The 288,358-nt window shown below is 36.2% G+C and overlaps 4 protein-coding genes and 1 long non-coding RNA gene across 15 annotated transcripts; 3 read left to right on the forward strand and 2 right to left on the reverse strand.

Moving 5' to 3' along the window:
- The first annotated feature begins 330 nt into the window (after positions 1-330).
- Positions 331-143,868, forward strand: LOC134542228 (myosin-VIIa-like). Of its 4 annotated transcripts, XM_063386318.1 has the most exons (41): positions 331-696; positions 3,025-3,081; positions 19,396-19,509; positions 22,264-22,410; positions 25,247-25,431; positions 29,703-29,824; positions 35,367-35,623; positions 41,436-41,601; positions 44,068-44,198; positions 47,345-47,529; positions 48,473-48,683; positions 51,245-51,380; positions 59,457-59,701; positions 60,096-60,251; positions 61,613-61,818; positions 66,456-66,630; positions 69,451-69,501; positions 72,644-72,754; positions 72,946-73,119; positions 74,063-74,260; positions 77,948-78,115; positions 81,757-81,950; positions 82,384-82,630; positions 95,004-95,177; positions 96,200-96,217; positions 100,870-101,097; positions 110,652-110,828; positions 115,691-115,808; positions 116,524-116,650; positions 117,462-117,631; positions 119,485-119,675; positions 120,803-120,918; positions 122,049-122,307; positions 123,241-123,378; positions 128,444-128,626; positions 131,484-131,685; positions 132,289-132,411; positions 132,497-132,593; positions 134,549-134,646; positions 135,621-135,790; positions 143,260-143,868. In XM_063386318.1, the coding sequence occupies exons 2-41, from the start codon at positions 3,040-3,042 to the stop codon at positions 143,470-143,472; spliced, it is 6,423 nt and encodes a 2,140-aa protein (XP_063242388.1). In that variant the 5' UTR covers positions 331-696; positions 3,025-3,039; the 3' UTR covers positions 143,473-143,868. The 4 variants fall into 4 exon arrangements, with proteins under 4 accessions (XP_063242388.1, XP_063242397.1, XP_063242406.1 ...); XM_063386336.1 differs by lacking the exons at positions 331-696; positions 3,025-3,081; positions 19,396-19,509; ... (2 more) ...; positions 29,703-29,824; positions 35,367-35,623 and adding an exon at positions 40,810-40,888; XM_063386343.1 differs by lacking the exons at positions 331-696; positions 3,025-3,081; positions 19,396-19,509; ... (2 more) ...; positions 29,703-29,824; positions 35,367-35,623 and adding an exon at positions 40,885-40,963.
- A 10,623-nt stretch (positions 143,869-154,491) lies between these two features.
- On the reverse strand, positions 154,492-172,638 carry LOC134542262 (inosine triphosphate pyrophosphatase). Of its 8 annotated transcripts, none has more exons than XM_063386390.1 (4): positions 172,520-172,638; positions 157,764-157,873; positions 156,995-157,145; positions 154,492-154,854 (listed from the first exon to the last, which is right to left on the reverse strand). In XM_063386390.1, exons 1-4 carry the CDS (start codon positions 172,551-172,553, stop codon positions 154,496-154,498), a joined length of 654 nt encoding a protein of 217 aa, XP_063242460.1. In that variant the 5' UTR covers positions 172,554-172,638; the 3' UTR covers positions 154,492-154,495. The 8 variants fall into 8 exon arrangements, with proteins under 8 accessions (XP_063242460.1, XP_063242452.1, XP_063242477.1 ...); XM_063386382.1 differs by having other exon boundaries at positions 172,342-172,618; XM_063386407.1 differs by having other exon boundaries at positions 157,764-157,869; positions 172,342-172,592.
- LOC134542298 (uncharacterized) lies at positions 163,061-165,461 on the forward strand. The gene is made up of 3 exons (XR_010076774.1): positions 163,061-163,371; positions 163,452-163,796; positions 165,203-165,461. It is a non-coding gene; the product is annotated as an uncharacterized LOC134542298 (long non-coding RNA).
- Positions 172,639-205,379: 32,741 nt separating the features above from the next.
- LOC134542304 (prohibitin 1) lies at positions 205,380-224,016 on the forward strand. The gene is made up of 7 exons (XM_063386454.1): positions 205,380-205,554; positions 207,174-207,287; positions 208,238-208,399; positions 210,513-210,655; positions 211,181-211,297; positions 214,732-214,827; positions 223,612-224,016. The coding sequence occupies exons 2-7, from the start codon at positions 207,200-207,202 to the stop codon at positions 223,825-223,827; spliced, it is 822 nt and encodes a 273-aa protein (XP_063242524.1). The 5' UTR covers positions 205,380-205,554; positions 207,174-207,199; the 3' UTR covers positions 223,828-224,016.
- Positions 224,017-235,975: 11,959 nt separating this feature from the next.
- Positions 235,976-254,285, reverse strand: LOC134542314 (large ribosomal subunit protein uL16). The gene is made up of 6 exons (XM_063386466.1): positions 253,837-254,285; positions 253,670-253,747; positions 245,427-245,625; positions 238,196-238,302; positions 236,890-237,052; positions 235,976-236,209 (listed from the first exon to the last, which is right to left on the reverse strand). Exons 2-6 carry the CDS (start codon positions 253,690-253,692, stop codon positions 236,039-236,041), a joined length of 663 nt encoding a protein of 220 aa, XP_063242536.1. The 5' UTR covers positions 253,693-253,747; positions 253,837-254,285; the 3' UTR covers positions 235,976-236,038.
- Positions 254,286-288,358: the final 34,073 nt, after the last annotated feature.

Here is a 288,358-nt window from a genome sequence, read left to right on the forward strand (position 1 = left end):
TAACTGGTGTAAATTAGTAAATTATCAGTCATTGAAACTAAATTTAATGTGCATTACTACTTTGTTGGAAGAACAGGCCAGTACATTAACATTTTATGATTTTAAATAAATTAACTAGGTAATTAAAAATATAGTTTGATTATTACATTTCTTATCAAGCTAGATAAGCAATATAGAATGTATGGAGATTTTTGTTAAATGTTCTCTATCATTATAAACAGTTCACAACAAAGAGACGTATTTTTTGTGTTTGGTGGTATTTAACCCCCACTCTTGAGGGTGGCCCAGGACCTGGGCCCCTTGGTCCCCCCCCCCCCCTTCTTTTAACCCAGGTTTGGAACTGCTACAGCTCTTGTGTCCCCACCAAGTGGAAAGAAGACGTGTGCATTACTGCACCACTTTATCAACACACACATCCTACCGCCTGCACATTGTTGTTTTTTGTCCTTCAATTGGCTCTACATCTGGTTACCTAAAATTTCCGTAAGTTTATGCAGTGAAAATAAAAAAAGCTGATGCTAGTACCTAACATTTCAAGGGTGCTGGATGGTGTTGTAGTGTTGGTTTATGTTAATGGTGTAACTAAACCAAAATTCTAAATATATATTTGTGGAGTTTTCAGATGGAAATCACGGCAGAAAATGAAGCGGCCACTTCTTCTGCGCAGCAATTTGCTTTCTCGGGTACCATGTATTTGTAAGTGTTATCAGCTGAAATTCCATATTACCATTTAGAGTTTTGATTTGAAATCTAAGAACATTCTTACTATTATGACAAATTTTATTTTGAGCCATAGTTTTATAGTGTTCCAACTGATGGTGTATCCAACTCAAAATAGAAGGGGGATCGGAAATTTTCCGGAATTTAATCTCTTCCATTTTTTGTGGAGTAGGAGAGGGTTCATGGGGCCATACGGTAATAAACTATAACAAAAGAAAAATATTTATTTTAAAAAAAATTAGTTTGAACAATAGTTTGTGAGGAAAATTTACAAATTTAAGCTAACTACAGGGCATTCCATTTTGTTTTTTATTTCACTCTGAAAGAAGGAGGGGGGGGGGGGGGGAGCAGCAGCCCCTTCCTCCCAGATATGCTCGTGGTTCCAACCATTTGTCTAATGTGATATAGTGTGGATCTTTTAAGAACCAACCATGAATTTTTATGTGTATAAAACATAGTGGACATAGTTTAGCCAGTGGTTTTCTTGGAGTAGTCCCACTTTACTCATGCTACTTCACTTCACTTCACTTCACTTCACTTCACTTCACTTCATCCCACCTAATACATTCTGGCATTTTGTAAAGATAAGACTGTCCTACCGTTTCGGACTGTTAAATCCATTGAGCCTTTTGCGCCATCCATGTTGGAAAGGTGCGTATTTCCATTTCACTTTTTTACGTAGATAAGTACGCACGTCCACCTAATTATTTGCCCTGCTTGTAATCTGTCTTACATACCAAATATTAGAAGATAATCTGTTATCTATATGAAATATATTATCTTAAGTAGGAATGAATTATCAGCCTAATGGCATTTTTAGTTGTGTAAACAATAGTCACCACCATTTTAAAATCTCTAGAAATATCTTGCATATGTTTTGGATGCTTTTCAGGTACCATAGGAGTTTTGTTTGTGTAACACAGGCTGTAGCTGCTGTGTATGGAAATACAGGATAGGGATTTCTTTAGATAATTATGCATAGAATAAGGAATTACTGAAACTGAATTATAAGTAGTAATAACACTTAAGTCTTGCTGTTCTTTTTTGTTTTGTAGATTTCTCATAAATAGTACTTATTTAAGTCATCCCAGACTTTTTTTTTTTTTTGCTCATTTGAATCAACTTAGTTATCTTATCTGTATAGTTAGGTATAATTTTACTAAAAACATGCCAAACTTTTTTTGTGCATGAGAAGTGTTTGCTGATGTTTTTGTACGTGTAGAAAAACTGTTATCCAACTTTTTTTTTGAAGTGTTACAATCCTTTTAGGGTTTAATTTCGGTTTTATTTCATGTTTCGTCTTCATTAAAAATTAGAGTGACGTAGACATTAATGATCTGTTATTAATTTTAAGTGCTAATATACAAAATATTATAAACTGTAGAATTAAACCATTGTATTCCTTGTAACCAATTATTACTTTGAAACTAATTTAATTCATTCTAGATGTAGTTTTGGACATATGCCTTTACTGACTACACTGTTTGTCATAAGAAACCTGTATAACAGACAAGAAAGATAATTATGCAAACATACAGAAAACAGCCAAAATCAGATGTTCAAAAATCAAAAACATATACAGCACAGAAAAATTTGTAGAAGTAAGCCTATTGTGGTGTCTAGAATAACTGTTTTTTCAAGTCGCAGGATCGCCTGTGCTTCTGTGTTTATATGTTGTCCATTTTATCTGTTTAGTATCATGGGTTGGTTCTGTTTGTCGTGTTGTCCAAGGTTGGTTTTTGTCTTTATTTACTTTTCGTGTTTTTACTATCTCATTTTAGTTAGCCCACTGTGTCTGTGCTGTAATAATGTTTTGACATCATCTGATTTTGGCTTATTTTCTGTGTGTCTGCATATTTATCTTTCGTGTAATCAACAATGGCTTATGTCCAAACTACATCTTGAATAATTCTTCTCTAATGCAGGAACCATTCAAATAACGTAATTTAATTCATACACATTCTTGCAATTTCAATAATGGTTGTAAAACCCTTTTTTTCTAAAAATTATTTTCTTGCCTTTTAAATAAGTGATGTATAGTCTAATACTATCTGTTGCCCTTCTCTAAACAACATAGTACATAAAAATATCATGAGCAATAATTGATTTCTTTGTTTATGCAAGTTTTACTCTTAACTCTTCCTTCCATTATATTACTAGCTATATTGTATCCTGAGTATGTTAAATGTTTAAACTTTTTGTCTGCTTTGAGTTAGGTGTTTTAGAAAGAAGGTTTTTTTTCCTAACATCCTAATAACTGTGATCTTGCAATTTTTTTTTAATTTATCTTTTTTTTTTGTCCAGACAAATCTGCTCACCATGTTGGAGGACCTCAACACTGATGAAGGAAAACCAAAAGAGGTTAGTCATGTTGAAACTATACATTCGTGAACTGCATGTTCATGTTTTCAGTGCATCGTCTTCTTCAATTCTTGATGTCCTAAAGCAAACTAAAATTCAAATTTTGTTCAGAAATCATGTTGTTGGCCAGGAGCGTGTGCAGAATTTCATTTCTTGTTTGGGGGGGGGGGGGGGGTGGACGTTAGAGAAAAGAACCTCTTTGTCCGCTTTGTTTGCTTTCAAATCTTTCTTTTTGTTGGTAGGAATACAAGACTTTTTTATAATTTTTGGGGGGGGGGGGTAATAAATCTCACCCCCACCCCCCTTTTCCATGTACACTGCTGTTGGTAGCATATTCTATCACTCTTATTCTTATTTTTTTGTTTTTTAAAGACTATAAAAATTGTTTAACTTAAAGCTGAAGAAAATGTTTTTAAAACTCTGCAATGGATACTTAAGAGGCCCTTGTTTTATATTTGTTTTTTTTTTTTCTAACTTTACATTCTAGAACACGGTGCTCCAATGCTAGTGCCTAATTTATGCTGATTAAATATTTTGTGTTTACATACTTTTTAATGTCTCACACTAGTTGTCTTCTCCCGAGCCAGGCTCTTGGTTGCTCTACTGTTTTGTTTTAAGTGATCTGTTATAATTTGGTTGCCTGTTTGGCATCCCAAGTCATTGCAGTAGTGAGATGACTGGAGGATCGAGGTGGCAGAGGCAAGGTGATGCTGCGGTTGTTTACCATTGTTCTCCATTACACAAGTCCTCGGGGACAACCAACCATCCAGACCTAAGGCCAGAGAAGTAAAATGCCCTCGGAATGAAATTTAATGAGGGATGTTTGGACCAGCGTTTCCGACTGTTTGAACCAACAGACAGATTCTACAAATTGCCAGTAAATGAAACTAACATTTTCATTTTGTCTCTTGCGTGAAATTATTTTTCTTTTTAATTTTTTTTTTTTCAGTGGTGCACTTTGGGGGAGGCTAAAAAAAATGGGGAGGGGTATTTGTAAGTACAAGCCCCATCCTCCCCAGTTATAAAAGCAAATTTAATTATATTTTTCTATATACGGTACTCAATTCATATGGGTAATTCTCATGAAATCCCGAAATTACCTATCAATAAATTAATGAAAAATAATTAAATAAATTCATCTTCGTTTTCTCTTAAATTTGTAGTACTCATGTTACTAGAAGTGAAAAATATTGTGGTCCCCAGAATAAATGAGTTTTGAACGAATTTATGAGCACTGAAAATAATCAAATGTGAGGGAATGATGACTGAGGTGAGGAAATTATGTTTATATTCATTTCTCATATGAAATTGTATTATTTATTTTTTAAATATCTTTAGAATTCTACTAGGTTACATTAACTTAAAAATTATGAATTAAAACTCATATTGCAACTTGAAGATGATTAAAAGAATACTTAAACCAAAACTTGTTCTTATCGTAGTAGTAATCACAGTTCAATTACAACAATAAACTATCAATATAAAATTACCAAAAATGTTGTACTTCTTTAGAAATTTTTAAAATCTCTTAGTGAGATTCTTGAACATTATTTTGAACAAACTTATAATATAACTGAAAATAATCAAATGTGAGGGAATGACGGTGAGGGAATGACAAAATAAACCATAACCTAAAAAATCTCGCAACATAACCTTTTGTAACCATCTAACTTTTCTCTACGCTTTCTACCTTTAAAAACATTCTTTACTACGTCATCAAAATTCAAATATTACAATTACCTTCTTTATTCTTCTCTGTGATGGAATGATTGTTTAAAATGTAATCTTTAAAAAATTACAATGACATCTTCTTCCAACAAGTACTTTAACAAGCTTGAAGTCAATTTGCCATTTCGAACATGTGACCATACTACCAACTATCAAAAACTAATGAGACTATTACTAAAGTCCTCAAGAATATACATACTTATCGACTGTTGGTAATGATGTGAGGGAATGATAATTTTTCATGGGACACATGTTAAGTCAACATTAGACAACTTGTTCATGACTTATGATCCTAAACTCAGAGAAATTTTGAAAAGTTGTTGTATTTACAATAGACAAGCCATAGTTGCAAACAGATTTTTTAAGAAATTTTCGATAAAAACTTTAGACAATGTTTTAATCTGGAGTTTGGGACATAGTGAGGGAATGATTTTCAGAGTACTATATATTTATTATTCTTCACAAATGCCCGTACGGTTCCTAAGTTATGACCAACATTTTTAGCTTTGATGATATTCTTTCCGAAAAAAAAAATACCATCCTAAATCGCTTAGGATTATTGTAAAAATTTCTAGGACAGGAATTTTGAGTTTCCATGAGAATTACCCATATCCATTTTTTTTCTTCATATGAGACATCTTTTAAAATGTGTGTAGCTTCTTATATTGATTAGGTTTATGATTGAATCTTATAAATTGGATTGTAAACATTTAAAACTGAATATGAATAGTAATATATTACTGTGAAGTAAATGTTTATTGAAGCAAAATTTTAAACTTTAAAGCATTCTCTCGACTGCCATCATCTTCAAATCATAGGCCCTGTTTTAGTTTTTAATTCATATAACACCAAATTGCAAATTAATACACCATAAAGCACCAAAATGCAACTAAAATCATGAAATTAATGATAATTTTAATCAAAACTTAATTAAAATCCAAGAAACATAATCTGTTATTCTATAAAATTCAATTAATATAATTTATTAAGCATGAATTAAGTACCAAAATGTAATTATTACATAGATTGGAAAAAAAATAATTTTTTTTTTATCTTGTAACTGTTATTAGTAAAACACTTTTACATTTACATTATGATGTCTGTACATTTTTTCTAACACACAAACACGTGCTGTTTTGAAACATTGCTTGGAACTCTTTCAACGCATGTTTGAAGACTCCAGTAGCATTGCCGACTTCTCTTTCCCCTTGCTTTCCTTGTCACTTGTTTCTTCTCTTGTTAGTGCCGTTCCCTCGTATGACATTGCGCTTTGCGTGCTCTCGCAGGGCATAAATAAGGTGTGAAACCTTGCTGCAACCTCATTTTGGTTTAATTTCTGACAAAGTAATATTAGTTATGTTCTGCTGCGCACACGTCCAACTTGTTCATTTTGGGTTGTATGGTATGTGGTAGCCGTACCACTTAATGTAACTTTATATTTTTTCTGAGTAATATTTTTTTTCCAAATTTCCTTTTGCCCTGCCTCCTTCTAAAATACATTCAGGTTTAGCAATGCTGTTTTTTTTTAAACATGAAAGTAAGATTTTGCTATAATATGCTTCGGCATGTTATGTCTGCACAACCCTTTTGCATCTTTCCAAGGTTGTTTATATTGTTTCTTTTGGATGATGTGTAATTGTTCGTACTTCATCGTTTAGCCTTAATTTTTCCTGCTAAGATAATTTTGACGCAAATTGCTGATTTTCTAGTTTCCCATTTGATATGTAATTTGGGTAAATGTGTAGAGTAAATTTCTTTGGCTGCACCATTTTTGGTTTTTCGGCGATGCCTTCTCATTACTCTGGATAGTTTTACTGTGATTGTATACTCAATTAATTTTAGATTATAATAATCTTGCATTATCTGTTGTACCATGTTAAACTATTTTGTAATATCCTTTGAAACATTATATAGCATGCTAAATTACTTTCTGATATGATACACTTTGTATCGTGTTAAGCCTCTTGTGATGTTTATGAAACACCTTATTAAACAATAATTTAGAGTGATGGTTATCAAGTTAAAAGATAACAGTAATCATTGAAATATTAAATTTGTGTTTTAATTAAGAAAGGAGTTAAAGTTATTGTTTTACCACTGGTAGGACATGTATCTTTCCCATTTGTAGAATTATGTTAATTGTTTTATTGAAGTTTTATTAATGTAACATAAATTATAAAAATAACAATTAATGTAAATATTAAGGTATTTAGTAATACTGATTCCACAGAATGAAATATTTATTTCAGGTTACAGTTCATCTCAAGTAATTTAAAGTAAGGAAATTCATCTATCAGGAACTCAGAAACCTGAAATAACCTCGTTATCTTGAATTTAGCTTTCCTAGTTGGTTCTCCCCCTCCCTTACCCCCATGATTCTGCCCCCCCCCCCCCCCCCCCCAAGTGAAGATGTGAGTTTTTGTTCTCAGTCAAAATTAAATAAGTTACATCCCAAGTAAAAGATTAGAAGATACCCTAATCATCTAACTATAACATTCATCCTCGTCAATCCCAGGGGGCGCGCAGAGAGTACAGATTTGGAATGCTACTGCGCAGTACGTCACGCGGCATTCAATCCGACCCACGCCAGCATGCCTAGCCTATACGGCACGGCGAATATGTTTAACTAAACTCGTCACCAAACGAAAACCATTCAATGAAAAGACGTCAAAATTTTTATAACAAAACTATGAATTGTCCTGCCAATGACTATATCAGTTAATGTTATTTACGTAAGTAATTTAATGTAAAATATTTTTTTAATAATGTCCTGTAGACAGTCAAGCGGAAAATGCAGACCAAAATGTAGTATGCAACAAATGGAGGGTATCAGCGGAAGAAAGTATGTACATTTTATTTTCGTGCTCCTGTATAATACTAATGTGAATCAATGTTATTTTAGCAGTAGATAAAACACCCAGAACATTTCGGCGGCGTGCGGTACAGTGACAAGTACAAACATCTCTGTAGGTTTAGCCACACAACTTTTATACATATATTGTTATTCCAATTTTCAAATTTTCTATTTGTACAGCAGACTCTGATAATTGACAATGTAGTACTCAAGCACATAATGTATGCATTTGTTGCAAAAGTACGATATTTCAGCAACAGTATGAAATATTTAATACACACAACACTTCCAATTGTAGATGTTGTTACATTTATGCAGAAAGTAATAGAATTAGATAGCTATACATTTCCTATAGTTACAAAAATATTTACACATTGTTATAATAACACATATGCAATATTTACAAATCGAAAATTTTGTTTCATTAAGCTATCAAGTATGGTATTGCATTGGGCAAGCTTAATTTCTGTGAGTTTTTAAGTTAATAAAAATTGTATAGTTTGGCAAAAATGTAAGTAAAATATATTAATAAACTATATTCAACAAGACAACAACATAATAGGTACACATGACTCAATGTTTAAGGCTTTGAACGTGACATTATTTAAAGTAGACAATACCTATTACAATTTGATATATGTAGGCTATTTCGTAGCACCTTCAATTTATCGTAGCTCGTAGCATCAAATTTAAATTCCTATTGTATAAGAAACACTCAGTTCCACATTATTTTCAAATCTGTGCACATGTTAACTTATAACCATTTAAAAATAAGGCGATAACATTTTATCATATGATGTAAATTGCACATAATAAGTTATTATTAAATACATGGCTGAACAACAAATAAAGTTGTCTTCAAATTAATAGTATTTTACAATAAAGTTTCTGCCGCCATCTACATCGAACGAAACATTGCACAACATTGTATGGCATGCTGTTCCCAATCTTGTGTACAATTGCGTCTGTAACTTTCCTGAATATGTTTTTGGCTTTACAAATGTGCTTCCCATAAATACTAAGGAAGAATCCTTCAGCTATGACAATGTTGCTCATAAATTCTTCTGTGGGGGTTAGCAAACTCCCCCCCCCCCCCCCCCCCCCCCGGGATACGTACTGTATCCAGTTGGCGTGCTGAGGTGCCAAATTTTTCCCTCCCAGTTCTGGATATTGGTTTCTAAATCTGTGAGCAACGTATCCAGCTATATACTTTAAACCTTCATAAGACACTACTTCTTCTCTAGGAATAATGGAAGTCTCCATATCTAATGCGCAGTCTTCATCACAATAGTTGACAGATTCCCTTAAATCCTGTAAGGTTGTTGTGATTTCCATCTCCTTGTGAAGTAATATTTCATTTCTCTCTTTTATGGAAGCAACAATAGCGTTTTCTTGGGAAGTACCAGCTGTGCTAGATGTCAAACACGTTTCGTCTTCTCTGTCCTCAGTGTTCTGTTTTTCAGAGAAAATTGCTGCAGACTGCTTTCCCAAAATGTAATTGCGAATGCGATACTTGAAATCTACGGCCATTGGGTGACTGTTTTCACGACCCATTGCCCGTATGTACGAAAAAAAAAAAACACTCCAAAATATCCTGATTTAGTTTTACTGTTGTTATATAGCTCACACCTAACGAAGTTTGCAGATACGAAAACAAATCTTGTAATGATTTGTTGCTGATCACGATCAGTGATCTGGATACCTTCTTGAAAGGCAGTTTGTGTTTGAGTCCTCCTGCTCTTGTTATTTCCATGAGATATGTCTTTTTTTTCAATATTGCATCTTGATGTGCTTTGTTCATGCCGTAGGCATCAGAAGGGCATGATGAATTGAAAACATCAAACCAGTCATTAAAAGTTTTTATGAAATTTGCTGTAGGTGTAGCATTACCAGTTATTAATTTTTTTTCTTGTAAGAAGAGCAAAGCTGTAGAAACTGAATAAAAAAAAAGCTGTACTACTGGTTTGACTTTTTGTCTTGCACAGCCTACAACATCCAAGTGACGCTGAGTTAGTTTAGGAGCTATTTTGAATTCATGCATTGAGTTGTTAATTAACCGTTGTACATACTCCTTGTTTATATCGTTTCCTTCCACAGTAAATCCTTTGTCCAAAAAATGATTCCTAGCAAGTATTAAATGAGGATAGTCGGCAACACAAAAATTTTTCTATTACTATCAAATGGATTTACAAATGCCGTCTTCTCAGAGGTAATGCCTATTTTCTTCCAAACTGCCCTATTCCCACCTCCCATATCACTAACGATTGACACAACTTTGAAACCGCTTTCTTCTACTCTTACTATTATATCTTTTAAAATGTCTTCTGTCATAGGCTTGTCAAAATCATAATAAATAGATTGCTTCCATTGCCTAAGTAAGCTACGTGCCATGAGAACCTGTGTATAGTTGTGTGGGCCTACAACCTGTTCATTCTTTCGGTCAAAAAAAATTTTACTGTTGATTTTGATCTCATCGAGTGAGAGTGTGGCAATCTTTTCAAATTCTGTTAGCTCTTTACTTTTTGATTTCATTAAGGCAAGAACATCACATAACACCCCAGTGTCACACATGAACTGCTGTGCCCATTTTCTCAATGTGCTTACATGATGTAAAGGGTAATTGAGTTGTTTCCTCAAGTATCTATAAGTCTTAGCACTGACACTTTTAAGAGATATAGCTGCAGCTATGTCTTCCGCCGCCCAATGGATTTTCTTCTGTCATCTTAAAACGCAGCGTATTTGTCCCGGGGAAAAATATCACAAAATGACTGATTCTACTTCATGACTGACATCTTTATCTGTACTTTTAATTTTAAGGACTTTAATTCTTCATTTAATGACCTATTTTTTTTGTTCTAATTCTTTTTTTTTTCACAAGCACCTCTGCCACATTCGATTCCAATTCTTGATATTTTCCGGTAAGGTCTGCTATCTCCGATTCTAGAGCAAGTATGCGCTCCCGAAAAAAATCGCCTCCTTCGTTTGCAACATGATTTGGAAGATTTGGGGCTGTTGGAGGACACTGTTTCTGTGGTGACTCCCTGCAATGAAATAATTAATTATGGAACCAATATTGATAGGAAATAAAATTAATTGTACACATACCAGGTGTATATAAAAATACATAGGTTTATATAAATGCTAGTAACTTAATAATTTAGAAACACAGGAAACGATGGTAATAAGACCATCCCTGCTTTTCCTTATTTATTAATGTTAGAACTCGCAGCAAAGATAAAATTGGCGAAGTATAAGCTTACGAAATGCCCAGCAGAATTTAAGAAGTCATTTCAAAACTTGCTATTTTTAATATATATATATATATATATATATATATATATATATATATATATATATATATATATATATATATAAAGCACTGTCAGCTAGGATTGTTAAGTACGTACAGCGTAACAGCTTGTGTAGTCAGGTTTCAGATTGTCAAATAAGATCTCAACCAATTTTTACAGGTTTTGACAACTATTTAAAAATTGAAATTAACTCCAGTTAATCATTGACTGTTGAGAGATTTTTTCTTATTTATTCTGCCCCTCCCCTTCTTTTCCTTCCACAAAATCACATTCTGTTGTTGCCCCATCTCTAGCTCCCTGCACACTAATCGGTGTTGAAAAAAATATTTGTGGGAATTGTAACATCTGCATGCAGAACATGAAATCCAACTGCCTTAGGCCATTCACTGTACTCTACTGTTTCTCGTGATGCTTTGGTTAAGTAGAATAAAGTTGTTAATAAAAAAATTGTACTTCCATATTTAGTAGTTAGTAGGCGGTTTTCTTTCCACAATTATTATTTTTTGCAAATCGCCGACTATAACTACTAAACTCGGAATTGGTAGGCCCTACACCTACAACAAATTACGTTTATGTTACACTTTTATTCACAGAACACGGTCATTGGTTAAATATTTTCTTTCAGAAACATCAAAAACATATGTCCACTGTCCGTAATTATCAGCAATCTTTCGTTTTCCACAAAATATTTCTTTTCATTATAGTAATGGTTCTGTTTAGGTTCCAAAGGTTTTTAAGTTATGGTGACAGACTAAAATACATGTAACAAACTAACGTAAACTGAAACGAACACTCACTGTGCTTTGTCTTCAAGCAGTATATCTCAAACGTGGTTCCTTCGAACACATTTTCTCTTTCTCTCCATTCTGTCAGTGTCATGACGAGTGGCAGAATCCGGGATATGCAATGTAGGAACGGCATCTTTTCTAAGTTTTCTTACTGACACCGGAGAGTAGTTCAAAAGCTTTTCCCTCATGCTCTTGTAGTAGGATTCTTGTTCGAAATGTACAGAACATACTCTGGCTGCAAAGAAAGAATACATTCAACAATGAAATAAATATGTGTTTGAAATGGAACATGTATTTTAAACATTTTTAATGTAGTCCACAAACTATTCTTTTGTTTTCATTGTTTGAAGAAAAAACTAGTCAAGTTACATGATATTCACCTGTTTTCGTGTTGATTTTGTCTGCTCGTCTACACTTGATTTCCCACTTCTAAGCCCATTCTTCTTCTTGAGGAAAACGAAAGTAGCGAATACCTGACGTTTTTCTACTATTATTGTTACAGCTGTAGACTGAACAGTGTGTCATTTTGTTTTTGTACAAAGCGAACGCACGTCAGCTTCGTACTGTGTAGCCCTAGCTGTGGGCGAGTAACGGCTCCGTGAACGCCGCGTGACGTCATACCTAGGGCCAGCTACGGGTCGTGGTGGGGGGAGGATGCGCACGCGCTTACCTAGTATTTTTCTTAGTACCATGCATCAATCCCACTCTCACATTTTTAAGCCAGGTATGCATATTAACTTTACAATTACAACACATACAACCTCTGTGGGTGGGGAGGACAGAGGTTAAAATAGTCATAAAAATCTTAAATGTCCCAACCTGGGACAAAACAAGCACTAAGAGCGTAACTCTATTGGAAACATAAATTATAAGTTAAGAGGGGCATGAGCAATGCAGATTATTTTTTTGTGTGGCTTTGTCAGCTGTTTCCTTTCAAATTATTTACATTTGTTGGTGGCAGTGATAGATTTTTTAGGATTTGGGGGGGGGGGGATATTCCCCTTTTCCCCCCCTGTGATGTATGCCCCTGGGGAAAGGGGGTGGAGAATGCAGCCAGTTGAAAGGTTTGTGAAACCTCCGTTGACATACCTAAATCAAACACTTTATCTGCTCTGCTATCACATGTTGATGCACCTCATGAATTCCCTTAAAAGCCCTCAGCATATGGCAGCCACTGATGCGCCAACGACACCCTTCTTGGCCAGTCAGGCTCGGAGGGAAAGGAATGGGATACCTCGATAATTTATTTGATGGTAGGGGAGAGGAAGTGAAGAGGAATGCGAGTTCGACAGGCCTTGCTGGTGATTCACACCAATTCAAGATAAGGCTGTCGGTACAAGCCTTTGATATGAGTGTGTGTGTGTTTGGTAGTCTTAATACTTTCATGGTTTTTCCTATAAATTATTCATGCTGTTCATAATTACAAATTTTGTTTATAATTTCTGCAGTTTTTTTACCCCCATTTGTAGTAACATTTTTTCTGTAGGTATGGCTGCTTTTTTATAATCTGTTATAATCCTATCTTTGAAAACTTGTTAAGAAATGTCAGTGATAAATACATCATGAAAAGCCTAACAACTTCAATCGTAAAAACAGATAAGCAACTGATAGTAACATTTACTAAAGATAAAGAAACTGAACAGTCTGGCTGAATCTCAGTACTTAGTTTTTGTTGAGATAGTTACCAATGAGGTACCAATAATAAAAATGGGTTCTAAGTGCTAACAGCTCAAAAATGTCAGAACTAACAGTAAGTAAAATATTGATTTAAGGTTTATATCACTTGTGCATTGAGGTAATTTTACTGACTGGGCAGTGTGACTGGTTTTCTCTAAATATAAACAAATCTCACAATTATCATGGAAGGTTCATCTGGTGAAAAATCGATTTTAAGTACTTTCTTCATGGACCATCTTTTAATTGCCAAATAACATTTAGTGATGAATGCTAGAGTACATAATTTTAGTTTTTTATATACTAAGGTTTATAATATAGGTATTTAAATTTAGTACTTTTACTATGTTTTAACTAAGTTGAACTCAAAATATGCATATTGTCATTTTAAGTTTTGTATAAAGGAAAAAATCAATAAAATTAGAAATAAAAATTATTCTTGGAAGAAGGCAATTTGTTTTCATCCTATATGAGATGTGAGTAGAGATGCTGAAAAGGGGACATTATGTTTTATTAATATCAGTGATATTTTTTACATGATTCACAACAAAAAGCGAGGTTATTTTATTTCACATTCACTTTTGTTTTACGACTTAGAATTAAAAAAAAAAAAAGTATGCTGATAAATAACTTAACAGAAATTATATTTCTTGAATGTATTATCTTACTGCAGTTCATACTAAAGGTGCAGAAAAATTTCTGTCAATGTAAAATTTAGTCATCATAATACAGCATGGTGGACATTAGTTTCATTCTGGTTTCATGGAATTTACGAGCGCTTTTCTGGCGTCACTAAAGTCGTTAATTTACATGGCCTCTTTTTGGAACGGCAAGCGGCAGATATGAATAAAAAAGTTTAGTGTTGCCACTGAAGTATAAAAGCCATATATCAGAAATCAAGCATATAAAAAAATAAGAATGTGGCAGGTGAAAGAAGAAAGGGAGGAGCCGACACTGGCAGCCACAGAGTAGAGGAGAGGAAGGAATTAAGAGGGACTCAAAGGAAAACTCCATTAGCACTCACTCTCCCCCTTCCACTCCCCCCATATATTCCAAAGTGTTATCCTGTCTCACACGCATGGCAGTTTAGGAGGCAGGTTTGTGGCAGAGCGTGTAGTTTTTCAACCAAGCTATTTCCGTAGCCGACAGCATTAAGTGAAGAGTCCAAAGGGCTGGCAGTTACACTGAAGGAAAAAAAAAAACCGCAACAGACATTTAGAGATTCACCAATAAAATTAAAATGGTTAGAGTTTCAAAAAAATTTAGTTAAGATTTTTTTTTGCTCATAGTTAATTTTGCAACACTTTTTACTCTGAATTTTTTTTCTCTACACTAGACCGTTTTCAAGATACTTTTGATGAGAAAAGAGTCAATTTTTCATGGTTCTTTTCTCTGTGAATGTATTTTGGACCCATTTTTATTTTATTTTAAAAAAGGCAATATTCTGTGCAGCTTGAATTCATTGAATTCATACACGTCTTCTATCACTGAAACTGCACGAAAGAATGTAGATATTCACTGCACAGATAAGTTATCTGAGGTGTGATGGTTGACATGAGGAAACAAAATGTTCTCTTATCTTTCTTATCAGTGGCGATATGTGTGAAAAGTATGAGCAACTGTTACTCTTTCATGGCATCATTACCAAATGAACTTTTCAATCATAAATAAAATACATATATTTCATCTTTTATGTTCGTAGTAAATGAATACAGTGGAAAATTTTTATGATACACTAGCTGCCCGACCCGGCTTCGCACTGCTATACTAATGGAAAAAAATTAAGCCACATTTCCCATTTACAGTAATGGTAAATAAAAAAAAATTCAGTGAAAATTTATTACAATGCTGTATAATGTACCGGAGAGAAAATGAATAGCACCGATGGTTTCCCGACTCGTGCACGCAACGTACAACTGATGTACCCGTACTTCGCTACGGCAGTCTACAGGCAGATCACTCTTGTGCCGCTCATTATACATGCCCTTCCTTGTGGGTACGCCACTGCTGCGCGATGCCCATTGCCATGGAGACGCAGAAGGCATGAACAATGCAAAATCTTGTTCTCATGCAGACAAAGTACCCACTGTTGCCTGGTTTTAACCACCCATGGTATCTAATTTTTGGAAAATGTCATCCTGCGTTACATAAGGAACATTACTGTGAAGTTTCAAGTCTGTAAAATATATATTCTTGAAAAAACGGGCAATAAAAAAACAAATTAAACACAGAGAGAGGGAAAAAAAACAATAGTTTAGGTTTGCGATTTAAAGTGATAAAAAGTATTTAAATACTAATTGAACTCTTATGAGGGTACTGATTGCTTCGTTGTTAATATCACACGGGTGTTTTTTACTTGTATGGGAAAATTAAGAATTATAAGGCATCTAGTGCGTGGCAACAATGTTAATAGGCAATAGGAAATAAACTTCTAGCGCCTGTGGCATTGTCAACACACACTTCGTACGTGTACTGCATGTTGTATCTAACCCCCTCCAATGCATTTGATTCTAAATTGGACTTTTAGTAAGGATCCCTAATGTTATTGATAATATAATATAGCCTATAGCCTTCCTCGATAAATGTAGTATCCAACACTGAAAGAATTTTTCAAATCGGACCAGTGGTTCCTGAGATTAGCGCGTTCAAACAAACAAACAAACAAACTCTTCAGCTTTATAATATTAGTATAGATAAATAAGTTATCTTTATTTGGTCCCATACCTTGTTTTCAGTAGTGTTTTACCAAGTTTGTATTAAAGTGGTTAGGTACTTTTTTGTATGTATATGTCGAAAAAATCAGTGGGATCCATGACAGTTCATTTATAAATGATAATCATTACCTGCTTGTTTTGGGATTAGGAATAATTTTATATAATGCCTGTTATAGACATTTTCCACCAAATAAATAACACTAGAGAGGAATTAAAAAGTCATTATGAATGTTATGTTGTAAAATTATTTTCATCAATATTTTGTAAATATGTACATTTAATTATTTTTTTCAACTGTGCCATATTATAATAGGCTTGATATCCTTATTTCTCATCATGTTGTTGTCCCCTTCATGTGTTATTTGCACTTTTAGTATGGAGATTCAAAAGCAATTAGTTCATCATCATGTACAGTTTCCTTTGAGCCTTTGCCTTGATTTGGCAGTGCGTTTCTAATTGGACAGTTAGTTTGTCTATTCTTTGTGGGGTCTCCCATGCTTCTTATTTGCTTTAGAATTGTATTCACATAACAGAAAAGTAACTCGTCCAGTATAATGTCTATGCATGTGTTAGTGCCTTATGTCTACTGATATCCCTAATTACTAGGGACAAGATTATATGGTGAATTTTGATAAAACTAAACACTGAAATTCAAGTATCATAGTTGTTAGTAATATGCTATGTATTTTTAATAAGCATATTTAATAAAAAATAAAAATGTAGAAATCTTCTGTTTCATATAAACAAAATTGGCATTGAAATGAAGACATAAAATCTTGTGTCTACTAATAACCTGCTATCGTTCCTCTCATAGCCTGTAAAACATCTGCCTTGTCGGTTATAATATGTTCATCCACCTTCCACCCAGCTGGTTAGAGTTTATTCTCAATGGGGTCAAACACAGAATTGTCGCAAGTAGGAAACAGGCGGGCATTTCCGTGAGCTGATAGGTTTTCTTAGGTTACTCATGTTTCTCACACTCGTTCATTCCATCACTGCTCCATCTCACAGTTCTGCCTCTGAATTTTCATAATGACCTCGATGTCGACTAGTTACATAGCTCCAATAATTTAAATGAAGATTTTATCTAAAGGAGCTGGCAACATAAGAAACTCGATCGTTACATTTGACATTAATACAAAAAATACTAAACGAGAGTAATGGGGATGAAACCCTAGAACTGTGAGCTGTGCACTTCCTAGAACCTAAGATCCAGAAAGCCATATATTCCCTAGCTTTTCAGCTATCTACATGCTGCTAGAGGCTCTCAGTACACTATTTCGACTGTATGGTGCATTTGCGCGGTGCTGTGTTAGTTTCCTTTCAGAACACTTGGTAAATAATTAGTAAATAATAATTAATATGGTTATTCTATTCTTTCAAACCTAAGGATTATTGAAGTGAGAATGAACACTAGTAATATTTTTTATGTGTATATTTTTGAGCTAGAATCTGACATGGAGGAAATCAAAGTAATCAACTTATAGACCTGGACCGGCAACAATGAGGCAGAGCAATACGAACTGTTGTGAATGTGAAGAGTGTGTTGTAATGCCTTAAACATAAGAAAACGAGTGTTGTTAATTAAACTCATTTCCAGCCCTTGAGGGAAAGTTGTGTTCAATGCATGCCATGTAGCATTGCCCAACGTTATTTCAAATTTAGCCATTTAAAACATGGCCTGACATGTAATGTTAATGTACATGGCTGTTGTTAGCTGAATACTTAGTGTGTGTTTTGTTTGCGTATCAGTTTGAGATCGCCATAAAAATTTGTAGTAGTTTTTTGTACTATTCATTATTATACATACAACACAGACTGCTGTATTTTGAATAGAATACTAACAACTGTGAGGAACACTCATACAAAACAAAATAAAATTTATATATTTTCCTACAAATGTGCCCTCCTCTGCATCACTAGAAAGGCAATTTTTTTCCTAAGTCCGAGTCACCACCTACTTCTAAATGTTTGTCTAGTTCACTGTTTTGTGTTCCATCTCAGTGAAAGAATCATCTAATTATTTTGGTCACCCTCACTGCTGTCACTCAGATAAAGGGAAGTGTTTCTGTAACATTCAATACCTATCTTACACTGAATCTCTTTATTTACTTTTTTTTTTCAATGTTTCTTTCAGAGACTTTTTCGCGTTTCAAAGTTGGTAGTTTCTTACCGGAAACTATAAATTTAATAAATCTTGAAAAAAATAAAATAAAAATAAAAAATGTTATGCTCATAAATAAATATTTAAACTATAATTTATGATATTTATTTTGTGTTAGAATTTCTAATATCTTCAACTCCTTGATTTTTTTCATAGATATGTTGTTTGTATTTTGTCTAATAAGTATTAACGTTTTTTGAATTCTATAGTTTATCGGCTTGTTGCTGCTTTGCAATACCAGTCTTATTTTTTTCTGTTTTGTCAGTTTGTTACTATCAATATTGCTGTGTTTTATGTTGTTACTGTCTTCTATGTCCTGTACCTATTACCAAGGTTTCAAATCCATTTACAGGCATGTAACAAATGATGATAAATAAATAAAATAAATAAGTTATATTTTTTGTAAAGCAGCCGGTGCACGTACTCCTAAGAAAATTTGTACCACGGTAACAGTCCAAATTCATTTGAAGAAAACAGAACACACATATATTGGTTCTGGACAAAGGAATTCCTTTGTGTTTTTCACTCGCTGCTTATAGCAAACTGGTTGTTTGTCATTGGTCAGAAACTTATGATCCTTACCGCATAAGGAATTGTTTCTGCTGCCAAAAACTTAGTATCTTTTAACCATTACCAAATGAACAACTACATATTATTTCATCACAATAAATGACAAACAACAAGCAGGCAACAAGTCACAACGCGCAGCTTAAGCTAGACACAGACAAGACGTACCCTCTCGGAGCAGGTTCCGCTGCCGCTGTTGCTTCATGCACTTTGCTGTGTGTCGAGAATCGTGTGTCGCTAAAAGCTTGCATTTCCACTGCTACTACTTTCACTACATAGAACAAATTTTGAAGCCTCCCCCTTTTTTTTCATTGCCAGTTCCTTTAAGTATGGAGAGTTATTGTGGTTGGAAAAAATATTTTAAAGGAAATTCACATGTGCATAAACATAACTGCAGAAAGTAGGAATTATATTACATTACTTTACTATTCTTAGTATCTATTGGGATTTTATTTTTAATATTTGTATTCATTAAAGTGATATTTAACATGATAAAAAAATTGGTATATTTCAGGGAGGATATGTGTGGATCAAACCCAGTCATGAGGGGGAGTTTGACACTTTGGTTGGTGTCAAAGTGCTCTCAATTTCTGGGAAAACATTTAAAGTTGAAGATGATGATCGTAATGTAAGTAAATGAATAATTCTCATCATTCAAATTTTGATTTTTGTTCAAATTCTTTTGTTATTACTTTCTTTGTTATCTGTGGAAGATAAATATGTCACCCAGGCATATACACACACAATAATATTTTTGTAATAAAATTTATTCAGCTCATAACCATGAAGTATGATGTCTACTAAAATGTCTGTCATGGATCACATTTGTCCAAACTAAATTCATCATTGAGATCTAAATTGTTCATTTCAATGGAAACATAGACTAGACGGGTTAAGAATTTGGTGGTAAAGAAGCTATGCTGAAGACCCTTTTGTGTACATAACTTCCTTATACATGAGTTATTTAAAAAACTTATTGTATATTTTTTTAACAGACAAGAGTAGTTGCAATAAAAGAATGCTGTAAACCAATTTTTGGAAACAAATTCATTTAGAGTGGCATCTGTCTGTTAAGTAGACACTGTTGGAATAAATACTCTTTTTAAAATATCCAATGATCAAGTACACAGTTCTGACAGGTAACTTTATCAACTTTTTAGTTCAATGACAGAATATCCTTCACTCATTTCTGAAAAAAGTGTTTTTCTCGGTTGGCTAGCCTTCTTCTTTAAAAAACAAAGTTCTTTATTTTATTTACTGTATTCATTAATGGTGAAGAACAGAGTAATTCCTTATGTAAATATGTCAAAGAAAGTGCAAAGCCCACTCGTTCGTGGGATGGACTAATTTCATTTCAATTGCAAATCATTAAACTATAATTGGGGAAGACATGCATTCAATTTGTGGTTGCAATCCAGATTTGGGTTTTCCATGGTTTTTTCCAAAATCACTTCAAGTATGTGTTGAGATGGTAACTAATCAAAATCCGTAATCCATGGCCAATGTCTTCCCTAGTTTCCCTAAATTATGTTGTTGTATGCATCAATCTCTTACAAACTGGAGGTTGAACCAAAGAAAAAAAAAATATTTTTTACCAGTGTGGTTTTGAAAAAAAAAATGTAATGGCTTATATGCATTAGAAAGAAATAGCATTTTTCAGTATACCACTGTATATTAATAAAGGTGAGTAAATATGGATCCAAGTAGACTTGTTTCCATAGTAAGCAATGTAGGCTACATTTCTGTTTCGACACAATTTCTTTATCTTGATGGGTGTGTTTTTTTTTCTGTAATGTAATGGTATCAGTGCATAATTCAGTGCACACTAACACAAACTAACCAAACAAAGAAAATCGTAAATCCTCAAAAATTTCATAACAAATAAACATTGAAAAATCTGAAAAATTTCATGAATAATTATTGGATATTGGGGCATTGTTTAAGGATGAAATTGTAAGATCATGTGTTTACCATAACAAAGAATTGATGTTGTCAGAGATTATTATGAAAGCCACCAGCCTCCATTAGACAGTAAATTTAGTCAATGTCCGAGAATGCATTGAAAGTTATCATATTTCTAATGTAATGAATACAATCTAGGTTACTTATCTTTTGTCAATTGAAAATTCCTTCCAATCATTTTATGAAACGTAGTTCACTGTCACTAATCATTGAGAAAAAAAGACTTCTGCTTTTTTGCTTACAAATCATGGCAGAAATTTAGACAATTACAATGTCAAAAAAATTTGGCACATTAATTAACTAAAACTGATGGCTGTTATGAAATATTACATTAATTGAAAGTATCTTATGCTATGGACAGTGGTGGCCTGACGAATAATTGACAATCTCCCAACCACAGATCAACCAGTGGGCAGGTTCGTCAACACAAGATTTGCTCATTTTCTCCGCCAATCACAGAGGCACATTGTTTACAGATTCAGAATAATAACTTTCTTCTTTGGTGTAGTATGTTGTCAGTATGTTGGACCCAGCAAACATTCTTGAGTGATGGAAATTGCTGTGAATCTCATCAAATCTCCAGAACTGAATTTAAACTTATTAACAGACAAAATGAATTTTAATTGAAAGGAAACAATATCTAAAATATCATTCCAATTCACAAATATTAACCTAACCAAAAAGCTGAATTCAAAAAGTTAATGATATTATTTATTTAAATAAAATTATTAGAACATTGATTGTAATTACCAAAATACATGAACACACTAAATTTTCAAAATAGGTTCTCAGATAGTGTATCTTAGCACTCTGTATACAGCATTGATAGTATTTTCATTTATGTAATGGAAGTCGCATGGAACGGAAATGTGTAACCATGATACTGCTATATGAGGTGGATGGTGCGAACTAAAGTTCATAGCGACAAAGGGAGATGTTACAGTATTAACTGCTTAGTGAATTTTAACAAGATGGGCAGTATTTTAATAAAAATCCTTGTTGAAAATCAGATCCAAAGTCAGGGTTTAGCATTTTTTTTTCTGCTTTTATACTAACAGTGTCATTTTGTAGTTTATAATGTTGGTCTGCAAATGGAATGATTTGATATTCAACATAGCTGCTCCGGGTGCTGAAACTATGTGTGATTCATGTCCAAATATTTAGTTGAAAGACTATTTGAGTATATTTATAAAGCTTGACATTATTTTGAAGAATTCTATGTTAAATTTAATGTTCGAGGCTTGAGTTCTGTATTATAAGTGTATTTACAGAATGAGAACACATGAATTTGCTCGTTACCAAGGGTAGATGTCACACATCTCTGGTGAGTACTGAAACACTCGCTCACATTGTTTTCCTTACCCAATATCTGGGAGGAGCAAGCTTGTTTTCATAAGGTAATGTACTGTATGATTGTCAGCAAATGATCATACCTGAGAGCAAAGTGGTGAAGCCAATGCACGCCACCTCGGTGCGGAGCGTCGAGGACATGATCACGCTGGCGGACTTGCAGGAGTACACCATCCTGAGGAACCTGCACTTCAGATTCAACAAGGATCTCATTTACGTGAGTACTCTCCGTGCTTGGAGCCAGTGGGAATATGTACCAGGAACCAGCCGAAACTTCAAGAAAATTACATTCTAACATCTACAGTAGTCTTAATTAATGAAGTTAATGTGGAACACGGCAGCCTCGGATAAGCCAGTGGTATAATTTTTTGGGGTGATGTTTTTCCAGCTTTTCTTCAATGTAGATTCTTTCACGTCACTCCATGATTCACCCAACCAGGAAATGGCATATTTGAGGTTAATTTATTTTAGGCTTTCAACAATGGTTGGATCATATTCTAAGTCTTCAGGCAATTGTTACAACAGTCTTTGCAGGTAATGGTGCTTTTAGGTCATCTCGAATAATATGTAACCCCAATTAATTGAGACACTACTGTATTGGAAATACACCCATCCCTCACTTAGCACATCTTCGGATTGCGCGGATTCATTTAGCACAATGTGAATTTGCTGCCCCAGTCTTGAATAGCATGTATGTAAATTTCAGTTAGCACGAAATCTGGACAGGCAAAAAGAAAAAAGTCAAGCACGATGCCACGAAGTCTGTTTCAACTTCTGTAAACAACAGATGTGCCATGGAATACAATTAGCCAAACAAGAGGGGAAGAGATGCGCGCACAGGTCTGTCTATGCTATCGGCTGTTGTACAAACATCACATCAGCTATGGCAAGTTAAATTGCGGCTAAGGAGTGTAAAGGACCAAATGTTTTTACGTCCGCGCGTATGCCGCCGTGCCGTACCGTTGTCGCGTGGCCACAGACCGGGCTGTGAACTCAGTCTAGCCAGTGGCAGGGAATTCACTCAAAAAAATGCAACTACTGCCCATTCAGCTGCCGGTAACTGTACATGCTTGATCACTCAATGCATCATGTTCAAGTATTTGAGACAAAACTAGAAGTATTACTGCGCGCAGATTGTCATGAAGCCACAATTATTTTGGAAGCACTTTAGTTTTAAGCAAGTCAACTGTGCGCACAATCATGCGAAATAAGGACTCTTACCAAAAGTTTATATAAGTCTGATGCTGTTGGTTGTACTAGTGGGAATATTTTTGACATTAGATACCGGAACAGAAATGAACAGATGATTCACATGGAAAAGGTTGTTAAATGAATGTTGCAAAGAAAAAAATAATCTTTGGTCTGACAAGATTGATGTGAACCAGGTGGTGATACGCGAATAAGAACTTTAATTTTTTAAAAATTAAAATGTAATTATCCGAACAGTAATACATATCGGTTTCACTGTCAGTAAAGAATGGTTTAGAAAGGTACGCGACGTGGCTTGAAGGTCACGCCCGGGCGGGCAAGTCAGCCAGCTGACTGACGATAAAGTACATAACCACGTATCTCCCGTTACGCAGTGTGGTATTTGTCATACAAAGTGCGATGGGAGGCATATAAAGATAAATGGTTTGACATATTTATAGTTGAGTGTTATTCAACGCATTTATATTATGTAAAGTATATTTTCCTACACATTTTTGGAACATATTAAATATATTAGCCTTGCTACTTACGGAAACTAATGCTTCAGAATACGTAATGTTGAAAAACACGAGCATTTTTAGGAACAAATTAGTCATGTTAAATGAGGGATAGGTGTAGTGCATTTGGTAAAAAAAAAAAAAATAATCATGGGTTACATTAATTTTTATCTGCATTCTAAAATCTTGAGTAGTTTCTTTTCAGTTAGATTATGTATAGAATCCTGCAAAATTCACTTTTTTGTGGTAACAGGTTAGAGTCCACAAACATGTGCATACTCAAGTCAGTCGCAAGTGTTCGTTGGCTGCTGCCTTAGTTCATCTTCTCTGGTGGCCGTGCATGATTCAGTCACATGATTTCTAGGTGTTTTTCATTGGCTTCTAGTCCTTCAAGCCATCAGATAACCTGTGCTCCAATGACAAGAGTTTTTCAGTGCACAAACATTTGCAGTCTAGGCTGTTGCCAAATAGTAGCCATAATTTTGCAGGTCTCTAGTTTTGTATTATAACTATAGTTATGACATTAAAAGAGACAGAACATGAAGAAAAAGAAGATGAAGAAGAAGAAAATAAACTATCTTCATTTAGTCTTCTCTACTTCTGATTAAGGCCACCATGTATTTGAAAATTTGAGTGATTTGTTTTGTTCTGGTTTTTATGCCTTGCCTCTTCTCATGTCGGTAGATACTCTGTTTATGCACAATTTTAGTGCTTTACTGGTATTTCTTCTACCTATTTCTTAGTCACAGCTCAAGTTAATGTTAATTGATTAAGTGAATTACCTGTTGACTGTTTATCTATAATCGTTTTCCGACCCAATGGCCATTAATTTTTTTTATTACTTTTTAGTATTTCGTTTTGAAAAATTGATTGCAGCTCACTTTTTACAGAGTTATATGTAATGAAGGGTTTTTACAAAGTTATATGTAATGAAGGGTGGCATCCCATTTTTTTTATAAATTAAGGGCTCTGATTTCATCAACCATGTTTTCATCTTAACCTTAAGTATTAAAAATAAAATTGCTGTATACCAATTGTTTGCTTCATCGTAAGTACTTAGGTACATACATAGATTCTAATCTTTTTCAAATGAAGCTTTTTCAGACTTTCTCTCTTAACTAACTTTCTCAAAAGGGTACTTTTTTATGTAATATTTTTATAAGGATTAACCTGCAGTAGTATATTAGTGTTGTTTGGAAAAATGTATTTTTTATAAATTCTTGGAGTTTCATTACTGTGCGTTAACATGCATCAAACGTAAAACATTTTTTAACATTTTTTTTTGTAAAACCCTCTTTTAATATTTTTTTATGTATTATATGTATATAATTCCAAAAATGCTTGCAGACCTACACTGGTTCTATCTTGGTTGCTGTGAATCCGTATCAAGTGCTGCCTATCTACTCGCCCGAACAAGTTAATCTTTACAAAGACCGAAAGTTGGGCGAGCTGCCACCTCATGTTTTTGCCATAGGAGATAACAGTTATGGTGATATGAAGCGCTTTCAGAAAAACCAGTGCATTGTAATCAGGTAGGATAATATTAAGTTTTGTATCAGTATTAGTAAAGCAATGATTAATAATATTTTTCAAATAAACTGTTTGGTTAAAATTATTTTTAGAACTTAATTTTTTTTAGTTTTTTTATGTTGATTGTAGTTTTTTATTTATATTCTGAACTTACTATTTATTTTATTTTATAACTTGAAAGAATTTTTTTTCTTATTTTTAATGTTTGTGAGCCTGTGAACTAGTTCTGTGGAAAGAATTAGCTGTAATTATTAAACTACAGTAAAACCTTTTTGTTGCGACCCCATTTATTGCGACCACCTCTCTATTACAACCCGATTTCGAGGAACCGTGAAAAAAATTCCGAAAATCCTAAGAAAATCGGACAGAAAATAAGTTTCTTGTGGTGAGTAGCGTGTTACTGCGTTTCTCTTGCCGAGTGCTTCCTGTCAACCGCTGTCAGCGCTTAACAACCCCCATTCCACGTCCCTTTGCCGGCAGGGTGCAGATAAAGGTTTTTGTGGCAACGTGTTTACGTTTAGATTTTTGCAAGTGTCTAGTGTGGTACGCAGTTAAGGCAAAGCTACCTGCTGGATTTCTCTTGATCTTGATTACTATCGGTTGACAATACACAGCGACTGACTGGATGCACGCCCGCCTCGACTTGTTTTAACTGCCGCAGCGATGTTTATTTTGACAGCTCAAGCAATTATCTTTTCCCGTGGGTTCATAGAAAAAGGTCGCTTCACCCAGCATAAAAAAAAAAGGTTACGCCACTTATTCCCCGCGCAGGAAACACACTGGCTGCCGTCTGTCTACCCCGCATTTATCTTTCTTCTAACATTCCACGTCTCGCCTCTCGCGCGAGCAATAACTAGGGCCACGATTATATGGTGAATCGCGAAATCGCGAAATTTTCAGCGAATTTATATGGAAAATGCGAAAAAAGTGATTTTTAAGAAAAACCGCTAAATAACACCGAAATTACACAATACAAGTCTCTTATATTTTAATGTGAAAAGCTTGATAGTCAAGACTTGCCCGGGTCCTGGTTGACAAGCTGGAAAAATTTCGTGCCTTGCATTTCTACATGCTTCCTCTAATCAGCTTTAGGGCTCCGTCTGGTCAGCGTGTGTGTTAGTGAAGCGGGATGATAAGAGCGACGCTCAATGGTAGTTCTAGCGCGGTAAAACCTCTTAAGTGCAAGGCTCTGAACTGACGCGCAGTCATCTCGTTCCCGTCAGATAACTGAAATTTGAGCGGTGACCGTAACATTATATGGCGGAAAAATAAAGATAAAGGTGTAATGCATTTCCCTATGATACTTTCAAGAAATTTGTAACGGGTTTTTTACACCTAAAACTTCGAAAACATGCCTTTTAGCCATTTTATCTCAATAGAACCAGTTGGGCATTAACAAATTCTTAAATGCTTTTCGTAAACAGACTCCAGTCGGATATCTAGTGTAGTTTGGAAATTGCTTAGGTTTTTCGTGGCTGTGCGCGGCACACGACTGTAGTTGCCATGCGTCACGCGCCGAGAATGTTGTCTGGCAGGAAGGGCGAGTATAGTTCATTTGCGGCAAAAATGAATATTTTTACGGCCTGCTAAATTTTTCCATTAAATAAATTTTGAAGTTTCAGTGATTTTCCAGCAGAAATAATGTTGTGTAAATAACAAACAAATTGTATCAAAAACAATTAATGGTAAATGGCTGTCGCGGGGGCCCTTAACAATTTTTCATTTTACCAGAAATCAGGGGCACAACAACTAAATTTCCAAGGGGGGGGGGGGGCAATATACCTTTTTATAAAGAATCATCTATCCCCCCTATTGAAGCGGGGGGTCTCTCCCGGGAAAATTTTTATTTCATGGTGGAAAATGGTGCTATTTAAGCAGTTTTATTATCTAAAAATTGATTACACAGCACTTTCTTTGCCCCCCGTTTGCCCCCACTTCAAGGTTTCAGAAGGGGGGCAAAATACCCTTGCCCCCCCTGTTGTTGCGCCCCTGCCAGAAATGGACTATACAAACCTTGCTTTCGTTGCACGCAGTTTGGAGAAGGGGAGGAAGGATGTTGACAGTTTCACATGCCAAAGGATGTTGATGGAGGAGGGGGAGAGAGACACGATGGTTTGTATGCCTGGGAGGGATGAACCTTGAAGTCTGGACAAGGGAAGGAGAGGTAAGCTGTATGACGTCATGCATCCGCCACCTGTGCTGCCGCCAGCCTGTCTAGACGATATTCCCGCGCTCCCACTTACGTTGCACAAGCTACTGCTGCCATATTTTTAAAGGAAATGTCCCCTTATTTTTTTGTTATTCTTACATGAACATTATTGGAAGTATTAAAGCCGACACAAAAATACGCTGTGTGTTAAAATGAACAGATTTTAATGATCTTTCATTTCGTTTTTTTTTTAAATTTTTTTCTTCTGATTTTCACATTTTGGTCAAAATGTCCAATTTTTTGACGGTTCCCGAGAATGTATTCGTAAAATCACTGCTTCATTAAATCCGGGGTTCGTGACATCGAGGTTCTAGTGTATTTAACTACGGCAAGCAGAAAACGTACATGTAAACTAACATATTTTCTTTAGAGGTGGCCTGTAGGGCGACGGACTTGTCATGAAAGTTGAAGTGGGTTTAAAGCAAAGCCGTCTAGCATTGTGAGTGACAGCATCCTGCCATTGTACGGCTGGTTTCTTAGCGAGTAGCGGTTTGTAAAAAGGGTGGGGTGTGGGGGGGGGGGGGGGGGGTGTTTGAAATCAACTGAAAATTTCGGAAAACATCTATTACGACCCTATTCCTGGGAACCGTGAGGGGTCGTTTCAGAGAGGTTTGACTTTGGGTATACTAATTGCATTGTACATTACTAAATAAAAAAATTGATTATAATTTCTTAGTGTAATCATATATTTTACTTTTTTAGGATAAAAAAAATACCATAAAAGTGCATAGTATGTATGTATTTTATTACTGAACAATTTTTATTGATAAGTTAATAAAATGTTAACATTTTAATCTTATCCTAGAGTTCAGTATGACTGAGGGGATGGTGGGAGGTGGAGGGACCCAGTAACCTCACTCCTTTGCCTTCATGTAACCCAAATGGATACACTTATGCATGAAACCTTCGCATCACATAATTCGACACTTTCTTGTGATGCTGAATAACATTCATTAAATATTGAAGTTTTATTAATAGTTACCAGAGTACCTGTGCTAACACTTTTAAAATAGTTTTAAATGTATGTATTTAATGAGAATATGTAAAATTAAAATACTGCGGTACAGATTTTTTATATTTTTCAATGGGTGGGTCATGTTTGGTGTATGTTTGAATCAAAAAAAGGTGTTTTGCCTTAAGGTTCAGTCTCATATATGTTGTTTGATGGCTTTGTCTGTAAATTCATCATTATATCTCACATTGTCTTAACATTTATCATTATATCTTTCTTTGTAAATTCATTATTTTATATATCTTTGTAAATTCATCATTATATTGCTCCTTGCCTGTAAATCCATCATATGTCTCTTTGTCTGTAAATTTATCATTATATCTTTGTCCATAAATCCATCATTAAATCTCGCATTGTCTGTAAATTCAATATGCCTCACTTGCTTTTTATGTTTTGTCTCAAATTTTCTCAACAAATATTTACTACTTAATTTAACAGCACTAAAAATTCATGCAAGTGTTCATAATTAGTGTTTATAATATACATAATAAGTGTACATAATAAGTGTTCATAATTTTATAGTTCAAAAATAATTTTAGTAACAAATTTGTTGAGAAAATTTGTGATCCAACAACAAATTCTAAGAGTGCCATCAAAATAACTCTTTGGGATAACTCTTTAATCAATAGTAATGACTAAGGACAAGATTTTATGGTTTTATTTTTTGCCTTATTTTATTTTTAAAACAATAGATTCCGGTGTTATTGGTTTATTTATAAATTCTGTTTATTCATAAGGATAGCATATTTTAAATGTAAGAAATATATTGGGGAATGGTAATTTGTTTTCAGAGTTTTGAATTTACTGTATTTCCTTGTATGTTTTTCTTCAATTCTTTTTTCTCGAATATAATAATCTTTCAAATACTAAAGATTTGATGTCGCTTGAGGATTTGATCATCCTATCCTAGTTACTGCAGTATACAACAAGGCTACCCTTGTTAACAATCAATACCAAACTACCCTTGTTAATGATCATGCATTTATTAATGCACTGTTTGTATCGCCAAAATGGCAAGCAAAATGAATGCTGGAACATGAATATCCCTGCAGCGGCGAGAGCGGAGCGGGCAAGACGGAGAGCACCAAACTGATCCTGCAGTACCTGGCGGCCATCAGCGGCAAGCACTCCTGGATAGAGCAGCAGATCCTCGAAGCCAACCCTATCCTGGAAGGTGAGCACCTATTGCATGCATCTTGCTCAGATACTTGCACGAAGGCACAAAAGTACATGTCCACGAAATTCGTTGTTCCGCTACACCATGCTATTGCCTCCAGAAGAGTGAAGGAAACAGTACTCTTGTTTGGGTATTTTATTATCAGATTGAATGATGTACATTCTTCAAATTACTTCAATAATTTGTTTCACCTGCTTTATTCTCTCAAGGATGTTCTCCAGCTCTATCGGTTGGTGGGCTTCAAGCCAATAGCATACCAGTAACAAGAAAGACTGAAGCACGTGCAACCCATTCAACATTCATCACAAATTCAGCAACTAAAACAAATGATACTGACTTGAGCATGTCGAGGACTGTGCTGGAGTGTAATACAAACGGCATAGGGAAATTACTTGCTCGTCGATATCAACTAGAAGTTTGTGAAATTGTTACATTCGTAAAGCTGAATAACACACAATAAATAATGTAAAATAACTCTTATCATGAGGAAAATGTAAAGGAGTAAAATGTAAAAGTGAAATTTGCTGAAAATAAAAATTTAAAAAAAAATTTTAAAAGCGCAGAGACAAAATTAAAATACAAATTATTTTATTTCAAACGTGAATTGAAACCAATACAAATGCCACATAGGACTGCACTGATAAAAAGATTAGAAAAATAATAACCTAAGAAAGTAAATTTTATTGAATAAAATTCTTTGAAAATATATTATTAAAATGCAAAAGTAACTCAGAGAAAGAATTAAAATAACTAGACCTACTACTAGAACTAGAACTAGAACTACTAATAACTAGAACTACTACTACTAGGTACGAAAAATACTAAAGAGAAAGGAATAATTTTAAGAATCTTTCAAATCAAAAACTATACTGCAAAGCAAAAATGCTGCAGATTAAAAGAAAACTATGAAGTATATTATAATTACACTTCGAATACCAATAATCATTTCCTATCAAAAATTAAAATACGTAATGAATAACTCTGATTTCATTCAAAAATTTGTATAAAAATTTATTTTTTGACCACTCTTGTTTCAAACAGAGGCCAGATTTATATTTTGGGACAGTTTGAAGACATTCTGATAGTAAAATTCCGGATGTTCTTTAATATAGAAGAAAACAGCGAGGAAGAAGGTTTAAAAAAAAAATGGTTTAAAAATTCACTTAAAATCTACAAATTAAGTTTAAAATTTGGAACAGACTACATTTTACTAATTCCATTGTCTACACAATGGTGTAAAGATTTTCATTTTAAGATTTTTAGAAGCAAAGATAATTGGGAAAAATGTGGTTGGAAATTACTGAAACAATAAATAAATAAATACACTAAATAAAATTTTGAAAACTTTGCTAGGAGGGGCACATGGATAACCCCTTTCCTCCTGGAGAACCTAATTACCAGATTTCACATCTCTAGGTCTTCCTGTCTCCGCACTACGCAAACAACAACAGAAAGACAAACTCTCTCTTTTATTATTACCACACTATTATTAGCTTGACCTGTATGTATCAATAGACTATGTAATAAAATATTTCCATTAAATTTTTACCCACTTTACGATGTCCAAATATGTTGAAATTTTGCATACATATAAAGAACCTCTGACAATACAATATTTTGATAACTTAAGACCTTAGTGTTAAAAGGAAGTTGTGGGGGTTAGAGGGTAAAAAAAGCTAATTTTGTGCTATGAGTAATAACCATGCCTTTTGTGTATCCATGAGGTCGGGACATGATGGGAATTTTCCCCGGGTTCGACTGTGACACTTAGTTGGGTTGGGGGGTTAAAAACCAAAAATTTTGAAAGTGTTAAAAATCAAAGCATTTTCAATTTGGAGTGTTTCCGATCCAAAAGGTTGGGTCATGGTGGAAAATGAGCCCGGGCAGGGAGGGAGGGGAAGCCCCTTAAATTTCAAAATTTTTAAAAATATATTCTTTTTGATTTAGAGTGTTTCTGAAATCTGGTTATGGTGGAAAATGTGCCCGGATTTCAACTTTCTCCCCCTCGGAGGGAGAAGGGGTTAATGACCCTAAATTTTGACAATTTTAAAAATGTATTCTTTTTTAATTTGGAGTTTTCCAATCCAATAGTTTGGGTTATGGTGGAAAATGTGTTAAAGCCCTAAAATCTTTAACGCTCCATAATCCACCTTGAAAGCTGATTTTAGGAAAACCCCGTGCTCAGTTAATGTGTATCTAATATAAAGAATATCCCTGCCGAGTTTCAAGCCTGTAGACATACACTGGGAAGACGGTCAAGAGCTTTCATTTTACGTAGAACTCAAATTTAGATCAGTCTTCCTTTTAATTAGTTTTTCAAAACCATAAGAGTGTTTATTTAATTTCATAATAATTTTTAACTGGCAAGCTATAACCATTGTTGTCTTAATTTGTAATAATTTATTAATGTGTGCAGTTCTGTGGTATTGCTGTAGTGCTAATGTGCTGGGGTAAACAATGAAGTACAAAATGGGTATGACAACTGTATCATACATGGTGACATTTTATTTTGAGACTGAAAATAATAAAATTAACTTATAGATTGAAAATTTTTTTAAAAAATCCACTTTTATTGTTGAAAAGCCTAAAAATTAAAAAATTAAATAAATTAATTTTTTTGTCCAGCAGCCGAATAATGCACCACAACTTTGTATAACTAAAATCATGAGGTGCTTGATATCATTTGCCTTAAATTTTCTATCAGTAATAACAATATGATTTGTAATATATATTCTATCACTAATTTTAGGATATTCAAATTGAAAATTTTAGGGTATAATCATTTTGAAAATTCTAGGATATACCCTCATTTATCGCATAATCGTCCCACGCGCATAATTTTCGCACGTATATTTTAGGGCGTTAAATTTTGGATAAAAAAAACCTCTCCCGTAAACATTGCATGATGTTTTTGGTCCCGCTATTAGATTCCGAGCGCTTTGTGTAGGTATCTTTTCCGTATAAAACAATGTATTTTAAAGTATAAATCTAATATTTGTTCGGAAATTAGCACTTACTTATTTAATTAACGGAAATACGAAGTTGTCTGATATGTAAATTTTCTTTTAAAGACGTTTTTAAACGTTATCTGTTCATCTGCATTGCCACAGTGTACCGCTTATAAAAATGTAGCCAGCGCTAGTTAGCATCATTCATGTTTAGTTATGTTGCTTCCCGTATAGAGCACGCACGCGTAGTCGAATATCAATATTGATATATCACCGATTGCATGCAACGCGCGCTTTCTGTCGAGTGCCGAGTTAACTACATTTGATGGCCCGCACTCTTTCATTTAAGTGTGTACTACGATGATACTTATGCGTTAGTTCACGCTTGCATTCACATTCAAATTTAGTTTTTTCTATTTAAAGTTGAAGAAAGGTTTTTGTTGCATGACTTATTAATTTAAATGGTTCGGCATGCTCTTGTACACTCCACTTTTGAAATAAACGTTCTTTCAATGAATGGATTTAGTTTTTATGAATAACTTTACCTAAAAAAAAAAAATTTATTCTTTGCATAAACGTTGCACCCCTAATTTTAAAACTTGATTTTAGTATAAAATGTGTGACGATTTTGCGATAAAACATGGTAGTCATTACGAAGCACTTATGAACTTAATAACAGTAATTAACTCAGGGGCACAAATCTGTAGGATTCACAAGTTGGGCCCGTGGGAATTTACTGGTTTGGGGGGGGGGGGGGGGGGGGGGTAATTTTGCACGTGGGGTTAACCGACGCATCATATCTGGATATGGTGCCCGTATACTATATACTGCCCATATTTTTGCCTACATGCATGCAATAAGAAGAAAACTTTAAAATATACAGAAAATTTTCCATATGACATGGTTTTGACATCAAACATGTTTCACAGTCACACTTCTTTTGAAAGTGCAGGCAGGCGCCGCTCCCCCCCCCCCCCCCCTTAGTTCCAGGGGGCCCGGACCCCCCTGTCCCCCCATCCCAGATCTACGCCCAGGGGTTTGCTTATATTATTTGTCTTAAATTTTCTATAACTAATTTTAGGATATAGTCATGACGAAAATGAAAGAAGAGAGCACCCCACGATTTTAATTATACAGAGTTGTGGTGCATTATTTGGCTGTTGGACAAAAAAAAATTTTTTTTTAACTATAAGTTTTTATATTTATAACTCACAAATTTAAAAATACCCATGCCAAACTTTCCCACCGTATGATGTCACTGCACGTGAGTCACTTTTTCGTCGTACCACATGCGAACACTGAGCATGTTTGGCCAAAAGTAGAATGACATAGCTATTATATTCATGCTCTTACTTGAGGTACGAAACTCCTACCTTTGCGCTCAATATGCATGTGTATAGTAAAGTAACTTAGCCATTGTGCTTATTCTTGAAAAATTAGACTAACTGAAAATTGTATATTAAATAGGACTGCCATATGTTTATCAAGAATTATAGTAAAACAATTAGTCTTAATAATAAATTTAATCTATATTTCAAAAAAAAAATTACTGAATCTTAATGAAAGTTTAAAAGAATTGAGTTGGAAGAAATCCAACTCGTTTCTGATTGCTTGCATATTTTCAGTTCATTAATTTACTATACTTTTGAACATTTATTGTTATCAGCTAGGCTTACATAAAAATGTGGGTTTGGTTTTATATTTAAATTGTGTTCAGTCTTTAGGTTTCCAAATGTTTATATGTACTTTATTTTTTTATTATTTGGAATCACAAACTAACTCAAATAATGGTTTATTCATCTATTTTACTTGCTATTAGTTACCGTTATAAGTCCAGTTTAAAATGATATTTAGCTTCAAAATGTTTTTTTTGCTCTTGATTTATTGGAGACTTCTGTAATTAGTCATTATAGACAGTTGGTCTTATTTTTGATGTAAAAACTGACCTCACTGGATTTTGTTATAAGATGCTAACAAGTAAAATAAAGTTACTAAAGTCAAATCATGCCTCTTAAAGTATTAAATGCATTTTATATCAGTTTTTGTTCGAGTACACACAATCATGGTGAAACAATGCAGCAATGTAGTTTTGTGTCTGTTTATTTTAAGTCATGAGACCAAAAATACATTAAATAATTTTTAATACCTATATTTATAAATTATGTGTCCTTCCCTAAGCAAATCTTTTCCATACTCTTAAGATCTTACACACCAAATTGGTTCATTCTTTTTAAGAACTATTCCTGTAAATTAATCATAATCACTCTTGTCTTTTATGTTCACCACAAATTTTTTGTCAGATATTTATTAATTTTTATCAAATAATAGTTTAAAGTCATGCAAGAGTTGATTAATATAATCACTTGTATGATCTTTTACAGCTCACAAATAACATTCTGTAAATATCTGGTGACAAGATCTGCAGCCAAACAAATTCTATAGTAATAGGTAGGTCTACAGGAATAGCCTGTACACTGATGTAATGTCGTGTGTGACTGAGCCTTAAATCAGACAGAAAGAATGTCCCTTAGTCTTAAGTCAACTCAGCTGATCCTCTGTAATCATTTATAAAACTGTTGTGTGTGTTTCAGCATTTGGAAATGCTAGGACTGTCCGAAATGACAACTCATCAAGGTTTGGAAAATACGTTGAAATCTATTTCAATGATCACAATTCCATCGAAGGAGCAAAAATCGAACAGTATCTGTTGGAGAAATCTCGCATTGTGTCACAGAGCTCCGGTGAAAGAAACTACCACATATTTTATTGCATGTTGGCGGGACTGTCTGGTGAAGAGAGACGAGACCTGGCCCTTGAAGATGCTTCCAAATACCACTACTTGGTTCAAGTAAGTAATGGCTCCATTTTAAAAGTAAACACATTAGTGCAGGTTAGTTATCAAATGTTTTCATGAATGACAGAAGAGTTGTCCTAGCTTACATGGGTTGTTAATAATCACTCGGACATAATTTTACCATCCTTTCATCATGTCTGATTGTAGCATAAGAGCCAATTAGGAGTTATGTAATAATTTCAGTTTTGCCATGCCATTTTTTTAATCTAGAGTTATAATAAATCTGAGTGACCTTAAGTTAGAAATGGGAGAACATCACTGTGTATATTGAGGCGTAGCTCGAGGTACTCCGACCACGAGTCAGAGTACGCAGTCGCCTATAATGTCTACAAAATGTGGAAACTATGAAACCAAAACCGGACAGGACGATGCTAGAAATAAAATAATATATTACTGCCCTGAGCATGTTTAATCACACAAGATTTGCGGAATAAAATGGACTTGAAGTTAATTTACAAAAACACAACTTCACAGTAATTTACGGGCTGCAGCCTTCGCAAAAAAAAAAAAACAGTACAAAAAATATAATACTAATACCAAGAATACTTAAACAACTAATTTGTTATCAAACAAAAATTTACAACAGATGGGAATAAAATGTAATAAAGCTATATTTAAATAAAAATATAGAAAGTCCTAATTTTTTTATCCCGGACCAACTAAACCGTCCAGTCTATCTTTTTTTGGTTTTCCTGCTTGATATTAAGAAAGTTGCCGCGTACTAGGTCTGTTTGTCCAGTTTCAACGAGCGTAAGTAGTCAAATTGGGCTAAGCTCAGCGAGCGAAGCAGTTCTCAGCACCCACAGCCGTCGCACCATACTCTAGAAGGATGACGTACAGTAAGTCCTCGGTTTACGTCGGGGTTACGTTCCTGAAAACCGCGACGTAAATAGAAACGACGCAAAATGAGCCATGTTTCATGCCACCGGCCGGCCACGGCCCAAGGTCGGCCGGAAGCGCTGGCATACAGACGTGACAACGGGCAATTTTATCAGCAAATGACAACCGACAGCGTGGGAAACAAGTCCAACTAGTACTTCTCAGCTTTATAGAATGGTTATTTTACCAGCTGCTTTATTACCTTTATTGATTGAAATATAAAAACAGATATATAGTACATACTGCACGTAATATAAACGCATAATGCATTCAAAGTGTAAGGTTACAAAGTGGTTTAGCGCTACACAGATTTTACTTTGAGTCATTCGAGGGAGAAAACAACTGTTTTTTTTTGGAGGCTGGTAAGAACAAAGTCAAAAGAAATGCATACATACAATAAAAGTACTATAAGTATGACAAACATTGAGAGCCCTTGATTTAAAATAATCACATGAAGTAATAAACACCTAAAAGAGGTTATACAATAGCGCAACACAATTCTTACAATTTACGTACGGGAATAATTCTAATAAAAATCAATGTAAAATATTTTTCATGAGAAACACTACTTTAAATTTACGTCGCAAACAATATAAATTATATCATTTTACGTAACATTTTAAATGAAAAAGCTCTGAATACACTACACATTGTGAATAGAATTCCAAAAAGGATGACGTGACAAGTTTGTCAATTTATTCCGAGTCACTTTGAACAATTTCCGATTCCTTTCCTACACACATGGAAGCTGTCGCCGCCTTTGATGCTCCGCCGAAGAAAGCATGAAGTGTTGTCTGCTTCTTTTTCTCCTTGAGGAGCTCCTCGTAGCACCTAACACTCTCCATTACGTTTCTCCGCACTTTAGAGCTCCGTTCCTCATTTATGTCTTTTTCAGAAAAAATTTGCAATGCCATTTTGACATGGCCTAAGGCGGAGGTTAGTTCTTTCACTGTGATGTCTGTTTTCACTTCCAGGTCATCATCTTCACTATCAGTGTTGTCTGCTGCAGGATTAATTACCAGCTGGTGTAGCTCTTCGTTTGTAAGCTCTTCTACATTAGCATCCAAGACTTTGTCAATGTCGTCAGTTTCGAGATCGTTGAATCCAGTTCTTTTAGCGATGTCAACGATGTCCGCGCGTACGTCTACAGCGGGAGAGGGATCTTCAAATCCCTTAAAATTATGTAGGCAATCAGGCCACAGTTTACCCCACGTCGAGTTCAAGCTATTTTTAGTGACCTCAGTCCATGCTTCTCCAATATTCTTGATAGCATGCAAAATGTTGTAGCCACGCCTCCTTGATTGTAGGCTTATCCTCACCATCTGTACCTTCAAGCAGCTGTTGGAATGTACGCCGCAAATAATAGGCCTTGAACGATGCGATGACGCCTTGGTCTAGTGGTTGCAAGATACTGTGGTGTTTGGAGGAAGAAAAACCACTTTCAAATTTTCATGCATTTCTACTACCTCGGGTGGGTGACTAGGTGAGTTGTCGATCAATTTTAAAGTCAAGGTTCTCCTTGGAACAGTACTCTTTCCATGCAGGGATGGCATACAAGTTAAGCCATTCCCTGAACAGGGGGCCAGTTATCCAGGCCTTATTATTTGCTCTTAAAATCACTGGCAGGTGCTCCTTTCAGTAACCTTTCAAGGCTCGTGGGTTGGCTGACTTGGTTATCAGCAGCAGTTTCATTTTACAGTCGCCAGCTGCATTTGCCGCCAACAATACTGTCACACGATCCTTTGCAGCCTTGAAACCAGGCACATTCCTCTCTTGTTTAGTGATGTAGGTTCTCGCCGGCATTCTTTTCCAGAAAAGTCCCGTTTCATCTGCATTGAAAACTTGTTTCGGCATGTAGCCACCTTCTTCAATGATCTTCTCAAGTTTCTGGATGAATTCCTTTGCGGCGTCAGTGTCGGAACTTGCTGCCTCACCTGTCAGTTTTATATTATGGAAACTGTACCTGGCTTTAAATCGCTGAAACCACCCGCGGCTGGCATTAAACACTTCCTCTTTAACGGTTGAAGTACCTTCAAAATTTTTCATTTCCTCATTGTACAATGATAGAGCTTTGCTTTGAATAAGCCTTAAATTTACGGAGCAATTGTGCTGGTTCTGTGTTTCAATCCATACGGCAAGCATCTTCTCCATTTTCTCCATAGCACTATTACGTGTATAACTCGTCTTTGTAGCACTGACAGATGACATGTTCAGTAAACTACTCTTAATTTTGTCCACGTTTGATCGAATTGTACGAACTGTGGTAGGTGGCAGACCTAACACTTTACTAATCTCAACAGCCCTCTCGCCCGAATCGAAACGTCTCAAAACTTCCATTTTCGTGGCTAATGAAACATGTGTTCTGTTCTTATTTTTTGAAATTACGTTTGAAGTTAAATTTAGTCGTTTGGAAGACATCTTATGAAGAAAAAATCATAAATTGCAGTGAGCTGATACTGTAGGCCTACTACAAACGCATTTAATCACGATAAAGTTAACAACGGCACGTTTAAAACTCCGGCCAACTCAATGATATCATAGCGACTGAAGTGCCAAGGAGTTGGACGAAAAGGGGTAGGAGAAAATGCTGTGTCGTTGCAGGAAGTAGATAACACTTCTACGTGCGAGATACGTGGGTGGCCGAGCGGGCGGGCTGGTAGTATTGCATCACCGCGCGGAGAGCAGCGGAGAGCAGGAAGCATCCCTCATGATGTATGATAAGATAAGGCGGTGAACGTGTAGCTTACGCTACATAGCATAAATTAACTACCGAAGGAAACAAAGAATTATAAACGAATTATATACGGTGTTTTGGTTAAAATAAAGATTTACGGTCATTGTAAACGACGTTATTGTGAATCGGTGACAACTTAAATTGAAACATGAGTACTCAAACATTAGCGACAATCCGAAACGACGTAAATCGGTACGACGTAAATAGAGGACTTACTGTAGTTTTGAAGTCAACAAGCATGCAGAACTATTACTGCCACAAATGTTCGAGTTTGTAGTTTTAACTGTTTATATTTTATTCTAATGAGTTTGCTTTACACGAAACTTTGTGAAAAATCCAACAGTATTTCACCGCGCCGCTAGTCCAATAACACTCAACCCGGTGCTTGGTTGAGAATCAGGGTAGGCCAACACTTACTTGTCAGAAAACGCTGCATTGTAGAAGCAGACCCGGCATGGCTTCTATTCGTGACGTTACCAAAAAAAACAGGCTCCCCGCAGTTGAAGTCCAAACACCAGTCTTCCCACAGCACGCAGGTGTGGCTTGCTCAAGAGCTACTACACGAGTGTCGCTGCCGGCCTGCGCTGGCTCGTACACGTCAGCCCCGTGACGTCAGTTGACCAGCGCGCCGTGCGGTGATGGCGAGTTGAAACAAAACCAGCGAAGCGCTAGCGTTCGTTATGCTGCTGCGCATTGCAGGGCGTTTGAAAGCACTTTTCTTGAGAACCGATGACCAAGAGAAACGTTTCTAGAATTTAACACGAGACCTAGAGCAAAAACAATTAACAACATTTTTTATATAAAAATAACTAAAGCGGAGGCGTGCAAAACGCCTCAATATGACCACCATTTAACACTTAGATACTGACAATGACAGGTACCGTTGTTCAAAACTGAACAATTAATGTATAGAATGGTGTCTGCAAAATATTTTTCATTGAAATTAGCAGTTGGCATCTAATACTTAGGGGTATGCAAAATTCGCATTTGCGATAAAACAATTTTTTACGCGAATTTTGACATTTTAAAGCGAATAATCACGAATTTGCAATAAAATCATTTTTACGCAAATTTTAACAGTTTAAAACGAATAAACCCGATATCCACATTATAGGATACTATTTTTACGCGAATCTTAACGTTTGAAAACAAATAAACCCGTTATCCATAACTATTAGATTAAACTATGCTAAAAATGCGTTCTTCTGACGAAGCCCATAACGTAGGCCTAACCTAGTGCAGAATTAGTAAACACAACACGGCCGCCATAATTCAACTAGAGTACGATGCGCTGCTTCCTCTCACAAGCGAACATGTGATGTGTTTCTAGTATTTATGGTAAGAAAAACGGTGTAAACATATATAGAGGCGAAATTGAATGTTTTAATAACTTGAATGATGTAAGCAAAGACGTGAGTATAGTTTGATACACTTATACACATAACATCAAACAAATATGCAGTAGCTACACAACACGTCGTTACTCGCTGAGCTCACACAATGATGCAATCAGCAGCAGCAGTGCAGCTGGCAGCCGGTAGGCTGTGTGCGCAGTCACGCTCACGCACACTCACACGAAGTCACAACAAAACAAAGCTGTTTACGGCCGTGCCCGCGCGTGGTTGAATACGACAAACTTGTAAACGGTATGAACTGAACTTGCGTGGCGTGGTAGTTGTGCTCTAATACTTACGTGGCGTAGGCCTACATACTTATCCGAAGTAATAAATAATTTTAACAAAAATGCGTTAATTTACCGTAGTTACTTTTGTTGACAAAAATGCCGAAACCTGCTACAGTAATTATTTAAATAAGAATTGAGAAATTACTTCATACTTCTCCAAATATTGGACATTCAGTTTCAATTATACTTTTTTAATATAATCTTTTTTAATATTAAGTAGTTAGTATTTGGTGTGTATTAAGTGTTAAAACAATTTTTATGACACTTGAGATATGAAATTGTTATTACTGTTATCCATTTTGGTAGTCAAAATAACCTCCCTTTCAGAGAAAAATAACACCGATTTTCCAGAAAAATAACCTCGAATTCTGTGAACAAATAAACACGAAAAGTACATACCCCTACTAATACTATAACTGATGAAATGTCTAAGCTGTGAAATTTAAGCAAATTTTAAGCATTTCTTATTTCTGAAACCTCCTAAAATACTAGTTTTTCTACTCTTTCAGGGTAACAGTTTGACGTGTGAAGGAAGAGACGACGTAGCTGATTTTGCTAATATCAGATCCGCTATGAAAGTTCTAGACTTCTCTCCGGAAGACACGTGGGACATATTCAAACTACTTGCAGCCATGCTTCACCTGGGAAACACGAAGTACACATCAACAGTGGTCTGTAAGTTGCATTTCTTTGATATATGCATACTTTCATCAAGCATTTTTGATGTACATTTGCCTTGGGGTTGCGCGAGTATTCCTTAGTGCATCCATGTTGAATCATTCAGAAGATTCATTTTTGAATTTGATAAAAAATTACCTCATATAATGTCAGTTAAATGAATGTCTTAAGAGTTAAATTAATATTTGATTGTCTAAATATTAATTTTGTGTATATGATTTTTCTATACTTGTTCAAAGTTTATATATTTTTATTTTATTTTATTTAGAAAAATTAAGCTTTTAAAACATCAATTTCAATTTTTTAACATTAAGCATTATATCCATTTAATTGTAAGCAATGACATTGATATAAGTAATCCTAAAATATAAAATATTCTAATGTAGGGCGACATCAAATCTAATATGACCTATACTTTGAGGGCGTACCGGTGTTACGTTTTGAGTTATTGGTGGAAATAGTGGGCACCACCATGTGAGTGGGCACGTGGACCCAGCTTGATGCTCTTACTCAGGGCGTTACGTGGCCCGTGTGCGGCGAGATATTAGCCCTCCTGATCTCGAATTCCACAGCTGTTCCTAACCGAGCCCGCTCTCAGCGTCGGGCACACTTCTACTTAACCGCAGTGGGCTCTTAGGGCGTCCCACACGCCGCTGACTGGGTTAAGGACCCACGTGGCCCCCCCGAACACAAAGACACTTGACTCAATTAAGTTGGTTTTATTTACTTACACATTACACGCCCTCATACAGTCCTTCCTTTACACTGTTAAAAACACCCGAGGCACGAATTGGTTTAGTTGAAGAGGCATACCACACATAGGTCGCCTCAAGTCTTTTACGTAAAGCACAAGTGGTTAAAAAACTCCTGAGAGCATAGGAATTACTAATTAGGCAGCCTCACCGACCGAGAGAGGCCCCGAGGATGAAAAGAAAACAATTTGAATTATTTAAATTAACAGAATTACTTATCGGTGAGACAACGGTGATGTCCTCGGGGTGTCTGCAGAGACGTCCGCCCTCGGCCGGCTGTAGAAGGAGACTGGGATGAGACAAGGGCTCGCGGCAGGAAACATGGTGCCCTTCGCGCTCAACACAATTACCGTTAACATCTTAGCTATTGCGTGCCCTGGGTTATTATAGAAAATAACATAAACCCTTTATAAAATTACCAGATACACATCCATGACCAGACCATCTGTAATAGTTACTTTTTTGGTAAATTAGTTTGAATAAAGTTATATGTTGGTTCCGTCGTCGCCCGCTAGGGAGCATCCTTGTCCGTGCTTGCACGTACTTTATTAAAAAAATATAATATGTTAAGAAAACAAAAGACACTCACTTACTGATTCGTCGGGACACTATTTTAGGGGCGAAAAGAAAAGGTTACAATATTATTAATTACATATAGGGGTGCGGCGCACTGCAGCTAAGTGCCCTCTTGCCGGGCGACCAACACACGCACACATGCACGCACTCGTTAGCGGGAGGTTTGAACAGAGGGTGGTGGTGTTTGGGCGGTGGCATATCGGGCTCAAAGGGACCGCAGGCGCGGACGACGTCAACCTAAACATGTGAGAGTTGTGCATGAGACAGCCAAAAACATTATAAAATCACAAATGTAAGATGTCTTCCAATTTTTACTTTTAATATCAGTATTGTCTCCTTCCATAATTTTTTAAATTTTTAATCTCAAAAAAATTTATGTCATAAATACGGAACAATGATATTTACTTTGTAATCTGTATAAATGTTTTTCTATTACTCTATTATCAATTTATCAAGTAGAAAATATAATTATACATATATTTTTATTACATGTATTCAAGGAAAAGGTGTGTGTTTTTTTTTTCAATTCTAAAAAAAATTGTGTTAGAGGTAAACTTTTTTGTTTTTGTTTTATTTAACATTTTTTTTTTTTCATTTAAAGTAGCAGTAATCATTCAATCCTACGTACTAAACGAACACACACAACTAGTTCTCTGCAAGGTTACATTAACTGTTTTAAGTGTTATTGATGTAAAAATATTTTACTTATTTTATTTCACTGATTGAATGTTTATTCAACATTTAGTAACAGCTAACTCTAAGAGAAATTAATCTTAAATTTTCCAAGTTAAAATTAATTTCTTATTGGCTAATTTTTATTAAAATAAAATTCAAGAAATTTGGACTTTTTCAAAGGTTTATCTGTCTGCCTGAGTGTATACATGTTTACTTACAGCTTGAGAAATACTACAGTAGTTTTGATGGAATTATTTCCTAGTGATCTTCAACTTACAGCCTAAGTTAATCATTAACGAATAATATAACGTTATAATATGAAACCTCTCCTTTATTATCATATTGGCCTTGAATGAAAGCAGCATACTGGTATTTTTCAGGCAATAAGCACACATTTAAAGGTAATCTTAATTTTTGTCATGCACAATTAATTATCTTGTATGTCTTTTATCTACAACAGTCAACATGGATGCTTCAGAAATACCTGACCAAGTTCATATTCAGAAGATTGCTGCTATGCTAGGAGTCACCAAAGAGTTACTAACCGACGCACTTACGAAGAAAACAATATTCGCTCAAGGAGAAAAAGTGGTATGTATTTAAAAGTTTCTAATTATTTTTATGTAAATTTTGTTTTGTACTTGTTATACATAACAAGTATCTGGTAGAGAGTAAACAAATAAAACAATACATGGTGTATGATGAAGAACGTAAAAAAATTTTTGTAATAAAACTTAATTTAAAAAACAAAAAAAATACAAAATAATGAATTCATAAAAAGTAAAAATAACATCTGTTTATTAATTTTCAAATGATTTTTTATTTTTAAAGGCAATGGGGACTGTTAAATAAATCTGGGTAGGTAACAATCAACAATACTAAATCTTTAAGTAGTAGTCAATCCAAAATGCTAAGCCCAAGTCTTTAATTAATCATTTAATTTACTCCAAAAAATTTGCAAAATAGACACAATCATCAAATGACATCTTCCCCCACGCATCTGCCAGCGTTACTCGGTAACATCACGTCCCCTGCACCATGCAGCTTGCTCACCCACGCCCACTGCCCAACGCGTTTTGTAGTAGGATTGGACCGTCTCACCCTTGCTCTGATTGTTTGAGTGCATATTAAACTAAACTATTACTACTTAACTAAGTACATTAAAACCTCGTTTATCCGGTCCTCGTTGATCCGGATCTCCTGATAATCCGGTTCAGATTTGTAGTCATTTTATTTAATGTTCACATAAAAAATTACCATTGTTTCTACATCTATGCAAAACAAAGACGGTTAGCACACGGAGCTTCATTCAAACATCATATGTGTTTGTAACAGATTAAAGTTGATAAATTATTTGTTAATAAATTATGTGAAAAGTTATTTTTATATTTTTCAATGACTTGTAAACACTATAGGACATGTATTCTATGTGAAAATTTTCAGGGTAAATTAACATCTTGTTTACAAACTTGGCCTTATCTTTTTGGATTGACACTGTCTTAACAATTTTGTATTTTTTTGTTACCTACTTATTCTGTGTTAAGTTTGCTAGTTTTAACTCCCAAATTTGTTTACTTAGCAGTCCCCTGACGTCTTAAAGGATAAAATAATTTGAAAATTGATAAACAGATATTATTTTTGACTTTTTAAGAGTTCCTTTTTTGTGTTGAGATTTTTAAAATTAAATTTTATCGTTGCTTCCAAACTTTTTAAACTATAGAATTATTAATTATAATCATTTCAACCTCTCCACGTGACAATCGACGTGCTATTCCAACCATCGTGCCAAGACATGGGACAATTGTCGCGCTATCTCCACCTTAGTGCAAATAGTTACCTACCTAACACTTAACACAACATTTCCTTCCTAATTTTAAGTGAAAAATTGATTTTTTTTTTTGTTGAAATATTATACCAAACATAATTATTTGCTTATGATTTTTTATTTAAGATAATTTGGTTTTGTTGTCTTGGTTTTGGTGTTTTTATTATTTTAATATTTTTACTAACAAGAAATATTTCTTTTCCAGTAATAATTTCTTCTAAGTATTTCATTAAATGAAGGTAGATGCAAGCCTATAGCAATTAGTATTAAAAGTTATTTTACTTTAAATTTAATACCTATGGTAGATGATATAATAAGAGATAAATTTAGAGTAGTAAATACTGAGATTAAGTTTATGATTGCTCTACATTATTCATATATTGTATGATTAAAAAAAAAAAATTAATTTTTTTTCTTTGTATCGAATACTGATATAGTTTGATTCGTTGTTTATTACATTATTATTTTATATAAAGCTGAGTTCCTATAACCACCTACCTGCTCCGCCATAAAGCTCTGATCACCATCTGTAACCCAAATACTCATTGAGACCAATTCAGTGAGCCCAAACACGATACATCTGCTGTTAGTTGTCGAGGAGTTAGGTGTCTGTAGACTCTCCTGGTTGCAGCATCAGGTTACAGTGTCGTCGGATTTACATAGTGTACCAAATTTCAAGTGTATGAGACAGGTGAAATTAAGATAAAGGTCCATTTATGGCTTAGATTCCTACACCAGTTACAAAATGAGCTGATGATCTTTAAATGGCTGAACAGATTTTAATCAAACATACCTGGCTAAGAACCATCCCGATTAAATAAACCTTCATATAAAAAAAGATAGAAATCAGTCCATTGCTCCATCTGTTTGGGAGCTACAGTGCCATAGACAGACAAAAGTTTGAAACTTATAACACTCTTGATTTTGCATCGGGGTTAAAAAACATTTACCAAAAATTAAAAACCTTAAAATCTAATAAGAATTTACCATATAATAATCCATAAATTACACAATTAATTATAAAGAAATGAATTCAAATATTTGTGTAAGAATATGATGACTTCATAAATATATCTGCTGACAACTTACTTTGCACATACAAACAAAGACAGCGGTTATTTGTAAAGAAATTATTTTCAGCGAGCCGTGCAAAACGTAGATAGTTGGCCATCACTGTGATAGAACATAAAATGTTGCATGTATGTATGCTATTCAGTATTTCTTCCTGCCACTTCTTTTACTGTCTTTGGTAGTGTAAGATGTATTATTGGATCAGTTATTTGGTACAATAACATAATGTGCAATTTGTAATTGTTTTCATTAATTTCATATGAGATTATAATTGTCCTTACATTTTTTCCCTTAATTCATTATAATTATTTATTCAATGCATAGCTTGTAACGAGTTCAAAACAAACAACTTGCAAGTTTGCATGCACTGTTTGTGTTGATGACTTATAACTTGAGAAGCTGGATTTGTTTAGAAGGTTCTCTAGAAAAGTGTACTCCAAAATTTAAGTTTAAGTCAGTTATTACTTGGAAAAGAGGCGGGATTTTTTTTATTATATGCCTAATTGTGTTGCCAAATAATAGGAGAAATGTGATTCAAATAAACCAATTTTCATCTTTTCTTAAAAATAATTTACAAAATTATTTTCCTTCAGGTGGCTAGTTTTTGAAATACAATTATGAAATACTATTTTACAATTGTATATTTTATTTATAGTATAGTAAATTACCTTGACACAAAGGGTGCATTGACTGGTTAATTATATTTCTGTACATATACAGGTTGTATGTATAAATCTGTATTGGTTAATTTGTTTTAGAAAAAATTTCCTCAATAATGTTTTTGTTTCTGAAATAATATGTTTTGAAAACTGACATCTGTTTCTGGAATATAATTTTGCAGGTGTCACATCTGTCCAGTGCAAAAGCTTTAGAAGCCAGAGATGCTTTTGTGAAAGGAATCTATGGCAGACTTTTTGTGTACATCGTCAGTCAAGTAAATTCCACCATCTACAAATCCAGTGCTGGGATAAAAAATTCTATTGGAGTACTGGATATTTTTGGCTTTGAAAACTTTGAGACAAACAGGTTTGTATAAAAAATAAAAAATAAAAAAAGTTACCCTTTTTTTGTGTAGGATAAAAATTGTGCATGAACAACTTTTAACATGCAAATTTGTGGCAAGTTCAATAAGCAACATAAATTCAGTTTGAATCTTAATGTTGATACATAATACGGTCACTGTGGTATAACAAATAACGTGCCTGATAAATACGTGCATGTTAAATTATGAACAGCAAAAATTAATTTTGTACAAACAAGGTTGAGAAATGAATAAGTGATTATGGGAACGATGTTGATTTTCAGTATATAGGTACATTGTTCTTATGACCCTTCCAGTAACATAGTGTTTTACTGAAAGTAGGGGCATTTCTTGATCATTATACCATTTGAAGGTTAGATGTATGGCCCACGAAGATGTTTTAGCTTGCATAACATGTATGTTGTTATTAGCTTTAAAAAAATTATTGTCAGAATTAACAGTGAAAAGATTTGGGTAAAGCTTCAAACAATTAAAATTGGTTCCTTTGTGTTTGAGTCAGTTATTAATTTTAAAAAATATATATCTTTTTGGAAATTAAAAATGGTATTTGTGATTTACTTCTTATGTTACCAATTCAAAATTTTCACATTTATTGCTCCACAAAGTCAAATCTGAATATTTTATTTTTACAGAAAAATGACACTTAGGTTATATAAATTTCTTTGAAAGAAACTACAACTAGTATATCATAAAGTAAAAATTATAACATTTAATTAAAAACTGGAAAGTCTCAGTTATTTTATCTTTTAAATTACTATCTGTATTTCCAAAGATAAATAATTGTTACAAAAACAACTGTAAATGTAAAAGTTACGGAAGATTTTTTTTTTTTTAATTTCGTGAATGTTAATAAGTTAATAGGTAATCAAGCACTTAACAGCAATGAATGCATTGGGCTAATTTCCTTCATTTTAATGTATTTTTCAGCTTTGAACAGCTCTGCATCAACTATGCCAACGAGAATCTCCAGCAGTTCTTCGTACAACACATTTTCAAGCTCGAGCAAGAAGAATACAAGCGCGAAGGCATCAGCTGGCAGAACATGGCTTTTGTCGACAACCAGGATATCCTCGATATGATTGGGATGAAACCTATCAACATCATGGCGCTCATTGACGAAGAATCGCTGTTTCCTAATGTATGAGCGCCTCTCTTTCGAGCTAGAAGGAGCACAGCTGTTTGAAAATAAAACTCCATCCATATATATTGCTGGGCTACTTGAGTTATAGCTTGTTTGCTGTTCCTGTAGATATTAGTTTGATTGTGGCTGTATCTGCATTTCCTCTTTGCTAAGAGCATATAATGATTTTTTTTAGTCCAGGGAGTAAACTAAAAGAAAATTTTTTAGTGCTATTGTACTAGGGAGAGAACTGTGGCAAACAAACCTCTTTAATCATTTACCAATAGACTGATTTTTATTATGACTTATATTCATATAAATTACATTTTGGAAAAAAAGTTTAACAAACTCATGATACTATTTATAATTTCCTCTTTCAATGATGATGAAAAACATTTATTTTTGTAGAAGGGGTGGTCTCCCCTAAGAATATACAGTTGCTCTTCCTTCCCCTTTGTAAACAGTCAAATAAATTTGCCAATAGTATTGTTAACCTACCATATCTGACTTTATAAAGTTAACAACAAAACTCATTAAGTTCTAGTTACAAACGTCTATGTACTAGATTTCCGCAACATTTTACCTAAAGGAAGTATGAAACTGCTTTTATTTCCTCACAGTGGTGAATAAAGGTCCTGGGTGGTTGTGATCACTAAATTGCACTCATGTGGCTAGGGTCGTGGGTTCAACCCCAACACCCCGGCATGCAGTGGCGTCTCGTCAGGGCAAGCAAGGCAAGCAGTGCTTGCCCAGGCAGTTTGCAGACAATGTATTTTTTAAATAAATATTTTATTCAGAATAGTATTTTACTTTGGCTCGTACAGTTAGGTGTACGTATTTTTTACATTATCTTCTTGGGACCCAATACTGTGCGCTGTGCGCTATAAGAAAAGAACTCGTCGACACACAAAACATGCTGTTTTAGAAGCGTTGCTAGGTTTAGAAGCGCTGGTAGGACCGCTTTCAGCAGGAAGGCTGCCGCAGTAGTTTCCTTTCGGAAGGGGGGTGGCATGGTACAAAGGTTCGAGGAGGGGATTGGCTGTAAAAACACGTGGTAGAAGCTACGAAGGTAGTGTTTTCTTGCCAAACTCAAGCGAACATGGCCGAAGCAGACGGTGGAATTCTTCCGCCGACTGCTTCGGCTATGTCCGCTAAAGTTCGGCAGGGCAGGTGGCGAGGTGGCGTTTCAGTCGGCGGTCGTCTCTCAGGGCGCGCGCATCTCTCTCGCGGGCTGTTGGCTGGGAGTTCCCTGCGCCCTATTGGGTAACCAAAGGCTGGCAGTGCGTGGGGGATTTGTGGGCGTACGGGAGGCGACCTAGCAGTGCCAACTGCTACCGACCGCGTCCCGCGGGTGGCGGATACGGGATCCTAGCTCGAGAGTTGCAATCTCGCTGGAGTGACTGTGAATAACCACGTACCAGTTAACAGAGTTTATGATCACGTATGAAGATAGTTTATTTTGTGTTGGTACAAAAAATACCAACATTTAATTTTTACTATTCTAGTACAGTTTTATGAGCGTCTTCTCTTTATTTTAAGTACTTACTTTGCCATGTGTTGTCTGTTTATATATTTTGTACCAGATATCGATGATACTACACTCCCACTTAGTATATAAATAATGTAGAGTAGGTATTTTATTATCAGAATAATGTATGCCAAACATTATTATTTTTCAAAAACAGTTTATAATTTTAAAAAAAAATGTCAATTTTTCTACCTGTGGAATAGTCAATGTTCAGTTAAGAAAACTACTTAAATAGCACACTTTTGTACCTTTAAATCCATATTTTTCCGGGGGAAGGCCCCCGGACACCCCCCCCCCCCCCCCCTCCACCCCTCCACCGTGTTTTGGGGTGAACGGAGTTGTTGCTTTCCCTCATGTAAACCTCACGCCTCGCCACTGCCGGCATGACTCATACTTGTAGCTCCGTGACAGTAACCAAAGGGGTTTGGAGCCCACTATTGTCTTTTTGGTTGCATCGCCGTAAGTCTGTTCATAACCATGTAACATAAAACCCTATCAGGCAAAACTTTTGGTGAATGAGCGTTGGTTTTGCAGTAGCAACACAAATATAATGATAGCTCAGGTTCAGTGGTATGATTTCATTATGTGTGTATGTTTGTGTGTGTGTCTGTGAGTCAGTATGTTTGTGTGAATGAGGATTCACTTTTAGTTATCAATAATTCAGGGAGCTCATAATTGGTTAGTTATTATTTCCATCAGCAAGAAGAACCCCAATGTACAAACTTGCCCACTTAAATAGATGTGATTTGTAAACCTAACCAACATATGTATGCTCTTGAGAAAGATTATTGTGGGAAACTTAATTACTGTAATTAATTACCAATCAGTGTGAAGGAATTATTGAGCATAGTTATTATTTTAAGCCAGCATCAAGAAAAGACTGTCTATAAACTTTAATAAAACACCACTACGTTGTTTGTGATAAGTGATGATTTAAGTTCTTCATCTCAGCTTTGACACATAATGTTTTGCTTTCTGATGTTGACGTCTTTAACACTGGGTTTTAATTGTCTTTGTATTATTGGTAGCTTATATGCTTATTTTTTTTCAGGGCACTGATAAGTCACTACTGAACAAAATGAACTCAAGCCATGGCAAAAATAAGAACTACAATGAGCCACGGTCAAATGAAGACCAGTCGTTTGGTTTGAACCATTTTGCGGGAGTAGTGAGTTATGATGTGAAGGGTAAGTGCTCTTTACATAATTATTGGTTTAGTTATCTTTCTGAACTGGGACAGCCTATTAATAAAGATCACTTACTTATGTCTGACAATTTTATTCTCTCTCTCTCTCAACCCAGTCTCTCATCACCTCCATAACAGACTTACTGTAATCGAGAACTAGTTCCCATACACAAGTACCAACCTTATGACTACATGCTATTACAATTATGCTTATGATTGGTTCTGTTATCACAGTGAATGGGTGCAAACTTAATGACCTGGTTGAGTGAATGAGTATTCTTTCATGAATGTTTGTCATGATAGTGTTAGTTTGTACTGAACACATATGTAATAACATAGGCTTTGTTAGAAACTTCTGCACATAAAAGTTTAGTGGGTGTAGAGGATAAATAATTGTGGGTGTTGTAAGTACAAAAGCTTTAACTATTAATACAGTACTTTAATGCTTGAGTCCTCATAAAATGAATTATTTGGAAGAATTATTGAGAAGAAAAAATTTATAAGCAGTTATTTAATTTTATGTGAAAAGTAAAGGTTATATAAGATATGTAATAGCTAATGCTTGGCATGCATTGCAAAGTATCTATGTAATTATTTTTTTTTAAAGTTTGTACACACATACAAACTACAAAGCATCCCTATTTCTCTCTTTATCTCTTTATAAGTCTATATATCTCTTAATATATCATCTCTTTATATTCACATCCCCATATCACTCCATATCTCTAAATCTCCCTATCTCTATCTATACATCTCTATATCTCACTCTGTGTATGTATATATATATTTATATCTCTATACATCTGTATATATCTGTCTATATATACATATAAATATATCTGTATAAATGTCTATATCTCTAACTGTTGTGTTACTAAAGACTTCTCTTTATTGTGCTTCCTAGCTTGCCGCCATTACAAGATAACTCTCTCCGCAGGGCATGCAACCCCTGCACTCCATAAGTCTCTTACAGAACATCTCTCCTTTCCTAATATTTAAATTATAATGTTTTAGACACAAACAGAACAAAATCTTAAGATAACACCTTACAAGCACTACTCCCTCCGCAGGGCATGCAACCCCTGCACTCCATAAGTCTCTTACAGAACATCTCTCCTTTCCTAATATTTAAATTATAATGTTTTAGACACAAACAGAACAAAATCTTAAGATAACACCTTACAAGCACTGTCCCTCAGTTACAATAGTGTTCAACAAGCCTCTACTTCAACATCTATACATACATTTGTTTACATATAATCTTTCAACCAATTGGGTTTCTTTATAAAGCGTTTGTCTTTCCTGTCTCCCTGCTTCACCTCACCGTGTCCTTGTTTACCAGCACCCATATTGTTATTGTCGGAAAAGCCCTTGAAACCCTCTCTAAGTAAATCAAATTCTGAATCAGAGTCTTGTGTAACGTGACTTTCCTTCACCACTACTTCTTGCTGAATGTCTTCGTCTCCAACTGCTTTCTCTTCCTTCTTGTGTGAAGGTATGCAGGCTTTTACATCTTCCATAGGTGCAACACTAGTGACGTCACTGGTGAATGGTTGAGGGACCTTGTTGACATAATCTCCTTCACTTCCATTCTTGGTCTTATAGAAAGGTGCCGGAATCAGAAACCATCGATTTCGTCTGTAGTTACCTTCATCAGTTTCTATGACATAGGAACGTGGCTGTGGACCAATTTGTACTATGGTGCCATACCTCCTTAGGTCTGTGACTCAAACCTTGTCTCCCTGCTGAAAATCAAGTAAATGTCGTACTCTGTGTCTCCTGTCATAGTGAGCCGCCTGTTTCTCTTTTGCGAGCATTTCTCTAGCGTGTGCCAAACGAGGTTGTACCACCTCCTCCAGCACTGCTGGAAGAACCGGAAGTGTAGATCGCAGTCTACGATTCATCAGCATCTCCGCCGGGCTGAAACCACAATCCAAGGGTGTGGTTCGATACGACAAAAGGCCCAAAGTGATATCCTCGTTCTTCTTCAGTAGACTCTTAGCAATCTTCACAGCTGCCTCCACACAGCCATTGGACTGAGGGTAATGTGGAGAAGATGTAAACACTTGGAACTTGTAGGTGTTTGCGAAGCTTTGAAAGTTTCTTGAAACAAATTGTGTACCATTATCACACCGTACTATTTCCGGTATGCCAAAACGTGCAAAAATTTCTTTTAATCCACTTATCACTGCGACATCTGTCAAACGAGATAATGGAAATATTTCAAAATATCTTGAGTAATAGTCCGTGACAATTAGGTACCATGTGTCACATTTAAACGGATCTACTGCGACGACTTGCCATGGGCGAGATGGTCTTTCTGCTTTGACAAAGGGTTGCCTGGGGTTTTGTCTCTCTTGCACACAACTTGGGCAGTTCCTAATCAAGTTTTCTAGTTGTGAAGATAATCCAAACCACCATACAGACATTTTTGCTCTTTCTCTACATCTCACTATGCCCAGATGACATGCATGAATACATTCCAGACAGTGAAGTTGAAGTGATGCTGGGATGACCAATCGAGTGCCTTTGAGCAAGAAAGAGTCTGCATAGGTTATGTCATTTTTATATTGCCAATAAGGTAGCATGTACTCTGGGACCTCATTTTTCTCGGGCCAACCTTGCACGCAATAGGACTGCAATTGTTTGCAAATCTTGTCTTTGTCTTGCTCTGCCTGAATAGTAAGCAAGAACTGATCACTTATGGGACAGTTAGAGATGATCTGGTGGACAAACGCTTCTACTTCTCTCTCCAGATCTACCTTTGTTCCATGTTGGTTGTCCTCACCCAGAGGACCCCGCGACAAACAATCTGCCACTGCAAGCTGTTTGCCTGGAATGTACCGAACTGTGTAGGAATATCTCATCAATCTTAGACGGAATCTCTGCAAACGAGGTGTTAACTCATCTATGTGTTTTGTCTGCAAGATTTGAACAAGTGGTTTGTGGTCAGTTTCGAGTGTTACTCGTAGTCCCAAAATGTACTGCTGAAATCTGTCCGCACACCATGTGAGAGCTAATGCCTCTTTCTCCACTTGGGAATAATGCTGTTCTGTATCGGAAAGTGTACGAGATGCATATCCTACAACTTCCTGTTTCCCCTCTCGTTCCTGCATGAGGCACCCTCCTAAGCCTCTAGAGCTAGCATCTGCACTTACAATGATCGAAGCTGTGGCATCAAAATACGCCAATGTGGGTGCTTGACTTAACAGTCTCTTAGCTTCTGCAAACGCTTCTTGCTGTGGTGTCTCCCATGCAAATGCCACGTTCTCCTTCAGAAGGGCAAACAACGGCGTAAGCAATCCAGACTTCTCAGGGAGGAATCTGGAAGAAAAATTGACTAGGCCCAGAAACCTCTGGACCTCTGTTTTGGTTGAGGGCACTGGAAATTTTTGAATAGCCTGAATTCTGTCTGGGTCCACTGAAACCCCCGCCGCACTATTGACATGACCTAGATATTTCACTTGGGTTACTCCAAAAACACACTTACTAGAGTTAAGGGAAATACCTGCGGCTTCAAGTTTGTGAAGTACTTGTCTCAAGATCCTATCATGCTCTTGCATACTTGATGCAAAAATCAAAATGTCATCTACATGGAACGTAGTACCCTCTATACCTTCCAGCAACATAGCTATTCTGCTAGAAAAATATTCAGGTGCACAGGATATGCCGAAGGGTAGCCTCTTGAAATAAAATCTTCCAAATGTAGTTATGAATGTTGTGAGTAATTGACTATGCTTCTCCAATGGAACTTGATAGAAGCCAGAATTAGTGTCTAGCTTTGAAAAGTACTTTGCCCCCGCTAATTGCGAAAGTGTAACTTCCACGCTGTGAATGGGAAAATGTGGCCTCTGAACACACTTGTTCAGCTCAGAATAATCACCACAAATACGGACAGTATCTCCTTTAGGAATAACCACTATAGGTGCAACCCATTCTGTGGGCTCCGTGACACGCTCTATGATATCCAACTTCAGCAGGCGATCTAACTCTGCCTTCAGTTTACGCAATAGAGGTATGGCCACAACTCTAGGAGTTGGTTGAACAAAGGGAGTGCAAGTATCCTTCAGGACTATTTTAATATCCCCTACGAATCTCCCCAACTGTTGAAAAAGACCTGGAAACTCTTTTTGCGGTTCTATCTGTGACTTTGAGGGAGATGTTATGTTAACAATGTGATTATCGCTCCCTTCCACTGGACACTTGGTTTCGAGTTCTGGTTTGGATGCATAACGAATACTGTTTGTGACGAAGCCTGGAATAAGTAAATGTTTTTCTTGAAAACCCACAATCTGCAATTTTACGAGCCCTGCTCGACCCAGAAGAGGAGTTTGAAGATTAGACAAAACAAATACTTTGCTGTTGTGTTTAATCCCCCTGTGCTCTAATTGTAGCTGTAAGAAGCCCAAAACCCCCAAATCCTTACCATCCGGTCCCTTCAGTCTGTCTTTACAGGGGATCACAAAGTCTCTGTACGAAACCGGTACCATGCTGCCAGGAATGCACGTAACATCTGCACCCGTATCTATAAGGAAATTAAATTTCCGCTCAAAGTTTACAATCTTAATGTTCACTTTCCATGGGCTATGCTCTTGTTTAACATCGACTGAATTGCAGGTTAGTCCCCCTATGAAATGATCCTGACTGCAAGGACTAACACTGTTACAGTCTGACTCACCTTGATTATCCTGTACACTAAATATCTTGGAAGCACTTGAAGCCTTACACACTACTGCCCAATGCCCCTGTTTGTCACAGCGAAAGCACTTAGCACTTCGTGCAGGGCACCGGGAACGATCATGCTGCCCCTTACCACAAAACCAGCAGAGTGCTTCCTTGCATGGAACCGATGTGTTTGTGGGCTTGGTGGAACCGGGAAACTTTCCCAAGGCCGCCGGCTGCTGTATTGTAGCACTGGCCCCCTTATCCCTGCTGCGAGATGGACCCCAATGAGTTCTGTTGAGTTCCAAACACTCTGAACCACCTTGTTGCAGAAGTCGTGATTGTTGGCTTTGCATCTCCGCTTGTCTGGCTATCAGCACCGCTTCCGCCAACGACAGAGAAGGTCTCAACTGTAATTGTTCACTAATTTTCCGATCTTTCATCCCTACTACAATTCTGTCCCGAATAAGTTCATTTTTTAACGCACCATATTCACACGAGTCCGCCAAAGTATGCAGTGAGGTTATGAATGCATCCACTGTTTCAGACCCTTGCACACGGGAATTAAACTTAAATCTTTCAAAGATTATATTCTTGCATGGCTGAAAATGATTCTCAAATGCATTTAAAGCCTCTTCGTATCTGGTAGGCTGAGGCGAAAAATGATTCCACAATTCTTCTGCTTTCTCGCCTAAGACATACAGAAGAATATCAATCTTCTCCCTGTCTGTCCTCTTAATGAAACCAGAGACGGACATGTACCTATAAAATCGTTGTTTCCACTGCTTCCACAATAATGGCGATGTGAAGTCAAAAGCTGCTGGAGGTTTGAGATTACTGATACCCTTAGGTGAGTCCCGTGGCCGATCGTGCGGATCTGTCATCCTGGCCAAGTATACATTTTTTTTGCTGCACTACAATTTATAATTCTACACCGTTAGAGATCCCACTTCTGACACCATGTTGTGTTACTAAAGACTTCTCTTTATTGTGCTTCCTAGCTTGCCGCCATTACAAGATAACTCTCTCCGCAGGGCATGCAACCCCTGCACTCCATAAGTCTCTTACAGAACACTAACCCTTTATTTTATCACTTTATCTCTCTCTCTCTCTCTCTCTCTTTGTTATATATATCTTAATCTATATATATATATATATATATATATATATATATATATATATATATATCCTGTATTTATCTATCACTGTCTATCTCAATCCCTCTTTATCTTTTTATATATCTTGACTCACGTGCCACCATTATTATTCAGACCATAGAAAAGAGGAACTGACATAAAGTACTTACTGGTAATTATCCGATACTACTCACGTGCCACCTTATTTTTTTTCTTTAAGGGTTGGTATTATCGAAATCTCACCTGAACATTGACCTTCCTCGTGTTTTAAACAGGGAGGTAAGAAGTATGGGAGTTGGTGTTTACAATTTTTGCCATTTTAATACTTTGCTTCTGCATAGCAAAACAATTTTTAGTTATAATGAAGTTTAAACCTCACATCTTGCAGATGTGTTGGTATTATGTTTCTTTAGCAATATTCACTACATGATGGCATATTTACAATTGTTCCTAGCAAGTTATTTTCAAGCTATTAAACATTGATAGCATATTAGCCTTAGCCTTTATACAGCTACTATATCAGGTACTTCAGAACAGACAACCATTCCATAGACCAATACCTCTACGATTTTATAGGTCAAGCGTGCAAAATTTCATAGAGATCAGATGAAAGATGAGTTATCAATGCAATGATGAAATTTTATCAAGAATAAATAAATTCTGCTTTAAGGATTGGTTTAATCAGAATCTCACCTAGACAATATGGTAATTACCATTACAACGATTTCCTGTCCAATACTTTCAAATGTTTCTTTCCCGCCAATAATAAGATATACATTATTTTTATTTATTTTTCTCCTCATTTAAGATTTTTCCCATAATCTTCTTTTGCCATATAAAGTGATGTATTTTAAAGTTGAAAACCATTAATTTTTAGTATTTGTTAGAATATTATCGGTTATTTATTTAATTAACAGAAATACAAATCCAATTTGTAAAGTTTCTTTCAAAGACGTTTTTAATCTTATAGTCTTTATCTGCAGTGCATTCATATTTGGTTAAGTTGATTACTGTACAGTGTGCTCGCATAGGCCAAAATCAAAATCGATAGCTGCTGATTGCATGCAACGTGCACACTGTGTCTCTTGCTGAGTGAACTGAATTTAATAGCCCACATTCTTTCGTGGTTAGTCCATACTACGAAGATGGAATGGTGAGATTTCACCAATAATAATTAAATCATACTTTAAGGTTTTGTTTTATCGAAATCTCACCTAGGCAGTGATCTTCCCCTTGTTTTGAAGGTCAAGTATGCAAAGTTTCAACTCAATTGGATAAATAATGTGTGAACATATAGCAAAAGGCTCAAAATACCAGAGCAAAAATTACTTTAGGTATTGGTCATAGCAATGGACATTAAGGGTGGATACAAATAATTTAATGAATAAATAAACTCAAACTACAAAAGACTATACAAAAGTGCACATGCTGTCCAGGTGATAAGTTACATTTAGTCATGGCTCGTGCAAGCACAAACTACCAAGAGTCAAGTAGTGAAAAGGCGAAGCCCAAATGAGTGCAGACCCAGTCCTTAATGGATAGACGAGCAGAAGTTGTCATCCCTATGAAACTAGGGAGAAATCCTATTGGCAAAGCAAGTAGTCTTGCAAGGCGATGCACAGAAGCTAATCATGCAGAAAAATAAGAGGAACAAGAATACAAAAAACAGTAAGATCAAGCAAAAAGCAACCAAACAAAGGCAAATAATTTTTAAGGTGGAAAGTCAAACATAAATTTGTACGAGCAGTTAAATGTTATCACAAATTAAACTACATGGTATGACCACCACTCATAAAATGTTAAGATACTTAAAAATTACATTTCACCATGTCTCACCTTGATGCATGCACTGCGGCACCCACACAACGGGACACTGATTAAAAACTGAGAATAATGAGAATGTGTTAAGGCTTTCGACCCCTTTCAATCATTCTTTATTCGCAAACCGCAAATATGAAATCCTAGAGAGGGGAGGGCAAGTAACAACGAGCGAACAAGTAAAATGTGAGGAGGTGGGAAAATGAAAGGAGAACATTGATGTTCCCCAAAGAAACAGCAAATTTCTTCCAGTGTTCATCATGCCAGGGCAAACGCAGCTGACATTGCCGTGAGCCTGTGAGCTTTCTCAAGACACTCCCGTTTCCCCCACCCATTCATTTTGTCAATACTCAATCATCTCATAATCATTTATCTCATCTCGTATCGATCTCATGTGCATGTTACATAGATCCCTAATTCATTCCTTCATTAAAACTTCAAATTTTTTTGTCTATTTACAGATTTCTTGGAAAAGAATCGAGATTCTTTCAGTGCGGACCTGAAGCAGCTGATATACATATCCAGCAACAAGTTTCTGAAGAACTTGTTTGCTGATGACCTGGCTCAGGCCGAAAGCTCTAAGAAACGCAATTACTCTCTATCCCTGCAGTTCCGAAAGTCTCTGGAGTCGCTCATGAAAACTTTGGGAAGCTGCCATCCATTCTTTGTTCGGTGCATCAAACCAAATCACTTCAAGAAACCAAAGGTATAGAAAACACATTTTATTGGTGATTACTATTTTTAATATTTTATAAAATACTATGACACTGCATGTTTTAAACATACACACAATCTATAACGCTTGCAGTTTAGTCACCAAACATCCCAAAGGTCTTAAATCTGTATGAGACTTAGTTTAAGTACCCATAACACAAACTTAGTAATCAGAATAATTTTGCACTTTATCTTTATGAATGCTAATAATTTAACAAAATTGTTTTCCTTGTTTATATTATAAGCATTAATATTTTGGTATTGCAGGAATATATTTTGTTTATTGTTTAGAAAGATTATATAATATTTAAAATATTTTCAAAAATTACTTAAATGCAGTCAAACTTAAATTTGTAAACCACTCCATATCTAATTTTTGTTTATAGGTGTTTGATCGCAATCTTTGCTGTCGTCAGCTTCGCTACTCGGGTATGATGGAGACAGCTAAAATCAGACGAGCTGGCTTCCCAATCCGACATGGTTTCAAAGAGTTTGTAGACAGGTATCGAATGCTGGTGCCAGGAATACCTCATGCTTCTAAGGTAAAAATAAATATTTAAAAAAAAATGTCTTTGTTTGTAGAGAATATCAGAACTATAACATGAATGTCACATTCGTATTAAAAATAATCCTACATCTTAAAATCAATAGTGTCTTATATTTGAGTAAGTATGATATTAGTTGTCAAGGCATTTTAAAGCAGTCGGAATAAATCATTAATTTGGTTTTGAAATTGCAACATGTATTGAATTCTACTGTCTGTGTAATCTTGACTAGTCATATTTTTGATTAAATATTATCGTTCATAAGCCATGACGGCTTTTATAACAAGTTACATATCTTTCTCCATGGTAGTTGTATAATTTTTGTAACTAAGTTTTTTTTATTAAGCTAAGGTATAACAACAATTACCATTTTTGAAATAATTTTTAAAGGCAATTTTTTTTTATCATGAAAGTCTTTCCAGTAATTTATCTAGAAATTTTCCATAAAACCAGAAAAATTTCCAAGTATAATTTCACAGAAACACACACATAAGTTTTATCAACTGTTTCTTATAAAGATAACCAAATAACAAAAAAGTGAGCCATTTAGTATTAAAGAAAGATAAATTTACTATACAAACAGGCATAATCTGATTACTTTTTAACTCCAAAGTTTTATAAATACTGTAAAGTAATAGTTATGTAAAATTTTACAAGTGGTATAAAAATTTTTTAATAGAGGATAAATATTAACACTATACATGTGAGCAGATTACTATCTATATAGAAAGATTTTAGGTCTGCTATTAGCTTAGTATATCAACCTATCTTAATTATGTAAATCTATTTTAATATTGGGAAAATGTAAAATTTTTCCACTCACATCTCTTACCTATAAAAATGATGCACTCCTTCATCTGCATTAATAGGTTGTACAATGTGATATTAACTGCACAAAATTCTATGGTATAATGTTTTTTTTTTGCAGCTGCTTAAAAATTGTGCATAATAGTTATTTACAATTAGTAGAATAGGTGTTAAACATGTCAAGGTGAACCATATAAATTTCTCTTACTCATACACACATACCTTTACTAGATTTCACCCCCTCCTCCTCCCCCTTACCCATGCCTATTGGTCTCACAAAGCAAAATTAAATATTTATTACAACATTGTGAAGTTGCAGACAGTATGACTGTAAAGTATTTATATAATCATCAAAGGACTATGGTTAAGTATATACTATAACAATTCTTCACAGATAAATATGTAGTGTAATAACATTTTTGTTTCTTTTCAGAGATAAAATTCTAAAATTTCATGTAAGATACTTCACTTAAAAAGTGTCCACAATAACTTGTTCAATTCATTTATCTTATCTCAATAAAGTTAACAGGTACAATTTTTTTTGCACTTAGACCGACTGCAAAGAGGCCTCGGCTAAAATATGTGCTGCCGTCCTTGGCAGTGGCAGTGCTGTTGCTGAAGTGTACCAACTGGGGAAGAGCAAGGTGTTCTTGAAAGATGCTCACGACACTATTTTGGAACAGCTGAGAGAGCGGGTACTGGCCAAAAGTATACTCATTCTGCAGAGGAGTATAAAAACCTGGGTCTACAGGAGAAGGTGAGGTCATGAACTACACATTCACAGTATTATTAAACATCAACATAGTTTTGACAGGAATACCAGATACGAAAATATGTAATATAGCCCGCTATAAAACAGCAAAAGCTGTACCGAAAGTAATTCTACTGTGTGTTTAATGTTGACTAGTCATATTTCTTGATTATATATTATCTTTCACAAGCCTTGACCTAATAAACTATCAATGGCTTTTAAAACAAGTTACATATCTTTCTGATTGGTAGTTGAAATATCATTTGGAAATAAATAAGTATTTTTTATCATTTATAGTACCCCCACAATTAACATTTTTAAAGTGATTTTTTTTTTCATATCTATACGTAGAAATGTTAGTTTTCAGGACAACCTTTCTGGGAAAATTTTACAGTAATTTATCTAAAATTTTCTGCAAAACCAAAAATTTTTCCCAAGTTACAATTTCACAGAAACACTCATATAAGTATTATCAACGGTTTCATACAAAAAATGACAATAACCGCTGGCAATGCAGTAATGTGACCAAATACAGCGGGAATCCACCTGATCCAAAAATCTGAACGTGAGTGGTTAAATTGATGCTGGACAACCTAATGTGCCATACCATAGAATAACATATTAATTACCAACAAAATTTTACAAGTTAAAAGACAATAAAATAACATTATTCAAAATGTTAATCTAGCAAGATTTTCCGTTCTTTAAATTAAATCACAAAATACATTAGTGTCACATCATAAAAATAAACAATTTATTCAATGCATATGATTTGAGATTCTTTTTATTTATTTAGCATTGTGACATGCCCAACAAAAGTTGGTAAACTTTTGAGGTGGGCATGACAAAAATTACAGTACTTACATACAAAACAATCACACATTGACAAAGTAGCCACTGAAAGCTGACAGGCACCGCAGCATCTAGACGCTACACACAGGAAGGCACTACATGTAGAGAAAGCCTCGCATGCAGGTAGGCTCTACAAGCAGGCAGGCACCGCAGCATATAGGCACTACGCACAAAAAGGCACTACATGTAGAGAAAGCCTTATATGCAGATAGGCTCTACAAGCAGGCAGGCACCACTTGCAGCTAGACATTATGCACAGGAAGGTACTACAGTAGAATCCCGCCGATGCGACCCCCCTCTGATGCGTCCATTCCGTTTATACAACCGTTTTTTTGAGAAACCGTGAAAAATTTGAGCAGAGAAAGTCGAAAATTTGAGTAAAATCGGCTGAAAAACAAGTCTGTTACACTTTGTTGGGCGCGTTTATCTTGGCGAGCGCTGTACCGTAAGCAGGCAGGCAGGCAGGCATACAAAAGACGGCTAAAAATAGATACCACCCCTCTAAACTGTCCACGCTAGCCAATACCGGTACGACCGACAATGTATTAGGTGCTTCAAGTGTGGTGAGAGATAAGATAAAGAAGGTGAAGAGGGCGAGACCTGACAGCCAATATATTTGTGGGAGGGGGAGAGAGATAAAGGAGAGCGAGCCCTTCAGGAAGCGGAAGTGGTCAAGGTCGACAATTACCGTCACACTCTTGCTAGCTAACGATGCTGCTGGTCGCCAGCCTCACACACTCACACACACTCACACGCACACACGCACACACGCACACACGCGCGCGTCCGCGTACGCCCGGCGCATGCTCAGTCACAAAGTAGTGTTCAAGGCCGACCGAGATTGCCCGAGCCTGAAAAGTTTGAACAATTTATCCACCCGAGCCTGCCCGAAGTCAAATTTATCTGCCCGACCATGCCAACTGACACGCAGGCCTAGTGCCTAAACAACTTACTGCCTGCCCAAGTCGGCAAACACATTTACTTTGCTACGTTCCATCGTCAGCCAGTGTATAAAATACAAGTGTCTGTGTCGCCAGACAGTGGCGCTGGCGAGTAGATGTGCGCGCAGCCAGCAGTTCCGCTCTCCTTCCCCTCACTTACCCGTCCACACCCCTCCCCTCCTATACTTACCCTACTTCTCGCATTCCTGCACGTCAGCCGGACGGACCAGAGCAATAAGAGCCGCCAGACCACCCGTCACGTACATATTGCTATAGTGTCACGGGACGCAACCTTTCAAACGCCACACTAATACAGCCCGCAAGAGACATAATAAACCTTTAATAAAAAGTTATCATTTCAACACTAAATCGTCTGATTTTTCTATACAAAGATGGCGAAAATGGATACGTTGCACTGTGTTGAAATTTTTTTTTTCTCGGCAACGGGAGCTCCAATATTGCTGTCTAGGGTATCGTTTTTTTCGGGAGACATAGTGCTATTTAAATACTGTAATATGAATTTAAAAAGTTGCCATTTTTACACCATAGACCATTTGAATATGAAATCTATGCTAACAAAGGTGATTTTTTTATGTATTTGGATATATTTTTTGGGGGGGGGGGGGGGGGGGTAAATATCAGCCCGAATTCTCTATTGCGACCATTCCGTTTATAAGGTCCGTTTTTCCGGAAACCGTGAGGGGTCGCATCAGCGGGATTCTACTGTACATGTAGGGAAAGCCTCGCTTGCAGGTAGGCTCTACAAGCAGTCAGGCACCACCTGTATATAGGCTCTATGCACAGGAAGGCACTTCATGTAGGGAAAGCCTTGCATGCAGGTGGGCTCTACAAGCAGGCAGGCACCACCTGTAGGTAGGCACTACACACAGGAAGGCACTTCATGTAGGGAAAGCCTCACATACAGGTAGGCTTTACAAGCAGGCTGGCACCGCAGCATATAGTTACTACGCACAGGAAGGCACCACTTATAGAGAAAGCCTCATTTGCAGGTAGGCTCCACCTGCAGACACCATGCCATGAGCAGGCACCACCTACAAGCAGACACTACAACCGTACAGAGACTACAACAGACATGAATTTCACTGCAGGACAAGATACAAATTGGATCATATGATGAATAGAGGGTTACATGATAATTTTTAAGAAACAATTATATAAACAAGGAAATAAGTCACTAGACAAACAGACTAACTATACAGACCATGAGACTATAGACTATAGAGACTATAGAGACATAATAAGTTATTAAATCAGTGTGAGACAAAAACATACTCTTATTTGTGGTGTTTAGCGGGATAAAACAAGAATTTCTTTGTAGTTTTTCTTTATTATTTAATAAAAAGATTATCATACTTTTTAATCTAAATTAATGCATTATATGTTATATATTAATGAGAGCATGTATTGTATTAGCATTTGATAAAAGGTATTCTGTATGATTATAAAAGTACAATTTAGAATCAAGACAAATAGATAGTATTTTCTAGAGAAGTTTATGGTAGTGTTTTTTTTTTTCATAGTTATATCAACCAAGTTAGCATTACACCACTTGGAAATAGAAAAACAAGTCTTTCTCTGAAGCAAATGACACCTTTGTATTATAGATGTTACTTTCCTGTATATTTTAAGGTCATCTGCAAACAGAAGACCGGTAGAGTAATTAAATACATTAATTTATAAATTATATTATTTTTTTGATAAAGTATTGACGTCCCCAGGGCTCTTAGCCCCTTCCCGGTCCCTGATTAATGACTGAAATATGGATTATTACAAATTGCCCGGCTAATCCAGCAAGAGAGTAGGGGTTCTGACCTACTGTGGCCGGGACCGGAAACTGAGGGGAAAAGGTTCAGACGGACTGGTGAGAGTGGGAAGCCAGGTTGAAAATTAGGAAACGTCCGTTAACTGTTCGCACGCTGATTTATTCTGCGGCTGGTCCGCTTTTGCCCTGACCGCACCTGTCCCGCAGTAACAGAAACGCACGCCTCTCGTCGCACCGCGAAAAGGTAATCTACCGAAAACTCTCGACCGTAGACGTAGGTAGACGAATACGTTAGACCGTCGAACACTACGAGCCGAAAATGTAAGTCCGCACGTGGTCGCGGACGCCAAAAACTCGCGGAGCGTGGAGACGCAGGTCCGCACTCCTCGGCAGCTGAGCGGCTTTTGACTCCCCTCCCGCTGCGCGAGGGGAGAGAGGTGGAGGGGGGGAAGTGTGTTTGCCGCGAGCCAGGTGCGGCCTCTACATAGCTACGCATAAACCCTAATAAACATAACACTATTAATAAATCAATATTTACAAATATACAAAAATTGTCCGTCTTTGAGCGGTCTTTAACGTAGACAATTACGGCGCACGCGGGTGCATCCCTCAAATGAAACACTGCACTGCAATAGGCTGGGGGGACAGGGTGTGCCCCCTCAGGTACCCGGCGATGGGCAGAAACTGCCTCTTAGCCTAGGAGGGCACGACGACTGTCGTCAGTATCTCAGGTACCTAACTAAAATAATACTGCCATATCTTCATAAGCTGTTCATTATTGCATGCACTGCTAGCGTAAAAAAAAACTTTCAACTGATTTTTGTAATCATCTATCTTAAGTAGTATGGAATTTAATATAATTGGACTTGAAATCGAAGGATCAAATTTCAAATGTGACCATCCAAACAATTATCAGAATGGTTGTATTTTTGGTATCAACCAATGTATCACTAAATTTAATGTAACAATAATAAAAATAGGTGAGAAAAAATGAATTAAAAATGAAAGAGCAACATGATGGCACATGAGACGTGTTTATTTAATGTGTTGTGTTGTGCTGTTGCCAGGTTCCTGAAGCTGAGAGAAGCAGCGATTGTATTTCAGAAGCACTGGCGAGGTCGCGAGCCTCGCAAGCGCTTCCTATGCATCAGGAAAGGCTACCTTCGTCTCCAGGCACTCATCCGGTCCCGTGTCCTCAGGAGCAAGTACCAGCAGTCGCAAGCGTACATGGTCAAGTTCCAGGTAACCTCACTTGTTTTTGCCGTGCCATTCTTCATGGTGTTGTCAGTCTGTGTCTTGTGGGTAGAGGTTTTTCATAAGCTTGTAACGTTGCAAGGCCACTGCCCTCCCAGCTAAATCATTTTATTTTAAACTCTTTTTTGTATATGTAAGTATTAATAAGTCAATGTTTTTTGAGCGGTGTATATATTCTGAAATAGTATGAGCTGACACACACACACACACACACACATATATATATATATATATATATATGGGTGTGTGTGTGTGTGTGTGTATACACATACATACACATGTGTGTGTGTGTATATATACACATACATACACATGTGTGTGTGTGTGTGTGTGTGTTGTAAATAAGGTTTGACTGATATTTACAGTTCTTATAAAGCTTTTCTAATGATATTTTTACCGTTTTTATGTATTTAAGGGTTGATATTTGCACTTGCATGGTGTTTTAAGAATATACGTTTTATTTTAACAGACATTTTAAATAATTACTATATTTTATGTAATTGTTCACAAATAAGCCATTGTACTGAATTTTTGCCTGTTTTGGCCTACTTTTTCAGGTTTTTCCTAAATAAGTTTAATTTTGTCAAGTAATTTGTATAATGATTGCTGTTTTTAACTTTCATTAACGTATTGCATAATGGTTCTAGAACAAGGAACTGTGTCTGTGGCAGATGTAAATAGAGGTAAAGAGGGATATGAGATTTGTAAGTAAGAGTGAGACAGACACTGGGATTCCCCGCCAACAGAGACAAACGCTGGGATTCCCCACTGGTCATGGGAACTGAGTGATAACTGCTGTCTCACGGTGTGGGAGAGAGAACGAAAATGTAAAGTCCCTGGCTATGTGTATAGAGAACTGTTTTCAATGTATGTCGTGTATTCCTACTGGCTTGTGATTTGTGGCGTGAATGAAGCGTGTATGTGATTGGTCGGTGAGGTAATATGACTTCTCCTTCCTGCGTGGAGGAACCAGTGCCTTGATTTAACCAGTCGTCGGTCGATCGTAGCACTGCGAAGGCGCATTTCGGCGGCATCTCACAAAAAATGTAGGAAAATTTGGGAGAAATAATTTAACGTCGGTGGTTAGAGCCATACCGGAGTCTTAAAAGATTAACCTATTGTTTTATTTGTTATTTCTAACATTTAATTAGAAATTGCGACCATCGTCGTCTGCATTTCGGCTCGTGGCTACTGCGGTTAGCCAGGTGAGGTCAGATTGGTGGCCACACACTAATCATGTACTTCCAGTAAGATTTTGCGGAAGGACTTAATCTACGTTATTTTTTGATAATTCTCATCGCCCGAGTAGTGAGCAATCCTTGACAGGCGGATGTACTAGTTGAATGAGTGAGAGAACGGTTTGAATGTAATTGGATTCAGTTGTTTCGTCTTTCGAAAAATAAAAAAAAATAATAAAAACTTTCAACGAAAGTTTGCTTTTTACTTCATAAAGCGAACTGTAACAAGCTGGACTCACTATCATCCGTCTCATGCATCCGTCACCCGTCTATCCGTCAATCACGTGACCTGCAGCCAAATAGATGTCCCGGAAAATTCCATCCCTCTGTCTGTCAAAACCTTACCAACCTTTAACTTTCGACGGACGGACGGATCCTCCAAAATGTTAGGAAGATACCTATTGCCGGCGACCTTTACTGTCTGATATGGTTTTTAAGTATATTTGTTTGTTTAACTGCTTCCATTAAATGTTATTTTATATCTTTGAACATATTTTTAATAACTAAAAATATTTTGATATATATCAGAGCAAGAAAAAATTGAATTGAATTATTTATTAAGTGCTTAACTTTCATAATCGTTAGTATAATATATAAATTTTCACATGTATTTAAGATTTTTGGTCTGTTGGCAGAATCTAAATGAAAAAGTTTTTGACAGACGTGTGGATGATTGTGAATCACTCGGCTTGCTGATGGACGAGTGACAAATCATTTAGTCCTAGGTATCGACCTCTGTAGTCCATCTCACGCTTAGACTGCAGTACAGAGCAAATTACGCCCACTGTTGCTAGATTGACACCACCCATCTTGTTAATTTTTAAATTTTTATTTTATATAATATTGATTATTATAATTATTCTTAGTACATTTTTTAATTTTACTATTTGTTGATTTTTCTAAGACCATAAAATAGTGTCTTTTGATGGTATTATTACAATATTATAAGTTCTGAAGTAAAAAATATCATTTCTAAACACCAATGATTATTTCAAAAGAGAATCTATTTGTGGTAGTTAGTTACAACAAGGCATTCCATTAAATATGTCCTGTATTCAAAGAGAACCAAAATTTTTAATATTAATGAGTATAAAAATTATGAATAAAAAGTTAAGACCAAGATGTCATTTTATGTTACTTTTCCTTAGAAATAAGAATTGAATATTATCAAATGATGCTCTTGAAGAAAATGTATATCCAAAATTATCATTACAAATTTCCCTTTTAAAAATAAATTTTTTTTGTACATTAAAAAATAATTCTCATTACAATTTAAAGTTTTAAGTAAAACTTTGATACTCTTTGGGTATATCTGGCAACAGAGCACATTGAACAAGGACAGTATTAGTAGCATTGGAAAGAGAAAGTACTTGCCCATTAAAATGCTCACTGCAATCCAAGGACGAGATATGCCCAGCGAGGTGGTGTTGCGGTGAAATATTGGACACTTATATTTGGAAGAACCCTGATTCGAATCCCCTTGCATCTACCCAGATATAATTTTTACATGATTTACAAAAATCATTCCAGGCAAATGTGTAATAAACGTGCACACATTTATTGTTCACAGGCCATTTGCCGAGGATACCTCATACGGAAAGCATATAAGGAAAAAACTGAGGTAAGAAAAAATTTGTGTAAGGAAACTTGTGTGTATTATTTTACTTACATTTGATGTATATTTTTGCATGTAAAAAATGTTCTACTTCCATTCAAGTGCTAGTGAAGGAGAAGCTGCAGAGCCGGGCAAGCCGGACAACCGCCCAGGACCCAGTGACTAGTGTGACCCCACGCTGACCCTTTCATCACCAACACACCTGTCATTCAATTACAGACAGACCCCTATCTTATATATAAAAAATAATGTTTATGTGTGTGTGTGTGTGTGTGTTCGTGTTCTATGTGTTTGCGCATCGTTAATCCAATTAAGTTGAATCTTTGCACACTTGACCTTCTAAACACGGGGAAGGTTACTGTCTTTGTAAGATTCTGATAGAACCAATCCTTAAACAGAATTTTATTATTCTTGATAAAATTTCACCTGTGCATTGATAACTCATCGTTCATCCAATCTCTATGAAATTTTGCATGCTTGACCTTTTGATACCGTGGAGGTATTAGTCTATGGAGTGGTTGTCTGTTCTGAAGTTGAAGTCAACTGGGTAGCAATTGGGTAGCAAAACAAATTGTAACTGTATAAAGTCTAGTATTCTATAAATTTGTTTAAGATCTTGCAAATAACTCACTACGAAGAATCGTAAAGATGCCATCATGTATTGAATATTGCCAAACAAATATAATAACAACACATCTGCAAGAAATTAGGGTTGAACTTCATTATAACTAAAAATTGTTTTGCTATGCAGAAGCAAAAAAAAGGGGCTAGAGTTCGTTCCCATTTTGACTTCAAGTATTAAAATGTCAAAAACTGTATACATTAACTCCCTTACTTCTTACCTCTGTGTTTAAACCACGAGGAAAGTTGCTCTTTAGGTGATGTTTTGATAAAACCAACCCTTAAAGCAAAAATTAAGGTAGCACACAAGTAGTATCAGATAATTACCAGTCAGTTTTTATGTCAGTTCTTCTTTTCTATGGTCTGAATAATTTTGGTGGCATGTGAGTAAAGACATATAGAAAGATAAAGAGAGATGGATATATAGTGAGTTATATAGAATTGTAAAGTTACAGAGAGATGAAGAGAGATATAGATGGAGAGAGATGCTTTGTATGTGTGTATACATACTTCAAAAAAATTACAAAAAATAATTATAGAGGCTTTTCAACGCATGCTGGACATTAGCTAGTTTATTATAAAAAAAATGAAAGTAATTTATCAAATCTCGATAAGAATATGTCAAAATTTCTGAGATAAATTAGCCAAACTATTTTTAAAATACAAGTTCCAGGATGGCTTTAAAAGTATGTTTTCAAAGAGTTTCTCAGATTTTGTGGGGGAAGACTCCCATACTCCATTGTTTTCTGGGGGCTTTTCCATGGCTATTAGCCATACAGAGAGTGAAAAAAAGAAAATTTGAATAGTGTGCTTGTCCCCTGTGTCAGTTGGTAAATATGACAGTATTTTTTCTATAAATATGTTATAAATAAGTGTTTAAAAAAATTTTAGTGTCCTCGAAAAAAAATATAAATATATTTATTTGTGTTTGTAAACATGTGTTTTGTTCAGTCTGACTATAGTTGTCCAGTAGATAGTCTGTTTGGTAATCATTTCCTTCTGTCTGTCTGTGTTTCATGTTTTGTGTTATAGATGTATTTTTGTATTGCTTACTATTAAAAGCTTTTCAACTAGTGGCAGCCATGTCACAAAACCAAATTAAGAAAATTAATTAATTTATAGCATTTGTCAATAAAGTTGGCAAAGTTTTATTGGCACTATACTGGATTTTTGTGAATGTGTGAGTGAAAGTGTATTTAAGAAACAATCTTTTGTAATTATTATTTATAAATAATATTGCAGTGCTGTATTATAGACAAAAACATCAGTTCTAATGTCATACTGCCAACAATATTTTTTTCTGCTTTGTGGTCACATTGAAAGTTCATGAAACTAAATGAAAGCAATAGTGATGAGTCACAGACGTGTGAATAGGACATGTGGTTGTTCATCTGTTGTGTCCATCCATCTGTTTGTCCAGTCAAAATTTAGTTTCATATTCATTCATCACAAAAATTAACCAAGCTAGGTGATGCTACAGCAAAACGCAGAACTCATATTCATGAGGATCTGGGTTAGAATCCTTGTCCATCCATCCTCTTTTTTTTTTCCTGGTGTCCATAATTAGTCCAGGCAGACCTATGGCATGGTTCCATGTTAGATTGCTTTCCTAATTTCCAGTGATGTACAGATTTAATTGTTTTAGTATCGAATCAGCTGATATTTCTAATGCTCTGTATTTTCTGTGATCATATCCAACCATTAATTAACAAACAGATACGCATGATAAAAGTAAAACTTTGTTCATTCAGATCTTTTGAATATGTAGACACAAATTTTTGGTAACACTAAATCCACTCGAAAGGTAGATTTTGTTGCTATGTGGTACCACCCTCATATGTTGTATTTATTGGAAAAATCATGGTAAGGCAATGGGTTTTGTTTATAGAACACCATAAATTGAAAATATATCTATCCACGAATGCATTTTCTTTTCACCATAACCCATTGCTAAAGGTAACACAAACAACTTAAAAATTGGGATGACCAACATCATCACTGCAGAAAAATGTATTTAGTGATTGCTCGCCATATTATGAATAACTGATATGCACAGTACTGTGCTTGTTTAATTAGTAGTTATGTGGCTGCATTTGAATCTTGTGTCTGTTAGTTAGTAAAAGGCATGATATGTTTTGTTCTGTGCACAAATCTTATGTGATAAAATACTTTTTCATCTGTAGTTACAAAAATCCTATAAATGGATAATTTTTTTAGGGTCCTGACTAATTCCTTAGAAATATTGAATTTCTGGAGACTTGCACTGTGATTACTTACAAAAAAAAGTATCATATTGGTGTTGTTTTGGTTATCAGATACATTAAAAAAAATGGATCTGTGATTGAATCATTATCAGTTTTAACCATAACCATAATCAATCACTACTAATTTCCCTGAATTGTGTTTGTCGAATGAGTGCGTCAATGACCTCTATGTGGACTGTACGTAAAACTAAAATACATACGTATGTACCACCTTTTTAAGTGTTTTTGACTGTATTAGTGTATTGTTGATTTGAATCTTTCAGTTCAAGATGAAGAGACTACAGGAACTCATGCTGTTGAGGAAGCAGGAGGAAGCTCAGTTGAAAAAGATGGGGAACAAAAATTATAAGGCGGTTGCTGAAGAGAATTACAGAGTAATGTATTTTATTTTAAATTTTAATAATTGGTATTATAATATTTCAAATCAAGCTTTCTTTTACAATGTACACAGTTGAATTGGTGTGGTATATCTCTTTCCTTTTAAAAAATGTAAAAAATATGTTGGAAATTCCTGCTTTTTTTTATTCTTTCCTGTTAATGTAAATCCATGAATGTTTGTTTTCAGAAACGCCTGATTGAACTTCAGAAGGAAGTCCATGACTCCGAACTCGGGGCAGATGTGGAGTCTCTCGGAGATGATGACTACGTGCAGTTGGTGGACGACATATTCGGAGATATTATAGAGAAGTCTCCGAGCACCCCCCAGACACCCACCAAGATAATAACTAATGTTTTTGGAGTGCGTTGTAATGTCTTACTTGTTTTAGACTAGATATTTAGGCCATAGTTTTCTAAACAAAACCATGTAAAAAACAGTTATGGTCACAGTATCAAACTTCATTGTGTTTACAGAAACTAATTGGTAAGTTTTTGGCATGACTCCACCCAACTAAGATATTACATATCTTGTACGTTTTGCTCTAGAATAATCAATTATTGATTTGACCTTGAATCCTATGAATAAGGAAAAGATTATGGGATTTTATTTTTAGGTTACTTTCTTTTTTAAAACAGGAGTTAATGTTTTTTTTAAATTATTTTAATGCATAAATATAGCATATTACTAAACAAATATGAAAACATGATTTCTTTTACAATATACTAATTTTTGATAAGAATGTTTCACTACTCAGAACCATAAAAATAAATTTGGAAGTATTTGTGTGTTTGAAAAATATACCAATGCCATAAAGTAAAAATGAGTTACTAATAACAGTTGCAAGATCAAATAAGTAAAACATTGTTTCCAATCTATTTACTACATATATTTTGGTACAAATTTGCTGCTAAATAAATTACATTAATAAATTTATTTTAATCAAAAGTTAAGGTTTTTGTAATTTCACTTAAATTTTTATTAATATTGCTGATTAATTTTATGATTTTAGTTGCATTTCGATGCTAAATGGTGTGTTAACTTGCATTTTGGTGTTATGTGGTGTATGAACACACTTGTCGGTGTTACTGCTGGTTGATCACAACTTGCACATAATCTTGTCCCTACCTATAAACACTCTAAAATTGAATCAACACAGTTTGGTTTGAGATTTTCAATTGAGAGGTGACTTTAAATAAATACTTCATTCAGAACCAATGATCAAGTAAGACCATGAAGGACCAAGTGAGTGTGGGTGACTAAATGATTTTCAGTCAGATATGAGAAACGTTAATGTTATTTTTAGGATTTAGGTGCCGCGAGACAACACTCCGAGGAAGTCATACCGATGCCCCGGTTCCCAGCTCCGGTCAAGGTGGACCTGTCTGAGTTCAACTTCCGCAAGTTCGCGATGACGTACTTCCGTGGCAACATCAACTTCCAGTACTCTCGTAGACCAATCAGACACTCGCTGCTGGAACTCCCACACCCAGGAGATCAACTGGTAAGTTAAAAGAGTATTTCTGTCTGTGTTCATGATGTACATCAAGCAGTAAACCTTAGGCTGAGTACTTATCTGTGCTTTGGTTCTTAGATAGGCCACTTATAATTGTTTTATGTGAGATTTTAAACTGAAATAAATTACAGCTGTGCATCTTTTATTCATTAATTTAAGTTAATCTTTTTATTGTACTCACAAGAGCAATTATATTTTGGTTTGTATCCAACTCCGGCCCTGATTTACAAATGGGCCAACCGGGTGTTTGCCCAAAGCACCATTTTTTGAGGGATGTGAGAATTTGAGGTGTGAAAAAAACAGGAACAAAAAATCTGAGGGATGGGAAAAATAAGTTTATTAACGTATGCTATTGATTCAATTTTCAAAAATATATGTTAAATCCTACAATTTAAAGCACAACAGACATAAATGTAATATCCCCACGCTTACCATAAGAGAAACTGGAAAAGAAAGTTGTGCGGCTGAAAATTATCTGCCCAGAGTTCTAGCTACCTGAAATCGGAGCTTGATCCAATTGTAAGCTTCATAGAACATGAGTAATAAATATATCATGCTCAATGTTACAAAAATAATATTTTGCCAAACTTTTTTTTTCACTCTCAAGAGAATGAGTAACATTTTTTTAAAATAATGTTCAATATTGCAAGAGTAATAGCATCTCAGTTTGTAAAACTATTATTTGTTTTAAAATATTCTTATTTTTTTATAAATATCAGTTTTTGTTAAGACCAGTTTACCACTTAGTTTAATTTTATTGTTGTTAATAACTTGACCAGTAGCACACCAGAACACAAGATGTCAGCTGATGGGAAATTAACAGCCCATATTTTGATTGTATCTTTTACTTGAGTATTTCTAGCCTGGTTCATGTCAGATTCCAGACATAATGTGTGTTCTTTTTTTCTTCTTTCCTTGGAAGTGGAATTTTAGGAACAGTGAAAAAGAAGCTGGGATGTGTACGAACATATTCTTTTTTTCTTTTATCTTAATTTAACTTGTATTAATAAAGGAAGAAATTCCATATTAAAGTGAAGCTAAATAATAGGGATGGGACGAATCCACATTTTGGTCGAATCCGAATCCTTGTTCGAATCCTCAGTGTTTGTCATCGAATCTCGAATCCCAGTCCTACACTAAACTTCACCACATGTTATTAAAAAAAATCACACATTTATTTTAATACATTACATAGGCCTATGTATTAAAAAAATCACATGTGTATTTATAAAATTATAAAATAAGTGAATAGTGTATACACCTGATATAAAATAGAGACAAATAACCTCAAAAACCACACACGTAAGTTTGCATCTGTCTAATTCACTGTTAAATTTATCCTTCCTATGTTTTCAATAAAATATGTTTGTATAACAGACACCATTTAAAAAAAGTTATGTTTTTTTCTGCAAAATGTTATATTATTGAAGGTTGGAAATGATCGAGTAGTTATGCTAATTGACAAAATGCAGCGTAGTTTATCTTATGTTTGTGCTATTTCCGTTACCTTTTATAATATAGTTTAGGTATACAATTTTCTAGAGCTGGACGAACCTCAGTTCTCTGGTATCGAACCATAGCCGAACCGAACCTCATACAGAAATAATTGTTTTGAATTAAAATGAACCGAAACCAGCATTTTGGTCTTTAACAGAATGGTGAGAAATAAAGGTTCTCCAGCCATATGTAAAATTAAAACATTATATAGCTTACTTAGCTTTATTAAAACATTGCAAATACATTTTATAAGTTAAGTTTATGCAATAAATAATGAAGGAAAGAAAACAATTTAGAGAAAATCATTTTGCATTTAATTATACACACACACACTTTTAATTCATGAAGAAGTTTCATCTAAATTTAAAAAAAAAAACTATCTTCCTTTTTCAGTGTACACTAACCATCATTTAAAAAAATATAATATTATAAAGATGACGAACATTCAGCATAAGGCCACATAACATATTTTTTGTGGTTAACATAACCTAACATTTTTAATAAGTAAAACTTTTTAATAGGACATTAAAAAAAAGTCGAATGTGAATTAAGTTACCTATCTACGTTACAAAACCCGCTGACTGCAGTTGCTGTTTTCTTGGAAGAATGCTGCTCGTCAGAAGAAACTTTAGACATGTTTTGGGGTGGTTCTGGGTCATCTGGGTCGTCATTATCTTTTCTTCAATTGGAAAACTTAAACGACGTAAGCCTGCTCATCGCAAATCACCTCAAGAACAATAATATTGTAAACGTAACGTAAGAAGTGTGGTTATAGAAATTTGCGTCGGAAAAAAGAAAACACGAGAAATAATGATGGTTGCCGCGACTACGCTAGTCACCTTAGTACCCTACTGTAAAATTTACTGGACCAGTACTTTTAATACAGAAGATTAAATTAATATTTTCAGTACCTGCTAGTTATAACCAAAAAGGCCAAAGAAAATAAATACATCCCAGTAATTTAAAATACGTAATTTACGTAATCATTTCCTACCGCATTTGTCTTGTATTAACTTGATCACGTTAGTTTTGCCAAAATACGAGAGTTCTCGTACATGCGCTTTAGTTTAACGTATGGGGTACGCAATCTTTGGTGATTGTACAACACTTCTCGTACACGCACTATAGTTAAAGGTATAATATACAATACCTTTGGCATTTGTACGATAGTTTATATTACGTAGTACGAGAAATGCATACAAAATTCTCTAAAGTAAACAAAAAACAAAGCGCGCCTATATGAAAAAATGCTATGGGAGTTATGCGACGATTAATAAATTTTTATTTTATTTTGTCTGCGATTGAAACTGTTGAGGCGACGATAATGCGATAAAAGTCGGAATATTACAAGTAATGGAATTTTGTTGTGCTGTTTTGTGAATGGTCTCAAATGGGGGTTAGAAAATTAGAGAAACGTAATTTTTTTTAAACGAACGTTCGGTTTTACGAATATATTTTAAGAGGTTTCGAACCGAACCGAACGTAATGGTTCGGTTCGAAGTTTTCTAACTTCGCCCAGCACTACAATTTTCAATTACTACCTAAAACTCTTAAAAACCCACCTCGAATCCTACCTCGAATCCCACCTCGGATCCAACGAATCCTCGAATCCATAGGATTCGGTATATTCGACGAATCCAAGATTCGAAAATCCCATCCCTACTAAATAAGTATGATAAATTTTCAAAATTGTATTTCTAATGCTTACTTGATAAATATAAAATGAACTAAAATATTAGGAATAGTTTTACACTCAGTATGATATTCTATGAACATGTCAAAGATGTCTTCATGTCAACTCATGATGAAAATAATCTTATCTCTTTATTTTTATGCTATCCTAGAATTTATATCTCGAACCTGTTAAAATTTGAGACAGCTGTCTGATTTCTGATAGTCCTTGTCTCTATAGACAAGCCACTCACACTGCTAAAACTTTCTAACATATGTTTTATTTTCAAACAATTAAGACTGTATAAGCAGGAATTTACTTTGACTAGACTCTTGTTTGCTTGCACTGTCATTATCTGTTCCATATATATATATATATTACATTTACCAATTTTTTCTAGTTTCATCATGGCTTACAAGCAACCTTTCAATTTTCATGCACATTCCATCTAGAGCACTTGGTCATAAAATACCATTTTTACGACTCTGTATATTAACTCATCGCAGGCAGCGCGAGCTCTCTGGATCACCATATTGAGGTTCATGGGCGACATGGCAGAACCTCGCTACGAGACTGAGATCCCAGACAAAACACCAATCATGGCACAGGTGAACCAGACACTTGGCAAAACCCTGAGCAACAGGAAGGCTTTGGCAGATGTCACAACACAACAGGTAAGTCCGCATGTGTGTCGAACATTACTTGGTTTGTGCATCACAGGTAAAATAAATTATATGTATTCATTTTATTCAAGATTCCAAGTAACTACTATGTATGTATGTATGATAGTTACACAAGATGTAAGATGTATGTATGATAAATACACACAGAAATTATTTTTAAATAATGCAACTGTGTCAATTTCGGAATCATTTTCTTACAGTCATTCATGTCGAAAATTCGCAACATTTTACTTAAACATAGCCTAAGACTTAACTGTTCTGATGACAAAAAAAGTTGCATTTTTTAAAACCTTTTTGACTAAAAAAAACAGCAAGAATTTTAAAGTGTTCAGATTAATTGGAATGTACTTTAAAATTGTCTAATGTAAACAAGATTTTCAAAGTTATGCCATAGGCCAGGGGTCGCCAAATGGCGGACCGCGGTCTACATCCGGACCGCCGACCCATTTTGTGCGGACCGCGAGAACACAGCAACTTGCACTACAGAGTACGTAATTTAATAAAAATGTATCCCCCGCATTATCTTTGTTGACGTCAATTCGAAAACGGCCGGGCGAAGTAACGAGCTAACAAGCGAAAAAGAGTTCGCTGATTGCGAAATCGTTGATCGTCACGAGGGGCGTCGCGAGGGCGGTAGTAATCACGCGATCGCGCTGCCGGCCGCCGGGGGTTCAGTGTTTTGTTTTAATTTTGAGTGACGGACGCCACGACGATCCACGTGCTTGAAATATTACGTTTGCTTGTTTACTTTACGAGTTTAAGTACCTACCTGTTTACATTAGCGAGTTTTATTACTATGGAACCGAAAAAAAGAATAGTTGAAGAGGAAAATAGACAGTTTTTGCCAGAATGGACCAATTTATATTGTTTTACGCTGCCAAATCGTGCTGGAGCAGTACCAATGTGCTTGATTTGTTACCAAACAGTGGCGTTAATTAAAAGCTCGAATATAAAATGACATTATGATACCAAACACAAATCATTTGCTGAAAACTTTCGACTTCATAATTTTGAGCATATTATGCAAGAAGTGATGAAAGTAGTACATTTTCTTCGTGAGAAATCATCGCTGCAACATCGTGAATTGAAATCATTTCTTGAAGAAGTTGATGCACAATATGACGATCTACTGTTGCATAATAATGTGAGATGGTTAAGCAAAAGCTGCGTTTTATAAAGATTCTTCAGCATTTTAGAACACTTGAAGACATATGTTTTCAACAGTCATCAGACTTCAGCAAACGCCTACTTAAGTTTTCTAAACGAAAAAGAAAATGTAGCTGCCATTGCTTTTTTGGTGGATATTTTTAAACATATCAATGACCTAAACCTTAAAATTCAAGGCAAGGGAAAGCTTGTATGGGAGCTAATGTCAGAAGTTTAAACGTTTTTCGCGAATACTCGATCTCTTTATTAATGATCTTGGTAATGAATGCTTACACTTCCCCAATTTAAATAAAATAATCAGCATTGACAACGAGATTGACGTCTGCCAATACAAGGCGTTCATTATGGGTCTTAAATCGGAATTTAAAAACAGGTTTGCAGATTTTAAGAAAATTGAGAATGTTGTAGAAATCCTCAGCAGCATTTACTCTCTGCATCCTGATGGTGAATGGAGCAATGAAGCTGCAATTGTTTTCGGGAGTGATAAAGCTACTCTGCTGATGGAAATGATTGATTTTCAAGAAAACACAGTTTTAAAACACAACCAATGAAGAGTTCTGGATAAAATTTGTGTGTGGTTATAAATATCCAGAACTACAAAAATTAGCTTTGAAACTTTTTACTTTGTTTGGGTCAACATATATTTGTGAAGCAGCATTTTCGAAGATGAACTTCATTAAGAATAAATTTTGATCTCGACTTACTGATGAACATGTCCAGGATTTAATGTCAATAGCTTGCACCAATTTTACTCCAAACTTCAGACAGATAGTCCGCAGCAAATATGTCATTTTTCTCATTGATATGTAAAAAAATACCTGTTGTTATTTCTGTAATTACCTTTGTTTGATGAATATTTTTTTCTATAAATTTTTGTGCGGACCACGATGGTCATTTCATTTCTTAAAACGGACTCCGAGCGAAACTAATTGGTGACCCCTGCCATAGGCCCATTTATACAGACAAGAGTTTATGGTTTTATTTTTAGTTTGTTTGTTTATTAAACAGAGGTTTCCGGTGTTACTGTTTCTAATTTTAGAAAAGCTGTTTTGTAATACTTATTCCACCAAAATAGTGGTAAAATTTATATGCTGCATTTTTAGGATAAAATTATTTGTAATAAATTGGTCTAAAACAGATACATTCAGAACAATTAAAACAAATTAGCAAGCATTTGTGGTTTATAAGTGATTCAATAAGAGATACACAATAAAACTAATTAAATTGATTTTTCTTATCCATGCCCTTTGGTACAATTTTTTTGTCCGTAAATAATGATTTTTCTTTAATGTGTGTTGTTCATGAGTTCCAACAATTCCCAACTGCCACTTAGCTGACATTTTTTTTTTTAACGTCTTGACAGAAAAAGCGCTTTGTTCATCGGTCCACAACGCCATCTCGACTGAACACCGATATCAGGGTCAATGGCAAAGGTTTGTTGTCCAGATAGCACCACTCCCGTTTTCAGATTCCTAATGTAACTTGCTTTTTCCAGGGTTGCTAAATCGCCCATTTCACTCCGCACCTGATACAAAGTATCTCTCTCTATGTATGTCCCTTTATAAATCTCACTCTATCTGTCAGTATTTTATGTATCTATGTTTCTATCTATATCTTAGTCTATCTCTATGTCTATATCTTCCTATCTATATCTTTATCTTTAAAAGCAGAAGACGAACACTCACACGTTCATTTATGTAGATATATTTACCTATTTATATTTTTATTATCTTTTTGCCTGTCACAGGTAGGACATAGGTGTATAAAAACACACACATATTCAAATGCAACGCTGTATCAAAATTTCAAAGCAATCGGTGAATAACTTTAGGATATATAAGATTTTGAATGTAGAAACATTTACATTTTTATTTATACAGAAATACAGCTGTACCTGGCCATGTATTGCTGTGGCTCAGTCTGGTTAAATGAAAAAGAAATAAAAGAGAAAGCACGTGTTTCTAAAATGTTTAATTTCACAATTTTTGAAAGTGAAACTTCATTGGGCATCATGAGAGTAAAATTTAAATTACAATTTCAAATCCAAATTTTATTGCAACGTTTTTGCGAAATATTGTTTTGAAATGTTTCTGACGCCAAAGAGATCAAACGAGAACAATTACGAGTCGAGGTTTGAATTGCAAAGAAGTTTCTCTTGTATCATGTGTACTGAGTGAAAAGGGCTCTTTTTTTTTAATTATATAAAAACAAGAGTGTATACGAGTGCAACATTGTGTCATAATTTCAAAGCAATCTGTGAAGAACTTTCAGAGATTTAAGATTTTGTACAAATGAAAATTTTCATTTTAATTTGTATAGATTTTTATTCCAAAAACAGTTTATTTGTATTGGTTTGTTTAAGTGAACAAACACAAATTTTTTCCTCTTGATAACCAATATATTATTAGTCATAAAAATTTTATCTCGCTGTAAAAAAACTTTTGCGTCACTTTTTTTTCGTACAGAATGGCGTGAATGCTAAATCCCGCCGCAAGATGATCTCCATGACTTTGAAGCGGACGGACAAACTGAAAGAAAATGTTCGTCACGGACTCCTTCAAGATGATGCATACTCCAATTGGTTGGAGTCCAGAAGGACTACTAACTTGGAGAAACTTCACTTTATCATTGGCCATGGTATATTGAGGCCTGAACTCAGGTAAATACTATCACCATCAGTCTGCTGCATTCTTTTTAAGACATTGTACAGAGTCTTGTTCATTCACATATTTTAAAGTTTGTTTTTCTTTATATAATTTTTCTAATTATGGTTTTATTCCTTATTCTCATGATAACTTAAAATTTATTTATATGTCTGTATTGTAAATAACCAGGACATTTTTATTAAATGCAGCTGCTCTCACTGTGAAGTCACGTTAAACACTCTTTTTATATTTTTAACCATGCATCACATGCATCTTTAGTCTGCAACATTTTTCACATTCTCAGGATGTGAGGTTTTGATAGTTCCTTCAGTATCATAAAAACAGAAATAATGAACTTGAATATGCATAGGTGTTAATTGTGGCACTTTGTTTTTATTGGGGAAAAAATTGTTTTGGTTCTTCTCAATTTTGTGGTAATTTCCGAAGGGATGAAATCTACTGCCAGATCTGCAAGCAGCTCACCAACAACCCGACGAAAGCATCATACGCCCGTGGTTGGATCCTCTTGTCTCTCTGTGTGGGCTGCTTCCCGCCGTCAGAGACGTTCGTGAACTACCTGAAGGAGTTCATCCGAGAAGGCCCGGTGGGGTACGCTCCGTACTGCGAGGCGCGGCTCGAGCGCACTCTGGCCAACGGCACGCGGCTGCAGCCTCCCAGCTGGGTGGAGCTGCAGGTATCGACCACAACTTGCCACACTCCTTGCGTTTACCATAGATGACGATGCAAAACCTGAAGAGGGTCCCATTCCCCTCACTCGGCGTTGATACATTTTTATCAGGGGTGTACAGATATTTCAATACTTATTACTAGTGATAGGTCAATTAAATCTTCAGATCCTCAAAAACGATCAAATCTTTACGAAGGATTAAATATTTGAGAAAAAATATTTGAAGAAAAATATTGGAAGAAATAAAGTAAACTAAAAAATTTAACCCTTATAATCTCTGAAGTTAGCTATGTCTTTTTTTTATTCCTATACTAGCGACCCGCCCCGGCTTTGCACGGGTGCAATGCTTATACTCAATATACTATAGAATGTCTTTATATTGTTACGTGCCGCTGTGATCAATATGAAATTTCGTCTAAAGAACAAATATAGATTGGCCGTGGAAGCGCCAGGCAGAAACAGTACTAAACACATTACCCATAGGGGCACAGCGCACGCACAACAAAATTTATGATTAACCTCCTTAAAACTTGGTAAGGTTATGTGGATTGTGATCAAGGATAAGAAAATAATAAGATCTGGTTTGGTTTACATTGGCATTTACTTAATGATTTCGTTGCTGTTATTTCTACTTTACAAACCTTATTCCACTGAAGATAACCCATGGCATTACAGCCGAAACAAAATACCAAGAAAATTGTTGACCTTATTTGCTATACAGTACACTCCCTATTTAACGCGGTTGTCGGGGGACATAACTTTTACCCGCATTGTTGCATAACCGCGATGTTTCGATGTGACCAAGGTCAAAAGGCATAAAAAACCGCCTATGTTCTAATAGGTCGGCAAGCACGCCTTTGTGCGGACTTTGCATCCGCAGTTTTCACTAAACACGGGTGAAAAAATAAAAATAATAAATTTTAAAGATAAATATTAAATGTTGAATTGTTTTTATTTTTCCGCGTGCCGCGCACAGTTTGTCACACGGCCTACGAGCGCGCCACACGCCGCCATACACACGTGCGGCACACAAGCTGCTGCTGCCAGTCTCGTGGTGTTAGCCACAGTATCTGCTTCGTCAGTGTCCGTAACAAAGTAAGTGCAGTGTGTGCGGTTACACACGATTCTGTGGTCAAAGTCTTCTAAAAAGAAAGGCCGTAGTGATACTTCAAACCGAATATGAATCCCAAAGTACCGAGTTTGATTGACAAAATAAAAATTCTAGATTTACTTACAGATAGCTTGTCTTTTGTAGAAGCAGGCCGCAGATACAGGAAAAAAACGATTCTAGCATTCGTACAATAAAAAATAAAGAATCGTCTATCGTGTCAAGTGGTTAAACTTTATTATCCATGCTTACAGTAAATAATAAATGGTCACATGTGGGAAACAAAAATTGCGCCAATTTAATTTTAGCGCAATCAGTGACGCCGTATTAAAAACCGTGTTAAACTTTGTCTTTACTTATTTCACCAAACGCTGTGTCGAGTTGCTGAGTGTGTGTGGCTCGGATCGGCAAGTGTTATATTCCCCAGCCTCTGTTTAAAGGTCGGGAGACCGTTACACATAAACATTTCCGGGACTTGTTTACTACCTCACGGCAAAAGTGGTACAGTATGGTTCACGTAAGTATTGGACCACTGGGAATTCCTGGGCAAAGATTAAAAATACGCTAGCCGATTTACTTTACTATTTAATGTTAAAACATTATACCAAAGTAAAAAGATGAACTAGTATAATACAATGAATTACCCAATAATATTACGTCTGTAGGTTTAAGTTGTAACAAAACATTTATATACAGATGTCCAGTAAAGTACCAATTAAGATTCTGGAGTGGAATTTTAAACACCGGACTACCTGATTTGGCCTTGTACGCAGCGACGCTGCTCAGTCAAGTGACTCATGCTCTGCCTGTGTGCTGCGTGAACACATTCCCTCCCCCACTCCCCCTCGTGTTTCTGCCCGCTCTAATCTCTACTTCTCTCCATATTCTCGGCTCACCTCTCCCTACCCCGCGCTTCCCGACAACCAAGCCTATCCAACATCAATCCCCAGCCGAGTCACGCTGGATGTCGCTGGACGGTGGGCTTTATCAGGTCCCCTGTCCAATGCTTCATTTGTGAGATAAAGCGACGTTAAGAACTAGTGTTTCAGAAAATATCACTGGGCTGGACTGGACCATAATTTGAAAACCCTACAAGATAGAGGAATAATGTACGGAGATATCTTGTTTAGAATTTTACTGCGGACATTTTCTACGCCTAGGCTTTTTTCTGCCCGATGCTTAGTTTGTTAGTTACAACGCAAAATTATTCTAATCGGCTGTCAACCATTTATTCCATTATTATTATTCATTTCTGACTGGGGGACATGGTTTGACCCGCGATATACCCTATTCCGCGATCAATCGAGGCGCGATATACCGGGAGTTTACTGTACTTAATACATTAAATCTTGTTAAACAATAAACCAAATGGGAGGCCCCGGGGCGAGATATTATAATAAGTAACCATGGTTATATTTGACTGAATTTAAGGTCATTTGGTTTCTTAACTTTACAGGCCATTGAATATTGAGCGCGCAGGCTCTTCATAAGACAAATTATAAAAAAAAATACATTTACTCGTTAAATGAATAAGTGTCCTGAAACTGGTTGTTCAGAATTATAAATTATTTTATGGTTTTTTTTCCACTCAGGGAAAAATATGTTGAAAGCTGGCACTCTTGAGAAATTCTCCGATTGCCGGAGGCGATGAATTTCGGTGAACTAACTCATGAACTGCATGGGAGTTGAATTTGGAGCGGAATCTCTCATCCTAGTTCTTGATCCCCGCCTGCAAACAGTATTGCCATCAAATTAGGTTGGTTAACAGGCGGCTGATGTTGGGCGAAGTTAAGCCCACGAGAACAGGAAAAGAAAAGTGTGTGTGGGGCGACGAAATAACTTACCTAAGCTGCGGGTTGGAGTAGATCAGGTCGGTCCCTGGAGATGGCCAGGTGATGCGCGACGCGGAAGATTGCTGTCGCCATGAAGAATAATAAGTAAAGACAAAAAAAAACTATTTTAAAAAATAATCTATTTCGGGCAGCAAAAAATTAAAAATTGAGTGCTAAGGCACATGGCCTTGTCGATAACCAACTACATGCTTTAGAGAAAGCCGTTCACGACTTTTCAGAAGCGTGTTGTCTCGGGCTGCGAAGAGAGATCCGCCCTTACCGCGTGCTGCCTGCCGAATCTTTTTGAAATGGCGTCGGGGCGCCTAATTAAAGTAAGCAACTGCCCCCAGCCAAAGAAGGGGGTGGTGGTGATTGCCCGAAGGTGTCCGGAGATGCCCGAAGGGGCGAAGCAGACTGCAACCTGTTCGCTGCGCTCTCACGCGAGTCGTAGGCGAACTAAAATCGCAATCGCACTGCGACTGCTGCCAAGGTCGATTGTGACAAGCTGTCTCTTATGGGAGGGATGAGTATTGCACTCTGGTGGCCAAGACGAGAACCTGTCTGGAGGGTCACAGAAACGTCCGCTAGAGTGCAGTGGGCGCGCTCGCGACCAGCGCTCAGAGCAGGGTTAGGGATTTTTTCCGCCGCTATACTTCGCTGAGGGCTCCGTTTGACAAGTGGGAATGTCCTTGGGGAGGCAATGTCTCCGCCCGGGGTTCACTGGGGGTCGTTGCTCCGGGTTTGAGTTCTCGTGAAGCCACAGGTGGGAGATGAGGGGAGGGGGGTTTAAATTTGCTAAGTCGCCCGGGAAAGGCATCATGTGGACTGTCTCGAGGCGTCGCCGCTGGCTGTAACTTGGTCCAGAGGCGTGCTTGCAAAACCCTTACGTATGCTTGCCTCCGAGAAATGAAAGTTGCTAGCAGTGGGGTTGGGGTAGCATTCGCTAACGCGAAAGTCGTTCCGTTACATAGGGAAGGCGTGACGCGAACCGCGGCTGGGATATTGCGATCGTAAATCGTCAGCAAACAGTATCTGTTTGAAGCCTGCGAACAAGCGCAGGTGCACTGGGTTGCACAAGATTACGTCGGAGTGTACAGTAATGGAAACAAAATTTAATAAAATAAAAATTACAAATTTATTATTTGGTTTCCTTCTTTAAAAATTAAAAATTAAATTTAAATTCGTACGTTTGTGCCTGAAAGTTGCCCTGAATCGGCATATACTCCCCCGCTTGAATGCGGAGCATATAGGAAAAATAAAAAAAAACCACACTTACACTGCTCAGTAGAACTAGTACCAGGTCCGCCTGTATCCTACTACTTATAAAAAAAAATATGTTGATAAAATCGAAGGTGTATATAATTATTTAAATTACCCTTAACGGTGAATGATGTCATGAGGAAAGTTGATCTCAGATTTTGGGAATGGTGTCACGTGACAAAAACTCTAAATATGGGCTCAGTGAGGCGGGCCGAAAACACTGGGCCGGAACCGGAACTTGGTCCGTCGGGTGCCAGTTATGAAAGGTGGGGATTTGTGTACCCCTGAAAATAATGAAAGTGGGAATGTAAACCCCTGTACAATAGTCTTTCCATAAGAAGCCGAAGGCATTGGGACTTAGCCCTGCACAGTCAGGCGATGGAGAAGACGGTCAAATTTGCTGCTTGCCCGAAGGTGAAACAGAGCCTCAGTCCCAGAGTGACACAGGACCTAAGGGTGGAATTCCCTTGGCGGAATTTTAAATGATTGGGGATGAAAACCCCAACAGATCAACCATCCGTAGGAAAGAATGAATTTAAAAATATTAAATATTCGACAAATTAAAAAAATTTCAGTGCATACCACTCTGATGTTTAATATAATTAACTAATATTTATTATTTAAAAGTATTCTGGAAACAAAACGATAAATTAACGACTCTTCGCACTCAAATTTAAATTATTTAAAGAAATGTAAAATGCAATAAACCAACAATTATAAATCAAAAGGGAATAAATTATAATGGAGCGGTCAGATCTTCCATGACTGCTGATTGGTTTCGCACTGCCTGAGAGGGGGTTTGAACATAGGCCGTCCAAAGGTGAGTGGTGGGAATGTAACCCAAAGAACACTCGAAAATGGTCATGAGATATTTCACTCAGAGGACCTTGGTCATGGCTCGTTGGCTCAGAGGACCCTAACTTTTGCGCCGCTCGTTGGCTAGCTTGACCTAGCTCCTATTTTAGAAAAACACAAAAAGAAACCAGTTTGCCATCTGGAAGTCACGTACCTCTTACTTAAATAAACAATCTCATCGATAACGATGTAAAAGAAATACAACTTTGGGGTAGAATGCAAAAGAAAAAAGAAAAATGGCTAGATGTGACAGCTTCAGTGCTCAGACTCTATGTACGTCACTGTACATCACATTTACGTGCAAGGGAAAATAAAGAAATAAACATGTACAAGTATTAACGCAAAATCAGTTCAAAAAACACTACAAAACATTATTCTTGCTTACTTTACGAATTATGGTTATTAAAAAAAAGGAACGTAATCAGAAATTAAATATATGAAATCGTGGAACAAGATTCATGAAGATTCAAAAAATATCAGAGAGGTATTTCTGAGTAAAAAAAATTAAAACTATTTACGTCAAGTAGCTTGTTAAAGACTGAACTTACGTATGTAAAAATTAAAAATTAAAATATCTTAAATTACCTAGCTTGTGCTAGCCTAGAAACGGGATCCTCAAACATACTCAAATTAATTAAGTGGACCTCTCGTTGGGGGTTGAAAGTATTTCACCCTTCTCGGTGATTACTTTAAATATTAAAATGAGACTAGTTACCTCGTAGCTGCTTAATTTCGGGGAAAACTTATTTTTATATGCGTGATTATATTATTATTATTGAGTAAAAAAAAGGATGCCTGTTGCCCTACTACTTGTAATAGAAGCTGAATTAATTCCATGACCTTTGACTGTAATACTTTATAAGTCAAACACAAGGTTTATAATTAAATAGGGTCCATTTAAACTTGGTTTGAATTATTCAAAATAAATCCTTAAAATCATATAATTAATAAAAAATATTAAATTCAAAGCTTAAATTTAAAGTACCTGTATGCTTACAACTATTTATGTCTTTGCTATATTAATGAAATTAAATTCATCCTGTTGATCTCAGATATTTGATATCGTGTAGGAACACTAAATGGGCGCTGTGAGGGAGGCCGAAATTACTGAGGCCAAAACAAGGGAAATGCTTCCTTGAGCACTCAGTGATATATGGGGATTGGAACCCCTGTATATGGGTATGGTAGCCCTGTATATAAGCGTGATAGCTCTGTAACTTACAAACTAAATTTGGGAATATAACCCCTGTACATAATTGTTTCGCTGTCCATCAGAAGTCGAAGGCATTGAGTCATAGCTCTGCACAATCTGACGATGGATCAGACGAATGATATGAATTTATGACTTGCTTAAAAGTGAAGTACACCTCGGTCCCGGATACCTTCATTTATTAACTCACATAGGCTCAATATGTTCAAGCTCTGACGGTTGATCAGACCATCAGGTTGAAGCAGAGAGACCCACGAGGGAATTTCACCCCTGAGTTAGTTCGGGTTCGAAACCCGAAAGATCAACGAATTGGATGAAAAATGGATAATGAAAAAAATTTAGATGTTTTAAATACATAGCTGTACACCACCTTATAAAGGAAATAAACCCCGATCCAAAAAAAATATAAAAGTTAATAAATTGTTTACTCAAAATCCATAATTACAAAAGTATTATTTATCCTTTACCTTGCATTCTTAGATTAATTGGTAAATTGCTCATAGAAAACTCGACGTTAAAAAAAAGGTATAGTACTCTATCTTACAATAAATTCCAAACCTCATGACTAGCGTAAAAAGTATTGGGGATTCAACCCGTGTATATAAACAATTTAGTTCAGGCCTTTTCTTAAAGGCATGAGTGATTGCACCTCTCGTTGGGTGATCACGAAATAAATCTAAACAAAAGCTAGGCACATGGATGTGTATGGTGACACAATGAAATGGTACGTCGAAGTATATTCACATAGCTTGTGAACGATGCAATAGAAATTAGAGTACTTGTTAAAATTAATTATGAGCATATTCTTATTTTATGTTACTTAATGAATGGACCCTTTTTTAAATTTATTTTATGTATAATTAAAATACTTAATCGTTAATCTTAAGATACTTATAAATAGTAAACAATGGAAGTTTCTTAACATTAGCTAAAACAAAAGGTTTATATTATCATATTATTTGTATTGTTAATATTATTTTAAGTTATATAAACATATTATGTTATAATTTACGTTTCCCTAGATTAAGAAAATACTTTGCTGCTAGAATTAATGCAGTATAGATTATTTATAGTGCTTGTTTTGTGACATAAAAATTATATTATTAGGACATACAAGGCATGGGTAGTTTGTTTACAAAACCAGTGGTACGTGGTTGGAGTAGAGAAGAGTTCCGCGCGGTTGGCGGCCCTGCCATGTGGTGAAGAGATAACATGTCGGCGCGCGCAAGGCGCCGAGAGACAAAACAAAAAATACCACGATGTCCGAAAGGACTTCTATGATGAGTTTTTTTACAAGATGGCCTGGTTTGCAGGCGGATGTGTTATAAAAAAAAACACAGATAAAAGGAGGAATTTAGACAAACTCAGGGCACTGTCGGCCGTGAGGAACAAACTAGATTGCAACGCATTGTTACGCTGCCGGACACGGGAGCAACGGCATGACCTTGTCTCCTCCAGCCGGAGAGGCGTGAAGGGGAGGGGTGAAGAGAATGACAGGGAGAATGACACGCGCGCTGATAAGGCACGATGCCTGAGGGCCGTCGCACCGACGGGGCCGCGCAGTGTCCCACCGCGCACAAACACAGTCACAGCGGGATGTAAAATACGAGAGAATTTTAATTTAACTCACTTTGGCTGAATCAGATTGTGCCAGTTTTAAGACTTACAATAATACTATATAACGAAAATCTTAGTGACAAACAAAAAAAAATATTTATACCAAATAAATTTAAAGCATTCTCATAAATCAAACCAAAATACAGTTAACAATTTAAGAGTAACCACAACCACAAAACTGCTACCACATTGTAACCGAAACCATGCTCTGCTACCAATTTGTTACGTGCCGCTGTGATCAATATGAAATTTCGTCTAAAGAACAAATATAGATTGGCCGTGGAAGCGCCAGGCAGAAACAGTACTAAACACATTACCCATAGGGGCACAGCGCACGCACAACAAAATTTATGATTAACCTCCTTAAAACTTGGTAAGGTTATGTGGATCGTGATCAAAGATAAGAAAATAATAAGATCTGGTTTGGTTTACATTGGCATTTACTTAATGATTTCGTTGCTGTTATTTCTACTTTACAAACCTTATTCCACTGAAGATAACCCATGGCATTACAGCCGAAACAAAATACCAAGAAAATTGTTGACCTTATTTGCTATACTTAATACATTAAATCTTGTTAAACAATAAACCAAATGGGAGGCCCCGGGGCGAGATATTATAATAAGTAACCATGGTTATATTTGACTGAATTTAAGGTCATTTGGTTTCTTAACTTTACAGGCCATTGAATATTGAGCGCGCAGGCTCTTCATAAGACAAATTATAAAAAAAATTACATTTACTCGTTAAATGAATAAAAGTGTCCTGAAACTGGTTGTTCAGAATTATAAATTATTTTATGGTTTTTTCCACTCAGGGAAAAATATGTTGAAAGCTGGCACTCTTGAGAAATTCTCCGATTGCCGGAGGCGATGAATTTCGGTGAACTAACTCATGAACTGCATGGGAGTTGAATTTGGAGCGGAATCTCTCATCCTAGTTCTTGATCCCCGCCTGCAAACAGTATTGCCATCAAATTAGGTTGGTTAACAGGCGGCTGATGTTGGGCGAAGTTAAGCCCACGAGAACAGGAAAAGAAAAGTGTGTGTGGGGCGACGAAATAACTTACCTAAGCTGCGGGTTGGAGTAGATCAGGTCGGTCCCTGGAGATGGCCAGGTGATGCGCGACGCGGAAGATTGCTGTCGCCATGAAGAATAATAAGTAAAGACAAAAAAAAAACTATTTCAAAAAATAATCTATTTCGGGCAGCAAAAAATTAAAAATTGAGTGCTAAGGCACATGGCCTTGTCGATAACCAACTACATGCTTTAGAGAAAGCCGTTCACGACTTTTCAGAAGCGCGTTGTCTCGGGCTGCGAAGAGAGATCCGCCCTTACCGCGTGCTGCCTGCCGAATCTTTTTGAAATGGCGTCGGGGCGCCTAATTAAAGTAAGCAACTGCCCCCAGCCAAAGAAGGGGGTGGTGGTGATTGCCCGAAGGTGTCCGGAGATGCCCGAAGGGGCGAAGCAGACTGCAACCTGTTCGCTGCGCTCTCACGCGAGTCGTAGGCGAACTAAAATCGCAATCGCACTGCGACTGCTGCCAAGGTCGATTGTGACAAGCTGTCTCTTATGGGAGGGATGAGTATTGCACTCTGGTGGCCAAGACGAGAACCTGTCTGGAGGGTCACAGAAACGTCCGCTAGAGTGCAGTGGGCGCGCTCGCGACCAGAGCTCAGAGCAGGGTTAGGGATTTTTTCCGCCGCTATACTTCGCTGAGGGCTCCGTTTGACAAGTGGGAATGTCCTCGGGGAGGCAATGTCTCCGCCCGGGGTTCACTGGGGGTCGTTGCTCCGGGTTTGAGTTCTCGTGAAGCCACAGGTGGGAGATGAGGGGAGGGGGGTTTAAATTTGCTAAGTCGCCCGGGAAAGGCGTCATGTGGACTGTCTCGAGGCGTCGCCGCTGGCTGTAACTTGGTCCAGAGGCGTGCTTGCAAAACCCTTACGTATGCTTGCCTCCGAGAAATGAAAGTTGCTAGCAGTGGGGTTGGGGTAGCGTTCGCTAACGCGAAAGTCGTTCCGTTACATAGGGAAGGCGTGACGCGAACCGCGGCCGGGATGCTGCGATCGCAAATCGTCAGCAAACAGTATCTGTTTGAAGCCTGCGAACAAGCGCAGGTGCACTGGGTTGCACAAGATTACGTCGGAGTGTACAGTAATGGAAACAAAATTTAATAAAATAAAAATTACAAATTTATTATTTGGTTTCCTTCTTTAAAAATTAAAAATTAAATTTAAATTCGTACGTTTGTTCCTGAAAGTGGCCCTGAATCGGCACAATATACATTGTTCACAGCTTTTTCGTCATTAGACGCGCTATTTATAGGCACGCGCCGCCAGCCCCCTGGCCGGTACCACAGCAACCGCTATGTCCCTGCATTTTAAATCTGTAATATCTTCAAAAATATTCTTTTAAATTACATGCTTTAAAGGTCCATATTGATCTATATTAAATGCACAATGTATTTAAGGTACTTAGGTAATTGGATAAAGATTAATGCTGTAATGCTTAAAATCGCTTCGTAAATAAGCCATTATTTCTCGTAAAAAGTAAAGCATAAAAAATGGTTATTGTGGGTTATCCCTAAGAGATAGACATATACCATCCTTGACTTTTTTGTAGACTTTTTTAAGGTGTACAATACTGTAGTACATTATTTTGATCTATCTCTTAGGGTTCAGCCAGTGTTTGCAATGTAAGCGCAAAAAAATGTGTTTATTTACGACATCACATTAGAAACATCTAAAATTATCAGTGTTTCTCTACTATGTTATGCATGTATTATACATATAATCCTTTCTCTTTAATTGCTCTATCTATTAAAAAAAACGCATCAAAATCCGTTGCATAGTTCTAAAGATCTAAGCATACATAGGGACAGACAGACAGCGGAAGCGGCTTTGTTTTATACTATGTATAGATTACAATATGTATTGATTCTGGAAACTTAAATTGTAAAACAACCAAACAACAATTTAAATGGTAGAATGTTTCAACACCATTGTTAATATTTATTTGTTTATTTTTTATTTATTTTTTTATTTTTTTTACATTTGACACCTGGATACAGATTCGAGGGGTATATTTAAGGTACTCTCTGGGATTCGAATCGAGATTCGTATTCAAGAAAATTGGGATTTGATCCATCACTACTAATTACTAAATGCAGATACTGACTGTCTAGTTTCATTGAACTTAACCATTATTTTGCAATGACTGTCAAACAGCAAGCTAAAAGATCAAGCATTGAAAAAAAAAAATTAATAGATTTGGCAAATCAAAACACCAAAAACTAAAACTATTGCCATACTAGGGCGTATATCACTAAAACCTATACAATTTAATAAATGATACAGTTGGTTTTCAAAGTTGGAGGGTCATTGGTAACTTTTATTTTGCCAGTACAAAATTCCCATTGAAATTGGTACATCCCTAATTTTTATGAAGCTCAGGAACCAGAGAACCAAAATGGCATCGAAGACTAGAAATATTCAATTCGAGTCAAAGGACAAAGTTTTTGTAGTATTACGATAATTTTAATTTTTCAACAGCATCACTGTATTTAAATGAATAAAAGCCACACCACTAGTCTTATCAAAATTTCTACTCAAAATGTAGAACTTTTTCTTAAGACGTGCTGTGTCATGGGAAAGATGTTTTATTTTCTATAACATTATTTGGTGTATTTCTCATTTGAAATGTTGTAGCTATCATTGAATTGTTTCTTTGATTATCACCATTTCCCGTGTTAAGAATCTGAGTTAAAGAATCAGCTTGAGTAGAAACAGAAAGACTTGACAACCCTGCTAATGTTTTGTAAGGGACTTAAAATGTTTAGTTTATTAACCAGGAAAATTTGTTTTTAAACGTGTTCAATTACATTATGTTTATTTATAAGTCAAGTGTAAAGTTATTGAAACTTAATAGGCAGGAAAATTTATTACTTGGGAACTTTTGGAAATGGTTTCAATGGAGGTACAAATTAATTGTAAAATAGTATTAAGACAGGAATGCAAGATTAAAGGACATGGAAAAATAAACACATAACCCCACACATTGAATAAAAACACTCAAATATTCAACCATGTGTTGGCCTTCGTAAGGAGTAATGAAACATAATTAAATTATTTTATTTGTGTTGTTGATGTGCTTCTGTCTTGTCTCCACTTCTCTAATATCTGTTAATCTCTATAGTAAAACTTTCTTTTTTTATAATTTTTTTTATTGTTTTTATTTGTGTTCTGGAGAATACACTTCAAAAATAATCTCAAATTTATTTGAAAATAATTTGTATGTTAATGAATTTGAAATTTTTGATTACATAGGACATACGTACTACTTTAAATTACCCCACATCCTCACTACTGCAAATATTTTTCCTGATGTTTCTTCTGTATCGACAATATCAAAATCTTTCTAAACCTCAGTGGTAACAATCTTTGCTATGCTTTTCATTGACTTAAACAAGTAATATAAGGTATTCAACATTTTTTTCAGGCAACCAAATACAAAAATCCCATTGAGATTCCTGTGATATTCATGGATGGCTCTGTGAAGAAACTGACGGCAGATTCAGCCACGACAGCCGCTGAGTTGACAGAACAGCTGTGCCAGAACATCCAGCTCAAAGATCAGTTTGGATTCTCCTTGTTCATCGCATTGTTCGACAAGGTTGCTAACATACTTCATTGTTCTTTAGTTCCGTTGGTGTTAGTATTACGATATGTACGACTGTATTCAGCCATGAAATATTATTCATAGAGATATATAGCAAAAGAATCAAGATTGAATTAATTTTTATATAAGTAATTTTTGGTCTAAGACAATTATTGTAGGCTTTCCCAAATCTTCTAAATGTAGTGTGCTTACATATTGTGGCTTTGCAAGACACTGCCTTTCCTAATTTTACATAGTATTCTTATGATATGATGTTTTCCATAAATGCAATATATCAGTTGATTATGTAGGTTCAAGGTCATGATGTCCTGGTGTTCTATTTGTACTTTATTAACGTGAATATTTTTGTAATTGTTTCTGATATTTAATTTTAACCTTTTCAATATATTTTAACAGATTTTCACAAGGTTGAGTAGGTTAATATTTACATAAGTGTGATTTGCAATATTTTATTTTGTTTGAATGTTATTTTTATAGCTATATTTTTATTTAGTATTTCATAGAGAGTTTGTAACATCTCTAGAACATTGGGTATTGTTTTGGGAAAAGAAAGGACAAGAGACAGATTCGTGACACAGCAGTGCCAATTTTCCAGACAGTTGATTAGTCACAGACACGTGCTGGCGCTTTCTATATATCGTCGCTTAAGAAACAATGCTGCCTAAGTGAATTTATTTTTAAATTACCTAGTTTTTTGTTTCTCTTTGGAAATGTAAGCATTTATCATATTCTCATGAAATGAATTTGCCGAAAATCCAACAGAGTGCACTGTTATGGTTTTTTTTCTAACATCGGTTATAATTCAGTTCCAGCATGGCGCAAAAAGTTACTATGCTTTTCTGAAAAATTTGCTTTTTGTCACATATGCGGTGCTGTTTCTTAAGCGACGATATATTTCTAACTATAGGGAAAAATAGCTGGTGTTAGCTCCCACGAAAGATAGTAAAATTATCAGGGTATTGTGCCATCCAATCATACGTGAACTTTGAAATTGTATGGTTTTTTTTTTTTTACAGAAATGCTTAGCTGTGAAGGTAAAGTATTTTATATGGTATTGTGTCCTAGTAAGTTATAGCTGTATTGTGTTTGGTGGACAAAGCCATGTAACTATCTTCCCCCTGCATGGTTGGACGTAGTTGTGTGTGCGTTGCTTTTTTAGTATCAGTTCGACTGTGGACAGATTAACTTTTCTTCATTCAGTGGCTCAAAGCCATAATTTAAATTTATTGAAGAGAGAATTTAACATCTCCTGGTCCATTTATAAACCTTGGTTTCTGATTTTTTTAATTAGAATTTTTTGACCGTAGATGTCGGCGTGAGCCCACAACACTGTCACAATGTATTGTTGGCAGTTTGTTTTTCTTGGTAGTACCATGGATGCGAAGCGTGCCCGGGATTTGACTAAGTGACTTTTCTGTAAGAACTTTTCAGCTTTAATTGGATCCCTTAACCTTCAAATTATTTTGCATTTTGAGCGAGGAAACGATTGTGCTGTTTCGTGGGGAACTCTGTGGAATTTATGTAATGGCGTTTATTGTGTGTGTATTCAAAAACAGAATATATATTCAAGAAATTTGCATAAATGTTTTCTTTATAACGACAAATCAAACTAAATTCGCATCTGGAAAGTTCACCTTAAAAATTTATGAACTTTTCTGAACAGTTTCTCTAAAGTTGCAGATAATTTTTTTTTTAATGTTTTGTTTTGTGTGGATCAGTTTGTCTTTTAGCCCGGTATGAACTCAGACTTAATACTATGAGGAGAATTCGTGTAATTGTTTGCAAGCTGTCATAACCGTAACATTTAAACTTTTTACAAGCATTTCAGAAAAGCTATTTGGTGTTTTTGTTTGATCCATATACAAGTACATTCCTATTAAGTGCTCTTATGATTGCTTTTAAATATGTTTGGATGTTACTACTAAGGTTGCGAGAAGAAATAAATTAATTTTGTGTCTGTTCCACTGATTTGTTTTTTCTGTACTTCTGCATTTAGGACTGTGATATGGTTTAAGAAATTACAAAACTAACAAAGAACAGCAGGAGAGCGAAGAAGGAAACCTGATAAAACACCAAGAACTGATTGTGACTTTATTAAGCTCAGATCAGCTGCCATTTGTCAGCTTTTTTTATTGATAGCTTTCTCAATTTATTAATAACTTAATTTTTAGATGCAGGACTTGTTATGCAGTTTACCTTATACTTATCCTTATCTTTAGTTTTGTCTTGTTGTGCATTCAGATTGATTTAAATGTGTCACCACCTGGCGGTCTTGTGACTGAGAACTGGTTTGAAAATATGATGCAGAAGTAATTTACAATCATTTAATTATGAGCTTGGTCCAGGAGGGCGCCGGGTTAGCTCAGACGTCTAACCTCAGGGTTGGTGTGTGTCTCCGGCCCCATTGTGGCTCACTAAGATCGGTGGCTGCACCCGTTGGTGAAGACCCTACGAACTAACAACATCCTTGAACGCTCCCTTCTCCGCATAGGTAGATGATTCCTAAGTAGGGTGGGCTGCGAACTACTGAATAAAACAAACATTTTGGCGGGCGTGGTTTTATTTACACGACCTGATGGGCAGGTACCAAGCCTGAGTCAGTATACTACAGATTACACTAGAAACAATGTTAACTCATGTTACATTTCACGTTACTCGTCTACGCCTTCCGGCAGCTGTCCTGCTATAGAAAGATTGCGATCCTAATCAGTCGACCCTGTACTCTTTTTAAAACTACATGGTGCGGTGAAGAAGAAGTTACGGCGGGAGGGTCACACCCTGCACCACAAACTGGTCCAGGTATTTGTGGGGAATTAAGTACCAAAGGTTTCGATTGATTAATAAGATTTACCGGTACGCAGATCTCAGTGATGTAATCATTGCAGCTTCCACCCTGACAGTCACGTCCGCCTTGTACTCCGAGCTCCTGAAGACTCCCACAAGAGCCAAGCGGCCTGAGAGTGGAGGGACAGCGCCCTCACGCGCCACATCTATAAAGCACTAATAAATGTTTTACATAAAACTTAGTGTCTAAATATCTTACAATTTACTTAGTTAAATTCCCCATCTGAGAAGCAACTGACAGAAAGTCTAAATATGTGCGTATTATCTATATTGTAATTTTTTACCTGGAAAACACCAGTCAAACCATAGACTGTTCGTCTCTTGTGGGCTACTCCGTTACCTGGAGCCAGACTCTTTATATATTGTTAAATACACTCAGTGAGAACTACGTATTAAATCTGGCCTGGGGTCGCAAAAGATATTAAGGCCTCACTCAAACCAGGTACTCTTAAGGGGGGTCACACACATACTTAACGATGTACTTTCTTTTGTGAATGTTATGACTTTACATAAATTCTTATGGGAATTAAATACACGGGTACTCAAACAGGTGCCTAACACATGGCTTGGAGCACTTACTTAGTTGCAGACACAATCACTAACTTGACTCGTGCGGACGTATTGCAAGGGTGCATTCCGCCAGCGGGGACTGGTACTGGTGGGTTGGAGACCAGGCTTTACTATCATAGGAGTTATGGCGTCAAATGTTTAACTCATGTGTAGTAAAATAAAATTTTTTTTAACTACCTTAAGATAATTTTGATGCACGTTTCTCTTGTTTTTTTTTTTTTAATTTATTACTTATTACTTACTTAAACAATTATGAAACTGGACACAATCTTTGCAAAGTAACTACCTATTATCCTAAGATTCAGCTGCACCTGCCCTGAGAAATTTAATTTTAATTTTATTATTTTCTATCTAGAACAATTTATTTGTATGTAAGGCTGTATAAGCATTGAATTTTGTATTCTGTTAAAAATTGTGTAGTCAGTTGTGTGCTACTTGTTATCTGCTGTGTGTAATAAATAATAAATCAGGCGAACATTATAATCAAAATTTGTGCTTGACTTATCACATTGTGGTTAGATATGTTCTTGACTTATTCTATTATGGTGACTTACTATAGAGCACTCTTAGATTGCAGTGTGGAAGTAAATGGGCGCATTCTCTCTCTCTCTAACACACGCCGATTGCCGTTAGCACTGTCCTTGTTTCTTCGTGCGTTGTTGCCAAATATCAAACAAAATTTAAAATTTTAATTTTTGGACCAAGCTTTTTTTCATATTGTATAGAATCAAAATACGCATCAGGCAATGCTTATTTTGAATACTTAACAATATTTTAAGTGTCCGAAAAAATTAAAAAACATAACTTATTCGCTGCGAACTGTTTTGAAGTATTCCGATATGTTTCACATCAAAAAAAGAAAACCTACATGTGTATTTCATTCAGATTTTTTTTTATTAGTAAATTAATGCCTTAGGACGCCACCGAACAAATGTTAAGACAAAAACTGTACAGGTTTCACTTAAATAATTTTTTTAATATATTGAAATGCATTTTCTCACAAACTGACACATCATAAAAGTTGACCCGCGGAAAACTTTTTTTCTGTTAAAGATAGATGGTGGACGAAAGCGAGAAAAATGTTCACAATGAATTGAATTAGTTTTTAAAGGCAGCCCCATCTCAATTGCTTCTACAGTTTCCGTGGAAATAGCTGTTAAAGATGTGTCTTATCAGTACAAGCGCGCGCGCTGCCGTCGTAAGAGGAAACAGGGTCATGTGTTTAGATAAGTGGGGTTCTGTCCTACAAGCAATTTCAAATACATGGCTTCCTTAGTCAACAAAAAATATTATAATCGATTCTTGAACATAATATGTAAAATGTATGAAATAAATACGAAGGAATTCAATAGCGATCATGGTACAAAATTTTGAATTATTTTTCTATCCTTCTCAACACCAAGCATCTTATCAAACATTGTTTTAGACAAAGTTTTGGAAAATAATTATGATATTATTACAAACAATTTAAACAGATTTGATAAGGTGTTTACTAAGGCAGTTACGTTTTTTCGTCCGGTGAAAATGTTTTTCGAACCCATGCAGTTATGGCTGGTCGTATCAAAAATGTATTTAGAAAACATTTTTCGGCATTAGGTAATCCGAGTTATAATACGTTAAAACGGATTCGATATTATTCATATTATGGGAGTTGTTGCGATTTTTCTGTTTTTCAAAAAATCTTCCCCATTTCGAACCAATTGTTCAGATTTTTCCCATAACTTACTCAACCAAGAATTTCCATTACCGTATTTTATTTATAATTTTGGACATGACTTGTCCAAAAATACGACATTTATCGGGCCCATGAAAATGTGATATATATATATATATATATATATATATATATGGGATTTTTAGAACAGAAAAGAAAACTATAAGAAGTTTTCGTCTACAATAGGTAGTTTTTATTTGAAATTTACATAAAAGTGGCATTCTTACAAATTTATATGTGTAATAGTATAAAATATTATAAATTACGATATGATTTCTTAAAATGCTTCTTGTTCGATACAAATTACAAAGACACGCATCTCCTGAAATTCGTAATGTGTTAGAGATTTGGCAACAGCGCGCGCCATAAGCCGTGTACTGCAATCTAAGAGTGGGACGGGCTAGATGTTCATTTTGTGGGTTCCCATAGTTGGGTAACAAATACAAAATTTTTTCTGTAGTCTCCCTTTCTAAATATTTTTTCATCATTTTTTGCAATTAGAAAAAAGATAATTTTTTTAAATGGTACTAATGTGCATTTCTCGCTGCAATGGTGTAGGTTTCGTCGCTGGGCAATGGCCAGGAGCACGTGATGGATGCGATATCGCAGTGCGAGCAGTACGCCAAAGAGCAGGGCGCTCCCGAGAGGGCCGCCCCGTGGAAGATGTACTTCCGCAAGGAGGTGTTCAGCCCCTGGCACGACCCCGCGGAGGACGCCGTGGCCACCAATCTCATCTACCACCAGGTGGTCCGAGGTGTCAAGTGTGGGGAGTACCGCTGCGACAAGGTGAGCACCCCAACCCATAGGTCAGCAGAAGTTAGAGTACGACATAACAAGTTTTCATTTATTTTCAACCTTCGTAATAATAACTGTACGACGAAGTTAGTAATTTATGAAAACTAGAGTTATGTTGATTCCAATTATAAAATCAGCCAATTCCATCATTTCCAGTGGTATCAAAGAATTCAGAAGCCAATGGGTTTTTTTTTTTTATTTGAACCTGGTCTATTCATCACCTCTAACAAAATCTTAAAATTTGTAATATTTTGTTACATTAATGGGAGTTTCAAAATCGGTTCATTAGTACTGTTCATTAGTATTTTTGTTTGGTTAATCAATATTTTTAACTGATTAGGTTTTTAATTAATCAGAGTTTGTGCACATTTATAAAATTTTTTGGCCAATATAATAGGAGAATTATTTTTAATGAGATAGAAGTTTTGTTCAATAATTATTTAGTTTAGCTAGGTTTTTTTTTAACCACTAAGATAAGGAATCTATCCAATTAATTGAAAATATTTGTAAATAATGACTTTTTTCATTGACATTAAGATTAATTTATAACAAATTTTTAGTAATGAACTGTAAAAGAAACACTATGACATACCTATAGTAAGTTAGGTCAAAGTGCGAAATGGGGGAAGGGGGAAAGATCCTCCGAGAACTGTTCCTGGCTGGACACGCATGGACAGACTCTACAGTGCAACATACGTACATTGACTCACATTTGTACTCAATACTCTGCAACATCGAACTTGCATACGTTATCTCACTACAGACAGATATACATATCTCAATGACTGAATCTTAATGAATAATGAGTTGTTTCTGATTTAGATTAGCACTAGAGCAAGAATTAAGTGATAACATATAATTATGAATTTTTGACTGGCTCTATTGGACCAAGGTAATGTCATTTGTTTAACCATTTATATTTATCAAGTTTTTAACTCAAAGTTCAATAGTTATAATCATAATTCACACCAACACTAATACAAGAACATTCATATAACCTTAAAAAAAATAACACTCAAAAATTACACTAGCACTATGAAATAAAATTACTGATAAATACCCAATTGGCTCAGAAAGCACATGCACATTACAATAATATCTACAAAAGTTCATGGGTGTCGTGCTATCGTCTTAATCAAATGTTGAATGAAGACTTGGTGTTCAGGAAATTTTATTCAACAGTATATATGGTCCCAAAATATCTATATATCAATAATTATTATGTGTACCTGGCTATCTCTCACTCTATCTTTCAAGATAACTACACTCGGGACTGTTGAGTTTAGTAGACTATAACGAATTAAAATATTTGATTCTAAATTTGGACTAATTATCAGGGTTGTAGTGGTGGCGGAGCGACGCTCCGCCACTGCTCTTGAGGCAGGAGCGGAAGCTCCGCCACTGTTTTGGTGGGGGGAAAATAATTATATATATAATTATATATATGCGATAAACATTCTAAACAAATGATTGTTGATGTGCACGCGTGTCCTTTTTTTATCTCTTGTCCCGTAATTTACTGTGCTCTTTACTGAATATCTCTATAGATTTGTTGATTGCTGTGTTATGATTCGTAACTTACGAATATGTAAAGCTGGCATTGTGCATGTGCGGTTGCACTAAAACATCGAGTTAAAACTTCCTATTATTTTACTGCATTATATACCGAGGCTTCGCTTGCAACGTGCAGCTGGTCGTGGTATTAAAAGAGAAAACAAAACTGCAATCATAAGATACCACGATCTTTTATTTTGTGCGTGACTTTTTTTCCCCTCCATTTTTGAGGATATTTTTAAGGAGGAGGCAGGAGGTTGGCAGGCACACCATGCGCGTGCGCACTGCACAGTGAAATGAGTTGACGTAGCTCTGTGTTATTCAGTTACAAGGCAGCTGCAAAACTAAACACCGCATCTGTGCGACACAGACACTGGCTACATTCCTGGTTAGTTTTGTTTTCTATTCCGTTAATTTGCGCGTATTTGTAGACTGTCGTTAAGTGCTGTGCGTTATAGTTTTTTATGGCCATGTTACTAGCAAATAATTTATTGTTTTTAGTCAGTGAACTACCTACACAGCATGAGGAAGACAGTTGTTTTGAAAATTGAACATTATTAGCAATTTATCTACAGTAATAATGGAACAAAAACCGAAACAAAAAACGTTGACTTCTTTCTTTTCTCGCGTCGCCCCTGTTACTAGTTGTGTTGGTGCTTCAAATATCTCTACTGCTGGTGTTGATACGTGTATCTCAGGCACCTCGGTTCAGTATAATCAACTCAATGACTCGCCTAGAGACGATAATGAACTCGTAAAGAAAGATGAAGATAGTTCTTGTGCGGCTGCAACTGCAAGTAGTGTTGAAATTGTGGAACTGCTACACTGGCCAGATTTTTGGAATGAAGAAATGTGGTCAAGGAAAAAAGAAGCTTTCCCATGGATTGATTGCAGGCAAGGTAAGCTAGGCTGCAAAGTATGTTCCGAGGTAACTCAATTAGGCGCATTCAAAAAAGAGCGAATTTCTATTGCTAATGAATGGCGTTCATATTCAGTTAATTATTACGGATCTAACAGATCAGATCAGCTTAAATCACTACGTAAAAAAATAATCGAACACAAGCAATTTAATGCTCACCGTATAGCACAGACAATTGTTGAAACATCTCACAAACAATCAATTGAAAATGTTTGTGAATCTATGAGTAAAGCTCAGCATGATTCAACAAAAGCAACATTTAGATCAGTTTATTACATTGCGCAAAATGACCGACCTTACAGTGACCATTTCGGTTTAATTGAACTTCAGAAGCTAAATGGGGTAAATGTTGGTGTTGGTTTACAGTCTCGATATAGTTCTGTTGAAATTATAGAGCATATTTCAAAAGAAATGAAGGAACGGATTATTAGATAAATTAAGGGTGTGTCTGGGAAAATATCAATTATATTTGATGAGTCGACCAGCCTAAGTTCAAAATCTGTTTTAATAGTTTATTTGAGATGTGAAATAAGCAAAGAACAACCACCCTCTTGTTTATTTTTAGATCTAGTAGAACTTTCTAATCAAAAGTCTGAGACAATTTTTCAAAGTTTATTATGCTGTCTTGATAAACACGGGTTTAATAGTGAATACCTCAAACAACATTTGGTAGGATTTACAAGTGACGGTGCTAGTGTTATGCTTGGGAAACACTCTGGAGTAGCTCAGAAATTTCTATCCCAGTATCCAAATATTATAATTTGGCATTGTATGAATCACCGACTTGAGTTAGCATTAGCCGATTCTGTTGATGAAGTAGCAGGTGTGAATCATTTTCACATATTTATGGACACATTATATACTTTGTACAGTAGGTCCCCGATGAATCAACGCCAATAAGCTGAGTGCGCTGCAGAGCTCGGCCAAGTAATTAATAAAATCGGCCGTATTTTGTCAACCAGGTGGGTGGCCAGTTAGTTTCGAACAGTTTCAGTGGTATGGTTTGGATACTGCTCTTTATTCAGCCATTTTTCAAAAGCCAAAGTAGATATGAGTAAATCTTCCACGGAAAGAAGCATGTACAATGGCTTATTGAAGCGATTTTCATCCAAGCAGTTTTTACTTGATTTGGCCATAATGTATGATATTTTAGCAGAACTAGCCATTCTTTCTGAGAATCTACAAAATAGAAATGATTCTATTGTCTATGCAGACAAACTAATTAAGCGATGCATTCGCTTCATTGAATCTCTCAAAGAGAAGCCTGGCACTCAAATTTTAGAGGCCAAAATTGCAATCAAGAAAGGACAGTTTTTTTCCATACCATTAACCGATAACACGAAAATGACATCCATTAACCAGCAACAACTATTGTCTAGTGTAGCAAATAACCTGAAAAAGAGGCTGTTTACAACCATGTCTAACCATGAGTCAACGTCAGCTTCATCCGAGACTGTTACAAAGAACGTTCAATATGAAATTCTGTTGAATCAAATAAAAGTTCTTGACTGTGATCAATGGCCAGCCGATTTGCCTGTAGGGTATGGCGAAGAGGATATACAGAATCTTTGTACACGATTCCAACTTAATTCAGCCCAGATAAAAAATGCTTACCGGGATTATCTTGACAATAGTCGCTGTATTCCCAGAGAAAAAAATGTGTTAATGAACTGCACAAAACTGATTGTGTGTAGTTCAGCTGAGTGCGAAAGGGGGTTCAGTTTGATGAACATCATTGTATCTCCTACCAGAAACAGACTTTTAATACCACATGTATCATCACTAATGTTCATCAAACTGCATGGACCCTCCCTCAAAGACTGGAACCCTGAGCCTTACATTTCAACGTGGCTGAGATCGCACCGTTCAGCAGATGATACTAGAACCCGCGTAGCAAAAGGGCAACACCAAGATACTGAAAAAAATGTTTTTGCTGATTTATTGTAAACAGTGTTGAATACTTAACTTGAATTGCAGACATTTTGTACAATGCCATGTAGCAAGGTTACAGTTTTGTAATATAATGTATGACAATGTCTCTTAATGTATCAATTGTGTCCTTTTTGTGTCTAAGTATTGTAAAAACATGTAAGGATATTATTTGTATTTTCCAAAAAGTGAAATTAATAGTCATGAAACTCGCCGATATTTGTTAAATTAATACCTCCATATAAGTTTATGTTAACAAAATCTTTTTGTTATTTCTGCCAGTAAAATTGCTAATATAGCTTCAATTAGCACCTGGAAATTCAAAATTTCCCGGGGGAGGGCCCCCGGACCCCCACTTTTATTAGCAGGATGGGTGAACCAAAGAGTCTTAAATACAAAGAGCTCCGGCACTGTAAAATTTGGAACTACACCACTGCTAATTATAACAAACAGTCTCATCAAATAGAATGTTAAAGCAAATTTAAATATTTGGGTCAAGTAGGTAGTTTGAAAATATTATTAATTCACAGATTGAGTTTTCCTGAAAATGAATAATAAGTGAATTCACTAAAATTAACTTCATAACTCACTCATAGTACATGATGTTAGCAAGCTTTTTCTGACAATTCTTCTTAATATATTTTAATTTTATAAATATTTTAATTAAGGTGATTTTAATGTGCCCAGTGTTGACTGGTCCTATCTACATTATTCATAGAAGATTCCTAACTAAAGCTCAGGCTTTGATTAACTTCATAGCTGGTTTGGGTTTATCCCAAGTTATTCTTACTCTGGCCTCCAATCACCTCTCGGAACTATGTTTCTCTAATCTTCAAGAGTGTGAATCAAAGATCTGCTGATTCTGCACTTAACATGACGTACTTTCCAAGAATGATAATTTGATAACATGTTCTTGTCATACAGAAACTATTGAAATGGTGATTTTTTAAGCTTATACAACTCGATTAAAGAACATGACTGGTCAGATATCTATAACTTTAGTGAGGTAAATAGTATGGTATATTACCTTACAACAACAATGTGTGACTATATAAACCATTACATTCCAGTTACTACAAAGAAGACATCTAGTAGTTATCCACATTGATAGTACATATTCTAATTTACTTATAAAAACATTAAAATGCAAAAAAAAAACATAAACTATACAAGCGAAACTTAAACTCATTCTACTATGCAAAGTTTTCTTACTTTCATAAACAGGCTAAGTAAGCATGTAATGTTGTGTGACAAAAAATTCTGGTATCAAAATATTATTAATAATAATATTAAACACAATCCAAAAAAAATGGCATTACTTCAAAATTATGAGAGAATGTTATCAAAATTAAATATCCCCCAAGGTTAATGATGTAGTCACCAATGATCCTTCCAGTTTAGCTAATTATTTTGCTAGTGTTTATGTCCCCTCTTCTAATAACCCAAATTCTTTGCCTTATTCTAATACAAATTACTCAATTCATCTTTTCACTGTTAATGAGAGTCTAGTACTACTATGAGGTATAAAAAATTTAAAGTCTTGTTTGTCTACAGGTTCTGATAGTATTCCAATTTTTATTGTAAAGGGTTGTTCAGGCGCATACGCAAAGCTCATTTTCGTTGATTTCGTCAAGGTGGCATATTCTTGAAGCTGTCGGAAAAATTCATTGCTTCTTTTTAAATTTTAAAATCATCATTAACTAGTCTCAATAGTGGTGCTACCCCAACCAGTGGAAAACAACTAAGATTATTCCTATCCATAATAAAGGTAGCAAATTAAATATTATAAACTATAGGCCTATACCTCTCTTAAATTCATTTGCTAAATTCTTTGATAAAATTATTTTCAAACATCTTGATTTTAATGTTAAAAATAGGCTCTCTAACAATTGACATGGTTTTTAAACGTGGTAAAACCACTACAACCAATTTATTATCATTTCTTAATCCTATCTATTCAGAAGTTTTATCTTGGGGACAGGTGGATCATGTAATTTTGACCTATCAAAAGCATTTGATACTGTAAACCATAACCATAACATTTTAATTCAAAAACTACATATCCTAGGCATATATAATAAATATTTGAATTGGTTTTCAAGTTATTTAAAAGACAGAAATTTTTATGTTTCGATAAATAATATCAACACTACTTTACTTGTTGCTACTTCTGGTGTCCCCCAGATGATATATCCCATAGATATATAACCAAAGAGCTGAACTTTTCATTTGGTTGTTCTCTTCACAGACAATCTCAAAATTTTTAGAATTATTACTTCTATTAATGACGCTTCTTCTGTAGAATGAAATTGAACTCTAGCTCTCATTAAATTTATTACATATTATGCATCTAATATAGACTCAGTTTTCAGTCTTTATTTTTCTTTAGTTATATCCAAACTTGAATGTGGTTCTGTTATTTACAACATTCTTAGAAAAACTGACAGTGACAAACATAAAAAAGTTCAAACCAAATTAATAAAAATTATCATTCGAAATCCAAATTCCAATAATACGTTAGATTGTACACTCTCTTGTGGCTCTTTGTCCTCAAGAAGATATATTTTAGATGCATTATTTGTTCTAAACTGCTATGAAAATAAACTTAATTGTAACTATCGTCTAGAAAACACAGGAATTAAAATTCCATCCTTCAATAGACACTATAAACCTTTATGTTCCTTAAACAACAAAAAAATGATTTAGTATATAATAATGTTAAAAAATTTAATAAATTCAACTCCTTAATTTTGTGGTTAAATAATTTAAATGCGAAGAAAATTATTACCTACCTGAATTCATTATCTTAGTTTATTTCTTTATTTTTATAATCTTCTCATTGTTAAGTATATAACGTAATATTGTTTTGTTTCTCGTGTTGTCTTTTTTTGTAAGTTTTTTGTGTTTATGTTGTGTACCTCTGTGTTTTTTTGTTTTTTTCCTCCGTCATGTACTGTTTGTCATGCCTATAATCCAATGCTTTTAAGCTGTCAATAGGCATTTTATAATTAAAATAAATTCTAAATAATATAAATATATTAATAGTATTACACATCCTCAGGCCATCATACTACCATTCAGATGTTATTTGAAATCAATAGTGATTCAGGATTAAAATCGTACTTTAACTACTGTTATTTCACTATTTAACATTAATTATGTCAGCAGTATTGTGAAACTTTCTGTACTCCATTTTCTTTTTAAAACAAAACTTTATTTCTAGAACATTTTCAGTTGACTATATCCACCTTAGTTACTCATAACTGCATTAAATCCAAATCAAACATGATTTTACCATGTTTTTATTAACTCGCTTTCTTGTATGTCTGTCCGGGTGGAATTTTGTAATTGACTTTAAACTAACTTCCAGATGAGCTAGATACTTTAAATTTGGACTATAGCTCAGAAGTGGATGACAATGCATGAAAATGTGAAGAAAGAAGAAGAAAAATGAAAAAGAGGAGATAAAGATGAAGAAAACAAAAAAGCAGAAAAAAAATAAGGAGAAGAACTACGTTCACTTACTATTTAAATTTTTACCCGATACAATGAAGCTCTGACTCGCTTTTGTATTGATTTGTTTTTTTTTTTATTTGTTTGGCCGTTATTTTGCCGTGATCAGATCTACAATACTGACATTCCGTCTGTTCGTATCGACTTTGGTAAAGATGGAATTCATGTGATCAAGCCAAAATCAATACATTTTTCAGCACTTCGAAACTATGGAACAATCAAGCGAACACAACTTCCACTAATATTTTGCTGGGCTTGCACAGTTCATAAAATGCAAGGATTTACAGAGGACCATGCTGTTGATACCTTGGACCTGCACTATTTGCTAAAGGACAGACATATGTCGCGTTAAACTGTGTCAGATCATTGGATGAATTTAGAATAGTGGAGCTCGATTGCTCAAAACTCACAGGCAAGACACCATGCAATAAAAATGCAATAAAGGAAATGGAACGTATGCGACAATTAAGACCTCTAGCATCATGAATAGAATCATATATATTTAAAATTTTGACAAACGGATTTGACACTGATTGTTTTTAATATTTGAATATAAGTTTTATAAAAAAAATATTTTCGCTTGCTTTGTTATTTTATTTCTAAAATAATAATTGAATAGTTGATGTATTATTGGTAAGTAGATATGACATTTTTCTATTTCAGATATAACCAGAAGATAAAAATGACTGAAATAAATCTGAAATTTATCGCATGACTCTGTAATGACATCATCAAAGTATTTAAAATCAATTCCAAAATTTCATTCATACAACCCTAAAAAGCAGAAAATAATAATAAATTAAAATAAATTTTAATGTACCATGTTTTTATAATGGACTAAAAAGTATAAAATAATTTCTCTAATCCTTATGAAGGATAAAACCATATGCAGATTTCTAACTTTTTCTAAATTATCCTGAAAATTCATACTTGGCAACTTTTGATAGCTATTAAAATACTTGTAATATTGGAAACAAAAAACACTGGCCACATGCAATACATAACTTAAAGAGTGTAGAGAGTAGCCATCAATAAAAGTACTTAATTATCGGTTCACATTATTTGCGGTGCAATAAAATTGTTAGTTGAGCTATTAATGCATCAAATATCTGCTGCATGCGCCCCATGTTTTTAGTTTCCAATCATACAAGTATTTTAATATCTATCAAATGTTGCCAAGTATGAATTTTCAGGATCATTTAGAAAAAGTTAGAAATCTGTATATAGTTTTAACCTTCATAAGGATTAGAGAAATAATTTTATACTTTTTGTTTATTATAACAAATGGTACATTAAAAAAAAATTATTTTATTATTATTTCATGTCCCTAGACATAAATTTGCAAAGAGGAATCACAGAGTAATATAATTTAGTTACAACAGCTGAACTAAAGATTTATAAATCATTATTATTGTTCCTAAACAGCAGAAATAAATCCAATGTTTATACTGTATGCCTGTGGCGTACAAGACTGACCAGTCGACCAGTATCAAAATGAACTATGACTATGGCACCATGTTAAATAGTGGCTTTTGTAGCAGGTGGTTAAGTGTTGTGGCCTGAGCTTGTATATGGCAAGTATAGGTTTTATTCTTTTATTGAAATTAATAGTTATTAATTTGTGTTACAGGAATCTGACATAGCTATGATGGCCGCACAACAGTTTTACGTTGAGTACGGATCAAGATTTGACACAACTTTGATCTCAAATGTCTTGCCCAACTACATTCCTGACCAGTTCCTGAAAAGTGGTGGAGAATACGCAGTCAGTCGGTGGGAAAAGAGTGTAGTCGAGGCATACAAAAAGGTAAGACACATTTATATGTGTTAATGATAGTGTTGCTACAGTTGCAAAATTATAAAAATAGGTTTTGTGCTGCCAAGAATAGTTGCTTTTATGAATTTTTGACGTGATAACGTCTTATAAATCGATGAACGCCGGCTGCACGCACGAAAAAGCAAGACTCATTGTCACGTTCTGCCTGTGCCGAGCGTGCAAGAACCGGCCAACCACCATGCAAGAAAATCTTCTATAATATCAAACAGTTGCGGGCTTTTTAAAAGCAGCAATTTAAAAAATTTGATTTATTTGTCCAATTTCATCATTTGAAATTAACAATTTATTGACATTGATTTGATTTCAGTTTATTTCTATAACTAATTGTTCGTGATTATATTTAAACAAATTATTTAAATTAAATTTGCAAAAACTGTAAATAATATTTGAAAATGAAAAAGTATGCAATTTTTCATCAATGTAAAACAAAAGAAACTTATGACGTTATCACGAAAAATTATCGTCCGTAAACCGACTTTACAGACAACCCCCTTTTTTGTGCATTTCATTTGTCAATGAGAGACTCTCCTAGGGAGGGTACCTATTGACATTCAACAATTATGTATTTTTGAGGCTTACCCCATCCCAGTTAAAGGTTTTGAATCAATTTGAATGCAGTATAAAATCAACCGTGATATAATTATAAAGTATTTAAAATTTTATTTAAGTAATAAGATATCAGTATAGTAAAAATTTTATATTTTATGTATTTATTTATTTACAAGTTGTAACATGTCTACCGACAGCAGTGAGCTAAGGTGGTTGACACCATACTAAACAACACTAAGACAATAGTGGAATAAAAAAAATCTGACAAAACAGGAAATACATAGACAAAGCAATAAAATGTAAATGGACAAAACAAGACATACAACAAAGAAAATAATTAAGTCATTATTAAATACAGTGTGATACAATACAATACAATACAATACAATATAACACATCTAATACACAAATAATTTACAACCACGAAGGATAAGTACTGTACAGTAAACATATGTTGAAATTTAGTAATAATATATATTATATAGTTAATATTGAATGATTATTATAATCATGTAAAGAACCATTATTGACTGCTTTTTTCTATTAACCAAAAAGTACTATTAAGTATGTTAAAATTATTTAATAGTCTAATAGTACACAGTAAAGGATGATAGCATTTATTAAATGTAGGAACTTTGATACCAGAATTTTTAATTAAGTAATTGCTATATAATTTGTGTTTAAAGCACTCGCTTACAAACTTTGCATTAAAAATATTCCTTTTTATTGCTAAAGAGCATAATATAATGTTAACATCAATTTTGTAATTAGTTAATTTTTTATTTATAGTAAGAATTAATTTTGTTTATATTTTGTCAATTTTGACACAAATTTATTTACATTGTATCAGATAATGTAAATATATTCTAATTTGGATCTCACTAAACATATGAAGACATATTATTGAAGCTATATTAGATGCAAACTAAGAAATAAATAAGAAATAAGTACAATTATTCTATTAGCATTGGTTTTAATGGATTCAATATGATAATTGAAAAGTAATTTGGAATCAAGTGTGAGACCTAAATCTTTTACCAATTTCACTTATTACGCCAATTAGCAGTCACATTTAAGTCATTTTGGAGTAAAATACAGTCCTGAGAAGAAGTTATTTTTCTGTAGGTTTTTAAGTCATCAGCAAACAGTAGTCCATGAGAGTTTTTAATACCTTTACAACCTCATCAGTAAAAATATTAAATACCATATTAACCTGAATATAATGCTGTGATTTTTTACCATAACTGTGGAAACTAAAAGTGGGGGTTATATTATAATTGCAAACTTTTAACTTGCCATTGTGATCAGCTTAGTTGAAAAACTTCAGGCTCTGCTCCTTAAATGTGTAACTTATGCCACTTAAGTCCTCAGATTCCTGGACCTCTGCACAGGTGAGACACATGAGAGATGCAGGATGAAGGAGAGGGTGCAAAGGGAGTTTGTCTCTGAGTTCTCTCTGCTTCTCTTCATTGTGGCTGCTGGGGAAGGCACCCCTTCCCCTTCCTTTTAACCCTACCCGGGGAGACTCCAACTACACCATATATCATCACATTCTTTGCTTTCTGAACATCAGCTCCTTTTGAACTAGTCATAAAACACAATTATTTTTCCACGTAAATCACTCTATTGACAAAAGCGGTACCAGAAAGGATTTAGTAAATCTTATCGTTTAAATAATTTTGATCAATCCATAAAGTTTTTTTCCATAAACTCTTAATTTAAAGTTTGGGGTCACATTATATTCAGTCGCATTATATTCAGTCTCATTATTTTTGGGTTAATACCTTGTGGAACACCAGAAATTGCTAGGGTACTTGTCAGTTGGAATCAATATTGTTGTTTGATACATAAAAAGTTTTTCATTAAACTAACTATAGGGCCCTTTTAAGTATTTATCTGTTAATTTTATATTTTATATTTTTTTGAGCAGTTTATAATGATCATTTGTATTTAAACCTTTTGCAAAATAAAAATAAGAAGTGTCAACCTGACCATTGATTCTAGGATCAATAAAGGATAGAAGGCTTATTATTGATTTTCCATTTCTGAGACCAAGTTGATTATCTGTAAGATGGTTTCTTTTTTTAAATTGAAGCTAAGATTCCTAAAAAATTATTTTATCAAACATTTTGGCAAAACCATTTAGAAGTGATACAGGCCTATAGTTAGATCAAGCTTGCTACCTTTTTTGTGTATCAGTATCATTTTTCAGTTTTCCATTTTTTAGGATGAACACCATTTTGTATACTTAAATTAAAAACATACTTCAAGTAAGCAGTGGCGTAGCCAGGATTTATGTATGGGGGGTGTTCAGAAGCATGCACTCCCCCCCCCCCCCCCCCCCCCCCCCACGTATTAAAGCGAGGAGTCCGGGGGTCCTCCCCCGGGAAAATTTGGATTTTAATGTGTAAAATGGTGCTATTTTAGCAGTTTTCGGTACTTAAATTTAAATATTGTAATGGTAAAAATTTTATTAATATTAATATGAAATTTGTTTGAGTGATGAATAAGAAATTAATTAAAGATTTGGTGCTAGGGGGGGAGGGGGTTTGAACCCCTAAAAACCCCCCCTGGCTACGCCCCTGCAAGTAAGGTACAAGAAGGTTTGCACAACCTTTTATAATGCAGTTCGGAATAGTTTCTGGACTCGTAGACATAGATGATTTTAGGGATTTGATACCCCACAATTCTTGACTCTCACTGATGTTAAACAAAGAAATAGAACAATTTGATATGTCAGGTGTTGACAAACTGGAAAGTGTGTTGGAAGGCATGTATAAACACTAGAAAAGTAGTTGTCAAAGTAGTTGGATATACGTAACAGATCTTTAGCGACCATATTGTTAATCTTAACCATCGCTCATAACCATTTCTCATGATTTTAACATAATGCCAGAATTTTTTAGGGTTATTTTTAATGTTGTTAATGTTCTGGAGCCAAAAATGTCTGTCACTAGTAATGGGAGACTTGGCTTCTTCACGTTTTTGAGAGAACGAGGCATAATAAATTTAAATTACATTTATATAATTTATGATAGTTTTTTTTATTAGATTTCAAAGTAGTACCTAATGAGATGTTTAAAATCTCAATAAGGATATTTGGTTGAGGTTTTGATATGGGTACATAATAATTTATATAGTAATTGATTAGATCAGTCAAGTAATCAACCATTATATATTTACATTTTTTAGTCTACAGAAAGCCGACCAGTCATAGTCCTTGATAGCATTGTAAAGACCATGATTAGTCACCCTTTTTATAGTTTCTATATGTAGAATAAGATATATTTATTGCTTATAGTATCAAGTATAATAGTGATAAGTATAGATGGATGAATGGATGAAATACGTCTTCTTTAACTATGGGATCATTGGGGTTTTGCACAGAACAATACTGCAAGATAGTAAAGCAGAGGTCAAATAGATTTTTGTAGGTTTTATAAAGTTATATTGAGAAAAACATATACTAAAATTAAATTAATTAGGGCCTTGAGCTTTGGTTTTTATAGTTGTTTTGAGAAATATTTAAAGTACGTATGCATGTTCACCCAGTCAATGCCTGGAATATTAAAATCACCCGTTTTAAGAATATCATCTTGATAATTTTCAAATTTATTGGTTAAGTCCTCAAAGTAGGAATCATAAATTGAAGGTGGGTTTTGAGGGGTGATGTAAATGTTTCCAAGAGTTAAGAATTTGTCCTGTGCAAATTTTATTTTGATCCAGGCTGCTTCCACTATTTTAGTGGTAATAGTGTTTTAAATTTTTATTTGTTGACTGCAATGAGTACTCCTCCACCTCTGTCCAGAAGTTTCAATTATGAATTTCTGTCTGTTCTAAATATATGATAATTTCTCTTAAATAATGTGAGTTAATACTGTTCTGATTAAACCATGTTTCTGTAAGGTAAATAATATAGAAATATGAATGTGACAAGATATCAAAACTTTTGATTTATTAGTCATTAAACCTCTAACATTTTGATTTAAAAAAATGTCACACACTCAGTCTAGCAAGACAAACGACAGGGTCCGGGCGATTCTCTAGACGCTGGTGTGGAACTAGACAATAAAAGAACCTTGTTTACTTCAGAAGTCATAGCAGATGTCTGCGACGTTTGACTTCTGTCTTGATTGTATTCAGAAAAATAAATTGAAGATGGTATGAATTATATCCAAGCTCAATCCTGTTATTTTGTGTGTATGTTTGTGTGTTTGTAATGAATGGACAACACAATAACACATAGCTCACACACACTAAAAATTTTTATATATTTATTTCAGTGTTACTATGTGAAAGAAAAAACTTCAGACATAAAGGCCAAAGAGGATGTCGTGACGTATGCAAAAATCAAGTGGCCTCTGCTATTCTCCAGATTTTTTGATGCACAGAGACTGTCTGGTATGTTGGCAAAACTTTTTTTTTCCCCCAATGTTTGTACATCCTGTGGAATAAATGAATTTACATAACTGTGATAATAATTATGCTGTTGTTAAAAAAATAGTATATGCATACTAAAAAAATTTTCTCAAAAATTTCTAAATATTGTTATATGTTATCATATTTTTATGAACTGTGGCATGTTGTGAATACTTTCTATTATTAAAATAATCCTGTGAAAAATTAATTTTTACCTCTTCTAATCCTTTTTGTGATAAGTAATTATAGTTTTATTTTAATGCTCTATCAAGAACATAGGTCTATTACGGCTTCACTGGCAGAATTCAAAGTATGAAGACAATGTACTCTGTATTATCAACATTGTGAGACCTCTGCAACTAGTTAGTTGACCTTAATCGTTAACTATAATTTATCTTGACTAGCATATTATATTCTAGTGAAAATTTAACTATACTGTGCGCTTTAACCTAAAAAAAATTTAAAGGTAAGTATGTAAATAAAAAAAAATTCCAAAGTTTATAAATTTGAGGGGGAAAGGGGGAATAATTATATCCATGCGTACAAACTGTCTGCGGACTGTTTGGCCTAAATTTAATTGGTTGTAATAGACACAATAAATGTTTGTCAAGGTGGGTGATTGGGGGAGAAGCAGACCTCTTTGAAGAAGCTGTATACAGTATTATAGTTCGTTAAAAAAACTCTTTTCTGTACACAGGCACACAGCTCCCCACGAGCCACATAATTGTCGCAGTCAACTGGACAGGCGTGTATTTTGTTAACGATGAAGAAGAAGTCATCCTTGAGCTGTCTTTCCCAGAAATATTGTCTGTCGTTTGTCACAAGTAAGACTATGTTCATTAATTCCAAGTTATTTACTTGTCATTATTTTTCTGACAACTGGCACTGACTGCAAACTAGGGATGGGCCAATCAAATCCTCAAATACCATTAAATCCTCAGTATTCAAAGAATGAGAAATATTATAAGTAATACTGGTAGCCTATAAAGTTTACTAGGTACATTTTTTTCTTCTTACCTGTCCTGTTATCATTCCCCAAGATATTGTACTTTAAACATGTAATTAGATAATTACAATACTTATTGGTTCTAGAAACATACTACATGAATAAAACTTTTAAAAGGTTACATGTTTCAACACCATGGTTAATATTTCTAATTTCTTGTACATTATTTTATTTTGGACCCTTGTAACCTAGATTCAGATTTGAGGGATATATTCAAAGTTCTCTTTGGGGTTCAAATTCGAGATTTGGATTTGAGGAAATTAGGATTCAACCCATCACTACTGAAAATTATTTGTAAATTAATCTGCAAAAAAAATTGCAGTTTCACTACTGGGAAATCAATAGTTGCTTGCTTCAGTGAAAATCATCAGCCTATGTCTTGATTTTAACACCCCAACTGAATTACCATTCGTTTAGTGTGAGTGTCAGTTTGAAGTTTGTTTCTTTCTAACACAAATACATATCAGCAAAAAAAAAAACCACATGTCTTAACAGTTCCAAACGGCATCTGGCTTATATTAACTGGGTTTTGGCACAGTAATATCATTTTTTAAAGACTTTTCTTGTTTCTGTAAATTTTTAACGTATCATAAATTACTTTTAATCAAATTCATGACTTTTGCTTTTAGGTCAAACTTGGGATTTGCTCACTCATTCACTCTGTCAACAGTTCAAGGACACGAATTTGTTCTTCAGTGTTCCACAGCTGATGAGTTCCAAGATCTCGTTAACTATCTACTGAACGGCTTGAAGAAGCGGTCACAGTATGTTGTCGCTATGAAGGATTACCAACCTCCAGGTGAGTACTACATTAAGCATGCTTTCAGTAGCACTTATTCCTCCATCCATTGTTAAATGGAAAAATGTACATCATAGTTATGTAAATGCGAATTTTCCACAGAAGTTCAAAAATTCAATTTTTCTTTACCCCTTTCGTTATTTATAAGTGCTCATTAGTTTTCAATACTGTGAAAATGCTGATCCGGCCACAGGCTGGAAGCAGTTGATGATGATGCCTGTACTATTTTTAAGTTACATGGGAATCTCGATTTGTTAAGTGAAATACATACTTAATATCTTTAATTTGTCTTGACTTAAAAATAATGCTAGTTTTGTTTAATTTTTCAGATTTATTCATTAAATAAACCTAACAAATTATATTAGTTAAGCTAACTAAAAGTAGTTGGATGCTCATGATTTACATTTAGCATTCTACTAATTTATCCACCTCAAATATGTAACATACTTATTTTTTATTTGGTAATAGTAAAAATTATGTAGATTAAAAGTTTCTTGTGCATATCCTTAATTTCAGTTATAATTTTGACATTTTCACCTTATAGTTAAATTTAACCATAGCTGCTAATTTCAGAGAAAATAAATTTGAAAAATTTAAATGCAGGACAACTGTTGCATCTTAATGCATAGTTACATAACTGAACAACCTTATTATAACTGCTGGTTCCATTGAATTTGACTTAACTTTAAATGAGAAGACTGTAAATTGTACATAATGTTTTAGTGTAGTTACAAATTATTCACAAATTTTATTTATACTTCATGTTTTGGTTAGGATTCTATCACAAGCAACATAGTTCTTTAAATTTGTTGCAGTTTTTCAAAAAAATTTGAATTTGTTAATAGGAAAGATTAAAGTCTTAATTTACTTCAGCATTAAATTAAAAATTTTCAAAGGAAATGAAATGCTTGAGATTGAAACTAGAGTCTTCAAGAATAATGCAGTGAATACTGAATAACTATTGATACTCAAGCAACGTGCGTAGTAGGAGTGTATTTTTAGTGAGGTGGGATCATGAGTGCAACGCTAGCTGGTGTTTCTAGCGCAGTATTGCCTCTAAGTGCATGGCTGTGGACTGGCCTGCAGTCTTCTCATCATGCATAAGGCAAAATTAAGATTTGATGGTTGTGGTAACCATGACATCTTATGGGAAGGGGGGAGGGGGAAATGAAGATAAAGGTGTAATGTCCCTTCAATGCTTTCAATAATCTGTACTGGGAAATTCATCCCAGAAAATTATTCTGAAAAAGTGCACTTTAAACATTTTCATGCTTCTAAAATTACAGTTTTAGAACTAATTATGAGAACTAGTTATGGAAACGTAACTAATCGTCTGACCTCAGCATATTGTTAAATGTTTTTCATAACATACACCACTTTGATATCTCTAGCAGTTTTTAAATAGAGTGGTTTTCTCTGGAGCTCTGCACTACATATGTGTGCCCAGGTAGGTTGGGCCCTTGATACTGTAGTAATTTTGCAGTAACTTAATTGGTATTCAAACATACATTTTTTAACTCATTTTACCCACAGGAATAACACAAGCTACAAAGTAAACAATTACCTAAATCACTTTTTTTTTTTGTGTTAGGAAGCCATGGTGCTTAAATGGTCGGATCACTCATCTTTCACAAGGACAGTATGGGTTCGTTTCCCAGTGAGTTCAAAACTGTGTTTTTCGTAAGTGGATGTTTCCTAGAGCTGAAGGGTTTTCTTGGGGTACTTCCGTTTCCCACACCCGTTCATTTTGTTGCTGCTCCATTCACACATCGCTTCACCCCTCATCTTCTCTTATGATCTCGGTATCGATGAGACGTAAAATAATTCCAATATGCTCCTTCCTGTGTTTGCAGGAGAAGGTGTAAATCTGCTGACCCTGCAGAGAGGGGACCTGGTGGTTCTGGATCCCGGCACGACCGGCGAGACCCTGATGGCCTCTAGCTGGAGCGTCGGGACTGTCGAGAGGAACAGCCAGAGGGGTCATTTCCCGTTGGAGACAGTCTACATCCTGCCCTCTCTCTCCAGACCACACGACAAGATACTGGTTTGTTGCTTGCTGCCTTTCTAGCCACCACTCCAGCAATTAGGACTCATGTTCGTAACCACGTTAAATACAGATGCTGTAGTAAACTATGCTCCACCAGTTGGAATACAGCACAGCAGCACTCTGCAGGTGTTTGTGTCCGTGGTTGTAGTAACATCTTTACATGTAGCAGTACAATTTTAACTCATAGGCTTCTGCTGCATTAGTGTTCTTTATAAAGTAATACTGCTTTGCAGCAGGTAATGTTAGTCATCAGAGTACAACGAAATATTACACTGCTCAGGAGTGGGGCACTTGATGTAGGAAAGGGGGAAGGAGGAATATTGAGTGTAAGACTCCTCTCTCAGGCAAGCTTTAGTGAAGTTATACTACAGTGACACATTTTTCATTGCACTTAAAATGACAAAGTTTTTTTCTCTTTGAAAATACAATTAAATTAATTTATACTAGTTGTGAAATTTTGTATAGACATTTACAATATGGTTAAGTGTGTTTATTAGTATGTTATTGTGTACATATTTGTTTAGTTTAGTTGTTGAAGTGATAACTGAAAAAATTTTTTCTACATAATTAGCCAGTTTCAAATGCTACGAGAATATTGCAGAAAAATTCAGAATATTATGGCCTTAATGAAAATATTTTTAGGTGAATTGAGTTAAAACCGGAATAAGACTGAAATGAAATTTAATTCATGAAATAAAACATAATTGAACCCTTGTTTTATTGACATCATTGAAATTTAGTTTTTCAACATACAAAATCAATTTAGTTTATAGAAAAATGTGTGGTCAAAGTGTTTTGGAAAATTTAAGTATATACATACTAAAATTAATTGATTATATATTTTTATTAGTTCCATAATTGTCTAATTTTGGTGCATACTTTAAAAAACTATATCATATTACATATTGACTATAGCACAATGTTCCTTGACTAACTTTTTTTTTTTTTAATTAAAATCCATTACACCAAAATCTTCTATTTTAACAACCAAGTTCAGCTGAAAAAATATAATTATGAAATTTGTCTTCATAAATATGAGACATGTACCATAAATTTGTACTTGTAAACTTTAAATCCTGACAAATTTTTATTACACATTTTACTTTTATGATTTAATTTTTCAGGATGAGTTCAAAAAAGAAGGTGTGTTTGATAAACAAAAGCCCCTCCCACAAGTCAGCGTGGTGAACACCAAACAAAGGTTGCATACTCTGGAGAATTATGCTCGACAGAATTTCAGGTATGTAAAAAAAAAACCCTCACTATTTTTTTTTCGAAGTTTTCTAGGTTTTTTTTTTGGAGAATATTTTTCATAGATTAGGCCATGGTAAGTTTTTCCTTCATAGTTGTTCGGCTGTATTTTACATACTTGATAACTTTCCTATTTATTTTCTTAACATTCAAAGTAGAACTTACAAACAAAAAATTCATAGTTCTAAAATGGCAGGGAATAACCACCTTTAAGAGCTCAAGCTTCTAGAAACAATAACCTACCATCTTATCTTGATACTTATATAGTTTCATTAGGTTACACAGAGTTACCAAATGTATTCCAATGCTCTCATTCAATCTTTTTTCTGAAGACTCAGCCCTGTTATCACATTACATACAGATTGTATTTTTTCTACATTTTTTAAAATCTTATATAAAAGCATAAATAAGAGATTTTAACAGTATTTGGTATATGTATACTTCTTGCTTCCAGCATCTCTCACCACGTGAAATGGCACAGTGGTAAAACACCGGACTTGCATGCTCAGGAGCATATCATCACTTAATCAACAAGTGACATATTTTTTTGAAAATTAGTTTTTTTGTTTATCCATGGAAATGTTTTATATTTAGCATCTTCTCACAGCATTATTGAGCATTTCCTACTGATTAAATATGTTGATATAAAACAAAAACAACATTTAGTGTTATGTTGGCAGTTGGCAAGGTCCTGAAAAATTTGCTTTTTGTCTCTGTTGTTTCTAAAGCGACAATATGCAGACTTTCATTTTGGGTTTGGGTTTGGGGGGGGGGGGGGGGGGGTTGGTGAATAACCACTTTGCCTGCTGTTTGCTTTCAAATTCTTTCTTTGGATTTTTAGAAATGATGTTTTTTTTATTTGGGCAGGGGGGAGGGATGATATATCCCCCATCATCTTCCCCCCTGCACATATGCCCCTGCGCATGCTGTAGGTACCAGTTTTGAATCCCATTCCGGCCATCCGGATTTCTGTTTCCCAAGTATTTCTCGAAATTACTCAAGACAAATGCTGGGATGGTTCCTAATCACAGGCCACGGCCGAATCGTTCTCCAGCATTTCTCTGTAATGACCTCGTTGTCGACGAGATGCGAAGCCCATCAATTTGCCATCTCTCCCAGATCGAACCAAAAGACCTCGGCGTCGAGGCCGCAGACGTTGACCTCGGCCCGGCGCCTGTCCGCGGAAGAGCTGTGGAAGCACTCCCGGGAGCCGCTGAAGCTGCCGTTGCTCAGCAAGCTGCTGGCGCACGAGGAGCTGGCACAGGAGGCGTGTCGGGCGTTCACGGCCGTGCTCAAGTACATGGGCGACCTGCCGACCAGGCAGGGCCGCGGCGGCGTCGAGCACACCGACCTCATCTTCAGGGGACCCCTGAGGAACGTGAGTGCTGTTACCACCATCGAAACACTGTTCACTGTTTGCTTTCAGTGATGGATTACTGTATATATTTTGAGGAAATCTGGGTGAGGTCCTTCCTGAAATGGACGGTCTCTGGCTAAAAGGAAATATGTAAATTTTTTTTTATATTTGAAAAACACAACTAATTAATTTATTTACTTACGTATGTAATATTCAAAGCTTAATATAATACTATTAGTGCAATATTGACACTGATGCAATTTGTTAAAACAAAATTACGAATTCTTATTCAAGATTTTTTTATTCCTACCTTTTTGAGTAAGATAAAATAAAAATTTTAAAAATGTGACTTGTTACCTTTTAGCAAGAGACCATCCAAATTATTCTGTTACTGTATTATTATTTTTCCTTTGTGCTGAACCCAGATTGGGGATATAAACAAACAGTACATATTTAATTATGATTTACATACATTTGCTGTTGAAATAAATAGCAACTTGAGTAGCTTACATACTTTTGAATAACATCACTGATATGATATTTAGATTAATAAGCAATTATAATAGTTTAGACCCAATAGCAACAAGCTTAACCAATTAGTAAATTATTTTAGTAGCACTTGCAGCCAATTCAATTAACTGTTTATTCTTAATCCACTAATTTTCTGTATTTTTGAATTTATTAATATTTTTTTGTTTATTAATTTTTTTTGTGTCTTTGTCTGTGGTGTCTCTTGTGTATTGTGTTTTTTTTTTTTTTTTGTACCGTGCACACCCCTGTAATCTCTTCTCAGAGTGTTGGTGTGCATGTCACAATTTATAAATAAATAAATAAATCACTATCAGTTTTGAGCTTCTTGGCATCTTTCGAGGGTGCAACCCTGCTTGTAAATCTCGTGTTGAAATGCTCGTGTCATCGCAGATAGTGAGCGTGTGCCTGCTGCATGTGTCCTAGGACATGCTCCGTGACGAGACCTACTGTCAGATCATGCGGCAGCTGACGGACAACAGGAACAAGCTGAGTGAGGAGAGAGGTTGGGAGCTGATGTGGATGGCTAGTGGGTTGTTTGCACCCAGCCAGAACCTGTTGAAGGTACCGGCATGTGTGCTGTGTAAATGGCGACCATTGTTGCCATATTCATACTGCACAGAATGTAAACATTAAAAATATCATTTTGTACACCATCTTTAATTACAATAAGTTATAATTTTATTTGTTGATTTTTCTAAGAACATAAATTAGTGTCTATTTTTAGTATTATTACAGTTGCAAAAAATTCTATGTTTTACTATGTGTAGCAGTTAGTCACTATTAGTAACAAAGTATTCTATAAAATTATACATTTTGCTCAAAATAGCTATATTTTTCAATATTTAGTGAGATGAAAAAAAAATTGTTGACAAAAATAATTGAAACCAAGATGGCATTTTTCAATTATAACTCCTTAAAAATAAAAATTTAATATTATCACATGATGATTTTGATTAAATATAACAGGAAAATATATTTCTAAAGTTCTCATTCCAAGTTTTACAAAAATAAAAACAATGTTTCAGTGTGTCTAAAACTCTGTCTCTGTGGTGTATATCTGGTAACAGAGCACACTGAAATAAAGGTAGCGCTAATGGCAGAAATTGTGCATTGGAGAGAGAGAGTGAATATCCATTAAAATGCACACTGCAAACTATGGATGAAAGTGATATAGATGTTGATTGGCAACTCGCCTTTCAACATGGCGATTCACTGTAATCACTGCCACTAAAATTAAGTGTCCAGCAGTTAAGTACTTAAGTAAACCTTTAAATATTCTGTTCAAGCATGGGTGTTGTAGTAAGCACCATACTATAATACGAGGGAAAACAAAACAAAAAAAAAATTGTCATAAAAAAGTTTTTTTACAAAATTCCTTTAGTCACCTTCAAAGTATTCACCATTAGAAGCAATACATTTGTTAAGTCTTTTTTCCCACTTTTTGAAGCATTTCTGGAACTCTTCAACTTTGATATCCTCCAGAGCCCTTTGCAAAGCTGTTTTTACTACCTCCATATCATCAAAACGCTTTCCTTTTAGATTTTTCTTCATTCTCAGGAACAGGTAAAATTCACTCGAGGCTAGGTCTGGGGAATACAGAGGGTGGGGAACAACAGACCACCCCTGAGAGGCCAAAAGGCTGTTCACTCGTAAGGCAGTGTGTGCAGGGGCGTTGTCGTGATGAAGGAACCAGTCACCTGATCGCCAAAGTTCCAGACGTTTCCTCCGCACATCTTCAGGCAAGCTTCCGTTTCCTCCGCACATCTTCACGCAAGCTTCCAAATAAAAATTATGGTTAACAGTCTGGCCAATCTGGTGCACAATTCCACGAACATCAAAAAAGACAGTGATCATCGTCTTAACATTTGACGTCACTTGTCTTGCTTTTTTTAAGTTGGGGGAGTTGGGAGTTTTCCACTGGCTTGACGCTTACTTGGTTTCTGGGTCATACCCTTAACACCAACTCTCATCACCTGTAATGTTTAGATCACTTTCAATTTTTTTTTTTTCAAGTCCTAGCTCAAATTCAATTGAATGTTTTTTTTTATCCTGTTTGAGAAAGCAAGGAACAAATTTAGCGGCATCACGTCTCATATGCAAATCCTCAGTCAAAATCTGCTGACATGATCTCCAACTCACTCCTGTCCGTTCTGAAATTTCGTTGATCATGAATCGACGATCCTCATTGATATTTGGCGGATTTTTCAACGTTTTTATTGTTTCAAGATGTCTAAGGGCATCCTGAATGGTCTTCAACACTCATCTCACCACGTTTAAAGCACAAAAACTACTTGAAAACTTGTGTGGGGCTCATAGCATACTCGGTGAAAGCCTGTTGAAGCATTTGGTAAGCTTCTGTTGCCAATTTTTCTCAAGTACAGTAGAATCCCGCTGATGCGACCCCCCTCTGATGCGTTCATTCCGTTTATACGACAATTTGAGTAAAATCGGCTGAAAAACAAGTCTGTTACACTTTGTTGTGAAGCTAGGTGGAAGTGGGAGATCGATGTAACTTCAACAGGTTAAGTGGGAACCAATGGTGTACCATTCCAGTATGATACAACAGCAGTTGTGAAAATGTTGTTATATTAGAAAAAAAATGAAAGTAGAAAAAAAATATATTTTATTCATTAAACAAAAATGATAATATATTAAGGTACAAATAGATATAACAAATGTGCAGACAACACCCATTAATCGTTATGGTTTTTACAAACATGAGTATAAAACAGATGCTTGAAAAGAGAGCATCATTAACAATTTGCGCAATGAAAATGCGCCTGACGTAACACGTATTTAAGTACTGCGCATAAGGAAAATTCTCTTAATTAATGTACATTTAAAAGACCTTAGCAAGCAGACAAAAGTCATATAAAAGTCTCACGCAGAGCAAATTCGTTATCAAGCAATTAAGTATAAATATTAAGGCTTTAAATTATGCATTAAGTTTACACGCAACATAAGTTTTCATGGCAAATTTAAATGGGAATCGCGAACCCCAGCTAAAAGACATTAAAACAAAAATATTACGACAGGGAGGAAGCCCAATGCGCAAAACAAATAATCAAGCAAACACTCATGTAAATTAAGGTCGGTGATAAATGGAACATCCAACAAAATTAGGTACAAGACCCATCTAGACCACTCAATCAAGAGCAGAAGGCTCGTAAGAAAGAAGTTAAACTTGAGCAAATGCACGCGGAAATTACAAGGCAGAGATCCATAGTGGATTTAAAGCGAAGCTTCTAACATAACTAATCAGCCATGAGCATGAGTAGCGCGGCCTCCTCCCAGCGGACTGCCTACGAGCGAGAGTGACTGAAGACAGTGCCGGCCTAAGCAAACTCGCGGCCTTATATACAGGCGAACTGTCTTTCGAGAACAATAGAGAAAAGCGGCGGAGGGGAAGGTTCGAGAAACGAGGAGAAGGGAAGACGGGAAGCCTCGGGAAAGGAGGGGAAGTGCGGAGGGGAAGGCTGGGGCAAGGTGGAGAGGGGGAAAGGATGGAGGGGAAGGGAGCGCTCTGCTAGCCCGGGAGGCGGCAACTGCTACAGTTGGGCGCTATGTGTTCACGTTTATCTTGTACGAGCGCTGTACTGTAAGCAGGCAGGCATACAAAAGACGGCTAAAAATAGATACCACCCCTCTAGATTGTCCACGCTAGCCAATAATGGTAAACAGCGTGCATCATCTGATAGCATCTACGCGCGCGTCTATTGCCGTCTCGGTCCCGTGCCTTTGTCTTGCGACTGGTTAGTGTGATCTTACCAGCTGCATCTCAGGTGTCACTGCCCACACAAAGCTGTGTTCACTGTGTTAACGACATCGCCAGGTGTTTGGTTCTCGGCTATTTTTCTATAACATCGCTGACTTCGCACATGCGCAGATAAACAAAAAAAAAATGCGCGGAATTATGCTATACACCTCGGACTCGCATATCCCAAACAATGGGTTCCGATAAATACTTGCGCTAAGTGAATTCGCGTCACGCGAGTTCGGCTATGCTAGCCGGCTTGTGTTTATTTTCGTTCAAAATGTGGCGAAGGAACTTGTGTGGATCAGGTAGAAAACATTCGGCTAAAAACAAAAGATATAAGAACAATGCTACCCTGAAATGCTGTGACATGTTTTTGGAGTAGATAATCACAGCGACAGACGGACAGGATGCGCTCCCGCCCTTGCCGTCAGCGATGTTTATTTTGACAGCTCAAGCAATTATCTTTTCCACGACCCTTCACAGCGTAAAAAAAAAGAAAAAAAAAACACGTTTGAATGCAGTGGAAAAGTAACTATGCAGTAAAATAAATATATTTACGGCCCTGCTAAATTTTTCTATTTAATAAAATTCAAGGTGTTAGTGATTTTTCAGCAGAAACTGTTGTGTGACTAATAAACAAATTGTATCATAATAACTTATAAAGTATTTATTAACGGCGAAGGACAGTCGTATAAGCCCATAAAAATATTTATTTTACCGAGAATGGACTATACAACCTGGCTTTTGTCGTACGCAGTGTGGGAGGGGAGGAGGATGCTGACAGTTTCTCACGCAGAAAGTTGAAAAGGGAGGGAATGTGTTGAAATGTTAGTTGGAAAAAAAAGGGGGGAGGGGGGTGTTTTTACATGGTTTGTGGCTCTGGGAGGGTTTAACTTTGAAGAATTAGCAGGGAATGGAGAGGTAAGCGTACGTCTGACGTCAAGCCGCCGCTACCGCCAGCCTGGCCGGACGAGTTTCTTACGCTCTCGCAGAAGCTGCCACAGTGCGGGTAAGATAACATGACAGCTGAGACGGCTTTTCGTGCGATAGTCGACGCGTCGAGCTCGGCTAGACACTGCCAGAGCGGTATTCACGTGTATGTATCCGACGATGCGGTGACACCCCAAATTCTCTATTGCGACCATTCCGTTTATAAGTCCGTTTTTCCGGAAACCGTGAGGGGTCGCATCAGCGGGATTCTACTGTAGGGAACAAAATTTCAAACACACTCTTTTTTTCTTTTAAATCTACTATAATAACTTTGCAGGCGGAACAAAAGAACAGTAAGTAAAAAAAAATTATACAATCAAATTTTAACCTACAAACTGACACCATCTGGGCAACTGTTTGGTGAAGGTATCTAGTAACCCCAACTAGCAAGAGAACTCTCTTCTACGTCTACGAATGGCAGCGCGCTCTCAGTTTGATTTTTTTTAAGGTCCTCCCTCGTATAATTCTTGTGCATTTGTGTTTTCTGGATGTAAAGGCTGTACATACCCTGACGTAGTGATTTAAATTTGTCTTAGGTAAAACATGCACCCCTTTATTTCTATTCAATTCAGTTCAGTTAATTTAAACTCATCAAGCATATAATTCAATATTTTGTATGAATTCCCTCTTTCAGCATTTAATGTAAATTTAAGTTTTCTGTACAGAATGTTTTGGCTAAACTAATTTTTTTGTTTTTTGTTTCTCAGTCCTTGAGGAGACCGGGGATACATAATATGAAAAACAATTATTGCAAAACATTTTGACGTTTACCGTGTTACAGTTTATATGGCGACGTGAAGGAATTACGCTGTGTTTAGTTGGATTGCGGTATGATCGTGGATAACATGCTCTTATGGGAGTGTCACCTACGTTTTGCAGGAGCTGACGATGTTTCTGAACACACGCACGAACCCGCTATCGAAGCTCTCGGTGGAGCGGCTGCAGAGAACTCTGAGGAGCGGCCAGCGCAAGCAGCCCCCGCACCAGGTCGAGCTGGAAGCCATCCAGCACCGGATCAAGCACATCTACCACAAGATATACTTCCCCAACGACACGGACGAGGTGAGTCACTCTGTCCCAGCAAACTCACAGTGTGTCAGCACTGACGAAGCACCGTGGCAAGACGATGGGCTTACATGCCGGACCAACCATGATTTTGGTTTTCCATGGTTTCCCAAAATACTCCTGAAAAATGGTGAGCCGATTCTCTACCCAAGATCGTTGAGTTGCATCTATTGTGCGTCAATTGACTTGGTTGATGAGACCTATCATCCTACAGAAATTATTTTAAAAAAATTACACATGGCCACCATGCACGTTTAAAGTGAGGTATTAGAATGAGTAAGAATTCCCACAAACGGAACTCCCGATATCCGGAACTAATTTTCCAAAAATAATTAAAACATTACAAAACATCTACAAAACATTTCCGCACTGGAACAAGGTTTTTTTGCATTTGCCTGACTGTACATGTCTTGTAGGCGCGCGTGCGCGCACGTCTGTCAGAGAGCTAATTATAGCCAGTCTTTCCCGCGCATTGCATAAATACACCGCTGGTTTTCGCGTCGGACGTGAATTACTATAAAGATGTTTATGCTATAAGTAGTTTTATTGTTTCACTATGTCAAGTAAACGGAAAATTCCGGCCGGCCCGAGAATATACTCAGACTCCCACTACACACGCTGACACACATGATAGCCAGTAACATTTACTTCCAATGTGTGATGCTTTCAGTTTGTAGACAATAATTTAGTGTACAAATATGTATTAGGTATGTACATATTTATACGTTAATATATGGTTAAACAGTCTACATTTACCTGTATTTCTCTATCTCTGTGTTTTTAAACGAGATGCTTGGAATGTTATTCTTGTGTATGTGAAATGTAAACTGTGCGTGGCAGTGACTATACACTCTCCAGGAAGTGTGAATCACTAGCACGTCAACACAGAAGTAACACAACACTGCAGCTGTAGTCCTACTACCTCCCCCAAACCCTCATCATCCTCTTCGCTCACGCACGCACCCACCCACAGAGATAAGAAACACGTGCCTGCCAGCTTGCTTGAATGAAGGTCATTCAACTGGCCCGGGAGGCCGGCCCTACCGCAACTCCCCTTACCCGGAATTTTCCCATAACCAGAATAGACCTCCCCCCAATGATTCCGGTTGAGGGGTGCTCTACTGTACAGATGTATATGAATGCACAATCATGCAAGTGTCCTATAAAGCAAATAAGCCACAGAGCACCCTACTCCTGATTGTTACACTTTACATTGCTCTCTGAGAGTTGCATTTTCGTTACTCTCTGATGACCTCAACTTACCCTACCAGCTGTGAATAAGTTTTGCATATAAAAAGTTGGCATAATCTTCAGCTCAATCAGTGCTGTAACCATTCTGTGTCAAATGAAGCCTTTTATGATATTGTAGTGTGCAAATGCCACCTATACATCAACAACTAAAACAGCATTGACAAGGCGTACTAAGCTAAACTTTTCACGGGGTACAGCGGTTGTGTACAGGTTGATGACATTGTATTGACCAGAAAAAAGTGCGTATATGCTACAACATTCATCAACCGCCCACCTTGATGTGTTGGTAGTAGTGAATTAATCTGCTTCTGGGTGGAAGGGAAGTTTAAGTGCATCTGGCTTCTGTTTCTTAGAAAATGACTATTATTGGTGTCAGAGGGAACGAAAGATATCACACTTTTACAAATTATCATCATATCATGCTGGAGTAGTGATAAATTTTAAACACACACATTCATGTGAGTGTGCTCACTTGTGTAAATTTACATAAAGCATGCATACGTGCACAAGAGTGTGTGAAAGGAAGAGATGGAGATAACTGTTCACCAACCCACAAAAATTTGCTTTAGAGAAATATTAAAGTTTTGCTAAAGCCTTATAAATGGCTCTGCATGGCAAATTCCATTGTTAAAATATTGGCCCTTTTCAACGTGAGAATGTCTTCAGTCATTGTAAAAATAGAAATTTCAATTCTAAAATTGTGTCCATATATATATATATATATATATATATATATATATATATATATATATATATATATATTCCTAAAGCCTTGGTTGAACAATAGCCATTCTTTAGGAAGGTTATGCAGCCTGAACACCTGGAAAGAAGTTCAGGAATTGTCCCACTACAAATTGCTACAAACTCTTAATAACCAGTAGTTTTTTATGAGAATGTGCCCTTTATTATCTGACAAGATTATGTATTTTATTTTTCAATAAGTTTCAATAAGGAAGTCTATAATAGTTTGATCAATTATTCAGTATGTAGTTCTGAAATACGTACAAGGAAAATTTATGGTTGAGTTGTATTATGTGAGCTTATATCCTCTATGGTACGCGAGAATGGGCCGAGTGCCATGTTGATAGAAGGCCGCTGGTGTGGTTGCTCAGTCGTACACCACGCAGGACTTGGAGGGGCGCGGAACGCTCCGTGGCTCTCCAGGACAGTGGTCCATGGTACTAAATGGTGCTGGGGCCGATGTTGGACCAATGTAGGGCTGAGACAAGCAACTGGATGCAGACCTTGTTAACACCTTGGCCTAGTCTACATTAACCTATTCCATGGAAACTCCACAATTAAATTTATTACCTAATTTATTTAACATTTAATCTTTTGCTCTGGAAAGACTTATCTGGAGATGGCTCATAAACAAACAAACTTTACTAAATAAATCCAAGTGAAAGGTATGTATTATATTGCAATTAAGTGATTTACCCAAGGTATTGCAAATATGGTAACTAGATTATCTTAGAACATTGTTGTAGTTTGCATTAATTTTTTGTGCTTTTAACCCAGCAAACATTTGCATTCTTGCCTGAATTTTGTTACTGAGGCCTTAGTTTGTGATAGTATTTCATGAGATTTTGTGCGTACTCTGCAGGCTTACGAGGTAAACTCGTCCACAAGAGCCAGAGATCTTTGCACTGACATCGTAGAGCACTTGAACCTGAGGTCAGGTGAAGGCTTCTGTTTGTTCATCAAGATACTCGACAAGATTTTCTCGGTGCCTCACAAAGAATTCTTCTTCGACTACGTGAGGGAGCTCTCTGAATGGGTGAAGAAAACTCGGCCAGGAAGGAGTGGTACATTTCACTAATCCATTATTTCTTTTTGCTTTACATTTTTGCTAACATATTATGGCTTTAATTCTTTTTAATTCACTTTTTGAAATGGGCAGATGGTCTTGAAACAGAAATGTAATACGTTTATATGTTGTATGTAAATTTTTTGTTTGTGTTTATATTTATTTATTTATTTAAACATGGCTATCAACAGTTAAGGCTACTTAACTTTTTATTGATATGAACCTTTTGCTCATACCATTATACAATGCCTTCGCATCAACTGATATTGATGAGTTTGAAAATGTAGTTCTCATACTGCCACAGGAGAGCATGCATTTATACTGTTTAGCAACATGCAGTTGAATGGAGAGAAATTAAAAATTTTAATTTTACGTAAAGTCAAATAAGAAAAAAATATTGTTAATAATTTTCTTACAAGTTAAAACAGCAATAAATACAATAACTAATATTCTAATAAGAAAATAAAGTATGCTTTTAGATGTGAATGTAATATAATATACATTGCCTATGGTGTCAAAACAAAATTTTAGTTATTTCGTGATTAACAAACTTCATAATATTTTGTCAGACAAACCTGTGTAAGATAAGACGTGTTTCCAGCCGGGGGCACGGAATACCAGATCTTCTTCATGAAGAAGTTGTGGGTGAATGCAGCTCCGGGCCGAGACCGCAACGCAGATCTCACTTTCCATTTTCCACAAGAAGTCCCTAAGTATCTCAGAGGCAAGTCACTTGCACCTGGATGTGCTAATGCCTGAGAAGCAGCCTCTTGATTTGTCACTTGACGTTTCCATTTTTTTTTTTCCAGGCTACCATAAAGTTGCCAAAACAGAAGCTGTTAAACTAGCAGGTCTTCTGTTCAGGACTAAATTTGGTGACGTGAACGAGTCGCAGTCGATTGTTCCGTGAGTACCGTTAACTTGATCTGTCACTTATAAAAATTATTATGAAACATTTTTGTAGCATAGTAAAGCCAAAAATAAAATAGTGGATTTCAATTATGCTTCGGACAAGATTGTCTGTTCCCCCTCAGAAAAGAAAAAAAGCAATACGTATTTGGATTTTTTTCATTAACCATTGGTAGAGAAACTTTTATAGGAGGTTTTTTTAACCCCCGACACAGAAGGGTATTATAAGTTTAACATGTGTATCTGTGTATCTATCCTGGGCATCATAGCTCCCAAACAAACAAAACGATTTTGATTTAGTTTTTTTTTTTTTGTTTGAAACATGACTTGATCGACAGTGTTCTTAGCTATTATTCAAGAAAATCTATTCAGCCATTTGAAAATCATCAGCTCTTTTCAGGTTGATGAAGGGATGCGAGCAACTGCCACAGGTCTGATCAATTTAAAATTTGTTATTCTGTTACTTCAATGATATTGCAAGAACAAACATGCAACCTTGACTTGATGCAGTATGGTATGGATGGTGTAGTACGGTACAGACTACAAAAACAAAAAAACAAAAAAAACTATTTTAAAATACGATGATAGTGTTTAATACATTTTAATTACTTTTGTAGCTTCAAGTGAGAATTGCAAAGTTGGTTTATTTAAAATTTTTAATTTAAGTTTTTTTACTAAAGCTTTCTCCCCTTCGAAGATGACATCGTATTGGTTGTGAATATGACGTAGAGTAAACTCACGTCTGTTTGAAGGCGAAAAGATTAGAAGCTGTTGATAGTAATTCATTCCTGTTCAGTTCAGTTTGCACTTTACAGAAAAGGTGAGTGAATGAGTGAATTGTGGAGTCATTAAATACGATGCAACAGAAAGAGAATCCTATCATGTATGTGATGAATTATGACTAATAGATTGTCTGCGGAAAAAAGAGAGACTAAGGCAAGTGCTGTAAGTACAGGAATATTTTTCTCAGGTCTACTTTTTATGTGAAGTAAGATAAGTTGTGGTGATGTTCTAAACAAACAAGCAAAAAAAAAGTATGTGTGGAGTCTACTCGCAAAAAGTGAAACTTCTTGCTTATTAGGTATAAATAGAGATAATTTATTAGTATTATTTATTGAACATGAGATAATAACTGAGAACAGTAAGGATGCTGGTATCTCAAAAGAAGAAAAATAACTGTGGAGTAGACAAACACAAGCAGCGCTACATACCCATCCCCCCTCCCTCTTTGTCATCTTCCCATTGGACCGCTAGTGCATGCTTTGGTTTGGCGTCACTGCTGACGCACTCTCCTCCTCTACCTGTTCCCCCACCACGCACCTAACTGTTCACCTCATGTGATCAAAATTTTCATAATGCTCGAAAATTGTAGCCCGCTCAGCAAAGAAGTTTCACTTCAAAAACATTTGTTTGTGTAGCCATCTCTGCTTCTACTCTGTTTGTATTTTATCTACTGATCTTGACGTGTTATGTATCTACACTTGTTTCCTTCAAGTCTTGTCACTATTTGTTGCTACTAGTTCAGCCTCAAATGTCAAATAAATATAACAAGAGAAACTGAAGTATTTGTAGTAACTAAAAATTACAATAAAATTAAAATTGTAGATAGGTACCTAAGTACGTTTTCTTTCAACATTCTCAAGGAAGACTAACCATGTCAACTTCTCACCATTGTTGTGTGCTGTTTTGCTGGGCACTTACAAAACCCTTATAATTGGTTGACAGTTTTAATCTACTTATGTAAAAGGTTTGGTTTGAAGTGTTACTGTTGCTCAGCTTAGCTTTATTTGGTAGCATTGATTAAAAGTACTATTTTCCTTTGCAAATCATTTTACTTCTAGTGTAAAATTTTTGAAGTCCTAACTTCTCCATTACTCAATTACTTCAGTATATTTTTTGAGAATAATGAGATACAAATCAAGTAAACTTGAATCTTGTGATTTTTTTTCCAGACGCATATTGGAGGACCTGGTGCCTTCCAATCTTGTAAAATTGTACAGCATCAAGGACTGGACAAAGCACATCACAGCCAGCTACCAACAGCAGATAGGTACAGAATTTTTATTAATTAATATTAGTAATGGTGATAGATGATAGCAAACTGTGATATGGTGTTATTTTATATTTTAATATTTGGTAGCAATAGTGTGTATTAATGCTATATTAATTAAATTTTTTTTTCTTCAGTTGATTAGATGGTTGCAAATAGCAAAATTATTACAAATAAAGAAAAAAAAGTATATTTTCTTTCTGTCTCCTTCCAAACATATCAGCCTGTGAGTTATTCTGCAATTATCTTCTTTTTTTTGTATTTAAATTATCAGTCTATCTATTACTCTTTTTCACCAGATTCAATGGTAAAAAATTAAGTCTTGCATATCATTTCAACACAGTTCTGGTTATTGTACCATTTAATAAAATATACACATCTACATAAAGGTTTGTGTGTGTGCTATGGTTTGGTAATTTTGCAATCACTTCAAACTTTGTTATTTTATGATTTATTTTTTACCTACAATGAAAATGGTGTGTGCATCATTAGCTCTGGTTTTGTTGCAAAAAATCAATAAAATTTATTATGATGGCTTTTTATAAGTGTGCAAATTAATACAGGTAAAGTTGCATCTTCAGATTATTTAAGGTGAAGTAACTTAAGGTGATGTAGGTGAAGTGAAAATACATTTTGTAACTAAGAAATATAAAGCAACAGAACTGCCTTGAGAAACCTCTTGAATGTTTTTTTTTGTATACAAGAGGCAGGAGATATAATTATAACTGTAAATTAAAATTCAATTTGATCTCTTTACTTTTAGCAAGGCTGAAATAAATTTCTGCAGTATAACTACGTAGCCCTTCATAACATTTTTGGATTATCAGGATTATAATTGTATTGAATACTTGAACAAAATGCCTGTCTACTGCTACTGATTTTGTGAAATCCTAAATCAGGAACTCATAGGGTCTCTATCAGAAACAAATTTTTTACAAACAAATTTGTGTGATTTTAAAACTTTTTTCTACTAGGTATGACCTCAGATGAAGCGAAAATAGCTTTTCTCCAGCACATCTATGTATGGCCAACTTTTGGTTCTGCTTTCTTCGAAGTAAAGCAAACAACGGAGTTTGCGTTCCCAGAAATCATCACTATTGCAATAAACTTGAAGGGGATCAGCATCATTGATCCAGGCACAAAGGTAATTGTGTTTTAACATATACGTAGCATTAACGTTTTACAATATTCCTGTATGTAGTGTTCCCTACTAAACCATGTCAAAAACAGTTTTTGCTAAGTAAGCTTGAAATGCATTGATTGCATTCACTGTGCACAAGTTGGAATATGTAACGGCTAGTGTGTCTCATCCTTAGTTTGCAATGTGCAATGTAATGGACATTTACTCTCTGTTTCCAGTGCATGACATCTGCTTCCAGCACTGTTCTTGTTTCAGTGTGCTCTGTTGCCAGATAAACCCAAAGTGAACAAAAGTTTTACACACAACTTTATAATATAATGAAATTTTTTTTAATGTACTTAAAAAAAATGATTTTCTATAGGAAAATTTTAAATGAGATTTTTGGAAATACAATTTTTTTTTGTTGTATTTCATCAAGAGCATCACAAGATAATATTCAATTCTTACTTACAAGAAAACAGTGAAAGACGCTATCTTGGTGTCAACAATTTTTATCATCAAAACTTTTTATATAATTTAATATTAAAAAATTTGGCTCTGTTTGAACATAGCACATTGTTATTTGTTGGATTGGTAGCTATGTAATCAACAGACTTGTGTTTGTAGTGTGTTTCTTATGTTGTTCTATGGGATTGTTTTGTTTTGTTTTGATTTTGCTTTTGGCCTCTAATAACTTCCGGCTTTTTGTTTAGAAGTATGGCCGAACTGTGTATAGTGTCTTGTAATGTGAACGACAATAAAATCATTCAGCATCCGTAATTTACAACAAGTTATGGGCCCAGGATGCACCAGAATTCGTACATCGCCATGATGAAAGTTACTGTAAAAAGTGCGATGTTTTTTTTGGTGCTAACTGTACGGCAACCGCGTCGGTAAGTGTTTAAAGACTTAAAACGTGCACGAGTTGAGTCGGGATCGCCAGTATGGCAAGTTCAGTTTCGCTGCCGCCGATCGAGAAGCTCGAAGGCACGAGCAATTATAATACATGAAAATTTCTCCTGGAACTGCATTTAGCTCATGAAGATTTGTGGGATTGTGTCTTCAATAATGAAAGTGATCCAACAAAGGTTGACAAGAAAAGGGATCAAAAGGCTAGAGTGAGGATTTGTTTAATGGTTCAGTCACATTGTCTTATTCATGTGCGCTCATCAAAAACTGCATCAGAAGCTTGGGAAAGCCTGAAACGTGCCTATGAAGACAACGGTCTCACAAGGAGACTTGAATTACCGTGGTGGTTGTTTGGAGTGAGGTTAGAAGGGTATCGAAGCATGGTGGAGTATGTGACTGAGGTTATGTCACTTTCACAACAGTTAGCAGACATCAGCTCACCCATCGATGACAAATTTATCGAGGTTATCATGTTGAGCGGTTTGCTACCAGAGTATGACCATATGGTAATGGCTTTGGAAAGCTCTGGAGCTGAGATAACAAGTGAGTTCATCAAAACCAAACTTCTCCAAGAAGATGTCAAACATTCTGTTGGTAGTCGGCAGCACTCCAGCGACACAGCGCTCTTATCCAGTGATAAAAACAGTTCGGCCTTACGATCAGTGAATGGAACGCATGTCAACAAACCAAGCAGGAAGCCTGTGTTTAGATGCTATAATTGCAACGAACCAGGCCACATGGCACGTGATTGCTCCAAGAGGCGACCTGCAGATCAAACATCACGTGATTGGTCATTATTAATGGCACTGACTGCAAGCGGGGGCGAAGGAGATTGGTATATAGATTCAGATGCCAGTAACCACATGACAAATTGCAAGGAGTGGTTGGAAAACTATCAAATGATAGTTAACCAGGAGGTTACATGTGCTAATAAAGAGAAACTCTGTGGTCTTGGGATGGGTGACGTAAATGTGAGAATTGATAAGGAAGGTCTCAGAACTATCAAGGATGTGACGTACGTGCCAGATTTATCGACAAATCTGCTATCTGTCAGTGCAATGGTTAAGAGAGGCATGGTGGTCACATTTACTGATGCAGGCTGCAAAATCTACAAGGAAGATGACTGTAGGATTGAAGGAGAAGTAAGGGTCTCTGCATCTGAAGTAGGTGGGATCTACAAATTGAATGTGGCATCTAGCAAGGCAAACTTTGTGACTGAAAAACCAACACAAACATTGTGGCATAGAAGGTTAGGACACTTGAGTGAGCAGAACATGAAGCTGCTTCGTAGTGGTATGGCCACAGGTCTTAAATTCACAGATTCTGAAGTGGAACCTTGTGTTTTGTGTCTGAAGGGAAGGCAGTCTAGAAAACTGTTCAAGGCAAGTGGTGTAAGACGAGCCGTACACAAGCTCGAGCTTATACATTCAGACTTGTGTGGTCCGATGGAAGATGAATCTCTGAGCAGGGCACAATATCTGCTAACTTTCATTGATGATGCCACAAGAAAAACTTTTGGCTACTTCCTCAAATCGAAAGGTGAAGTACCCAATAAGTTCATGGAGTTCAAAGTCCTTGTAGAAAATCAGACAGGAATAAAAATCAAAACTCTGCGCTCTGACAATGGAAAGGAGTACGTCAATCATATATTGCAGGATTTCCTCTCATCAAATGGCATTCGACATCAACTGTCAGTAGAATATTCCCCACAACAAAACGGAGTGGCAGAGCGAGCCAATAGAACAATTGTTGAGAAAGCCCGTTCAATGTTGCAAGATTCTGGCTTGGGGAAGCAATATTGGGCTGAAGCGGTTAACACAGCCATTTACTTGAAGAACAGATAGCCAACCAAAGCAGTCAACAACATGACACCAGAAGAAGCGTAGACAGGTGAGAAGGTTGATCTGAGCCATGTTAAAGTGTTCGGATGCACAGCTTTTGTTCACGTCCCTAAACAACAACGGAAAAAGTGGGACCCAACGAGTAAGGCAATGATCTTTGTGGGCTACTGTGAGGACACGAAGGGGTATCGAATTATTGACCCAATGAAACCGAAAAGAGTATGCAAAGCTCGTGATGTGACATTTATTGAAAATGCAAACATGAGGTCTTGAATGGGGATGCTGGAACCTGAAGATGACAATATGGGAGAACACCATCAGGTCAGAGAAAAGTCTGCGCAGCCACAGCAGGACATAACTGAACAGCTGGAAGAAAACACATCTGACACACCAGAGCAACTGGAAGAAAGTCTCGCCAAAGATTTTCTTGGTTTTCTTCCACCAATCCCCCAGGAAACTGTCATTACTGTTCCTGTGGAAGTCGAGAGAAGATACCCAACAAGAGATAGACGTGCAAAGGAGTATCCTGATGTGGTGACGTATAACATAACCAGTGACATGAGTGAACTGCAATCTATGGTGCATGCACTTTCAGATGACATGAAGCATGAGTGGAAATCTGCAATGGAAAGGGAGTATGAATTTCTACTTGAAAATGATGCACGGATTCTAGTCGACCATCCTCAGAATAAGAAAGTGGTAAAAAACAAGTGGGTTTGCAAGATCAAACAAGCAAATTATGGTACAATTAGTCGCTACAAGGCTCGCCTCATTGCAAAAGGATTTACACAAAAGCAAGGCATAGATTATATGGAAACCTTTTCTCCTGTCATCAGAAATTCTACCATCAGATTGCTGTTGGCATTGGCTGTGGAAATGGACTGGGACATAGACCACCTTGATGTCACAACAGACTTCTTAAACTGTGACCTTGAAGAAGAAGTATTTATGGAACAGCCCGAAGGTTTTGTTGTCAAAGGCAGTGAATCAAAGGTATGTCTACTCAAAAAGGCAATCTATGTGTTAAAACAGTCATCCAGAGTCTGGAATAGGAAGCTACATTCTGCGCTTGAGGAGATAGGCTACAAGAGGTCTGAACATGAATCATGTGTGTACAGCAAGATTAGTGAACATGGAATTGTTATTGTTGCAGTGTACGTTGATGACTTCATAATCTTTTCAAATGATAAAATGGAAAAGGCCAAGGTGAAGAATGAAATCATGCGTAGATTTAAATCCAGTGACCTTGGGGAGGCCAGCCACTGCCTTGGAATGAAAATTCGACGGGACAGGAATAAGGGAGAGATTTACTTAGACCAGCATAAGTATATAGCTGAAGTTCTGGACAAGTTTGGGATGGTAAACTGTAAGCCCGTCAGCACCCCTTTGAATGTTAGCCATAAACTTAGCAAAGTAAGAGAAACCAACACAGCTCAGGATTTTTCTCATCTGCCATACCAGTCGCTGATAGGTTCACTCATGTACCTGGAAGTATGTACAAGGCAGTATGTACAAGGCCAGATATTGCTCATGCCATCAGTGTACTCAGTCAGTTTAACAGCAGATATAATGAAGAACACTGGAGAAATGCAAAGAGATTGCTAAGACACTTGAAGGTCACACTTAACTATTGTCTTGTGTTCAAGAAAACTGGGCAGAATGTTGAAGCCTACGTGGATGCAGATTGGGCAAATGATGAAGAGGATAGAAGGTCTTACACTGGTTTTGTATTCCAGTTGGGAGGAGCTGCAGTTTCCTGGGAATCAAAGAAACAACTCACTGTAGCATTATCCAGTACAGAAGCAGAGTACATGGCCATTGCAGAAGCAACTAAGGAGGCAATCTTCATCAAGGGGCTACTTGGTGAACTGCTGGGAAAGGAAATGAGCATTGTACTGCATAATGACAACCAGGGAGCACAAAAGCTAGCCTGCAATCCAATCTTTCACAACAGAACAAAACACATAGAGTGCGTCACCATTTCATTAGAGAGGCTGTCGAGAAGAAGATGATAACGCTGTCATATGTGTCCACTGTGAATATGGTTGCAGACATACTGATTAAAGGAATGCCTGGGGCCAAGCATAACATATGTGTAGAGGGTTTGGGTTTGAAGTCTGTAGATTAAGGGAGAGTGTTGGATTGGTAGCTATGTAATCAACAGACTTGTGTTTGTAGTGTGTTTCTTATGTTGTTCTATGGGATTGTTTTGTTTTGTTTTTGCTTTTGGCCTCTAATAACTTCCAGCTTTTCGTGTAGAAGTATGACCGAACTGTGTATAGTGTCTTGTAATGTGAACGACAATAAAATCGTCAGCATCCGTAATTTACAACTTTATCAATAGTGACCGACTGCTACAAATAGTTTCTCGTGTTAAAAATAACAGTTGATATTTAGAATTTATATGTTTTCTCTAAGAATGTGTACAACTGTAATAATACTGTCAAAACATACAGTTTTATGGTCTTAGAAAAATCAACAAATAAGTAGAATTAAAAATCAATTATTTATGGTATACAAAATAAGAATTTTTATGTTAACAATCTGGACACAGTGGGTGTCATTTTCTCTGTACCACAATCTAAGCGTGAGAGTCTAAAGTTTTAATTTCCCACCCCAATCAATTAGTCTAGCCTGCGTACAGACTGCAGAAGACTTGGCATCCAGTAGAATCCCGCCGATTCGACCCCCCTCTGATGCTTCCATTCCGTTTATACGACCGTTTTTTGAGAAACCGTGAAAAATTTGAGCAGAGAAAGTCGAAAATTTGAGAAAAATCGGCTGAAAAACAAGTCTGTTACACTTTGTTGGGCGCTATGTGTTCACGTTTATCTTGACGAGCGCTGTACTGCAAGCAGACAGGCATACAAAAGACGGCTAAAAATAGATACCACCCCTCTAGACTGTCCACGCTAGCCAATACCGGTAAACTACACGCATCACCTGATAGCATCTACGCGCGCGTCTATTGCCGTCCCGGTTCCGTGCCTTTGTCTTGCTACTGGTTAGTGTGATGTGATCTTACCAGCTGCATCTCAGGTGTCACTGACCACACAAAGCTGTGTTCACTGTGTTAACGACGTCGCCAGGTGTTTGGTTTTCGGCTATTTTTCTATAACATTGCTGACTTCGCACATGCGCAGATAAACAAAAAAAAATTGCGTGGATTTATGCTATACACCTCGGACTTGCATACCCCGAACAATGGGTTCCAATAAATACTCGCGCTAAGTGAACTTGCGTCACGCGAGTTCGGCTATGCTAGCCGGCTGGTGGTTATTTTCGTTCAAAACGTGGCGAAGGAACTTGTGTGGATCAGGTAGAAAACATTCAGCTATAAACGAAAGATATAAGAACAATGCTATCCTGAAATGCTATGACATGTTTTTGGAGTAGATAATCACAGCGACAGACCGACAGGATGCGCCCCGCCCTTGCCGTCAGCAATGTTTATTTTGACAGCTCAAGCAATTATCTTTTCCACGGCCCTTCACAACGTAAAAAAAGAAGAAAAAAAAACACGGAATGCAGACGGAAAAGTAACTATGCAGTAAAATAAATATATTTACGGCCCTGCTAAACTTTTCTATTCAATCAAATTTGAGGTATTGGCGATTTTTCAGCAGAAACTGCGGTGTGACTAATAAACAAATTGTATCATAATAACTTATAAAGTATTTATTAACGGCGAAGGACAGTCGTATAAGCCCATAAAAATATTTATTTTACCGAGAATGGACTATACAACCTGGCTTTTGTCGTACGCTGTGTGGGAGGGGAGGAGGATGCTGACAGTTTCTCACGCAGAAGGTTGAAATAAGGTAGGGAATGTGTTGAAATGTTAGTTGGAAAAAGAGGGGGGGGGGGGGGGTGTTTTTACATGGTTTGTGGCTCTGGGAGGGATGAGCCTTGAAGAATTAGCAGGGAATGGGAGAGGTAAGCGTCACGTCACGTCACGTATGACGTCAAGCCGCCGCTACCGCCAGCCTGGCCGGAACAGTTTCTTACGCTCTCGCAGAAGCTACCACAGCGGCTTTTCGTGTGGGCGGGTAAGATAACGTGACAGCTGAGACGGCTTTTCGTGCGATAGTGGACGTGCCGAGCTCAGCTAGACACTGCCAAATGGCATTCACACGATGTATCCGACGATGCGGTGACACCCCGAATTCTCTATTGCGACCATTCCGTTTATAAGTCCGTTTTTCCGGAAACCTTGAGGGGTCGCATCAGCGGGATTCTACTGTACTTTCCTGAAGGTATCTCTATTACAGCTCTGTTACCTTTTACTGACTTGACAGATTTCACATTCCAATTGTCTTGATTAGTAGTGTATTTAATGAGCAGGGGTAGTGTATGTCCCTCCTTCTCCATTCGCAGACATCCATAAAATAAACTAACTACCCAATTACTTATAGAAGGTAATGATACAATGCTACAGTGTATGTGGATGTAACAAAACAGGCCATATTGTTTTTAAATTATTATAATACAAGGAACTTGAATTTTTTTTAAATTTAATGATGAGTATTTGTTGCTAATCCTGAGTCTTCCCCTACTAATCACTATCATTGCTTCTTTCCGCTGAACATTTTGATACAAAGGCAACCAGATGAGAGTACAAACTAATTTAATTTATGGAGATACCTTAAAGTAATGTAGTATTTACTGAACAGTCTAGTTCATACCATTCCTCTGTGGCAACACCACATCAAATATTGTATTAAGGTGCAGTTATTTGTTCAGGAAATCTTGGCTGTGCACCCGTTCACACACATCTTCAACTGGTCCTCGGGCAACACATTTTTCAACATTCAGATTGGAAACTTGGTGCATGGCTCCAAACTGCTATGCGAGACACCACTTGGCTACAAGATGGACGACCTGCTCACGTCTTACATCAAACTCCTGCAGTCGACCATTATTCGCTCATCCTCTCAACAGTTAACGGAGTTGTGAGATTAAAAAAAAAGTCAACTGTCTTGCTGAAAAAAATTGCAGCTTTCAGTAAAGACTAACTTAGGGATCATGGATAGAAATGCCATGCCTTTAAGAAATTTCTGTTTTTTTTTATTAACATGTACAAAAAATATTTATATTTTTTTATATTTCTCTGTAATATTTTAATATTTTTATCTCACTTATGTGACTAAAATGTATTTTTTATATAACTTTATGGAGCTTGTAAAAATTTACATTTATAAATTACATATTTCCTTACAAGGTATTTTTAAATCCCAATGCATAATCCACTTCTATTGTTACATATGGCAAGCCTTCATAACTAGTTGTGAAGAGTACTGTAATTGAGTGGTGAATTAAATAAAGTTAAATTTCAGCTTAAGGTCAACATTAGCAGAGAACTTTGTCAATGAGTAATGGTGCAAAAGGAACTTGTGTTAAAGTTCCAGTTAGTCCTGCTGAAGACAATAATTTGTGATTCTAATATAATATTTTTCAATACAAAATTTATAGAATGACTTGCAAAGATAACAGTGGGACAGAATGATAAGTAAATCAAAAACTTAAATAGGGTTCTTGTAGTCTTTTATAAAATTACACAGTTTAAAAATATTACCATTTCAAAGTTTACCTACAGTTTTAAATATTAATGTTTGGTTAGCATTCCTACTATTATAAAAGCTAAAGTTTGTGTGTGTGTTTGTTACTCTTTGATGCCCGAACCGCTGAATGGATTTGGATGAGATGTGGCATACAACAGCTAAGCTCATAACCTGGATTAACACATAGGCCACATATTACTATGAAATTTCATCCCTAATGGAGTGAAAAGGGGTTAAATTAATTTTTATAACAGAAAATCATAGGTCGTAGACATACAAACAGTGAGTGTGTGTCAATTCTCTATGTCCGCCACATGGTCATACACATAGTAAGGTCTGGCAAATTCCTATCCTTCTCTTTGGTGAGACCCGTTCGCTTAGTGGAGCTCGCGGCGGCTAGCGAACTAACGGCACAAATAACAAGTCAGTTTTGAACTTCGTTAATAGATGGCATTACCTTTAATTTTTAACACGCTATCATTTGGGGCGTTTGTCATGTGTTGAATTTTTGTTCGTTTGTCACGTCATCTGATTGTGATAAAATTTTGGTGGTTGTTATGCGAAGGTTAGTCAGTACAACTATTTTACAATAAGTAATGTACAAATCATTTCATCAAACGTGTGCATTTCATTTAGTTTAGCAGCAGTTCATGTGTTTTCGGTGTATGAATTAAATAGACAGCAATAATTCACAGAATTGAATTGAATAAAAACAAACAGCGACATTTCAGTTTGTGTGTGATACAAACAATAGGAAGCCCAAGAGTTGTTTCAACAAATGTGTTTATTTCATATTGTACAGCGGTAGTTTGTCCGTTTTCGTTGAATGAGTTCACACGCATGACACAATCAAATAAATATAAAATTGAGACAGAGAGAGATGATATGACAGATATAGAGTGAGAGAGAGCAATAGAGGAAGACAGAGTGAGATATAGAGAATGAAATGGAGTTAGAGATATATAGCTAAATATGTATATAGCTATATAGAGGTATATAAAAAAATGTATAGAGGAGATAGAGATAGTGAAATTATGTGTGTGTGTGTGTGTGTGTGTGGAGAGAGAGAGAGAGAGAGAGAGAGAGAGAGAGAGAGAGAGAGAGAGAGAGAGAGAGAGAGAGATGGAGAGATGCTTTCTTTGTGTGTACCTACTTCAAATTACAAAACAAAATTGAATGAGGCATTGCAACGCATGCTGAGCATTAGCTAGATAATGGAATCTTTTCAATATTCAATATTAGTAATCTTTCATTTTTCCACTTTTTTCTATAATATACAGACCATCCATTTTTAGATGTATAGAAGTAAATAACTATACACTAGCAGAATAATGTCTGCCAGGTTCTGCCATTGATAGAAATTATTTGCAAACTTGACATTTGAATTAAGAAGACAATTACTGGCCACATCTTGTTACAGCCTTGTTCATTAATTACCATTTTTATTACTTTGAGGCAGTGTAGTTAAATCAGATTAAGTATATAAATAATAGTGTTTACATTATACTCTGCTGTAACAGTGGATCTTTAAGTTTCACAAGGATATGAAGAATGAACAGAAAAAAGGTGTGATTCCATCTGAATATAATTACTCCATATTTATTAAAGGAAAATTATAACAGATATTAAAATTTGTTAAAATACAATTTCAATTACATAATTAAAGAGCTCTCAGATATATAAAAAAAATATGGGCCGGCCCTAAATTAGATTATAAAGGTTTCACTTAATATAAATAAACAAACTCAGTTAAATTAAAAAGAAATACAAAGCGATATAACAATCCCAATACTGATTGTGAAAGTCCTGAACGGATGTTTTATATAGTTAATTTCTTTGAACTTAGTAATTTAAAAAAGTTCCAAAAAGGGTTCATAGATGCTGGAGCACCAGAGGTCGGTGGTTCGCTTCCAGGAGTTCAGTAGTCAACCTGGTGCCAGGGCGCCTGTATGTTGAAGAGGAAGAGTGTGGAAAATGCTAAGCCTGCATTCAGGCTCTTGGACCCTGTCTGTGAACAGTCCGAATCAAACATGATCAGAACTAGTACACAGACAGTTAGCAAACTGGGCAGAAAATGCTCGCAAAAGATAAGGGGAGGTTGGGGAATGTCGCTGATAGTAACTCACCAGACAGGGAAGTTGGCGTCTAGTTTCTGATGCGTCGCCAGTCCGGATCTGGAGCTCGCGAATACGCGGCAGGCGCGGAAGTTTCCATCCTTTCAACAAAAATTTATTTAAAAGAAATAACTAGTATGCTGAGTACTGTACAGGTGGACTAAACTACTTAAAGAAATTTACAGGGATAGCATCCCTGTATAATCGACTACATTGTCGGTTGCAGCCGGATGGAAGTCTTGTAGTGCGTCTCGTTAATAAGCCGATAATCTCAAACAGTCCGTCTGGAATCGCGACGCGAAGTGTCCGCGGAGGAGCCGCGTCTCGTAATTAAAAGTAATGCTCAGTCAAAAGTTGGGGGGGGGGGGGGGGGGGGGAGAGACTAGGGCGTCCAGACCGAAAGGTTCCAAAGTTCCCCGAGGAGTGGGAATCACAAAAACGATATCTCGAAGTTGGTAGCACTGGCCGATTTTAGCACTACCTGTTGAGGGGTGTGAGAAACAAATAGGGATTGACTCGCCCGAGACTTTTGCTACAGCCTGGGGCTAATGGCGCAGTCGGTGCTGCTCTCTGGCGGCCTACAGGGGAAGGTAGTTGGGAGGTTAGCAAGGTCGCCACCAGATGTCGCGGGCGTCAGCTCCACGAGCTGGCGACAAGAGAATAAGTTACTATTTCTGCCGCTAGATGTCATGTGTGGTCCATATTTGCACGTATTTTTTCTATGGCAAGTCGTCCTTGAAGTCTGCCATTCCTTGGCAGGGTTCACTCCAGGGCAATGATCCTGGGCTAAATTCTTAGAATCAAGGGGGGTGGAGGTGGAGTAAGGGGGAACAGAAAACGCAACCAGGCAACGCAACCAGGCTGGGAACGAGCCTCCTAACGTGACTTTCGAGTAGTGAACCTAAGACGTATGCGTGACGGTAAAAGTTATGGCAAGCTCGTCTCTGAGAAATGGTAACAACTCGTCCAGAGCTGTTGTAGGCAGTTTTAGTCATGCAGGGAAATAATGATACAGGCCCGGAACGTGACTGTAAGTGGGAGAAATGTCAAACGGGCTGCTAACGACGTCTTAGACTTGCAAAAGATCAGATTGGTCCCTGAGAAAATGTGCCTCTCCACTGGCGCAAAGTTTAACTAAGTAGCGTACACCAGCCTAACAAAGTGTAAATCACCCAATTGTAACCAAATTATATAGAAAATAATATTTCCAAAAATAATTTAAAATTATAACAATTTAAAAAAAAGTGCCGAAATACCTAATTTCCGGCACAATCTGATTTCAAAAAAAAGTCCTCTTCACCCTGTGTTCAGCCTGGGCAACACCGGCAGGTCGAGCATGGTTCTTTTCCTCGCCACCGTCATAGCGACCACGCGTCGCCGGTATGACGGCGGAGTTATGACGGCCGCGTGAAAATGCGAGCACGGATCCCATCGTCATATCTCTCCCGTCATCGCTAAGGCGCCTTACCTACGACGGCTTGGCAATCGATAATATGCAGAGGTTGGCAGTGAATTTACAGAAAGGATGTGTTTTATTTGGCAGTTGGTGTAGCTGCTAGCAATTTACAGCCAATAGAAAACTACCTACACGAAAACAAGATTGTGGACATTCGTAAAACTTAGGCATGATGTGACTATCGAATTATATATTTTCTACAACTATATTCAATATTTATATCATTTTTCACTGTACGCCTGTTGGCGTTCCGTAAATATAAGTTTTACAGACTATTTTTTGCTCAGTAAAACACCCGTCACGTCTCAGTCTTAAAATATAATAAAATCATTTTACATAGCAAAGTTGGTTATAATTATTAAAAAGTATATAAGAAGGTTAAGGAGTGCATTAGAAACTGTGAAAGTTTGTAGTTTTTAATATGAAAATATTATTTAGCGATCTAGTGAAATGTGTTGCCCGTTATTATTAATTTTGTTTTCAATGGTCAGTTATTATTACTTTAAATCATATGATGAAAAAATAATTTAAATACTTTTGTGATTCTACGTGAAACATTACAATAATAGACCTGATTTAATCATTATTTGGTAAATTTCGTCACCGTTAAAGTTAATTTGCCGATTTGAAGGTACCGAAACAACTCGGTGTGCTATACGTCCCACTGTTCAAAAAATACTACTGTTATATTTAATTACATTATCCTTAGACTTGTTTATAGCATATTTTCTAGTGCACTACAAGTTTTATTCACACTATTTTGTACCGTAGCATATGTATTGGGTGAATACGCTGATAATATTTATTTAGCATCTTGCAAGCTTGAAACAATATAACACGAAGTCGGTGTTGTTAATTAAATGCCTGAATATAATTTATTACGTAAACTGTAGTTGACAATATTGTGTCTGCATTTTATAACTACCAGAAGAGTATAGGAACTAAAAATACCCTTTAACGGAATTAAGTACTTTCTTTTCACATAAGCCGCTCCTCTCACAAATTACAATTTTCGTATGAACTATATACACGAAACCTCTCAACTCTACGTGAAACACTGTTATTCCTACATTGTTACCATTTTATCATACTGAAAGTATTTGAGCGAATCTTAGGTGAATAAAATACGTTACAATATGCGATACAGCAGGAGCAAACCTAGCCACCAACGAGGGTGGGGAGTAGGCCTAACCTAAAAGTCACTAAATGTTTGGAGGAAATGCTTTGTGTTTAAAATGCGATAAAACGAAGGTTTAAAATAACCATCAGACTACTATGTATTTATCAGCGGCATTCTTGTGTATTTTCAACATTATCAATGCATGTATTTTATTTTTACAAGTTATTTTCTTTTACACGTATGGAAGCTGAAGGGGAAATGAGTTGTTTTTAGAAGTTTAATAAGCCACACGCGTATAGGTGTTTTACACTTTACACTTAACTTTTATACAGAATAATTAACTAATGTGATGTTATCTTCTATCTAGTTGAAATATTACGTTATTTTGTCCTGACCTTTATTTTTTTATTAAGTGATATGACAAAAGTAGGCAGATTGGCAGTTTTCTTAGTATGATATATTTTGGTTAACTGAGTATTGTGCAGTTAAAATAACGAGAAAAAAGAATCAATGTGTCTTATTCAGACGAAACATAGAAACTAAGTATTTATTTATGCGGCGTGATTACTATCGGAAACAAGTTGTTTCGAAGTTTGTTCAGACAGAGAAAAACATAACCCTTTTTTAGATACATCGTATAACTCACATACGTAATTTCTGAGTAAATATAATTAAGGCAAAACCTTAAATTTCACGAAAATATATTATTTAACTCATTTGAAAGAATTATTTCCCAGTATTAAATGAAAGTTACACACGTAGTCGGCTGTATGACGGGGTTATGACTGACAAGCCATTGCGCCTTACGTATGACGGGCATGTCGTAGCTAATGCGTCTTCCAGAAGGCGAAAAAAGATCCATGCTCGCTTTTAGTAGCGAAGCGTCATACCGATGACGCGTCATCCCTATGACGGGCGAAAAAGAGAACCATGCTCGCCCGGCGGGTACTACAGCTAGTAGTCAATATAAGCACCATTGTTATGGGAATGAGCATATTGATAAAAAATGTATATATACTCTGAAATGGTTTGTTGTAAGACTTACTGAACTGCAGCAGTATCAACTTACACAGCTAGCAGGAATAAGGTGGAGCTAGCTCATTCCTGGTGCATGGTTGTTTTAGAAAGATTGAGGCTCTTTAATTACTCCTGTATACAGATTTCAGCTTTGTACCATTGCACTACAGCTATTATATGTTCTAATGACAATTACAAATTTCCAGAAGTACATAAATTTCTACCACCAGAGGTTAGCTTAATTTACATCCTAATCATGTCCACATGTACCAACATGATAAATACATATTTTTATTATTATTATTAGAATTATTATTGTTATACATCACGCAAACACATGCTGTTTGAAAATCTGCAATCCTATCGCAAAGCGAAGACTAGTTGCTAGTATTATTTGGTGCGGAAAGGGAAACTCAGATGTTTAATGTTCATTTTGGTACAGTTAATTCAGTTAATTTGATTTTTTTTTTTAATGTGGTTCATGGCAATTGCCCTGTTTACTCCCTTTATTAACACTACCTTACCTGGGTGATAATGTTAATAATGATGGTAATTTCCCGTTGCTCTTAATTATTTCAACGTGATATTACATGGGTAGAGCTACCACCAGGCAATTGTCCTTAATGTTAATGATTGCTACCCTAAGTCGGGCACTGGGAGAGAAAAGGAAGGTTAGTTTCACGACGACTACACCTGTGTTACGATTAAACTGCAAAGTGTAGTCTTTGGCGTTGCATGGGGCCATGGCCGGCATGAACACAGGCTTTAAATTTAAGGTAAGGTTGTAACTAGAGATGGATCGTGAAATCACAACCTGTGATTTAGTTGCAGATATCAAATAATTATAGTCACAGTCTGTGATTCATCGCACGAAGTATCTGTGATCAAAGTAGCAATATCATCTGTCGCATGAGACATGACTAGCGCTCCAGCCAATGTGACAAACTGTGACCATAAAACTGTGATTGTTCCCAAACAACCAATTGCTGCACACCTTCTTTTCTTTTACCATCTGAGCTGCAGATATTTTTTTTTACTTGGTGAATACATTAAAGCAGTTTATAGGACTAAACTTCAATAGTTCTTGACTCGCCAATGAAGCACAGTTCCTGTTACCATCGCAATAAATATAAACTTTGGTGTCTAATGAGAAAGGTTCTATATTTTTAATTTTTTGTTTGTAATCTTTTCTGGAGCAATTCTTTAGCACTATATATTATAAACTGTTGTCGAAGAGACTGAAAAAGACGTGATATTTTCAATGTCATATTCATACTATATGTAATGGTTCCTCAAAATAATTTTTTCCCTGGGCACAATTTACATATATTTAATTTTGTTAAAGTTAACTTTACTTGCAAAACATTTTTAACTTTATGATAGTGATGTTCTAAAACAGATATGGCATTATTTATATCAGTATTTAACTAAAATATTTTGTTTTATTATTGGTTTTTGAATCAAACTTTCTTTTTGCAGCATTTTTATCATATTAGTTATTATCAATGCATTAAATTGTGTCTTTATGTGTACATGTTTTGAAACTACTCGCAATTGTAAAGTTACATCATTAGCACTTGCCATTTACTCAATTATTTCTTACACCATTAGAAGAGACAAGAAGTGCTTGGACTGTGATTGGCTCACAGCTAAAAATTACACATATTCAAAGGAGCAATCAGTTAGACTGTGATCGAAAAATATTGGTTTGGATCATCTCTAGTAGTAACAATTCAGACGTCTGGCTAGTTCTATGGTCTGACTGTTACATACTGTAAACTCTTTAAATATTTGTAGGTTAACAAAATACTTATCAGTTCCATTAAAAGTTACTCTCTATGATTCTTGAATAAAATGAACTCTCTCAAAAAACATTTAATGGATTTTAACTTTTTATTTTTAACGATAATTCATTAATTATAGTGGCAGCCATTAGGTATCTTCACAAACAAACACCATGACAAATATGTCACTAATAAAACAATTTACTTTTTCATGGTACAGAAATGACTGATAAAAAAAAGAAATTATAGATTACCAAAATTAGGTACTTCCCGAGGTGTCTTACGAGCATGGTACAAGTAAAGAACCCAGTCTTTGGAATAATGACGAAACAAATCATGTTTACCTCGTAGGCTTTTCCCCACGACTGTGGTCAACGAATTATAAATAAAAGTCTGAATAATATTTCTTCGTTGCATAGCCTACACCACATCCGTGAAATTTACTTCTTCATGCTACATTATGATGTTTATTTTGTAAACCGCCACCCAACACAAGTTTTCAGTACCATAACAAGAGAACGACTGAAAATGGCTGACTCAACAGCCGATCACAGACGGTAATTTAAATTATATCCAATATCTTAACTTGTCCTCTACTCTACTCACATGTTATATTTTGTATTATCCATTTTTTTATATATTTTGTGTATAGTTTAATAATTATGTAATTACATTTCGCTAAGTAATGTATCATGTTATCTTGTCCTTTTGGTATTTATATCATTTCTGTTTTCATGTTTTGTGTTTATCCTGTGCTGTCTCTTTTTATTGTGATAGTGTTTGTTTTTACTTGTTTTGTGTCGTACTTGTTCTGTGTCGTGCCCACCTCTAAAGTCCCAAGACTGTCGGTGGGCATGTAACAAATTTAAATAATAATAAAAATAATAATAACAAGACACTTAACAATATTAAAACTTTCCAAGATTCTATGTATATTTTGTCCATGTAACCTATCAAAAATTATTTTTCCCATGTTACTGTTGCTTTTGTTGTTGTTGTTGTTGTTGTTGTTGTTGTTGTTGTTGTTGTTTCTGCACCTTGGAAATTATTAACTCTGAAATGAAGATGAATAATCCTACAAATTTTCGGCCATGGGGTTGGCTTTCATGATTGAGCCACGTCGAATTGGTTGATTATACCAACATTTCGCTTTGCATTGCAGCAGGTGCATCATCCAGTTGATTTTTCACCTTGATAACGCCTGTTGCAATGCAAAGCAATATGTCGATACAATCGACCAATTTAATATGGCCTTTTCTCGAAAGCCTGCAAACAAAATTATATTCTATTTAATTAATATATAATACTGCAACATCATCATCAATGTGTGTTATCAGCCTTGCAAGCCTAGTTCCTTACAACTGCAAATTTCTCTTTGAAATGAAGATTCATTTTCAAAAATATTTGGTGACTTTAGGGGAACATGTTTCCTCTGAAAAAGAAAACTCAAAATTTTTTAATAAATTTGAATTAAAAATAGTGTAAAATAAAAAAAAAGTATTTTATTTAAAAAAAAAAATGTGGGGTGCATTGTTTAGTAGTTATAATTATTTTATTGACAGATATGAGTAGAAGGATTATCATTTTGATAATATCTTAAAAAGCATCCCACGCTTTTTATTAAATAGAATACTTTTTTTTACACATTTTTAATTCAAATTTATTTAAATTTATTTTCTATTTTTTAGTTGGATTTTCTATAAAAGCATGTTTTTTTTTATTAGTTTTTTTAAAACTATTATTTATTTTCTACTTTTTAGTTTGGTTTATTTATAAAATTGGGTTTTTTTAATTTTTTAAATTTTTTTTTTAAAACTGTTATTTGTTCTCATCTACTATTAATTCCGTGATAACTATAAGTAACTGTAATTATTTTCCAAATTATTAATGTGTACAGCTGTATTGATAGTCAAATCTCGATTTTAGAAGCCATTCAAAGATTTTAACGTTATCAATATATACAGTGAGACTTAATGGTATAAGGTTATTGACGAACAAGTGATATTGACCAGTCTTATATAGATATACTGTACGAAATTAATGCTGTGAAGCAGGAAAGGATGGGAGTTACGGATTAATTATTACGTGACAAGAATTTTGGGAAGGATAAGGATTGAGAAAGGATGAGGAAAGGACCTTCTCAATGTGTGTATAGAATATGTGAGAAAAATTTGGATAGCCCGGACTGGGATTCGAACCCAGAGCCTCCCGATGACGTCGGCTGCTCTACCATCGGGCGCTCGATGTACGATAAATATGGAACAAAACGCCCCACGCTTTTTTCACAATAATACTAGTATTTTCATTCGTAACTGTTTTAAGCTTATTTTAAAAATTATATTTCACTTTTTAATTCGATGTGCTTTAAAAGCGTGTTTATTAGTTTTTTTTTAAACTATATTTGTTTTTCACTTTTTAGTTTGAATAGAAGGATTGGCGAAGTCCCAGACGAATTACAGTTGGATTTACGGCACCAATCCCAAAATTTTTTTTTTTCTTTTAGCCGTGGACAGGATTAGAACCCACAACCGGTGAATCCGTGGGTTGACGTCATCGAAGACCCCTGCCTTAATCCACTCGGCCAACAAACCAACTGTCGAGAATATATTGTAATAATACTAATACCCAGAGTGCTCGAGCTGGAAAGTAGGTAGACGGTACGCATGTGCCGACTGCACGGTTGTCTCACTTGCTCTCACACAGAGGCTGGGTGAGGAAATTATTTAATCCTGTCTATCCTAATCAGGATAATGAGATAAACTTATTAAATTTGTGTATTGTCACCGGTCCTCGATAAGTGTACGAAGTTTAGATTAAATCTGTCCGTTTAAAGTGGGTCAAAATCGAATGCAAAGGAGTCGGTTACAAACATACAGGTGAAGCTAATATGAAGCGTATAAAAATCATAACAATCACAGCAACATACTTTAATCTGTACTTTTATTTTGAATAGTTTTATTTTCACATAATTCCAGAAAATATTTCTTCAGCTCCTGGAGAGCCAAACTTCGATGCGATATCTTGTTTTTTTCTTCCTTGGGGATCTCTGCGTACGTCCGCTCATAGTTTTCCGGCTGGAAGCACGGGTCCCAGCCGAAGTCCCGGGGGCCGCGGGGTGCCACGATCTTCCCCTCCGTCCTGCCATGGAACAGCTTCACCTCCGCCCCTTCGCCAGGGCAGTACGCGAAGGTGCACACCGCGCAGGCCGACTTGTCTTCCCAGCCGGTCAGCATCCTATGCAGACCCTCCGGCCCGAGCTTGTCCAGGAACCACTTGATGTACGGACCTGTCGGAGACGCCACGAGACACGCCTTGCAAGTGGTTGGCACAGTTCACAAGTACTCTTGAGTGGTGATGGGCAACATATTAAAACTGATACCGATCCAATTGGAAATACATTTCTTTAACAAATCCACTACTTTTTTTGTAAATAATCATAGTGCAAGTTTCCAGAATTTAAATATTTCTAAGTAATAAGTAAGTACAAACCTTAATAAAATTCTTTATTAAAAACAGTTTTCGGTAGATGACATAAAAAAAAAGTATTTTACTGCATACAATATGTGCATACCACAATAAACATGCCGTCGACTGATTAAGAAGCACAACATCAAGTATAGCCTTGAATTACAGAAAAATAGGAGTAAAAGATGCCTAAAGAAATATTAACAGGTAAATGGAAAAGGTGGATGACACACAAATGGATGAAATTGTATTTTTTTTAAATGTATCAGTTGTAAATGATTACTCAGAAATCCAGAAAATCGGGAATATCAACTGATACCCATACTAAAATGATTATGTCGTTGCATCACTACTCATGAGAAATAGATCACTTAGCATTATCCCCCTAAGTGCATATACAGTGAAAGGCAGTGGCAGCCCTAGACTTTGTGAGTCCCTGAGCCATTTACTTTTGCAGGCCCAAATATTATGAGGGGCCTTACCAGGGGGCTTTAGGATACAGAATGGCCCCAGCAAAAGGTATTGAGGATGGTGATTCGGGGGGAGCCCTTCTCTGGAATATTTGAAAAATAAACTCTTTTAAAGTCACAATTTTAAACCAACCTGAAACTAAAATACTGACAATGGTTTTGTTAATTTATCTTGCAACTTTATTCTTATGAAAATCTGAATAAATTACATTTACATTGTAAATTAAAAAGGGGTCAATACTTTAAAGATCAACATTTTACATTCCACGTGCGTCTGTAATAAAAGGATTAGATCGTGACCTCATTAGTTGTGGAGCCAAGGGCCGCCCTTGGTAAAAATGTCTTTAATTCAGCACATTGAGAACCATGGCCATGCTGAATTAGTGGTTTTGCTGGATTATCAAACATCGATATAGTTTTAACTGGAATACCAAATATGAAATTTAAAATGCTAGAAAACAGGAAACACTACTAATATGAAAACTGACAGTAACAATAAATTCTGAGCAACTGAAAACAGCGGCAGCGCAGTAATGCGACCTAGCGTCCTAGGTCAACAGCCAGAATTCACCTGGAAATCTGAACACGAGCAACTCAGCTGAAGTCTGATTACAGAATATGCCGGACCATAGAACAACAAATTAAAAACCTGACCTTTCACTGTACTTGCAACAAACTTCAGGTCTAAGACTACCTGTAAGAAGATTCTCATTCCTTTTCCAATCATTTACTAAAAAATTTTTTGAAGTTATACTTCTTTCGGTGTGTAGTGGAAAACAGAGTGAAATTTTACAATGTGCGTGCAGCATGCAACAAAATTTTCACAGGATAAAAAAAACTAAATACAAATAAAAATTATATATGTGCTTATAAAATCTTATACTTCTTTGATTGATGTTGAATAATGGTCCATATCATTTTAAAAAAAAAATATATTTATTGTGAATTTTAAATTGTGTCTATAAACTTTTTCAAATGTATCTTCAAGTGTATTTAAATACGTGATGTTATGTTTCCATATGTTTAATTTATTTTCATTATAAAATAGTTCATTATTAATTAAAATTCATATTGATTATTGTACTTAATTAATTTTATACATGTGTTTATATTAATATTGAATACTGAGTATTTATGTAAAAATTTGTAATTTCATTGAATTCATACAATGACCATATTTATAATATTACTCCAGTCTTTTTATTTTATTTCTATTAATTATTTGCATACCAAATTAAAGTTAATTTTTTCTTACACTAAGTAAGTATAACATCTAATGCACATACATAAGTACACACACTCATTTGAATTAAGAACAATTTTTTTAAAGTTGGTAAGTTTTTGATGCAACAAATAATCAATGCAGTATATTACAAGACAGCCACCATTTACCTTGCACTGGTTAGAGGAACTTTTTTTTAGTTAAGAATTTACAGCACTTATAATAAATTTAATTGTGTTAAAGAAGTTTTCTTGATCAATAACACAAACCTGGAAGGCCCCCAAGGGCATTGAAGCATAAACACGTATCTTCAATGATAACTGGGCCTTTCACAATTCTGGCAGCTTCTTTACATTTGCTTATGCAAATGTCGTCCATTTCTCCTTGGTATTCTGGCAAATCTATCTTTCGATTCTCGATCTGTAATGAAAGTATTAGTCACTTCATTTACCTAAATGGCTGTTCAAGGACAGATATGCAAGGACATTTATGTTTTTATTATAGCAACATCTACTTTCCTGCAAATTTTTCAAAGTCAATGATATAAGGTAGGTACCTACTAAAAATGTTCATAATGTCTTGTCAGCAAGATTGCAAGATCAGTGTCTTGCCACAACACCAACTTCCACCATATATAAAATAAAAATGGATACTAAATTAAGAAGGTAAAATTAATAAAAAATATTTTTATTCAAATACTAATTTAATACAATTACATTCTGCAAGGACTGTTTGTTTCAAAGCCATATACATTTATCATATGTCATTTTTTAACAAAACACTTCTAGCTACTATATGCAAAATTCAGATTAAATTGAAAACTATCTATTGGAAAATAAAGATCACACAACTAAAAACACTGGTTTTAAAATATTTATATGAATGTCCACGTACTTAATTGCAATAGATGATGCAAAGACTAGATTTAAATTGAATTTTTTACAGTTGTGTAATTGACTATCACGCATCAATTCCAAATGTTGAGATTAGCTGGAATGTGTTAGGTAGCCTATTACATAATTTTTAACTGGTTCCTACCTTGTATGGTAAAGACTCTCCAAGAATGGCCACAACTTCTTCTAGTTTCTTGGCATTTCCCGTCACAAAAACTACTGGGCCAGGCATGTTGCATGTGCTGACAAACCTTACTGAAACAATCAGGTAGAATTTGAACTGCACAAAAATTTAGATGGCATGAACATCAGAGGAAAACAACTATTGAGTAGACTCGCTATGTTCCCAATAGCATGTCGAAAGTTCTTACTTCTTCATGTGCCATCTTCACTAAGAATGTTGGCAAACATCATTGATATCCGTGCTAGAAACCAGCCATGATGATTTTCCTGACAATATCAGCGAGGATCTTTAATGCAGTGCCATACCGTTGACCGTCAAGCAGTTCATCCGCTTTCTGGGGAGATTTCTCCCGCCAAGGACAAGAGGGTGCCCTCTACCTGCTAGTCCGTCCTCCAAGAGGCCATTAGCTTTTGGTAGACAGACTACCTATCCCGGGAGTTGCTCGGCTGACTGACTGCAGTGTCACAGACATTTCTACACCTGTAGTTCTTACTACTAATTTATTATTAATTATACAATTTAAAAAACTTAGCACTAGAAACCACACATTATCAAAAGACAATTACGTATTGCATTTGACATCTTTGAAGCCCCCTTGTAAAGGTGTATGAACACATTCTGACGATGTACTAAAAACACAGGCCTAATTTGACTGTGTTGAAAATCTTTTGGTATTTAAAAATCAATATGTTAATGTTGTTTGGGAAAAACATTATGAAATTGTGTTTTAAAAACTTAGCACTAAAACCACCATTTTCTGTGGGAGGCTTCTTGCCAACAGGCAGTAGTCCAATTGTAAGATAGAATACAGTACTGTAGTATCAAATGCAAGTGTACAGAAAAACACTAAAGTCCTCTCCCAAAATTATCCAAGTATTCATTCCAAAAGGTGTTCTTTGAAATAAGTAACAGTCTTAGTAATATTCACCTGAGAGTTTCCAGGGGTAAAGTGTATGTCTAGGAGTGTGTGGGTGCATTAGGGCAAAGGTGAGCTATGAGGTAGTAAATACGGGACTCAAATGGTGTTGGAGAATACAAGGAAGGGCTAGGGGGAGACAAAGTACTGGTTAAACCAGATCTATTAACCCAATCCGAGGAGGTGGAAGGTATTAGCACCCATAATATAATATACCAATGGTAGAGATTTGCATGGGCCCGAAGAAGTCTGCAAAAGGCAGATGTAGAACAATATGGCAGTATGGGAGGGCGGATCAGACAAGCTTCATAGCATTGATGAGCAGTGGGAGAGTCTCAAGGCAATAGGGAGCGCACTTGAGGTACTTGTGCCTAGGAAGAAGATACTTAGCTGTGGGAGGTGGTCCACCGTATTATAGAAGAGAGACTCGAAAACTAAAATAGGAAGGTAGAACATTATTTACAATGAGTATAAAAAGGGTTAAAGAAGTTGTGTAGGAAAAAGAAAAGATATAGGGAGACAACTAAATAGTGAAAATAAACTGGCTAAAGAAAAATAACTTGGGGAAATGATGGAACAGGGATGTAAAGGAAATGTGCAGAAGGTGTATGGGTTCATCAGGAACATACAGGCAGGATGGAGAACTTGCAGTCAGGAATAAGGAGAAAGCAGATGTGTTTGTAAAATGGTACCTGTCAGTAGTTGAGAAAAGGCAGCAATAAGAAGGGACAAGGGAAGTGCAAAGTGCAGAGCAATAGTTGAGGGAATAGCAATAGTGTAGGAAATAGTTGAGGTTGGGGACAGAGAAGATTAGAGAGTTAGTAAAAGGACTACACAGGAAGAAATCTATTGGTAAGGATGGAAAAGTAAATGGCATGAGGCCATGTAATACAATAGAGAAGGGGAAAATCCACAAGAATGGAAGGAAGCAGTTTAAAAAAAAAAAGGGGGGGGGGGGGGAGAATAATAGAGGACCAGCCAGTTACAGACTGGCAAGCTTCACATCAGCAATAGTAAAGATAATGGAGCGAATAGAGCACAAGCATGTGGTCGCAGAGATGAACAGGAGACAATGGTTGGATGAAAGGAAGCGAGTTTAGGAGAGACCACTTATGTATAACCCAGTTGGTGACCTTGCTGACTTGGTACAGGGGGTTGACATGAGAAAACAGATTGATGCCTGCTTCATCAACTTTGAAAAAGAATTTCATAAGGTATCACATGCAAAGTTGATGCAAAAGGGATAGGAAGGTGGTTGAGTGGATTGGGGACTTTCTTACTTAGGTACATAAAGCTGATAGTAAGAGTAGAGAATGAATTGTCAGAGGGAGGTAAAGTTGCATCAGAAGTGCCACAAGGATGTGTTCTAGGACCATTACTCTTAACAATCATGATCAATGATATAGAAGACTAAACAGAGGACAGGCACTTTTTTGCAAATGACTGTATGGTGTATGGGGATGCAGAGGCAGGAAGCTTACAGGTAGAGTTAGATGTTCGGAGGAATAGCTGGAAAGAAATGGAATGAAAATAAATGTTGGCAAGACCAGTGTAATACTAAAAACAAAACAAAAAACTATGGTAAATAAGGTTCTACCACTGGAGGGGTGTATAAATATATATAAGTATACAATAGCTACTAACACCTTGGGATAGTTCTCCAATGAAAACTGGGGTATGGGGAGAAAATGGAAAATATGAACAGGCAGTCTTTAGATATGCTGGGAAGGCTAATGAGGGGAGGAAGCAGTATTTTCAAGAAGGCTAGCACCGAAACGGTGTGCCCCATGCTGAAGTACGTTGTTGCAGTGTGGGATCCATATACAGTGGCGCTCAAGAAGGAACAGGGAGTGTGCATAACAGAGCAGCTAGGTGAGTCAAGGGCAAGTGGAGAATAGGTAATAATGTAAAACGGCATATCGTCGGTCTAATTAGCAAACCTCGTAACTCCCTGAAGACAAATTTTACAAGAGAAGCAAAAAACTGAATAACTTTTTTGTTTGTACTAAATATGTGTTTAATTCATCACATAATAGTTCAAACACCCTCTGACGTTTGTCTACAAACTCTGTGTCAGTTTTTAATTATTAAACCTTTTTTTTAATGGAGTTACGAGGTTTTACAATCATAAATTCAAACTAAATATGGAGATACGAGGTTTGATAAGATATAAATCTTCTTATTGGCGTAAACTTAATATTGATATTAGAACAATTTTGAGATGAATAGCTATAGCACCAAATTTATTCGTGTATTATAAAAAAGTATCTCTAACAATAATACAAGGGTTATTTCCGATATTGAACAGTAAGGACAGTATACAATACACAACAGCAATATTGTATAGTACATAAAATCAACATTGACTATGAATTCGTTTGAAAGAACATCAAGATAAAACTAGCTTTTAAATACTGATAACTGAGGCAATAAATATTACTCCAATAAATTGTAAACAAAAATTACCCCTCAGAAAATCAATGCTTCAGTTTTGAAAAGGAAGGCTATCATAAAATAAATGATAGTCTGACTCCATAGTTGTTTTCAGGGACTGCAAATGGTCGTATTTAGTTTTCTTTATCTTCAGCCTCTCAGTGTACAGTGCTGGCAAACGATTAAATGGCTTATCAGTAATGTTCTTTTTGAGAATAGGCAAGTTCTTCCACTCTTCTGTGAAACCCAACTTGTAGGAAATAACCCCATCTGGAGTGTACTTCAAGGCTCTGATGTCGGTAACACATGGATCCCCAGTTATTCTGCCTGGTCTGATAGAGCCATACACTTGAGCATGATCAAATTAAAAAAAAAAAACTGTGAGTCAAATAATGAACTTCATATGGACGTGGATTTCTGTGTGCTTCCCTGCAAGTTGCAATGTAGTCAGCTGGAACATTAATCTTCTTGTTTTTCAGCTTTTTTTTTTTCTTCGAGTGCATGGAGTCTGCCTCCATTTGTGTGTGTCCGACCTCCAGAAACTTTTTCTTTATCGTTACACACTTTGTCACCGATATCTGTAAGAGTGCATTGGCGATAGTCACATTTCTGTTCTGATAGCAGCAACCATCACTATACAGTATCAATTTGTCGGCATCGTTCCTCAAAGGTAGTTGCGACAAGATGAAGTTGCAAATTATTGTAGCAAACTCATTTGAACCAAGGCCCATCTCAGTCTCGTTCCACAGATAACAGAAGCCATCTTTGGCTTTCAAATCGAAAACAGTAAAAGAAAACAATGAAAGTGCCAATATCGTAAAGAATGTATGATGTTCTACAAGGAATACTCATGAGATCCATGCTGAAATCATTATTGGCTCTTGACATTCTGAAATGAAGAATGGATAGCTAAATTGTATAAAATAGTGGGCAGTCCCCACTTCTCCTATATATATATATATATATTTTTTTTATTTTCTGAGCAAAAAAAAATATATATTATAATTATTTTGAATATTTAAAATTTACATGTGATCAATCCCTTCTGGAGTCTAATTGTAGCTAAACTCATTGGGAGATACGGAGGCACAGATAAATCACAAATGTTTGTAGATACTTTAATCCACTTTAACCTAAAAGAGATAGTTTTAACGAAAACAGAAAATAATAGTTACTTAAGGCACACGGCATTACTCAGTAGAAGCAATTTCAAATCTATCTGAAGGACCACTGAATGTTCGGAAAACGTACTTCTCTTTAAAAACAGCCAAAAATATTTGATCAGAACAACTTTACTCACTGTCGATGTCTGGGTCGAGATGTAACATTTTTACATTACACCATATAAGCAACAATACACGATAACCATATTTTATAGATTTTAAAACACCAAGGCGTTAGGCCTCAGCCTATACGTGGTAACGCCAAAAAAACCTTTTCCAACTTAATTTTTAATCTACTTCCTGTTCCGGTGCTGCCGAATCCCGTGAAGACCCTGTCTGGGAGATCCAGAGCAGCATCTCATGGCCTTCGGTCACAACAATAGTGTTAAATCACAGGTACGTAATATCTCGAAAAACAATAAGATTCCAAATAAAAAATGTGAACAGGATGAAACATACATGAAAAATCAGTAGGACTTCCAACAATACATAGGAAAAATAAGTTCATAATAATAAGGTTCAAAATACTTATTATAAGTTCTTGTTTTCAGGTTAGACCTATAGTATTTTTCAAGTTAAGGTAATACTACAATAGCGTGCTCGTAAAAATGCATTGACACGAGAGAAGGTTAATTCAAACAATAAGAAAGTATATAAATAATACTGAAAATACATTTAAATAAGAATTAAATGTCTGTACGGACACTTTGTGGTAGTACAGAAGCTGTCCCATGGGGTAACAATAAAACGCAGTGGACACGAACTACGTGGCCGCCGGTTTAGTGATAGCCCATCTGTCTCTGTCTTATGTAGCATGCGCTTCAGGTTCCCGCGCGACGGTTGAGAATTGGCGGAGGGGTGGGGGTAACTGGCGCGCGACTGGTGACCAACCAAGTGCTGGCGCTCGGAGTGACTCGTTGTCTACCGCCGGCCGTCCTCGAAGCAACACCTCGCTGCTCCGCGCTCCAGAAATGGCGCGAAAACTCTGTCGTCTCGTCGTCGTGCTGGTGGTAAGGTGTTGGGAGGGTGTCTAGCATCAGGCAGGCTCAGGACACTGGTGAGTTTACTTACAATTGAATGCAGTGGACGGCGATTCAGTGTTAGGTGTACCATTAACAACCCTCAGTCGTTCTGCAGGTGTGACCACGGCGTTGTGGTGTGCCGATCCACGCCGGGGCAGACGGCAACGTCCTCTCCACGCCATCGCGGAGGGTGCCTGCTACCGAGAGGGCAGCAGGACGTGCCGTGCCGGGGTCACCCGCGCTCGTGGGGACGAGCGGCTGACGGCGGCGGGTCCTGACAGCACCCGCGGCAGCGCCGGGGCGCGGTCCGCAGGGCAGCCCTAGAGCCGTCCCAGACGGGGACCAGTGGTGTACAGCAGGGGGTGGACGGAGGTCCCATGCTGACGCAGCTGCGTCAGCGGACGTGGCGTCGACCGGACGTCCCGTTGGAGCGGGTCAAGCTCCGTCGTCGCACCGCTAAGTACATGGCCGTGTCCTACACTCGTTTTCACTTCCGCACTAAGCACATGACAGGCGTGTCTAGTATCTCGCGGTCCCATAACTTACTCCATAAATAATCATAACAATGTTCTGTGCTTACTGGTTGCTTTCTGGATTCGCCCTCACTGTCGCATTGGTGTAAGACAACAATAGGGATGTGATCACATACAAAAAAAATATCATTATTATGAAAAATATGAAATTAATAAGAATTCTTATAATATATTATATATATATATATTATGTAATTATCTTTGACTTATGAGAATACAGTATAGTATGCAACAATCACTTAACTTCTTATTACTTCTCAAAAACACAAATATTTTGCTATAATTATTAAATATGATAGGAATACACTATTTACACCATGGTACTGCTAGTTTTATTCTTAGTTAACTAGTCTTTCAGTTGTACAGTGGTTTAACTGTCTTGCGGGCTTTGTTTACATATAGTACTCTAGCCTTGGTACTGTACTATAATTCTATAACTTGTTACCATAAAACTTGCAATTACAATATAAATACTTATCAGGGTTGGTTGGCATTTTTTTTTTCTTTCAGAAAAGTTATTAAAATTGTTTTCATTCTTATTATTATCCTTAGACAATGATAATATAGTATAGAATTGCTATTCAGCTTATTCTACTGACATAACAGTCTTGTGATTTGAATCATAACAAACATAAAATATTTACATTACGTACTTAAAATGTTTAAACAACATTTTGTTTACTATTAGCTGAGTAAACTTGTTGATCACTAATGTAATTTGCAGTATTATTACAATTTTTAAAACATATTAAAAGTTTTTTTTTTTTTGTTTTTACAATTTGATCTCAGTGATTTTGGTTTTGTTTACATATGGATATATCACTTTCATGTGATGTTAGGTGTTCATACATCACAAATCAAAATTATTTATTACATGGAAAACAATTCTAAGAGATTATTAAATAGTAACATAACACAAGAAAAATATTTACACACAAAAATAACCAGTTGAAAAATTATATACATACTTAAGCTTATACATAATCAAATATAATCATTTCTTATGATACCTTGACATTTATTATTAGTATTCAAGACTAGTATTATTATTTCTTGCCAGATGAAGGTACAGTATTTATTCTCTCTTGAATATGGTGAGGCTTTCAGCTGATTGTTCACAGTCTCTCACTCTGTTACTCTGGACACAGCTGCACAGTAGATTACTTGCAGAATGCTGTTGTCTTGTTAGGTAGGCTGTCAGCTACTGGCTGATGCAGAGTCTCATATCATTTCAAGAATGTTCATGATCTTCCAGTCAGGTGTTACACCTATTTACACTGACATATAAAAATTTCTTGCACTTTTATACATTTGTCACACTTCTGTTATACAGTGACTTCATACAACAACTGGGCAGCATAAGAGCAGACTTTCTCTCGCAACACCAGTGTTCCTTGCTACTGTGGATAACAACTCAGAAGACAATCACATCATCATGTGCTGCTGAACAACAGTGACGTCACTCGCGTGACAGTGTGATCCTCAAGATGACAGTGCTTCGAATTATGTGTTACACATCAAAAATAATATTCGGCGTTCATAAAATTAATTTGTGCCCATAATTTATAAAATCAAATTCCAAAATAAATCAGTTCCAATGCAGTTTTTTTTTCTTTCATTCTGATTGAGCAAAATAAATTCCACAAATTTCTTCATATCAAGCTTCCATAAATTTTCTCTTTTAAATTGCAATATATATATATATATATATATATATATATATATATATATATATATATATATATATATATATATATATATATATATATATATATATATATATATATATATATATATATTTTTTTTTTTTTTTTTTTTTTCAAATAAGATAGCTTTGTGGGTGATACAACAACAAGCTAAGGCTCAGAGTGCTACAAGAAGGAGTATCATATCTGCAGGTAACTAGCAGTTAGAGTGTGCATGAGTAGTTGCAAGTGTTCTTGTGCTTGTAGTACGCAATGTGCATGTACTGCTTAGGAGTCACACAGCTGGTCGGCGAAAAAATTAACACATAGTAGTCACTCTTGTTAGGTTGGTTAGCTCACACTATAGTGGATCAGTAGGTTTTTTTTTTTCTTCAGAGTAAACAACATGATTACACTGTTAGTAGACATCTAGTCCTGCTCACATGTGTCACCGAAGCTTCATACCCATTTAGGTCATGCCATAGCCATACATTACGGTACCATAATAACCCTAGGTTAGTACTGGACAACAAATCCCAGTGCGGCAGAGCCTTAGTCTTAGACCGTCACGAGACAACACACTGGTTTTAAGCTCATCAGGCTACCAGACTAGTGCATTTCCTTACACTAACAAATACAGCATACCGTACAACCTTGGCTAGCACAGGTCCTGACTTGGACACGAAACATTGAGCATCACACACTTAACAGTGTTCGATGTACAGGTCCTTGATCACATAGGACTACACAGTGTAGACAACATGTACACCAATGTTGTTTCTATACTTCACATGGAAAAAAAAAATAATTATACTAGCTAACACACAAACAACACATGTTACTGTGGGACAATAGGCTTGTGGTAGGCCCTTAGTTGGGTTAGGTTATACCTGCCTATGATGATGTTGGTGGCAGGGTCTGCCAACTCATAGCAGTTGTTGTGAATTCTGTTTATGACCACATAGGGTCCCTTGAACAGCAAGAACAACTTCTTGGTAACATGGTCCCACTTCTTGCTCCCGCTTGCACTCCTGCATAACACTAGGTCTCCTATACTGAACTGCTTGATTTTAGAAGCACTCTTCCTTCTTTGCCTTGCTTGCGCCTCAGACTGTAGGCGGTCGTTGATCAACTGTTCTACCTCACTACCTGTGGGTAGTTCTGCATGATCAGTTTCCATGTCAAATTTGGGCATATAGAGCGGGTCGATCGCCACCGATCTATCCAGACACAGAGCTTCATAAGAGGTGACATGTAGGCTCTGGATAGCGGGTATGAGTTCGGGGCGATGCAAACCTGACCCGTTCTAGTTTAAGGCTCTATCCTGGTTGTTCTGGCTACCCTGCTGGGCAGATGAACCTGCTGGGTTAGGCCCTGTCCAATTACTTGGACCATTAGCAGCCCTGTTTACTGCTGCCTGAAACTCTGCAGCAACAGGATTCACTGGCGCATTGCGCTGGAAGTAGTCCTGTTGAGGCTGGGAATTGTCTTGCGATGAGAATGAGGGTGGTGGGTATGGAAAATGATATTGGATGCCGCCAGATGAGCCGGTGTGATACTGTGGTCTGCAGCTTCTCTCTGGACTGGCAGGGGTCTTGCGGTGTGGCGGGCGAAAGTCAGGTTTCCCACTAGCGTAGTCAGAATAAAACCGCTTCTGGCCCTGGTGACGGTAGTCAGCCTCACCATCTGACTCGGCATAGCGCTGCGGGTAGGTGAACTTCCTGGGTGGCCGTTCAGTTGATGTTTTCCCCTGGAACTGGCTGTTGGGGTCCTCCTCACCGTCGCTGCAGGTCTGCTTACTTGACCACCAGGTAGTTTTGTGGTAGGGCTTGTTACAGTTGCTTTTGCGGTTGTACTTGCTCTTGTGCTTTTTCCCTTGCTGCCATTGGCTGGTGTACTCGTCATTTTTACCTGACCTCTCCCATGTCAGGGTGTGCACATTTGCCTGGCGGTCATCCCTGGGCCGATTTTGCCAGTAATTGTGCACTGGCACATTTTTACTGGGAGGCTGCTGAGGTGTTCGTTCAGCCTCATCCTTAGCTCCTTGCCCTCGCTGCAGCTTCTGCAGCTTGTCTACTGCCAGAACTCGGAATTCGGTGACATCTTTGTATGTGTGTCCCGACATCTGGATCTGGTAGGCGAGTGGGAGCTGTGTCAACATGGTTGCTATGAACTCATCATCTGACATAGTTATATCTAAGTACCGGGTACGCTCATACATAGCTGAAATGTGAGCTTCCAGGCTACTCCCCTTGCGTCAGTCAAACCGGTCCGTGTGCAATTGGGCCCTCAAATTGCCTTGCACTTTTAGGTTCCAGAACTGTGCTCTGAACTTTTCTCTAAACTGTTCGTAGAAGGTGATATGTAGGCTCTGGAGCTCCCACCAGAAAAAAGCAGTGCTTTTGAGTGCTACATTCAGGCACTTCAATTTTTCACTGTCACTTAATGAGAAAGTCTTTGCATATTCCTCAAATTTATTGAGGAATCTGACTGGGTTCTCCAATGACTTGCCAGAGAACATGGGCATGGACTCGGCCCAATGTTTGGCTGGATGATGCAGTAATGTGGCCTGGTCAAGATGTGGGGTGCTGCACTATGAGGTGGGATGAGGTGGTGTGACAAGTGATGAGATAGCTGGGGGTGGTGGTGAGTCTTGGCTGGCTGTCACTGCAGGCTGCAGGCTGGGTAGCTCGGTCATGGAGGTGTTTGTTGTCGCCATCCTGCTGTGCAGCTCTTCCACTCGCTGTTGGACTTGTTGCTGGAGAGTGCTGGCACATGCCTGTGCAGCTTGTTCGGCGGCTGCTCTTGCTCCTGACTCAACAGTTTCAATTCTTGCCTGTAGAGTGACTGTGGTTTCTTCAATGCGTTCGAGCCTCTGGTGGATCACTTGCGACTGGCCCTGTCCCTCCATCCGTACTCGGTCCACAGATCTAATCAGAGACGTGGTGTGGGATTCTAGGTTTTCCACCCTTTCCTGCTGTGTTTGCATTTGACTGGCCAGCTGTCCCACTGACTGAGATTGCTCTTGCAGTCTGGCATCCAATCGTACCTCCAGGTCACTGAGGCCTGTTTGCAGCTGGCGATCTAAGCTCTCTATCCTTATATTCAGCTCACTCTTTAACTCGCAAAGGTTAGCGTCCAGTTGCCCCGCGACAGCATCAATCTTTTCACTCATGTTCTGGGCATTGGTGTCCATCTTGCTATTCATACGTTGCAACATCAGCAAGATGCTGGTTAAATCAGCCGATGGTATGTCACCTGTAGGAGTGGTGGGGGCAGACATATCCGATTCCCCTGCTGGTGCCTTTTCCTCTTCAGAAGCAGCTGCAGGTGTGGCTGCTGCTGTCCCACCTTCCCTGTTGGTTTCACACCTCTCCGGCGTGTTGTGTTCAGTGAGCACCAGTATACCTTCAGGTATAGCTGCATAGGACTGTGTGTTCTGTCCAGGCTGTACATCCAGTAGATGTTGGTACACCTGCTCGTACTTTTCTTGTTGGCAGGCCTGTGCTGTGGTCGTATGTTCCTGGCCTGGCACAGGTGGTGCAGTCTCGCCCACATCACTGCTGGTCTCAGACCGGCTCCTCAACTCATACACCTTGTTGAATGACATTTTGGAGTACAACAGTAGAGAAGTCGTTTCCCTGGTGCCAACACGTAGAATGCACACTTACTCTTGAAGTTGCTATGTTCGGCACTATTTCTTCGGAGCCACCACGTTGCGGGCGCCACTTCCCCTCTCTGGGCAGTCCCCACTTCTCCTATATATATATATTTTTTTTTTATTTTCTGAGCAAAAAAAAAATATATATTATAATTATTTTGAATATTTAAAATTTACATGTGATCAATCCCTTCTGGAGTCTAATTGTAGCTAAACTCATTGGGAGATACGGAGGCACAGATAAATCACAAATGTTTGTAGATACTTTAATCCACTTTAACCTAAAAGAGATAGTTTTAACGAAAACAGAAAATAATAGTTACTTAAGGCACACGGCATTACTCAGTAGAAGCAATTTCAAATCTATCTGAAGGACCACTGAATGTTCGGAAAACGTACTTCTCTTTAAAAACAGCCAAAAATATTTGATCAGAACAACTTTACTCACTGTCGATGTCTGGGTCGAGATGTAACATTTTTACATTACACCATATAAGCAACAATACATGATAACCATATTTTATAGATTTTAAAACACCAAGGCGTTAGGCCTCAGCCTATACGTGGTAACGCCAAAAAAACCTTTTCCAACTTAATTTTTAATCTACTTCCTGTTCCGGTGCTGCCGAATCCCGTGAAGACCCTGTCTGGGAGATCCAGAGCAGCATCTCATGGCCTTCGGTCACAACAATAGTGTTAAATCACAGGTACGTAATATCTCGAAAAACAATAAGATTCCAAATAAAAAATGTGAACAGGATGAAACATACATGAAAAATCAGTAGGACTTCCAACAATACATAGGAAAAATAAGTTCATAATAATAAGGTTCAAAATACTTATTATAAGTTCTTGTTTTCAGGTTAGACCTATAGTATTTTTCAAGTTAAGGTAATACAACAATAGCGTGCTCGTAAAAATGCATTGACACGAGAGAAGGTTAATTCAAACAATAAGAAAGTATATAAATAATACTGAAAATACATTTAAATAAGAATTAAATGTCTGTACGGACACTTTGTGGTAGTACAATAGTTTAGACATTACCTCCAAAAACATTTGATATTATGGCCTGTATTACAAAAGTTTGAAAAGTATAATTTATTGCAAAAAGTGTTTTGTACGCATAAATAACCGATGGACAATAGTTAGTGTGAGATAATAATAAAATGTACCTGCTCCATATGTTCAAACAATATCGAAACAATTAGAATAATATTTAAAAAAAATTAATAGACAGTCCAACAATAACACTGTGTTTGTTTACTAACAAAATGGAGTTACGAGGTATGCTAATATGCAGAAAATCGACAGCTGGAGATAAGAGGTTTTCTGAAAATAGGATTGTAGCCCATAGGGATTGTTTATTGTTATGATCTTTGGAATGGTAATAGAACACATAACTGAGTATATAATAGTACCAAAAAACAATTTTTGACAAAAAGTGGAGGTAAATATTTACAATCGCGGTAGATGCCAAAAATAATGCTAAAAATCCGAAAATACTTTTATTCTATGCACTTTCACTTCCTCTTTTCAAATCAACCGGCGGAGATAAGAAATTCCAAATACTTTAGGAGATATCGAATTTTTTAATTTCATGATATGTAGAGTCGCGGTAGATGCCAAAAAAAATGTAAAAAATCCTAAAATACCTTTATCATATGCTCTTCAACTTCCTCTTTTCATTAAAAGCGGCGGAGATAAGAAATTCCAAATACTTTAGGAGATATCAAATTTTTTAATTTTGCAATACACGACCTGTGGAACCATTCGAGCGGCGCCATTTTTGTTATTTTGCCGTGTTCGTGAATACGTGAATCGTGAATGCGTAATTAATAAAATGGTTGATTAGGTCAGGTCAGTTACATTATTAATACTTTCAAACTAAGGTGATATTAAAAATTATTTTGTGAATTAATTTTAATGGCTGTTTAGTTTTAAATATTTATAATGTAACTGACCTGACCAAACAAACCCGGACAGAGGGTGAACAGTAACTAAAATGGTCGATTAGGTCAGGTCAGTTACATTATAAATAGTTTAAAACTAAGGTGATATTAAAAATAATGTGAATTAATTTTAATTATTCTTTAGTTTTAAATTATTTATAATGTAACTGACCTTACCTAACAAACCCGTAACAAAGGATGTACAGTAACAACTCACGTAATTTTTTTTGTTACTTATTACTTGCGCAACAATATCAAAATAACAAATAAGACTTTAAAATTAGAAACGTTAAAAACTCACGTAAGTTGGAGGCGGTAATTAAACACCGTTTTAAACAATAATTGAACTAAATAATCACGTATTAGTTCATTTGAATTCTGGCCTATCACGAACAATCACGTGACATCATTATCCAATAAAAAAATAGATACTCGTACGTAAACAAGAAACAATGGTGCACGCACGCCACAGGAATGCGCTGGTTTTGTGCTGAAATTTAAAAATTCGATATCTCCTAAAGTATTTGGAATTTCTAATCTCCGCCGCTTTTAATGAAAAGAGGAAGTTGAAGAGCATATAATAAAGGTATTTTCAGATGTTTATCATTTTTTTTGGCATATACCGCGACTCTACATATGATGAAATTAAAAAATTCGATATCTCCTAAAGTATTTGGAATTTCTTACCTCCGCCGGTTGTTTTGAAAAGAGGAAGTGAAAGGGCACAGAATAAAAGTATTTTCAGATTTTTACAATTTTTTTTGGCATCTACCGCGATTTTAAATATTTACCAAAGTGGAGTTACGAGGTTTGCTAATTAGACCGACGATATGTAATAAGTCCATCAGAGATAATGAGGGAAATGGGGTTGGTACAGAGGTTGGTGAGGTGGGGTGGGCAAAGCTGGAAATTGGAGAGGGAAACTTAGAAGCAGGAACGAGAATTCCGGAAAGGTATTTCAAGAGAGTAAAAGGACAAAGGGGGAGGAAGAACTCACTGATTAAGAGAACAATTGAGAGATGGAATAGTTTGAATGAGGTGTGTGTATTGGCAAGGAAAGTGGTGCATTTCAGGAGTTCCTTGCCGTCAGGCTTGTGATCGTACTGAAGATCAAAACCGTCCCTAAGTTTTATTCTTAAGGATTAAATGATTGTAAAGCACTTAAACAACCTACCCCTCACAGATAGCGCAAGTTGAATGAAAAGTCGGGAGCCAGCCATCTAAACAAAATATTTAACAAAGTTCCAACGCTGCCGATCCCCGAATTTTTTGTGTATCCTGCTTCAACGGCCATAATATATACCAAGTACCATTAGGCCATCATAATATTATTGGTTCAGCCTGCTACATACCAATCAAAACATAGGAAACAAGTACGTTGTGCATGAGATACACAATGAAGTTAGGGAAGTAATTTTTAACTCCACGTGTAGTAACGATATTCTTCTTTGTCTATGGTTATGTGCATAATGCCATAGATTACGTTCCTATAATAAAATATAACTAAATTAAATTTCTTTAGATAAACAACAAATATGTAGTCCAAAACAGAAATAATTTCGTATAACAATGTAATAAACAAGTGAATCATTAAAGTTTCATGAATTATTAATCATACATTAATTTAATACGTAACCCAAATGATTTCAGAGAAGAAAATATTTTTGGCACTTAATCACTATCAGAATCAGACATTACAGTAAATTATGTATTAGGTATGACGAAACAATATCAATTTTTAAAACAAATATAAAAGTTAATAAATTGTTACGCCATGTCTTGAATCCAAGATTGCGTTACTCTGTCGCATTCATTTCATTCGTAACAAAAGTAGTTTATTTTACGTATGTTTATAGTATCTATGGTGTAGACTATCGTGTGTAGGCAAGTATTTATTTACTCTATGGGCAAGTATTTGGAACCACAAAAGTGTATGCTTACAGCTCGGTAAAGTTCTATATTGTATATACCAACACCAACACCGGAAACAAGATGGCGCAGGGTGATGGGCAGAGAAAAATACTACCGCAACCAAAAACATCACAGCAAAATGATAAAAAAACAATAAAAAAACAATGGCAAATCATTTAATAAACACGTAGTATTATTACTAAAACCCGCAACCATTTTTTATTAAAATAATTAAGAGATAATGGTCAACCTAAATAAAAAATCTTGCAAATGAAATCTTATAAATATATTAATTCATGGGAATAAAATTACCTAAGGATTGTCCGAACATAATACATGATTCCAATGTTAGCTAAAGGTATCCTTTACAATTTTTACCATCCACAATTTTAAGCTGGGCCGTGAGATCTTCTGTATATGCTTTTACCAACAAAAAAGTGCGCCGAATGACTGAAGTAGCCTGCGCAAAATGTGTTCGGAAAAAATATTTTTTTTCTTCATTCTCAACCGAGAAAGAAATGTTTTACAATACGTTTACCAATTTGAAAGTTCTACTCAACAATAAACAAGATAATATTTTAGTTTTAAAAATAAGTACTTAAAAAAACTCTAGCTAAACATGGACCATTGCATTCCAAATTTTTATGATAAATTTTAATTCATAGGGATCAAACTAAGGATTGTCCGAACATAACACAATATTCCAATGTAAGCTAAAGGTATCCTTTACAATTTGTACCATCCACAATTTTAAGCTGGGCCGTGAGATCTTCTGTATATACTTTTACCAACAAAAAAGTGCGCCGAATGACTGAAGTAGCCTGCGCGAAATGTGTTCCAAAAAAATATTTTTTTTTTCTTCATTCTCAACCGAGAAAGAAATGTTTTACAATACGTTTACCAATTTGAAAGTTCTACTCAACAATAAACAAGATAATATTTTAGTTTTAAGAATAACTACTTAAAAAAAAAACACTTTTTGAACATGGACCACTGCAGCGAGATTTTTATTATAAATTTTAATTCATAGGGATAAAACTAAGGATTGTCCGAACATAACACATAATTCCAATGTTAGCTAAAGGTATCCTTTACAATTTGTACCATCCACAATTTTAAGCTGGGCCGTGAGATCTTCTGTATATACTTTTACCAACAAAAAAGTGCGCCGAATGACTGAAGTAGACTGCGCGAAATGTGCTCGAATTAAAGATTTTTTTCCTTCATTTTCAATCTAAAAAAAAAAATTTCAAATAAGCATACGAAAGTGAAGGTTCTACTCAGCAATAAACCAGAAAATATTTATGTTTGAAAAATAAGTTCTTAAAAAAACACTAGCTAAACATGGACCACGACAGCCAAATATTTATGATAAATTTTAATTCATAGGGATCAAACTAAGGATTGTCCGAACATAACACATGATTCCAATGTTAGCTAAATGTATCCTTTACAATTTGTACCATCCACAATTTTAAGCTGGGCCGTGAGATATTCTGTATATACTTTTACCAACAAAAAAGTGCGCCGAATGACTGAAGTAGCCTGCGCGAAATGTGTTCCAAAAAAATATTTTTTTTTCTTCATTCTCAACCGAGAAAGAAATGTTTTACAATACGTTTACCAATTTGAAAGTTCTACTCAACAATAAACAAGATAATATTTTAGTTTTAAGAATAACTACTTTAAAAAAAAACACTTTTTGAACATGGACCACTGCAGCGAGATTTTTATTATAAATTTTAATTCATAGGGATCAAACTAAGGATTGTCCGAACATATCACATGATTCCAATGTTAGCTAAAGGTATCCTTTACAATTTGTACCATCCATAATTTTAAGCTGGGCCGTGAGATCTTCTGTATATACTTTTACCAACAAAAAAGTGCGCCGAATGACTGAAGTATACTGCGCGAAATGTGCTGGAATTAAAGATTTTTTTCCTTCATTCTCAATCTAAAAATAAAAAAAAAATTTCAATTAAGCATACGAAAGTGAAGGTTCTACTCAGCAATAAACCAGAAAATATTTAAGTTTGAAAAATAAGTACTTAAAAAAACTCTAGCTAAACATCGACCATTGCATTCCAAATTTTTATGATAAATTTTAATTCATAGGGATTAAACTAAGGATTGTCCGAACATAACAAAATATTCCAATGTAAGCTAAAGGTATCCTTTACAATTTGTACCATCCACAATTTTAAGCTGGGCCGTGAGATCTTCTGTATATACTTTTACCAACAAAAAAGTGTGCCGAATGACTGAAGTAGCCTGCGCGAAATGTGTTCCAAAAAAATATTTTTTTTTTCTTCATTCTTAACCGAGAAAGAAATGTTTTACAATACGTTTACCAATTTGAAAGTTCTACTCAACAATAAACAAGATAATATTTTAGTTTTAAGAATAACTACTAAAAAAAAACACTTTTTGAACATGGACCACTGCAGCGAGATTTTTATTATAAATTTTAATTCATAGGGATCAAACTAAGGATTGTCCGAACATAACACATGATTCCAATGTTAGCTAAAGGTATCCTTTACAATTTGTACTATCCACAATTTTAAGCTGGGCCGTGAGATCTTCTGTATATACTTTTACCAACAAAAAAGTGCGCCGAATGACTGAAGTAGACTGCGCGAAATGTGCTCGAATTAAAGATTTTTTTCCTTCATTCTCAATCTAAAAAAAAAAAAATATTTCAATTAAGCATACGAAAGTGAAGGTTCTACTCAGCAATAAACCAGAAAATATTTAAGTTTGAAAAATAAGTACTTAAATAAACTCTAGCTAAACATCGACCATTGCATTCCAAATTTTTATGATAAATTTTAATTCATAGGGATCAAACTAAGGATTGTCCGAACATAACAAAATATTCCAATGTAAGCTAAAGGTATCCTTTACAATTTGTACAATCCACAATTTTAAGCTGGGCCGTGAGATCTTCTGTATATACTTTTACCAACAAAAAAGTGTGCCGAATGATTGAAGTAGCCTGCGCGAAATTTGTTCCAAAAAAATATTTTTTTTTCTTCATTCTTAACCGAGAAAGAAATGTTTTACAATACGTTTACCAATTTGAAAGTTCTACTCAACAATAAACAAGATAATATTTTAGTTTTAAGAATAACTACTTAAAAAAAAAACACTTTTTGAACATGGACCACTGCAGCGAGATTTTTATTATAAATTTTAATTCATAGGGATCAAACTATGGATTGTCCGAACATAACACATGATTCCAATGTTAGCTAAAGGTATCCTTTACAATTTGTACCATCCACAATTTTAAGCTGGGCCGTGAGATCTTCTGTATATACTTTTACCAACAAAAAAGTGCGCCGAATGACTGAAGTAGCCAGCGCGAAATGTGTTCCAAAAAAATATTTTTTTTTTCTTCATTCTCAACCGAGAAAGAAATGTTTTACAATACGTTTACCAATTTGAAAGTTATACTCAACAATAAACAAGATAATATTTTAGTTTTAAGAATAACTACTTAAAAAAACTCTAGCTAAACATGGACCATTGCATTCCAAATTTTTATGATAAATTTTAATTCATAGGGATCAAACTAAGGATTGTCCGAACATAACACAATATTCCAATGTAAGCTAAAGGTATCCTTTACAATTTGTACCATCCACAATTTTAAGCTGGGCCGTGAGATCTTCTGTATATACTTTTACCAACAAAAAAGTGCGCCGAATGACTGAAGTAGCAAGCGCGAAATGTGTTCCAAAAAAATATTTTTTTTTCTTCATTCTCAACCGAGAAAGAAATGTTTTACAATACGTTTACCAATTTGAAAGTTATACTCAACAATAAACAAGATAATATTTTAGTTTTAAGAATAACTACTTAAAAAAAAAACACTTTTTGAACATGGACCACTGCAGCGAGATTTTTATTATAAATTTTAATTCATAGGGATGAAACTAAGGATTGTCCGAACATAACACATAATTCCAATGTTAGCTAAAGGTATCCTTTACAATTTTTACCATCCACAATTTTAATCTGGGCCGTGAGATCTTCTGTATATACTTTTACCAACAAAAAAGTGCGCCGAATGTAGAAGTAGCCTGCGCGAAATGTGCTCGAATTAAATATTTTTTTTCTTCATTTTCAACCGAGAAAGAAAAGTTTTACAATACGTTTACCAATTTGAAAGTTCTACTCAACAATAAACAAGATAATATTTTAGTTTTAAAAATAAGTTCTTAAAAAAACACTAGCTAAACATGGACCACGACAGCCAAATATTTATGATAAATTTTAATTCATAGGGATCAAACTAAGGATTGTCCGAACATAACACATGATTACAATGTTAGCTAAATGTATCCTTTACAATTTGTACCATCCACAATTTTAAGCTGGGCCGTGAGATATTCTGTATATACTTTTACCAACAAAAAAGTGCGCCGAATGACTGAAGTAGCCTGCGCGAAATGTGTTCCAAAAAAATATTTTTTTTTCTTCATTCTCAACCGAGAAAGAAATGTTTTACAATACGTTTACCAATTTGAAAGTTCTACTCAACAATAAACAAGATAATATTTTAGTTTTAAGAATAACTACTTTAAAAAAAAACACTTTTTGAACATGGACCACTGCAGCGAGATTTTTATTATAAATTTTAATTCATAGGGATCAAACTAAGGATTGTCCGAACATAACACATGATTCCAATGTTAGCTAAAGGTATCCTTTACAATTTGTACCATCCACAATTTTAAGCTGGGCCGTGAGATCTTCTGTATATACTTTTACCAACAAAAAAGTGCGCCGAATGACTGAAGTATACTGCGCGAAATGTGCTCGAATTAAAGATTTTTTTCCTTCATTCTCAATCTAAAAAAAAAAAAAAAATATTTCAATTAAGCATACGAAAGTGAAGGTTCTACTCAGCAATAAACCAGAAAATATTTAAGTTTGAAAAATAAGTACTTAAAAAAACTCTAGCTAAACATCGACCATTGCATTCCAAATTTGTATGATAAATTTTAATTCATAGGGATTAAACTAAGGATTGTCCGAACATAACAAAATATTCCAATGTAAGCTAAAGGTATCCTTTACAATTTGTACCATCCACAATTTTAAGCTGGGCCGTGAGATCTTCTGTATATACTTTTACCAACAAAAAAGTGTGCCGAATGACTGAAGTAGCCTGCGCGAAATGTGTTCGAAAAAAATATTTTTTTTCTTCATTTTCAACTGAGAAAGAAATGTTTTACAATACGTTAACCAATTTGAAAGCTCTACTCAACAATAAACAAGATAATATTTTAGTTTTAAAAATAAGTTCTTAAAAAAACACTAGCTAAACATGGACCACGACAGCCAAATATTTATGATAAATTTTAATTCATAGGGATCAAACTAAGGATTGTCCGAACATAACACATGATTCCAATGTTAGCTAAAGGTATTCTTTACAATTTATACCATCCACAAATATTAGCTAGGCCGTGAGATCTTTTGTATATACTTTTACCAACAAAAAAGTGCGCCGAATGACTGAAGTAGCCTGCGCGAAATGGGCTTGAATAAAATAATTTTTTTCTTCATTCTCAATCGAGAAAGAAATGTTTTACAATAAGTATACAATATTGAAGGTTCTACTCAGCAATTAACCAGAAACTATTTAAGTTTGAAAAATAAGTACTTAAAAAAACGCTAACCAAACATGGACCACTGCAGCCAGATTTTTATTATACATTTTAATTCACAGGGATCAAACTAAGGATTGGCCACACATAACTTCTTATTCCAGCATTAGCCCAATGTTTTCTTTACAATTTGTACCATCCACATTTTTAATCTGGGCCGTGAGATCTTCTGAATAAATACCTACAGCTGTTCTTTAGTATATTTCGTCACATTATAAGCAACGACATTTGTAAGACACAAAGTGTAATATTGAAAATCATTATAGTGTTGGACTTATATGTAACTATTTTTAGGAAACAACCGAAGTCATTAATGCAAGTTAATGATTCTAAATAAATAATTGCTTTCATAATAAGTCTCTTTTTAAGCGAGTGGTTTTGAGAGTAAACTATTGTGCACAACCACTGAAAATAAACTGTAAAATAAACAGTGTATTTAACCAATTATTGTGCTATTAAATATTTTTTTTATAACTTACGTCTTCTTTCAGACCTGTAAGATGTGAACTACGGTCACATCATTACCATGGACAGTTACTTGTCGTCGGAGTGATTCACTCAGTTTCTAGTGTGAGGCTAAGTTACATTGCACGAGCGTCGGTGGGTCTGGCTACGTGAGGCTTGGTTTCATGTGACACCTAACGGCCGTGTTATAGCGACTGAGAAGACTGAGCGAGTATTGGAGATTGGAACCAGGTCTGCCAACTATCCACCTGCCTAGTGAGTCCCTACTCGCCTGAGGACCAAGGCGAGTACCACAACTTAAAGCGTCGTTTGCTGATCAGCAGTGGGTACCCTACACCCGGAGTCCAGGGAGAGGTTTGGAATTGGTACCGGGTCACCAGCGAGTAGCAGAGCCGCGAGCGAGTCGCAGTCCAGGCCGCTGGTTGTGGCTGATCCTGGGGTTGCGCCCAGGACCCAGATGAGGAGAGAGGACCAGGCACAAGCTCAGGTATTCCTGGACGAGATGAACAATCGCCTGGAGATGCGGCCATATCGCTGAGCCGCGAACCGAGAGGCAGTAGTACTGAGACGTGCAAAATACCCATTGCCCGCCCCAGTACCTATATTGGCGTCGACTGACTGGTCTCTTCGTGAACTAGCGAACTTAAAAAGGACTGAGGCTGCCTGTATTATTAGGACTGTTAGTGTTCAGAGGGCAGCCTGTCGTAATAATATATTAGTTATAAATGTAATTTTCATGTGGTTTATGTATTTTAATACTAGCTACACATTAGGTTTAATTAATAGCTCATCAAGGATGATTGCTCTTTAAGACCTGTTGTGTTTATCTTATGGCCAAGTTATGAGAGAGATTTGTCGTGGACTGGGAGCAGTGTATGGTTTTTGCCTACTCGTGCCTGAACTGAGTTTATTTTGTTACCAGAGTAGTGGCCAACGAGTCACCAGCAAACACGAGAGAAAGGGAATGCAGGCCATGTTGGAAATTATGTTTAAATTGTTTGTATTGTCATGGTTGAAATAATAACTAGCTCGAGTCCATTCTGTTGTGAGTGGCCGAAGCGCTGGCACTTGCTGCACTGCGTGTGGCACCGGACGCCTGTAGTCGTCCACTCTTATGAGCCGCCTGCGAGCTCGCGTAGGGTGCGGATGCGCTCAGGATCGCAGGCCTGAGGCGCCCTCGCTCTTCTGCCTGGTCCCGCGGTTTGCCAGAAACCACAATTTATAGACAGACAGTCGTAGGGCTGTGAATTCCTCCTGGAGGAAGTCGGTCGGGGTTTGTGCAGCACGAATCCCTCTGAAGGGGGCCCGAGTGTTGGGCGCCTTGACCGCGCGGTGATACTCGGCGATGGAGCCGTGACGGCCGCGGTTTTGGCACGTGTGCTTCTTTGAGCGCATATAATCCCCGTGGGTACTGGTGCCCCTCGTCACTAGGGAGGGAGGGGGGCTGTCGGTCGTAGAGACCTCCCGACCGTGGTAACCGGCTGCTTGCTCGTGCTCAGCCCTGAAGGGGCCTGGCAGTCCGTCATAGTAGTCGCGTCACTCATTGTTCGTGCGACGGTCGCCTATTCACTCAGGGCCACCACTGACCTTCCCCCGGGGCTAGTTAACTGCTAGTTAGACTAGGCTACAGGAAAGCTATATCCCTGGAAACAAAAGTTTGTGAAAACTTTGCCCAAAGATGAATTTTTGCACAGTGGTAGAGTCAACTATGCTAAATATATACCGAATGTTTACCGCTGTAGTCATTTAGAGTATCACCGAAAACGTGCAGTTACGTCCTAGATGACAGCGACTCACAACAGTCCATTAAAATGTTTCTTATTTACGCAGTTTTTAACATAGCCTCTCCATAAATGCATCAAAATAATCTAGAAGCACTATTTCACACATTTATGTTAAAACATGTGCCAAATATTAGTATAAAAGGTATGATAGAAATCGATAAAGTAATAAAAAAAGTGTTTTTTTCTTTATCTCAGTCAATGACATAAAAATATGAATCACATTAAAATAAAGGGTCCGATGTAATAATTACCTTGAAAAATGTTCGTGCATATTTCGTAAGCTAAAATGTGACATATATCTGAAGAGGCTTGAGTAATTGATTAAATCGCTAGAACGATCCGAGTGTAGCAGTGTTGAGTACCTACGTATTGCGACAGTGCTACAGCTGCAAAGGCTGGGGTGACTTTCGCTCCCATGAAATCGAGGTTTTGTAACCTATGAAATATTCACCCCAAACTGAGATTTGGTACCGTTGTAATATCATCTTTTTCTAGTTACATGTTAAATTAACCTCCGCAAACCTTGTGCTTTACACCAAAAACGTAAAGTGAAACTTTGAATAATAGCTTCTTGAGTGCTCCACAATATTGCATTCCGTAAACGTTATTACTGTAGTGAACCAAACAAAATTTATCTAAATATATTATTCAACGTGATATAATTGAAAAATGTTTCATATTATGAAATATAATTATCAAATGAATGAAAATACAGATAACATAAACCTGAATGGACCGACTTAAAAGACGTTAGAAAAGATTGTTGCATGATTCTTAAGCATTAAAATGGTATATTGCTCTGACTCAATTGATCTGACCAGTGAAAGGTTCCGAGCGATGTAGTGTGTATTGTACTGCGGGAACCTAAAGTTGCTCGGGTTGGGGCAAATTTCGGTCTTAGGAAACTAAGGTTTTTAATGTAAGAAAATATATATATATAAAAGCTGTCTTTTTCAACAGTGGTAGAATCAACATTTTTTTGTAACATATCAAAAGTTTTCTGCTGCAAACCTTGTGCATCACACAGAAAACGTGCAGTTATGTCGTGCTTAGATGTTGCGAAGGCCCTGCGTCGCATTAAAAGTGATGCGGTTTGTAATGACAAAATATACATTAAAATGCTGGATATAATGTCACCATTTGTTGTATCTGTTATGGAGCACATTTTTAATGCAACACTTACTACAGGTCAATATCCGACTATATGTAAGTACTCGTTTATAAAACCAATTCCAAAAATTAAATCTCCAGAAGAATCCAAAGACTTCCACCCTATAAGCATCCTACCTGCTGTTTCCAAAGCTCTTGAACACCTGGTGCATCAGCAAACATGTACATACCTATGAAAAGGAAATCTTTTAGATACTTTCCAGTCAGGTTTCAGACCTGGTCACAGTACCACTACTGCCCTAATTAATGCTATGGATAATATACGTTGTGTTATTGATAAGCGGGTACTAACGAATTTAACGCTGCTTGACCTCAGTAAAGCTTTTGATTCGGCAGACCATGCCCTATTACTAAGTAAAATTTCAGTTCTCTACAACTTCTCTCATAGAGTTTGGCTTGGTTCGAATCCCATCTTAACGTTCGTTGCCGATGTGTCGTCCTTGATAGTGAATTGTCCTGCTGGCTCCTTGTAAAAGCGGGAGTTCCTCAGGGTTCGATTCTTGGTCCACTTTTATTTGCAATTTTTATTAATGACTTACCTAAATGCCTCATTACTTGCCAATATCACATGTACACAGATGATGTTAAGATGTTCAGATTTATCTTCATACCAAAGCAACTGATATTAATCAGTCGATTAGTTTTGTATATTATGATATTGCTTCTATTTTGAGATGGGTAAGTGCCAATAAACTCTTGTTGAATATTGACAAAACACAGGCCATAATAATCGACTCTGCTCTCATGATATCCAAAGTAACTTCTTTTAAACGTAATAACTTGACGCTTGGAGGAATACATATTCAGTTCTCTAAGGTTGTGAGAAACCTGGGAGTTATGATAAATTCAACTTTAACCTGGAAGGATCAGGTAATGCAAATTAGCAAGAAAATCGAGATCTCCGTGCATTGCTTATGATGCTTATAAATTTTTTCTCCCCCCCCCCCCTCCCAGCATTAAAGCCATCCTTATTCAATTCTTAATTATGTCGCACTTTGATTACTGCGATGTTTTGTTTCCTGATTTGACTGATAAATTAGCAAAACGACTTCAGAATCTCCAGAACTCCTGTGTAAGATTAATTTTTGACGTGAAAACGTCTAATAAATCGATGAACGCCGGTTGCACGCACGAAAAAGTGTCCCGTAACGCACATTGTCCCACTACTATGTGTCCCGTTACGCTCATTGTACGCTTGCGCCGCATCTCTCTTCCACTCGATTGAAACAACCATCGATTTGACTTTTCAATCATGTTTTCGTCGTTTGAATTATTATTATTATGTAATTTAACGATCGTCCACCGATTTTCAGCACAATCGGTACGGTTATTTAAAAGTAATATTGAATTTTCAAATACGTTTTTGTACGAATAATGGTGTTTTACAGTTACACATAATAATTCAAATCACACCCGGGATCTTTTGCACAAGGTTTAAAAAATATTGTAACACATTATAAATAAGTTTGGTGTATTTGGGATGCGTATTTGTTATAAAATCGTATTATAAAAAAGAAATTAAATTATTCCCCTACGGTGCTGTCATCTACGGTGACGGACGCGAACAGAACGAATCGCGCTATCTATCCTCTTTTGTACGAACAATGGTGTTTTACAGTTAAACATAATAATTCAAACTAAACCCGGGATATTTTGCACAATGTTTTAAAAAATATTGTGATACATTATAAATACGTTTGGTGTATTTGGGATGCGTATTTGTTATAAAATCGTATTATAAAAACGAAATAATATTATTCCCCTACGGTGCTGTCATCTACGGTGACGGACGCGAACCGAACTAATCGTGCTATCTGCCCGCTTCCGCGGTAACCAGGCACTCGTTAATACATATTTTCCTTTGTTTATCGCGAGGAGCGTTATTATTAATGAATAATAAATAAAATTTCATGCCCGGGGCCACAATTGCATATCATTTTGAGCAATGGAAGACATAAAAACGTAAAATATTCTCGACGAATTTTAATTTCGGCCCCAGCGCTCCACGAGCGTCTGGGTTGGAGATTAAAGCCGAAATTCTTTCTTAAACTTACTAATACTTATTTTATTAACTGCTAGGGCATTTTTATTAAATTTTACCTTTAATTTCACGACGAACAAACTTCGTCGTTAAATGTGTAATTGCGAAAAAGCGTAAAACATTCTAGACGATCTTGAAGTTAAATAGCAAACATGTATAAAAGTTATAGTTAAAATAATCTATTCGGTAAAGTAATAAACATATTTGAATTAATGATGAGTGAAAATAAAAGTAAATTTATCAATTAAATTGTAGATTTCATTTCACTCCTTCTTTGTATCCATACCAAAAAGTGATAATTCAATAAAAATTATTCAATTTTATTCATAAAAGTATGCAATAATTTCATCAATGTTTTTTTATGACGTTGTCACGTTAAACTATCGTCCGTAAACCGACTTTACTAACAACCAATTTTTTTAACCTAAAATCACGAGACCATATAACTCAGTACTATAAGAAGTTGAAATAGTTTAGACTCACACAGGGGCGTGATATGCACATGCTGATTCTTGCTTAAAATACACTGCGGCTGGGATACCCTCAATATCTGTCGGCCAATTTAAATTATCTCCACAGCTACCATAACCGTGAGACACGATCCCGTACATTCAACCAAATGTTTATCAGGATCTTAAATTTTTGTCGTTCAATTCTTTAAAGTTTGTTTTCGATCTGTATCAAGCCTTCATTATAAACATCAAAATCTTGACCTTGTTGTTGGGCTATGTGTCTGATATCTTGACACAAATCGTCTTTAAAAGTGTCCCATAAGTTGAGAGGTTCCGAGGGGAAACAAAATAAAAATATCACCACAAACAATTCTCTCAGCTTTAACGGACATTGAGAAATCGAAGCTTCTCTCAAAGTTATTTCCCATTGGTTATCATTTTCCAGCAAACATCTATCTTGGCAAGCGGCTTTGTAAGTTTCTTTTACAATTCCATCAACTGTTTTTAAGTCCTTAAACGATGTTGGGCTGAGATAAAAACATTCTGACTGGGAAGGATGAATGCTGTACACTCTTCCCAATGCCGCATCTTTTTTTTTATGCCGGGGTGTCCAACTACGTCTTGGCCACGTTTCCTTCTAGAAAATTTATTGTTAGCCCATGTATAGTAATGAGGGACTTCGTGATAGAGTAGTGTTTTAGCAAATCCGTCATTACTGCACAGGTCAAAAAACGCAGTGAGTGTCGTTTTTGGTGGATTTTACACTATATTTTGCATGTTTTCAATGCGACAGTCCTTTTTATTTTTTTGCCACTCTACAGTAAGCATATAACATTTGACCGGCCCAAAAATCGCGTCTTTTGTGATTATTTTTATGAGGTTTTTTTTTTTTTCATTTTTAAGTGAAACACTTGAGCGATGATGTCATGCCGTTCGAAAGATCGCTGACCGGGAAAAAGTTCATAATTGCGCACATATATGTCATAGCATCTTGCGTCTTTTCGTGGAGATACCTCGGAGACCCAGTAAATGATGACGGTAAGATGACATGCTGACCTATATTGGCGGCATTTACGCTTGCGTCTTGGTTCAAAGCATCCCTCAAATGAATATGGTCATCTGCTCTAAGCTTTTGTTGGTTTCGGCAAATAAAATTTAACCTTTCTGAAATCATCTTCGCCATCATATCCACACAATACTGATTAAACAAATCTTTGTAATAATGCAGTGTGCTAAAACAGTTGGTCCTAATCATTAAACGATAGGCATAATATTGAATACATGACACCGTCTTATTTTGTAAGGCATTCTGCTGAGGAATAGTCACATAATATATGTCGTCTCCTGATTCAAATATTAGTGGATATTGTAACGGATCGTAAGCGCGGTCCAATTCCGACACTCGTTTCAGTTGTCCGTCTCTACCATGCAGTACAATATCCCTGGGTCCTTTATCTTCGTCGACCAATAGAACGGCCACTTCATTTATGGAAGGAGCGTTATATCTGCCCTGGTATTCTGCCAGAGGTGTGCGATCAGAGTGAATGATTAATTTTAAACTTTCAGGGTTGTTAAATTCGATACTATGTTTATAACTTCGTATGTACATGTTGTGGCTATTTAATACGGTCTGCAGTTCGTTAATCAAATCTATTTTTAGCATAGGGGCCATGTTTTATCGCAATGATAGTTGGTCAGCTTCTGAAATAAAATATATTTGCAGAAATTGAGGGCTTTGTCCTGCTGGTGGTAAGAGGCTACCTATAAGATGATAGACTTGCCCTTCTACCTTAAAGGTGGGCATAAAATTTCCCTCTCTAATTTCTTTCGCCCCAAACGAAGTCATCTGAAAAAGGCTATTGTATCTACGTGCATTATTTAAAAAAATGCGCGGAATATGTGTGATTATTAGTCAAAAGGCTTTTTATTGGTTCTGGTGGCTCTTTAATATTAGAAAGAATAACTTTCCCAGACGCGCAGCATATACCGCTCGCTTAATCATTCCATTTTTTAGCAAAACATTTAGGACAAACCTTATTCATTGCTCCGATTTGGATGCTGTTCTGAGAGCATAATCAATATGTGGATCGTAACTGAATGCTGATATATTAGTATGAGCTAAAATTATATTACGCATTCTAGTTGTTAACGATTGTTGTCTTTCTCACTGTGCAATAAGTCGCTGCGAGTGTTCGGCACTCGATTGTCGTTCGTATAGTTGGAACGATCTGGCATTTTGTGCTGTAAGACGAAGCGAACGTTCGGTGCTAGATTCCCTCGCGCGTGCTTGTGACATTCTGTCACTATTTTGAGCAAGGCGTTGCGAACTTTCGGCGCTAGATTCCCTTGTACGTGCTTGTGACATTCTGTCACTATTTTGTAGTGATGGGTCGTTCGTTAACGATTCGTTCAAAAAGAACGAATCTTTGAGAGAACGAAATCTTGCGATTCGTTCGCGATGTAAAGAACCGGCTCTTTGAGAGCCGGTACCTTGAAAGATTCGGAAGAACGAAAACGCGGAGAGAACGAGAGAACGAGAGAACGAGATGAGAGAACCGGTCACGCGCCCGGTCTGATTCGTTCGTAAAATGATTCATGACGTCAGGAGTCTGAAGAATTAGTAATCACAGCGTGCGCATGTTCACAAGAGCAAACGATAACTGATGAAATAAAATAGGGTAACATGAAAAGTATCTATACCTGAAAATGTCAACTGTTAAGTAGTGGTTTAAAATTGCTTTTTCACATTCACATACACAAATTTGGAAATAAAAAACAAAAAAAACCGTATGAATTAAAAAATAACAGGGAAAGTAACTACAAATGTTCACACTTACCATTTTTGGGTTAATTAATGTACTTCATTTGTTTCTCTTCATACTGAATTGCAGTAGTATTAAATTTTTGTCTTTTTTCTCTAAATGTGTTGGTCTACATGTAAACACTTTACTGTCACTAGAGTGTAAATAGCATATATATTAATATTTGTAACTTAAAAAGTAATAAAATATAAATAATCTTGTTTCATATACGCAACTGTGATTCACTGGCTACGGAAAGCAATGTTCAAATTCAAATACAAAAACACGTACGTAATACTCTAAAGGATGAACGAGTTACGACACCTGATAAAAGAGCCAGATCCCATACACAGAAAAGAACGAATTGACCGAGATGAACGAATCGTTCTGAACGAATCATCTCACGGTACTGATCCAAAAGAACCGATTCGGTCAAAAGATCCGTTCTGCCCATCACTACTATTTTGAACAAGGCGTAGCGAACGTTTGGCGCTAGATTCTGTGGCCCGCGATTGCGAAGCATACGCTCTCTGATTTGCGAGACGATCTGAATTTTCAGAAGATGATTCTCCAATACGTCTTATTTTTGCTAATCTCGTTTGGGAGCAACTTTTAGATAGTTAAGACTTTTTTTCCTAGGCATTACGTTGAATTTTTTTAATCAGATAAAATAAGAATATAACTTTTGATAAATACTTACTATTGAAAAAGTGAGAGAATACTATATAAAATAAACAATAAAGCGTGAATAAACTATTTATAATTAGTTCTGAGAAAAACTTTTTAACTTGGAAAAAAATTTGCAATTAAAATAGTCAAAAAGTGTTGAATGTCGGTTACGTCCGCTGCGTAGCGAGCCGACCGCGCGACTGAGCCGCGCGGCTACCTATTTCATAGATGTGCCCGCCCCTCTCCCGCACCCCTGCGGTGCCTGGCTAGCCGCGCCTTTTCTGTATCTGTGACTTTTTAAATTCGTAATATATTTTGAATGGAATACACGATTTGAATAATTCAAAAAGGAATCTACAGGTATTGAAACAATTTTGAATACAAAATAATTTATTTGGATAAGGAATAATAAATAGGTATTAATAACATGCACAGTGCGACAGCGTTTATTTTTTCTATTTCTATGATTTATTAATTTCTCAACATCTATTGATTGGAATAGCCGATTTTAACAATTAAAAAAGTAATTTACAGGAATTGAAACAGTCTTGAAAACAATATGATTTATTTGGATAAGGAATTTAACAGAAGTATGAATAACATGGTCTAATTTTGGTCGGCATTTATATCAACTTTTAAAATGTAATAAGTGGTTATTGTGTCATAACTATAATAGTTGGACATATAGTATCGCAAAGTTTTTTGTGGTTATTGATATGTTCTTTAATATTGTATAGGACATACTTTTGTTCTATCATCAATAGTTTCCGCAGCGCATGCGATATAAGATGTTTTATGGCATTTTTTTTACACATTGGATTACGTTACTAAAGTTTTAGTAAAGATTCCTTCCTTATCTTTTCTAGCAATAAATATAGCCTATGTTACTCAGGGTGATTGTAGCTTTCTAATAGTGAAAAAATTTTAGAAATCGGCACAGTAGTTTTTGAGTTTATTCATTACAAACCTACACACACAAAAAAATACAAATCTTTCCTGTTTATAATATTAGTGTAGATATGTAATGATGATGTAGAGAAATGTAAATGTTTAGGCGTATTCCCTTAACTTTGCCATCAACAAAGTCGATAAATAAAATAAATAAATAGCAGCTCCTTGCAGTGCTCCACAAACATGAATCCTACAAACTTGTTCTTGTTGTATCATTTAAGTTAACAAATAAAAAAATTTCACAACACATTTTCTACATGTGATAGTATAGAAGTAAAAAAAATATATATATATATATATATATATATATATATATATATATATATATATATATACTATGAAAAATAAGCAAGATGAAACAACACAAATTTCGAAATAATGTTTTTACCGAATTTCTGGAATAAAATAAAAATTATATAAACTACAGAAACTTAAAAGACCATACGTAAAAGTCTTTTAAATTTAGTTTCTGCATATTGATTAATATTTTTAATTGTATATATTTAGGAGTCTACAGTAATCGATTTGATAGCTAGAGCATTCGGAGTGTCGCAATGTGTACTGCTCTGGGATCCATGGCAAGTCGTTTGGGTAGGAGCATTTTAATCACAGGTAACAAAGATATAAATAATCAGGTCAAATTCGCTAGTAAAAAGCTTTAATTAACTAATGTAAGTACATAGATGCAAAAGTTTAGTTTATTTTATAATATTACCTCAGAATAAAAATATTTACTTATAAGAAATACAAACCTTAATTGGCGCTCTGAAAACTATTAGTATTTGTTTCTAATAGAACAAGTAGCCTGGATAAAATATAAATAGAATACTTTTTAAAGTGATAGAATAAGTCAAGAAATATAATATACTTATTTGTTGATTAGTATTGGTATTAATAATAATTTAGGTAGCTAATTTTTCTAAATCAGTTTTTTTTGTCTTCACAGTGGTTATTTTTTTCTTAAAAATTTACATGCTAAAAACATGATCTCATATGATATCCTGCCTCATCTGCACTGTGACGTCATATGTCCGGTCCCTAGAGTTATGACTTTAAAGCTCATTAGTGATTCCACTTTCCCATTCCAAATTACAAGTAAAATCTCAAATCGTTATTTATGAGAAGGAAAGCCTACCCAATTTGTTTTAGGTAGTTATAAACATAGTTTTTAAACTTGGTATTTTTGGGTTTTCCTGTTGACAAGTTCCAAAAAATAATTTTATTGTAATTTTATGGAGCCATTTCACAGGGGAAAAGCGATAAAATTATTTTCTTATTTGCGTTAATTTAACTCAAATGTGTTAAATCAAATAAACGTAACATATCTGCAGCAATCCCTAAACAAAATCTTCGGAACTTTGAAACTTGGCCATCAAGGTCGCGTGCAACGCTCGTCGCGCCGGCTTGCTGCGACCGGAGCACCGCCGCAGGACGGCACACACGCCGACACTTAGGCTATTCTAGCGATTCAACTAATTGCGCTAGACTCTTTATAGTTAAATCGCCTTAAAGCTTAATGAATAAGCAAGAACTTTTATACAGATGATTTTGACGTTGTTCCCTTGTTCTGTATGTAAATCATAATTTTATTTAAATGACTGGTTTAAAAAATCATTAACGTTCTCTATTTTGTTTTATCTTTAGTATTCAACATAGAAGTATTTGTTCACGTGGGTGTTTCGAATAGCGTTTCTAGATTATTGTGATGCCTATATGGAGAGTACGTTAAAAACTGTGTAAATGGAAAGCATGTTGATGGACTGCTGTAAGTCGCTGTCATCTAGGAATTAACTGCACGTTTTTGGTGATACACACTAGGTCTACAGCGGTCAACTTTCGGTATGTTATTAAGCACAAGCTGAAGTACCCGGCGTTACCCGGGCTAAAGCACCCTTGGGAGTTGAATTTATGAAAACTTCATTCTCACATGATTGTGTAATATAAGGATCATAATTTCCGAGTTTCAAGTCTGTGGGATATATACTTGATAAACATAAATTTTAAATCTATTAACACAACCGTAATATGATATAGTAATTTATGAAACTTTCAACACTCACACATTTTCTCGTGGGAGACGTGATACATAGGTTTCCAACGTGGGAATGGCTACCTTGCCCCCAGAGCGACACACTGCGATGCTACCAAATACCTACGGGTAATTTTTTTTATCCCACGAACCTTTTTATAGCTCAAACATTTTTTTATTTCTCTCTGGACCCAATTATGAAGTCCACGCAGACGAAGTCGCGGGCAGAAGCTGGTATCTTAATAATTTTAAAATTATTATTATTTTTTAGTTTGTTTTGTTGTTAAAGCGTGTTTTTTTAGTTTTTTTAATTATAATTTAGTTCTGTAACTAAAGATATAAAATAAAAAACTGGAAAGGATACCTAACAAAAATATTTAAACAAAACAAACTTTTCCTTAAAGGTTAAAAAAAGAATGAAAATAATTATGAAGAAATATGAAAAGTGAAAAAGTAGAATAAGAAGTAAAATATCTAATCTTAAAAATAATAAAAGACAAACTATCGCTTATCATCAGGATAAAACAAAAAAAAAAAAAAACTAATTTTACCGGTTAAACATACACTATCCGTAGAATAAGGTACCTTTATATTGTCCTTTATCGATATAAAAATAAAAAATTATAGATGTCGATAGGATGCTGTTTTTAGAGTATCTTTTTCAAATTTTTTTATCTAATTAAAATATTACAATCTAACGCTTCTAATTTTTAGTTATACTAAAAAATTTGAACATAAATTATATTTTAAATAACTGAAACACGCTTTAACAGCAAACCAAACTGAAAACTCGTAACTATTTTTAAATGATTAAGATATTGTAAATAAGTGTGAGGTACTTTTTACTTTAATTTACACTAACTCTATTTTTACAAGTAGTTACCAATGAAATATGCACAACAATTTATATCAAGCACAATTTATATAATATCGCTAAGCGGACGAGTCTCGTCAAGAAGTAGCCTATAGGAAGTTGCCAGATCTATGGCGGCCATAGAGAAATGACACAAACCCACCGATAAATCAACCAGACGGCTAGTTTTGTTTTCTGTTATAGTGTTTATATATATATATAATATACGCATTTATAATATTAGTTAGAGCAAATTATAAAACGGTAAATAAAAAAAAATAACAGGGCCATATACTGTTGTGTTGGTGTACTAAGATGTGATGGTCTTGCAACTGAATGTAAACAATCGAAAACGTCTCTGAGCGTTATTAAAAATCAACTTATATTTAAAAAAATTAAGAGAACCGATTTTGATGTAATGAAGTTTATGTTTTGCCCCAGATTACCCTCAAGTTAACTTTGAAAACCACATTGATGATAAAATACAAAATGGGTAATGACAATTGTAAAGTACAAAATGGGTAGTTACAATTGAACCACACCTGTCGACGACAAACGGTCAATAAATAGCTTTAAGTATTCTTACTCTCTACCTAGTTCCTTATAAAGCGATAATTCAAAACAGTGCCATCTACTGGTGTATTGGTGTACTACGATGCAGAGCTTTAATTTTTCTTACTCTCTACTCAGTTCCTTGCAATAGAAAAACGTAATGGCTTCACGGCTATTGCTCGGCGGACATAGAGGAATGACACTAACAGTTTGTATATCTATGACACACATGACATAAAATTAAGATATATTTTTTTCACCCACTTCAAAATTATTTTGTGAGACAAAAGATAGCCTGTGTCCTTCCTTGCCAAATTTCATTACGATCCGTTAAGCCGTTTAGCCTGGAAAAGGTAACAAACAAACAGGCAGAGTTACTTTTGCATTTATATTATTAGTAAGGATAGTTGACTCTACCACTCTACGAAAATTCAGCTTTGGAAAATTTTTCGACAGGTTCGTGTCTCGTCTGGTCTTCGTTTCCTGGACTACTAGCTCACCGGGTGTTGCCGAGCTCGTCTGACGTCACTAATGTACCGTTATTTGCGCGTGGCACACGTCATGGAAGTAACGAACATAAATAGACGGTCTAAAAGACTACCGCTGTGTCCAAGGGGCAAGGCCATTCAAAAACAAGTCTTCCACCCTGCGCGCCGGGTAAGCTGTCCCCTATAGTACCACAACAGTCCCTTCTGGGTAGGTTTTTTTTTTTTTTCCCCCATCCTCAGACTGCCCTTCAAGAGAGATAGAGAGCCAACACCTGCACGGGAAACAAAGGTTTCAACTTGTGAAAAATTTGTCAATGCTGAATTTTTGCACAGTTATAGAGTCAACTGTGCTAAATAACCAATTTACTTCTGCAGATCTTGTACGTATCACCGAAAACATGCAGTTAGGTCCTACATGACAGCGACTTACAGCAGTCCGTCAAAATGCTTTTCATAAATGCATTTTTTAACGTACGTAGATTCTCCATAAATGCATCGCAGTAATCTAGAAACGGTATTACACACATTATTATTATTCAAAAATGCCCATAAAAATTGGAGACGAAGGTCTGATAATGTAGCCGGTAGGTGGATAGTGTAACTCTTCAACTTTTATTTTATTTCTTGGAACATGATTTTAATATTTGGCATTCCGCGTGTTTAAATGCATAAAAAATCAATGCATTTGTTATTCCAATTTTTGTGAGTAACACCAAGCTACATACGAGTTAATTACATATTAGGTTAGAAGAAAATTAGTAAAATCATTCTTAAATGCGCAGAGAATAAATAGATTTTTTAAAAGGTTTGTAAATAAGATTTTTACCTCCGACACAAATATAGGAGTGTTAGAAGTTTGAAGCATGTCTGAGTTGGCATAAGGCATGATTTGAGGACTTGCGCGTGATTTCTCACCGGGCTTCCGAGGACCAGATGTGGATCCGAGGACCTGACCCAGGTCCTCGGATTGAAAAAAACCTTATTTTCTCGTATATCCTGTCCTTTAATGCCTTCCTGCAAATTTTCAACGAAATCTGGCCGAGTCCTCGGTTACACCGTAGAGCGACAAATTCATAGTTCAGCGTTTTACCGGTAGGAAGTACTGTAGTCGAAATTATTAATACACCGAGTGTCCGTTTATACGATAGTAGACACAATTCGAGGACCTGGTTACACACTTCTCTGAACACACAGTTTGCCTACAGCCGCTGTAACCGAGGACGTAAATATTTCTGCATACCTTCAGCTTCTAAAACACTTTAGTATTAATCCTGCAAACCTACGACCTTGAATTTTTTAACTGTAAGCGAGGACTTGTTTGTTTAATGTGTTACCATGATATTAATACATCCATATGAACTGCGGAAATGGAATGTCCGATTATTTTTGTCTTCTTATAGGAATATAATAACGAGTATTAAAGCCCACAGAACATATTTGCTGTGCGTTAAATAAGCTCTTCTTTGTGATTTTTTTCCCTTCAAATTGTTTCTAATTACTTATATTTTGGTGTGAAAATTTCCAATTTTTCGACTGTTCCTGAGATTAAATTCGTAAAATCGATGTTACGTAAAATGCGGGGTTCGCTAATCGGGGTTCTAGTGCAATTAGAACTGCGCAAACCTGCGAAACCTTTGCCGCACGCCACAAGCTGTTACAAGTGTATTTTTTGACCAATAATCTGCTTGTATTTGTGTTCCAGATAGTGTGAGAGAATGCTTATGTGAACTGGACAATTTGCATGATGCATCAGTCAGAAAATGTGTTGAAACAAACAACTCTGACCCAGTATTTTTCAAAAAAAGTAAACGTTACTTTTTTTTATAGTGTTTTTTTATTATTGTGCTTATTTAATTAAATTCAGTTTACATAGTTTAGTTTACTATTCTTTTTATATATACATTTATATATTTCCGGCTGTGTGTATGTGAATAAACTCCTCCTAAATGGCTGGACAGATTTCGATGAAATTTTTTGCGTGTGTTTAAGTGGGTCTCTGGATGTTTTGGATTCACAATTGGACCCGGTAGGTAACGCTGTGATCGAGTTCCAGAAAGAAAACTCTTTATTTTCGGATTTTTTATACTTATTTTTTTTTATTTTTTGCATATGAGAACCAAAATTTCACATCTCCACCACCACCCAATATTTCTTAACTACAAAATATGATAATATAAAGAATAATTGATCGTAAAAACTTCTGTAAAGTATTATACATAGTTTTCTTTCTGTCACTTGCGTCGTAGCTTGGCGTTGTTTAGACATTTCAATTTCTGTTCTCTTTGTTTCCATGTTCCATGTATCACAATTGCGTGCATATTGAGTGTATTATTCATGGACAAAACACATTAAAATTACATTTTAAATCATACATGAAGTGTACTTTAAAGCGGAACCTTAAACATTTGCACAATGTATGTTTTTAAGTGAATATCTTACATGATATTCCAAGAATTTAAATTTTATACAATTGTGCATTTAATGACAATCAATCAAACATGCAACCTTTTATTTTCAGTGCTTAATTGTGTCGATGATTCTATAAAATTTACGGAGTGTTAAACAGCGCATTGAAAATAAACATTTGAGTTAGCTCAACAAATTATAACATCCAAAAAAATTCAAATATAAGAACCTTATATTTATATGTTGTGTGTTTATTAAGCAACTGATCTGAGCCACTTCACCGCCTTGCGTTCGAATATGTGCCGGAAATAGGCTATTCGTCACATGCCCTAATTGTCATCGACAATATAGAAAAATAATGCCAACACTGTAATGCATTTAAATACAAAGGTGAATCGGCCAGTCGTTGCTGCGCATCACCATTCGCCACCAGAACCATCGATAACTTTATTGGCTGGAGCCACATCTCAATGAAAATTGTTTTCGCGTAAAATTCGTTAATTCAATTCTTGCTTCCAAATGACATCATTTAGAGCAACATAAATCGTTCAGAATGAGGATGGTCGTAATTTTGAATCGACATTTAAGATTAAGGACTAAGTGTATCAAAAAATTGGTTATTTGTTCTCAATGCCTGATGGCCATCCAAAGGTTTCGCAAATCTACTTCAGGGCGATGAGGAGGAACAAATAAACACACGCTGTCAATACAACCACATCGAGCAGATGGACGAGCGAGAAATAGTGGCGAATTTGGAAATGTTGCGTGTTCAAGGGTTGGCAACCATCAGGTTTGTTCGTTCCTCAGAGATATACTAAAAATATTGTTCATCAAATCGCATTAAGATACAAAAAACTTTATTCCTGTTAATATTATGACTTTAACACAAATTTAAATTTTTTTGGTCATTAACAAAAAAAATAAATGCCATAAAATTTATTTGAGTTTTTCTATCTTGCTATTATTTAAGACAGATTTAAGTTTGTTCTCAACTAGGGGCGTAGCCAGGGGTGTGGGGTTAAGGGGTTATAACCCCCCCCCCCCTTAGCCCCAATTATTTTTTTCTTAACTGAAAGCAGGTTAGCTAAAAGCCTGGGTGTCTTACTGCTATCACCGGCCACTGCACTGGAGGGGAAGAGTAAGCGAGCCCTACCGATTCTCCTTCCCTTCCCATACCCCTGGCACAGGCAGAAGCTATAAGGTTGTGACGCCGTGACGGGTCCCAAGTGTTCAAATATCTTACACCTACTGTATTTAACCAGCGTGGTAATTATAAGCAGGTGTTGACTGGGCTTCTAAAAGTGTAAGGATCGCTGTGTGTGTATAGAATTGAGACGACGACATGGTGTCATGTAACTCTTCAAGCTAAAGCTAATTGTTTCCAGGAATAGATCAGTTCTGCCGAAACCCAATCCTTTTGACGTGACGTCTAATAAATCGATGAACGCCGGCTGCACGCACGAAAGTGTCCCGTTACACTGTGTCCCGTTACGCTCATTGTACGCTTGCGCCGCATCTATCTCTCTTCCACTCGATTGGAACAACCATCGATTTGACTTTTTCGAGGCACATTTAACTTGAAACACTCTCATTCGTTTCTTACTTTTCCTATCATCGTCCTATCATTAACAGAATAACACAGATTGGAAGAAGTTAAATAGCAAATATGTATAAAAATAGTTAAAATAATCTCTTCGTTAAAGTAATAAACATATTTGAATTAATGAGTGCAAATAAAAGTACATTTATCAATTAAATTGTAGATTTAATTTCACTCCTTCTTTGTATCCATACAAAATAGTGATAATTCAATAAAAATGATTCAATTTTATTCATAAAAGTATGCAATCATTTCATCAATGTTTTGTTATGACGTTGTCACGTTAATTTATCGTCCGTAAACCGACATTACAGACAACCAATTTTTTTATTCACTTTTTTTTTGTACTGTCGAGCTTCGAGCATGATTTATGATTTTAAGTAGACGTAAACAAGACACTTGGATTGATAAAAAATATCTTTAATTAATTTCTTACTTCATCACTAAAAAAATTTTTTATAAAAAAATTAATAATATTTTTACTATTTCAATATTTTATGTTAAGTACCGAAAACTGCTAAAATAGCACTATTTTACACCTTAAAATCCACATTTTTTCCGGGGGTGGGTGGACCCCCGGACTCCCTCGTTTTAATAGGGGGGGGGGACCATGCTTCTCAACCCCCCCCCCCCCCCAAACACAAATCCTGGCTACGCCACTGTACTCAACACATTTATGTTTATAGTATACACGTAATTGATAGGTCAAGTTGCGATATCTGTACGCGTGGTGGTGTCAAGTATTACATTTGTGTTTACATTTTTTTCCACTAAAATACTACAAAACGATTTGTTTGTGTGTGTGTGCGCGTGTTTGTGTGTGTGTATATATATATATACACACACACACACACTACTATTGCTTTGAGGCGCAGGTTGGTTACGGGAACAGAAGGATGGTTCAGGAAGAAGAGTTGGACAGAGTAGAAAAGCTCTTTCTAAGCAAAGGTGAGGAGCTTGGACTCTTTGGTCCGCATTTATTTTGGATGGCACTGATTTTTAGGGGGCGGTTTGCGCCGTTTCCCGCCATGCTGCCAGCCAGCACACATACTTAAACTAGAAATATCAGTAAGAATTGTAAATGTGTAGGAGATTATTCTTGGGCGCTTCGCCAGTTAGGGTCTCGGGACCCCAAAAAGGGAAAAAAATCAGACTATAATTAGAGCCCCGCTGGGCCAAAGCACGACAGTATTTTTAGATGGCTGCGTCGGTGTTGGGCATTGTATGAGTCACTTAAAACTACGATTATACTTAATTAAACTTAATAGTATGAACTGCCAGCATACAACTGCAAGGACTGTGTTTTTGCGCTCCGCGTGCACGCGCGCGACTAGGCGGCTGGTGGGCAAGGAACGATTTCGGTCGCTTGTGTTTTTGTCACTCTACCATTCGGGTAATAAAACATGCGGGGAAGGTCGCAACAGTGTTGTTGGAAGGTTTGTCAGCAGGGGGCGGGGAAAGGACAAGCAAACCCGCTACTTCCGGGCAGCTGTCAAGGCAACTGACGGGCGGGTTAGATTTATTGCTCTAGGAGCAAAGAGGCTCTTGCCATAAAATCACTGTAAATTAAGAACGGCCAGTTAACAATTTTGAGCACCATAAACTTACTTCCCAAATCTTTCTCCCATTTACAAAAGAACAGCTTTTCTGCTGCTTTTGTCCTTGTAGCAGCCTGACGTGACGCCATGTCAAAAGCAGGCCAGTTTGTAAAGAAATGTTTAAACGAAAAGGTTTATTTTTACCAATAGGCCATATCTGAAAAATTGCCGATCATTACGATAACCGATAACGGGCCATCATTAGTTAGTATTTGGTGGAAATTCTATCAGAGAGGTCCTTACCAAAGTAAAGTCTTTGATGGCGATGTATTTTATTTTGTTTGTCGACTTTGTTGGTGGCGAATTTTCGGCGATGCGTCTTTTCTTACACATTAAACAACACTTAACCACATAGATGGCTACCAATAATAGCTCGTATCCATTAGGGTTCGAATCTTGTCAAACTGTTATTTTCTTTATTAATTAATGATTTATATTAATTCCAATACTACAATCAAGCTGATGTACATGTATATTTTAATACTTAATCAATTCATATTGATTACTCAATTAGTAATGTTAAAGTCTTGCTTCCATTTCTAAACGAACAAATGAAAAAAAAAACTTATGCTGTAAACAGAGAAACCCTAGGCTATATGAATTGGTTCCGCTTATATGATAAACAAAGGCTATCGCTTGAATGAGTTAAAATTAATTTATCTACAGCGTTGAGAAAAATATTAAGTTCTGATAAAAACAGTCTTCACCTGGAAGGAGCAGATATTGCAAATTAGCATAATTACAGTTCTCCCTTTATGGAAATGCAGCCCGGATCACCTTATTGTGTGTCGACAATATAAATTACCTACACAGTTATCATAGTAATTTCACACGAGCCACGAGTAACTCTATGCTAGCAATCCCCGTGTATTCTTCCAAACATATTGCAGCGACGAGAATCAGGCTCTGGTCCAGACTTCAATGCATTCGGAAAACTTAGCTATTCGCCTTAAATATATATTGTATGTATTTGTTCCCGGAAATCATATCACAAGTGCCGTCCGAACATGAAACGAAGTATGCAAAAAATGTATTATTATTTTGTGGGCTGCTTACAACGTGAATCTGTGTATGAATGTGCGTGTGATAACTAACTCTTATTAGCTTATTTAGGCAACGAGTGATTTCATACCCTTTGTTACATTTCAGTAGGTGTATGCATAACTATGATTTATTTTTTGATACATGTAAATTTGCTTCTTTAGTTAGATTTGTACATTGTCATCCATTCCATTTAAGACCGTATCCAAATTCAAGTGGGTAGTGGTGTAATTGTGTCCTCGCGTACAAAATTTGCCCATATGGAGTACTTGAATGATACGGAAGGGATTAATTTTAAGCCTCTACACTACTAGCCAGCTACAAAGGAAATAAATTTCTATATTTTCAAAACTTAATTTTTTATGTTAGCACATATATGTGTAAAGATGGTAAAATGGTACACTCAATTGCAAACACATGAATGTATAAGAAAATTCTAAGTTTCTACAATCATTTCAAAAATTACATTTTAGGCCATGCATAAAATAGTTTTCACTCAATAATATATATGATAAATTAATCATTAAGAACTTTATGCTTGTTGAAAAAAGAAGCTGCTAGTGATTAAACGTATATTATATTGCCTTAAATCTACAGTCAGATATCGTCGTCTAGGAGCGTATGACTGCAACACATGAAATATCAATATAAATTGAGACCGTGTCAGTCATTCGGCGTACATTATTGTTGGTAAAAGTATATATAGAAGATCTCACGGCCTAGCTAAAAATTAAGGATGGTACAAATTGTAAAGATAGCCTTGGGATAGCGATAGAATAAAGAGTTATGTGTGGAAAATACTTCGTTTGATCCATACAAATTAAAATTTAAAATAAAAATTTCGCTGCAGAGGTCCTTGTTAAGATAGTGTTTATTTTTTGTACTTATATTTGAAAACCAAATATTTTCTGGTTAAATGCTGAGTATAACCTTCACTTTTGTATGCTTATTGAAAAACAATTTTTTTCTCGATTGAGAATGAATAAAAAATTATTCAATTGAAGCACTTTTCGCGTCAGCTACTTCAGTCATTTGGCGCACTTTTTTGTTGGTAAAAGTATATACAGAAGATCTCACGACCCAGCTTAAAATTGTGGATGGTACAAAATGGAAAGAAAGCCTTGCGCTAACGCTGTAATAATAAGTAATGTGTGGACAATCCTTAGTTTGATCCCTATGAAATAAAATATATAATAAAAATCTGACTGCTGTGGTTGATGTTTACTTAGTTTTTTTATAAAGTACTTATTTATCAAACTTAAATAATCTCTAGTTTTTTGCTGAGTAGAACATTCACTTTTGTATGCTTAATGAAAATAAACTGTTTACTTGACTGACAATAAAGAAAAAAAAATTTAATTCAAGCATATTTTGTGCAGGCTACTTCAGTCATTCGGCGCACTTTTTTGTTGGTAAAAGTATATACAGAAGATCTCACGGCCCAGCTTAAAATTGTGGATGGAACAAATTGTAAAGGATACCATTAACTAACATTGGAATCATGTGTTATGTTCGGACAATCCTTAGTTTGATCCCTATGAATTAAAATTTATAATAAAAATCTCGCTGCAATGGTCCATGTTCAATAAGTGTTTTTTTAAGTACTTATTTTTAAAACTAAAATTTTATCTTGTTTATTGTTGAGTAGAACTTTCAAATTTGTATACGTATTGTAAAAAATTGCTTTCTCGGTTGAGAATGAAGTAAAAAAATTATTTTATTCAAACACTATTCGCGCAGGCTACTTCAGTCATTCGGCACACTTTTTTGTTGGTAAAATTATATACAGAATATCTCACGGCCCAGCTTAAAATTGTGGATGGTACAAATTGTAAAGGATACATTTAGCTAACATTGGAATATTGTGTTATGTTCGGACAATCCTTAGTTTGATCCCTATGAATTAAAATTTATCATAAAAATTTGGAATGCAATGGTCGAGGTTTAGCTAGAGTTTTTTTAAGTACTTAATTTACAAACTTAAATATTTTCTGGTTTGTTGCTGAGTAGAACCTTCACTTTCGTATGCTTATTAAAAATATATTTTTTTAGATTGAGAATGAATGGAAAAAATATTTAATCCGAGCACATTTCGCGCAGTCTACTTCAGTCATTCGGCGCACTTTTTTGTTGGTAAAAGTATATACAGAAGATCTCACGGCCCAGCGTAAAATTGTGTTTGGTACAAATTGTAAATAATAGCTTTAGCTAACATTGGAATCATGTGTTATGTTCGGACAATCCTTAGTTTCATCCCTATGAATTAAAATTTATCATAAATATTTGGCTGTCGTGGTCCATGTTCAGCTAGTGTTTTTTTAAGAACTTATTTTTCAAACAATAATATTTTCCAGTTTATTGCTGAGTAGAACTTTCAATTTCGTATACTTATTGTAAAACATTTCTTTCTCTATTTAGAATGAAGAAAAAAATTATTTTATTCAAACCCATTTCGCGCAGGTTACTTCAGTTTTTCGGCACACTTTTTTGTTGGTAAAAGTATATACAGAAGATCTCACGGCCCAGCTTAAAATTGTGGATGGTAAAAATTGTAAAGAATACCTTTAGCTAACATTGGAATCATGTGTTATGTTCGGACAATCCTTAGTTTCATCCCTATGAATTAAAATTTATCATAAATATTTGGCTGTCGTGGTCCATGTTCAGCTAGTGTTTTTTTAAGAACTTATTTTTCAAACATAAATATTTTCTGGTTTATTGCTGAGTAGAACCTATACTTTCGTATGCTTATTTGAAATATTTTTTTTTATATTGAGAATGAAGGAAAAAAATATTTAATTCGAGCACATTTCGCGCAGGCTACTTCTGTCATTCGGCGCACTTTTTTGTTGGTAAAAGTATATACAGATGATCCCACGGCCCAGCTTAAAATTGTGGATTGTACAAATTGTAAAGGATACCTTTAGCTAACATTGGAATCATGTGTTATGTTCGGACAATCCTTAGTTTGATCCCTATGAATTAAAATTTTAATAAAAAACTCGCTGCAATGGTCCATGTTCAATAAGTGTTTTTTTTTTTAAGTACTTATTTTTAAAACTAAAATATTATTTTGTTTATTGTTGAGTAGAACTTTTAAATTTTTATACGTATTGTAAAACATTTCTTTCTCGGTTGAGAATGAAGAAAAAAATTATTTTATTCAAACACAATTCGCGCAGGCTACTTCAGTCATTCGGCACACTTTTTTGTTGGTAAAAGTATATACAGAATATCTCACGGCCCAGCTTAAAATTGTGGATGGTACAAATTGTAAAGGATACATTTAGCTAACATTGGAATAATGTGTTATGTTCGGACAATCCTTAGTTTGATCCCTATGAATTAAAATTTATCATAAAAATTTGGAATGCAATGGTCGTTGTTTAGCTAGAGTTTTTTTAAGTACTTATTTTTCAAACTTAAATATTTTCTGGTTTATTGCTGAGTAGAACCTTCACTTTCGTATGTTTAATTGAAATATTTTTTTTTTTTTTTTTTAGATTGAGAATGAAGGAAAAAAATCTTTAATTCGAGCACATTTCGCGCAGTCTACTTCAGTCATTCGGCGCACTTTTTTGTTGGTAAAAGTATATACAGAAGATCTCACGGCCCAGCTTAAAATTGTGGATGGTACAAATTGTAAAGGATACCTTTAGCTTTCATTGGAATAATGTGTTATGTTCGGACAATCCTTAGTTTGATCCCTATGAATTAAAATTTTAATAAAAAACTCGCTGCAATGGTCCATGTTCAATAAGTGTTTTTTTTAAGTACTTATTTTTAAAACTAAAATATTATCTTGTTTATTGTTGAGTAGAACTTTTAAATTTTTATACGTATTGTAAAACATTTCTTTCTCGGTTGAGAATGAAGAAAAAAATTATTTTATTCAAACACAATTCGCGCAGGCTACTTCAGTCATTCGGCACACTTTTTTGTTGGTAAAAGTATATACAGAATATCTCACGGCCCAGCTTAAAATTGTGGATGGTACAAATTGTAAAGGATACATTTAGCTAACATTGGAATAATGTGTTATGTTCGGACAATCCTTAGTTTGATCCCTATGAATTAAAATTTATCATACAAATTTGGAATGCAATGGTCGATGTTTAGCTAGAGTTTTTTTAAGTACTTATTTTTCAAACTTAAATATTTTCTGGTTTATTGCTGAGTAGAACCTTCACTTTCGTATGTTTAATTGAAATATTTTTTTTTTAGATTGAGAATGAAGGAAAAAAATCTTTAATTCGAGCACATTTCGCGCAGTCTACTTCAGTCATTCGGCGCACTTTTTTGTTGGTAAAAGTATATACAGAAGATCTCACGGCCCAGCTTAAAATTGTGGATGGTACAAATTGTAAAGGATACCTTTAGCTTTCATTGGAATAATGTGTTATGTTCGGACAATCCTTAGTTTGATCCCTATGAATTAAAATTTTAATAAAAAACTCGCTGCAATGGTCCATGTTCAATAAGTGTTTTTTTTAAGTACTTATTTTTAAAACTAAAATATTATCTTGTTTATTGTTGCGTAGAACTTTTAAATTGTTATACGTATTGTAAAACATTTCTTTCTCGGTTGAGAATGAAGAAAAAAATTATTTTATTCAAACACAATTCGCGCAGGCTACTTCAGTCATTCGGCACACTTTTTTGTTGGTAAAAGTATATACAGAATATCTCACGGCCCAGCTTAAAACTGTGGATGGTACAAATTGTAAAGGATACATTTAGCTAACATTGGAATAATGTGTTATGTTCGGACAATCCTTAGTTTGATCCCTATGAATTAAAATTTATCATAAAAATTTGGAATGCAATGGTCGATGTTTAGCTAGAGTTTTTTTAAGTACTTATTTTTCAAACTTAAATATTTTCTGGTTTATTGCTGAGTAGAACCTTCAATTTCGTATGCTTAATTGAAATATTTTTTTTTTTTAGATTGAGAATGAAGGAAAAAAATCTTTAATTCGAGCACATTTCGCGCAGTCTACTTCAGTCATTCGGCGCACTTTTTTGTTGGTAAAAGTATATACAGAAGATCTCACGGCCCAGCTTAAAATTGTGGATGGTACAAATTGTAAAGGATACCTTTAGCTTTCATTGGAATAATGTGTTATGTTCGGACAATCCTTAGTTTGATCCCTATGAATTAAAATTTTTAATAAAAATCTCGCTGCAATGGTCCATGTTCAATAAGTGTTTTTTTTTAAGTACTTATTTTTAAAACTTAAATTTTTCTTGTTTATTGCTGAGTAGAACTTCACTTTTAAATGCTTATTGTAAAACATTTTTTTTCTTGATTGAGAATGAAGATAAAATTATTCAATTCAAGCATTTTTTGCGTCAGCTACTTCAGTCATTCGGCGCACTTTTTTGTTGGTTAAAGTATATACATAAGATCTTACGGCCTAGCTAAAAAATTATGGATTGTACTTATTGTAAATAAAACAATTAGTTAACGCTGGAATTATTTTTTAATTTCGGAAAATCCTCTTTTTTATCCCTATGAAATAATAAATACTTATTGTTTTTGTGAGGTTAATATTTAGTATATTTTTCAAGTTCGTTTATTTAAAACAAAATCATTTTCCGGTTAAACAATTTTTTGAACTTTTTTTTTTACATATTTAAGTTATTTTTATTCATTTCTGATTTTTTTAATTAAAAAAAGTGTGTCTATTATCTTGGGTTGATGTTTTTAATTAGAGGTTTTTAGTGTAAAACCATCATGGAATCCTACAGTATGTATTTTGTTGGTGTTTGTCATATACATATGGAACTTGACCAAGGTTATGCTTACGTACTTTTTAAGTTGCGTTGAGACATTTTAACATTGTCTTATAATTGAAATCCATAAATCAACAAAAAAAAGATTCGATAAAGGTATGTCATGTTTTATTCTTATATCAAAACCAATTTTTCTTCCGTGCATCTTTATCTTGTGGAGAGAGAAGCAATAAGTAAAATTGAAGTTAAAATTTTTATTTAAGAAACATTATGTACCAACGACTTAATACGTTAGTGTTCTCGTTATTAAAATTTCTTAAGTTCGTACTTTTTTTGTGGTACCGTTAAGAATTTTTTACATTTAGCCTGGTGCATCGTGTTTATAGGTTAGGTAATTTTCCAATGCTTTTAAGTTTATTTAATTCATAAACCACACAGTTTTCCTTATCTCATAGCCCTTCTCAACGAACAAGTTTATGAGATTACAGGTTAAATAAAATTTTCGATAGGCACTCGATGATTTTATAAGACATTTAATGTATTTTAAATGTTGCTATTCTGGCCCATCCATATTTTGTTTTCAGTTACATTGCCAACTTTATAAAAACCTAGTAAGTCTAATATAAATTGCCAAATAATCGCAGCAAACGAAAGCCATGTTCACAAAATTGATATACATTAAAAGAAACACCAAATACAATATTTAAGGCATTATGAATCCTTACTATGGAGCTGACCTCCATGGCTTACTTGGATGCATAATGGCCTGTGTAATGCATGGGTGTAAATTTGATAATATTCTACTACATTGGTTGTCCATTATGGTCTCTGGTCATTGGCATATAGCTGTTGGCCAAATAATTAATATTAAAAAAATAAAAACTTATTGCTTGCTGACCTCTGTAGCGCACTCAAATGCTCACCGGATTTTGGTGTTTTGTGTTTAAGGCCAGGATAAGGCATGGGTTTAAAATTTGTACTGATTGAAAGATATTCTCTAGCTAATAAGGGAACAAAAAGTAAAATTGTGTCTGGTTGTTGGCAAAAGCTGTAGACCATTAAAAAGTTTTAAAAAAAATTATAATGGCACATCAACTCTTAAATAGTAGTGAGAACAAACATGTGATGTACCACAAGTTCAGTTAAATATTTATTTCTCCTAAATTTACACTGTAAAAACTTTGTAACAATGCCATGAACAGTTTGCTGGTAAAAAAAAATTTGCGATAGTAGAGGCCACCATTACCGTATTTTCATTGGTGCTTGTGAAATTCGTATACCTCTACTATACTTGTCTTGAATGATTGGTGAATACTATAAATGCTCATAATTTATAAGCTAGTTATTACTCTAAGGGATACAAGGAATTGACAATCTTTTAAGTAATAAAATTATATAATTATAATTTTTACAGCAATGCAGCCATTTTTGTATTATTATGCAATGTGGTATAAATAGCATATTTCCTTGTGCAACTTGTGAATGCTGCATAAGAAGTGTAGGAAGGGGGTTGCAGGTAAGTACATTCATATTTTTGACTTTAGTTCTTTGCAGCAATTAGGCATATAAATAAAATGGTAGTTACTTCAATGAAACAGAAAATGTATTTTTTGTAAAAAGTTAAAAAGTAGCATTGTATGTTGAAATTTGGCATTTTGATTAGCCAGTACATTACTGAATTAAACTAAAATTGGAGTATACATTTGTAAGTGTATTTCTAAAAATAAAGTTTTGCACTAAAACATAAATGCTAAAATTTGTGATTTCCCTTACAGAATATTGAAACATTGGCTTAATTGTGATGGCAGCGCAGATCTTCAATAGGATTGGCCAGTTAGGCTTAGGTGTTGCTGTCATTGGAGGAGTTGTAAACTCAGCACTATATAATGGTAAGCATGTTCATGCGAAAGTAGATTCTGCTTATAAATTTGTTGCTGGCGTGCATTTGTACTTAAAGCTTTTATTGCAGAAAGATAATATAATATGGTACCTTATCATGTTATGCTAAAAATACTTCATAATGTTGATATTTTATACATTCATCTTTTATAATTTGACAAGGTGAGAAACTTTGTTATTTTTCACCATGATGTAAGTGTAGGAAGACACTGTATGCTGTATGAACTAAAGACTAATGTCTGTGACCACAAACATGTCATGGTGATAACCCCCAGCATGACTTACATTTATGAGCAGTCATTGCCCTAGTGGCCATAATCCACTGTTATCTTGAAGATTGCATCGCTGTCTGGACTGAGATCTCTTCACATGATTAATGGTAATAAGTGCCTGGAAATTTTCTTCCAGTGAAATTTTCCAGGCTTTGCTGGACTATCTTTTGTTCTGTGAAGAGAACCTAATGCCACGCTTCCATGATGTTGAAGTGTTGTCGTCAATAGATTTCAAAAGTAACTGGTCACTCTCACTGTTTTGTGCGGAGTCTCACATTGAGCATGGGTGTTTTTAGAGTTGGTTTGTAAGCTGTTCTTGCTAAGCCTATTAACATAAGGGAATTATGTTAATATCCTCCAAAATTTAAAAACAAAAAATCCAGACTATGTTTGTTGACTAATTTCCTGCAGCAAATGGTCTTAGGCATTACGCAGGAAACTAGTTTTCTCATATAAGTTCAATCATTTACTAATGTGCTATTACATACTTTGTAGATACAATTGTACTACTGTATGCATGCACTTGCATATGTTCTTACGCACAAACACACACACAAACCATTTATTTAGTGAGATAACTGCAGTAAAAAAATTATATGTTTTACAAAATATTTATTTAAAATAGTAGGTGCAAATTAAATAAATTTTGCCACTTGATCGTGTTCTAGTCGATGGTGGACATAGAGCAGTGATATTCGACAGATTTGCTGGAATCAAGAAGCAAGTCGTAGGTGAAGGGACACATTTTTTCATCCCATGGATCCAGCGCCCAATTATATTTGACATCCGATCCCGACCGAGGAATGTGCCTGTGGTCACTGGCAGTAAAGGTAATGTGAGTTAGAGAGGCTTTTTAAGTAATGTGCCGTTTATTGGTGTTTTCGGCACAGATTTCAAATTTAAGATTTTTTTCCCCTCATTTTTAAACTAATTTAATTTTTGTCCGACTACTGTACACTTCTATCAAATCTTTCTCAGGCTAGTTCTCTGTCCCTTGTTCTCGCCACCTAATACGATATTTTTGCCAGCACATGCTATGCTAGCAGGATGACTGCAATTTCTCTCGCTTCCTAGCACGTCCGGGGTCTGTAATTAATTCCCTACATGACTAAATTTGCATAGAGCAGCTTCTGGCTTGCAAGCTCTATTTCTTAGAGGCCTGCTGAGCCCAGCGAGTCTCTGCATGACAGAGTATCTCGTGGACCCTCTTTCCCAGCCTCGTTGCATTTTTTGTCCACCCTCACCCCCCAGTCCCCCCTTTTGGTTCTCAGAATTTAGCCCAGGATCATTGCCCGGACGTGAACTCGCCAGGCAGTGGCCTACTTCAAGGATGATTTGCCACAGAAAAAATATGTGCAAATATGGACCACACACAAAATCTAGTGGCAGAATTAGTAACTTCTGCACTTGTCGCCAGCGAGTGGAGCTAACGCCCGCGACACCTGGTGGCGACATTGCTGACCTCCCTCTACTTTCCCCTTTAGGCCGCCAGAGAGCAGCACCGGCTGCGCCATAAGCCCCTATGCTTTCAACTCGTGTCCTGTAAAAGTCGATTTTATGTTGCTATCTGTGCCCGCCGGTAGAGAGCATGGTGATCGTCCTTCGGCGCATCAACTGAGGTTGTTGTTGTTACGCCCACCTCGGTCACCTCCGGAAGTTCTCGGCCCAGAGCCGAACCTTCCCCCTCTTATCCTTAGGGCCGAGCGCCCGTTTTAATTAGGAGCATTGTCCGCCATTGCGGCACTTAGACTTCGGCTACTTACCGCGGAGCAGGACGGCCTGTGTCATCTCGGCGTCCCCTTTGTTGAGAGGCTTTTTCGCAGCAACGACGAACTCTTCATTCGAATAAGGAATGTAGTCAGCTGTGTTAAGGGATGTAATCCAGCTTTTGAAATTTAGTAGTAGCCAGTCAGTCGTTGTAATTAGGCAACAAGTAATGTCTTAGTTTAAATTTTTAATTTTTTTTATCTTTATAAATTATGGTTTCTCCTGCGATCTCCGCGCTATTCTCGGTCCGCGCCTTTTGGATTTCTGCGCTAGACTATTCATGAGTCCTGGAGCTACACCCTGTTTGACAGGGTCCAACACTTGGGGGCCGAAATTGCACCCAACATGTTGTCCAGGACCTCGAGCTTTGAGTCTCTTTAAGAAGAGCTTCCTCCTGGCCGATGTCCAACTTTGAAGTCCCGGGTGATATTTAAAAATATAACTTCGCCCTACAACCAACAAACAAACTTATCTTAATGAATACCAGCGAGCAGTGGCATAGGGAACTTAACAAATAAGAATATGTGAAAGTGTTTAAATGAAATGATAATTACAGTAATGAGTGAACGAATCTAACATGCTATAATATGTCAGGAAGGATACTTTAAAAAAATTTTCTGTGCTTGATTTGTTGTTAAAAGTATAGTATAACTTGTTTTAGTCATATCGGGATGGCCCTCTTTTAATGCCTTGTTAAAAAAACCTTCAAGTGAAACTTAAAGAATCTTAAACAAATGGCAAACAGATTTAATTTAACTCTTTTAAAATAAACCAGGAAACCTATAGACCAATATACTTATGTAGTGATTTATTTATTTCTTATTTACCTATATCTATTTAAATGATCCACTAGCTCCCAAGTTGCTTGTGTTCAGGGAGTATCTAATTGTCTTGTTCACCGCCTCGTGCCACCTCTGGTTATACTTGTATTTTTCTTTATAATTTTGCTCAGCTGTTTCCTAGGACTTTATTTAAAATAATCTAATTTTGGGGCACGAGGGGTGTTACAGTAATAAAAACTGAATTGAAGACTATGAATATATATTATAAGCTAGACTTAGGATTTAGTGTAAATTATGAAGATCTTAACATAATAAATATTATTAATATTTATTCTTTTTAAGCTGATGATTTTATTTAGTTTCAACAGCAACTTATAATTTTTATTTTTCACAGATCTGCAGAATGTTAATATAACATTACGCATCCTGTTTCGTCCAATCCCAGATCAGCTACCACGAATATACACCATATTAGGCGTGGACTACGACGAGCGGGTTCTTCCATCCATTACGACAGAAGTGCTGAAAGCTGTGGTTGTAAGTATTTTGAAGCAATTCTGTTTCAAACGGTTCTGAATATTTTCTTTCAGTTCAGGACTTGTATTTCTCCAATATCCATAAATGGACCTTAATTATATTTTTAATTTTAAGGACCCTTAAATGACCTTACATTTTATTTGTAAGCCTTGTAAAAAAAATTCCTTAATAAACATTTTATTTCACAATGTGTTGCATGTATTTTTTATCCTTTGTTTTTGTCTCTAGCATCAAGCAGTATTTTGCATATGCGATTTGCAAGTGTTTCACAAAGCTGGCTGTGTAGTGCCTAAAATACTCATTGTGCGTGCATTTCCTTCATAATTTCCATAAGTTTAATTTTTGGAAGATGATAGTAATTTTACTTATTGTGAAATACAAAATAAAAAATAATTTATTAATATTTGTGCATATCTGAAGTCATTAAAACATTTTGTGAGGGCTCCTTGAAAACTCCATAATTTTGATTAATGTAAAAATGTACAAACCTTGTTAACTTACAGATTGTAATTGTTTTGTAACCAGGCACAGTTTGATGCCGGTGAGCTGATTACTCAACGAGAAATCGTCTCGCAGAAAGTCAGTGAAGATCTGACAGAGAGAGCTTCGCAATTTGGGGTGATTTTGGACGATATTTCTATTGTGAGTAGGACCAGGTTTTTGCTTTAACTTTGTGTAAATTTTGTGTGAATATCTGGACATTTGATACTAAGAGGAATGAATTAATATTTTCTTGTTTTTAAGGGCAATGTTTTCATCAGCTGTTTTTTATTGTACATTAGGAATTTTAATGGTACAGGGTTTTTTTGTTTTTTTTTTAAAAGTCAGAATAAATACATTTGCTTATTAAATAAATGTGTCAGCTACCATTAAGAATGTGACAGAAACCTAAAATTTTATAGTTTTTGGTGATGAACACACATAACAGCAGGTTATTTTCCAAGCTTGAATTTTCTTGAGCTCACTATAATATTACAAGGTCCCATTGCCTTAAGTCTCTATTATGCAAAATGTGCAATGCAAACCAATACTTTTACTGTATCTTTATCAAACTAGAAGAATTTTACTTATAGCATTTTAAAATAATTTTTGTTTACAAGTGAATGTTTTGGTAACAAGGTGTTAAATTACTGCATGCTTTAATTTATTTTCAAACATTTAGTTTATTGTTTTATGTAAATTTGTAACAAATCACAGTCGTGCCTGGCTAAGATGACTACTGTTCCTTGCACATACAGAACAAATTATCTAGATGACTGTTGCAGGTAGTTGGGAGTACAATTCTGTTAATTATCATTGAAATTATTCAAAAACTGTTACTGGTTAACTTCAAACAAAAGAGTTTTTATTGAATTTTAAAATTTATTCTTCTCCAGACAAAAAATATGTATGTTAGTTACACAATTTGTTGGGGGGGAAAAAACACTTTTTGTTACAGATCGCTATTCACAGACCTGTGCTATAACAAAATTATATCCCGAGCGACTCGTCTGCTAGGTATCAAAGAAAACTGAAACTAACATCCCAGTGGACCAACGGACCACCTAGACCTGCGCTGCTTGTCTAGGGCCTAAAAAACTAGTCAAGTTTTCCGAAACTGATAAAAATGGTTAAAACTTAGCAAAATCAAAGCCCCGACCCCAGATGTGAAATTGTCTGCCCTTAAGCATTCATTTTATTATTCAATGAGCAGCCGCTCCTGAACATCTGTCTCTCTCTAACATGGGATGCAAAAAAATATCATTTAGGAAGCACGGCATCGGGCATCTCTTTATCTCACAGACACCACTGTGTCACCTAGATACATGTAAAATGGTAGCTATAAAAATATTTAAATGAAACAATGATGAAAATCACACTTACTTCAATAGTAACCTAGCCAACATTGAGATACAGTGAAATTCCGTTACAACGTACTTCAGAATAACGTATCTTTCAGTTCAACGTATGATTTTAAATTCCCGCTCAAAACACCAATGTAAACAATGTAAAAATATTTCACTTTAACATTAAAAACGTATCCTACCTTTCAATGCAACGACCATTCTTTTCCAGTTATCAGGAAAATTTGACGTACATAATTGTTACTGTGTTTGCTCAGGGGTTCTTTAATATAAATGTACATTATGATTAATTTTTATCACTTTCAAGAATCGTTAACAAGTGTGAAACATAAACAAATACTGTCTCAACGATTCATAAAATCATAGTACAGTATAACGCGCCATTCTTCCTACTCCATGGATCACACACTTTAGTGCACGAGTCGATCTAAGCAATTGATTGCTGTCCGCCTCTCTTCAAGACAATTGTTTTAGCTGCGCCATCTTTTAGTTATTTGTAGAGCACGTTTTAAAAGTTTTAATTAACGCAGATACAAACGTTAAATAAAAATTATATTTTAACTTATATATGAACCAGAAAATCCGATAATTTTAATTTATGCAGGTTAAGTTTTGAACTGTTTGGTGTCACAACATGGCCGACACGCTTTGTGTTGCCATTAAGGTCGGAATGTCGCCTGGCACAGCCATGCTCGCGACGCGCGCTACTAATGCAGCGCTATGGTTATCTATGGACGCGAGGTTTGTTTACGTTTGATGTGGCGCGAGGCAAACAATATTGTTGATTGAATATTTTAATCAGGATGGATGGCCAAAAAGATAAAAAGAAACGCAAGCAGTTCGCTTTGAAGGAAAAGTGGAAATTTTGAAAGAAGTTGACAAAGGCAGGAAAAATTTAGATGTGGCACGGTCGTTTGGTTTGGTGCCCACTACACTGTCAACAATAATAAAAGATTGCGAAAAAATTATTAATCTATACGAACAGTCATCTTTATCTGCTGGTCGCAAGAGACTTCGCCTAGGAAATGAGGAGGGGATTCTATCTCCATAAATGTATATATCTGCAAAATAGTTTAACCCATTTGTCATTTTGTGTTCGACAGATATAAATTTTGTACATGTAGGCCTAGAATTTAGGCTACTGTATTAAGTTCAGTATTTTTTTATTTTTTTTTAATTCTTGTTGTTTTACAAAATTTTCTAGATTTAAGTCTGACACGTTGAAAAAATGTTGATTATAATACGTAGAGCCTGGACCACAGCTTCAAAATTCTCTATAACTTACATTAATTTATAATTTGTGAGCCAACAATTGACACATGACCTATCACTTATCAGTATGTTGCTCAGATGCTGACTAATTGAAAGAGACTATGCCACCACTTCTGCCCAAAGGAAATTGCAGGTGTGTGACCTTTCCAGCCAATCAAAACACAGCCCTTACAAAACCATAGCAGTATATAATTTTATGCACCTTGCTCCGAGGCTTTCTTTCACAGAGATTAAGCCAAGAAGAAATCACATGAAAATCACTTATAACCAATAAAATAAATACCCCATAAAATATATCAGCAACAGCTGCCCGACACACTCCAGTGTTCTTTTTCACAGTTACTGAACTTTCTGTCTTTCTCTCCCATCCTTACGCAACAGATCAAACTATTGCATCATCTTGCTTTCGGATAAAAAAAACCATGGCGAGAACAAAAAAAATATTAACGAAAATTACATTAACACGCCATTTATGAACAAAGCAAACACAAGCAATACGTAAATATGTGAATACACAGATAAATGCAATTATACACATAAGTAAAATTAAAGCCTAAGGGCAGTTTTCACTATAAAGAATAATCAAATCATCAGAACACCTTAAAGAGCATGAAACAATGTAAATTATAATTATAATATGTACAGAAAAAACAGGAATACGTGTTAAAATAAATAGAAAGATGTTATTTAAAAATCAGAATAACTAACCTTGGTACTGAATATAAGGCAACAGAAATCATTAACTAAACCCTTTAACAAGCAGAGAGGGCAGTAGCCTAAGTCGTTAAAAGGTAACAATAATCATAGATAGATTAGTTAATATTCATAGTTTAATTTTTTTCACATCCTTGTGCATTTCGTTTGCTATTTTTTTCAAGTTGGTTAGTTGCTTCCAGGCTCAATACTTGGAAACAGCCTTTATTGAAAACTGAAAATGTCATGTGTCTTTCTTTTCTGTAGACCCACTTAACATTTGGCAAGGAGTTCACCCAAGCTGTGGAACTGAAGCAAGTGGCTCAGCAAGATGCTGAAAAAGCACGCTTTCTCGTAGAAAAGGTAAGTGGTGTATATTATCACACAGCAGTTGCAATGGCATACCAATCACAAAATGTGTTTGAAAATTTTATCCAAAATGGTGAAATGATTTTTTAGCAAATTGTGTCCTAAGGACAGTCATGGAATCATAGGGTTGTATTCGCCCAACAAGCATTCTCTAGAGGAGACAAACTGCACAGCTTACAGTAAAATCGTATTACAATGTACCCCATAAAACCTTTCTTTTTAGTATTAGTACTTAACAATGACACTTTATACTGAACTGTTACTAAATGTAAAACATCTTGTTGAGACCTGAAAATGTATACTTTAAGGGAGAAATCCCTTATAGTGATGTACTTCATAATGTTTCACTGTATTTGTACACTACCTCTACATGCAGTTTCCTAACTATATATTTAGATGTACCATATATATTTTATATACAAATTTTACATATAATTTCCAATGTGCAAGATTAAAATTGTGTTACATTTTAAAATTTTATGACAGGTTGTATTGTATGAATGTACTTAAGGCGATTGGTGCACGGTAATAAACGGTCACAGGCCCGAAAACAATGAATTTTGTATCATATGATCACTAATGAGTCTAGATGTCTATGTGGGTGACCGTTACTACTTAGGGAGGTCAGGAGCTTAGTTCCAGCTCGTCAGTGGCGAGATGGCCTTCAGACGGGAAGGGTGTTGCAGGCGGTCGCTCTGCGGTCTGCCATCTATGAGAAAATAACAGAACCTCGAAGGTTGTATCTCGCTCTCCCTCTAACACACAGCCGATACGGTTCTATCGTGCGCGGAGGAGGGGAAGGTTTAGCAGGTTTCTCTTTCACGCATCCTTCGCCATGGGGAGGTGGAATGTATTATTTTTTTTGTTCGCAACTGCGCACTGACTGAGAGCTAACCTCTGCCACTCCCGCACATCTTCTCACTCAACTCGCTCGTTCTCTCATACTATTTCAATAAATCTTTTCAAATCTTCAACATCAATACTTTAAACCATTGCGCTTCTTACGGATTAATTATATTACTTGCACGTGCCCGAATTCAGCTACAAAAAAATAAAACGGGTAGTCAATTTTTTTCTTCAAAAACCTTCCGAAACACTGTGTGTTAAAAAACATTCTGAAAGCGCATTTTTCTAGATAAATGGAAATTCTAAATCACCTACGCCACAAGGAAACATTGTGCTTTAATATTATGTAAAGAAAACACCTCTTAGTTTTATAGTTATGTAAAGGTGGTGTGATATGTTTTAGATGTCGTACCATCTTATCATCCATGTAGAAGGGTTACCCGAAAAGCTAACAAGACTATTGCCATGGAAATGGAAATATGGTTAAGGAAATATTTTTCAAATGTTTGTAAACAGTAAACAACATATAAAAAATCTTATAACTGTAAAATTAAAATACAAACAACCCTATAGCAAATTTAGTTTCAATATGAAAAAGTCTACAATAATGTTTACAAGAAATGAAATTGCAATAGCAATACAAAAATATCACAATTTTGTTACATTGTTAACATATATATTATTTTTAATAAAGGCAATAAAAATGACATACTCAATATTTGGAATACAATAAATACCTTAAGCCCTACATAATTGCTGCGATATTCACAATAAATGCTTTTCTTAAATATAGTAATTAAAAAACATCGTAAATAAATTATGAACATACATATTATGGTGAAGGAAAGTGGACACTATCACACTGAGAAATCTTAGAGGGTAGTTTTCCTCATCTTATTTCTTTCTTTGCGTTTTTGGTCTTGTTCGTTAAAATATTTCATGTTCAAATACTTGATACGCATATACGTTCTTGTCCTGACAAAACAGTATATAACTTCTTCTGGATATTTATTTCCAGTAGTTCCGCAAATAATTTTAGTCAGTGATTCAAAAATCCGCTCTTTTTTGCACAAATTGTTGCCATGAACATTATCAAAACGCATTTCAGCGATCTTTATTAATTCAAAAAATTCATTAGTGGGACATTTTAAGTTACCCTTTAATTATACATGTATCCAGCTATAGTCCTACGAATTGAAATCCGTAGTGCCAAAGTCAGAATATTTATTTCTGGAACGGTGAGCTATATAGCCAGAAACATATTTCAGCCCTTCAAGAGAAATTTCGTCTCTTGAAAGGGGCCTGGCCGCTAAATCTAAGTATATTTCTTCCATGTCAGCAAGATCTATTTCATTTAAAGGTGATTTCTCTTGAAATGTCTGTAAAATGCATTTCCTTGCACAAAAGTAGTTCTGTAATTTCATTCTGATAAGCACTGCCCTGTTCCATTTCATTTGACGAAAAATCACTTACCAAACACATTTCGTCTGTCTTCTCATCCATGTTTTTCCGTTCAGCAAAAACTGTTGCAGAATGTTTTCACAATATGTAGTTTATAATTCTGTAGTTAAAGTCAATGGGCAACAGATGCGTATTTTGATGTCCCATACCTCTAATATACTGGGGGGGGAAAGAAAAAAAAACACTCTAACACATCTTGGTTCAGTTTATCTGTTAACAAATATTTAAGTTAACAGGTCCTATACATATTTTCGAGTGTTTTACTGACTGAGTTATACAGGACATTAATTAAATTGATCGTTGATATTTATACTTTTAAACTAAATTTTGGATTTATCATTTTATGTGAACTCTAATGCGTTAAACAGTGTAACGCAACACTACACACAGGTAGTGATGTCTAGTGCACTGCCCTATGCACATTAGTTAACAAAAAAATAAAATAAAATATAAATTACTGATAAACAATACCTAGATGTCGTGATGCAAATAACACATGCTTATCTGATATTTATCTCAATTAGAATACGAAAGAGGAAGACAAAATAATTAACTGATTTTAAGACTGATTTATTACTTACACACGAATAAACAAATACCACGTATCCCTCAATACAGTAATTCCATTTGACCAAAATATCACTCCGATTTTTTTTAACTATCGTTGCCAGGTACATGGGCACGACTTCGCAAATGTCAATATTTCACGTAGAGTTCAAAAATGGATTTACGGTTCAAAAAATTTACTAACTCATAAATTAAATCAATTGTCCGATAAAACATAAGACCTATAGACTCAAGACCACTAAGATAGTTGTGCATTGTATGTTCATATGATTGTGCCATTAATAATACTGAGCATAGGCGTGCCCAGACATTTCCATTAAAATTGCTAAATTTTTAAATCAGAAGCTGAATTAAGAATCTTAAATAGCCTAAATACATTCACTCATTGCAGTATTTATATTTTTGTGCAGTATCAACGAGATATGTTTACTAGTTAATATTTATATCCGTACCTATAATTTTAACAATCTTGAAATTTTTTTTTTTTTTCCATAGATAATGTTTAAAGGGTAAGTACTTACACATTTTTCCCCCTCGAATTTTCCAATAGCTTGGTCCAGATCTACCTTGAAATGAAATATTTAGTGAATAGAAACACAGCAAATCTGACAGCAGAACTTTAACAAACCTCTTAAAAATTTTTTTTTGCTTGGCCATTTTAAGGGACCTCGTGTTTTAAATAAACTAAGGCGGCTGTGTTTCCAGAACGATAAAATGTTTAAAAATATTGTTAATTAGCACACTGCAACACTGAAACACAGTTTGAGTGTCAAAGTGCCAGGAATATACGAATATTAACGAACGCATTAGAGAAAATGCCAACCTGAGTGATTACATTAGGGGGGGCCATGGCCCACCTGCCCCCCCCCCCCCCCCCCCCCCTTGTAGGCACGCCTATGATACTGAGAGGCTAATTAATTTAGTAAATATAATATTTAATAGTGGCTGGTTTTAGTTTATCCCAGCAACATCAACAAAGTCATAATATAAATCGACAATGTTAAAAAGTTGCAGGGCGTCAGTACAGCGTTAGTGATAGAGTAATAACAAAATGGCCATACCTAGACTAATGATATCTTCTGACGTTAATAACTTTAAAATCGCGTATTCCCGTTCGCAACTTAACATACCATCAGCAGTCTGATGATAACCTTTTTATACATACTATTATTACCGCACACGTAATATAACTTATGGTAGGCCCGCGTCAGGAACGTCCTGACGCGGAGCTGCACGCACCAAAACGGCCAAAACCAAGCTTCTTTTTAGTAGCGTAACTTTTACAACAATAGGCTCGAGGCACTTTTTGAAAGTTCCGCTGAAACCTCGGGCAATTTCTGGCCATGAAAAACGTAATTCCAAAAGCCGCAATTACTTAATAATTACATACAGAAAAGCCCAAACGTCTGTAACAATGTCAGAAATATAGTTAAAAACCCAAAATAAATTAAACATATAAATTTAAATAACGTAGCACAGAATAATAAAACGGTAAACAAACATTTGAAGTATTAAGGTTTCAGTGTTCTGTGCAATGTAATATTACAAAAGGACATTTGTAATTAGTGTGCCCGGCATTCTGGCATAGCTAGCTAACATTTTCAATTTTTTTTTATTTCATATAACTAGAATAGCCTAGTGTTGATTTGATGTTCTAAATAAATTTTAATAAATATAAAATCTATTTTTTTTTTTTTGGTTAAATTTAGATCTGTCATTCTAGTGTGCATATAGCATACCCTAACTAACCAGAATACACAACTGATGTTCTATGCTGTCAAAACATATTAATCTGGAGGGTAAAAATTTATTCATATGTGTAAACAAACACCAAAAAGAATAGTCACAGTGTCAGTATTCAACTTCGTCAAAACATAACCGCTAAAAAGAATTTCGCTGTACGAATTTTTCTGTACAGAGACAATTTCCTTGCTTGAGCGAAGATAGACTCCACTATGAAGCGCGACCTTGACAGACCCTTCGTTTCTTCGGCCTCCCTCTACTCCCCATTCTTCCCCCTCCCCAGCCGGCTGGAGCTCCGCCGGACTACCTGGTTCCGACAAGCGCCGCCCCTCAGCGCCACGTCGCGGGTACATTCTTTCCAGCGGCGAGAGTTTTACACGCAGCACTAGAACTGCCACTCCAGAGGGCGTGTTTTGAGTCGGATCGTATCAAAAACAAAAGGATATGAAAATATATACATAACTCAATAGTGTTCTGCCAATTATGTTTTCATTTTCATTTAAATTTATTCTTTAAATCGCTCCTGAAATAGTCCAGCAATGATCAATGGAAATTGTCAATATTAAACTGTAATTTTGAAGATGAAAAAAAAAATTTCTTACTTTTATAGGTGCAGAAACCTATTCGTACACTCGTTTCTTGAACTTTACTTAAGTTTAACATAATTGTGTTTTTTAAATAATTCTGGCTTGGAATAAAAATAAATGCATTTAAAATGACATAACTCAGTAAAAAAAAGTTTATTAAAAAAGATCCTAGGTATATTATGTCTTAAAAGAAGCATCAAAAATAAATATGTACAGTTAAATTAGTTTTATCGTAATATTTTCCATGCACCAATCGCCTTAAGCCATAGTTGCTCAAAGGATGAAGGGAGAGTGCTATTTTTTAGTGAATTTATTAGCTTAAGCACCTTATATTGGTGTTCTTTATCTTTACTTCAACATATATTCTCTTTTTCTATGCTGCAGACAATGCCTTATATTCCAGAAACTAGTGTAATCTAACATCTCTTCCGATCTTCATTCACACTGCTATACTTAACCCATTAAGTACCAACAGGCATTTTGATGCCCTCTCTTTTAAAAAATCGCAACTACGTTTGTATCGATTTTAAACGATCTGCCGTGCCTTGTGTGTGAGAAAGGTTGGCACTAACAAGTTCTAGCATGTACTCCACCTGCGCTATCTCTGTTTGTCTGTTGGAAACACTTAGTATACAACATGTTTTCCAAGCCAGCACGCACGCCACGGAAACGGTAAGTATTGGTTATGTAAAAGTTATTATTCTAAAATGTTTGTATTCTAAAATTAAGAGTAGAGTACCAGGAGTGCAAGTAAACTACAATTTTATGTTATTTACATACATATTGATTTTGTGGCGTACTGAACACACTGTAGGCATCAAAGTGCCCCTTGGGCCTGAGCTCAGACATGTGTGCTGATACTGATGTAAAAACAGTACATCTAAAATAACTCTTTCATTTTGCTATCCAAACAAATAACAAATTTTAAGGACTTATTAATACCTGGTTAATCACTCTTAAACACATGTGGCCAATAAAATGGAACAAAACATTTCAAGAAATTATATTATTTTTTACCTAATTGTTGCAATTTTATTCTTAAGGGAAGGATATTAGTATTATTATAATTATGTTTGGGAGAAAAAAAACAAGAATGCGTACTTATAACTTATATTTTATATACTTTAATTGTTTCTTTCAGGATGGAGTTACTTTCCCTTGCAGAAGCTCTGGACTACTTTGAAAACCTTCCTGATGATGACGAATTGTTCATTGGTCATGGGTCTGCTGATGTCAACATTTTCCCCCCGGGGGATGGAGCATCCGATGAAGATTCTGGAGATGAAAGCTGCAACAACCCTGATGTTCTACCACCTAAACAACTGAGTGCCATGGCTGAAATCTACACTGCAGATGACAACGAAACAGAATATTCACCTATGCAGTCAGATGCCGACGAGCCAAATGACAATTCAGATGAGGAACCTGCAGCAAGAAAGAGAAGAGTAATATCTCAGATGCCACCGGTTAATTTCATGTGGAGTAAGGGAGACTTACCTGCAGCCCCAACAGTGTCAGTTATGCCAAAAATAACTCACTTTGATGCTGCATATCTGACAAAAGAAAATCATCCTGTAGACATTTTTGACAGATGAAATTGTTGGTCAAATATTGAAACATTCTGTATTATATGCCACCCAGAATAATAGTCCAAGCTATACTTTGTCCATTGAAGAAATGTATGTTTTCCTTGGCATTCTTTACCTCAGTGGATTCGTCCCTCTTCCACGTAAAAATATGTTTTGGGAAACTGCAGATGATATGCGATACACCTTGTTTCGAATGCAATGCGTAGGAATAGATTTGAGAAAATCACAAAGTTCTTACACTTTTGCAACAATGAGAAACTTCATGGTAGGGATAAGATGGGTAAAATAAGACCCCTACTGGATTTGCTCAATAGAAAATTTATTGCAAATGCCCCCATTGTAAGAATATTTCTGTTGATGAGGCTGTGATCCCTTATTTCGGTAGACATGGGTGCAAACAATTTTTGCGTTTGAAACCTGTACGATTTGGCTTCAAGGCTTGGGTTATGGCACAGAGCTCTGGATATTTCATTGCTGCAGACTTATATCAAGGGGAAAATCCCAATAGTACGAGGCCTCGTGACCAAGGCCTTGGAGATTCAGTAGTTCTAACTTTTTGTGACAGTCTGATGACATCGTTCCTGGGGATTCAGTTTTCCTTCTACTTCGACTTTTTTTTTACCAGCACTAAGCTCATCTGCTTCTTATCTGAGAAGGGCATGAAGGGAACAGGAACAGCTAGAGTAAACCGAATGGGTAAGTGTCCTATTGCAGAGAAGGTAATGCAGAAACGTGAAAGGGGATTCTATGAAGTTTATACTGAGGAAAATAAGTTGATTTCAGCAGTGGCATGGAAGGACAACAATGTGGTATACACCCTATCTAACGAACACTGAGTGCGGCCAGTTCAGTATGCTAATAGGTACAGCTCCAAGGAAAAGAAAAAATTGCATATCACACAGCCAAATATTATTCACAAGTATAACAAGTTCATGGGAGGGGTCGATTTGCTAGACAATAACATTTCCAATTACCGCATCGGTATCCGTGGGGAAAAAATGGTACATACCAATTGCATTCTGCTTGTTTGACGTGTGCATGACTAATGCATGGATGCTTGCCAAAAGCAAGGAACTGACACTAGATCAGCTGAGTTTTTGACGGCAATGTGTTAGGGCATTGTTGGGGAAGTATGGGCAGGCAGCACTGTGTCCAGGCCCAATGCGATATGGTGACAGAGCCTCCAAGCCTGTACGAACATCTCATTGTGGTCACATCACTTCCACTGGCAACCGTCGTTGCACATGTGCACATTGTAGAAGGAACAAAACTCCAGTAGCCTGTAGGAAATGTAATGTACCATTGCACATTCACTGCTTTGAAGATTTCCATGACAAATAATTACTTACTTGTTTGTATTCAAAGTGTATGGAGTAATTTCCAACTATAAACTGGTATTTATATTATGTTATTTGTAAACAATAAGTAAATACATTATTTTGAAGTTTCTATTAGACTGCACAAGCATTTGCATTTTTTATACATATTATGAGTACAATAAAGTGGATTTCTTTGTCATTTCAATTAGTCAAATCCTACAAAATAACAGAAGAACTTTCTTGCAGTGTTCATAAACCCAAATACTTAGAGGATTGTAACAAAAGCAAATTACATTTTCTTACAGATCACCAATCTTCATATTACAAGATTTAAAATTGAATAGACTTTTGTTCTTCGGGTAATACATGACTGCTTCACCCCCAAGGGGCATTATGATGCCCACCCATCATCTTGTAAACTGGGAGTGAAATCATAAAACAGACAATTGGGGAAGATATACAAATTGTTATTAAATAATATATGTAAGATTAAACAAAAAAAATTAAAATTACGGTCCTTAATGGGTTAAAGTAATCTTATATATTTAATTAACTTTAGGACCTAAGTTCAATGTTGAATTAGGCTATATTCATACAAGTTACTTTGGCAAACACAAATGATGTAATAGAATGCAAGATCTTGAATTGAAGGTTTGTGTCATGCAGGCAGAGCAACAGAAGAAAGCGGCCGTCATCTCGGCAGAAGGAGACGCGCAGGCAGCCATCCTACTGGCCAAGTCCTTCGGAGATGCTGGAGAGGGCCTGGTGGAACTGAGGAGGATCGAAGCAGCAGAAGACATAGCGTACCAACTGTCGCGTTCCCGACAGGTGTCCTACCTCCCCTCTGGACAGAACATCCTGCTGAACCTCCCCACGCAGTAGGGTGCTTGGTGTGTTTGTTGGAATGGTACCATGCCATCGCAAGGGTTAGTTCACAACACACTGGCAGTGCTTCGGTCGGGCAATCCAACCACGTGAACAAACTGTTACAATGTTTGCCATGCATTAGTTTCTGCAGCTGGCGCAATTGAATTGTCCTTGTACAAATAATAAACACTTTTATAATTAAAACTGTTTTTCTATAAGCAATGAAATGCATGTTTTGTTGGAACTGATGATTAAATTGGTATATGTTCTACTGTTAAATCTTTCTGGGGATTTACTATTAATTTGATTTGTTCTTTGTTTATATTATCAGTTGGATCAGTAAAAATTATTGAACTTCAAATTTTACTGTTTTAAGAAAATATAGTGCCAGGTACTCCCCCCCCCCCTTTTTTTTTTTTTTTTCATTTTACTGTACCCCTCGCGGTCCTAGGAATACCGACATAATAGATGGGAAATGGGGGGGGGGGGGGGGGGGTTGTTTGTAGCATAACCAGATCGTAGTAAAAAAAATTGTGTGAATCACCAACAAATATTCACCAATTCAATAAAAAAAGGTTAAATCAAATTAGAGATCTTCAATAATAAAGAGAAATCCAAAATTGTGCATATCCAAGTCATAACCAAAGCAAACTGAGGGGGTAGTGTGTCCAAAAGCAGGTGATACCACAATGGTTAGCTGCCGGGCAGGAAGACGTGCCTGGCACTATGGAACTTATTTGTGGTAAGATGATCGGCAAGCAACTACGTAAATGCAGTGCAACGCACTAAGTGAATTTTCAGCACACAGGAGAAACCTGGATTTGCCTTCTTTTGCACCATTTTATTTTCATCACATTTTAACCGGAGTTGACACAATGAAATAAATTCCTGCCCAACGTGCCTAGAATCTGCTTCCAGCAATTTACACTGTTTATGCTATACCTACATAAATTCTTTATTCTAGTGTTATGTCACGTACATCAAGATAACACCTTCACGTGAAAAAATAATATTGGACAATATTCTGTTGTTTGGAACCTCAGTTGTTTAGACCCTAGAGAAATGAATGACCAGAAAATTTGCACTACCCGGTTTTCATTACTATTGAAAATTTTGGTGGATGCAGGGCGAGTTGAAGAAACAGACTGTGATGCATTACTTTCATCTTAGAAAGATTTTATTCTGGAGTTTGGTTCGTTGTCACAGTTTCGAGACTTCAAACCTGAAGCTGAACGTTTGGATTCATTGTTATTTGGTAGTGCAAACTCTAGTTCCAACTATGCAGGATTATGGTGTGTGATGAAAATGCAGCTGATTTTGTCACATGGACAAGCCTCTGTTGAGAGAGGTTTGTCAGTTAACAGACAAATTGAAGTAGAAAACATGCACGACCGTACAGTAATTCCACAGAGAATTACTTGTCAGCATGTTACATCTGTTGGTGGTGTATCAAATGTAAACATTACAAACAATCTGATTGCTTCAGCAGCAAGCACATGCCAAAAATGGCAAAGTTTTTGGAAGAGAAAAGGTGCAAAAAAGTAACAGAACAGCAAAATTTAAAATGAAAAAGTATCACAGATGAAATAGATGCACTCCAGACCAAGAAACAAAGAATTTAAGCAGATATATATGAACTCATAAAATCAGCTGATAGGTTCTCTGAACAGCGGAAGCAACTGGTAGTTTAACCATGGTGTCGAAGTCCAACAGCCTTCGAAGAACAGCCAAAGAAAAATCAGCATCCCTTGCTGAAGTAAATAGTTGTGAGAAGTTAGACGAATATAAAAATCACTAACGTATTATATGAATGTTAGGTAGGTTTTTAGGTAGGGATTAAATTTAATGGGAAAACATCCTTTACAGTGTGCACCCGGGGGGGGGGGGGGGGGGGGGGGTTAAACCCCCTCCAAAAATGTGAAGAAAAAAATCTAGAATGGAAAAAGTAAACACATTCCCAGTTCCAGCAAAATAGGTATGATGGTCTATGCAGGGTGTCTACTGACCCTGGAAAACCTGGAAATATCAGGAAATATTGTAATCAGGGAAAAATCAGGGAATTTTTGTTTGGTAGGTTGTAGTTGGCAATACGTTTTTTGTTTATTGATCAGCTTGCATAGACGTAGCATAATGTGTATCCCCTCCCATTTTTATTTTTGAATGGCAAATAACGAACAGTTCCCACGTCAATTTTCTTTTACCATCGGATTCGGAAGTGGCAACAAATCACTTGATACAAACTGGTTCAAGCTGGTCTGTTATCCTGCTGACGTACGTACTGCAGCATGTGCTTCCCACGTTCAGATTATACGGACAGGTGCATTTAATTTTAAGTGTCTATGGATGCCCTCAACGTAAACTGGACATTTTTGTTAGCTTTGAAAATACATATCACAGACACTTTTGGTGGAGATTCGCCATCGTTTCTAGAAATTGGTAGCTGTGGGCTTCATACGGTCCATGGTGCTTTCAAAACTGGAATTTCTGCTACACAATGGGACGTTAGTTTTTTGAGGCACAGTTACTATTTGCTTGAGCACGTACCTGCAAGATGGTCAGATTACAGTAGAATAACTGGATCAGAGCTTTTTCCCAAGAAATTTTGTGCAATCAGATGGAATACTGCAGTTGCTGAGCGTGCCATGAAAACCACGTTACCCCACCTAAAGAAATTTGTTAGTGAAGTTAATTTCATCTCTCTCTTTCAGTTTAGTGAAAAGTGCTCTTGAAGATAATCTTCTAGAAGTAAAATTGACATTCTTCCACTTTTTGGCATCGGAGCTGGAATTGTTTCTCACAATGTTCCAAAGTGAAGCACCCATGGCACCTTTTCTCTATAATTCACTGGTAGACATTTTATTAGCTTTGGCAGGAAAGTTTCTTGAAACCAGAGGTACTGAAGAGTTTTAGGGAGAAACGCAATGTATCTTGATTGGATGTAGATAACCAGGAAAATCTATTGACTGCTAACAATATCAAGTTGGGTAATGCAGTATGCCATGCCATCAAGAAAGAGAAAGTACCAGAAAAGTATGTCCTGTTACAGAATAATGATAGGACTTGTCTAAAGGTTATGGTAAAAAAACTTCAAGACAAAAGTCCCCTGTAGTACAATCTTACCAAGGGAATTTCCTGCTTATGCCCATCTGTGGCTTTAAATTCGGGTGTGAGGAAACAGCGTGTGAAGTACAGTTTAGAATGTTGTCTTCAAAACAGGTAGCTATCAGGACAAGAAGCTGATAACATTGAGTGATCATATCAATTGGTATGTTCCTCGCAAGATTCTGCAGCACTGTTCTCGTCTTTTTCTCGAGAAGACGGGCGCCTTGATCACTTGTGGATGCTCATTCTTAAGGCACATACAGTAGCTGCCAAAACAGGCCTTCTAAAGTTTGTGAAGATGGTGTTGGTTCTTTCCCATGGAAATGCATCATTGGAAAGAGGATTTTCAGTGAATTCTAATCTGCTGACTGAAAACTTGCAGGAAGAAATACTGATCGCACAAAGACAGATTTATGACTTTGTTCAACGTTCTGGAGGTGTAGAGCATGTTGATATCACCAAGTCCATGTTACAGTATGTAAGAAATGCTAGTTGTAGGCGTAAGGAAGCCCTGCAAACAAAATAAAAAGAAAAGAAAGCTATAGACAAGAAGAAGGCAGAAAAAAAGAAGAGCTGAAGAGGAGATCAAGGCATTGCAGTTGAAGGAGGCTTGAATTTTGGATTTAGCTCGTTCTGAAGTAAGTGCAATAGACGCAAAATTTGAGTCACTGCGAAATTGATGGGAGCTTCCTTTTACTAATGTTTTTTTGCATAAGGAAGTGTGTGAAATATTTGTAGCAGAATGTTTTATTTGCCATCAATTGAGTCACTTTGGCCACATCTGGAAGAAGGTAATTTTTTTACTAATTTAAGTAAGATGAAATACTTTGAAACCCGTCAATGTAATATTATGCAGTTTTTTCAGTTTCTCGGAATGTCGTAATTGTGTTAAAGAAAACCTGGAAAAGTTCAGTTTTAGACCTGGAAAACCTGGAAAAATCAGGGAATTTAATTTACTAGAACTGGTAGACACCCTGTCTATGGGCAGCGCTCAATCTACCAAACTTTGTGAGACGTTTTCATGTCAGTGTATATATACATTATGGTGTCGCCAGACTATGCTTACCCCTGCAGCACCTAGCAATCTCTACCCGGCACCCCCTCCCCTAATCGTTATCCCTCGCTCTGTTAGTAGATGCGTTTTCATTTTCTCTTAGTCTGTTTTCAGCTACCTTGTAACATTACCGAAGATTGTGGGGACTGGGCAGTGTTCTTCTTTGCGAGTTTTAGAACTGATGTTGATAGTGAGTGCGGTATCAGAATGTTTAAACGTAAGCATGGTTTTCATTTACTTACCTACTACTGCAAACTACCAAAGCCAGGAACTAGTTATGATGCTGAACATGAAGGTAAGCGGCTTGCAGGGAATTGATAGATTTCTCATTTGTGTGTCGGCTACTATACTGTATTTCAAGTAATTGTCCATTTTTTATGTTGCTCTTCCGAGAAGTGCATGTAAACACAAACAGAAGAGCACAGCTTTTTTTTTTTAAAATTTTTTTTTAAAGAAGCCGGGAAGTACCGTATTTAATTGCATAATGTCCGCCATCGCATAATGTCGGCACCTTTCTTTTTAAATACTTGAAATGGAATTTTTTAAAATCCGCACCAGACAAAGCAACCTTGGCCACCCCTGAAAGGCACAGTAACAGGATGGAAAATTACCGACGCTGTCAACAATGCTTTGACCTTGAGTTGTTCATTTCGCCGGAGCAGTCGCTGAGAGGGTTTTGTAGTGTGGAGAAACCATCCAGACTCAGAAACTCGCATTCCACTGCGCAGCTGCCTGTGCCGTCACGCGAGTTGCAAGGGGATGGGCTATATATAGCACAAGCCAGTACACGTGAACTCACACTACGTCACAAAGTAGGGGAGGTAGCGGAGAAGTGGTGGGGGTACATGCGCACGGTGTTTTTACACACACAGTGGGCAAGGGACAGGGAGGGAGGCTCGCCGGCACTGGCTAATGCAGACATTAGACATCTGCCCCATGCCGTCAGTGGCCATCTCAATTAAAGATTAAAAAAATATCTCTTCACGCAAAGCATTTATTTTGTGTAGGCTGGCTGCGGCTTCTAAACGTAGGAGTGCACACGCGAGTGAGAAGAAAAAAAATATGAGTGGCGTCTTCCACTAATTGCCGGCACCCAATTATCTCGTCACCTGTCACATTTCTCACATCCGCTGCAGAGGGTCGCCAGTCACCAGTGCTCTGCTAGTAAACTAATTATGAGAGAACAATTTTTTTACTCTACACAAAACGTAAAATTTTGAGGAAAAAAATTTTTTTTTGGACTTCACCTCATAATGTTCGCTCCCCATTTTTTTTGTCGAAAATGTAGCCTAATTATTGCGGACATTATGCAAGTAAATACAATATTAAGATAAGAACCACTACCACGGAGAGGGCGGACGTTTTTCTCTGTAGAGAATCGTCAAAACACGGACAACTTACATGAAACACAGTAAACCTGCAGTTCATGATGGGTAGATCCGTGGCAGGAATGCAGGTTGGACAGAGGCACTTGTGATATCACGTGGCTCTAGTCGCCAGAGAGCATACATTCATACCTGCCAACTTTTATGTTTTAGCCGTAAAATTTATGGTTTTGGCACAATGTTTACGTTCTTACGGGAGAGGACACATATTTTAACCTTTTTTGAAATTTATTTTTGAGCAAAGCAACATTTATGTTTTGTTTACATTTTTTACAAGGCCACAGATCACGCAGTAGAGATGCGTCAAGCGAACTATAAAAGAGATGGCTGCTAATCGCGTTGTGCTTGTAGGTGGCGCTGAATTATGTATAAATTGAACACTTTGTCTTGGTACGTGTATCTTTGCGTTTTGTATTTATGTCTTTGCCTCCCAGTTTGTTGTGGAATGTTAAGGTTATGTTCTGATGTTATGTGCATTGTGCGTTGAATAATTTTTAACATGAGTGGAAAACACAAGAAATCGTATTTTCAGACTTTCAGAAAAGAGTATACCGATGAATTTCCGTGCATCTTAAAATCTATCAAAGGAGAGAAGTTCGTGTTTTGCTGTGTTTGTAGATGTGATATAAACATTTTCCATGGCGGCAGAAACAATGTTTATAACCACGTTAATCGTGAAAAACATATTGAAAACATGCAAGCCAGCACAAGCAGTTCAAAAGTTGACAATTTCTTTGCAAAGAGTTCTGAAGTAGAAGTGACACGCGCAGAATGTTACTTTACGAGTTTCCTTGTAGAGCACAATGTCGCAATTAGCAATGCAGACCACGCCAGGTCATTTTTCAAAAAACTGTTTCCAGATTCGGAAGTGGCCAAAAAGTATGGTTGCGGGCGTACGAAGACGACTGCAATCATTCAAGAAATGGCACATCAAGAAACAAATTATGTAATTAAGTGTTTGCAAGTTCGGTCATTTTCTGTTGCTACAGATGCACAGTAGGAGAAAAGCCCAAAAACCTGGCCAAAACCCCAAAAAATAAATTTTCGAAATAGGGTCAGTTGAGTAGTCATTCAGGTAGAGGACTAGTAACTGAATTCTATTGTGGAAGGGGAAGCCCTTTAAGTGTATACCTGCGCCGCAGCGTCAGTTGGCAGCTAGTGTTCGTGAAGAGTGTACGTGTCACGCGCTGAACAGACGAAAATAACGCTGACTTCAAAAACCCATAACTTTAAAGTGACGGGTTTAATTTCAATTCTGCAACATGGATATGACTTCTGGAGGTATGTAGAACATGTTTTTACATCGGTTGAATCTAAAGTTTATGTATAAATGATTGAAATGTAGTATAGCCTTCGGCATAAATAAAATTGAATAATTTTGAAAACTTATATTTTCAACGGTCCGAAAAGTTATATATTTTGTCACATTTTGCAAAGCTCCTAGTCTCGGCCTTTAGTTTAATGTATAAGCTTTCGAAATTTACAAGAGTTACCTGCGGAAAACGTGCGTCTTGTCCGTTATGATTTTTTTCGCATCGTGCGGTAGCCGAGCGTGCACGCGGCACTATTGAGCAGCCTCTGCGCCTCTACCTGAGAATGGGTGAAGTAGCATCATAACGGACAAGACGGCTGTTATACGCTTGAAATAAATTATTTTAATATATATGTATGTGTATATATATATATATAAATTTTCTGTGATTTAATTGTGATATATACGTATGCATATATATATATATATATACATATTAAAATCAACCACATAAAAATGTCTTAAATATGAATGAAATGTTATAACATTCAAATAAAATATTTGAATATACATATATTATATAGTAAGCAAAGCTTTCTTTTAACCAAATCCATGTCAATATTTTCTGTCTAATTTTTTTAAAATTATTTCAATTATTGCGGTTATTTATTTGGTAAAATAATGTACATTGTTCAAGTTTTTGTATTAATTGAAAATTTTATCTTTTCCTTTAACACCAATTTTCTACAATTTTATGTCTTTATTACAGGATCCGGTTACAAAGAATTGGTGCTGACAAGGAAAGAAGTATTTCTGATAATCAGCGAGCATTTATCCGATAAATTCGCTTCCTTGATTGAATTTATGGTAGAAAAAATTTCCAAGGACACCGGACGTACAGTTGTAGTGCCTGAGGACTCGAAACAGACTTTTTCGATACTCTTCAATCAAATGAGAACGAGGTGGCAACAAGCTCACAGAAAATCCTGTGTATTTTTCAAGAATAACGGTGAATGGCTTAGCAAGCAGGTATGTTTTGCCGCACCTACAGACACTGTAGTAACAAGCCCGGGTAATACGGGCGGCCGCCCGTCCCTTGAGTTTACAATGTCCAGTGAAAGATCTAAACGAAGGAAGACCCAAGATATTCGTACATCGTTCAACTCGGTCGAGTTAGCATACGCTACTCAGATGAGCCTTCGCTCTTCAGGACAATCCGACGCCGCAAAAGTTATTAAGGACGTAACAATGACGAGTCCTTTAAGAGCTTCCAAGTATCGTAAAGCTTACTCAGCAACGGATGAAATTACTTTATCCGAAGAGGCTGCACTTTCCGCTATGATTGAATATAAATTCTCCAAGAGTACTTACCAGGGAATGAGAAGATTAGGGAAGGAAAATAACTGTAAGCTATATCCGTCTTACGAAAAAGTGATGAAAGCAAAAAAGCGTTGTTATCCACCACGTGATGCAATCAGGATTACAGAGAGTAGTGCAGAAGTCCAACTACAGGCACTATTAGATCATACAGTTGAACGTATTTTACTCGTCCAAAATGTACTCATTCAAAGATTGACTCCAGATAATGTTCGTAAAATGGACTTGATTTGCAAGTGGGGTTGCGATGGAAGTTCTGGGCAAAGTGAATATAAGCAGACGTTCAGTGATGACAGCAAATCTGATGCGCATGTATTCTTTACTTCAGTCGTGCCATTACAACTCGTGTGTTATGATCAACAATCGAAGGAAGAAATAGTTGTTTGGAAGAACCCCAGACCCTCGTCTCCACGATTTTGTAGACAGCTTAGACTACTGTTTCTACGCGAAGACACAGAGTCAATACTTAATGAAGTCCAAATTGTTGAAGAACAAATACAGTCACTTCGTCCATTCGAAAGTGTAATAGATGGAAAAGAAATCTCCGTAATGTACAAGTTGTTGTTCACCATGATAGATGGTAAAGTTTGCAACGCTGTATCATTGACGAAATCTGCTCAACGGTGCTATTTGTGTGGAGCAACCAGCAAAGATTTTAATGCCATCGACACTGTATTGCAAAGGGAAATCAATGAAACAAATTTGAAGTTCGGATTGTCGACGCTGCACGCGTGGATACGGTGCTTCGAGTATTGCTTACACGTGTCTTACAAACTCGGCATTAAAAAATGGCAAGCTCGAAGTGCCGAAGAAAATAAAATTACCCTGGAACGCAAGAGGGCCATTCAAGAAGGATTCAAGAAGCAATTGGGTCTAAATATCGATCGCCCAAAGCCTGGATACGGCAGCAGCAATGATGGCAACACAGCTCGGCGATTCTTTGAAAATTCGACGGTTTCCGCTGCGATAACGGGGGTCAACGAAGAAGTTATTAAACGCTTGTACGTAATCCTACAAGTTATATCGTGTGGCCACGAGATAAACTGTGAAAGATTTGAACAGTATGCTATTGAAACGGCAAGAAAGACCGTTGCATTATACCCTTGGTACTCCATGCCTACTTCGGTGCACAAACTATTAATTCATGGTCCAGTGATAATAACTCATGCTCTATTACCAATCGGCCAATTATCCGAAGATGCTCAGGAAGCTCGAAACAAAGACATCAAACGATATCGAGAAGATTTTGCGCGAAAAAGTTCCAGGGTTAAAACTATGGAAGATGTTTTTCATCGGCTCTTAGTTACTTCTGATCCGTACATTTCAAGTGTCAGAAGACTACCACAGAAGAAGCTGAAGAGTTTGTCGCCGGAAGCTGTAGCGATGTTGATCGCTCCTAAAGTGACTGCTGCAGCAGACGTATTTTGCGCAGAGATTGAAGCCGTGCCGGGAGTTGTAATAGATACAAACTCGGATAATGATTCTGACTCCGACTCCGATTACGATTTTGATTAAGAATAAAATATTCTATTTTTGAAACGTTCCGTATGTATTTTGGAAATAAAAATAATAATTGCGTAGAATACACTGTTCACGTTTATTTTATTATGATGATTTTTTTCAATATATTAATGTATCTATTTAGCAGGATACTCGGCCATTTTGTTTATAACAATTTGCTGTAAGCTCTTTGTTGCAAGTTATAAACAATAGATATCGGATTGGTAATCAGCGACCTTGAAAACCCGTATATACCAATTTTTGTCAACATCTGGTAACTTTTTAACGTTCATGTCGGCCATATTGGATCGGCCATTTTTTTTACGATAATTTGGCTTGCGGATTCGTAATCAGCGACCTTGAAAATCCGTAAATACAGCGAAACCCCTTATTTACGTTACCGTTATTTACGTTTTCCCGTTATTTGCACTATATTCTTCAGGTCCCGTTTGGTTCCCATATAGTCCAATACAATACTTTCCCGCGAATTACGTCTCAAAAATCGAATCAATCCCGCTATTTACGTCACGTAACAACCATAAACAACCAGAAAATACCGTGGAGCTAGTAGGCAATGAACATTTTAAATAGCAAAATATACATATTTTATAACATGAAAAGTTGCTTTTATTTCTAAACATGTAATAATTTAAGCCTAGGCGTGTAAAAGTACGAGTAATTATAGCAGGAGACAATCTAAAATGCACGAGGGAAAAACGTAAACTCATGAATGTACAAACATGGCTGCTTGTAAGTTCTGATACTGTATTTATGTCACAACTTAGCCGAAATACTGGTACGAGACATAAACTTCACAAGATAAAATGAGCGGTGTCTTGGTAACTGTTTTATACGTCTTTTATAATTTGGGAAGTATTGTAGAGTTGACGCCATATTTTTTAAACTAACCATTTATTTCTGGGGATCGTAAATAATTAATTATTGGTATCAAGACATCATGATAAACGTAAACTTGAACATGTCACGGCAGCGAGAAAACTGGTGCGTATACCAATAAATTGGTATTAGAACTGGATAAAATTGGTACACGGGAGGTGGAGCTTATATTTTTTTCCGCTAAGCTCGCATCTATTGGTTGGCGGCTGATGGCGTCATGAGTCTGGGCGGAGCATAGAGTGCGCATGCGCCGCCGCGTCGTTACAGCAGCTGACCAAGTACAATGACCTTTCTCCGCGTTTGGCGCGCTATTGACGGTAAATATTCATCAATTTGCAGCCTTTTCTTAAAAATTTTTTTACTGTGAGCAATGTGTATGTAGCCCGTATTTGTTATAAACCCTGCCGGTTGCAACTGTATTTATAATTTGGAGAGGCAAATAATCTCCTTGAACAGCTAAAAAAGCAAGCAGAAGAAAATTTCAAATTTATTTTTTAGGAAGTAATCAGAAAAACATTTTGGCTTTCATTCTTTTTTTATTTTTGTCAAATGTGGTAAATTAATAATTGATTAAAGTAAAATTTGCTGTTAGTGTGTTTGTACCTGCATTGTAGTATGTGCTATTAAACAAAAGGAAAAAAATTCTAAATAAGGTAAACTGTACTCCTTTTTATACTTTTCCCTTTATTTACACTTTCCCGCTTTTTACACTTTTTTACTTTGTCCCCATGAAAAGTGCAAATAAGGGGTTTTGCTGTACCAATTTTTGTCGACATCTGGCAACTTTTTAACATTCATGTCAGCCATATTGGATCGGCCATTTTGTTTACGATAATTTGGCTTTCAGATTCGTAATCAGCGACCTTGAAAACCTCTGTAAGCCAATTTTCATTCCCGTCAAAGGTCATTTGAGGTTTTGGCCAGGTTTTTGGGCTTTTCTCCTACTGTGAGATGGTAGCAATGATTCAAAAGTTAAAACATACCCAATTGTTGTTACTGTATGGTATGAGTTGCAGCAGAAGGTTGTGAGTACTGTACTTTCTGTACCTATTTTAGAAGGTGATTCTACTGGAAAAAATATTGTAACTAATTCTGTCAGTTTGAATGCCTAAAAGTACCTATTGATCATTGTGTAGCTTTTGGGGCTGATAATGCTTCAGTCATGTTTGGAAAAAAAAATGGGTGTCTGAAGTACTAAAAGAAAAACAGGAGAATATCATTATTGGCTGCTTGTGCCATTTGATTAATTTGAGTGCTGAGAAAGCTGCATCATGTTTGCCCATAATAATTGATGATATTACTTTGAAAAGAGTTCAAAAAGAAAGGATAAATTGAAGTCTTTGCAAAATTTACATGGAAACGTATTTTTGCATCTCATTTTTATCGTTTACGTTTCAGTATCAATTTTATTGATGAATATTGTTTTACCAAATTTTTAGTCAACTAAGACTGAAGAATCTTGTATCTTGAGTCAGGAATCAAGTACAGGACCATTCGTAGAGCGAATAGCTGTGGAGCGAGGCTCTGGGTGAGAACAAAAATTTGACTATACCACAGAGCAGCCTGTATTAATCCAGTTGGGATGAAAGCAATAAATTATTTGCACAGACTCATAACAATTTATTAAAATCCAAACCCTTTCCAGAGTATTTCTGCAGGCTATTCTGCCTGTGCCAACTCCAGCTGGACCTTCTTCCAGTTGGCGAGGGGCCCGTGCTCTGGACGGTACTTCACATTGCACCCGTCGTTGGCCAGCCGACCATCATCTCGGAGCTTCTCGTACACCTCGCGGTCGTACTTGGTGAAACCCCACCTCTTCGACACGTAGATCTGCAGCACGCAATCAACAAACTCAAACATTAATTAATCTATACAGAAAAACATTCTACAACTTGGCTCTTAATTTTAGTTCAGTTAACAAACTATGGATTATTATTGTATTCACAGTTTAAAAAAAAATATGGATTTGGTACTTCATAGCTTCCATTTAGGAAATGTTATATACATATGAAATAATCCAATATTGAATTGGGTAATTCAACCATATCCCATCAGTTTCAATTAACTGTATCTGATATATTTTTATTTATTTTCATTGACGTAATTAGAGATAACAACACTCAAAGTCTGGGGAATTGAAAAAGAATCAGCCATTACCTACTGAAAGGAACCATCCCACACTAAAAACTAAAATCATGATTGGTGGACCAAGATTTGAACCCCGTTCCTTCCAGATGCAAGTCCAACAATTAACCACTGTGCCACTTCGCTCGGTATCATGTTTTCTATGTGTAACACATATATTAAAAAATTTTATACAAACACAATGGTATGAAACCCTTTATAAAGTGTTGATTATTTTTTTGAACTTCACTGACGTTTACGCAATTCATGTTGTGCTGATGTCGCATCAATTACTGAAAATATTGGTGGAAAATAGTTTTTAAAATGCACAAATGTACCTTGTTTCAAGACTGTCGAATCTGACAGACAAGAACAACTTTACACACCTTCTGACGGCCCGGGAACTTGAACTTGGCCCGTCGCAGAGCCTCGATGACTGCAGAACGGTGGCGGTCGCTGGTACGCACACTCATTATCGGCTGGCCAATGCGCACTCGCGCCACTGTGCCTTGGGGCTTTCCGAAAGCCCCACGCATACCAGTTTGCAGCCTGTGGGAAAAAAAATTCTTACTAAATTGACAATGTGTGCAAGATTCTAATTAATAGTGGAGCTGCTGTAACAAATATTAACTAACAAACTGTAGATATCAGCACACAACACCATAACCTATTAAAATTGACATCCAATAAAACGTACTCTTAACTTATACACGTAACTCTCACCCTGAAACAATGTTTTCCAAAGTGACAGAAACGAACATGTTTATTCAGGAACCAAAAATTAAGAGCCTTACTTTACTTGAGGTTGAAGGATGGGGGGGGGGGGGGGGGACATCAGTAACATAGACAAACTTACACTGCACTAAAAACCTGACTTTTCATCAATACGCAGATGATGCACAACTACATATTTATCTCGTGTGCTACAAATTACTTAAAATCTAAAGTTGAGAAAATTAAATAAGATCTTTCGAACTGTACAAGTGGTGCAGCAAAAATCCAAAACTAAACAACATTTACTAAATTTATTAAATTGGAGCAAATATAACTTTGAAAAATCATTAAATCATTTTATAATTACGATTAATAATGACCAAATTCCAGAAGTCAAAAACATCCAAGTGCTTCTATTGTACTAGAAAAAAATCTACAATTGTCAAAGCATATTTCAGGGACTATGCAAAAACAATACTAATGGCTAATTCAACTGCAAAAATTTGAAACATATTTTACCCACCAATCAAACATAAAATCTGTGACATGCTAGTCCATTCCACTTTAACTATTGTGCAGAATGTTAAAGGAATAGTATAGAATATAGGACTTAAGAACACATATCTATGATATACATAAACTTGAACTGAGGATAGCATATTAAAATTTTTTTGCAAAGTTATAAATGGATAAATATGGAACATAGGTGACTAACTAGGCAGGTGGAAAGAATTAAAATTCAAAAGAAGCCTACATATAAATTCAATAAGCTAATGCAACTGACACCTATCATTGCCATCTCACCAGCACAGGAGAATAAAATATTTTTTTTCCCCTCAATATTGTTACGAAGTATTTTTTTTTTCTAATTTAAGTTAGAGAGTTTATTTTGTTCTTAAGATTAATATTTTCAATGGCACAAAGTTCACCATTAGATCTCCACAGCTAAATTCCCGTAATATTTCAGCATTTACTCACCTATCAGCACCAGCACATGACAACATCTTGTTGATGCGTATAACATGGAACGGGTGCAGCCGCATTCGAATGTGGAACTGGTCCTTGCCGCAGTTCTTCACCATGTACTAGAAACACAAGATGAGTCATTCCCCATACTCAAGAGGCCCAGAGTTAAGGTTAGGCTTCAGCCAGCTTTTTTTTTGCTAGATGTAGATTTTTACTAGGTTAAATTTTTTGAAAAATCTACATTCATTTAGTTACCATGATGCAATTTAATATTTAATCATGGATATTTACCAAGACATTTTACAAATAGAATATAACAAGTAGGATATATCAAGCAACAGGGTTGGTCGATTTAAACCACAATTGTTTAAAACATAGGTTTTTTTATAAATGTATTTTTTTAATAGAATAACTTAATTTTTTTAAGATTTAATTACACTCAATTACAAAAGTTTGGTCATTAATGTTTCTTGTGATTTACAGAAACAATAAATTTTATATTAATGAAGATCTAATAATTTAAATCATCTGAATAAGTTGTAAATCATATCCAGCTAAATACTCTTCTAAAAATAAAAATATTAAATAGTTGAATCCTATTCTATGGGAAATTCCAGACTAATGTAAATCCCCATTCGGTGGGAAAACCCATTGTATGGAGAATCCTCTCCCTGTAAGGAAATATGTATTCACTAATATAGTACACATTTACATGTCTATAAAACCATGATAGCATCGCTTGATCCAGATCTTCGTATTGAGGTTTCTTTAATTTCTTAGCAGATTTTCCATCCTCCTCTGCTTGCAGAATTTGTTCTTTGTTTTTCCATATTGTAGAGACGGTAGTGCGGCTAAATCCAAAGCATCTTCCAAAAACACTGATCTTTTCTCCCGCCTCTATTGAGTGTATTAATAAAACTTTTTCGTCAACACACAAAGATTTTCGTTTACTCGCCATGTTTACAGTTTGAAAGTCTGTAAGCAACTGCAGTAAAGATTACGTGTAACAAATTGACAAGAGTCTAGTGACCGAGGTAAACATGTGCAAGTTCATCATACAAAAACAAAAGACAAAATTTCTTAGAATTTCTGGTACGTCAGTCGTAAACACGTGCTAAATAATACAACAAAATAGCAAACAAAAGAACGTACACAGCTGCAGTTCTTATCAATTTCGGCAACTTTAAAGTACTGCTTAATGATTTATAATGCCGCATTGTTGTCAAGTAGAGTGAGTGTGAAGCTATAGAGTGTATTATTGTATAGAAAACAAGGTTAACCAACCAAAGTCAAGCAATTTCGACGTTTTAAGGAGTCTGTCGTTAAATCGAGTGACGTTATAAAGTGTTTACACTGTAGTTGAAGGTGCAAATAGCTTGCTTACAACGTGGTGGTTCATGCACTGTCGGCTATAGGATAGAATATACAATGATAAATTTCGAGCATAAATATTGATTTAAAAACCAATGAATACTAATAATAAATAAAAACTAATAGCTGCCTTCCAGTAGTTAATCACACACACCTCTCATTTGTTTTAATCTTCCTTGTAAGTGGAAATCATACTGTAATATTAATAGAATTGAAAATCCATCTGTCCTGTGTGGCTAGGCAAGGCAAAGCAAAAGTAAAATTGCACCGAGGTTAAAAGTGCATGGAATGATCATGCTCATGTTTCCATAAACACTCATGAAGGTAACATAAGACAGGGTACTAGCTCAATTCAGTCCATCATATTAAGTCAACATTATCTACATGTGGTTGATGATTTGAACAGCACTACAGTAAGATCGCCCTATTTTCTTGAAGGCTCTACACGTCTACAGTATAATTTTCAACACCACTTCTATATTCCAAAAATTCTGGGCTACATTAGTTTACTTATTTAAAAAAAACTTGGGGAACACAGAAGCAGAGATCATACAAGGATAATGTTGACTGAAACAAAAATTAATAGGAGTCAGGCATAACAAATGACATGAATCATGGTGAGCTTAGCTCAATAGTAATCACCTTGTTTGGCACAAGCTCTTGCCTTTTTGTCAGTACTGATCTTTTAAATCTCATTGCAGTACAAATATTTTAATTTCAAACAAGTCATAACTACCTCTTAGTTCACTCTAAAGTAAAAACATTAATAGGACTAAGAAGCTCTTAATGCAAGAACTTTGTAAAAAAATACTGATATATGTAGTACCAATAGCTTATCCAGGGGAAGACAAGAAGAGGCAGCTGAGCCCCCCCCCCCCCCCCCCCACAATGTTAGGGTAAAAAAAATAAACCAATATCCCACTCAAGTAAAATTTCCTTATTAGGTATAAAAAATTTAGCACCTGACCTATAAATACATACAATTTTATCCTTTAAAAAATTTTCCCCTGTAAACAAGTATTAATTTCTAAATATCCTGAGAAAAATTTAACATGTCTTTACTTTGTATAGGTTACATAAGAAACAAATTTCTGAAAAATTTATTAACTGGTTGTTGTTGGTATCTAAATACTTTAAAAGAAACTAATTACAGTAGTGCCTCGCTACGCCATACTTGTAGGGACCGGACCCTGCCTGGATCACCGAAAGTCCGGATTAACTGTACACCTATCCCTCACTTAGCACGACTAATTGGTTCCTAAAAATGCTTGTGTTTTTCAACATTACGTAATCAGAAGCATTAGTTTCCATAAATAGCAAGGCTAATTTAGTTAATGTGTTCCAAAATTGTGCAGGAAAATATACTTGACGTAATATAAATACGTTGAATAACACTCAACTATAAAAATGTCACACCATTTATCTTTATATGCCTTCCTTCGCACTTTGTATGACAAATACGACACTGCATAACAGGAGATACGTGGTTATGTACTTTATTGTCAGTCTGCTGGCTAACTTGCCAGCCCGGTTGTGACCTTCAAAACACGTCGTGTTCCTGTCCAAACCATCATTTACTGACAGTAAATCCGATATTACTGCCTGGATAGTTACATTTTAATTTTTCAAAAGTTAAAGTGCTTATTCGCATATCATATCACCACCTGGTTAACACCAATCCTGTCGGGCCAATGATTATTATTTTCATTACAACATTCATTTAACAATCTTTTCTATAAATCATCTGTTCATTTCTGTTCCGGTATCTAACATCAAATATATTCCCGCTAGTACAACCAACAGCATTAGACTTAAATAAATTTTTGGTAAGAGTCCTTATTTCGTACAATTGTGCGCACAGTTGACTTGCTTAAAACTAAAGTGCGACCAACATAAGCGTGGCCTTCATGACAATCTGCGTGCCGTAATACTTATAGTTTTGTCTCAAATACATGAACACGATGAATTATGAGTGATCAAGCACATACAGTTACCGGCAGATGAATGGGCAGACGTTGCTTTTGTTTGAGTGAATTCCCTGCCATTAGCTAGACAGAATTCAAGGCCCGGTTTGTGTCAAGACGACAACGGTACGGCACGGCAGTATACGCGCGGACGTAAAAACATTTGGTCCTTAGCCACAATTTAACTTGCCATAGCTGATGTTTGTACAACAGCCGATAGCGTAGATAGACCTGCGCGCACATCTCTTCCCTCCTTGTTTGGCTAACTGTATCCCACGGCACATCTGTTGTTTACAGAAGTTGAAACAGACTTCGTGGCGCCGTGCTTGACTTTTTTTTTTGCCTGCCGAGATATCGTGCTAACTGAAATTTACAGACATGCTATTCAAGACTGGGGCAGTAAAATTCACATCGCGCTAAATGAATCTGCACAATCTGAAGATGTGCTAAGTGAGGGACAGGTGTAATCAACTTTAAAATGTATCAAAAACAAGTTTTATAGTCAAAAGAAAAAATATTGATTACAAATCAACGTTTATTTATTATAAAGTACTTAAGAAAGCTATGTAGTTATAAAACAACACTATGTATTGTACACATGTAACTAAAAGGTATAAAACATTTACAATTCACTCAAAAATTCTGTAATATTCTTATGTTTTAATGATGATTGCTGTCATTTCACCGTGCGATCTCATAGGCATCTCAAGCTCAGCAGACAATGTGTCACTTTGCTTCTCGAAGTAATTCAGCAACCCTTGCAGTATTATAGTAATTTCGCCATGAGTTGAGCAAGCTGCTTCCTCCGTACCTTCATCATCATCTTCCGAACTGTCTACTTCAGTTGCTGTGTTTGCAATGCACACCTCCACAATTTCATATTAACATTTGATGTTCATCCATTCAGATATGTCATTCTTCTCCATGCTAGCACAATCCTCCAACTGTTGAAAAACTTGTACAAAATCAAAGCTAGTAAAATTTGGTTGAGTTTCGTCTTGTCCCTGGTTTTACTGTGAAATGCTCGGTCATAATTTTTTTTCAACTTTTTCGAAGAGTTGACGGCTTAATTTATTCGCATACTTCTGCATCAAAGTACGTAAATGATAGTCTTCAAGGACACTTATTAATATGATTCTTTCAGTTAACTGAAGGGTCCGTTTCTTGTTGCTCTAAAAGAGACATGATCAATATTTTCTTACATCGCAGTTTTATTGCTTCAATCACTCATTGATCCATAAGTTGTACTAAAGCAGTCAGAATTTGTGGCAGAAATTTTACAAAAATTTCAGCATCTCAATTTTTCTTCACTCGGGTGCTACAGTGCATTATCAATTACCAACACAGCTTTTTTTCTGGGTGGTTTTTGTCTCCTATAAATTTTTTTGTTATAGGGCATATGTTTTAAAAAAATTAATCTTTAAAATTTTGCCGTCCATATATGCTGATTTTTGTGAAGTGTACTGGGCTGGAAAAGCATTTTTGCTAAGACTTTTTAAGGGCCATAGGCTTAGTTGATTTATCTATAAACAAAAGTTGAATTTTCAAATCGCCAGAAGCGTTACTACAAGGAAGCAGTCACTCTTTCTTTTTTTACCTTATGACATTTGGCTATGGAATCCAACTTTGAGGCTAATTTTTTAGGAAGCATTTTGTAATTTAATCCCGTTTCATCAGCATTAAACATTTGACAAGAATCCAAGTTTTCATCTTTAACAACCTTTTTAAATTTTAACTTTAAAGTCTTCACTTGCACTATTGCAAAATTTCACCACTTACAATAAGTTCATGAACACCATGTCAATCTTTCCAACGAGACAACCATCCCAAACTGGCAGTAAAAGAGCAGGGTCACCTTTTAATTTTTCATTGAGTTTGAGCGCAAACGCTGTTTAAGTTATGTCCAACAATGGAACGCCTTGTTCATGTTGTAGGCAAAACCAAACGTACAAAGCCCTGTCTAAAGTTTCTTTTTCTTCTTTTTTTTAAGTGCTTCTGTTACCCAGACTGTCCTTGCTCACTTTTTTCGCACATAAATCTTCAATTTCTTTCCCATTTTTTTTTAATCAGAAACTGTCTGTTTTCCCACTCCTAAATCTTGGATAATGATGTAGGCTATATAATTTTCATTGCTCTTTGCTAACTTGGTCCTCCTAGCATTGGGACCAAGTCTGTGGCGCAAAGATAATTTTTTGACTACATCTTGGTGTTCGGTAAGCCATTTTCCTGCACATCATCGGTGAGTTAAGTATGTTAAAATGTATGATTCTGTGTGTCAGTTGACTTGCAAAATTCTGTGTGAGAATGATTATGTGTTTGACCATTATCTTACCTTATGTCGTTCAGTACTTGAATTATATATTATTGTCATATTGTCTTTTCTTTTTGAGTTGGTATCACCTTTCTATGCAATGAAATATATTTTATTGTTCAATATATCTTCACAAGACCAACTGTATGTGACTGTCACGATCAAGAGTTGCAAGTCTAGTGAAAGTGTATATTGCAGCAGTTCCCAATTTTTTTCAGCTAGGGAACCCTATGATCAACTTTTCTTTTGGCAGAACCCCAAATCCTTCAAAGAAAGTTATTTGACAATAATTGTGCCTTTTTTATATGACATTCGTCCTAACTCACGGAACCCCTGTAACCCTGCCACGGAACCCCAGGGTTCCGCGAAACTCTTTTTGGAACCGCTGGTATATTAAATCAATCAACAGTAAGGAAAATTATTGAATCACCAGAGACAATTATTGTTCTTGCAATATATTAAAATAAATTGAATTTTTAATAAAATGTTGTGTGTATTAAATTAAAGTGTTTGTTATATTCATCATTTTTCAACAGATGCCTTAGGCGCCTTACAGTTAACTAAAATTACGTAAGAAATATTAAATTCAAATAGAATGAATTTTTTTTTTGAAGTTACACTTATTTGGGCGTGTTATGGACAAAAGATGAGTGAATTTTTATGATGTGTGCTCAGCATGCAAAAAAATTGACAGTATGAAAAAAAAAGCTGCAAACAAATCATACATAAGTGAGGTTATGTTATACTTCTTTAGACACAATATGAAAAAATAATGACAGTGAATTTATATGATGAACGCGCAGCATGCAACAAATAATTGATAAGATGTAAAAAGGCTACATAAAAAATTTAAAAATGTGCTTTTAAATCATATATCTATTTTAGTGAATGATATTGAAACTGGTCCACACAATTAAAATTATTTATTTATTGTGAACATTAGTGATAGAAATTAAAGTAGCCCCTTACAAAAAACTATGCTTATAATGACTATAAAGGCTTATATCTCTGAATATTTAGCTCTAAACTAAAAACTGTGAAAATATTTCCCTTTTTGGAAATATAAGGTTGTGTCACTGGGAATATTTTAATGATTTTTCGAATCTTGAATTTATGCCCTTTTGAACATCTTTGTTTTTATTTTTTAAATGTTCTTATATCTTTCAACGTTATAATTTTATTAAACAACTGTTTTTTTTTCTTTTATAAATGTAATATATGTTTTTTGACAAATTTGCTTTTTTGTAGTTGCGCCCTTTGAAATTTTTATATTATATTCTTCGTTTGTGGTAACTTAATAAATGCTGCTAAAATTATTGGTAAATAGCACAGATGCACTTAAAATAATTAATTTTTGTCAAATTTTTTATCATGTCATAAATAAATTTAAATTGGAAATAATTTTTCATTTGTACAGTATTAAAAGGAATTTTGTTTTTTAAAACATTTAGTGTATATTAAATTAAAGTGTTTGTTATATTCAGCATTCTTTAATGAGCACCTTAGGTGCCTACAACCTCCTAGTATTAAATATTTAGCACAAAAAATAAGACTTAAGGGACATGAATCATGCTGAGCTTAGCACCACAGTAATCACCTTGTTGGCACAAATCCTGCCTGCCTCCAGGGCCTCCGACGACAGCTGTTCGTACTCATCCGACACAAGGTGGACACACAAGGGAAAATCTTCCACGCGGGCCTTTTTCCTGCCCAAGTCGAAGATCCTTATCTTAGGATCAGGCACACCTCTGCAGAACCGCGATTTTGGATAAGGCTTATTTTTGCAATATCTGTAGCTGTAAAAAAGTACACACATATACTTGTTTATACGTACATATTAGTTAGCTGAATGACTGTAATAAAAAATATTTGATTATTCTCAAAATGCAACATTCATCTGAATCAAGCTCAAGATTCCAGGTCTGATGTGCTTGTTTAATTTTTATTCCAATATTTTTGCAAATAGTAGTGGTATTAAAACAATTTGAATTTCAACAATTTAAATTTCAAAATTTATATTAAGAAGTTTTTCACAAGCCTTTGTATCCATTTTTAATAAGATTAGTTTGTTTTTTATTTTACATTTGTTTAAGCCTAGCACTTAGGCCCTGTTCCAACCTGCACTTTTTTGTATACAAAATTGTCTCATGACCCAATTTTGTCAACATAATCTGTGACTTTTTTTTAAAATTTACATTTTGTAAACTTCAAAGATTACTAAGTACAAAAATATGAATTACCAAATCACTACCAAGTCAGTTTAACCTTATACCAGCACTAGATACGTAATGAATGCAATTATTAGTATGAATAAATTTATCTTTATATCTAGAAGCTTCAATATTTAAAAAAAATATATTTTAAAAATAAGGTACCATCATAACAAGGGTAAAATGTCTAATTTTTAAATTTAATACATTCATTTTTGAAAAAGACAAGTTATTTTTAATACCACTATTACTTTGCCATTGCACAAAGGTAAGATAACTTTAAGTCATGTTACCCACAGACACAGGTACAAATCAGATGGGACATATAATAAACTACCACAATAGCACACATGTAGAGTCAGACGCATATGGATAAACGCAATGAATATGTATAACTCCCAATTCTATACTGCACATGAATCAGTGTGACCAATAAGGCAGTATTTGGCCATGGTGGTAGTTATGTTTTATCATGTTATGATGATGTTAAAAATTGTTTCAGCGACAATAATTGTGAACACAACGGTGTTAGAACATTATGTGGTTTCATTTTAGGCTATATTTAACCTACCCTAACTATTTTAGTGTCTCAAAAACTTTCTAGCACATATAAATTCACATTATTGGTCATAATATTTATACCTTTTATTTAGGTCAATAACTAGCTTTATTTTGAAGATAGTCGTTTAATATTAAACATTGTTGCATTCTAAACTGCATTATTGAGTTAGTAAATAAAATTTTATGAACACACACACTTTAATGAACGTGATTTCATTGGTAACCAAATTTCCAAAATATCACATCAATTGCTACTGATTACATTTCCGTACATTTACAAAACTACCGGATGGATGGTGAAAAGGAAAACACTTGCACTTCTGGGATGTGTGTCCATATCATTTCCATGGTTCATACACTTTTGTTAAATCAAATATTAAGGTGCTTTTAAGGACCCTTTAACCACTATCAAGAGGTAGAAAACTTTTTGTAATATCACTAAATACCTAAAGAAAATAATGATAAAAAGTTATTAAACAAAAAATAATTTTGTTGGTTAGTTAAATTCTTACAGATGAACACATTGTAGAGAATTATCTCTGCAACACACATGTAACACACACATGTAGAGTTGATCTGGAATTTAATATGATCACTAATTACATTTAATTTATAAGTTCATAGTAAAACAAATATTTTTAGTTTAAATGTGAGATGCTGATTATGGAAAACAAATTAAAAACCTTTGTACACATTGTTAGAACGCAGACAGGACCGCAACGCACGCCAGGTTTCGAGCTGGCTGGTGGCCCTGTACAGCCACTGTGTCATGTGCTGTCCACTGATGTAAGACATGCAACATGTGCCTGGCCAGATTACAAGGGTCCTCGCTAGCCTCCTTTCCGCTCTTCTCGCACCGTCCCACCTCAGGCCATCGTCAATTATCCTTTTAGTGGCCTGGAATTCTGCGGGTTTCCAGAGGCCGCCGCACAAAGTGGACTTTCAGACATCGGGTTGGCCCAAAGTGACGCGACACTTCCAACCAACCCCCCCTCCCCCCCTTCTGTCAGTTCCAGAAAGCCTGCCAAGATTATAAAAGCAGAGATGCAGGCTTCCACAGACGTTCTGAGCGAAGAGCAGAACAGCGGAGAGTTTCCCCCTCGGGGAGTGATACTGGTATTACTGGTGATACCTGCGAGCGAAGGCCTGGCGACCCAGTCGGTTGCGATGAGCGATAGTTGGGGACTGTACTGCGGCGCAGTGTGGGTGAGTGTGCGAAGGAAGCAGACAGAGGCTGACAAGAGCAAGCCACTGTAAAGACAAGCTCCAGTGGAAGGTGTTAATGTTTCAATGACCATGGCAAGATTGTTGTGGACAGAGATCTTGAGTGAATTAATTAAATTTACGGTGTCGTGTAGACATTATTAATAAATCAAACTGTACTAATAAATTGGGCTATCCCTTACGAACCCAGTTTTTTCACCAGATTATATTTGTAACAATATAAAATCTACGTCACTTAGCCCGAAATTAGAAAATTGTACAAAACATGTGTTGTCTGTTGCCAAGTAGGAAACAAATACATTAACAAACAAATGTTTAGCCATTATTTGCACACTATTAATATTAAGGAGTTTGTAAGGACTATTAATAAAATTTAAAGACTTTTAAAGGCACTTTTTCAATTATAGACAAATAAAAATATTGTTTTAAGGATACTAAGAACCCTGCTTACATGCCATTATTGGAGAACCTGCATAAAGGGCATGTCATACTATATAATTTTTACTTCCAACACCTTCCAATATGTTATATCAAACAAAATTGGATGGTTATGACGTAACCAAAAACATCACCAGCACAGCTATGATTGTTTGACAAGCTGAAGTTTCTATAAAATATTTTGGATATAGGACAGGTTCTAAATAAAATAAGTTGGATGTTGAATGCGATCGGCCAATCAAAATCGTGCCTAGCAAAAACAGAAATATCAGTTTCTGTCTCAACGTTTCTTTGAAATGGAAAGAGCAGATGATCAATTAAAGAGATTATAAAAATTAAATAACTAAAAAAATGTTAATATGAATGTTGTACGCGAAAACATTTTACTTAAAAAAATATCTGAAAATTTATTTCTTTAAGTAACAAATATTATTGATTTAAATTAATTAATGTTCAAAAAATTTTAAAATGCACAAACATAATAAAAAGTTTGAAAATTCAATCCAGTAAGTACTGTGATGCGTTATTTAATTTTAAAATTGAGAAAAACATTGAAAAGTTTGAGAGCTTAGACCAAAAAAAAAACTTTAATAAGGTAAGTGCACCGGTACTCATCACTGCTCAATGGTCGTCACTAGCAACTTCAAATGTAAGTAATAGAGAAGTAGCTCAATAAATCGCCAACTTAAATATTGACAAAAATTTGGTCGACGTTCTAGCTGAAATTACAACAATAGTTTTCGGAACAAACACTATTTTCAATCAAAAAAAGTCCGTGCATCAAAAGTTCGTAGAGCAGAGAAGATAAATAGGGGAATTCCTATACTAAAACACTAAGGACGTAAGTGCACATTTTTACTTCTAATTCTGTAATTTTTCATGTTTATTCGTGATGTTTTGTGCTGAATGTGTTAGTTAAATGTTCTTGAAGAGGTGAAAGTGTTTATTTAAAAAAATTTGTTTTCTTTGTATGATTTAGTTAGGGTGACGAAAACTGGATCAATAAAAACCTTGTATTGCTAGTGTTCGTCATACCTGACGAGCACTGGTACATTTAATATTTTATTTAAAGTTGTACTAAGTTACACCCTAGAGTTCTTAAATAATGTTGGTTCTTTGTTGTTGATAGACAAAGTACATTATTATGATCAGATCCAGTAGTCGTCACCTATGACGACTTCCGATGCATGTGTATGACGACTTCTGGGTCTGAAATAACTTTACTTTATTGATTGCAGAAATTGTGTAGGCATTGTTTACATTAATTTAGGGGTCATTCGATATATATTTTGACATTAATAAGTAAATTAAACATTGCAATGTGTCTTGTTCTTTAATTACAGGGCAAAATGCCAAAACGGAAAATACTGTTGTATGAAGAGTCAGCCATGGAAGCTGCTCTTAAAGATGTATCGAATGGCACGAGTATAAAACGAGCAGCAGAAAAAAATAGTGTGCCAAGAAACACATTGTCCGATAAACACAAAGGCAAATCGCCCTTGGGTAGGAAGATGGGCCCTGATTCATTTTTAAATTTTACTTCTGATACCGCATAACATGCTATGTTATGTTGCAGCAATGAATCGAGTCGTATTGCGTACGCGTACAGTATGACGTCGCGTAAATAATAATAATAATAGAATATAAACAATTAACAATATTTGATAATTAAACAGTTTTTGTTAACCAAGAAACAATTAAATCTCATTAGAGCGGCTTTATTATATCTCTTTCAAGATAAGAACAAAAAAAAGTGAAAATACGCGATAGTGAAAAACAAAAACATACATATTTCGGTAAATATTTACTTGGGCGGTATTTCCGAAAAAAAAATGTCAAAAATTCGAAAATACCTTTATTTAATGCTCTTCAACTTCCTCATTTCATTAAAAGCGGCGGAGATTAGAAATTCCAAATACTTTAGGAAATATCGAATTTTTAAATTTCAGCACAAAACCAGCGCATTCCTGTGGCGTGCGTGCACCATTGTTTCTTGTTTACGTACGAGTATCTATTTTTTTTATTGGATAATGATGTCACGTGATTGTTCGTGATAGGCCAGAATTCAAATGAACTAATACGTGATTATTTAGTTCAATTATTGTTTAAAACTGTGTTTAATTACCGCCTCCAACTTAGGTGACTTTTTAACGTTTCTAATTTTAAAGTCTTATTTGTTATTTTGATATTGTTGCGCAAGTAATCAGTAACAAAAAAATTTACGTGAGTTGTTACTGTACATCCTTTGTTACGGGTTTGTTAGGTAAGGTCAGTTACATTATAAATATTTTAAAACTAAACAGCCATTAAAATTAATTCACAAAATAATTTTTAATGTCGGCTTAGTTTGAAAGTATTAATAATGTAACTGACCTGACCTAATCAACCATTTTATTAATTACGCATTCACGATCACACTGCAAAATAACAAAAATGGCGCCGCTCGAATGGTTCCACGGGTCTTGTATTGAAAAATTAAAAAATTCAATATCTTCTAAAGTATTTGGAATTTCTTATCTCCGACGCTTTTAATGAAAAGAGGAAGTTGAAGAGCATATGATAAAGGTATTTTCGGATTTTTAACATTTTTTTTTTGCAAATACCGCTCAACTACATATGATGAAATTTAAAAATTCGATATCTCCTAAAGTATTTGGAATTTCTTACCTCCGCCACTGTTAATGAAAAGAGGAAGTTGAAGAGCATTAAATAAAGGTATTTTCGGATTTTTAACATTTTTTTTTCGGAAATACCGCCCAAGTAAATATTTACCCTTATTTCTAATTTGTAAAAAAATACTTTGTTACGTTGTTTCTGTTCCAATCTCAAACTTTGTCTACACACATAATACCTTTAATAGACAGTAAAAAAAACTTAGACAAGGAATTTCCAAATTATACTTTACTTAATCAACAAACATCGTTCTTTGTAACGTAAATTCATCGAATATGCGCGCGCATGCGTAAAATATACGAGAAATGCGAGTAACAAAATGCAGCCGTGTGTTAAGTTTCGTAACTCGTTACTAGACGGCGCACCCGTTACTCAGTAACGAATACATACGGTTTGCTACAGCTCTATATATATTTTCATGTTAGTTGTGCTGTCCCTCTTTGTTCCGTGAGTGCTGTAAGTAAATTCAAAATAGTACAATTCTATCATTCTGGATTCATGAATTAAAACTAATGCAGCCGAAATCGCACATGACGACTACTGGCACAAACATGTGACGAACACTGGCAAACACGAAAATTTGCATGACTACTGGCTCGAAATCACACTTTTTTCAAAATTATAAATATACAAAAATAATTTGTTTTTATCTAAAAGTGTTGGATAGCATTGTAGAGTAAAGTTTGAGGTTAAAAACAAACATGTAGGGGTAGTAATACACCTACGAGGTTATGTACACAATTTTTTTTTCTAAAACTCTTCTTAGCATTACAACTACTGGTACATTTACCTGAATGTGACATGATTAAAAACATATTTGAGGTTATATTTGATGCAAAAAATTGGAAGCCATTTTCTTCCAATGCTACCCCTCCAACTCTATACTGGAGGAAAATATTTTAGTGTGACAGGGCTTTAAACATAAACTTTGTAGGTTAGTCAAAAGGAGTAATACTTCCTTCGTCTCAAGTTACAATTTTGCAAGGGGACTTCTGCCCGGTAGCATACTTCACAATTTCCTTCAATATAATGGCCCTGCCAACTTGCGAGATGTTTTCCATTTCAAGTGAAAATCAATTAGGGTGGAAAACAGAATTAGCTACGGCCATAACGTATTGACATAAAACACCGTCTTTATGAAATCAGTATCGGCTACACTATATTCCTAAGGATCTCTGGAGAACCACAGGATCAATTTTCAGCTAGCTAGTATCAAGTAAACAGAGTGGTGACAACAATCAGACAATCTCTTGTGCGAAAAGTCTCTGCTATACTATTTAAGCACAATGGCAGTGGCCACCTAACTGTACAGACTACCTAATGTAACCTATAAACTGTAATTTCTCAAAAACCGGTATGAAATTTAAAACACTGTTTTCAGGATAAATAGAGGAATGAATGTAGTGTTTAAAAACATCACACTTGGAATTTTTTTTTACGGAAATACCAAAACCCTTGCAATTTACCAAAATAACATGGGTAAATGTTCAAGGTTGCTGCTTGTCCAGAGGCAAGGAGTCCCCCCCCCCCCCCCTACTCTGCCCAATTTCTGAAGCCACTTCCTAAAGTCCTTTCCTCTTCTCAAATGTAGTATCTTTCCCTCAATCCTATTCCACTCCCTCCGCATCCTCTTTTAACCCAGAAAAGAGGGTTTAAAAATTTCTGCTGTGTACCGTGAAACTTTAGTTTATAATCAAAGTGGTATATTGACGTCAGTATAGCAATACTACGATGTTTACCTACAACTATATATGTACTGCACATATGTTATCTGTCTTGGTACTACTTATGTAAAGTGTGAATTTCTATTATGGAAAAAAGTCCCTACATAACATTTTTGGTACTATTTGTGTCAATTGTGGTTTTGTATTAATAAGGAAAATATCCGTATGTAATCTAACGTGTTTTCGTAATTGCAACTATAACAATAAATTTAGGTAGACTGTGCAGTAAAGCGGCCGCCATCTGTGCTTGCTAGTGACGTAAATTTATATAGTGATTAACACCGCAGCCATTAATGTTTTCTAACCGAGATTTTCCCAATTGTTGTCAGTTGGGCAGACAAAACCATCAGGCAAAACTCTTGTTGTAAGTACAACATGGTGGTGGGCTCGTCACTGCACACGATACCTCTTCAGCTATAACACAAGTTTTTCAGAACCAGTTGGAATTTTCAAATGCTAATTTAAAATTGCACAGAGGAATAACTGTAGTGTTCGGAATAAAAAAAAGACAGTTTCAGAATGTTATTTTATTTATGGAAAAGCAGCTACTCTAAAAATTTACATGATAATATTCTATCACAAAATAATGCTCGATATCAATTTCGAAAAACTGGATACTGAGAAAGAACATTGCGTACGATTTCAGCTATCGTTTTACATATTATGACTAGATGCAAGGCCATTCGTTTAAACTATTTTAAATGCATTTGAAACATCAAGCCAAATACCAAAAACTAAAGAAAAAGACCACATTGTAAATCAGTTGCACCTGATGGCAAACGTCATGCCATCTAATCTATGATGTCAAGAGGTGAGCAGTGTCCCAATTAGTATTGGAACACATTGTGCAACATCAGTCTTAATGGGTAAAATACCTCAATAACCTTTTATTTTTACTTCATATAAATTATAGTTAATAGTTACGAATTAAAAACACTATTTCCAAGACCCAAATCATATAACTAGTGACTAATTTACAATTTTTACAACTGGCAGAATCACATGCTCACCAACGTGCTGGTCGTCGCCCCATTGTGTTGAGATACCGTTTTCCAACAGCTTTACTTACGTGAGGTCTTTATCACTATCTGAAAATAAGTAATAAATTAGTACCCTATAATGCAAATAGCGAAATAAGTACGAGATAATGGGCACAATTAACACAAAAGTCACCTACAATCAACAAAAAAATTAATCACGTCCGCTTTCACTATGCCAAAGATATTAGAGACAGAAATGTAGGTAATGTAACTACTTCAAAAAATTCCGTCTTATATAGATTCAAAGTACCGTAGAACAAATAAAAGAAGGAAAGTAAGCAAAACAATCGTTTAAAAACAGAAATTCGTAGCCCCAAAAATAATTGGCACAAACAATGTAATGAAAGATGCATTTGACACACAATTATCAGTTATATGGGCGTTCCACTACTACACAAATAAAGATTCTTAAAGCCCTAATATATTATTAGATTTCCGACCATCTTCTTTCAAATCCAGTCACACTATAAAAATTAGCCCTAATTTACATCAAAAGTGACATATACACGAATATTTGATTGGTGACAGTTTTCAGTAAAATATTATCATTCCTGCATGGGGGCGAGGTCTAAACACAAGTTATTCACAAATTTTCACACCTTTACAATAATGAGAAGCAATGAATGTTCGACTCGAGATTTTGCTTGATGAAGTATTGCTTCTTAGTTTAAGTAGGAGAAGAGGGCCCCAGTGATCCATCTAGCCAGTACATGGCCCATTGTGAACGTCCAAGATAAAATAAGCATTATGAAATTGGTTTACGCTGTTAGCCCGTATGCAGCCCCATGCAGGTGAAACTAAAATGCCTCGCGGCTTGTCCAATTTACTGTAAATTGGATCCACACCTCGTGGCTCTTCTAAACATAAAAACTTATGTAAAACGAAAATGCTTCCTGAGGAGGACAATGACATTTAAGTTAAATGACAGATAGTTTCGTACCAAATCAATGAAGCCCGGCCATAGAGAGTAATGAAAATGGATTAGGTGATACACTATTACGGCTAACTCAAAAAAGGCATGATGATTATGTCTCCGTGAAGCGCGAAGTTGTCTAGCCACAGCACGGGATGAACAACGACTGCCGCAGCCTAGGGGGCTTCTGTGCTGCCAAGGGTTCAATTTGCGTGCAAAGTTCACAGAGAGTGCGTGGCAACTCATAGGTACTAGTTTTCAAAACCTAATCGCAGGGTGTTCAATTATTATCTTTTTATAATAAAGGCTGTTGACATAAAACTGTCTTTTAAATAAGTCTTTGAATTAACTTTACATTCAGGTAACAGCAGAAGAATACATACACACATTTGGCAATATGCAAAAGAATACTCTAGTTGGTAGCTGCGCAGGCGGCTAACGATGTATATACGCGGGGGGCTGTTCGAATCAGAGCACTGCACTGTGCCAGGAGCATGTTTATTTCACACGCCTTGCTGAGGCTCAGATGAAACATAAGTAACAGCCTGTGCAATCTGAGGGAGCAAAGGCGGTCAGCATCTACGCAACCGTGTTTTACACGAGCACAGGCCTGATTGCTACGGAAACATGCCATGAGCAAAGAATACCCCTGTGATTTCCGCCTTGTCACTGATTAAAAGAATCATACTTACATCATAAGTTATGTTATACCATGGTCGATTGCCACTCGGGTGACAATTGATTCACCGGCTCTAGCTAATGTTCGTTGCGCTGCACTCGGCTTCCCCTGTTTGAGGCAAAGAGGTGGAATAACGACCTATGCGAGAGACGGGAGTGCTTGGGACGATGTCAACTTGAACAGGCACGAGTCACGTACAGGTCTTTGGAAATATTTAATGTCGAGAACCCGTGATAAACCTGACCGTAGGCCACTAGGCATGTGTTTAAGTAAAACACGACACTGAAGATAGTAGGCTCGTTTAGTGCCGAGAAATAATTTGAACAGGCCTGCATCGCTACACGCACTAATAACAGTAATATCCTGGAACGAAGATAATCACAGTCGTAAAAACACTTAATTAACCAAAGAGCTGTAATAATGAACATAGAAACAGAGCCATCACAAGCATGGGAAAGATGCGAGTCAGCAGAGTTAATGCACGACATATCCATCCCAGTGTGTAGATAGCAAGCGAATTTTCAGGCTAGCCACCTGCGTACACAGCAGTGTGCCAATTTTTCAACACAAACATACATGAACATGAACCAATCTCGAAATACAAACATAATATAATTTTTTTATACCTAACTAAAAATATTTATTAATAGTACCTAGTTCAGGAAGTATTCACTGAAACCTATATTAACACCAACTTATTGTTGGGTAGTGAAATGCCATAGTGGTCTCAAAGCAAAGGAGGGTACCAATTGCTCATCAATACATATGCTATGACCCCTTCTGCCTTCTGCCGAGGCGATGTTGAGGGTGTGGAGTTGCTTTTGGGCGCCAACTAGCAATAATAACTACGTGCTAGTGCATAGCCGAGACTCTTGACTCAGGGCATGACGTCGCCACGTGGCCGGCAGGCAGTAAGGGTCGTTCCTAAGAGTTACCCCCGGCTGTTTTAGCCACCAGGGACGCTATGCTACGGGCGTTGTAACAAATACGTGATGACTCAATTTAAAGTGATTTATTGTCAGGCACGCTATACATGCGCTGCATCGTGCATGACCCGCTTACTGGGAGCCGCGCTCTACAGGACACGTTTCTGATGGGCTTGTGCCGTGCTACCCTAACGTTCCGTGCACACTTCGCACTCCATTAACCTGAAACAGTATTTAAGTAACACTGGGGGGTTCCGGTGATGAGCACGAATTAAGTAAGGGGTGAACTCGGATCGACTAGCCGGACTGTCCGTGAGGCTCGGAACTGACGGGTTGAAAACTCACGCAATTCCGGTAGAGATGGCAAGGGCGGAGGTCGAGAGACTCCGCAGGCGACTCGCGACTAGTCTCCTTGGAGGGCGGTGATTAACTGGCGATGGCTGTGACGTCCGCACGACTCCCCAGCCTCGCTCCCGCGAAAACGTGTCGTGTGCAAAAGTAACCCCGGGCCATGCGCGCCGCCTGATCGCGCTAAAGTCCAGAATTACAAATAATATTTAAACATAGCCATTACTCAATTAATATTGTTTTTAAGAGTGCTGAGAGTTAATTTCAAAGTCCAGATAATCAGGTCACCTAACAGTACCCCCGTGGTCGACTTTCGCGCGGGTTACAGTCGATTAGGCGGGGCAGCTTATGTTCAAGGCATAGCACCACCCTGCACCCAGGTGCGTTCATGTCGCACACACTCGGGGCGAGGCGGCGATGCGCCATAGCGGTCTGTGCGGATTCGAGGAGCACTAATGGTTGGCGTCAGCTAATTAATGCACACTCGATGCTCACCATCGATGTGTGACGACACATTGTGAATACTGGGAGGCTCAGTAGCATAGCCAGGATTTGTATATGGGGGGTTAAGAAGCATGGTGTCCCTCCCCCTATTAAAGGGGTGGGTCCGGGTGTTCTCCACCAGAAAAATTTGGATTTTAAGGTGTAAAATAGTGCTATTTTAGCACTTTTAGGTACTTAACTTTAAATATTGTAATGGTAAAAATATTTTAATTTTTTAATAAAAAAATTGTTTGAGTGATGAAGTAAGAAATTAATTAAAGATATTTGAATCAATCCAAGTGCCTTGTCCTCCACGTCCACTCAAAATCATAAATCATGCTCGAAGCTCGACAATACAAAAATAAAAGAATAAAAATGGTTGGGTTTCGGCAAGGCTGGCCTATTCCTGGAAACAATTAGCTTTAGCTTGAAGAGTTACCCAGTCACCAGCTGCTTATAATTACCGCGCTGGTTAAATACAATAGGTAGGGGCATGCAGATTTCGTGAAAAGATTTCGGGATTAGATGAAAGTTAAAACACTGTAGCATCGTCTGTGTTTCATGATTGGGTGAGTTTCTCCCAGATACATATTGATTGTAACCAACACCAATCACAGTGATTCAGTGCGGAAGTAAATGCGTCCCGAGTGGCTCGGTCAAATAAGGCAACGACTTCTTTCGCAGATGGCCGCCAATCACAAGGAAGAAACCACAGGTGCGGGTATACCTTGTTGCAGTCTAATAAGTGTTCAGATATTTCGCGAAAAATGTCTGCCCTTAACAATAGGTGTAAGATATTTGAAAACTTGGGACCCGTCACGGCGTCACAACCTTATAGCTTCTGCTCGTGACAGGGGTAAGGGAAGGGAAGGAGAATCGGTATGGCTCATTTACTCTTTCCCTCCAGTGCAGTGGCCGGTGATATGGAATTCAATAATCATAATAATAATTTACACCTGCAATTGGGCTTCCGCCCGGTGGCAAGGAGTTCCCACCCCCAACTACCCTCACTCCTCCCCCCTCTGGAGCCTCCTTCGTAAGTCCTTCCCTCCTCCCAGATCCAGTGTCCTCCCCTCAAGTTCGTTCCACTCTCGCCCCGTCCTCACAAGGAATACCTGTCTTCCTCTCTCTGTCCGTCTCCATTCTCTCTGAATCTTCCACTCATGATCCCTCCTTCCTCGATACAGCCCTCTGTGCAACCTAGCTCCCAGCTTTCCCCAGCCCCCCTCCCCCCCCCACGAATTACCTTATTCATTCTCACCAGCCTTTCCACCTTCCTCCTTTCTTGCAGTGTGTCCCACCCCAGCTCCTTCATCATCACCGATGGTCTGTGAGTTTCCCCCATCCTGCCTTCGCCTTCCCTTCTCCTCCACATATTCGTTACCCATCTCGCTGCCTTGCGCTGCACCCTCTCCAACTCCTCAATTTCCTTCTCCACATAGGGGTCCCACACCGCCGCGGCATACTCCAACACTGGCCGTACCAATGACACGTACGCCTTTTCCTTTACATTCCTACCTGTCCCTTTCAGTGTCCTGCTAAGCAGCCCTAACCCCATTCTGCCCTTCGTCACCACCTTCTTGGCCTGCTTTCCCCACCCCAAGTCGTTCTGCAGGATCACTCCCAGGTATTTATACTCCTCAGCTTCCTGGATCACCTGTCCCTTCCAGCAGTACACTTTTCCCTCCAATCTTCTCTTCCTCGTGAACCTCACCACCTTTGTTTTCCCTACATTTATACCCATTTCGTTTTCCCTCGACCAGCACTCCAGTTTCTGCAAGTCCTCTGCCAGGTGCGCCCCTTCCCCTACAGTTTCATAGAGCACACAATCGTCCGCAAACAACCGCAGCCTACTTTTCAACCCCTCCCCTACATCATTCATCATGATCAGGAAGAGCAGGGGTCCCATGACACTGCCTTGTGGTACCCCTGACATCACATTTCCCTCTTCTGACCATTCCTTACCCACTCTCACTCGCTGGATCCTGTCCCTCAAGAAGTCCCCTGTCCAATTTACCACCCTCCTGTCCTCTATCAACCCCTCCACCTTTTCCATCACCCTCCTGTGCGGCACCCTGTCAAACGCTTTCTCAAAGTCTATAAAAATAGCGTCTACCTGCTTTCCCTCATCCACTGCCTCCACCAAGATAGCAGTAAGACACCCAGACTTTTAGATAACCTGCTTTCAGATAAGAAAAAATAGGGGTTATGGAGGGGGGGATAGAACCCCTAACCCCCCCCCCCCCTGGTTAAACCCCTGAGGAGACTGTACTTTTAGCGAAAGATGCCACATGGGCTGAGCTAAAATGGGTCACAAAAGTTCTCAAGTCATCTCAAATAATGGAAGGTAATGAACGCACTGATCACCTATGCGGTCGAAGCAGTAAATGTCTTTCGACTACAATATAACTACTTGAATCCCGGATTGCATCCTGCAACCAGGCGGTTATTTTACGAATAACAAAGAAACGTCTGTCGAGTGGGCACAATTAATTATTAAGTTACGCAGATGGTGAGTTCAAGCCAGCCATGGGGAGCTAGATGTGGAGCTGATGAATGAGGATTGATAAAAAGTTGCTCTATTGTTGAAACAAGACGGTATTGGCAAAAATTGAGAGGCTCCATGGTGCGTGCACGCGCTAGCCTCGATGGTGGTGGATGACGAACTGACCAAGCTCCGAACGGCCTTCTGCCATTATAAGCCGGTTTACCGCGAAAAAATGCAGTGAACTGCGTAGGTGATTTAGTCATACCATGCATCACGTAAAATCAAATTTCTTAATAATTACTTGATGAAGGTTGCCGATAAAACAATATCTTATAATTACCAGTATTATAACATAACATCAATTTAAACATAAGTCAATTGCCATTCGGGTGACATATGATAAGTTGGTGGTGTCGTCCTTTCGCGGCATGGCACTGTGTTGCACTTCGTTGCACTCGGTTGTATTCTATCCACGCATTGTCCCACCCGCCCTGGCCCTGTGCGGACCGAGGAAGCACTGATGGGTGACGTCAATGTAATTATTATATAATATTTAACCTTCTGAGTTGTCTCTTAATGCAAACTTTGGGCATACAGACTTCGTCATGTTGCATGCAGCTATGCATTATAGCCCTTCACCCTACAATTTTATTGCTCACTTCACAAGATTTGGTTTCCCTTATGTACCTACCATATTTTGATGTTTAATATTAATTATAACTTTTATTATCTGAAAATTACTACCGTGATTTTTTTACATTGGGTATTTATATTGTTACGATTTTACTGTGGGTTCGTAAAGGATAGCCCAATTAAAGATTTTTATCATACACAGTTTTATTTATTGTCACTATTTACATTACTAGCTAATAATCTAAAAATGCCAATTAATCAATTGCCACTTGCTGAAGTAATCCATTGCTACCAGAATATACCGGTTACCATCTTTAGTCTTGGGAAATGGTCCAGCGATGTCGATGGCTATCCTCTCAAAGGGGGCCCCTACATTGTATGCCCTCATTTTCCCATGACTCCGGTGTTGTGGCCCCTTTTTAGCCGAGCATTCTTCGCATTGTCTACACCAAGCCTCCACATCCTGGCGACACCTCAACCAATAGAAGCATTGATGTGACTTGGCTAGAGTTTTGTTCACCCCTATATGACCACCAGAGGTACCATCATGAATTTCCTTCAACACCTCTGCCTCTAGACTCTTTGGAAGGAGTAGTTGCATGGTAACTACTTTTCAATTCGGACTCTCCCATGCCCTCATTAGTAGCCCATCCACAATTCTCAAGGAATCCCACTGTGCCCAGTAAGCTTTCACTGCCCTTCGGTCACTGGAGATTTCATGCCATTTTGGACATCCAGCACCACTCTCTAACCAGCTTATGATAGGTGCCAGGTCAGGATCTTTCCGCTGCGCTGCCTTCAAGCTGGCACTATCCCATTTTTCTTCCCTGTTATTTATCGTTGTTCACCGAATATCTTCGATCCCCTCATTTTTAACTGCCCTGTTGCAATGGTTACAGTCTACCTTGCAAGGCCTTCGGGAGAGGGTATCAACATTTCTATGAATGCGGCCTTTCCTGTGTTCTATCCGACAATCATATTGCTGTATCTGTTCAATCCACCTAGCAAGTTGTCCCTCTGTATTCTTGAATTGTAGTAGCCACTTAAGTGCGGCATTGTCAGTGCATAAAAGAAATTTTCTCTTATATAAATATTTGTGGAAATGTTGCAAAGACTTTACTACAGCCAAGAGTTCTCGTCTTGTGACACAATAGTTGTGTTCAGGCTTAGACAAAACTTTGCTGTAGTATGCTATTACTCGTTCATTTCCACCCTGAACCTAGGACAGGACAGCGCCCAAACCACCTCCGCTTGCATCTGTGTCGATGATATACTTTCCATGTAGATGGGGGTAGGCAAGTATGGGGCTAGAACACAGGGATTTCTTGATGTCTTGAAATGCAGTCTCGCATGCCGAGGTCCAAATAAATTGTCTCTACTCCTCAGTCAGCTGATGCAGTTGTTTTTCGATTGTCGAGAACCCTGGCACAAACCATCTGAAGTAAGTACAAAGTCCCAGAAAACTTCTTACTTCATTCTTGTTTTTAGGCTGAGGCCACTCCATAATAGAACGGATCTTCTCAGGATCTGTTCGCACTCCATCCTGCGATACTATATGCCCAAGGAATGTTACCTTGTGCTGGAACAAGAAGAACTTCTTAGGACTTAACTTAAGTTGGGCATGGCGAAGCCTGTCGAATACATCCTGGAGATTTTGCAAATGTTCCTTCACTGTATTACCTACTACAATAATGTCGTCAAGATATACTAGGCATGTTTTCCAAGTCAAGCCATGCAGGACAAGCTCCATCAATCTCTCAAAAGTTGCAGGAGCATTACATAACCCGAATGGTAACACAGTGAACTGGAACAGACCACTATCTGTCGTAAAAGCAGTCTTCTCCTTATCCTCTGGGTGTAGCTCCACTTGCCAGTAACCACTATTCAGGTCCAATGTAGAGAACCATCTGGTGCCAGAGGGTGTATCAAGTGTGTCATCGATACATGGGAGGGGGTAGCTGTCCTTTTTGGTGATGCCATTCAGCTTCCGGTAGTCCACACAAAACCTCAGTTGGCCATCCTTTTTCGCCACTAAAACAACTGGGGAAACCCAAGGACTTGCTGATGGTTCTATTACACCACCTTTCATCATACCCGCGATCAACTTCTCAGCTTCTTCCTGTTTTGCTAGAGGCAGCCATCGTGGTGCCTGTCGAATCGGCTCTGCATCACCTGTGTTGATGCGATGATAGACCAGGCTTGTTCTCCCAAGGTCAGTATCCCCTGAGGAAAATACATCCTGGTTGTTTACCACAAAAGCTGCTACTTCTTTTATTTCCCCATTTGTCAGATTATTTTGGCATCACCTTAGTATTTGCTCCAGATTCGGGTTCAGTGTTTGCGCATCATGTCTAACAGGTGAGGAAGACTCGCATTGGCCTACCCAAGAGACTGGTTCACAGCTAGCTTTTGGGTCCCCTGGTTTAAGGACCTTTGTTCGAGAGTCGAGGTTGGCCACCCTGACTGGTACAACCTCGCCGCATCTTGCAATGCTTCGAGCGACCAGGAGTGTCTTCAATCCTAACTTCCTAGCTGCTATTATCTTCTCATGATTTGCTGGAATTGAAAAAGTTTCGCTAACTACCACATCCATTACAGGAACTTCTAGTTGTTCGGGAGTAAACAAAGCCACCTCTTCATCTTTAATACGCAGTACCTGTCCTTCCATGTCAATAACGAATCCGTATCGATTCATGATGTCTACTCCTAATATTACTTCATCGGTGATATCAGCAACAAGAAAGGTCTGTGATAATGTCCAAGTTCCAATCCTTTTACTCCAGATCCAACTGTCCATGCACAGGTGAGGTGTCCCCGATTGCTGTTTTGAGTCTGTATGGAATGGGTGTTCTCTTCAGTTTTTCTCTATTTACAATATGTGCGAATAATAGATGCCGATGCTCCTGTGTCAACAGTAAGTAAACACTGTCTGTCATTGATCCATCCATTGAGCAGCAAACTGTCATGGCCTCTACGAAATACGGATACAAGAAAAACCCTAGGGGCTACCATTACCTGTAGAGCTGGCATGCGCCCCTTCATACCAGCTATTGCTCGTTTCCCTGTTGATCTTGTTTTTCTTCCTGTTGTGTTGTCTTCATGCGTGTAGGACAGTCCCACTTGATGTGTCCTAGTTCATTGCAGATGAAGTACCGCGGGCGTCCTCCTGCTCTTCTGATCTGGTTACCTGGAGTATCATTCAGTAGCTTCTTAAATGCCCTTAGAATATCTACTTCATTAGTGGTGTTTCTAGCATTTGCTGCATTGAAGGGCTCCAGTCCAGCTCTCCTTGTCCTGATGCTTGTGTTTCTTGAGGCGCTATGTGCTGCCTCGATTTCCAGGGCATCAACCAAGGCCTCGCAGCTCTTCTTGTGTCGGGCCAACAAAGAGTTTGCTGAACCTCCGCATCTCGGAGCCCATCTATAAAAGCACTAGTGGCTAGCTGCTGGCGGAACTCTGTTGGTTCTTCTGGGTAGGCGAAGTGCACGAGTCGCTCGATGTCGGCTTCGAACTCTTGGAGGGTTTCCGAAGATCTCTGTTGACGTGTCTTCAGGGCTGTTCTGTACTCCTCACCCATGTGTTGGTCACCATACCTCAACTCAAGGGCCTCTACTAATACCCCATGTTCTTTCTGGTCTGGAACTGGTATGGTCTGCAGCAGCTCTAGTGGAGATCCTCGCAGGGCCAAGACGAGTGCCATAGCCTTTTCTTCATCATCCCACCCATTTACTTCAGCAGCTGCCTCAAACTGTTGCCTGTAGACAGCCCATGATGATTGGCCATCAAAGGTGGGTGGCTTGAATTTTGGGTTTCAGGTTGCACCTTCCACCTTCACATCTCCAGAATAACTGCTCCTTTTCGTAGCCGATTCAGCTTCCTTGATCATCTGACGGCACTCTTCAGTTACAGCTGCTACTTGCTGCTCGGTGGTCTGCTTGAGCTGAGCTAGCTGTTGTGCCATTCGCTGTTTTGTGGTGTGCTCGAGTTGGGCCAGCTGTTGCGCCACTAGTTCTTCTTTTTCTGTCACATGTTGCTCTAAACACTGTACTTTGCCTTCCAACTGGTTGCTGGTTTCATCGACCTTCTTTTCCTTTCTTCTTGGTTTTTCTTGATGTCCTCTATCTCTTCCTTCATAGCATTCTTCAACTCCTCTTGGCAGTTATCAATTTTATTTTTCATTTCTTCCTGGCCACTCTTCATTTCATTATTCATTTCTTCCTGGCCACTCTTCATCTCGTCCAGCCTATTCTCCATTTTCTCCTGGCTATTCTTCATTTCTTCCCTGTTACTCTTCAGTTCATTCTTCATTTCTTCCTGACTTTTATCAATTTTATGATTCACTTCATCCTGCCGACTCTTCATTTCAGCCAAGAATGCCATTAAATTCTTATTCTCGTTGGCCGCTATCTTTCTTGTCCACATATACTACAAGCCTAACACTATGTCCTATGACGACACTGTAATCTATACTAATATTATAAAGCTGAAGGGTTTGTTTGTTTGAATGCGCTAATCTCAGGAACCACTGGTCCGATTTGAAAAATTATTTCAGTGTTGGATAGAACTTTTATCGAGGAAGGCTATATGCTATATTATATTATCAATAACATTAGGGATCCTTACTAAAAGTACAATTTAAAATCTAATGCGTTGGAGGGGGTTAGATACAACACGCAGTACACGTACGAAGTGTGTGTTGACAATGCCGCAGGCGCTAGAAGTTTATTTCCTATTGCCTATTAACATTGTTGCCACGCACTAGATGCCTTATTATTCTTAATTTTCCCATACAAGTAAAAAACACCCGTGTTATATTAACAACGAAGCAATCAGTACCCTCATGAGTTCAATTAGTATTTAAATACTTTTTATCACTTTAAATCGCAAACCTAAACTATTGTTTTTTTCCTCTCTCTCTCTGTGTTTAATTTGTTTTTTAATTGCCATTTTTTCAAGTATATATATTTTACAGACTTGAAACTTCACAGTAATGTTCCTTATGTTATGCAGGATGACATTTTCCGAAAATTAGATCCCATGGGTGGTTAAAACCAGGCAACAGTGGGTACTTTGTCTGCATGAGAACAGGATTTTGCATTGTTCATGCCTTCTGCGTCTCCATGGCAACGGGCATCGCGCGGCAGTGGCGTACCCACAAGGAGGGGCATGTATAATGAGCGGCGCAAGAGTGATCTGCCTGTAGACTGCCGTAGCGAAGTACGGGTACATCAGTTGTACGTTGCGTGCACGAGTCGGGAAACCATCGGTGCTATTCATTTTCTCTCCGGTACATTATACAGCATTGTAATACATTTTCACTGAATTTTTTTTATTTATCATTACTGTAAATGGGAGATGTGGCTTAATTTTTTTCCATTAGTATAGCCGTGCGAAGCCGGGTCGGGCAGCTAGTTTCCTCTACAAGCTAACCAAGACCCCTACTAAACACTAACACTAATATCCAAATTACTTCACTAAACTAACTACAGTTCCTAACTCTTGTTGCAATCTCGAAAATATAATTAAATTTTAATTCACTATAAACTAATCCTAAATTATTAAAATTAGGGCTATCCCCTTCTGACACCAAAATGTTACGATTTTACTGCGGGTTAGTAAAGGATAGCCCAATTAAAGATTTTTATCATACACAGTTTTATTTATTGCCACTATTTACATTGCTAGCTAATAATCTCAAAATGCCAATTAATCAATTGTACTTTTAAAAAAAGGTGCTTCCTACAGTCACTCGTTTCTCACAATCCACACGCCTCGCTGGGCCGCACCTCTGGCGCAACTCTCGCCGCAGCACCCCTCGTGGTCCTCCGTCGCAGGACTCCGTCGTTGCACTCCGCCGCTACCGTCGCACTTCCCTTTCGCCGAGATCTCACTCGAGGCCTCGCTCGGATCATCGCTCGGAACTCCGCCGCGCCCGCGACACTATCGCCCGGAACTGAACTCTTCGCCCTGGAACTTTCGTCCAGGGACTTCGCCACTCTATCGCCCGGAAACTCCGCCGCGGGAAAGCGCCCGACTTCACTCTGAAATCCATTGACTGACTCCTGCCCTGGCGTCCTCGGGCATATATATATAGGCCCCGGCGCAATTCCAGAACTCACGAGAGCGGCCGGGGCCAGTCGCGTCATTCCGAGCCGTTCCGACTGCAGAAATTTCTAGAAAACACGTGTCGGCTACTCGCGTAACTCCGCAGCTGTCAGGTTTCGGATGTCAAACTATCAGCACCGCGCGGGGGAACGGAGGGCTGGAGGGAGATGAAGCGGCGACCCATGTGCGCACGGCACATCTCATGTTACGGCGTGCACCTGCGCGTTTCGCGGCCTTGCTCACGTTCGTAACATTATATTTTTTTCTGGAATGGATGTATCAAAGCTATTTAATTTTTATTGTAATTCTTTTCAAGTATAGGACGATGTACTATATTCGGCCTCAGCTCAAGACCAGGTGTTTGAACAACTGGTGTTTTACTGCGACTTTCACTGCGTTCGTACTGTAGTTAATTTAAAAAAAAAAAAAATCTGTTTGGTTGCAGTTCTCTAAACATGACATTTTAGGGATAGGATAATAGGATAAGGTGTGCATTATGTGGAACCCATTTTCAATAGCCACTTGGTCCTACAGAAATTTCGCTTCGAAACACTGACGCACACTAAGAAGAAAGGACAGAATAAGGAACCTAATTAATTTTAGTACTCACTGTTCAATTAGATTGTTAAAACCCCCGTCTACCTGGTCACACATACGGTATGCAGAGCTTCATAAAAAAAAACCTGAGTTTTAACAACTGCTTTAGATACCCAACTGGCGTCTGTTTACGAAATTTTTTAAGAATGTGATGAGTAGTTCTGTTTCCGTATTACATTTTAAAACTGTAATTTTAGAGGAGTGAAACTGGTATTCAATGCTCGTATCATCCCGCCTCACTAACAAATATATACCCATATTAATTATAAACATAAACTATACGCCTATAAAAACGTGTTTAAGTAATAACGTGAATATCCATTTTATATCCATTTTATTATATCCATTTTATTAATGGTACCAGTTACTTCCAGCCAGTGAAAATGTGCGAAAATGCAGCGGTGAATTTTTGTATGTGGAGATATCATCTGCGTTTTGGAAATACATTTTAGTTATGAATCTTGGCTGATTGATTATTTGTTCTATTTAATATTTTAGCCAAGGTTGAAATTGGTTTTGTGCCTATTTGTAAAACAAAACATATGGCTACCTAAAAATTGCAACATTTCAGCTCGTAACCTAGAATTCGAACAACAATTAGAATCACAAATGTTTAGCTTTAATAGAATAGTACTTCATATAATGCTAAAAACATATATTCCAAACCTCCATAAAAATACTGTACAGTTCAAAAATATATTCCTAACTTTTTTGTAAACATATTTTATAGACTAGTATAATGGCAAAAAAATAACCAGAAACATCTCAAAATAATCAATTTCCGAAGTCATAAAATAAAAAAGAAACAGATCAGAGCATTTTTTTTAAATATTTCGTACAGTTTTATTCTAAGTAAGTATATATATTTTAGCGTTTTTTGACATGGTTCTAATAATTACGTATTTCCTAATCCTTTCGTACTTTTTAATAACCTGATTTACCCAAGGAAAAATTATTTCATGCCAAACAACAAATTCTACTGTGCTCTGATTGATAGCTACTTTCCCAAAATTCTTCAATTAAAATATAAAATATAACCATCTATAAATTCTCAAGTCAACATATGAATCGCACATGACCCATCAAAAATTATTCCTATACGATAATCATAAACCATCCCACCGATTTACATAGAATAATATCTCAAATACTCGACTATCTTTTTATTCTAAAATTTAAATCGTAAACATACTTTTATCACATGAACTTTAACTGTCCCTGAAGCACACGGAACTATTTGACTATGGTTTAGAACAGGGCTTGCCAACTGTGAACCACGTACTGTATCACGCCCGCGACGTCGTTTCGTACGGCCCGCTGAAAGAACCTTTGAACAAAGAACTATCAGGTACACGTACCTATATTGTCGTATATGATCTATTTATACATTAATGTGAAAAAAAAATTTTGCGAACACTATTTAGTAGCCACAACAATCTTACAAAAATAATGAAAAATATTGTTAAAATTTTTGTAATTTATAAAAGCTTTTTTAAGGTAATTCTTATAGTTCCATTTTTTTTTTAGTAAAATTATTTTTAAAAGAATAATTCTCTTTGCTTCATCGTATGCCAAAACCGGGTTTATAAGTTACACAAAGGACGCAATTTCGCAACAACGCAACACAACCTATGCAAGAAAATCACTGCCGTTTATAAAGCACGGAAGTCGCAAGACGGCACCAAACTTACAACTTGAAATTAAAAACAGTAGAAAACGAATTTCTACCCTGCTTGGGCTTCTTGTGTTGATTCATGTTTATCATGAAAAATTATGAAATTGTTGATAATTTGAATTTAAAGGGTTAATTTTTTCACTGTATGAAAGTTTAACAAGCGAAAAGTCATATAATCTTATAATAAAAACAACACCCTGGCCTTCTATATACATAACCTCTTCGTCCTTAAAACTTTTCAGAACACACCTCTCTAAAATACGGAAGGCCAAATTGGAAGGCAAAACACAAGAAGTTGAAATTTGGGCGATGCTTGCATTGGGTTTTGGCGTCGTGAATAGTTTAAAAACCAGTATTTGAAAACGTCGTTATTGAACTTTTCGTCTGCGTTTTCTTCGTTATTGCATTTCTTGCGTAGTTTACGGAATCAATAGCATTTTTTTTCCTTACAAAAAATTAACTAAACAATTTTATATTACATTTGATATTAATCTATGTGTGTTGGTCGTCGGATCAGTTTCAAAAATATTTGGCCCTCAAAAAGAGTAAAATTGGTCACAGCTGGTTTAAATTATTCTGCATACGGAACTTTTTGTTGGAGGAACTGAAGTTTGGGTACGGCTACCTTCTTTGAATGATTCTTGCAATGGGGAATATTAATTTAAAGTTTTTTTTTTTTTTTTTTTTTTTTTTAATGTGTAAACATCTTAGCTCTCGGTATTCGGAATTTGGTAGGAGTAATTTCGTGAATGGAACGGAAGTCGATTAGAACAGGAATGTGAAAACTCGGCGTTGCCATCTGTGGAAGTTCTTAGAAATCTCTAAAAGATGGCGAACCCAAGTGATCAATCCATGTATATTAACTTTTGCGAACATCCGGGGATATAATAGGCGTATTGGTGTTCCAAAACTAAACTTGATATTAGTAAAACTATCCTATAATAATTTATGTTATAATAGATACACTTAAAAAATATTCAGTTCAAAATATGTATTACAATTTTTAAAATTCTAAATTAACATTTAAAGATAGCGCAGAGTAGTAGGTTTTGGTATGTACTGGCACAGACTTCCGGCTGTGGAGCAGGGAGCCGAACCGCCATATTGGATTGTGACGTCCCAGCGGCCATCATGGACTGAAAAATTCCTCAAAATTCCTCAAAAATGACTCAAAATTTCCCGTTTTCGAGGGAAAATTTCTCGTTTTTGTCCTGAAAAATTAAAAACTCAAAATACTTTTCCCTTAGAAAGAAAATATATTCCCCAAGATGGTTTAAATTCCCCATGACCAAGCCGCCCCTAAGCCGCTGGTGGGGTAGCATTGACCTTGACCTCGACCATAAAATTCCAATTCTTTTTTTTTCAGAAAAAATTCCACAAAATATTAAAATATTGCTTACTTCGAATATTTAGTTACTTAATCGAGTTCGGTCCTCGGTTTGATTCCCGGCGAGAGTAAACCACTAATTTATTAATAAATTAAAAAATTCTCAATAAAAAGTAATAAAAATGTCTAATGTCACACACACCATTTTGAATTATGACGTCACCGTTGCAATTTCAGTTACGGCCGCCATCTTGAAATTCGTTATTTATTATCCGATTTTAATGATTTTTTTTTATAATTTATAAAAAAATTCAATTAATAAAATTTTAATAAAAATATTTTTAAAAAATACACCTAGGCCTAATACATGGAGCTCGGAATCCTCGGTTCGAACCCGGTAAGAGTAAAAAATAAACAAAATGTTGATAGATCCTTCTTCCACAGAAGCCGCCCTCAGACTGACCTCCCACCACCAATACCAAGGTATATATATCATCAGCTGGTATGATGTCATGTCCACCATATTGTTTACATCTGTTGGAGGCCACCATCTTGTTTTCGGCTCCTAGAGTACAGCAATAATTTATTATTACTGTGACACCTGCCATCTTGGAAATCCGTAATTATTTATCTATAAATTCGGGAAAAAAATCCAAAATTCATAAAAAATTCACTCATTAAAGTAATGATTGATTCGATCAGTTTATATTCTCGGTTCAATCCCTGGGCGATGCAATAATTTATAATTTTATGTAAAAAAATATCAATTTCAATAAATCATGATCAAAGTCCTAAAAGAAGCATAGTTTCCAAGTCAACGATCATCATCCTATAAGCCATTACGACCACCAGCTAAAAATAAATTTAATTAAAAATACCAGAAAAGTGTCAGGTTCGAGAAATAAACCACCGCAAGTTCTTTTACAAACATTAAATTTATAACATAATTTATATTCTACGACAGAAACACTTGCGAAAGTTAACAATCTTATAAACATTTAGGCCTGCATTGGCGTTAAATGACTAATTTAAGCTCCAATCGGTTTATACTAGACAGAGACCAGCCAGAACCTTTACTGACATAGTCCTCCTCTTCTTGACAGAATTTCTGAATACAGTGTTTAACAGTTTGCTTCACATCGTCAGAACTGTAAATTACTGCAGCCGATGTCTTGAATGCACACTTCTTCACTTTGTCATCGAACGGATATGGCTTTCCATATATACAGACCAAACACAAGTTATATTTTAATGGACCGTTTGTTGCTACATCATCAGTAAGCTGATTGATTATGTTCTGTCTGATATCGTCAAGAAAATTACAAATGTCTTTTCACTCAATAAACATATTTAGATAATAGTAGTCTTTCAAGTGTTCCACGAAATTCAGACTGCACCAAGTAGAAGCCATTATCATTCACCTGTAGAGCACCGATCACAGTCTTAGGTTTAGTTTAATGTCCAGACGTCATACCAATCGGTTGCTGCTCATCTGTTTTTTTTTTCCTGTACGCTCACGAGTCTCCAATATAAAGCGAGGAGTCGAAATTTCTGCAGGTAGTTCAACAGTAGGCACAAGGACTTTACCTTTACATTTTTTCGCATGTCATCGCAAACTATGAATATGTGTAAACCAAACATGACACTCATCGCAGCGTAACTTCATATGGGAAAGATTCTTCCACAATTACTCCGCTCATGTCTTCGTGCATCATGGGAAAATGCGAACGTCATATCGCAGTAGCTGCAAGGATACCGTGCTGATGAAGACGAACCTTTCAGACCCGAACCAGATGTTGTTGAAGCAGTTGTACCAGGCATATTCTTATGCACATCTTTACATCTTTGTTGTATAGAAACCTTACTTTCTGCCGCGCAGCAGGACCTTTGCATGTCTTCAAGTGTCTTTTCAACTTATCATGCCTTGCAAATTGCTTGCAACATTGGTTACAGCTGAACATTTTGCGAGGAGGATTCGTAGCACATTCTCTCTTCTCGTGTCATCAAGCATTGCTGATTTTTGAGAAAATCTTGTCTCAGTATCGACATCGATGTTCGTTAGTTGTTGACGAATCACCAGCCATTGAAGTCTCCATCGATGGCGGACCAGCGTTCGTTGAGGTTTCCTGTGCAGCCAAAACTGAAGTCATTAAGCTCTCTTCTGCTGGTGGTAACGCGACTGTTGAAGTCTCCTCCAATGTCGTCGTTGCCAACGGTATCTGCTTCTTCTTCGACGACGCTGACGTTAGGTCAGTTCGACGTTAAAGTCGGTAAAGATGCCATCGAGTTTACAAGAACAGGTAATTACACGACTTATGCACAAGATGAGACAAACTAGTTTAACCTTACACCGTCGATGACAATAACTGAAAGCCCCGCCGTCTGAGGACTCGCCTATATACCCGCAACCGACGGAATAATATGCTAGTCAAATCAAGAACCATTTACTATAATACACGACTCAAATTAACATTTAAAACAGAAGCACATAGAATCAAAAAAATTCTATTCGGTGTGATACGTTCTCGTCTCATGAATTCGATCCCACCAGTATACGCTAGGCTCCAACAGCTCCAACAGCTCCAAGCTCCAACAGCTTCAACAGCTCCATAGCTCCAAAGCTCCAACAGCTTCAACAGCTCCAAAGCTCCAACAGCTCCAAAACTCCAAAGCTTCAACAGCTCCAAAGCTGCAACAGCTCCAAAGCTCCAACATCTCCAAAGCTCCAAAGCTCCAACAGCTCCAAAGCTACAACAGCTCCAACAGCCCCAAAGCTCCAACAGCTCCAAAGCTCCAAAGCCCCAAAGCTCCAATGCTCCAATTGCCCATCAGCTTCAAGTGCTCCAAGAGCTCCAAAGCTATATTCGCTCCAACACGCAATGTCCGCGCCATAAACACAATGTACGCGCAATACACATAATGAACACACAGTAGCTACCCACAGGAAACAAAATGAATTCTCAGTACACACAGTGTACACAGGAAACGGAATGAACACACAGTACACACAGTAAACGGAATGATCACACAGTACATACAGTAAACAGAACGAACATGCAATGTTCACGCAATTGAAGCGCAATACACGCAAAGTACACGCAATGTATGCAATGTAAACGCAATGACTACGCATCGATCACGCAGGTCAAGCATTTAATGAAAACGGGGTGCATTTGGACGGAAATTCTACAAAACGAAAGCGCATTTAACGAAAAGGAGGTGCATTCTCACGTACATTCAACTCGGTAGGATGCGATCGTCAATGATAAGTTAGGATATACTCGTAATGTCTCCAACAGTCTATGAATCCAACAGTTTTTAGTTCCAAAAGTCATTGGCTCCAATAGTCATTGTCTTAGTCTATGACTCCAACAGTCTTTTGACTCCAAAAGTCATTGGCTCCAACAGTCATTGACTCCAAAAGTCATTTGCTCCAACTGTCTTTGGCTCCAACAATCAATGACGCCAAAAGTATTTGACTCCAAATAGTCTTAGGCCTAGCACTATTTGAGTACAACACTATAGTGCGACAACAAGGAAAAGAACCTGCGCAGATCTCACTGCCAGGTGCCAGCAGACGGTCACATGATGAGCGCGTCAAGAAGTGGAGGGGGTTAGTAATGGAGCCGCTGTCTGGCTGATAATACCTTCGCGCTCGGCTGTCTCTCAGTCCGTATTACACGAACCAATCTACGTAATGGCTTCTACGTCGGGATTTAAATCACGTATTAAATCTGGCACGCCAGTGCGGGGACAAGCTCGTGAGATTGTTTACAATGTTGCAATACATCTTAGTAAACAAAAACAGTTGTATAAATTGACGTACAATGTCGCTGAAACAACAAGTGCTGCAACAGGTGTCTCAATATCAACAGTTAGACGAATTCTAGCAGAAGGTAAGGCGAAATTAAAGAGAAAAACCAGTTTAGCTTTTTCGACACCGACGGTTAAGAAAACATAGCATAGGAAAATAATCGAAGTAGACGATTTTACACGTGGTGCCATGCGGGGAAAAATTCACGAGTTTTATACAGTAAGGAAATCGGTTCCGACATTAAATAAGTTGACTAAGGCTTTGCATGAAGACAACCTTTTGAACTGAAGCAGGGAATACTTGCGAAAGTTGTTGAACAGGTTAGGGTTTCGCTGAAAAAAGTGTCAATCGAAGAGAAAGATTTTGATTGAAAAGCCAGAAATAGCTGCTTGGAGAGGGCGCTATCTTGAACAAATGCGTGAGTTACGTGAGGCTGGCAGAACCGTAGTTTATGTTGACGAAACTTATGTTCATGCTACACACAGCGTAAGTTCTTGTTGGCAGTCAGATACGGAAATAGGCGTCACAGAATCCATTGGGTAAGGTCCAAGATTAATTATTGTTCATGCGGGTGGAGAAGAAGGCTTTGTTCCGAATGCTTTACTTATTTTTAAGTCAAAACAAAAATCTGGAGACTACCACGACGATATGAATTTTGAAAACTTTTCAATGTGGGTGAGAAGTAAATTACTGCCAAATTTACCTGAAAAATGTTTTGTAGTTCTGGACAACGCCAGTTATCATAATGCACAGCTAAACAAAAAACCTACAGCATCATCCTTAAAACAATACATCCAAAACTGGCTAACAAAAAACAATATTTCATTCTCTTTAACATTGACCAAAGCAGGTCTTCTGTTTTAAGTAAAAAGTGCGCCAGTAAAGAAACAATTTAAAATATATGCGTTAATCACGGAGTGTGGCCATGATGTCATTCGCCTGCCTCCATACCATGCTGATTTGAATCCGATTGAGCAGGTATGGGCAGACATCAAAAACCAAAATTCGGGAAGGCATCTTTTCATCGCTAGATGATAAAAGAAAATTGTGTGAAGAATTGTTCAGCAGCTATTCTGTGGACAAATGGAAAGAATGTTGCAAGCATGTGAAAAAAAATTGAAGTGGACTATGTTAACAGTGACAGGATAATTGACATTGAAATTGATAAAATCATAATAAATGTCGGATGTTTAAGTAACACGGACACTGCAAGCGATACAGACAGTGAGGAAAGCAGTCTTTGTGATTCGGAATAGGTGAGTATGTTAATTGTGGGCTAGCATTTTTCCCTTGTCAACGAAGTGGTTATTTTCTATGCCTGTTTCAATGTTTCGAAGCAGTACTTACATATATAATGGATTCTAAACCACTTCGGTATAATGTTTGCGGAAATATAATTTGTAACTTCCTACGCGATAAATTAGACTCGGTGAATCTAAGTTTCTTCAGCCATGCATTTGAATGAGCCTTTAAATTTATATATTAAAAGTTTTAAATGTTTGTGATTTAAACGACGAGTCGATACATGAATCTTCAATCAAAACACCATCATAAAATTAAACATCAAAATGGGAAAAACAATAACAAATATGCTATGCCATGAGGGACGTAGACTTTAATATAGAAAACTAATTTAAAAATTCTGAGGTGCAATTTAGTTGCCACTGTAGTCAAATGATGAAATGAAATGCGTAAGTACGCCGTTGGTGCTCGTGTAAGACGGGCTCAGGCGTGACGGGTTTGGTTTGCCACCCCTCCTTTCCCCCCGTGGTAGGGGAAGTCTGTGGATGCGCAGAGGAAAATCTGGGAACGCTCTTTTGTTCGTTGTCGCATTATAGGAGGCTACGAAGCTACGAGACTACAGGACTGCATGTATACATGAGTACTTGACTACGAAGCTACAAGTCTTCAAGGCTCCATTTACTGCATCTGTCTTCGGCGGAATTTTCTCTTTGGCTCCCACTGCTTCAGCATCATTATGTTATAAGATTACAAGGCTACTTGGTTACGTAGCTACAAGTATACGAGGCTCCAAGGCATCATGACTACACGACTACGAGCCAAGAGGTTACGAGACTACGCGACTACGAGTCTACAATAATCAGGAGCACACGGAGAAAACCATCACTCGTATTACTTAATTAGAGATAATCACATAAAAAATTTAAAATAAAAACAAAATATTTCAAAAATATTACAAAAAATTATGGCTTGTACCTACTAGAACTCTATCCTTTCACACAGGGCCGCAACTAAGGGGGGGCAAGCGGGGCATACGCCCCGGGCGCAAAGCTGTGGGGGCGCCGAAATCGCTTGCATTGTAATTCCTGCTACAACTGGTAACTGGTAAAAAGTTTTTTAACTTGCATACCAGGAATGTCTAATCTGATTTACAATAGGCCTATAACGTCTCAACATGTTTATTTTAAAATACTCTGAGAAAAACAGGGTTGGCACGTTTAAAACAAAATGTTTAAAACAATATGTTCAAAATTGTTTAAAACAATACACTCTGAATAAAACAAGTTTAAAACACAATGTTTAAAACATTCTGTTATAAACATGTTTTTTTATATGTATTTTAAAAAAAGTTTTATTTCTTACGAAAACTGCTTATTGACATTTTCATCGCAAGCATCGCTGTCTCATTGTAAGTCACCAATTGTGATAAATATCCAGACTAGGATGAGAAGTTTTGAAGTGAAACACTTTCCTCACTTAAACATAAAATACCAGCACTGCTTGGGGTCAAACCAGTCATACCTTTTAGGGTGCCAGTTCCACTAAGTTCATCTAACCTAATTAAAATTTGTTTTTGTTAGTTCAGTGCACGGAAAACAGTTACAAGTTTGGCAGCCTTCTCTGTTCCTAGCCGGTTCCTTACAGTACTATGCACAAACCCGAATGTGGAGAAAAGACGTTCAATACCAGCTGACAAAGCTACTGCACTGTGTAACTGATGTGCCAGGTGCAGAGTTGCATGATGAGTACTTTTCTCCAAAGCCATCCACCATATTAGAGGTTTAATCTCTTTTAGTGTTACAGGGCTGAATAAGTATTATCTTTGAAAGATTTGTGCAATGGGAGTGCATAACTTGATGTAAGCTTTTGGACATAACTTACGCCATTGCTAAGCACAAGTATGTCTGTAGAAGAAAACTACAAAAAACACAAATGACAAAAACACAAATAAAGCAAAAAATTGCTGTTGTCAGGATATAAACACCACACAATACTCCACAACAGGAATTTGGTCACACCTGTGTTTTCGTACCATGTGCGTCTCTGCTTTAGGATGGGAGCAGATTGCAGTTCCCGAAACGTCGCTTGTTTCTGTTTTAGAAAACTGTCATGTTTGTTTCGTCTTTTCGTTTTTTCGTGTTTTTGTCTCATTTTGACTGTTGTGCTGAATTATTTTGGGTTCAATATTTTTGTGCTGTCATCATTTGTGGTTTTTTTTTCGTTCTTTTTTGAAAAACTATTGTATTTGTTTCGTATTTTCGTTTTGCTGTGTTTTTGTCTCGTTTCAACTGTTGTGCTGAATGTTTTGATTTCAGTATTTTTGTGCTGTCATCATTTGTGGGGGTTTTTTCGTTCTGTTAGTCCATTTTTCTTTGTTTCGCTGAACATATTCCTGTCGTGGAGTATTGTGTGGTGTTTATATCCTGACAACAGCAATTTTTTGCTCCATTTGTTTTTTTGTCATTTGTGTTTTTTGTAGTTTTCTTCTACAGACATACTTGTGCTTAGCAATGGTGTATGTCCAAAAGCTTACATAAAGTCGGGACTGAATAAGTACTCCTTGAAAGGTGAACTTTTTGCCTTGTACTTAATAATATCCGGAATGGCTACAGTCAGGGAAAACCGGGAAATGCCAGGGAATTCCATATTGAAAAATGTGTAGCAATATACCTTACACCTGATGGGACTTCTGCTGAAACCATATGTGCAAAATATATTGTGGTGGTTTTGATTAAAATTAATATTAAAAACAAAAAAAAGTTTAAACTTAAAAAAACTCTTTAAAACATGACAAACTGTTTAAAACAAAACAAAAACAGTTTAAAACAATAAAAAAACATGTTTTTTGATTTTTTTTTTTAAAAAAACTGTTTTTCTCCCAACCCTGGAGAAAAATGTTAAGTTCATCATTAACATATAAAATTGTAAAGAGAGAAGTTAGAAAGTTTTAATGCGTCCTCTATACGAATACAGTACAATGTTGTAAGAGAGGGTGGTACCACTGGCTGTGAGGAAGAGCATCCTCTATTTGCTATGATGATATCATCAAAAACTTTGCTGCAAAAGGTCTCGCAAGTTGAATTTGAATCTTTAAAAAACATTTATGACTACAATTTAATGAACAAGTCTAGTGATTATACTGACTACTTTATGGCCATAGTGGGTTAATGCATGGATGTTACAGTAGCACAGAAACTGTTAAATGCAGGTATGGAAAATGCTTAAATAGCACCATTTTTCCGTGGGAGGGCCCCCGGACCCGCTTTATTGGTGTGGTGTGTGCAAAAAATAAGGGGGGGGGGGGGCGCATGAATCCATTCATGCCCCGGGTGCCAGAGACTCTAGTTGCGGCCCTGCTTTCACATCAACGAAGTTCACAAGCTAGCGTAACGGAAATTGCAACGGTGACGTCATAATTCAAAACGGTGTGTGTGTCGTAAGACATTTTTATTACTTTTTATTCAGAATTTTTTTAAATATATTAATAAATTAGTGGTTTACTCTCGCCGGGAATCTAACCAAGACCTAACTCGATTAAGTAACTAAATATTTGAAGTAAGGAAAGTTTTAAATATTTTTTGCAATTTTTTGGTTGAAAATGAAAGAATTTGATTTTTATGGTCGAGGTCAAGGTCAATGCTCCCCACAGCGGCTTGGTCATGGGGAATTTAAGCCATCTTGGGGAATATGTGTTCTTTCTAAGGCAAAAGTATTTTGAGGTTTTTCGATTTCCGAATGTTTGAATTTTTCCCTCGATAAAGGGAAATTTTGAGTCATTTTGAGGAATTTATGAGTCCAAGATGGCCGCTGTGACGTCACAGTCTAATATGGCGGTTCGGCTCCCTGCTCCACAGCCAAGTCTGTGCCAGGACATACTAAAACATATTACTGCGCAGCCTTCGTCAAACTGTAGACATACAAGTAATTTTTAGTCTACATATATTGGACGCCATGTTTAGTAAAATAATTTTGTGATGACATTTTTACTATTAAATCTTAATCAGCTCAATAATACTAAAGTTTGTTTGTAGGAAGTATTTACAGACTGATTTCTGTCGTTTAAGCAAAAACAAATATACATACCTATACTTAGTGTTATAATATGTGTTTTGAAATTATTCAGGTTAATTTTATTTTTATTTAGCCTATCTATAGGACTGCAACTTTAAGATTTAAAAAAAAAAAATTATTTCGGCACAGCCTACACGCGAAGGTAGATTTCGAAGTACCCATTTATTCTGGAAATATTTTGGAAACTTCTATCCACCTGGAACATTTTAAGAACTGAATGTACATAAAACATTTATGTTCTCCAATATTACAAAATGATCGATTAAATATTTTCCCTTTTCCCATGTAGCGAAAATATTACGAATATTTTTAACTCATTGTATCCAGATTGAATAGTTTACAACACAGCATTGAATAGCTTAGAACTAAGGTAGGTAATAATTTAATTTTTTTTTAATTTCAAACACTATTTTTACATTCCTTGAACTAATAAAATGGTCGTAAAAATGTTATTTGCACCAAGGTTTAGAATAATATTAAGAAGGTTTAAAATAAATTCAAACGAAATTGATACTAAGAAAATTTGATTTTTTTTTAAATTTCAACCCATTTTTTTCAAAAACTGTTTCAGCCAGTAAACGTTTTACATTAAGTTTAGTATTCATATGATAAATTATTACGGATATGATAGAATATAGTTTTTAAATAAGTAATGATTATTTTTTATATTCAAACCTTGTTATTTCCACCCCTTGCAGTAATGGTTGGGTAAACAAAAATTCTCTTAAAAATAGTTTGAGTCAATATTTAGACAGTTAAACATAAGAACGGATTAGATAGTGTACCGGGTAGGGAAGTTTTATTTATTTTTTCATTCCAACCCCAGGTTTTTCAACCCCTTGCAATAATGGTTTGTATTATCAAAAATTGTTTCAGACAAAAGTTTTAGTTAGAAATTATAATATTTACAAACAATTTGAACGGATTTGATAGTGTGCCTACTAAGGGAGTTATGAATTTTTCGTTATTCACCCCCAGTTTATTCCATCCCTTACTGTCATGGTATCACGTATAAAAATTCTTTTAGACAAAAGTTGCAGATAATAATTCAAGATTTTACAATAGATTAAAACGAATTTGATAGTGTACATGGTACAGAAATTATGATTTTTTTTTTAAATTCTACCCTTGTTTTTTTACAACAACCCCCCCCCCCCCCCTTCCCCAATTGCAGAAATTAATCATTTTATCAAAAATTGTATCAGACAAAAGTTTTAGATAAAATTTATAAGATTTACAAACATTTTGAACGGATTAGATTGTGTATTTACTAAGGGAGTTTAAATTTTTTTTTTGTCTTCCGACCCTTGTTTTTTCCACCCCTTTCAGTAATGGTTACACTTATGGAAAATTATTTTAGCAGAAAGTTTTAGATACTATTTATACGCTTTACAAACAATTCGAACGCATTTAATAGTGTGCATATTAAGGAAGTTATAAATTTTTGACGTGACAACGTCTAATAAATCGATGAACGCCGCGCCGGCTGCACGCACGAAAAAGTGTCCCGTTACACACATTGTCCCGTTTCGCTGTGTCCCGTTACGCTCATTTTATATTGCTCTTTGCTAACCTGAACCTCCTAGCATTGCGACCGAGTCCGTGGCGTAATTCTGTTTTCATGCATTTCAATGTAACATTTTCATTGCTCTTTGCTAACCTGTTCCTCCTAGCATTGCTGCAGAGTCCGTGGCGCAAATATATTATTGACGTGACAACGTCTAATAAATCGATGAACGCCGTCTGCACGCACGAAAAAGTGTCCCGTAACGCACATTGTCCCGTTACGATTGTCCCGTTACGCTCATTGTACGCTTGCGCCGCATCTATCTCTCTTCCACTCGATAGCAACAACCATCGATTTGACTTTTTCGAGGTACATTAAACTTGAAACACTCCCATTCGTTTCCTACGTTTCCTATCATTATCCTATCCTTAACAGAATAACACAGATTCGAAGAAGTTAAATAGCAAACATGTATAAAAGTTATAGTTAAAATAATCTCTTCGTTAAAGTAATAAACATATTTTAATTAATGAGTGCAAATAAAAGTAAATTTATCAATTAAATTGTAGATTTCATTTAACTCCTTCTTTGTATCCATACAAAATAGTGATAATTCAATAAAAATGATTCAATTTTATTCATAAAAGTATGCAATCATTTCATCAATGTTTTGTTATGACGTTGTCACGTTAAACTATCGTCCGTAAACCGACTTTACAGACAACCAATTTTTTTCCTTTGTAAGTTTCTTTCAAGTTTTAAACAAATTTATAGCATATTTGCCTTTATACAGCTATGATTTTTTGACGTGACAACGTCTAATAAATCCATGAACGCAGCGCCGGCTGCATGCAAGAAAAAGTGTCCCGTAACGCACATTGTCCCGTTACGTTGTGTCCCGTTACGCTCATTGTACGCTTGTGCCGCATCTATCTCTCTTCCACTCGATTGGAACAACCATCTATTTGTCTTTTTAGTTTCCTACTTTTCCTATCATCGTCCTATCCTTAACAGAATAACACAGATTGGAAGATGTTAAATAGCAAACATGTATAAAAGTTATAGTTAAAATAATCTCTTCGTTAAAGTAGAAAACATATATGAATTAACTAGCTGCAGTACCCGGCTTTGCCCGGGCTGAACACCGGGTGATATATTGTCCGCGAGTTATAGCAAAATGGATAGCGATATGTCCAGTGTGTTGGACATTAAGAAATGACACATAATTACTGTTTGTGTATCTGTGACCTATGATTTTCTGTTTACCCAGGGCGATCGGTTGAAAGGTTTAGAAGTTGATGCGCTACAGCGCCATCTAGCGGCGAGTTACAAAAAAATGGATAGCATAAAAACCTTCTTCATGATAAAAACACTTCGATGAGCCAACTTTCATGGCGATCGGTCAAACGGTGTAAGAGTTTATCGACGTCATACATACCAAAATCCAATTATATATTCTTATATTTCAAAATTTTGGGGCATTCACTTTTGCGAAAAGTGGATGTTCAGGACCTCGAATGGTTTGGAACACTCCATCTCGAAAGAAATGATATTTGAAATTCCTGAAATTGTCGAAATTTTGGGGCTTTGTCCCCAGAAGGGGAGGGGTGATTTTGAGGACCCTGAATGGCTGGGAAACAATAAAAATCGAAAGAATGATATTTGAAATTTTTTAAATTTTGGGGTTTTGACAATGAGGCGGGGTGGGGGGGGGGGGGGGGGTGATGTTGAGGACCCCGAATGGCTCGTAAACACTCCAAATCGAAAAAGAATAGGTTTTTTGGAAATTTTTGGAATTTTTTTAATTATTGGGTCTTTGACTCCTTGTGGGGGGAGGGTAGTTTGAGGACCCCGAATGGCTCGGAAACACTCAAAATCGAAAAAGAATAGGTTTTTGGAAATTTTGGGAATTTTTTTAATTATTGGGTCTTTGACTCCTTGTGGGGGGAGGGTAGTTTGAGGACCCCGAATGGCTCGGAAACACTCCAACTAGTAAAAAAAGTATTCTTAAATTTAAGAAGATTTTTCGAAATTTTGGGGTTTTGCATTCCCCCAATCCCCTTACCACAAATTTGTTGGAGAACACGTCTTTGGGTAAACGTTCCGCCATCCCCCGGACACTTTAGTTAGTAATGACTTAATTTTAATACAATTTTCTCAAATTTTTCGAAATTTTGTGGCTTTCACTTTTGAGAAAAAGGAGGGGGGGGGGGGGGTGGAGGTTCAGGACCTCGAATGTTTCGGAACACTCCATCTCGAAAGAATAGATATTTGAAATTCCTAAAATTATCGAAATTTTGGGACTTTTTCCCAGAGGGGGGGCGGGGGGTTCTAGGACCCTGAATGGCTCGAAAACGCTTAAAATCGAAAGAGAAAGATTTTTAAAAATTTTAAACTTTCGAAATTTTGGGGCTTTAACCACCTGTGGGGGGGAGGGGGGGGGGGGTGATGTTGAGGACCCCGAATGGCTCGGAAACACTCCAAATCGAAAGAGATATAAAGGAAAACTTATTACCTACCTATGAATCATTTTCTAAATAAATTAATGAATAACTCTATGTTTAAGAATTTACGTACATACATAATATTAAACTTCAAACTATACACACCAAGAAAAACTACGGACGTTTGTGTAACTATTTTTTATTTGTCATAATGTTTAAAACATTTGTAGGATTTGTTGATATGTAAAACTGTGGTGGCCATATTCCGCTTATCCAAAGGAGTATAGAAATTAATAGAGATATCACTCCCTGTACACACCACAAATCTTTGAATTAAGTAAAAAAAAAAAAAACATAGTCCAAAATGAAACAAAAAGTATAAATAACAACTAATTTGTCAAAAAAAATTTATTCAACTGGAATGACAATGTTAACATCCACCTGAAATTTAATAGAAGTAGGTAGGTAAGAATATATATAATATATATATATATATATATATATATATATATATATATAAGAAAATAAATGAAATTAAAACATACATAAATAAAATTATCTCACACTCAACCAAACATAATGTTTAATATGAAATAAAGGAAGATGGCAATTACACGACGTAACTATTCTAATTAATAAAAAAAAATCGACCTACCTGAAATAGTAAAATTGAAATTTTTCAACAATATATTACATAATTGATAAATATTTCTGGTCTTCGGTCTCAGTAGCCCTAAGACTCTTGACGCTCAGCAGATTAATTATAAACACTAAACCAAACTCCTTGCAAATAAGTTATAAGTAGGTACTGTAAAAAAAAAAATTAAATTGTAATATACAAAAACGGTATTGAAAATTGAAACAAATATGGCGACACTACAAACTGTCAAGATATTTATTTTTTTCTTACTCTCTACTTAGTTCCTTACAATAGCAAAACGTAACGTAATGGCTTGAAAGCTATTGCTCGGCAGACATAGAGGAATGACACTTAACAGTTTGTATATCTATGACACACGTTACATAAAATTAAGATATATTTTTTTAACGCGTTTAAAATTTATTATTTTGGACAAAAGATAGCCTATGTCCATTCCCAGGATATAATCTATCTCCTTGCCAAATTTCATTACGATCCGTTCAGCCGTTCAGCCGGGAAAAGGTAACAAACAGACAGACAGACAGAGTTAATTTCGCATTTATAATATTACTAAGGATGAGTGCAAATAAAAGTAAATTTATCAATTAAATTGTAGATTTCATTTAACTCCTTCTTTGTATCCATACAAAATAGTGATCCTTACTAATATTATAAATGCGAAAGTAACTCTGTCTGTCTGTCTGTTTGTTACCTTTTCCCGGCTGAACGACTGAACGGATCGTAATGAAATTTGGCAAGGAGATAGATTATAACCTGGGGATGGACATAGGCTATCTTTTGTCTAAAAAAAATAATTTTTAAACGGGTTAAAAAAATCCTTACTTAATATTATAAATGCGAAAGTATCTCTGTCTGTCTGTTTGTTACCTTTTCCCGGCTGAACGGCTGAACGGATCGTAATGAAATTTGGCAAGGAGATAGATTATATCCTGGGGATGGACATAGGCTATCTTTTGCCTAAAAAAAAATAAATTTTAAACGGGTTAAAAAAATATATCATAATTTTATGTAACGTGTGTCATAGATATACAAACTGTTAAGTGTCATTCCTCTATGTCTGCCGAGCAATAGCTTTCAAGCCATTACGTTACGTTTTTGCTATTGTAAGGAACTAAGTAGAGAGTAAGAAAAAAATAAATATCTTGACAGTTTGTAGTGTCGCCATATATGTTTCAGTTTTCAATACCGTTTTTGTATATTACAATTTAAATTTTTTTTTACAGTACCTACTTATAACTTATTTGCAAGGAGTTTGGTTTAGTGTTTATAATTTATCTGCTGAGCGTCAAGAGTCTTAGGGCTACTGAGACCGAAGACCAGAAATTTTTATCAATTATGTAATATATTGTTGAAAAATTTGAATTTTACTATTTCAGGTAGGTCGATTTTTTTTATTAATTAGAATAGTTACGTGTAATTGCCATTTTCCTTTATTTCATATTAAACATTATGTTTGGTTGAGTGTGAGATAATTTTATTTATGTATGTTTTAATTTCATTTATTTTCTTATATATATATATGTATTCTTACCTACCTACTTCTATTAAATTTCAGGTGGATGTTAACATTGTCATTCCAGTTGAATAAATTTTTTTGACAAATTAGTTGTTATTTATACTTTTTGTTTCATTTTGGACTATGTTTTTTTTTTACTTAATTCAAAGATTTGTGGTGTGTACAGGGAGTGATATCTATTAATTTCTATACTCCTTTGGATAAGCGGAATATGGCCACCACAGTTTTACATATCAACAAATCCTACAAATGTTTTAAACATTATGACAAATAAAAAATAGTTTCACAAACATCCTTAGTTTTTGTTTTTTTTTGGTGTGTATAGTTTGAAGTTTTAATATTATGTATGTACGCAAATTCTTAAACATAGAGTTATTCATTAATTTATTTAGAAAATGATTCATAGGTAGGTAATAAGTTTTCCTTTATATCTCTTTCGATTTGGAGTGTTTCCGAGCCATTCGGGGTCCTCAACATAACCACCTGCCCCCCCCCCCCCCCCCCAGGTGGTTAAAGCCCCAAAATTTCGAAAGTTTAAATTTTTAAAAAATCTTTCTTTTTCGATTTTAAGCGTTTTCGAGCCTTTCAGGGTCCTAGAACCCCCCGCCCCCCTCTGGGAAAAAGTCCCAAAAGTTCGATAATTTTAGGAATATCAAATATCTATTCTTTCGAGATGGAGTGTTCCGAAACATTCTAGGTCCTGAACCTCCACCCCCCCCCCCCCTCCTTTTTCTCAAAAGGAAAGCCACAAAATTTCGAAAAATTTGAGAAAATTGTATTAAAATTAAGTCATTACGAACTAAAGTGTCCGGGGCATGGTGAAACTTTTACCTAAAGTCGACTTCGCACCCAATTTTGTGGGAGGGGGGGGGGGGAGTGCAAAACTCCAAAATTACGACAAATTTCTTAAATTTAAGAATACTTTTTTTACTATTTGGAGTGTTTCCGAGCCATTCGGGGTCCTCAAACTACCTTCCCCCCCCCCCCCCCCCCCCCACAAGGAGTCAAAGACCCAATAATAAAAAAATTTCCCAAACTTTCGAAAACCTATTTCTCTTTCGGTTTGGAGTGTTTACGAGCCATTCGGGGTCTTCAACATCACCCCCCCCCCCCCCTTCACAGGGGTCAAAGCCCCAAAATTTAGAAAATATCAAAAATCATTCTCTTTAGATTTTTAGTGTTTCCCTGCCATTCAGGGTCCTCAAAATAACCCCTCCCCCTCTGGGGACAAAGCCCCAAAATCTCGAAAATTTCAGGATTTTCAAATATCATTTCTTTCGAGATGGAGTGTTCCGAACCATTCGAGGTCCTGAACATTATCCCCCCCCCCCCTTCTCCCTTTTCTCAAAAGTGAAAGCCACAAAATTCGAAAAATTGGAGGAAATTGTATTAAAATTAAGTCATTACTAAATAAAGTGTCCGGGGGATGGCGGAACGTTTACCCAAAGACGTGTTCTCCAACAAATTTGTGGTAAGGGGATTGGGGGAATGCAAAACCCCAAAATTTCGAAAAATTTCTTAAATTTAAGAATACTTTTTTTACTATTTGGAGTGTTTCCGAGCCATTCGGGGTCCTCAAACTACCCTCCCCCCACAAGGAGTCAAAGACCCAATAATTAAAAAAATTCCCAAACTTTCCAAAAACATATTCTTTTTCGATTTGGAGTGTTTACGAGCCATTCGGGGTCCTCAACATCACCCCCCCCCCCCCTCCCTCAGTGGTCAAAACCCCAAAATTTAAAAATTTCTAATATCATTCTTTCGATTTTTATTGTTTCCCAGCCATTCAGGGTCCTCAAAATCACCCCTCCCCCTCTGGGGTCAAAGCCCCAAAATTTCGACAATTTCAGGAATTTCAAATATCATTTCTTTCGAGATGGAGTGTTCCAAACCATTCGAGGTCCTGAACATCCACTTTTCACAAAAGTGAAAGCCCCAAAATTTCGAAATATAAGAATATATAATTGGATTTTGGTATGTATGACGTCGATAAACTCTTACACCGTTTGACCGATCGCCATGAAAGTTGGCACATCGAAGTGTTTTTATCATCCATTTTTTTGTAACTCGCCGCTAGATGGCGCTGTAGCGCATCAACTTCTAAACCTTTCAACCGATCGCCCTGGGTAAACAGAAAATCATAGGTCACAGATACACAAACAGTAATTATGTGTCATTTCTTAATGTCCAACACACTGGACATATCGCTATCCATTTTGCTGTAACTCGCGGACAATATATCACCCGGTGTTCAGCCCGGGCAAAGCCGGGTACTGCAGCTAGTAATTCAATAAAAATGATTCAATTTTATTCATAAACGTATGCAATCATTTCATCAATGTTTTGTTAAGACGTTGTCACGTTAAACTATCGTCCGTAAACCGACTTTACAGACAACCAATTTTTTTCCTTTGTAAGTTTCTTTCAAGTTTTAAACAAATTTTTAGCATATTTGCCTTTATACAGCTATGATTTTTTGACGTGACAACGTCTAATAAATCGATGAACGCCGCGCCGGCTGCATGCACGAAAAAGTGTCCCGTAACGCACATTGTCCCGTTACGTTGTGTCCCGTTACGCTCATTGTACGCTTGTGCCGCATCTATCTCTCTTCCACTCGATTAGAACAACCATCTATTTGTCTTTTTAGTTTCTTAATTTTCCTAACATCGTCCTATCCTTAACAGAATAACACAGATTGGAAGATGTTAAATAGCAAACATGTATAAAAGTTATAGTTAAAATAATCTCTTCGTTAAAGTAGAAAACATATATGAATTAATGAGTGCAAATAAAAGTAAATTTATCAATTAAATTGTAGATGTCATTTAACTCCTTCTTTGTATCCATAAAAAATAGTGATAATTCAATAATATGATTCAATTTTATTCATAAAAGTATGCAATCATTTCATCAAAGTTTTGTTATGACGTTGTCACGTTAAACTATCGTCCGTAAACCGACTTTACAGACAACCAATTTTTTTCTGTCCAATTTTAACTAGTTTAATTCTACCAAATATTGTAGTAGGTTAACAAAGGAAAGTCGTTGAAATACGTTAGGCAAGTGATGCCACGTGATCCTGACGGCCTGAGCTCACCTAGTGATGTAAAAATTGTTGTTAGTACGAGATTTTGGATATTTTATTTCACATTAATTTATATTTAATGCAAACATGGGTTATAAACAAATGCATCAGAAGTTTGTGGAATTTTGACTTAAAATAATAT

This window comes from Bacillus rossius, chromosome 1, assembly GCF_032445375.1.
Source record: "Bacillus rossius redtenbacheri isolate Brsri chromosome 1, Brsri_v3, whole genome shotgun sequence".
NCBI classification, from domain to species: domain Eukaryota; kingdom Metazoa; phylum Arthropoda; class Insecta; order Phasmatodea; family Bacillidae; genus Bacillus; species Bacillus rossius.

Coding starts and splice junctions, on each gene's coding strand:
- LOC134542314 (XM_063386466.1), bottom strand. CDS start 253,692: ATGGGGCGACGACCAGCACGTTG. Junction 238,303..245,426: donor GCAGGATTTGTGCCAACAAG/GTGATTACTGTG, acceptor TTGTGTTTCTAG/TACATGGTGAAGAACTGCGG. Junction 237,053..238,195: donor TCATGTGCTGGTGCTGATAG/GTGAGTAAATGC, acceptor TTTTTCCCACAG/GCTGCAAACTGGTATGCGTG.
- LOC134542304 (XM_063386454.1), top strand. CDS start 207,200: ATGGCAGCGCAGATCTTCAATAGGATTGGCCAGTTAGGCTTAGGTGTT. Junction 210,656..211,180: donor AAGTGCTGAAAGCTGTGGTT/GTAAGTATTTTG, acceptor TTTTGTAACCAG/GCACAGTTTGATGCCGGTGA. Junction 214,828..223,611: donor CACGCTTTCTCGTAGAAAAG/GTAAGTGGTGTA, acceptor TGTGTCATGCAG/GCAGAGCAACAGAAGAAAGC.
- LOC134542262 (XM_063386382.1), bottom strand. CDS start 172,387: ATGGCTGGCTCCCGACTTTTCATTCAACTTGCGCTATCTGTGAGGG. Junction 157,874..172,341: donor ACTTGCGCTATCTGTGAGGG/GTAGGTTGTTTA, acceptor TGATTGTTTCAG/TAAGGTTTGTCAGCACATGC. Junction 154,855..156,994: donor TGCCCTTGGGGGCCTTCCAG/GTTTGTGTTATT, acceptor CGTCTCCGACAG/GTCCGTACATCAAGTGGTTC.
- LOC134542228 (XM_063386318.1), top strand. CDS start 3,040: ATGTTGGAGGACCTCAACACTGATGAAGGAAAACCAAAAGAG. Junction 115,809..116,523: donor TGATGCACAGAGACTGTCTG/GTATGTTGGCAA, acceptor TTCTGTACACAG/GCACACAGCTCCCCACGAGC. Junction 131,686..132,288: donor AACTCGGCCAGGAAGGAGTG/GTACATTTCACT, acceptor ACGTGTTTCCAG/CCGGGGGCACGGAATACCAG.